Source organism: Aulonocara sp. 'chitande type north' Nkhata Bay, linkage group LG12, assembly GCF_057382095.1.
Source record: "Aulonocara sp. 'chitande type north' Nkhata Bay isolate Kocher_YH1m ecotype deep benthic linkage group LG12, A_spYH_male_GT1.1, whole genome shotgun sequence".
Taxonomy (NCBI): Eukaryota; Metazoa; Chordata; class Actinopteri; order Cichliformes; family Cichlidae; genus Aulonocara; species Aulonocara sp. 'chitande type north' Nkhata Bay.
Genome location: NC_141355.1, coordinates 26,493,289 through 26,750,724, shown reverse-complemented (window position 1 = coordinate 26,750,724; position 257,436 = coordinate 26,493,289). Strand labels below are relative to the sequence as shown.

The 257,436-nt window shown below is 39.2% G+C and overlaps 3 protein-coding genes across 5 annotated transcripts; 1 reads left to right on the top strand and 2 right to left on the bottom strand.

The window, feature by feature from the left end:
* Positions 1–73,542: 73,542 nt before the first annotated feature.
* Positions 73,543–211,922, bottom strand: ipo11 (importin 11). The gene is made up of 30 exons (XM_086314682.1): positions 211,773–211,922; positions 204,816–204,965; positions 196,108–196,208; positions 189,061–189,133; positions 187,616–187,819; positions 183,791–183,923; positions 183,465–183,523; positions 175,004–175,052; positions 168,215–168,285; positions 167,842–168,034; positions 166,795–166,947; positions 166,133–166,176; positions 164,082–164,172; positions 156,254–156,301; positions 154,326–154,431; positions 143,782–143,908; positions 136,104–136,137; positions 135,867–135,907; positions 135,646–135,762; positions 133,531–133,644; positions 129,467–129,582; positions 128,360–128,436; positions 110,683–110,762; positions 110,476–110,556; positions 109,728–109,823; positions 109,226–109,339; positions 108,643–108,764; positions 104,493–104,588; positions 103,015–103,099; positions 73,543–76,305 (listed from the first exon to the last, which is right to left on the bottom strand). The coding sequence occupies exons 2-30, from the start codon at positions 204,951–204,953 to the stop codon at positions 76,141–76,143; spliced, it is 2,928 nt and encodes a 975-aa protein (XP_086170808.1). The 5' UTR covers positions 204,954–204,965; positions 211,773–211,922; the 3' UTR covers positions 73,543–76,140.
* A 4,317-nt stretch (positions 211,923–216,239) lies between these two features.
* Positions 216,240–234,246, top strand: hsd17b3 (hydroxysteroid (17-beta) dehydrogenase 3). The gene is made up of 11 exons (XM_086314681.1): positions 216,240–216,463; positions 227,871–227,917; positions 228,141–228,216; positions 228,328–228,435; positions 229,345–229,412; positions 229,907–229,951; positions 230,675–230,709; positions 230,845–230,926; positions 231,012–231,077; positions 231,212–231,361; positions 231,451–234,246. Exons 1-11 carry the CDS (start codon positions 216,313–216,315, stop codon positions 231,556–231,558), a joined length of 936 nt encoding a protein of 311 aa, XP_086170807.1. The 5' UTR covers positions 216,240–216,312; the 3' UTR covers positions 231,559–234,246.
* Positions 234,247–237,412: 3,166 nt separating this feature from the next.
* On the bottom strand, positions 237,413–253,925 carry ercc6l2 (excision repair cross-complementation group 6-like 2). Of its 3 annotated transcripts, none has more exons than XM_086314679.1 (21): positions 253,434–253,925; positions 252,668–253,092; positions 252,434–252,550; positions 252,065–252,258; positions 251,777–251,870; positions 251,518–251,585; positions 251,174–251,278; positions 249,966–250,173; positions 249,681–249,821; positions 249,181–249,297; positions 248,976–249,095; positions 248,826–248,897; positions 247,032–247,177; positions 246,845–246,940; positions 246,558–246,657; positions 246,284–246,436; positions 245,552–245,632; positions 243,649–244,615; positions 243,416–243,570; positions 242,780–242,937; positions 237,413–241,539 (listed from the first exon to the last, which is right to left on the bottom strand). In XM_086314679.1, the coding sequence occupies exons 1-21, from the start codon at positions 253,459–253,461 to the stop codon at positions 240,375–240,377; spliced, it is 4,710 nt and encodes a 1,569-aa protein (XP_086170805.1). In that variant the 5' UTR covers positions 253,462–253,925; the 3' UTR covers positions 237,413–240,374. The 3 variants fall into 3 exon arrangements, with proteins under 3 accessions (XP_086170805.1, XP_086170804.1, XP_086170806.1); XM_086314678.1 differs by having other exon boundaries at positions 237,414–241,539; positions 252,668–253,095; positions 253,434–253,923; XM_086314680.1 differs by lacking the exon at positions 251,174–251,278 and having other exon boundaries at positions 237,415–241,539; positions 252,668–253,095; positions 253,434–253,920.
* Positions 253,926–257,436: the final 3,511 nt, after the last annotated feature.

Genomic DNA, 257,436 nt, shown 5'->3' with positions numbered 1-257,436 from the left:
ATAACACAAGGTGGAAAAATGTATAGGCTCTACTGCATGTTAGTTCTGGTGGTGTGTTTGCTTCTGTAGGAACAGAGCGAAACAGTGTCTAAGTGGATTGAAAGGCAAATTATAGAAAGAAAAGCATGCTGAGTTGTAGAAACGAGTGGATGAGCAGAAACTAAAATAGAAAAAGAAGACTTACATAATACAAAATCTAATATAAGCCCAAAGATATAGAAGACTGGGTGAAGGCTTAAAAGGGAATGGTAACAGGAAAAGACAAGGAGAAAGTAAGAGAGACATGGATATGACTGAGCACTCAGCACAACACGTTTCTGCTTCGCCCCCTCCTACTTCAGGGTCTTTTTGATCTGTCATAGTTTTTTCAAGGATCTCACATCCCACAGCCCATCACACACCGGAGGCTCTGAGAAATAACGCCACAAAACCCCCCTCTGACGTGGAGAAATGAGGATTTGGGTCTGTTAAGGTATGGGTTTTCTTTTCTTTTCTTTTTAGAACAGAGGTTAGTTAAAAACAGAACATTCCTGTTTCATAGGGTAGTCCAAATGTTGATGGATGAGACTGTCTCTTGCTCACGCTAGCACACTCACAATAACTCATCACAGTGATGGAGGACATGTGTTCAAGGACAGCAAACACAAAAGAATGTAAAAGCAAACAATATCTAATCCATTCTGCCACTTTCTGCTTTAAAAAAAAACAAAAGACCCAAAAGTATAAGAGAGATGAAGAGTCGGACCCCATTGTTAGTATTACAGCCGGTGAGGAACACTTCACCTCAGCGTTTGAAATTTGAAAGAACTCTTCTGTCTCTCCTTCAGCAAGCGCCAAACATTTGCTGCCGCCGCTTCATTTGTTCTCCTTTCTGTTTGCTCCTCTTCTCCCAGAGGATCGCGCACTCCTTTTCAATAAGTGATGTTCGGCTAAAACTCTGATAAAAAACAGTGGACAGACTCTGCACCAAACATGCCTCAGTGACACAAACAGTGACACTCTAAACAGAACAAGCCCCTCTTAGTTTGCCTGGAGGCAGTTATGACTTTGCACTTGTTTGTGTGTATGTGTGTGCGTGCACACGTCTACTGTAGCAGGAGGAATCACAAAGGCAGTTTTGACTTTAGCAGCTGTATCTGTCTGTCTGTTTGGAGGTGGATGTGTGTCACAGACACAGTCAGTCTCAGGTACAAACATTGACAGGTGTCTACCAAATGCATGAGTTTAAAGAGGGATTTGGTTTGAGGAAAGCGTGGCAGTAAAGAGGTAGGAAAGTCCTGGGGTCTATAGCCTCTGAGTGTTGTTGCTGACCATGACCATTCTTTTTATGACCAGAGTACAGATCGTTTGATGTGCAGGGTAACGTGCCATGAACATGACTTCAATGTATTCAAATGGCCTCTGCTATCACCATATCTCAGTCCCACAGAACACATTTGGGATGTTGTGGAACTGGAGATTTCCATCATGGATACTATCATGTCAGTATGGACCTAAATCTCTGAGAAATGTTTCCAACACTTTGTGGCAAACGGGGGTTCAGCCCAGTATTAGCAAGCTGTAACTAATGAAGTGGTCTGCAAGCATACTCACAAAATAAATAAAATAAACAAAACAAGTGTAAAAGCGGGGACTGATTTCTATCTATCTATCTATCTATATATATATATATATATATTTTTTTTTTTAACCCAATAGATATGCCTGTCAAGTCAATGTCTTGTTAAAATAATGTGATTTGAGCCACTAATAATCCAAATACTAATATTTGAATTTTGAGAGACAGTTGAAGGGTCTTTAACTCACTTCCACAAAACAGGAGTTTTTGGACCGCACACTACAGGAGATGAACTCAGCGTCAAGGCACTTGACACCCACCATTCACCAAACACAGGCGTAGCTGCCATTATCCACCAACAAAATGTTATTTATCATTTGAAGAGTTTTTCAAGGTAGAAATCATTCAAAAAAATTGTCTGTCTTTTTGACTGATGAAAATAAATGCTCACTTCCTTATTTATGCCACAAAGAAAGCACCTTTTCTCTCTACAAACAGTTTGCCAACAAACTTCACTTCCTTAAATCAGAGGGCAGGAAGACAAGCACAGAAATTATTAATTGTCCAGTAAGTTCTATTGTGTTAACCATCCTCTCCTCAAGAGAATTACAGCTGTATTTCATCAACCCTTTTAATAACAATCTCTAAAGGTTTTTTTTCTACTAATAGCTACAGCTGTCAAAGCAAAAAATATTTCCCTATTTTTACTTAAAACGGCACTTCAGCTGCCCGACAGCTCATGGTCTGCTTTGTCTGGAGTGAAAGGGGGTCATACTCTTTTCACCATGGAGGATGCTGTTGGAATTCATGCAGATAAATGCTTGGCATTGTCTTGCTGAAATCAGTAATGCCTGACTTGAAAAAAAAAGAGTTCATATCAGGCATTTCTCACTATTAATATTATGCATTTTTAGGAATGCCTGCTAAGGTGTCCCCATTGCAACTATTAATCTATTAGCGGGACAGCTGTGGCTCAGTAGGTAGTAACGGTCTTCTACCACTCAGATAGTTCCCCATTGGCTACCCGGTTCCTCCAGTCTGCATGGCGAAGTATGCCTGGGAAAGTACAGAATTCCCGATGCATCCATCGGATTGTGAGTGTGTGTGTGTGTGAATGTTCGGCAAGACGAGGGAATAGAACCAAGCTCTTGTATGAATGTTGGTGTGACTGGCTCATTGAGACTTGTAGTAAAAAGAACTTTGAGTGCTGGGTAATAGTAGAAAAGCACTAAGCAAATCCATTTTATCATTTTCCTTCACACATGCTGGATTTTCGCTGGGTGCATCCTAAAAGAGGTGGGGGTCAGCGAAAGCATTGTTTGGAGATTTAAAACCCCAACAATCAGAAAATCACCTTGAGGTGACCGTTGCTGTAAACTGGGAGTAAAAAAATTAACTGACCTGACTTGAATTGACTCACAATTAGCAGAATCAGACCTGTTTGTAATAGAGGGCCCTTTGAGGGCAGAAGTTCATGGACGTTCAGTATCGGTTTTTAGCCTTGTCCCTTATGTACAGAGATTTCTCTGGATTTACTAAATCGCCTAATTATATAATGTAGATGATGAAATCCCCAAAGTCTTTGCAATTTAACGCTGAGAAACATTCTTAAATTGTTGACCTTCACTTGCAGTCTTTTTATTTTTTTATTTATTTTTGTTGAGCTTGGATTTAAACATCAATACTCGGTTAATTATCTCAGAGTTCTTCATGAAAAATACCACATAGATGCTGTGAGAGTATTTCTCCCAGCGGCTGGATGCAGCAGTAATTCCCACAGAAGATCACGTTAATATACAGTAGGTGTTAATTTGGACCATGCTGCCTGTGGCACCTTGTTAATGGCAACTGAAAACAGAGCAAGAAACAGAGAGTGATAGACTGAGTGAGCGAGAGCTCTTGGAGAGGAAAGATTACTTGGCTTATTGCATCATATCCAGCGCCTGTCAGCAGGCAAAACATGTTGCCAAGAGCAAGATCTATTGCCTTAAAATGAACCCTTTCACACAAAAAACCCCCAGCGCCCACCGTCTTCGTTTCATCTGCTGCCAACTCTTGCGACGCATTTTCACAGCGTCTCTCCGTGTGTCCTGTAAATATGCTCACAGTCCAAGTAAAAATAACTTAACATGTCAGCTTTTTTGCTTCAGGGACAACATTTAACCTGAAAGACAACACTGCTTTTTGGGGCTTAAGTGTCTCTGCCTTGAGCAACAGTGGCTCCACGGCTGCTTCACAGATCTTTAATAATATCATCTCCGTGCTCGCTGCTCTGGGTCCTCTGAGACAGCATCTTTGCTTTCAGTCATGTTGTTTTAATTGCCAACATGATACTGACACTGGCAGAAGATGTGCACATTAATTGGGCACTTACAAACACACATGCACACACACACACGCCAGGCAAAAACACACAGTAATTCATTTAAGCTCCACTGATAGTTCAGATCCCATCTAATTAGGTGTCTTTAGAGCAACCTTTACCTCTTATTGGTCACAACTTAGCAAACTGCTGAGCGATTAACAGAGCGGAGCGAGCTACTGTCGCTGATAACTGCAAGAAATATTACTTGGACTACTTGTGTGTGTTTTGTGAGTTTGTTTCTCTTTACTTGTATCAGCCTGCCAGATGAAAACTAGCCTTCAGGCTAAATCTGACGGTGCTGATATATATGTTATAAATAAATTAAGAAAGTAATGCAGTCTAGATGAAGCAGCCTCAAAGCCTGATTTGGGTTTGATTGATTTTATGATGGTCAAAAAGATAAATAAATAAATGAAAAGTAAAAAAAAAACCATTGAAATGATTCAGTGTCAAAAATAATCACAGATGAGATAAAGCTTCATGCATAGAGAGATACATATAATCGCTAAAGTATTTGTGTTTATAGTTTTTTCTTCTGTTTTTGTTTCCACTAAGCTCCAATCGAATCACATCTTTTTATTACACAGTTGTTTACAGGTTTATTGTTTAGATTGTTTAGTGTGTGTGCTTGCTGAGCAAAGAAGTTTAATGATTTTTGAAGGAGAGATGGCTGGCTGGCCGCCTGAATAATCTATAGTGAGAGCTACATTTCCAATAACCACTATTAGAGTCAGGTAATGTATTCTCTTTATTTACTCAGTGCTTTAAGGTAGTTATTCCAATAAAGTACACACTGAGGGTGGCGAACAAGGAGTCATATATGCCTACATACTGGCAAAAAAAAGAAAAGGTGGGTGGAGGGACTGAGAGAGAAACAGAAATAAAAAGACATGATTTTTTATTTTTTACGTGTGTTTTTTCCCCCTGTTCACTTCTTCATCAGCATCGATCATGTGGATTATCTGAGTCTGGACTCGTAGCTAAGCTAAAAGCTGCAGATGAGGAAGCTGCTGCAGTGTAAAAGTGCGTATGTGAAGTTATTTCTTATCAAGCTGTATTGAAGTGTGTGTGCTTGGTAATCTACGCATGAGCAAGCATCCTCGAGGTGTTTATATACCCATATGGGGTTGCTGTGTGTAGTATATTTGTGCTCTCTGTAGAGGTTTGCATCGTGTTTAGATTTTTATGTATGTGACTGTCACTGTGTGTGATGTGAGTGCATTCATGCATGTTGTGCGCTGTACTCTAAGGTTAGTGGACAGCAGCAGAAGTACCTGTAACAGAGTCCATCCATTTGTCTCTGCCACGGCCCGACTGCAGTTTATGTATCTAAAGGAGCGCTCAGTGACACTTCATCATTCACAAACAGGGCCTTTAACTGAGGCCATTTAGATACATGCAGTAACAGCAGACACCGGGTTTATCTTATGAACAGCATATGAGAGTATATCCCCAGACATCCCCAGTCAAGTATGGTTGTTTGTACAAGCAGCACCAGGTGTGTATTTGCAACTGTGCAACAGTGTTAGATGAGAGACATGTGGAAGACCCAGATATGAGGAAAAAATAAACATTGACAATGACAGTGATACTAGTCTGTGTTCAATACTCAACCATGATGTCAATAATTCTGGGATCTGACCCTGAGATGTTCCCAAATAGTATGTGTATACCTCCAGAGTGTGCTGGGTCTGCCCAAAGGTTTCTTCCCAGTAGGCAGAGGTCCAGGAAAACCTCCACAGGGAAGCATCTTAGAGGCATCCTGATCAATACCTGCTTTTCAGTAGAAAAACATCGAATTCCTATCCCAAATCGCCTGAGTCCCAATCCACAGAGAGTTTCTGTTAGATTGATTTAACAGTTTTTTTTCTTTGTTCATTTGTAATTTGCTGCTCATTTACTTCCATGACATAATAATGTGATGAAGTCTTTTAGTCGTCTACATCCCAGCCTAACCCTCGTGTTTTTCTCATCCTTTCCCCTCTTCTCCTTCCCCTTTGTTGTTCTCTTTTTTCTGTGCACTTCAGTTTTCACCTTTTCTCTCCTCTCTCACTATTCAGTAACTATCCTCTCCTCTTAGCTTTTCACTGTCTGTTCATTTTCCCAGTCTTTCCACTTAACATCAAGAAGAAGAAAAAGCAGGTCAGAGAAGAGCAGCACCCACTTGCTGTCTGGCTGGCAGAAATCCTTGACCTTTTGCTCCTGCTCCATTTTTCTGAGCAGTGGAACCTGTCAGATGACCTCTTGTCTTGAATGTTGAGAGACCCTTTAAATGTTATTGGGAGAAACAGAGATCAAGATAGACAGAAGGTGAAAGATGTCATGAAGGGAGGTATGGTTATTTTGTACGAAATTATCTACTCTTGATGATCATTCTAACACCTTCATAGTGCTGTCTTTGAGTATTTTACAGTAATGTGCAAAAGTCTTGAGCCACCCATTGTTTCTTGGTATTTGCTGTGAAAATGGGAATTAGTGGCAATGATTTTTTGAAACACAAATATGCAAAGAGAAATGACAATACAGGATATAAGGATATATAACATATCAAGACTGAAAGTCAGTATTTGGTATGACCACCTTTATTCTTCAGTACAGACTAAACTCTTGTTTTCAGGAATAGTTCTCCAGGTTTCTTGGATGGCTTAAGTAAACATCCAAAGCTCTTTTTTTTTAATGCTAGCTGCTTTACTTGCATTCTCTGTCAAGATGATCCCACTCTGCATTGGCGGTGTGTTTGTAGACACTTCACATTTACATGCTGTTCATCCGCTCTAGATCTAAATCATCTTTTTGTCATCCACTTTTCCAGTTTCCTCAGATTTTTTAAGAACTCACTGCACACTACGCCAGTTTTTTGCTAATACTGATTAAGCAGGTACATTTTGTAAGCTTGAATTTTTCATATGTCAGTGTTAAGTGGCTTAACAAAAAAAAATCCTGTTACAATGTTCAGGTATAAGGACTTGACTGATAATGAGAGAAAAAGCAGCTAAAGTCCAAAGAAAAAAATATGAAAGGCATTTTAGAAAACCTGGAGAACTATTACTCAAGATTTTATTTTTAAAGTACTAGAAAGTCTCGCTCTGGGGAAGCAAAATATAAAGAAATGAGGGGTAGCTCAAGATCTTTGTGCATTAGTGTTAATGTGTTTCGGTTCAGCTGAAACACCAATACTAGAGAAAATGAAAACATCGCTTGTTGGAGATTTAACAATCAAATCCATTTTTTTTTCCAATTTAAAGTGTAATTTTTCTGCAGCTTTTTATAAATCAGTGTAAATTGGGCAAAAATTTAATTGCAGGTCGAAAATTAGAGTGTTTCAATGAAAAAACGATGACATGTAATATGTACTAAACTATGTTTATCCAAACATCATAGCAATTTATGATTATCATCAAAAGTTGTCATCACTGAGAGTTATCTAAAATATTGGTGTTAAAAGTTTTTTTTTAAAAAAGGAGAATATTATGATAATTTAGTCAGAGTTAATAACAACACACGAGAGATAATGTGTGGTTCAGAAATACGCGGAATAATGATTGTGATCAAACTCCATCAGCTTTTTTTCTGTTCATTTATTTACTGCAAATGTTGTTTCTATGGGAGACATGAAAGCCTTAGTTGATCTGCAGTCAAAAACACAGTGAACTATTTTTGTAATGCTCATTATCAAAGCCAGTTTAAATTTCAACGAAATTTGATTTTTCGTTTCAGTCAACAGAGTTTTCTGCAGAGCTGTTTGGGTGAAATGTTGTATTAAAATGTTTCAAACTTGCCTACTGAACAAAAAAAAAGTTGAAATTACTGTCATTGTGAGTTGCTTGTCTTTTTCTGAGTACTGTTCATTTGATTAAATCCTTTTTTTCTGTGCATGCACAGATAACCTTTTTTATTATTATTAGTAAAAAGGCAACAATGTTTTTTCAGATAAAGCTTTGTTTTGAAAATTGAGCTATGATTAAGCCATCAAAGGCTGAAATTATTAATTTTCCAAATGGGAAGAATGAGTTAAGATGAGCAAATTTGATTGAAGTGGAGAGAAAGATTCCCGCTGGGAAAATGCTACATAAAAATGGGAAAGGATAGGGTTTATACAGTATAGTGATAATATATGCCTGTCTCAGCTGTTATTGATTGCGCAGACCCAGGAGAAATATACTATCAACATTTGCAGAGTCAGTACAAATTCTGCCTTACCAGTAGAGTGATCCTTACTCTTAAAGCATCCCGAAATATTTTCAAATCTTACCCCTCAGTGGAGATTCACAGCTAAAATCGCTGAAACAGCACTTTGTTTGTGAATCTATAATTATAAGAATCCATATGTGCATACTAATAATGAAATCATATTAAAAATGTCCAGTGACTTTGAAACTTTCATTGATTTAGATTTCACGCAGTCAGTTTGTCAGACAGCTGGTATGTTAATGCTTATGTTACTGCTTTTCTCTCCAGGGTATTGTGATAAAGTGAGCAGGCAGACGGTATATAATTTGGCGAAAGAGGTCCTGTGATCAGCTTCCAGTATGAACTTCAACATGTTGCCAGAGATTTATCTCTCATCAGCACACAGGCAGCATTCAGAGGCACTGGATTACATAAGAGGAAGAGCTCAATTACCGAAGACTGTAAAATATGGTGCTGCATTTTTGATGCAAAAGGCCTCGGGAAAAAAACAGCAGTGGATAACAAGAAAATGCAGACAAACAGCGAAACCGCCAGTTACCGCGAGGAGGTGATGAAAGCAGCGTGGAAAAAAGGGTCATGACCACATTTAATGAGAAATGGCAAAAGTGTCACAAGAAAACAAAAAAAAAAAAATGCTTTTGGAAAGACTGCTGAATTTGAACTGCAGAAAAGTCAAAAACATTTTACTGCTTCTGTTCAGACAAAAACACACCGGAGGGTTTAAGTTCACACAATCTTCTGAAGGTTGAGCCGCTTTGTAATAGAAAGCATTTTAACTGAAATCATCACAAACTGGTATGTGATGCACTAGCCCAGCATCCAAAAGGCTTTGCGGTGGGTGATTAAAACTCCCAAATACATCACCAACACTTCGACGGAGCATCAGGATGTCGATGAGGTGAGTGTCTGTGCAGACCCCAAGGATACTAAAGACAATACCTGCGCCGGCCACACTGTGTTTACTCTGCATATAGAGGCAGAGCAGTTTCTTCCCCTAGAACCTGAGACTACATCACCAAACTCGTCCTCCACACATAAACAGAAACATTACTGTTATTTATTACCAATATATATTTATTATGACTAAATTAATTATTTATTTTGTTTTGAAGTGCCGAAAGCATCTACATCTGAAATTTATAAGTGTAGTTTATAAATGAGTGAATCATAATTAATGTTTTTTTATTTAAAAAGTGAATAAATAATTGGCATTTATGCCTGAGGTGATGCTTAAATATTGTTCAAGCAATATTTAATGTCTGGAGTATTACTTTGACCAACGGGTTATAAATATTATGGGTTTGTCATTGTGGGTCTTAGTTTTAGTCACTTAGTCAATCACTTAATAAGTTTGCTAAATATATTTTGACTCATGAGGAGTTATGTTTAGCTCTCTACAGTCAATAAGTGGGACAACTTACAGTTCTGTTGCTTACCTACGATAAAACTAGTTATGGTTATTATAAAAATAAAAAATCTGGCGACCGCCAGTGCTACTGCTCATCCTCTCCATCTATGGTATCAATTTCAAAATCCTACGTCGACTTGTTCTCAAGTTATCACATTTACAAGACTTGCAGAAGACGTAAACTCCGACCATTTTTTTCTATACTTTGCGTTTTTCTTAGTGACCTTGTCACTGCAGACAGCATGTGACAGCACCTGCAGCCCGTTAAGGTTACAAAGGTAGACCAGCAGATGTTGCACACAGCACAACATTTGCAGCAACTGAATGACAATATTTTATTCTTCCTAACTGACTTCATACTGTGATAATTAAATGTTTTATTTATTTGTTTGCCTGTTTTGTTTTTCTTTTTGTATTGGGCAAAAGGTATTATTTTTATCTGCACATCTGTTTGTAGCTTCATTTGAACAAAGGGCATGGGTTCCCTCTTTTGTTCTGCTATATTTGAATGAACTGAGATTAGTGCACTACATAACATTGCATGGGGAACACGAGTATGTTTTATATTCTTTCATACTGTAATGTCTTTCCAGTTGTTTTCCCTTGCCTTACTATGTGCCTAAAATGATTGGATTCACCAAAATTGCATTTTAAAGCCTTCAAATCCCTAGAAGTGAGAATCAAATAAACAGATATATTCAACTACATTTCAGTAAATCTGGACAGAGACATATACATGTTTGGAGATCATCTATGTCCCTCAGCAGAGAGGAGAATTTTAATTCCCGGCACACAGACACTGTTAAAGTCTTTTTTGCATATACAGTGGATACAATATTCAATCTGACAAAATATGAATTATGCAGAGTGGTTTCCTGACTGGTAATTTATTACAATTAGTAATACTATACATCTTCTTTGATTGGCTTCCCTTCATGTAAGCCTGGATTCATATTCCCTTACATATAAAACAACAAACGCTAACATTTCTCATGTCATCATATAACAGATTTTATGTTATGCTAAAGAAAAATTGCAATACATCAGGTGGGATTAAAGTGACGGCGACAAGTTAATGGAAAAAATGTACAGACAGTGGAACAATATCTGATTCTCCTCCTGCAAAACCAGGACATTCTCTCTCCCCCTGAACAACACTGAGTATCAATAAAGTTGAGCCTCAAGACCCTAGAGGACTCGCCTGCTCTAATCCACTAGGACTAGGCTAGGATTAACAGAGATGTGTGAACAATACACTGCACTGATTGCAAAACTCAGCCTTGCAAAATGACAAGAATTCCCTGAGTGAAACTCCATGGGGAGTGAGACTTCTGTAAACTGGAAAGCAGCTATGTTAGGTTTTTAGACTACTTGCTGGCTGTGTTAGTGCACATTATCCATGGATTCATATGGTGTCTTGGAAAACACACTCAGATGTATGGGCCCACATAACACTGAGGCTTTTTTCTGGTTTCTCTAAAATTCCTTCTTCTGTTTTTTTTTACTGGCCTGCTTTCATGTGCACTTGCTCCATTTACCCTCCAATCATTATCATTTACTGTTTCTCCCTGCCTGTAATTCTCTTTCAGGCTGCGGTCAGTTTGCAGTGCTTCATTTTTTCCCCTCTCTATCACTTACTCTGTCCTATTTTTCTCCCCTCTTTGCATCTCAAATCAAGTCAATTTATGCAGCCCAAAATCACAACTCTGCCTCAAAGGGCTTTACAAAGTCTACAGCATACAACACTCTCTAAACAATGTTTGATGACGCACACATCCATTCTTGTCTATCTGCAAAAAAATTTTTGGCAGTTAAACAATGTCAACTGACTGCAGATGCTTTTCTTGGGGGTACAAACAAAAGGCAAAGGTAGAAAGATCCAAAAATGAAAGAATGAAAGAAGAAATTATGATTTAGAGATATAAAGTTAATATATAATACACATTTATATGTAAATGTAAATGTGGATTTGGATCAAATTCCAGGGAGACAAAACCGGTACAATATGGAACACATAATTTCCTCCCAACCATAAAGACTGGGAGGGCAGAGTACACAAAAATGCAATACACAAAACAAAAGGACGTGGATCTGAAATCCAAAATGTTCTGAACAAGCACTGAGAGCCACTATGATTACTTCCATTAGTTGAGTTGTTAGAATTTTTTATTTACTCCTTCTCTGGATAATTTCCTTTCCTCTCCTCCACATCCTGCTTTAAACCTAGTCTTTTCTCTTTAGTGCCATTAACATGCAATGCAGGGAAAGAAATGCTGGACAAGCCTCCAGAGATATATTCAAGGGTCCATGTATAACCAAGAACAAAAATGTCTGCAGAAAGGGAGCAATTTCACACAATATGGCTTCATGCTCATTTACTCAAAACGTGTAATAAATCCTCTTTCTACAGAGTGTGCATTCCTGATAAGTTCTTATATATTTTGTCAACAAATCCCTCACCATTTTACTCGGCGTTAAAAGTGAACCCTACTGTGAACAACACTAAACATTCTCTTTGTATGAGCAGTCTCATAGTCCCAGTTATGTGCTCATCTGTTTTACCGGAAGCTGTTCTTCCTGTATCATTTCAGAACATTAATATGCCTGACTCTCATCACCTTGTAGATATACAATAAAGTTAATTCGGCAGCAAGTCAAAGTCAAACCTTCGCTGGAAGGCCTGCATTCTCTGCCATAATTGCATTTGGCAATATCCACTGGTAATAACTGCAAAACGTGGCCTGGCCAATTTCATTTTTGCATTGGAGTGTGAAGAAGATTGTAATTCAAAGTGCTTTGACGTATAGTGGAGTTTAGCTTGGTCATCAAGTCTAATATAGGAATAGAGGAGGGGGACTGCTGAGCTGATGGATCCAGCAGAATCACAGGCCCTGAAATAATTCACATTGTTGTTCTATGAATTTATTACTGATAAAAAAAAATTGTGAAATTGTATATAAAGCGTGATTGCAATATATGAAAAATGATAGAAAACTGGCAGATTTGAACAGAAACTGTTAAAATGTTCATTTTATGAAACTTTTGGCTGCACTATCTGCCATCTACAGGGATTGTCTTTCTATCCATGTAGCCAGTGTGGGCATTTATATCTCTCCTGCATGGTTAGGATCAGTGCTAGCACATAAAAACCTTTTGTGAACACAGGAAACAAAAACCCACTGATTTGTTTTTTTGTTTTTTTCCCTACATAAGCCCCCACCTCGCTTTCTTTTCAGTCCCTGAACAGTTGGAATCCATTTAAATACCTGTCTCACTCTCTCTATGTCACTAACTCGCACATAAAAAAATATGATCCTTCTAGTTTGCCTCTCATCTTACTTTCCAATCTCCCTCACCATGTCTTTCTTTCCTTCTATTTCTGTCTGTCTCTCTCTGCCTCCCTTTTCCCTCAGCACCAGATGTGCAGTATCTCCACTCAAAAGCGTTTTCCTCATCCAGGGTACAATAAACAGTTGTTTGCAGTGTGGAATAACAAAGATTGTCGCCATGGATACTCCTCCATCCCGTGACTGCTGAGTGGCCCTTTCCGAGTTCTAAAAGGAGCAATTATCTGATGACATCAAAGACAGGTGACGACATAAAAAAGCAAAGCGAGGGAATTGGTTCCAGGCCATTTATCAGACAGGTGGAGTGGAGAAGGGGTCTAGTTCACCTCATTCAGTTGGGACAGCTGATATAAGGCAACAAGCCTTCACCTCAAGAGGCCCAAGACAGTTATGTAAACACAGCCATTCTGCTTGAAATGACCTGAATTTCATGAAATTCAATAAGAAGGACCCACAGCTCCAGTGTATTCTATAAATGCAGGCTAGGAGGGGGAGGATTACTGCTTTATCTGCATATTGCACCAAAGCTTTGACAGGATCACACTGCAACAGCTTTATATTATTGCAGTACACATAACTACAAACAACAATAGCTCGAGCACTGTGCAAACTTCTCATGTTCAGTAGATGAGCTCAGCCCATCCAAACAGAGAACTCTTTGATTTCAATACAAAAGACATGATCTAGTTTATTTTTAGATAAATGCATTTTTGTTAAAGCTCCGTTAATCAAATGATCTAATGATGTGTAATGTGGAAGGAACAAAACCAAAGACAATTTGTACTGTGTCATGCAGCTTGGAAAACAGTTTTCAGCTCATACACAATTCCCAACTTCAAGTTTTGGGAATAACTTTATATCTCCAAAGCATATGGCTTCAAGTCATTTTTATTAGTTTAAATTCTGCCACTTTTCAGTCCAAGATCAAAAACAATGTTACCATTTGCTGAACATAAAGGAGGATTTAGTGGCAAAACAGAACAAGATTCCCTTTAAGAGTTGGTGAAGAATCAAAATCAGAACTAAAGGACGTTGAATAATGGAGCTGCAATACTACATTATCATTTTAATGCAGTGTGGCCGGCATTAAATCGGACACCAACACATGTGTGCAGTGCGTCATTAAAAAATTTGAGGAAACTGCGTAAGTGAAGGACAAAAACTATTTATGATAGTTGAACAGAGGCATGCCAAACACAGGAACTGAAATGAAAAGGCAACAGGTCTCATATACTGGTTTCAAATTTCTGGTGCAAACTGGCAGTTTTTGGTTACCCCCTCCATGAATTGCCACCTAACCATGGTGGAGGTGTCTGTGCGTCCCACATTGAAGGCTTTTGCTTTTGCCTCTTGGCAGTGACTCCCAAGGAAAACTAGTCCTGGGTGAGGTGAAAGACAAAGAGCAAGTCAGTCAAAGACTATGAGAGGAGGCACTGTAGGGGTGGAGAGAAATGCTGAGAGAAATACTGACTTTCAAGCACGTTAGAATTGTACAAACTGTTTTTGCTTGATATGTTGTGTTTACGTGTCCACACATGTTTCATATTTCCAGTAAACCACTGCACCTAAGAGCTCAAAGCTCAATGCTTTTGCACAGTCGCATACATGTGACTTCACATGAAGTCAATATTGTCATTATCGATTATTATTAATCATTGCAGTACGCTTTTTCTCTATGTATATTTTAAGTTATAGAAACTGTAAATATTTTAAAAATTAAAGACTATCTAAATTAAATGAAGAATGAGTTAATTGCATTGGCAACCACCATGATATTAAGCATAAATTATTTAACATTTTAATAATTATATATATACTGTGTTTGAGGTAATGATAAATAATCCAGTCATTAACAGATTACATTAGATTTTGAGGGGATTAAAGGAAGATGAGATCATTTTCAAGACTGAAGTGAATCAAGTGATTCCAGTGTTCATCGCAAACATTGTCAAATGTGTTTGTGAATAAGGTGTTATCATCGAATGCATACATTTACCAATGCATATTGATTTATATGTATTTCATTCACATTTATGTGCTCATCACCCCTGCAAGACACAGAGGAAGAAATATTGGACAAAAATTGTAGGTGCACTCTGATGTGTGTTAGTATTTGACTTGGACTTCCTACCAAAATGAGGTTTTTGAGAATACAAAATGCCACATCAGTTCATACATGTATCTTGGTTCATCACCTTTCTATTATCCTGTTGTGTAAAGGCAGAGCTTGCGGAGGATCAGGGCTGATGTTTTTGGTTTAAAAATGACTCCTTGAAAGCAGTTCAGACAGCACTGTTATATAGAGATTTCTTACAGTATATACACTTAATGATGAGCTTCAGCTAAACACCAAAGGCCTCAGGGCAAATCAACATTGAATGTTCTTGACATTTTCACTTAGCATTAGGAAATTGATTGCAATGTTGCTCCCTTAAGAGCCAGACTGGCATTTTCATATCATGGGAGCTGAAAACTCTCAGAAATAATTTATAGTCCATGGAGATGCAATCTCATTATAACCAAGAGATGTTGATCTTCTGCAAAGTTCAACATGAAATATTAATTGCATTTGGGTCCCTGAAGAGTTTTTCAGAATCAGAATCACTTTTACATGTGTGACAGAAATAGTTGGAAAGCGACTTAATGGCACACTATGCAGAGAATTATTAAAAACCAAAATGATCAGCGGTGTAAGGACATATTAAACTAGAGAAAGGAGGACAGCTCGAGTAGCATTGTGTGGCACATTGCAGAAATGAGGAGGATATTAGAATTTGGATGGTGGAGTCACCTAATAGAATGACAGCCTACAACTGAAAAAAGTACAGAGGATTTCCCACTGGAATGTGAAGAGCAAAGATGAAATGACACTGTGATTACCATAAAAAGGATCAGTAGTTGCTTTGGTATGTACACATGTGTACATACTAATGTCAATATTTCTCTAACAAGCCACTTTTTGTAGTGGTTAGAAACAAGGCAATTTCATTTGGAGGTCAGGATGCTCGGTAATAGAAATTGTTGATATTTGAAACACTTCTTTCAGTTACCTCGAAATTACAAGAGGTTTCCGTCCAGAAGCTTCTTGAATCAGAGTAATTTACACAACAAATTGGTCAAAACAATTGAGGTATATGGGAGGCATCAGGGATCGACCTTCTGTCTCTGGTCCTCCTCTTTTATTCTTCATATTACATTGGTCTTCTTTGTATGTGTGTACAGAAGTCCAACACCATAAAAGTCATGAAGCAGAGACTAGAAGGCTACCATTTTTCCCCTTTTTACTCTCCCTATGATTGTTGCCTTCTTTCAAATGTGTTGGCAATTTTGACATCAACACTTCAGAAGCATTTGAATGATACATTGTACAAACAAGTTTGCTTGGAGCATACTGTGACAGAGAATCTTAACCACACAGTACATGAGAAATGTGTAAAAATGCAGATATATAGATTGTCAGCGGTCTATATCCTTTCGTTTGTTTTGATATGTAATGGCAAAGAAAACTGTTCTTGAAGTGAAAGTGTGAATCCAGGCATCCATCCATTCTCTACTCGATGTAAAAAAGGAAAAAAAAACTGCTTGTAAAGGAATCATTAAACAGGAAAATTACATGACATCATCCAAACAGTCTAAAATACTTTAATCTTTGGTCGTCCACCTAAGTGTTTGTGTGGCAGGGTCGGTATTTTATATTTCAAGCTGTAAAGTGTAATATATTGTGCCATGGTCCAGTGCACCGTGGAGATACTTCACAGAGTGGAATGAGGCTTGAGGAATAACGATGAGGGATGGGTACCTCATATTTTTGTAGCTGTAGAGAGTCATATAGTGCAAGGTCTGGAATTAACAGGGTTGTGCAGACGCTGTGGATTTCAAAGTATGAGCAATATCCACCACACTCATGACAAATAGCATGGTAATAAATGGTGACTGTAGTAATGTCTATAACAAGGAGTTTAGAGATTGTAGACGGCTGTGGGGTTTGAGTCACAGGAAAAGTGTGATAGGATCAAGACAGCGTCTGCATAATTCTTAGCTATGGACTTCTAATGTACAAGACTAGGCCACGAATCCCACCATCAAATGCAAAGAAAGTTATATATTAAAAAAGAAAGGAAAGAAATTATGTTGTTCAGTTTCTTTAACTATGGGTAAATAAACGCTTTACTAAGTATTTCAAAAAAGTCTTTACTACATGCAGTTAGTGCATAAAGCATTTCCTAAAAACCAGGAAATTACAAGTCTGTGTATGTTGAAATCATTAAGTGCAAATAGTGGTATTTTTATTTGTGCAATCTAAACTAAATATCATTTAAGAAAAGATTACGTTTCTGTTTTTCATCTTTATAGTTCAAATGAAGCAAAATGAAGCATTTGTAATTCATTTATTTTTTAATCAAAGGGTTTCTGTGTTTCACATTCATGCAAACCATCCTATTTAGTGCTGTTGAGAAATGATTCTTATTTCATTTAATTTGTTTATCTTTGAGTGTTTCATCTTGCATAAGTATTTCAAAAAGTTGTAAAAATAATACAATTCCTTTGAAATACAGGATAGAGACCCAGAGCGTCAAATGCAAGTGGTTATGTTGCAACACAAGGGCCAAAAACAATGCATAGAAAGATGTGCTTTTAGTACAGTTGTTCTTAAATACAAGACTGAAAAACTTGAATTCTTGAGCCTGAGAGCTGAGACCACATGCTGCTGGTAATGATGCCCATGCTGACAGAGTTCACTGTGTGGTTTCTTTCATTGAAGATGGTGCAGTAGTTCTCACATTTTATACTTGCAGCACAAAGGCCCTTACTACCCAGTGGATTTGAACCCAGGATCCACTGGATCCATCGGCTGCTCAATCTCAGCAGCCAATCAGTGTGTAAATGTGGGTGTGTCTATTATAACTCTGGTTGTGTGTTTCAGATTAGGGGCCTAGCTGCCTCTCCCACTTTTCTTGCTGACACACCTGGAAGCAGTTTGGTATTGACCACCTGTCAGCGACTCAGTGATTACTTACATGTTACTATTTACTTTTTTTAAAAAATGTTTTTGATTTTGATCTTTTCGATCATATACTTAAGCCCCTGTCCTTGATACTCAAGTGAACAAATTGAAGTACTTGCAGAACTAATAGCCACAGAAGAATAGGCAAAGGATGTTAAAATGATGCAAGCTCAGAAAGCCAAACTACATACACTTAAATATGAAATAAAGCCAGACAGAAATGCATCTGAAGCGCCATGAAGATAATACAGTTACAAAAGTTACAACTGGACAGTGACATAATAAATAGCAGCATCTGGAGTACAAACATATAGTAGTAGGTGATGATGGCATGATGGTGAAAATAATCGTGAAACAAAATCAGGCTCTTGAAATAACAATGCAACATGTATTAAATCCATGTGCTGTGCTATTTCAAATTCAACAGCCAATCTCTATGGCCTCTTTAAGTCAAGAGATGATCAGCCTAATTCAAGCAATTACAAACTCACCAAGCTTAAATTGCCTACTTGTTCCAGAACCCACTACATTTACTGGTGATCCTCAACAATTTGTGGAATTAAAAATCTCATTGATGGTTCTTATAGGTCATAAACCTCTCCCAGCGAATGAGACAATGCTTTATCTAAAGCATTATCTTGCAGGAGAGGCACATAAGGATGTAGAGGGATTCTCTTACACAAAGACAGAGAGCACCTATCAGAGTGTTTTTGCAATTCAAGAAGGGAGGTATGAAAGTCCATTTGTCATATGAAAGGCTTTCAAAATCAAGTTGCTTAAATGGCCCAAGATAGCTCCAAATGATCTGTTAGCACTTTGCAGATTTTTTCTAAGGTTCTTCTAAGGTTGCGCTGAAGCTATACCTCATGTCAAAGGTCTTACCATCCTTGATTACTGTGAAGAAAATCACAAGTTACTTAGGAAGCAACCAGAACGTGTTTTGTACAAATGAAGCCCAGTAGTTGTGGAGGAAATAGAGAAATTTGTAAAGTCATTTGTAATCCAGTAGCACCTTCATTCTTAATGAATACCAAAACCCAGAGGAGAGATTGCCTAAGAGAGCTAGAGCACTAAATACAAACATTCGATCACCTGCAGTTATGAAAGTCATGGTATTGCTAAGTGTTCAACCTTTGCAGCAAAGAACACTGATGATAAGAAAGCTTTGATTTATGAGAATCACTTGTGCTTTGGATGTTTGAGGAAAGGGCATATCATCCAAAGCAGTACAAGGTGACATGGATGTGGTATAAGTAGTAGGATGTCATCTACCTGGATTGCATGAGGAAAGAGACAGATAGCTTGTGGAAATTCTCACCTACAGTATTTGATATTCAACACACAAGTGGTTCGACATGATTTATTGGCAAACCTTAATGTTGAGGCGCAATTCGTCAAGCTCAAACGAAGCCCAGTGACATCTGTACAGAAGAATTCATAACCGTCGATCATATGTCCCAGCTAAGAAGACATCAGTTCAGTGGCATCACCTCAGATATCTCAAAACTATCAGTGCTATTTAGAGCTGGGCGATATGAGATTTTTTCATATCACGATATGTTTTTTTCATTTCAGGCGATAACGATATCTATCACGATATAAGCCAAATAACTATATTTGTAAGATTTAAATGTGCCGTTGCTCACAAGTAAAATGTGAAATAATCAGCAGCTTGTTTTTATTTAAATATTTATTTCCCATAATAAGTTCAACAGGGTAGATGTAATTAAGGAACATGAGACTTTTTCAGATAAATAAAGGCAAATATTGCAAACTACACAAAAGGCAGCCGCTAAAGCGTTTAAGTTTCAAAACAGAACAAACGAAACAGACTACTAAATTGTCAATTCCACTTAGAAACAAAATATTAATTCTAAAAATAAATCTTAGTTTGTTTTACAGAAGATCAGACAAAACTGACTAACTTTTGTCAATATCAAATAAACTGAGAACTAAAAGGAAATTCTCAATCTCTCCTTGTTGTATAGCTTAGCTTTTCAAACAGTTTTAACAGTTACTTTAGTCCGACAAAAGCCGAATGACGAATTAGCGCTTCCAGTCAGAGACTGAGGCTACGTCCACACGTACACGGGTATTTTTGAAAACGGAGATTTTCCGTTTTCGTTTTAAAAAATAATCCCGTCCACACATAAAGGCAGAAATGAAGGAAAACGCTGCTATGAACATGCCAAAGCAGCAGGTGGCGCTAGATTCCTAACCGTGCAGAAATGTTGGCCAATCAGAAGTCTAGAAGCCTCGGTGGGAAAAAGTAAACAAAGCTGGGGCACAGAAGCAGAACCGAGTCGTATGTGTGGACGGACAGTAACTGTGTGTATATATGTAAGCATTTAAACACTGCAGAGAGTAGAATTAACAGTAACAGTATTGTAGAAGTTAATTTCACCGAAACAATAACGTGGCGCACAGTGTGACGCATGCACCAGTTTATTGTATTTCCAGACTTGCTTTCGGCACAATTTACAGTGCACACTACTCTGTTTTTTGTCAGACTTGAAATAGCCGAAATACCTTCACACTACGGAACTTCTATGGCTCTTCCGTTCGACAATCTCTCCGGCGTTGGAACCATCATCTGTTTTCTCTTCGGTCACGCTCGGTTGATTTTTCTAGTCGGCACACTCATTTCCTCCATTACGCGCTGGCTCCATTACCCGCTGGCTGCTTCCCAAACAAACACACGTGCGGCTTGGCACTTGTGCTGTACGTAACAAGTCACGCGACGTGATGCTGCGGCTGTGATTGGTTCGGCTCTGCGCTACTTAATTTGGATTGGCTGACCTTTTTTTTTTTTTTTTTTTTTTTTGAGGACAAGAGCGGCGAGGTCTATCGCGATAGCTTAATTTCTCTATCGAGTAAAAGTTATATCGCGATACATATCGTTATCGTTCTATCGCCCAGCTCTAGTGCTATTATATTAGAGTGGATCTTCACTCGACAGTGCAGCCTAGGCGAAGTAGTCGAACGCAGATCCACTGAGCTCTCAACACAGACAGCATCGTCAGAAGAAAAGTTGATAAAGTAAATTAAAAATTTTGTATTGTTCGATACATATGCGTACCGAACCAAAAGCACTGTATCAAACGGTTCAATATCGATACGAGTATCGTTGCACCCCTACTAGGAAGGCCCATAAAGAAACTCGTTGTTCTTCTACAAGCTGAATGGTTAGCAACCTACCTTGGACGTTTAAATACACATGATGCATTTCAGTTATTGCTCTACTCTACCAACTACAACTACAGTATATTGTAAATATACTAATGCTAATTTGAAAGTTTTTTAATATGTTCATTTCTTATTCTAAATGCCTTCCTGCAAAAACGGATGTCTTATTTCACCTCTGTATCAAAAAAATCTACAGTAAGCATGTGTTGTTCATCTTTTTAGAGAACAGGATTATTGTCCTTTCTTAAGCTGTGTGACTTAGTTTCATTGTATGCATTTAAGCGTTCATTTATTTTGTTTACAGTTTTCACAGTGTGTCCATGGTACTCCATGGTGCGCAGCTTGCTTAAATGATGTTGCAGTCCAGAAATAAAGAGGTTACAGCTGTGGAGACTCTACTGTTAATAGTTATTCCAAGGCCTGCTAAAATAACTTTTGATGCACTTCTCTGCATCACATTTTTAGGCTCTTGCATAAGTCTTTATAGTCATCGACTATTGTTGTTCTTTCTCTTCTTCTCCTGCTTAATGAAACATAAAAACATTTTTTTTTTTTTAAAAAAATCATATTTGATGGGGATGGGTTAGATAACGTCTTGGACTAGTTAACTGTTACCCACAGGGCTTTCTTCTTTTCCTGCTTATTTCTCATGATGCAATTTCTCATTCTTGTAACCGTCTTTCTCTTCTCCTTCTGCTTAATTAATCTACTGTGATTTCAGTTTAAAACTCAAAATATAAAAACATTCAGGAGAAAATGAATATTAGGCTCCACACCTTGGGAAGGAAGGAAACTTTCAACCAAACATACTGACAATATAAAGTTTGAGTTGTTAAAAGTGTGTATTTTGAAGAGAAAGAAACCCCTTTTTTTTTAAATAAATAAATAAAAATAGGATTTTCCATAAATAAATAGCAACTGCACTGATTTGCAAATCATTTAAATCCTATGTTTAATTGAAAATAGACAAGAAAAAAAGCTGATATAAATATTTTCCCATTTAACCAAAAGTAAAATGAGCACATAATGAACCACACAAACCTGAGTTACTATGGTTTGTGGCAGGCAATTTACTGCGAACTGGGTTAAATTTAACATCTAAAAGCATGCCTTAGGGATGGGGATTGATAAGAACTTAGTGATTCCATTGTTGATATCACTTATTGATTCTCATTGACTCTGCTTTGAGAACCACCACCACCACTAAGCAGCTCATCAAAGATATTACATTCATGCAAATTAATTGCATGATGTGTGGTCAAATGTTTGTGCATGTTGGAGGTATTTCTCCCCTTTCTTGTTAGCAGTGTTGCGGAGGTACACAAAAAAAGAAATGAACAAAACACTCTTCTTAAAAGTAATGCAGTACGTTACTTATTTCTTCAGAGGTGGAATTTCTCACCATAAAATGACCTTAAGAACCAGTTATCGATTTCCATCCCTTGTTATGTGTTTTGATGTGTGTGTGATAGTTGCCACTGTCACATCTGGATGGCTCAAAGCTCATGGCTCATCACCATCTTGAAGCACCACAGTCAGTTTGAAGGCTGCAGCTGACTGCAACAGGTCTCAGACTTAGTCCCGTCCTAAAAAAAAAGACTAATTCAAAGGCAGGGAGATTGCAAGTTCATCACACAATAATTTTGATCTCAGAGTATCATTTTCCATAGTGTGACTGTAGCCGTACCTGTATAACAGTAACTAAAACTATGAGTTACTTGACTGAGGGGAAGCATGATTGTTGAAAATAATAGGGAGTCAAAAATAGTCTTGTGTTCCACATCACACTTAAGAGGACATTCTTCTGCAAAACCTGGATACTGTTCAACATTAATGGGGCCTTCACCAAAGTGAAAGCATGCAGTAAGGCCTAATTCACCCTCATATTATCATGGATGCAAGCTTTTGAACTGTGTGCTGATAACAAGCGGGATGGTCCTTTTAATCTTTTCCCCGCAGCAGTCCACCTCCATGACTGAAATAGAATTTCAGATTTTGTTGGACAAGACCACAGGGCAGTTTAAAAAAATAATAATAATAATTTAAATTTTGCCTGAATCCATCTTAAATCTGCCTGGGAAAAAAGACAACAGCAGGATTTCTATTTATATAGGTTTTTCTTTCTTTGTATGGTAGGTTTTAACATGTATTTCTGGATGTTGGAATGGACTGTGTTACTGACAGTGACTTTCAAAAAGGGTTTCTGAGAAAATGCAGCGATTTCCTCGACAGAATCGTGTTCATGTTCAATGCAGTGCAGCCCGAGGTTCTTAGCACCATGGCCAATCAGTGACAGCTTATCTCATATACAAGAAAATCTCTGCACTCTTGGAATATTTCTTTGACTTACTTTAGATCAAATCTCCAAATTCTTTGTAATTTTATGTTACACGCTTTTATATATATAAACCAATATGTATTTATACATATATTGTATATAGAGTCTTTCCTCCAACATTTTTAAATTTATGTATTTATAAATGTAGAAGCTTCATTCAGCCCAGCTTTAGAATTTAGAAACCCGGAACCATGTATACAGCCACTGCTGTGACTGTGTTATAACTGTGTAATCCTGCAGCTCTTCATGTTTAATCCATGGCTTATTCATGTCTTTGCAACACACATGAAACAAGCAAACAGCTATCTGCTGCAAGTTCTTATGGACCCCTACTATGCATGATGCCTCATGCTAATTAATTTTCCAACCACCTCCATGTTTCTACATCTTCGAGTAAACACAAAATTGTAAATAATTCAGAGGCTAAGCATGATCTCTAGAGAGGTGCTCTGATTATCCTGTAATTTACATGTGGTATTTTTTATTATTATTATTTTACCTATACTCAAATCTAACTCTAATATTAAGGTCTGTATAAACAGAAATAAACAAAATGAAAAACATTTGACAGTGTCTCTCCGTATCCTCAGATTTATTCTGGTGAAGAAACACAAGAAATACTCACTGTGGGAATTCTAAACACGTCATAGTCACAAAAAAGTAGACCTGTAGATCTTTGTGTATTTAGAAACAGCTTTATAAATAGCTGCGAAAGGAAATGATCCATATTGAGGTCTTGCTTAAACCTCAGCCTTTCTTTAATAAGAAACTGTACACTAGCAAGCTGGAAGCTCAGACCTCCAGAGAGCCCTCAGGGAATTTTTGCAAAGTGTTCTATACGTTTGAAGTGCATACAGTTGTTCTCTAGATAGCATCTCTTCACTTTTATGCAAGCTATTGCATTCATAATTCATACATTGTAGATGTGCCTTTAGGAAAAGGGGGTGAATAAAACACAGAATTCTGCTCCATTTTCACACTCTTCACACTTTAGTGCCTTTTAAGTATTATTCAGAAAACATTCCCCATCCTGGTCCTTCAGTTTATGAATATACAGAACTGTGTCATCTTTATGACTGTCTTTACATACATGCCTATTTTTAAGCGCTTTAACTTAAAAGTAAAGTGTTATGTGAAGATTCAGCAATACACAAAATATAGCCTGACATGTGAACGTATTTCGTTCGCATGCATTCACACAACACACATTAGCTCTTCAGGCTCCTTTGCCAGAGGACTTAATTCACCGTTCCATCCTCTCGCCTCTCAATTAAAACCTATCCATAATCGCTCTTCCTATTACTCTTCCTGACTAATCCCTTTGAGAATACTTCTTTAACAATCCTTTCATCTTATCCATGAGTTAGTCATGTTTTCCTTTATCTCCTGTCTGTAATCTTGGCTCCGGTTGCACACCGTATTGTATCCTCGCATCTCACTCTCGGCAGCTCAAAGAAAGACAGAAAAAATACACAGAAATCACAAATTCAGGTTACTTTTCTCTGACAAACATCCTTCTAAAGCAAATGCAGATGGAAAAAGTGGAGACATAGTTAGCTCCCAAGTACTATTCCTCTTAGAGAATGTGTTTAATCAATACATTCATCTAAAAGCATCAACCAAATGAAAAGTAATCTCTGAATGCCCTTGGGCACTAACTACCCAGCAAAGTATAATGAATCAGGTTTTTGAGTTCATTTTACTACAATATCAATGCCGCTGCACTGAGGATAGTGCTTTAAATGATTTTGCACAGCAGATACAGTTATATGCATGTGTCAGTCTCACCTGTTATCGAGTTAAAAACTAATTTACCCCGAATGAAATTATTTTCTAATTGATCACGTATTTGAGGCTCCCTTTTAACGTCTTCTGCAGTGTGCTTTTCAGATAGAACAGTTTTCTGGTCTGTAACATAAGCAGGCTGTACTGTCCTCCCTCTTCACAGCAGTGTTAAAATGATTTACTGCCTGACTTGGTATAGCCCAATTTCAAGGCTGGCTCACAGGCCCAGCTCATCTGATTATTCAGATTATCAAAGTCCTGCCAAAAATCAAAGGGGACTGTGTGGAAGAAAGTAAGTGGAGACAGGTTTGAAAAAAAAAAAGCAAAAGAGAAATGAAGTATTTTTAAACCACCTCCCTAGATAGAGTCAAGAGGTTGACAAGTTTGAGGAAAAATTGATGTTTAATCAAAAAATACATTCTTTGGTCTAAAATTGTAGGGTTTTTTTAAGCTGTTTGCTTATAGAATAATAATGACTTCAATTAGTTTTGAATGCCGCCTTTTTAACTTCTTATCTCTCACGGTTACGGCAGTGATTGATTCTCAAGTGGTTCTGTGAAACTCAGGATACCATTGCTTGTCCTCTTCACCATCTATTTTTAAAGGCAAAGATATTAAAAACATAAGAAGACCGGCAGGAAAGTATGTGTATTCTGTTGTTTTGGGAATGTTATTTATGTTGAACAAACACAGTAAATTATTGAAGAGATCTGGTTCATGTAGCTGTAAATCTATTACAAAAATATCTCTGAACAAAACATTTAGCATTTAACCCTTTTAAGCCTTTGAAGAATTTCAAGTTGCTATGGATCAATACAACCTTTATATCCCAAATTTTAATAATATGCATGTATTAAGTCCATATAACTACATAAATTGCTACCAAAAAAGGGTGCAATAAACAACAAAGAAAAACTTTTTTTTTTAAACATATTTTCCTAGTTACAGAAATGTCAAAGGTATATCCCTCCAAACTGTAAATCCAAAAGAGTTGCACAAAATAGTTCCCAATCACAGGAAATTTATTTTGAGGGTCTTCATAATTTCATTTTGGGATACGCTAATATTTATAAACTGCATCAAAAAAACAAAAATAGATATTATTGCGTACTATTTGGAAAAAACAAAAAAACAAAACAAAGCAGCATTGCACTGTTGGAACTATTTCCAACAGTGCACTCAAAGTTCTAAGTTCAGGAACTATACAAAAGTCAAACATGACTATAGATTGCCGAATCTACGAGGTGCACCTAAAGGCAACATGAACCGTGATCGGATATTGAACCGTACACAATGCTGTAGTTGCACAAATTTCTTTCAAGCATGGATGGCACGATTGCAGCCTTTTAGGGGTTAACCCCAATGAAAGTCAACAAGTAGCTTGTTGGTCAATAAAGTGGTTTTTATGGTTAAATGGCATTTTCTACGTTAACTAATTGTGAGGGGAGCATTTACAAGGTCGTAGTTTACAGACATATTTAAGGTCATCTTAATGCCAACAGATATATTCAGTATACTGTATATTTTAAGCACAAGCTGATGTAATACATGCAACGTATCTATACCTGTCATACTGTCATAGCTCTATCAGTCCCACAACATTTTACAGAATGACATATTTGATGAGCTTTTAAGTTGTTGACAGCTCATCAGATACTGAATTTTCCTTCTAAACTTTGCACATAAATATCAATAAATATTCAAATGATCCATTTTTACTCACAAAAAAATCAAACTAAAGAAAAAACAAAAACTGAATTGTGTTTTTTTCCCTTCTTTCCTGGCTCATCACTCATTTTCATCACAGCTCAGATTTACATGTCTCTGTATATAAAACTGTATATAAAGTAGTTCAAAATAGCACTGCCTACATTTGTATGCTGCTCACACACCAGTGCTTGAGTGTTAACAATCTTATGATGTCATACATTATATAATAATAATGCAGTCATCCTCCCAGAGCTAGTAGTATATCATGAATATACTACTGGTTACTGGTTATATCTTTGCATTTCATTGGATTTTTCAGACAGAATTAACACTTGGAATAATTGACATTACTGCATTGGCACGTTTATTTAATTGAATGCACATCTTTCACCACTAGACTGTTATTGCTGCTAAAATGATGTGTTAGTAAGAGGTCATATCTGACCATTGCAGTGTCATGGATGATAAAAAAATAAAAACTGCCTGAATAATACAATTTGGACCTGTCCATTATGAGCCTATTTAGCATTCCTCTTGAGTAGTGTGCCAAATAGGCTGTAACACGCCGCTGTTTTTGTTGAGTCAGCCAGTCCTCATCTTGAATCCTAATATGCTAAAAGTTACCAATGTTATAACAGATTTATCCCTTCTCCAGAGATTATATCTCCAGTATGATAGCATAATATTTCCTGCAGTTCAAAACAGAGATGTTATATATGTGTGTATATATTCACAGCCAACAGGCAAATATTGTTATTATCAGTCTATGATATTTCATACCATTTCTCTCACCCCCGTGGTAATTTTTATTTATTTTTTCTGTCTTTAGGTCTTTTCTCTAAAAGTGGATTAGTACCCTTTTCACAAAAGCTCCATGTATCTGTCCGACGCTGTCAGGGTTGACGGATGCACCTCTCCTCTTTTTTTGTGTGTATGAGGCAGAGACAGATGCCCACGCATCTGCACCAACCAAGCATGGAACTTGTGAAAATACCGGAAAACTGATCTTGTGCAATTGATTAATTTGGTTTGAGAACTGAACCAGGTGTAGTTATTAGCTTCAGAAACACAACAGGTGGTGAGGCTGAAACTACAACTTGGCTTGTTTACATTTGTTTTCTCTTGTACTTTGCTGTCATCCCTCATTATTCAACTAATAACTTCATATTATGTCAGCACTCTATATCAATATCTATTATTTCTTAAGATCCAGAAAATGCATTGCAGCAGCAGCCTTGAAGGAAAGTGTTTTACTTTAAAATCCAATTACTTCTCCTAGTTATCATTTTGTGTGCGCGTATTGGAGTTCTTCGTCAGGAGGGTGAACCAATTTGAAAATGGAATGGGACCTTGATGGAATTGTTGATGTGTGTATGAATGCATAGATAATTTAGTGCTGATTTTGCATGTGTATGTGGGTGTGTTTATGCAGCAGTCTTTACAGTCTTTATCTGAGGTTCCCAGTCAGATGCATGTCCTGCTGTAGTGGTGACTCTCCAACTACCTGGATGGTTGGCTTGATTCTGATCAGTAACCGGTCAATGGCCGTGGTGTCACAGCGGATTTTTCTGGAGTGTGGAAAAGGTGGTTGGGCTTGGGGATTTGGAGGTGAACAGACCTGTTAAGATCATTCTGCTGTGACAGACCCTTTGCGCTCATCCTCTCTACTCTCAAGTAGTCAACTCATTGCGCTCTCATTTCACACTTCAGGGCAAATGGAAAGGGGGGAAGGAAAACCAAGAGTGAGGGAAAGTAAGGATGAGGGGAAGAGGAGACACTTTTGTACAGTGAGGCAGAATGATGGGATCGAGAAGGAGGTCCAAAATGGGGCCATGGACTTGTGTGTGTGTGTGTGTGTGTGTGTGTGTGTGTGTGTGTGTGTGTGTGTGTGTGTGTGTGTGTGTGTGTGTGTGTGTGTGTGTGGACAAGTTTTATACTAAGCATTACCCACAAATCATATCACTCTGCAGAACAGAGAAGAAAAAAAAACCCAATATGACAGGATGCAAACGTTATTGTCATTCTCATAGCTGCAAGTTAGGAACCTGCTCACAACAGCCTGGTCACGTTTTCAAGAAAGAGGTGTAGCTGCCCACTTGGAATTACCACTCGTGACGCAGAGAGCTTCGACTGATGCAACTTTATTCTCTCCTCTTTAAACCACCGACAATATGGCACCGTGAAAACTATAAAGATGCACAAACAAATACCATTAAACATTCAAGTAGAAAGTGCAGAAATGTTTGCATTTTACTATAGAAAATTATTTTGATTAACCCAAATAGTGATATTGACATAAATCAATAGTTTTTAAACTATTTATGTTACAGCATTTAATAAAATGAATTAACAACAACCTTTCTGTGTCTTAAATACATAAACAATCGTTTGCAATCATTAACCAACCTCTTTCTGCTTCCAAGGGTGCTAATCATGCTGAATCAGCTAGCCAACCTCCTCCATGCGCATCTCTTAGCCAGTCTTTCCACACCACAAACAAATGACATGCATACACAATAAAAAACGAATTCAACCACATTGAGTAAACTTTCAAAGTTATAGCATGTGACAGATAAATAAAACACATAGTTTTGCATGAGTACCCTCAAAAACAAACGCTTTTACTCACTCTGAAGCAACGTGTTTGCGTCGCCTCACCGAGAACAGAACAGGAAGTCTGACACAATAAAAGAGGAAGTGCTAAGGTACTCTTCAAAATAAAAGTGCAAAGTAAAGTGGCTTTGCCGGCATTTACACTCCCACCAAATCCTGATACAATGAACGAACAAATTCACAAAGCAAGTGAGTTGTACAGGATTTCTTATACTAATAGATGGATGACTGAATTGAACTATTAGAGGTATACAGGTAAGTGTACTTTATGCATTGAGGTAGTGTATAAACATAACTATTATTGTCTTAACATATTTGTTTTATTTAATTCTCAAGGAGTAGTACTAGTTTTTGGATTGGTCTCTCAATAATTGAAGGTTTAGAAGGGGCATCTTGCTTTCTTTGAGGCTTTCTCTCTCCGACTCGCACTTTAACTCGACGGACTAAGCCATCATTGTCTTGAAAGGTCTCCACAACTCGACCTAGTTGCCAATGGTTTCGTGGGAGATTGTCGTCCTTGATAACAACGATATCATTGACTTTGAGGTTACGCCAAGGTAAGTGCCATTTTTGCCTTGTTGATATGTTGAGCAGATACTCCCTTTTCCAGCGGCCCCAGAATTGTTCAATAAGGTATTGGACTCTTCTCCATCTTTTTGTAGCATACAAATCTTCTTTCATGAACACTCCGGGGGGTGGAAGAGCAACCTTTGTTTTCATCGTGATGAGATGATTCGGCGTTAAAGGTTCCAGTGCATGAGGATCGTTGATTCCGTCAACTGATAATGGGCGACTGTTGACAATAGCCATGGCTTCATATAGCAGCGTTCTGAGGGAGGCATCATCAAGCCGACCTGGGCACTGTGCGAAGGTTGCATTCAACACATTCCTAACCGTTCTTATTTGCCTTTCCCAGACACCTCCTGCATGGCTGGCAGAAGGGGCGTTGAAGACAAATTCGCACTGTTTTTCAGATAAGAAGGTCTCCAATTGCTTGGCGTCGCATTGCTTAAGTGCTTCCTTGAATTCGTTCCTGGCACCAACAAAGTTAGAACCTTGGTCACAGTGTAATTGTTGGACAGCTCCTCTAAGACTGATGAAGCATCTCAATGCATTGATGAAAGAGTCTGTTGACAAATCTTCAAGCATCTCAATATGGACAGCTCTTGAATACAGACACGTGAAAATCAGACCATATCTTTTGTGTTCTTTGCGTGCTGTCTTCACAATGAACGGGCCAAAGCAGTCCATGCCGCTAAATGTGAAGGGTGCTGAGGCTTCAAGACGTTCTTTAGGGAGTTCAGCCATTCGCTGGCTCTCTGTAGGTCGTCGAAGTTTCCTGCAAAGCACACAGGTGTGTATCATTTTGGCCACCAGCTTGCTCCCACCAATGACCCAGAATCCATTTGCTCTAAGCTCCATTTGTGTCTGGCTTCGACCTTGATGGCATGTCTTAGCATGGTAGTGGGACACAATGAGCTTGGTTATATGACTGTTGCTTGGTACGATGAGTGGATGCTTCACTTTGTGGCAAAGAGACGACCACTTTAATCTCCCACCAACGCGCAAGAGTCCATCAGACCAGATGGGGTCAAGACTGAAGAGAGAGCTTGAGTTTGGAAGGTCACCTTTGGCTTGAAACGTTTTTATTTCATGAGGGAAGGCGTGCTGCTGTACGATCTTTATCACTGCTTCAGCAGCCTTCTCACGCTCCTCGATCGTCACATGTTCAGTATGCTTTTGTTGAGATCTCAGTCTTTTGATTCTTGCAACCACCTTTATGAGTTTTGTCCAAGATGAAAACTGATTCAGACGATCGAGAATATCATTGAAGGTACTGACGTCAGTTGCGAGCACCTGAATTGTCTTGACTTCGGGATCACCAACAAGTAACTCAGCTGGAGTGCTAGGTGTTAGACGTAACTCACGTTCCCAGAGAAACTTTGGTCCTTGCAGCCAGTTTGTAGAGTGGATGTCTGAAACATGAAGCCCTCTGGATGCATGATCCGCTGGGTTTTCTGAGGTGTCCACATAATACCATTGATTGGGATTGCTGTTGTCTCTAATGAGTTGAACACGGTTTGCGACAAATATGTGGAACCTGCGAGCGTCATTGTTGATGTAACCAAGTACCACTTGGGAATCGGTCCAGAAGAACTCATCATCAATTTTCATGTCAAGCTCAGCCTTTAACAGGACGCTTACTTTTGCAGAAACCACCGCTGCTGCGAGTTCAAGCCTCGGGATACTTGTGACCTTTGAGGGTGCCACCCTTGCCTTTCCCATCACAAGGCTGCAGTGAACCTCATCCTTGTCATTTTTATATCTCAGGTAAGAACATGCACCATATCCTACGCAGCTGGCGTCCGAAAAATGGTGTAGCTCTACTCTGACAATGTTTTGGAAGTCGTGTGGGTGGTAACATCTTGGAATTGAGACCTCATTCAACTTGGAAAGACCATTTATCCATTTCTCCCATCGTGGCTTCACATCTTCTGGGAGTGGGTCGTCCCATCCAATGCCTCTGTGACAAAGCTCTTGTAGGATATGTTTTCCACTTAGGATGAATGGAGCGATAAATCCAAGTGGATCGTAGAGTGAGGCAATGACAGACAAACAACCATGGCGGGTTGAAGACTGATCTTTCAGGCTGATGTTGAAGCTGAAGGTGTCTTCCTTTATCGACCACTGAATGCCAAGAGCACGTTCTGAAGGGGATGGGTCAAACCCATGAGGTTCAATGGTTGCTGCTCTTTCAGAAGGGTCTAAGTTGGAGAGAGCAGCTTCTTCATTTGAGTTGAATTTGTGAAGCGCAGGCCTCCTTTTCTGCACAACTCTTGTGACTGAATGATCAGTTCTTTGGCTTCCTCAACTGATGAAACGCTGGCTAATCCATCATCAACGTAGAAGTTTTTCTCCACAAAGGCTGATGCTAGAGGATAGTCGGTTTGATGTTGTCGTGCAAGCTTTAAACCGAAATTGGCGCATCCTGGAGATGATGCAGCTCCAAACAGATGAACTGCCATTCTGTACTCCTGAGGTTCTTTCTCCAAATCACCTTCTTTCCACCAGAGGAATTTCAGATAGTTTCTGGATTCAGGGGTGACAGCGAATTGATAGAACATTCTTTCAATGTCACAGATTACGGCCACGGCTTCTTTCCGAAATCTGCAAAGCACTCCAACCAGAGGGTTGATAAGATCAGGTCCAGTTAATAGGGTATCATTCAGAGAGACACCATGGGATTTGGCCGAACAATCAAAAACAACTCTTAGTTTGTCCGGCTTCCTGGGGTGATAGATTCCATGATGTGGTAGGTACCACTCGGTCTGCCCCTGAGATGCTGTTGGAGCAGGCTCTGCATCACCCCTGTTGATGGTTTCTTCCATGAATGTTCGGTACTGATCGTAGTATTGTTTGTTGGCCTTTAGTTTTTTCTTGAGACACTGTAGACGTACCGTGGCTAACCTCTTGTTGTTTGGCAGGTTGGGTGGGCTGTTCCCTTTGAAAGGGAGAGGCATTTCGTAATGTCCGTCTTTCCTTTGTGTGATGTGATTACTGAGGAACTGTATGAAATGGACATCTTCTTGGGACACATATTTGTTCTCATAGGTTCTCTCAGCAAAATCTGATTCCAGGGCTTTTAGAACATCTGTCGCTGATGGAACAGGCAACTCTTTTACTGTGAGCCGATGCACAAAGCTTTGGTTTCCTTGTCTGTCTAGGTGGGGGTTTGATGAGCCAATTATACTCCATCCTAGTTCTGACCTTTGTGCGAAGGGTTCATGCTTGTCACCTATGATGACTTCAAGAGGAGCCAGCGCAGATGGACAGTCATATCCAATCAGGAGCCCTACATCACAATCTTGGAGAGGCGGCAACTTTTCCGCCAAGCTTCTGAGATGAGGCCACAGTAATGCTGTTTCCTTTGTTGGGATGTACGACTTGTCCACTGGGATAAAGTCGCGGCTATAAGCCTGTTGTAGTTGGATACAACTCTCAGAGTGGAGTCCTCTAACTTGTAAACCATGAACACTCTTACTCGAGATGACTGTGTCAATAGCCGTCATGGTACTGAGTTTCAGTTTTACTGGTTGGACATCCACATTCAGCTTATCAAGTATGTCCTCCAAGACAAATGTTGAGTCACTTTGTGTGTCTAGCAATGCATAGGTGAGTATTTCTCTCTGTGGTTCTTGTACAGAAGACACAAAGACTGGGACAATACTTGAGGTAGCCGAAACGCGTTGTGTTGATGTATGAGACATGACCTTGTGTGTTTCCTGGTTTACAGGTTCTTCCTTGGGAGTGGAGCTATTTGTTACTGCTTCTGCAGGGTTTCGCTTTCTGTTTTCGTGCAAGCAGGTTGGATGACGACGTTCACAAATGTTGCACGTGTGTCGCCTTTTGCAATCTTTGGTGATATGACCTTTTCTTAAACATCCAAAGCAGAGCCGGTTTTCATGGATGAATGCCCTTTTATCTTCAACACTCTTAGCTGTAAAGATGGGACACTTTGAGATTCCATGAGTTTCACTTTTACAAACAGAACAAGGTGATTTTGGTTTACTAATGTTTGTGTCTTGTTTCTCCTGAGCGGAACTCTTTGGTTGCATGTTTGTGTTGAAGACTTTGGCTCTCTTTGGGATTCGATCATCTACAGGTTTGAAATTCATCAACAGTGGAGAAGCTATCGGGTTGCAAGCTATCCGTGCTTCTCTACTCAGGAAGTCTGTGAAGCATGCAAGATTTGGATAGGTGCCAGATTCGTCAAGTTCATCTACAACAATTCGACTCCACTTGCGCACGATCCATTCTGGCAGTTTTTTGAGCAATTTGTGATTTTCTTCACAATCGTTTAGGATAGCTAGTCCTTTGACGTGTGGGATTGCTTCAGAGCATCCTTTGAGGAAATCAGCAAACTCTCGTAGCGCTAGTGGGTCATTTGCGCTGATTTTCGGCCATCTCATGAGTTTATCACGAAATGCTTTCTGTATAATGAATGGGTTCCCATATCTGTCCTCTAAGACCTTCCATGCTCCCTTGTATGCATTTTCTGAATTTTGGTAAAAGAAACCTTCTACCGCTTTGCGTGCTTCTCCTGCAAGATAATTTTTCAGATAAAACATCTTCTCGCTTGCTGGAAGGGGTTTTCGGTCAATCAGATTAATGAATGACATTTTCCAATCGGTGAACTGCAAAGGGTCCCCACTGAATGTGGCAGGCTCAGGAACTGGCAAGCGATTCATACTTAATGAGCTAGCGATTGCTTGTGCTAAGCTGACAGACTCCTGGGTCGTTGTCATTTCTGGAATTGCTTGGTGGGGTTGGAATGATGCGGCATTTGGATTCAGCTGAGGTTCAATTTGCCTTCTGTAGCAAGCAGAGCTAATTTTACTATCAATTTCCCCGTTGTGGTTCTCAAACCCTTCAAGGCTGTTGTACGCCTTCACGCGAGCTATTGCTATAGCAACTTCTTTGTCTGCTTGTAACTGCTGTAGTTTTGCTCTTTCTTGTTCCAACTGTTGTTGCATTTCCACCTCTTTTAGTTTAATTTCTGACAACATTTTTGCCTCTTTGAGTTTCCATTCACTTTCTAACTTGTGAAGATGTGCTTGTTGTGCTTGAATTTCTTCCATAGCCTTTGATTGCTCCAGCTTGGCAGCAAGCTCTGCTTCTGCATCTACTCTACTGCTGCGGATACAGGATGAGCCAGAGTGACGGCTCAATTGCTCTGACAACTCTATAGAGCTTGCAGTTTCCGTTATGCTGTCGCCAAAAACAGACCTATATTCGTTCTTGCTTAACACTTCTCTTACTCTTTCTTTCTCAAGATGGTTATTATATTCCTCATGAACAGTCTTTAGACGGTCACTTATGAGGTTACATACCTCCTTTGTTAGCGTAACACAGGCGTCCATTTTGTTGACAATGTCAGGTGTGGTGTTACTGTTACGCAGGATAGGTTCATACTGTGAACTTACAGCGTCGTGCTTTGCTTCAATGTTTTGCTGCAGTTTATTAAGGTCTTCTGCTGAGCAGAGGGATTTTAGTTTTGTTCTAGTTTCCCTTGCTACGAGCTTCCAAGAGTTATAAGTCTTGTTGAATGATTTTTCACGCTTTCTGATATCGTGCTTTTGCATCTCTAGGCCTTTCTCTGTTAATTTTCTCTCACGTGAGCTAGATTTGCATGGTGCGTTCATAGGGTTGCCTGTTTCTTCTTCTGATGAGCTGGATTCGCATGGTGCGCTTGTGGGGTTGTCTGTTTGCTCTTCTGGTAGTGACATTTTGTTTCCGTAGCTGCCTTAAGTTGATTGTAGCTTTGATTGCCTTACTGCCTGACTATACTTTAAAGCTGTAGTTAATCTTTACCACAGAGTAACGCTGTGTCAAACATTTACTGATTATAGACATTCAAAGGTATGTTTAGCGTAAGACAGCAACAACAAATGTTCATAAATTAGCTAATGAGCTTCACCTTTTAAACCTTTTCATAAACAGACATCCTGTGAATTATTATTCCACAAAAAACACATTTCGCTCACCAAGAAACATTAACCAGATTCAGGAATATTATGTGTTGGCAGTCCATGAATTAATTTGGCCTCGTAGCATTATTTAAAGAGTTTCTAGTTATGCATTAAGCTTGTGCATGTGTGTAAGCAGTCCCGTGTTTCTTCTTGGTAGTCAATGTCTCTTTTAGTATCTGGAGTCTTGAGCTTTAGTATGCTGTTCTTTCTAACCTTGCGAGTGGAATTTGTGGATGCGAGTGGAATCAGCTGGCTGGTAACAGGTTGGTAGCTGGATCTCTGATGAAATGGTGTCAGGATCTCTGCAGGGATGGCAGGTCTCTTGCAGTCAAAGAGTTTTCACTGTAGCTGCCCACTTGGAATTACCACTCGTGACGCAGAGAGCTTCGACTGATGCAACTTTATTCTCTCCTCTTTAAACCACCGACAATATGGCACCGTGAAAACTATAAAGATGCACAAACAAATACCATTAAACATTCAAGTAGAAAGTGCAGAAATGTTTGCATTTTACTATAGAAAATTATTTTGATTAACCCAAATAGTGATATTGACATAAATCAATAGTTTTTAAACTATTTATGCTACAGCATTTAATAAAATGAATTAACAACAACCTTTCTGTGTCTTAAATACATAAACAATCGTTTGCAATCATTAACCAACCTCTTTCTGCTTCCAAGGGTGCTAATCATGCTGAATCAGCTAGCCAACCTCCTCCATGCGCATCTCTTAGCCAGTCTTTCCACACCACAAACAAGTGACATGCATACACAATAAAAAACGAATTCAACCACATTGAGTAAACTTTCAAAGTTATAGCATGTGACAGATAAATAAAACACATAGTTTTGCATGAGTACCCTCAAAAACAAACGCTTTTACTCACTCTGAAGCAACGTGTTTGCGTCGCCTCACCGAGAACAGAACAGGAAGTCTGACACAATAAAAGAGGAAGTGCTAAGGTACTCATCAAAATAAAAGTGCAAAGTAAAGTGGCTTTGCCGGCATTTACAAGAGGTATTAATGCTGAGTTTTCCAAATGCATTTTTTGGCTCTCTGAGTACTACAAGGCAAGTGCCCTCTGGCTTCATTATATACATTTCTACAGCCAATGTCTCAAAAATTGGAAAGGCCAGAGGAACAATATATTAACTTGATTTACGGGTAACCTGTCAACTTAAAACGAGACATTTGCTTTTAATCAGTGGTATGCAATGACTTTGACAGAAAGTCAATGCACGCCACTTCCTCCAATGTTTAACAAGACAAATTGGCCCAGATTAAAACTCCGATTTTGCGCTGCCTGCCTTATGTATTTTGCACTCTTCCTTGATGTCTTCACCTTTCTGCACTCCTCCCTGGTTGAAGAATTGTCAATTATTCTTACATCAACTCTTCTACTCTGCTGCTGTTCACTGATAACAATAGAAACACGTACTGTTAGAAGGAGGGGATTTGCTGCAACACAGCTGAATAAAATTAGTAGGTCATTAGCAAGAATCTATAGAACTGGACTGCATGCTGAGGTGGCAACCCGTAACCCTACTGAAGTAAATTAAAGTGAAGTAAAGTCTTTGGAAAAATGTACTTCTACAAGTACTTTTTTTTTTTGCACCATGTTCATTCACTCATGAGCTGCTGTACCATGAATCAAATGGCTGACTTGCCACCTCAGCATGCAGTCAAGTTCTGTTGAGTCTTCCTAATGGCCTATTTATGTTATTCAGGTGTGTTGCAGCAGGGATACATGGAAAAGTTTCAGGACACTGGCCCTCGAGGACTGGAGTTTGACACTTGTGCTCTATAGTCTAAGAAAAAAATATTGTCCTTCACTTGGTATGAATTGCATCAATTTGGCCCACTTCCATTTGGCTTGTTTAAAGCCCCAGTCACCTTCCAATGTGTCATGGACTGGGTACTAGGTACACATGCTACATGCCCTGCTGCCTACCTGGGTGATGTTATTATCCGGTGTGACACCTGGGTGCAGCATATGTGGGGAAAGGTCCTAGAGTCCTGGCTCGCCAGTCCTTTAAGTTCAAGGTGAGCCATAGGTCGGGGCACAGATGATTGTGGTGACTTCCTCTCTCAGTCGTCAGGGAAGGGATAGTAGGCTAGGCCGAACAACTCCCCGGCCTAAGTCAGGCAAAGGGGTATTTGGTACGGTGTAGTTTGTGGCATTGGAGGGATCGAGCAAAGGTTTCACGTGGGCAGTGACAGGGGAGGCTGGTCACAGGTGGTTTTCATCTTCTAATCATGCCTCCCATATTTCAGTAGGATGCCAGGAACGAGAAGAGCGGAGAAAAGAGGGGGAGCCTCTGTGGAGAGAGCAAGGACATGAATAAGAAAGTGCATAAACTCTGTAAATAAAGCATTCGCTCATTGGCTTCATCTCTTGGATGCGGAAAAATTATTTGGCATTCTTGTTTTAGAGTCAGTGGTCAGAGGCCAGAGGTTGAACTAAAATGCACATGCGCAAACGACCAGAACAAATTGCTTGTTATCAGGATACAGACACATCAATGAAATTTGCAGACTCCAGTACTGTAGTCAAGCAGAGTTAATCCTGCCTCCAGAGCAACCAGAGCCACACATAGGCAGTTATTTAAGTGTGGGTGCAAACAGCTAAGAAACTGTCTGACAGAATGCAGTTTGATATTAAAGAAGAAAGTTCCTTTTGATGCATTTTAATTAATTAATATCTATTTTTAAATTTCACTAGACCAGCACTGGTTGACCAGCACTGTCAGAATGCCAATGCTTTTAATTGAGCAATTTCAGGCCTTTGCTCAATTAACTGAATCTTTCACCACAGTGTCTCTAACACTCAAGCACGGTCTTCTTTTGTTTACCACTTGAGAGCTTGGGGTTTCTGAAAATCAAACTTCAGATCAACAGCCCTCTAGCAACATGCCCATTTTTAACCTTTTGACTTGAGTCTGTCTGCATGAATAACTTTGCTTTGCTTTGCTATGCTAGATATCTTCAGAAGGTGAAAAGGGGCTGTATTTTCTTTGGCACACAAAACAAAAAGGGAAACCGTGTTCTCTCTCCAGGGCCTTAATTAAGCATCTGACCAAATACTTTTCTTTTCTCATTAGATTTGCAAACTGGACTGTATGAAAAGAAAATTGCAATCTAAGCACGTTCAGAAAAAGAGCTGTTCATTTCAAAGGCAATGCACTGCACATTTCATATTCTGAAATTAAGATAAGCAAAAGAATAATCACAGTAATTATGTCATTCATAATTGTTTTTCACCAATGACCTGTTTTAATTTCTTCACTTGAAACCGCCTGCCTAATAAGATAATATCTGTGGGCTGCAATAGAGATACTCATACATTTTTATTCTAATAAATGAATAGTTTACAACAAAAGCTACAGTTGAAAAGCAGCAAATCAATTATTATTATGAATAGTCTTTACATCAATATCAGCATCTGAATGAATCATTTCTTTCTAGAAAGACCACTTGTCTGTAAATACGGAATATTTACAGCAGACATTTCTCAATAGACATGGCAGCTCAATGTTTTCACAAGCTCATCAGTTTCTGTTGAAACACATCACAAGCCATGCTTTGCATGATTATATAAAGGTATTTGTTATTGAAAAGAAAATGGAAAATGTATGCTTTAATCCATTATTTACTGTAAAATGAAATTTTAAAGAGCTTACAACTTGTAAGCTTCTTTAAAACACGAATGGGGTAACCCACTTACATTTTGAAGCAATAATTCAGTTTCTTTAAAAAAAAATAAAAATACAAGCAGGATTATACATTTTTTATGCTCAGACAGGAACAATTTAAAGTCACAATAATTGTTTACTCACACACTTTGAATGCATTTTTAATCACAAATAGTTTAAAATTTCGCCTTGATACCCACACTATGAAATTCATTTCAAAAAATAATAAATTTAAATTAAATACCATTTAATACCAGTTACAGTATAAATAAAAAAGACTTTACACCATAGACTCACATCTGGGGTGTAATTTAATTTTGAACATTATTTTAACAATCATGCCCCTTGGAAATTCTCCGCTATCAACAAATTTGAGCCAGTGTGGCTCCTAAAATAGGCGCATTTCTGCAGTCATTATTTAATCTTAATCTCTTCTAAAAGACACATTTTTTGAAACAGTGCCATTTCCCATAAGTAACATACTGACTTAGACTATGAGCTGTATACTGCCTTCTGCTGCAAAGTGGGTTAGACGGCATGTATTTCAGATGGATTCTTTGTGTCTTGACAGTGGCAGTTATCCATTTTATTTACCCAACTGAAATCATTTTAGCTATCTTTCATCCCAGAATAGAAGGGTAAGGCATGTCAAAGCTGCTTTTGTGTTTGGACGTGGTGACACATGGAAAGGACAAGGCTGCTGTCTCATCTTAAGCTGCTTCCTTTTATTTTGTAGAACAGACAAAGTGTATTTTGGCAAAGTGGAAACCATCAAGATTTTTTTTCCCTCGTGAAGCTCTTTTTTATAATGAACTTATGTATCTATGGAGAAAGTCAAAGATGAGACCAAGAAAAAGAAGCAGAAGGAGTAAAGGAGAGAGATAAGTGTGTGTGTGTGTGTGTGTGTGTGTGTGTGTGTGTGTGTGTGTGTGTGTGTGTGTGTGTGTGTGTGTGTGTGTGTGTGTGTGTGTCTACAATTTTTCCATAAAGAAAAAAAATATAGAAGAGGGACTGTTCCAAGCTTCAAACGACAGGGTCTGCTCTTTGTTCTGTGCCATAGTGTTTGCACTTTTTATGAAAAGTCTCTCTATGACTCAAGAGCTCCCAGTCTGCTCTCTGCCTCCATCCACTTCGATTTATTTCAGGGTAGACTGACAGCACTCCACTCGATCAAAGGGATTAACACCGAAACAGAGCAAATCATAGAAATTAAAAAAAAAAAATCAGCTATTTTTGAGCAATATTAACTTGTAGCTATGTCATCTACTAATGCCACTTTACTTCTTGCACACCTCCGGGTGGAAGTGTGAGATATGAAAGCTGCATCTTTGTAGTTGAGAGATACAGACACAGACATTTAGACGGAGATACAGAGAGGGACGGAGATGCGGAGGGGGCTGCTGCTTCCCTCAACCAATGCTTTTAGTGAGAGTGTGCTATAATTTCCTAAAACAGGGAGAGTGACTGCATCAAGCTTCAAACAGCAGGACCTGCTCTTTCATCCATATCTTTTTATGAAAATACTTCTGTTCTTTAAGAGTTTTCAATCTGCCTTCTGCCTTTATTTAGAGAATTTAAACAAATAGACCAAAAGTGCAAAATGCCTGAGATACAGCATTATAAAGCACACAATTACATTTTACGCTGTGCAATTAGAAGTGCACTCATTTGCATGTTTACTAGAGGCGCAAAAACTAAGAGCAACTGAGTTTGTCATCTGCAAAACAGGAAGATGCGAGTGATAAGAATGGACATAAAGGGATAGCTGAGGTTGGAGTGAAACTCACCGCTTTAGTCTCATAAAATTCAAGGACTAGGGAGTAGCACAGACTGTGAAATTGTCAGTGATTGCCTTTTGCAGAAAAACATTGTTGCATGTCAGTCAAGTTCCCCTCACTGTGATTAGTGAACAAACTAGGGCTCATCTGCATATTACACAAAATGTGAGAGAGTTCTGTGGCAAGATGCAGTGTCCCAGCAAGTCGCAGTGAACTATTCAATAAAAACAAAAAATATATGCTTCCAGATATACTAAGAGGCTCTGGGCATTTTGGCAACAGATGCAACCAGTGACATCAGACACAATCCATTTATTAGCTGTAGAGAGGGTAACTGGGGTAGCTTTCTTCTGAAATAACAACTATATACTTTTATTTGTAGGCAAAGCATGTTATCAATGCTCCTCTCCCACCCACACACAAACAGCCTATAAATAGCTTTATCAGTATTAATACAATATTATCTTCTATCTAATGTAGTATAAACCTATTCATTTACTTTTATGTATTCAGTGCATATATAGCAGTAATAAATGTTGCTTTCTAAGCTATAAACTAAAGTTTTGTAATTTTGTGTTGTTTTTTTATTTTGCCTACATATAAAACAACATGCATTCCACAAATGCAGCTATGAATTGTTTCAGTGATTTTGCACAGGGCAGCATGTATCCACACAGATCTATACAGCCTATATAGGCTTTACTCTTAATGTGTGATTTATGAGAGGTATTAAAGTGAGGATGATGGGAAATCAGCTATGTAATTTACTTTTGTCAGAGTGTGCGAGACTTGTAATATAGCTGATTGATTATAGGATCACGGTCAGGGGCGTGGGATTAATAAACAGCCTTAATCACTCTGAATTACACTCAAGAGACAGGTTGTAAATCTGAGAGTAGAACAAAGGGGGTGAAAATCATGTAATACTGTGGTACAGTTACATTTGTCAGTTGCTGATGGACTGTAATTTAGAGGCAGTCAAGCAACAGAACACATTAGTAATGGCACTATGTCAGCACTCAGGCATATGTGGCTGAAATCAAGATTTAAGGGATGGCCAAGGGATCCCATGTGGAAAAGATATATATAAATCTTATAAATTTTGCATCTGTCTTGTGTGAAACTTGTATGAAAAGCATACAAGAGTGAAAACAGATATAAGATTATATAAATGACACTTGTATGTTTTGGATACTTACTAAAACAATATATGAAAGTAATGAGAAAGTGGCCACTTTCATGAGTAAATCATCATATAAGTTTTTAATATTTCTTTTCTTTTCTTTTCCTGACAGATATGCCATCCTCAGTGTGTAAAAGTACAGACAAGCAAAGGATAAGAGAAACAGAAGGTAAGCAGTGAAATGACTGACAGATTTGGCTCTCTTACTGACCCACACACCAAATCGTTTTACGCGTAACTCACATCCCCACAGGGCTTTTATCCAAATCATATCCACCCTACCACAGACTCATCATAAGAACTCAAACATTAAATCTGTCTGGAAAAGACGGTCTTACAGTACAAGGCGTCTAGGTAAAAATCAATAGGGATCAATTGCAGTGTGGACACAGTGTGTGTTTCACAGTACCTGAGGCAAATTATGGAAGAATGTGTTCTCTTTCCAGAATACAAATGAAATGCCTAGGACAAGATTTAATAATATGTGTCCCGTTGGCCGTCTGCCTGACACAGGAGCTGCCACTGTAACCCATATTTGAGTATGGCTTAACTAGAATACACCAGAATAAAAGAATCATTAATCTAAGCAGCACACTTCATTTGTAATGAATAAACCATAGGTGCAGCAGTTAAGGAGTTAACTGTTCTGGTTTAGACACGTGCTACTCTAGGCCAATGAGCTGCTGAAATGTGGTACAGGCTCCGCCTGCCGCCCCTGCCTAGGAGGACACAGATTTTTCTTTTCTCTCTTCCGCTCGCGAACTTTCCATGAGCAAGCTAGTGAGGAAACGAGACACAGCGATTTACTGAGACGAGGTATGAAAAAAAGAGTAATATGGACGGAGAGCTAGCACTCGCCGTTTACGAAAGATTGTTTTACTGTATGTATATTGCTAAGATGAGTAATTAGCTGGTTCTTTTTACATTGCTTAGTCGAGAAAGGTCGGGAGTTAGAGACGACGCCATTTCATCGGTCGTGCGCCATCTCGCGCTGCTCCGTCTTTCTAATTCTGAGATCGGTGAGCAAAGTGTTTTACTTGTTCATTATTTATCTGTGTTTCATGAATGCCTTGCAAGTAAAATGTTCCAGTGTTTAATGATAATTGTTTAGGAATGTTCTGTAGGAAACTTTGTTCAATTTACTGAAACCCAGCAGTTGAAGTGAATGTGTGAATTGTGATTTTTATGAGGAACTCAATATGTCCCATGACACTGTCGTTGACAGGTCAGGTTTTTCCTTTTGTTTGGTTTTGTTTTTTTTGTTTCTTTGGTTTGTATCTTCCTGGTGCATTCCAACGGATCCTGAGATTGATGGCGAGCCAACCCCGTTGAAGGACCAAATGACTTTGTTCTGTCCTGCACATCAGAGTGTGGTAGGCCAGATGCAACAAAACAGAGACACACCACGCCATTTTGTACTCGTAGTCCCCCTTTTTCACACACATCCCCCTGGACTCACGGGCGGGTTGTTTTAAGGACACGTTTTACGGACTCTGTACATTCCATGAATGTGGACAAAAGTGAGTGTGAGCGGTCGGAAATAACCCTCCAGCTGATTAACTGTTGCTATTTGTAAACGAAGTCTGTGAAAATGCAAATAAGTGTTAACATTTATATGCTGATGATTGACATTGTGGTTCATTGTTAGATGTGAACTGTACCTCTAGAAAGGGTGCACCCAGGTAAGATTTCTTTTTGTTTTGTTTTCATCGAGTGATCACTGTGATTTTTGCCAAAAGGTATTATTGAGAGAGTACCGGTACTGAAAGGGAATAATTTCATTTGTAAGTGTTTTGTGTGTTTGTCATAATGTCCTGTTATTTCTAATTGAAAAGAAAAATACAATTCCGGCTATTTTTTCAAAACTCGCGGTTGTCTGAGTCTCATTCAGTTCGCCTCTCCTGTACGTAGCCGAACCTACTGGTCCAAATCTTTGAGCTCTTTGGTGTCAAAATTGGGTGACATACTCTTGTTTTGATCTGGGAGTATTTGAGACACGCACATAAGTGTTACAAGTTGGCGAGCCAGCCAGGAGTTATTGTGAAACTGCATGAGACTCATCTTATTAAGTATTACAACGATAAGAAACAATCAAAACCTAGTTTGACAAAATGGACGTAGTACTTAAAGAGGCAATTAAAATCCCAAACGCAGTAATCATAAAAGGGCTTACTAACAGCGACCTCGATGAAGAAGTAGCTATTTACCTGGGGAAACACGGTTCAGTTAACCGCCACATCCGTATAGATGATCCGCATTCTGAGTTTCACAGGCAGATGATAGCTGAGTTCAATCATGCCAGTGCAATGGATACTTTGAATCCTCTTTTGCCGCAGACTATTCAAAGCTCTGCTCAGCCTGAAGTCACGTTTGAAATTAGGAGTTTAACTGAGGCGTATGCAGCGAATGCGAGGAATGTCACAAGAGCATACATGAGACAACTGTCTGAAATGGCCAATCTTAGTGGCCATTCACTAGAAAACATGCTCAAAGAGGGACTGGCTAACTTAAACGTGCCCCCCCTATCTCCTCAGCCTACAGTTTCTCCCCCTGTTGACAGAGGCGAGACAAGTTTGCATGCACAGGGTGACCATTCCCCCAGTCAACCTGCTGCTGATTTTTCACAGTCTACGGATTCGATTCCAACCTCAAATCAAAACCTGATCGATCCTGACTCACCGACCCAGTTCCATCCCACACTTGAGCTTAACCCGCCCAATGTCCGGCGGGTGGTAGTTGAACATGTGGTGCGCAGTAGTGAAGTTTCTTCACACTCGCCCATGCCGAGTAGGATTAGAGCTTTCTCTGGGCGCATTCCTCGCCCTAACAGTGAAGCTGATTACGACACCTGGCGCACAAGTGTTGAAGTCCTCATGAGTGATCCAGCCGTTTCTGATTTGAACTGCACACAGAGGATCCTTGACAGTCTTCTGTCGCCTGCCACAGACGTCACTAAGCATTTAGGTCCAAATGCTAGACCCTCTGAGTACCTGAGAGTACTCGATTCTGCGTTTGGAGCCGTCGAAGATGGCGACGAGCTCTATGCGCGATTCATGAACACACTTCAGAATGAAGGAGAAAGACCATCAGCCTATTTGCAAAGGTTACATGTCTGTTTGACCAAAGCAATGCGACGTGGAGGTGTCAATGTGTCGGATTTTGACAAGCAATTGTTAAAGCAATTCCTTCGTGGCTGTTGGGAGGACAGTCTCATCAGCGACCTCCAGCTAGGACAAAGAAAAGAGAGCCCACCTTCGTTCTCTGAGCTACTCTTGCTCCTACGCATGGAAGAGGACAAGCAAGCCTCAAAAGTCCATCGTATGAGACAACATCTTGGTCAGAGCAAACCTGGCCCTAGCAATCCAAAGCACCGGGCCATGTCAAATGTACAAACAGCAAGTAGCTGTGAATCCAACCTCAATGTGTTAAAGAAACAAATTGCTGATTTGAGTGCACAACTTAACAGTTGGAAAATAGAAAGCCAAAAGCAGAATCAGCCCAAGCACTCAAAGTCAGAGTGCCACACAGTTAATGCCAAAGTCGAAGTCTACCCCACGAAAAGGAAGGCTTCGACCGCACAGAACTTTGCAAAAGCCAATGCAAAGCCGCGTCCTTGGTATTGCTTTCACTGTGGTGAGGACGGTCATATTGCTTCGTCATGTGAAAGCGAACCAAATCCATCCTTAGTGGCCATGAAGCGAAAACAGCTGAGAGAAAGGCAATCTAGTTGGGAAGCATCAACTAGGGCCAGTGATGAGCCGCCTTTAAACTAATCCCAGCCTCCAGTGTGGGACAAGTGGGGGCTGCCGGAGACAATTCTCGTCCCAAGCCTCAACGTGCCTTTTCAAGGGAAGTTCAGTCAAAAGCGCCGTCTATACACCTTCCAAAGGGTTTGGTCGGAACCAAAACTTCTGCTACTGTCATTATCGCTGGCAGAGAAACGAACTGTCTTCTTGATACAGGGTCACAAGTGACAACCGTGCCTCAGAGTTTTTATGAGAAGCATCTCTCAGACTTGCCTATAAACCCGTTGGGCGATCTCCTGGATGTAGAGTGTGCAAACGGCCAATCCGTCCCTTACCTAGGTTATGTAGAACTCTCAATCACCTTTCTCAAGAACTTTGTGGGTTCGGATATTAGTGTTAATACCCTAGCATTAGTTATCCCCCCTCTGCGAGCCGAGGCGCGAGAACAGATCTTGATAGGTACAAATACCTTAGATGCCCTTTATGCTGACTTCCATGAGTCCAGTGCGAACTTTCAGCCCGTCCCCCATGGTTTCAGAGCGCTCCTCAAAATCCTTGGAGTACGTCGAAAAGCCGCTAGCAATTGCAGCCTTGGGTGTGCAAAGTTAACGGGTAAAGAGCAAGCTGTGGTGGCGGCAGGGCAGACGGCAGTTTTAGAAGCTTCGGTGTACATTCCCAACTCCATTAATGAGAAATGTGCAGTTGTCGAATCGTCATCAGATTTTCCCTTGCCCAGTGGTTTGCTTGTGTTAACTGGTCTTGTCAACCTGCCAGCCAAGCGGCCTTGTAAGCTGCCGGTTGTAGTGAAAAATGAAACCGATCACGACATTGTTGTCCCGTCAGGCCGTGTGCTAGCTGACATTAATGCTGTGACCAGAGTCATATGTAAAGAACAGACAGAGAAGATGTCAAACTCTTCAGACCACTCAGGAAATTCTTCTCAACCTGAAGAAATCAGTTTCGACTTTGGAAATGACCTACCTGATGAATGGAGAAATCGTGTCACAAAGTTGCTAAATTCAATGCCTGGAGTGTTTTCACAGCATGCATTGGATTTTGGACACACAGAGAAGGTGCAACATCACATCAAGCTTAGTGATGAAACCCCATTCAAGTCCAGACCCCGACCAATACATCCACACGATGTGGAGGCCGTGAGGAAGCACCTGCGGGAACTGCTCGATGTGGGAGTGATACGGGAATCTGAATCACCATTCGCTTCCCCAATCGTAGTAGTCAAAAAGAAAGATGGTTCAGTTCGCTTGTGCATTGACTATCGGAGGTTAAACCTCCAAACCATCAAAGATGCATATGCACTCCCGAATCTGGAAGAGGCTTTTTCCGCTCTAGCAGGGTCGAAATGGTTCTCGGTCCTAGATCTCAAGTCGGGATATTATCAGATTGAGATGTCAGAGTCAGACAAGCAGAAAACAGCCTTCGTATGTCCCTTAGGATTTTGGGAATTCAATAGGATGCCCCAAGGGATCACCAACGCACCCTCCACTTTTCAAAGGCTCATGGAGCGGTGTATGGGTCCGATGAATCTTAAGGAGGTCCTTGTCTTTATTGATGACCTCATCATCTTTTCATCATCTCTTGAAGAACACGAGCAACGCCTGAAGAAGGTCCTGTTGCGGCTGAAAGAGTTTGGGTTAAAATTAGCACCCGAGAAGTGTAAATTTTTCCAAACCTCTGTTAAGTATCTCGGCCACGTGGTGTCAGAGCGTGGAGTCGAGACTGATGCAGAGAAGATCAAAGCCCTCACGAGTTGGCCCGTCCCCACCAACCTTAAAGAGTTAAGGTCATTTTTGGGCTTTGCTGGGTACTACCGGCGATTCATCCAGGGTTTTTCTAATATTGTAAGGCCGTTGAATGAGTTAACCGCTGGTTACCCACCATTGAGAAAAGGAAAGAAAAGACCCACGAAGCAACAAAGCTCCATGTACCATAGCCCGAAAGAGCTATTTGGTGACAGGTGGACTCAAAAGTGTCAAGAGGCTTTTGAACAAGTCATTGGTAGGCTAACCTCAGCCCCAGTGTTGGGCTTTGCCGACCCCAGACTCCCATATATCCTCCATACGGATGCTAGTACCATTGGCCTTGGTGCCGCTCTGTACCAACTCCAGGATGGACGGTTGAGGGCCATAGCCTTTGCTAGCAGAGGACTTTCAAGAAGTGAGATGAGATATCCAGCCCACAAGCTGGAGTTCTTGGCCCTTAAGTGGGCTGTCACCGAAAAGTTCTCAGACTACCTATATGGTACAGAATTCACAGTAGTGACAGACAGTAATCCGTTAACGTACATCCTAACGTCAGCGAAGCTGGATGCAACGAGTTACCGTTGGCTCTCAGCCTTGTCTACTTTTTCATTCCAACTCCAGTACAGGGCTGGCAAACAAAACGTAGACGCGGATGCACTGTCTCGTCGTCCCCATGGTAGCCCAGGTGATGATCCTGTCTCACAGAAGGAAAGTGAAAGGATCCGGCAATTCGCCCTCACTCACCTCAGTGGCGATGACAAAGAAATGGTTTCTAGGGAGGTTGTACAGGCCATCTGCGAAAGGCATTCAGTTAATTCTGCAGGCCTGGATTCAGGGTCATTCACTTGCCCAGGTTTGGCTTTAGTTGAGTCCTTAGCCTTACATGCTACAGCTGTCCCTGATAGCTTTGCAGGGGAGCTGTTGAATGGTTCTCCTCTTCCCCCGCCTATGGCAGAGGATGAGCTCAGACAGAAACAGAGGCTAGACCCAGCTCTCGATGCTATAGTCACTCTGTTAGAAACTGGTCAGACCCCACCTCCCAGTCTTAGAGCAGAACTACCTGAGCTTCCCTTGTTGCTGCGTGAGCTCTGTCGTCTTGAACTGCAGAATGGAGTTCTTTACCGAAAGAGGCAAACCGGTCCAGACATCTCCTTTCAACTCGTGTTACCCGAGGAGTTGAGGTCAGTAGTCTTCCAACACCTCCACAGTAACATGGGCCACCTAGGAACTGACCGCACTATTGACCTGGTCAGAACTCGGTTTTACTGGCCAAAAATGCAGACGTCAGTTGAAAAAATGATCAACACGTGTGAACGGTGTGTTCGCCGGAAGTGTAGGCCAGAGAGGGCAGCTCCCCTCATGAACATCAAGACAAGCAGGCCCCTTGAACTGGTCTGTATAGATTATCTATCTATTGAGCCAGATCAGTCTAACACTAAGGATGTATTAGTTATGACTGATCACTTCACTAAGTTCGCAGTAGCTGTCCCTACACCCAACCAACGAGCGCGCACTGTTGCAAAGGCCCTCTGGGAGAACTTCATTGTTCATTATGGTGTCCCAGAGAGACTTTTAAGTGATCAAGGCCCCGATTTCGAATCGAAGACAATAAAACAACTCTGCGAAATTATTGGCATGAAAAAGATACACACAACGCCATACCACCCCAGAGCCAATCCAGTTGAGAGGTTCAACAGAACACTTCTCCAAATGCTTGGTACCTTGAATGACAATGAGAAGTTGCATTGGAAAGAGTATGTAAAACCTCTAGTACATGCATATAATTGTACCAAGAATGATGTGACGGGCTATTCGCCTTATGTGCTGATGTTTGGGAGACAACCAAGGCTTCCCATTGATCTAATATTTGGGTTGCCTGTGAATGCTCAGAAGAAGTCACACTCCCAGTACGTCAGTGATCTAAAACATAGGTTGGAGGAGAGTTTTAAGATCGCAACCTCAAACGCACAAAAGAATGCTGAGCGCAATAAAACTCGCTTTGACAAGCAAGTGGTTGACTCAACTCTCAACGTGGGTGACAGGGTTCTCGTGCGTAATGTTAAACTGAGGGGAAAGCATAAGTTGGCAGACAGATGGGAAGATGATGTGTACGTAGTTCTGAGAAGAGCAGGCGAACTACCAGTCTATACGGTCAAACCGGAAGCGAAAGAAAGACCAGTCCGAACATTGCACAGAGACCTGCTCCTTCCTTGTAGCTTCATACCGGTCACAGAGTCAACTGAAAACAGTCCCAAAAAGCCCCAGGCTCGGCGGAACACAAGGCAAACTGTTGTTCAGGAAGACGACGACGACCTCGACTCCGAGTATTTACCAGTACCTACCTGGATACCAATCTCCATTACCAGCTCTGTCAAGCCAACTCTCGTTGTGCCCCGCACTGAAAGTGTGCAAAGACAATTTCCAGCTTATGATGAAGCCGAACGTGACAACCCCACCGAACGTGACAACCCCACCGAACGTGACAACCCCACCGAACGTGACAACCCCACCGAACGTGACAACCCCACCGAATGTGACAGACAATCCGAGGAAATTGAGGAAACGGAAGTTGTGAACTTACCTGAAACTGCAACTGAGAACTTACCCGAACATGTGGACTTACCTGAGCCTAGTTTGCGGGAAATCAACGTTCAAGTTGAAAATCCTGTGGAAAGGACCCAGCAACCTAGTGAGCAAGTCCTGCCCGAAGTGGATGAGACGATGCTAGGGCGTCCTAATGACCAAGAAAGAGTCATAACTGAGCAGCCCAGTTCATTTGGTTCACAGAACAGCTCTCGGGAAGAACATGACGTTCTTCGTCGATCTCAAAGGTCACGTCAGACACCAGAAAGGTTGCAGTATTCTACCTTAGGTAACCCCTTACTATATGTTGTTAATGCAGTATTTAATAGCCTAAACGAAGCCATTTCAAGCTCTATGCAGTCTAACCATTTGGATGCACAGGGACGTGCATACCATCAAGTGGGGAGGGTGTAACCCATATTTGAGTATGGCTTAACTAGAATACACCAGAATAAAAGAATCATTAATCTAAGCAGCACACTTCATTTGTAATGAATAAACCATAGGTGCAGCAGTTAAGGAGTTAACTGTTCTGGTTTAGACACGTGCTACTCTAGGCCAATGAGCTGCTGAAATGTGGTACAGGCTCCGCCTGCCGCCCCTGCCTAGGAGGACACAGATTTTTCTTTTCTCTCTTCCGCTCGCGAACTTTCCATGAGCAAGCTAGTGAGGAAACGAGACACAGCGATTTACTGAGACGAGGTATGAAAAAAAGAGTAATATGGACGGAGAGCTAGCACTCGCCGTTTACGAAAGATTGTTTTACTGTATGTATATTGCTAAGATGAGTAATTAGCTGGTTCTTTTTACATTGCTTAGTCGAGAAAGGTCGGGAGTTAGAGACGACGCCATTTCATCGGTCGTGCGCCATCTCGCGCTGCTCCGTCTTTCTAATTCTGAGATCGGTGAGCAAAGTGTTTTACTTGTTCATTATTTATCTGTGTTTCATGAATGCCTTGCAAGTAAAATGTTCCAGTGTTTAATGATAATTGTTTAGGAATGTTCTGTAGGAAACTTTGTTCAATTTACTGAAACCCAGCAGTTGAAGTGAATGTGTGAATTGTGATTTTTATGAGGAACTCAATATGTCCCATGACACTGTCGTTGACAGGTCAGGTTTTTCCTTTTGTTTGGTTTTGTTTTTTTTGTTTCTTTGGTTTGTATCTTCCTGGTGCATTCCAACGGATCCTGAGATTGATGGCGAGCCAACCCCGTTGAAGGACCAAATGACTTTGTTCTGTCCTGCACATCAGAGTGTGGTAGGCCAGATGCAACAAAACAGAGACACACCACGCCATTTTGTACTCGTAGTCCCCCTTTTTCACACACATCCCCCTGGACTCACGGGCGGGTTGTTTTAAGGACACGTTTTACGGACTCTGTACATTCCATGAATGTGGACAAAAGTGAGTGTGAGCGGTCGGAAATAACCCTCCAGCTGATTAACTGTTGCTATTTGTAAACGAAGTCTGTGAAAATGCAAATAAGTGTTAACATTTATATGCTGATGATTGACATTGTGGTTCATTGTTAGATGTGAACTGTACCTCTAGAAAGGGTGCACCCAGGTAAGATTTCTTTTTGTTTTGTTTTCATCGAGTGATCACTGTGATTTTTGCCAAAAGGTATTATTGAGAGAGTACCGGTACTGAAAGGGAATAATTTCATTTGTAAGTGTTTTGTGTGTTTGTCATAATGTCCTGTTATTTCTAATTGAAAAGAAAAATACAATTCCGGCTATTTTTTCAAAACTCGCGGTTGTCTGAGTCTCATTCAGTTCGCCTCTCCTGTACGTAGCCGAACCTACTGGTCCAAATCTTTGAGCTCTTTGGTGTCAAAATTGGGTGACATACTCTTGTTTTGATCTGGGAGTATTTGAGACACGCACATAAGTGTTACACCACCATTAGATCATAAGTCTATATCTCAGTAGTTCTGGCTCAAAGCTTTAATTATGATTTGGTGGGGCAAAGGTGAAACTTTGAAAAAGTTCAAAAGAAGTTGGTTTTCGATTTTTCGTGGAGCTTTATTCAATAATGAAAAGGTCCTCAGAAGTCAAACCCTAACAGCAAAGTCCTGGTCATTGTAATTAGATTTTTTAGCGATGCTTCACCTCATGACTAAAAATGGATTCATGCCTAGAGGTGGACCTTTGTGCACTTACATTTGTAGGGGGGATAAATCATACATATTTATGTTTTTGTTCTGCTCTGCTTCATGTTAACACGGAAATTTTCCAAACAGACCAGACAAATAAATATGCTAAACAAACTTACACCGACTGCACACTTTTGGCAACTCTCATCCTGTATTAGCAGCTAATTTTTTCAAGACTCACCTAGAAAATCAGCTGACACAGTTTATGCAACACTTTAGTGCAAACACAACATAACTCTGTGTTATTATATATAACTGGATTATGTGTACAGTTTAAGTATAGCATATCTATAGATTTAGGCTTTGACTTAATTGTTTCTTCTACTCGTGTAATTCCAAAGTGACACAACAACACTCACCTCAGGTATGGTCCATCAACACCAGAGTCTGCCTCACAGATAAAAAGCCAGTAAAGGAACTTAGAATTGACTCAGTTGGGTAAATGTAAGGGAAAAAATCATGAATTTCATCTATTGCCTAGAACAAGCCCCAGGGTTTGAATACCTTTAAGAAGTTCTGTGACAATGATCCGTTAAAATTCTGAAATGACCACTGTGGCCATAGGGGACTTCAAAAGGATTGTCAGGAGACCGCTCAACCGCTGGGTCGATTTTTGGTCTTATAAAAAACAGACTAATTTAATTTGACGGTGATCACATTAGTTAATCTGCTCTAAAAGTAGACATTCCATTTTCTACAGCTGTGCTCTAGTCAGATACGCTTTATTTTATATTCAAAGTGAAATGATTAATTAATAGATTAGAGATGCTGAATCAATAGCTGCTCAGACAGTCTGACTGTTGTATAATGTATCTGCTATGGACATCTTACTTTTCAGTATCATTTAATGCAGAGTAACCTGATAATGAGATAAGACAAAAGGAAAAAACGGACAGACACGCAGCGACCAATAAAAACTGTACCCCTGAGCCACAGGCAGATGATAGTGATACTGAGGAGATAGGATACTAATAACTGAAATTCATTTATCTAATTGCTATGAAAAAAGTAGACTGGTTTAAACATGACTATTGGCTTGAAAACTATCTCTAGTGTTGCAGTGAGCCAACATTTTACAGCTTCTATGTTTTTATCCTCAGCACAGGAATAAAAATGTACTTTTCTTCTATAGTATTCTAAATAAAGTGAGTAATCTTAAATATGAAAGGACCTAAAACTGATCCGTGTGGGATCCCACAAAACAGAAAACAGTATGGAGCAAATTTAAAACGTGCTGCGGATGAATAGTGCTAATAAAAATCCAGAGAGGCCAACAGTGATCACTGACTATTTTTAGGGGTTTGTTTTTAAATAGAACACGATACAAAGCATTTAAACACGTTAAAAAGACAACAGCCTTGATGAACGCAGTGTAGTTTGGACACGGAAGCATGATCATACATCATTATCTTTTTCAAATTGTACTGTAATGAACATGAACATTAAACATGATGAATTTGCTGGAATGTCCCAGCTCTCTGGGAAGAATCTCTGGGAGGATTGCCAATTTGTGAATAATCTTCCTCAGTGTAGAATGATGGACTTGAAATTATTTGGAAATGCCTTTCCAAGACTCATAGGGAGCAACAATTTCTTCTCTAAGATCCTTGCTGAAGATTTTCCTCCACAGTACCAGAAAAGCAGACTCCCAAAACCTCCCAAAAGGTGCTCGCATTTGCTGGTCTTCAGCTAACCAAGACACCAAACAAATGCTTTACTAATTCACATTATAGATCCATTTACCCAAGAAAAATGAAGTACACAACAATATCCTGTCAGTGAAGCTGTTGTGAATGTATACTGTGTGTGCATGTATTGGTGAAACAACATGATGGATTCATGCGTTTCAATTTAGATGTTGATTGGCTCTTTGGTGAAATAGTTAGGAAAAAGGCCCATTTTAGCGTTTCCAAATAATCCATTATTTTTCTGTTTCTGTTTCAATTTCCTTTTAGGACTCCTGATTCCTGCAATCTCGATCACTTCAAGAAGCTTTTGGAAATATTGAATAATAACCATCTCAAACAAAAATTGACAAAAACCAAAACAGCCTACTTTTTGTTTTCATCTGAAGCTACAAAATTGCAGCTGCTAAAGAGCAATTTCAAAGGCAAAAAAAAAAAACCAGATTTCAGTAAGACGTCTTATCTTGATAAACACATCCCCAGGTGTGCGACTTCCCTCAGCTTAGCACAAGAGGGTCTGGTTTGCACAAGAAAATTACCAAACAGACACAAGCACACATAAGTGGCACTGCAAGCATATTAAAGTTAATGTTGGCATTGCAGCCTGTATCTTAAAATGAAAGGTCATCGCTCGCTCGCTCGCTCGCACACACACACACACACACACACACACACACACACACACACACACCCAACTATATTAAGTGCAATCACATTAGAGGAAACAAATTCTGTTTGAACCTGAATATGAGATGAGGATCTTTCTACATCTATTAGGAGTCTTATTAGGTTGAAAGGTTGCAGGTGAAAACACTAACCATTAATGCAGTGGTTCTAATGTTATGAGGCAGGTTCCAGGTAGGTTGCTGATGATAAATGCTAATCCTTATTTTAGTAAAATTCAACTCAATTTCTTTCTTTCTTTTTTAATTGTTAATGAATGATTTTAAAAAAATATGGGACGTGAGGCGTGTGAACATGGGTGCCTTTGTGAGTCTGAGCAAGTGTGTGTATGTTTGTCATGAAGGACTGCTAGAACCCACAAGTATGAAAACACCCGTTTCTTCTACACATTTAGACAGTTTAGGTTTGAAGAGTGCATCAGATGGGTATCATGCATCACAGATAATAAACAGCAGCAGGTTCCCTGCATCAGCAGATAGATGGGCATTGTTAGCATGTTTATCTAGAAAGTTCCTGAAGCTGTCTATTACCATTTAGCCACTAAATTCAGGAAAACGTGGAGCGTGCAAACTGGGGAAACTGCCTTCATTGTCATCATGTTTGCCATCAGTGCTGCAGTCATTCACAAACATCATTTGTTTGCCATAATCTTTTGACCAGAATAGCTTGCTATCTGACAGAAGGAAGTGACACAACACTTCATAATTCTAGGAGTAGCACGGAGCCATACAAGCATAACTAATATAAAAAAAAAGAAAAAAGAAAGCATTTGGTTGGTAGGTGATGGAGCATTTCCTGTGATTTACAGCGGTTTGCCACCATCTATCAATCAGCAGTTACAGTGTGGACTGCAATTGCATCTAGCCGGAGTGATTGTGAACAAACTCTTCGATCATTTCAGGAAGGAAGGATATTTTATGCTCTCAGCGAAGGTCAGCTTGAGGTGTGTGGCTTTTTAGTTCAATAAAACTACACGATTCTCCTTTGATGTCAACACCATCCTCTCAGAGGTGGTTTAGCTCGAGATGTGTGTGTGCTTGGGAAACCCAGAGACACACATACCTGAGCTGCAGTTTATGTTAATATTATAAAGACTGTGACAGGGCCAGAGTCTCCATTTACCATCATTGTGTGCTGTGAATGTGAAGATGATTAGACAAACATGTGTGCCTTCAGACTGGACAGGTGTAAACACAGGGTAACTCGTCATCTTCTCTCAGTCTTTAAGTCTTAATGCAATGTACACCTAATGTTGCTGAAGGCTACATACATTTCCCAGAGGAACCCACCCGAGGGATTAATAAAGTTCTATCTTATCTTATCTATTATAACTATTTTACTAAGGCAATATGTTGATCTTGCCTTAGTAAAAGAAAACAGTAAACAAGAGACACCGAGCCATGTTCATGTAGGAAACATTTTTCAGCTGTTGAAATTCAAAGGCCCTTCATGCAAATCGCTACCTTACTGTGCTGGAGTGGTTTGTGGACTATGTTGTAGTAGGCTTTTGCCCTTGTGAGGATCTTCCAAAGCAAAATGGTTTTGGGTGAGGGGCCATACAAAGAGCAATTCAAAAAAACCCTTATAAGGAAAGGATACCAGGCACACACCCTGGAGGCAGGCCTGGGGAGGAAGCTCAAGGGAGACCCCCTGATATCTGGGGCTCAGCCCATAGGGCCCAGCTGGGCACAGCACAATGAGGAGATTGGAGTCCGCCCTTTTGTGGTTTCAGCACCTGCAGGTGGCACCACAGGGGTCAGCTGCAATCAGCAGTCAAGGTTCATGGCAGTCCCGTTCTGTTGAAACTAGATCTTGAAATGTCACCTCTGTAGTAGGTATTGTTCAGCCAACCTGTACATTAGGAGTTTCCCCAGTAAATGAGGAGGTTGATTCCCTGTGGCTGGATGTTTGTTTGCACTAATGTGTGAAATGACAGATCCATACCCAACCTTCTTGGAGTTGCAGGTTGTAGAAGAAGATACTGGACATTCCTGACAGCCCCAAACAGTGGGGGTGTGATGGGAATGTCTGGGAGAGGCCCCAGTTTGTGAAATCTTTAATTTGCACCTTCAAGAGAACTTTAACAACATTTTGAGGGATGTTGAGGGCATTGACTCTAAAATGACTGTGTTCCATACTGAGGTGGCTGCATGGAGCTGATATGCCTCTGCAACACTGAACGGAGATCGTCTTCTGAAAATTTCTGTTACTTCTGAGCAGAAGTAACCCTAAACCTCCGAGCATATGCTGGAATATGCAGAAAATAGTTTTAAATGTTAAACAAATTTCTTTAGTGCAACATCAGAGAATGTTGCATATAATTTAATGTTTGCTTGATGCATAAAGTTAAAAGATTAAAACTAATAAAACTAGTTTCAAAAAGAGACTTTTTCATTTGATTACATTTTATATGATGGGTTATGCAGAAAAATTAGAACTGGGCTGAAAGATCTATTGCTTTATTACCTAATCAGGTTGTAAATCATTTTTTTTAAGTAACTAAGTAACTAATTACTTTTGAAAATAAGAAATCAGTAAAGTAATGGGATTACTTTTGGGGGAAGCAATCAGTAATTAGTTACTGATTACTTTTTTTCAAGTAACTTCTTCAACTGCTTCTGAACTGACTGGAGTGTGTTCTCCAATTATAGGGCGATCACACTACATATGCCAGCCTGAGTGGGATCCCAGTAACTTTGGTCCAGGCAGGGTGAACTGGTCCCTTTATTGCTTCTTACCTGTACAGTGATGCGAATGTTGCACTGGTCCTTTTATCTGGTTACTTTGGGTACTGGCCGAAAGAATGAGTTCATGGATACAGATGACAGAAATATGCTTCTTCCAAAGGATAGCTGGGCTCCTCTTTAGTGATAGAACGAGGAAATCAGTCATTCAGGAGGGACTCAGATTCGAGCCAGTACTCCTCCATCAAATGAAGCCAGTTGAGGTCGTTTGGGCATCTAAAAAGATTCCCTATGGGGGTCTTTTGGGTGAGATGTTCCTGGCACGTCCTATCAAAAGAAGACCCTGAGCTACCCACTCAGGAGAGATTAAAGATTACAGAGACATATTTCTCAGCTGGCCTGGGAACACCTTAGTGCTCCCCTTGATGAGCTAGAGAAGGTGGGTGGAGATATGGAGAGGAGGTGGGTGGGGATATGGAATCTGTGGGAATCTCTGCTTATGCCTTTGCCCCCCATAGCCCAACCCTGGATAAGCAGTAGAAGATGGATGGAAATATAAAGCTGTGTCAAACACAAACAGCAAGAGCTCACAGGAAACAGTGAGATTTTCATTATTCTGGTAAAACATCCATTGCCTAAGGTTAAACTTAATTTGTAAAATCAGTGAGGAGTATAGTTTAGAGGAACCATTAACCTCCAGTTATAAACACTTTAAAAAGTTTAAAATCTGCTTTGAAATAACTTTTGGAAATAGGCTTTTGTGGATGTCTTTATAAATTAACCTATTTTGCTTTGTCACAAGGTCAGATGGACCTTTAAGACCATGTCATTGCAGATCAGATCACATGAGATGACCTGACATATGAGTGTCTGTGGATAGTCTGAAACAGTCATTCTAGTAATTTTGTCTGTATCCTCAAATAGAATAAAGGATTACTGTCACAGGAAAATCCCAGGGGAGAAATAATGCATCTAGAGGACAGCAGACAATACCAATCCAACTAATATTAACCAGTGATTCATCTCAAATCCCTCGATAATGTGTGTATAATTTTTCTCCCAGTCCTGTGCTTATGTAAACTGATTATTGTTGCTATTGCTATTTTGTGCACTATGAAATAAAGTCAGTATATACCCTACCCATCTAAACACTGGAGCACACACAGAGACTATATACTGAAATCTACTCCATCTACCACATGCATGTAAAAGTACACAATAAGCCTCTATGTGTTATCAAAGGAACAAATTACTTGAGACACAAATCTGGACAAAACGGGGGTGTGGGGGGGGGGGGGGGGGTGGGGTGGGGGGGGGAGAGAGAGAATACATGATTCAGAAATAAATAATAAACCTTTAATCTGTGGCTGAGTGTTAGCTTGACATGAACCAAACATGTCAAGCTAACATGAGAACAAAACAAATTCATGTAATCTCAAACCTTGGCAATGAAAATGTGTTGGATTCATAATATTTTGTGTATTTTAAGAGCAACAGGGCCCGTCATTGTACCCCTGCCTGCCTGATCTTTGTGTCATTTCTTTCGGGGAGAGCTAAGGGTGATCTTGAGCTGACAGTGTGATTCACATTTGGTGTGTACAGTGGCCTACGGCGCTCAATGTCAAATCGATTGTTCCCGTATGACATCGACCTACTAATCACAGTACAGCTTTCTGCTCCATCCTGCATGCTGTGCCAGTTTGACCATTGTATCACCACATCAGAAATTCCAGGTGTAGGATTTGAGTGTATTTGTGTCCTCTGGGTGCGTGTGTGTGCATGTGTGTGTAGGTATAGGATTCTGTATAGGTGTACCTAATATAAAGTATGATGGTGAGAAATGGGTGATGATAGAAAACTTGGCCTATCCTTGATACCTGCTACCTTAAAAGGGTTCGTTTACTGTCAGTGTCAATCCTTACAGCAAGCTTAGTCTGACTACACACAATAAAAAGCATCAGTGACCACTCTGCTGTATTAGGTAGCCACACCTACGATCTACACCTCTAAACAGATTTAATGGGCTGAAAACTCAATCATGACACTTCCAGCTCCACACAAAAAGAGTCAAGGAATGATTGGAAAGCACTTCATGCATGTCTGTGGACTGAAGTGTTGTTTTCCCTCAAAGGCTTAGTTTCTGATTGTTCCTTAAATCCCCTAAAGCTGATTTGACCTCATGCTGCCCAAGAAAGACCAACTGCTGTTAACCTTCCACTGTGCATGAGTGTTTATGTAAGTATCAAAGGAGAACATTGATGCAGGGGATTACGTGTGCCTGAGCAAACAGACTAGAAGACAAGAAGGAGGAGGGGGGGTGAATGGAGGTCGTTTTGTGTCCGTGACTTAGTTTGCGTATTTAGCAGTTCAGAATACGGCCGCATATTTTCACAGCGTCTTCTTGCATCACTGAGAGATCATCGACAGTCCCGTGAACATAGAGCCTCTATTCTGATTAGCCTGCATTCAAATCCTGGCAGTTCAACAAAAAGCATTTTTGTTACTAGTAAAATGTGTTCAGTTCACTCAAAATTGCAGCAGATGGTCAACTACAAATCTCCAAAATTATGGGAATCACTCAGCGGGAATGCATGCTTTTGTCACTCAAAAAAGAGGATGCTTCACATAAACCAACTCTAACATAAAATAACACCATTAGCAGTCACCTTGCTTTTGTATATGAATCTGTTATGATAAGCAGAACAAAGAGCTGCAGCTGCAGAGCTGTTCATTGTTATGTATTTCATAGCTTCTGACAACTTTCATCAGCGTACTTCAGCTTTTAATGTATTCACTTCTGAGATTGCTTTTCCTCTTATCTCAGCCCTCCTTCTCCTTCCTCCGCTCGCATCTTTCCACAGAATCACAGATGACTGTCAATGAACTTCCTACTTACAATTTTCTTTGCCTTCTAACCTCACTAGGCAGAGCGCAGTTAAATCATTTTAGTTTAGTTTTTTTTTTCTACCCCCTACTTGTCATTAGTAGAAGAGGAGATGGAGGAACAGAGTTTAAGGTGTGATGATGAATTCTTTTACAGAGAATGTAATCAGAGAAAGGACTTATTGCTTCTAATTGAGCAGCACATAAGCTCAGAGGTCATTTGGTTTTAGTCTCTGCCACAGTTCCTTGCAACAAACTCAACTGCAGTAATTCCCCAGACGTGTCACACAGTTTTTTAGCAGGTGGGTGGCCAGCAAATATGCACTCAGTTAACAGTTCTGCTAACAAAAGGCTTCAAAATAAAAGGCAGTTGCACAGAGGGATAGGAAGAAAGACAATGAAAAGAAGGGCAAATGAATGCCAGAGAGAAGTGGGAAGAACAGAAGAACCACAATATCAGTATTCAACACGTAGAAAAGCATGAATGCACATAAAGACTGTGAAACAGAAGCAAGCAGAAGTGGATTTAGTGTTGACAGAGGACTGTGCAAGAACATGTTTCTTAGATCATTTACAATTTGGCAGAAAATTGAAAATTACTGTTAGTTGCAACTGTGAGCTCCCCTGACCCCTTTATATCTTGATAAAACAACTCTCTTTCATTTTACAAGCACTTGAAAAGCACAAGTTTAAGAGGATAAGGTCATGACAGCCTACATCATAAATCTGAGACATATTTCCAGAAAGAAATTCTCTCCAGGATGATAAAATGAACAGAGCAGCTGAGTATATTCTATGTTTTTGCCGATTTTCTCAACACTTGACACTCTCAACACTTAAAGAATATTAAACCCACAATTTTCAGGCAGACAGATCTATGTGTGTCTACAAAGATGACAGGCTTCGCAAATATTGCACTCTCAAATTATTGTTTTCATTGCTATTTTTTTATGTATAAGTCAGTGTTTTAGATTTGACTGGTTTCCTCTGGACGTTTATCTATTGACTGTAATCATCCGCACTGAAATTGAACTGCAATGTTATGTCAACCATTTTAAATACAACATAAAAATGAAGCCTACATACATTGTCCATGATAAAATAATACATTTTTTATAATAATCTATAATGGAGGGATGGTGGTTGCCTTTGATAAATGAAGCAATATATACGGACAATACACCAGGTTTATGGACTTGTCATGGTTATGTATTATTCATACAAAACACATACTTTTAACGAGTTCTTTCATTAGTGCATCACTTGAGTTATTATTTTTCTGATTGAAAGTAAAATACAATATCATAAAAAAAGTACTATTTTGTGAAATATTTATTTATCCTCACTGGTCACTTTGTTAGGTACACCTGTTTACCTTCGTGATTATAGACAATCACGTGGCAGCAAATGAATGGATTTAGGTATATGGACACGGTCCAGAAAGATAAATGGCAAAGAAAGGTGATTTTGATTTAAGGACTTTCAGCGTGGTATGGTTGTTGGTGCCAAACCGAGTGGTTTTTCCACAAATCTGTCTCTAGGGTTTACACAGGAATGGTGTAAAAAACAGTTCTATGGGTGACGAGGCCTTGTTGACATCAGAGAAGAATGACCAGACTGCTTTGAGCTGATAGGAAGGCGACAGTAACTCAAGTAGCCACTTGCTACCAGGAGAGCATCTTCTACTCCAAGTATAGCCTTGAAGCAGATGGTCTACAACAGCAGGAGATCACACCAGGTGTCACTCCTATTAGCTAAGAAAAGGAAACTAAGGCTACAATTTTCACAGGCTCACCAAAATTGAACAATAGAAGATTGGAAAACATTGTTTGGTTTGAAGAGTCTTGATTCCTGCTGCAGCATAGTGCACAATGGTAGGGTTTAGAATTTGGCATAAATCGCATTAAAGCATGGATCCATCCTGCTGTCCAACATGTCCAACATGCTGGAGGCATTGTGGACATGCAACAGCAAATCATTTTCACATTTTTTGGGAATGTCCCTGTGTGGTTCCATTTTGGAAGGAAATACATAAGGTCATGGAAACAATCTTCCAAAAGAAAATACAATTTCATTTTACATTATTGTACCTAGGCAACCTAGAGAGTCTTAATCTATGCAAACCGGATAAATATTTTTTCAGTGTGCTGTCGGTAGCTTGCAAAAAGGCCATAACTCGCCTTTGGATTAAAGAGGATTAAAGAGGACTTTGGTCGTTGCTGTGCTTTTTGGAAGTTGAATTTCCCAGAGGAACCCACCCGAGGGATTAATAAAGTTCTATCTTATCTTATCTTATCTTATATTCCTACCATAGATGAATGGATTGATGTGATATATAATATTTTTGTTATGGAAAGAATAACTTTTAGGCTAAAGTGCTAGGCGGACTCATTTGAAGAATATTGGTTGAAATGGTTGAAATATGTACAAAATGGGAGGCCCGATTTTGTATAATGTCATTGTATTTCTTGGTTTGTTTGTTCTTGTGTTTTGTTTGGTCTTGTTTTGGTCCATTTGTCTCTTCTGTTGTTGTTCGGTTTGGTTTTGCTTTCCCCCTCACGGTGATTAAATTGAATTTGTTGTATATGTTGTATAAATAAGAAAACTAATAAAATATAAATTAAAAAAAAAAAAAAAAAAAGCATGGATCCATCCTGTCTTGTATCAATTCAGTCTGATTTGATGGTGTGGGGATATATTCTTGGCACATTTTGGGCCCCTGATTACTCCATGATGCCGCAGCTTAGCCAAGTATTGTAGCTGACCATGACCACAGTGTGGACCTCTTCTAAAGGGCTGCTTCCAACAAGACAACACATCATGTGACAAAGCTCAAATAATCCCCAACTCATTTCTTGAACATGACACCGATGCCAGATCTCAATTAGTGGAACGGCAGATTTGCATGGCTGTGCAGTTGACGAATCTGAAGCAACTGTGTGATGCTATCATGCCAGTGATGTGAACCAAAATATCTGAGAAGTGTATCCAGCATTGTATTGGTAGCTCTGACAGCAAACATGTGCACACTGTACCAAGAAAACCTTAGTGAACGCCCTGACACCAAATTTAGGCATCATAGATCTAATACTTACCAGGTAACACTTTAACATAAAGCCCATGTGTCTGGGGAAAGAGCTAAAAGTAGAAAACAATATGTCATTTACACATGATGCACCATCATGTAGGAAACACAAAGAGTTCATACTGGTACAATAATTTGCTAGAAATTATAAAAAAGCTAAACCTATTCATGTATAATGACACCTCTACTGTGTGACACACACATCAGCCAGACAGCACACCGAGCCATAATATCATAAGCAAATGCTTTCACAGATCAAATCCTTTCCTGAACTTGTAAATCTCCTATAATGCGAAATTGAAACCACAGGCAATCAGGTAATCCAACAAGGCGTCTGGACCTCCAGGGCACCCATAAATCTCTTGTTGAGATTCCTCCCTGTTGTGGGCGCACTACAACTGACGTGTGAAAGCCAGAGGCAGCCAACAGTTTTTAGAGTGATGTTCACTATACTGAGGAGAAAGCTGGAACATTTCCATGTTGTGATATTAAAAAGGTGACAATGTGAGGTGCTACACCACCGTGAGCACGTTCTCTTTTGATGCTGCTGCAATTACAGAGGAGTTCTACCACACTATTAACATCGTTGTGATCCTGGATTGTGTACCTTTACAGAGAAATGCCTGCATAATATTCATATATGCAACCTTGTAATCTCTTTCCCTGGTAGGAAACATAATGACAGATTTGCCATCCAATATTAATCAGCCACCAGTAGAGAGAGACAGAGAATGAGTAAGAATAGAAGGGTCGAAGGGAGACTGGGATAAGAACAGGAGGACGCGGTGAGCGTGTGTTTGTGCCTGTGTGATGGTGATTGCACACCCCACTTTCACTCTCTGATCACGCACTCCACTTACAGGTACTTCGGTGAACCTGAAACCACTCTGTCAAACATCTGTCAAGAGGCTGTCAGCGTGATTATGGGGAGCCACATCAAACAAAAGCTCGCAGTCATTGCAGCTGCCGTGTCGTGTAAACTTGCAGCCCATCAGATGTGAAATTAGCCAATGACAATTTTAACTCCTGCTTGAAGAGATGTCATTTAGCTAATTACCACCAATGTATCCCTTCTACGGTGGAGATTAAAGTCTCATTTTGACTATAAACACTACTCCTGATACGATACATGAGCAGCTGCAGTGACAGAAGAAAACTATCCTCTGAGTTTCTCCACAGGGTGGTCACTATAATAAGAACACCTAATGGTAATTAATCAGTCCAGTACAAAAGCACTGCAGAAAATATTTTGGCAATGCTTACAAAGTCAAATTTGTGTTTGTGATTTTGACTGGGGTATCACTTCACCTCTAATTTATCACGCTGTGTAACATGTTTCAGAAACTGTGAGCTTCAAAGACCTGCAACATCACCACATTCTCCAGGGGGATTTCCTCGTTGTTGTGAACATGGACAGGGGATTCCACTGCCGATGTCTATATCAAACAAAAAACTGTACAAACACAGCTTTTGCTGTTACAGTAAGGCTCTTTGCTTTTCTTTCCCACTAACTGCATTTGTGACAATTCACAGACACGTCTCTTGGACTGCGAATCTATTTTGTTCATGTGGACAGTACTGCCACAATACCTGAAAGATCACAGCACACGCAAGTGGCTTGCCGCTGCGCTCGGCTCCACTTCTGTCGTGCACAGCTGGAGCTGAACAGGCTCAACACGAGAGAGGGGGGTCATTAATCCCATGGCAACAGCTTCCTCACGTTTACTCACAGGAATGTGATTCTCAGTCATTTTTCTGTGATTATGCGCTTCTAATGTAAGTGCTTTTTTCTTAATTTATCTTGTTTTACTAATAGTCACTTAGTCCATGAATACCCTCCAATGAAAATGCTTAATAGACTGTGTATATATACACACTCAAGTAATCCTTCTGTTCCCAAGAACGATATTACTCTGACTTCTGTGCCTTTTTAAAAAAAATTTTTTTTTTACTTTATTCACCTTGCTCTGAGTGCCATTAAACAGCGAATAACCGATAAGAGGACATTTTAGTTTATAATACCACTGATAAGGGCCTCTCTTTTCAGATAAAGGCCTTATCTACTTTCCTTTATGGCTACCACTTATCAATGATTCCTTTCCAGACATTTCAGGGGATTACTTTAGAATTATTTCACTTCCAGAATTCCATTCGTTTACACTATCTTTTCATGGATAATACAATGACATTGACAGCCTGAAACATCTATTTATGGGGAAAATGAACTTAAATAAATTTCTTCTTTAGGAAAGCACTGGTCCATTTGGTTTTTTCATGTTTAGAAAAAAGGGGTAATGCTCTAGAGTAGTTAGGGATAGTCAAAGTGTCTAGTTTTGAGTTTCAGCTGTGGTCTCAGTTCTTTTTAACTTAATGCATACAAACAACCTAAAAAGCCTGATGCTTTTTAGGTTGTTTGTATGCATAACATGCATTTTGATTGCATCTAATCATCTCTTCCTATTGAGTTTCAACACCCTAATTTTAAGCCTTTGTGAACAAGCACATTTGCCAACTGTCTTAAAGTCAAGACTGTTTTTTTGCTTTGCTCCACACATGGCACAAATCTGCTGTGGGAAAATCATTGTTCTTCTTGTCGTTATTACTCTTGCTGTATGTTTGCGCTGACGTTGGAAAATGATCCCGCCTGATGTTGTGCGGTGGGTAAAATTCCAAACATTCAATGCTGAAGCACTTCCACAGTACTACATATGCGTTTTACATTAAATAGGTCATAATGTGTTGCTTTTCAATGACTTCTCTAAATGAAACGACTCTTTAATACAGTGAGGAAAAAGGTAGTTTGTTATCACTGTGCCCTGGGCGCTGGACTCAAACTAAAATGTTGCTTGACATCAACATTAATGTGCAGCTATTGGGAGTCTTTTTGTTCACAGCTGAAAATGGATTACTTCCCTCCAGAAACCTTGACTAAAAACATTTTCATATCATCGCCTTTCCTAATTTTCTCACTAGCGTAAGGCGAGAAACACTCTTTTGTTTTACCTTTAATGTCAGCCGATGCCATGATGGCTTGCGGAGACGGATTAGTTTGTCAATACCTAAGTCAGGAGAAAAGAAGATCAAAACAACAACACATAAATTAAGCGACTCAATTAGAAAGAAAATAGCCTACTAATGCTGTACAGGTCACAAGAACCCCCTGGCTTTACAGATGATCGATACAGTGGTCAGTTCCATATATCACTTATCTTCAGTTGAAAGAAAACCTTAACATAATGGATCTAAATCCATTTCAGGCCACAGGATTGTAAATTGAATGAATAATAATTGAATAATAAATAAACCATTAGCAGCCCAAATGCAGGTTTTCCAAATAGATTCACCTGAATAAAGACTAGTATACAATAACATTTCCTAATTTAGATAATAAATAATATACGAAATATACGATGAGCAAAAAACAAAAACTGCTTTAATATACGAGTTGTTTCTGGCACTTGCTAAGGAAATATTTTACTCTCATAAGGTACTGAGGGTTGATAACCAGCCAAAGGCAAAAAGTCTTGAGTCATATCCTGAGATAACTGACAATGTGTTGATAAGAGAGAGAAAGTGTGGCAGTAATATGACTGCAGTATAACTACTACTCTATTCTATATGAGCAAGAGGGAGGCAAAAGATGAAAACAAGACTGCATTATTACTGGAGTCCCCACCTGTGGGTTTCACGTTGGCTTCACTTCTTACAGCCTGCAGCGTAAAATGTACTGTGATACTCTGAGGCGTGAAGTAGAACAGTAGAACTCCATTTCCTGCGTTCCCGTCTCTGGTCTTTGACAGAATTCCTGTGACATTTTGTCTCGTAGTTTCAGCTCTCATTAAATATTTATTTGCATTATGCTGCCGTACTGCTGATGAGTAGCAGGTTGTGAAAGCCTATTTTTACTTGTAATGATGATCTAAGAAGGCATGTACTCGTTTGCACAAGTGTCAAATAGTGGCACAATCCTGCAAGATTTCAGTTAGCGTAAATGAAAAACAAAGACAGAAACATTGTGTTAAACGAAATAAAACACACACACGGCTTTAGGAGGAAAAATGAGCTAAAAGTACTGAATAAAGAAAATGTGTTAAGAGTTCATCTCTGTCAGTTTGGTCAGGTTTGTCCTTACAACAAGGATGATGAGGTTTTGGTGCATGTTTGTTAAAACTGGGATGTCTACATAACTGAGTGAGTTGCCTTCGTGAAGCGTTATGTTTGTATAGGAATACATATTTTGAACCTCTTAAATCCCGCCCCAGATCAGGGGATGAAGGGAGCTTTAATTATCCACAACAGCATTTTTGGAGCCTTTAATTATTGAGTAATTACAACTGATAGGCAGGTTAACGCATATTACTGTCAAATTAGTTCATTTTTTTCATGCTCTGCAATCTGGTGTCCCTTTCTTGGACAGTATGGAGATATGAGTTATAGAAAATAAGTACATCCCACAGCTGCTTACACTTCAGAACATATAGTTCTCCTTGTCTTTGCTGTAATCCGTTCATGGCGCAGATGTAAATAAAGCTCTGGTAACATTTAGCTAGAGCTCCAGAACAAGACTGAGCATGAAATGCAAATTTTCAAACAGCTCTACAAATATCACCAAACACAAAAACTACCTCTGGGCAGTTTGTCACAAAAGGTGTCTGCTAGCTAATGTATTGCTAGCAGACAACTGCTGAATTTGCCAGTGAGAGAAAAAAACATGTTGTTGTGTGAAACAGAGGTAAAGAAAGATGCAAGACAGAGAAGACAGGAGAGGAAGAAGAGAGATTTTTTTTTTTTTAAAGTCAAGTTATAAGTTTTTAAATTAGATATTGGATCTATACATAACATGCTGCTGAATTATAGCTTCTTTTTTTTAAATGATGCACATTTTTGGACTGGAGCAGAGCAACCTATAGTAATTGTGGTGAATGTCTGGTCACATTACAGGTGAGGACATCAACTTCTAGTTAAGGTGATGATGCTGATTACATTCACTCAATGAATACTATCTTTTCTGCTAGCTTTATAGCGTCTAGGCGTTTGCCATCATCCATACAGCTTATTAAAGATTCGTTTATATCTTGTCGACCTCAACTGGGTAAATTCACAGAGTAGTGAAAGTTAAAAAACAAATCAAAATTGATAAAAACTAAACCAGAAATAAAGTTTTATAAACAATAAAATAAACATAATTAATATGAGCAAAATAAAATTCCCAAATTGGTAATTAAAATGACTTGATATGACAAACTACAAATCAACAATTATAAAAATACAAAAATACTTCAAACTGTGGAGCTTTAATTGGATTGAAGTAGGCCTTCATTAATTATTCTGTTTTGCTTTAAAAATCTAAAGCGGTATTATTAAATTCATTCTTCAGTTCAACCATCACTTCAAAGATAGTCACTCTGTTATTCAAAATGATTTTTGCCCATTAACTTAATATATTAATTATTAATTTACCAAAATAATAATTTGGTCAGGATGCTAAATGGCATTATCATTGCTGTGACTAATGTGACAGAGTCATGTCCACTTTACACACACTCCCCCCACCTGGCGCTATTTCTACACGAGGTAATCGATCTCATGTCAGTGCTCTCTGAATAGGGAGCACTGACTGGTTGGTTGGTTGGTTGATTGGTAGGTTCCATACAACTGTCACACTTGCCTAAAAATCTCATTAATCAGTGGACCAAAGTGACACTTCAATCAGCAAACTTTTCATATTCCTGTAACAGAAGCGAGATTTCGAACACACACAGATGCGCACACAGGAGCACACGAGGACACTGAGTCATCAATACGATGAGTGCACATACACCTACTTGAAAGACATGCAGTATGGCCACATAATGATGGCACATGCCAAGAACTTCAGGTTTTAATTACAGGCTTCCACTGGCAGACAAGAACCGCCACTTCTAATCAGAATCAATGCATAGACAAATGGGCGCTCACCCACATGCTGTCACTGATACTTTTCTTCTACATAACCCGCACACAATCAAAATGACACAATCAGGTAGCTGTTGAAGCATGGCAAAGGAAGGACATATTTAAAGTAAATATATTTTGCACATAGTCAACGTCCACTAAATCCAATAGGTGTTCTATTAGAGTTATAAACTATAAAACTATAAACTATAAAAGTGTGATATTGACAGATAGGACTACCGTTAACTTTTCAAGGCCACATTCAACAAAGTGCTATTCTTCAGAGATTTTGGTCCACAGTGATGACAGCCTCGCACAGATGAATCTCTTGTTCCACCACATCTCTAAGGGGCTCTAATGGATTGAGATCTGATGACTGTGGAGGCCATTTGAGTGAACTTTTATAATACCAGTTTGAGATGATCAATGTGAGCTGGCATGTTATTCTGCTGGAATCAGCAATCAGAATACGGGTACCCTGTGGTCAGTGCATGCATCTTTAGAGTTTTAGGCTCTAAAGTGGAACATGGCTTTGAGGGATGTCGAGTGTGTGAGCAGACTTGCCACGAATATCCAAGTTATAGACAAAAACAGGTATGTGTAAAGAAATAAACATGATTCTGCAATGCATTTCAGCAGTTTGACAAAAATGTATCAAATAGTTATATTTTATTTATTTTTAAGCTAATACAATCAAAGTGTAAAAATTGTACCCTTAGGACTGTGCCAGGGCTGCCCCTTCAGTCATTAAGATCAGGTAAATGTTTGCTGGCTGTGGCTTCATACTTACTATGATTAATGAGACTGGATATCATTTCCAGAACCAACTTGGAGCAAGGAAAAAAGGTAAAAAAAAACAAAAACAAAAAAACATTAAAGATATTTAAACTTCGCTTGCTATCTTTGAAAAAGCCTTCAACAGCATTTTTGTGAGTTAATTGCTACCAAATGTGCAATGCAAGTATTAAAACAGTCTACACTGTAGTTTTTGTCTCTGAAGAGAATTTTTTTTTTTTTTTTTTTTTAAAAGGTACCAAAACAGTGAAAATAAATAAAGTGAAGCAGAAAACTTCACTGCACCGATTAAACAGGGCTTCTAAATTTATTTTGCTTTTTGATATTTTACCTCTTTTTCCTCATTCAGAAAAAATGAATATCTAAAGGATCCCGGGTAATGAAATGATAAATGTACATAAATTAGAAGACTTAAATGAGAAAATTAGCAATTACCAAAGTTTTAGAGTTAACATGCTGCTGTGTAATGATAATCTTTGAAGTGGGAAGCTAATCCAATGAAGAATGCAAATTATTGATTAGAGCTAATCCTCCCTGGTCTCCTGCCATGCATACCACAGGATAATTAACAAAATGCTTTGCGGATAAGTCTACCTGTGGTTCTTATCCGTTTCTACAGAACTAACTAGTAGCAATAGGATGAAAGAGAGTGGGAGAAGAAAGATGAATGGCCGAGTCCCTTGGATTAATAGTGCTGGCAAGGAAGAAAGGCAGGGTGGGAAGTGAAGATGGGTGCAGAATCCTTAATCACCCCTTCTGCACTCTATAAGCCACTCAAGTGACCAGTAGCCAGAAGTACATTTATTCTCTACCAATTAAGACAAATGGGCCAATTCCTGCCACTGCTGCCTTTTAGCATTAAAAAATGCATATTTAAAAAAAAAAGCAAAAAGCTGTAGTGCTGTTTTAAATGCAACTGAAAATAGAGTACATCAATTCTCAAATAATTTAAACCCTATATATAGATAGAAGAGTACAAAGTGGGCGTATAAAAATGTTAAATTTCTTGGCATGTACAGATGAAAACAGAATTAATGGCACAAGTATTTTCAAAGTGCTGTTAAATAGAGCAAAGACTTTTTAACACCACTTTTTCAAGCATCCTAGTTTTTTTTTTTTGGACGTCCTGCTTCTACTGATGATCAGTCAGATGTGATGCATTTAGTTCGCTAGACATGATTGGAAAAGGCATGTCTGTCTATATGAGGTCCCATATTTGACATTGCATGTCGGGGCACAAACCAAGCCATGACATCCAAGGAATTGTGTGTAGACCTCTGAGACAGGATTGTATCGAGGCAAAGATCTGGGGAAGTGTACAGAAACATTTCTGCAGCATTCTGAAGGTCCAAAGAGTGGCCTTCATATATAAATGAAAAGAAGTTTGGAAACATTAGGACTCTTCCAGGAGCTGACCACCTGCCACTCTGAGCAATCTGAGTAGAAGCGCCATAGTCATGGAGATGACCAAGAACCCGTCGATGACAGAGCTCCAGCATTGCTCAGTGGAGAGAAGAGAACCTTCCAGAAGGACACCCATTTCCCAGTAATCCACCATTCAGGCAAAATTCTCATGTCGGGTAAAAACGAAAAGTCTTTGACCTTAATGTCACACGTAATGTCTGGACGTAACCAGACGCCACTTATCACCTGCCAATACCATCCCTACAATGAAGAATGGTGGTGGCAGCATCGAGCTGTGGGGAAAGATGAATGCAGCAATGTACAGAGACATCCTGGATGATAACTTGTTCCAGAGCGCTGTGGACCTCACACTGGGGCCAAGGTTTGTCAACAAATTTTTGTCTTTATTTTTTAATTTTAAATATTTTTAAATACATTTGCAACAATTTCAACCAAAGTTTGTTCACTTTGTTATTATGGGGTACTGCATGTAGAATTCGAGGTGAAAAAATGAATTGAATCCATTTTGGAATGAGGCTGTAACATGACAAAATGTGGAAAAGGTGAAGTGCTAGGAACATTTTCCAGATGCACTGTAATCGTTCTCCAGGTTGTGCTTTACATACAACAGTTTGGCTTGAACGTGTCAATGTGTGCAGGATTCTAGTGATTGTCTTCTTAGAGACTTCAATTCCCAATAGGCTAAGTCATTTACTAGTGTCTCGGAAGTTGTTTTGGGGTCTTTAGACACACTTCACTCCTCTTTTCATTACAATCTTTCAGAATCTTTGACTTCCTACCTGCCAGGCTCATTGTTATGGCTGAATAATATTGAATTCCTGATTATACTTGTCACTCCAGCTCTTTGTATATCCACCTGTTTTGTGAGCGTCAACAATTTCCACCCCAAAGTTTTTCTGAAGTTGTTCTTTTGCTTTTGATGCTTTTTCAAGTGACAGCTCAAACACTTATTGATGTTTTATACTGTGTCAAATAGAATCCTCAGTTTTTGGTTGATTTTACAAGCTTTAAGCATTTCAAAGTTAAAGTGTAGCCATTCCACAGCAGTGGTTTGTGCTATAGGTCAATAATGATAATGTGCGCAAACATTTTAAAATAGTATGTTGAAAAAATGTAATCAAATGCTTTAAACCCATCGTTGGGGTCACCACTTTTGAAAGCTTGTTCGAATTTAGTCAGCTAATTTTACCAGTTACCTGAGATTTTCAACCTGGTGTTTGTTTTTAAGTATTACAGTTTTGTCTCACACAGATCCATACAGTATGCACACCAGTCAAAAGGCATATCGTGGATGACTTTCTAATAATTTTGGTGAGGGTGAACAAATTTTGTACAAAAATTTATTCAATTTATTCCCCAGAATGAATTGTAATAATCTCAGTCATCACTTGAACTCTCTCATAAAACTATCATAAAGTCATATTTATTCTGTGCATTGGCATCACTGCCCCTCCCTGAGCCTGCTTCTGCCAGAAGTTTCTTCCTGTTAAAAGGGAGTTTTTCCTTCCCACTGTTGCCAAAGTGCTTGGTCATAGGGTGTCATATAATTGTTGGGTTTTTCTTTGTATGTATTATTGTAGGGTCTACCTTACAATATAAAGCGCCTTGAGGGGACTGTTGTTGTGATTTGGCGCTATATAAATAAAACTGAACTGAATTGAACTTTTTCTATTGCTCAAACCAAAGAGCCACAAGCATGGCTGTAGGATCTAGTTCTATTTCCCACTAATTGCCAGTTCATTTCCTTGTACTTTCTCAGTAGTTATTGCCCCATTTTTCTAACTGACAGCTTCCTTTAAAAAAATGAAAAAGAAAAAAAAGAGCGTCTACCAAACTGACTTGAGTTTGCACATCAGTCATGCTGTACTCTCAAGAGAGGATGCATCTAAACCTTATGCTTACCATCATATTTCAGTGTCCTCAGCCTCTCCCACTCGTGCTCCTTTTCACTGCAATCAGTGGCTCAGTCCTTGAGGTTCCAGAATTAAGGACAACTTCCAAGTCCATTGCATTATCTGCAGGACAATTATGTCTGATCTGCTAGAAAAATGCACTCAATAGAATAAGACTGCAAAAAACAAAAAAACAAAACAAAACAAAAAAAGTACATCAAAAACTCAATAGGGACTACTGTTTTCAGTTACACAAAATAAGCACTGGGAATACAAAGACAACTATTCTGGCTGATTACTGCATTTTATTGAAGGCTTTGGAATATAAGTATTTTTCCCCATGAAAACATAACCAAGAGTTATAGCTCCAGAACTTCCTCTACTATGTCGTTTTGAAAACAAACTTAATAATTTCAATCAAGAGTTAACAAGTGAAGAAATCTTCTACTGTTGAACTAGTTAAGTAGTCAACATAATAGTAAAAAGGTCTTGTGTTTCACGGGCAGGTAAGGCTGAAAGCATAAGGCTGTAATTCTGACTGCTACTCAACTCTTATCACAGTGTCAAAGGAGCTAATGTCAGGGCCATCGCTTTCTCGAGAAGGTTAACACGCACCACGATGAAAAAAGAAAACAAATTGTTAAACCATAAAAAAAAACTTATGTAAATGAGTCTAAAATTGCGACATAGTTTAGACAATGTTTCCTACTGTGTGTGTAAAAATGCAACTATTAAATACTTAAGTGCCAATATTCAGTAATTTATTACTTTTCTTTATCAAATAGGTTCGTTCCTATTTATTAAGCATTTTAAGATAGAACACAAAAACAAATGACTCCTCTCAAATCAAATATATCAAACTGTCACGCCAATTACAGGCCAATTCAGAAACAAAAATAAAAAGACTGCAGGACAGCTAACTTCTTTTCCACCAGTGATGCATTGTGATTCTTTTCAATGGCTCTGAAAGCCACTTGATAACAGCCGCACAGGCCAGAATTAAATTCTTCCAAATTAAAGTGAGGACGAAACCTAACAGCATGTCACATTTGGAATAAGTCAAAATGAAGATGTGGCACCAAATCAAGATAAGGCTCTCAATGCGCCTAATGCAACTTCAGCCTAGTATGCACAATCCTGTCGCACTACTCTGAGGTCTTCTACAATTGTGTTTAAGTATACTGACGTGAAAAGAATGAAAAAGATGTGACCATTTTGGTTATTAAAGTGCTCCAACACACCATCAATTAGCAGCGGTATGTATATATAAACATAGTTCAGCACTTTTACAAATCAACCATTTAAAAAGCCCCCATTCTGCAATCAAAAAACAAAAAACAAAATTCTAAGCCACCATACAAAGAAAACCAAAAAAACACTTTAGTTCTCTCAGTAGTTACTTCAATTTGACCTCAGGTTATGACAAAATTATTATTAAAAAAAATAGCTGTAGAGAAATTAACATGATGTAAAAACAAACTACAAATAATGTCAGGCAGAATATCATCCATACTTTACATACATACAAAATTACATTTCATTTTTTTCTCTTTTAAGAATAGATTCTGTAAACACTGCTTCAGGTCCTTCAGGTTTGATTTATCCCCTTTTCTGCTACAATCTGTATGTTTTTCCATAGAAAATAGTCCGAGGCTCCTGTTCTGGCACTGCAGATGATTCTTCCCCCACCCCCATACTCCTCAACCGTCACAACATTAATTTAACTTTTTCAATTTTCTACCTATTTCACAGCAAAACCAAAAAAAGTGAGGAAAAATATAAGTATTGAGTGGAAGCTCTAGTGCGTTGATGTTGTCATGTAGGTGTTTTAAAAACGTGAAGATACTCTGACCCACATAAACCCAGTCTTTATAAAAAAGGGAAGGACAAGAAATAAGATAATAGAGAGGGCGGCGGGGGTCGGTGGGGGCATGGGGTGTTAGCTGAGGACAGTTGACAAGGCTAGGTTTTGAATATAGATAAGGCATAGCATGGGCAGAGGTTGGGGAGGTTTGAATTAGGAGTCCACATGTCAGGCAGATTGTTAGCCTTTCCAGTACATTTTCAAAAATGGGGTCAGAGGGTAGCATTAGGCAAGGACGTTTCTGTAAGGTAGTGAAGACTTTAGATGTGATTTAGAGGCCTTGGAGGAACTCCTGGAGCTGCCTGACGAGCTCCGTGTCCACAGTTTCCATCAGGGCTCCAAAGCCCTGGTCCCCCATCAGGGCCTGCTGCGCCTTCAGCTTTTCATAGACAAACTGCTGGAGAGAAACGCTGTGCACCGGATCCTCCAGGGCCAACTGCAGGAGGACAAAGAAAATGGAGAGTGGAAAAATTAGTGATCCCACCTGAGAAAGGGTCTGTTAGGCAGCGCTTTGGGAGAAAACAAAAACACCAGCAAACCAGCTGCTCATGGTTGTAATGTAGGTCTTAACAGTTCCCATACATTCATTTCAGAGGCTGTTCAAGATACAGTAAGTAAATATCCAATTTTGAACTGAAGGGAGGATTAATGTTCTGGTACAAACTCAGATCTGGATTTTTGATTTTTTCCTCTCAGACTCGATTTCATTTCCATGATCTAATAACTTTTGGAAGAGATGCTGCCCTACACCAGGCTATTATTTTTGGTTACTGTCTCGGTATAGAAGCTTTTACTCCGGTTTTCAGAATTTTTAATGGTTTAGATGAATACTTAGCACTCTGAAGGACAACTACACATTTCCTTTTTACGACGCAGGATTATTGGTATTGCACACTATAAATAGTGGAGAGATACAGAGCAATATATACAAAGTATGTGACAGGAACAAAACAGGATGAAACACAAAAATTCATGACTACAGAGAGATACTACACCTAGAGAATAAGGAAAGCGTATCTTAATTAGAAAAGAAAGTGTAATCTTGATTCACTTAAAGAAAGAATATCAACATAATCCATAAAATGACCTGCCTGACAAAAAAGGCAAATCCACTAATTACTCTTAATTTTATTAATGCCTGCTATGTGTTGCAATGTGTGTAAGTAGGTGTGTAAAGGACTTTCACTGAAAATGCACTGTGGATTTTTTTACAAAAAAGGAGGAAAATACAACAGAAACCTTTTACGTGTGGCGACTCTGACATATATAACTAACAGAAAACGTACACAAGGAAAAATAATTCAGTATTCACAGTCACTGTCATTCATCTTATACCGAAGAAAGCGCTGGAAAAATAATAATTGACAACAGTGTAAAAAAAAACAAAAAAACAAAAACAAGCACAGAAGACTTGAATGGTGGACTACAGCTAACACATTTCTGTAAACCTGCACACTGTCATTTATTTTCTGTGAAATGAAGCAGAGGCAAACACAACAGATGGCAAAAGCCTGAAAGCCGGGACTCGGTCTGCAAATAAATTAGAGAGGTATACAAGTTTTGTTAACACCACTGCACAAACAAAACTTCCACGCATGCAGTCAAGTTTTGAAGATTTCTTTTTGTGTGCGTCTAATAAAATGTATAAAGACAATTTTAGTCACCCTTATATGTTTTTAATCAGTGTGGGTACCTTACTATATCACCGTTTGTAACATTTCCACGTATTCTGGCTCTTTTTTTTTTTGCTATGATTTCCCCACAGATTAATTATCATTGTTGCTTCAAAGCAGGTGAGTATCTTGAATTAAAAAACAAAACAAAAAAACTCTCCTTGTGATCTCCTTTATCACCTAGCACAAACTTGACATTTTGGCGAGCGTGTTCACTCTTAATCACATCAGCCCACAACTGAAAAACAACTCTGGGTCCTTAGAGAAGCACAATATTGCAGTGGCAAATCTTAGTCTCTAGCCAATCACTGGAAACAATACTTGTCATACTAATTTGGTCTTCGTCATTACAATGCTATCAAACTAGTAAAGAGTGGATGTTGCAGAGTGGCTTAATGGAAAAGCTTTCATCTGAGCTGCATAATTACCTTCTCTCTGTATACCACAACATCTTTAAGGTCTTTTTTGTGTGTATGGGTGTGTGCGTCAGAAGCCACATATCATGGCACTTGAATACATTTTTAATCACCATGGTTCTCTTAAGCATCTACTATGATCAAACTAGGGAAAACATTATTAATGCAATTCTTCATATGTCTCAGTAAATATCAGATTAGTTTGGGTTAAACAGGAATAGAAGCAATTAAGTCTGTATGTAGAGATTACAATATTTCAGCAGCAATGTAGCCCCTTATCAGGACTGCACACTTCATATATACTAAATGAGCTTTTTAGAAAAATGCCAGAAAAACAATTCAAGTCTTTGCATATGATAGGGTGTGGATGAAAGTTTGCTGAAGTAGTGTAAATCATTAATATTATAATTATTATTAAATTTTTATTATTAATAAAGATTAAAGAGAAATTGATAAGTGAATAGAATTAAGAAAATAAACAGAATGTACACTCGCCAAGGTACTTCATTAGTTAACCCTGTTCAACTGCTAATCAACCCAAGTATATAATCACCCAATCACATGGCAGCAACCTTATGGATTTATGTAGATATGGTCTTGATTGTATGGTTGAAGTTCAAACCAAGCATCAGAATGTGTAAGAAAGTTAACTTAAGTGACTTTGTATGGTTGTTGGTGCAAAACAAGCTGGTCTGATTTATTTGGAAATTGCTGATCTACTAGATTTATAATAACCACTCGATATAACCAAGGTGTGCAGAAGAACAACTCTGAACCTACAACACACTGACCCTTGAAGCAGATCAGCTACAGCAACAGGAGACTACACAAGGTGACACTCCTATTCCTGTCAGAGAAGAACAGGAAACTGAGGATAAAATTTGCAAAGGCTCACCAAAATTGGAGAACAGACGATGCCTCTGATGAATGGAAAAAGAGAGATACAGAGAAACCCCTTTCCCGCATCCAGCACAAAGAGGAAGTAACATAAGTGATATGAGCAGAAGAATAGTCATTTTCTGTTGTAACAGAAATTTGGCATAAACAACATGAACTCATGGGTCCTTCCTGCCTGGTATCAGCAGTTCAGGCTGTTGCTGGTGGTGGAATAGTGAGGTGGGGGGCGGGGTATTTTCCTGGAACACTTCGGACCCCTTTCAACCAAGTGAACATTGTTAAAATGCCACAACTAACCTCTATTATGCTGCGATCATCATCTCTTTATGACCACAGTGTATCCATCTTCTGATGGTTGCTTCAAGCAGGATAACACATCCCTGACAAAACTCCTCTTAAGCTGGTTTCACAATGAATTCATCACAATCACCATGTCTCCCATCCAATAAAGCACATTTGGGCTTTGGAGAAACAGTAAATCAAATTGTGGATGCGCAGGAATAGCACCTTGTTGAATATGTCCCACAAACGAAACAAAGCCGTTCTTAAGGAAAATGGGGGGCCAACCTGGTAATACTGAGGTGTAAATGTTTCTGTACCCCAAAAAATAAAGTTCTGAGATAGAGCAATGGACTGTATTTAGGACATGCTGTGTTGAGACTGTGCACATAGCAACACTGATCAAAAGCAGTTTACAATGTTGCCACTATCAGTATAAACAGTATGCACGACCCATTGTCAACACAGGGGGAAAAACAAGGGCGGAGATGAGAAGACAAGAGAAGAGGAAAAAAAATAACGGTGACACGAGGCAACAAAAGGTGTAGATGTGATGGGTACAAAGGAATGAAATGTGATAAGGGAACGAGGAGACAAATATGACAAAAGAGGGAAAGAATCGTCATGCATGGGAATTAAGTACCAGGAACTGGCTAAGTAATGTGGTTCAAAGAACCCCATAAAGGCAGCGAGTGATAAAAACAAGATGACGTGGGATGCAAGAGTGGGCAATCATAGCTCTACCTCATTGTTCAGGACAGAGAAAAGAGATGAGTGGGAAACATGAGAGAGTTGAAGAGAAACAGCTGAAATGACAGGGGCTGTAAAAGCCCTCATCTCTAAAGTAATCCCGAGACTACTGTTGTCCTTTTCCAAAGCAAACGGTTCTCAGTTATTTCTATAAAACCATCAGTGTTATTTAAAATTGGCCAATGAGGGACTTTAAACACACTTAATTCACACAACATCATGTGTACCAGGGACCAAGATCCTTAAAGCTCTCTGAATGACAGGCTCACACAAAGACAAATGGTATTAGTACAATGATTGCCAATATTGGTTTCGGGACTGGGATTAGCAAGGACATATTGCAAAGATAATAATCTCACAGATTTCACAATAGTAAGCCTTTTTTTTTTTTAGATCCTCAACTTTCTGATCTCTCAGACCTGCTCTCCTATTTCCACTCTTACAGTTTACTACAACAGACTACTCTATTCAGTCGAAAAACACATTTGTACTGTAGCAGAGGATATGAAAGGAAACTAAGTCAGGCAGACAAATGCTAACTGGAGTTAATGATGCAATAACCTGTACTTTTCCAGCTTTTATCTCACATCCCGTGGTGCCTCATGTCTAACTGCAAACACACAAATACCCCGCAGGAGCGCGAGTGTGTGAGCACATACACCGACTTCTGTGTGATGTAATGAACTGTGGGCCTGCATGATGTATTGAAGTGTAAACTAAGAACTGTATTGTGTAAGGAGATGCTGACAGCACCGGGCTTAGTGGATTACACTGCGGGCAAATGTTAATTTCATCAGCTAATTTACAACACATCATCTGCAGCCTCGCCAGCTCATCGCCTTTAGAATCTCTAACTAGACATGTAAGCTGCTCTCAAGTGGTCAAATTTGACTCAAAGCATCATGCTGTTTAAGAGAAGCTATTGTCAACTCAGGTTTTAATGGCATCGCCGTCTTAAACAAATACCATCATATACATTAAAAAAAGTAAACTTATATTCTCTTATTTTTTCTGCATGTAAATTTTCTGTCATGCATTATCAGTGTTTGGGTTATAATGTATTATGCATAACACTTAAAAGCAAAAATAATACAGTATTTATTTGGTTCAAAGTGAGTAATCCATTGGACACGTTTTAGACTTTTGCACTACTCCGAGAGGTGCGCTGTCACACACTTAGATTGATAATTCTACCTTTAAAACTTACATTTTCACACACATCAGCACAAAGCAGTTTCCTAATGACATATGGAGATCTTTGCACTTCCTGATTTGTAGATACTTTGCCATTTCTATACAGCTTTCTGTGTTAATCAAAGTTAGGTGATTTTTACACCATCTTGCATAAAAAGCAAGAAACAAAACAAAGACACAAAACCACATTGTATGACTTTCAATATAGAGATCATTTAACTCATGCACTGCAAGTGACACATATTTGATTAACATTTGCATTTTGAGTGCTGAATTTAGGAGCAGTAATACGTTAGACAAATGTAAAGTGATTACATTAATGTGCTTCCCCAAACATTGAGGATTAAATGCATTTTTCATAAGCAACATTATTTCTCTATTCATTATTTCATTATTTTTCTCTTGGCAGGTAGTCCAAATCTGGTGTATAAACCTTAGCATGGCAATTTCAGCCATTCTGTTAATAAACAGAAGGGAAGACAAAAACAATCCCATCAGGACACAAATACTGCATAATGAAGGTGATTTTGTAAACTGGAAGCATTTCTCATTTATGTCATTTGTTCAGTTGCTTGATGGGAGTGAACTATGTGAAATATGATTGGTTCAGGTCATTTGAGGCAAGGTTTCAATTTTGGAGTTTGTACTGTGAAGAAGATAAAACGGCAAAGTAATTGGGGGCTCTGGATAAGTGGGGAAAAGATAAAGTAAGAAAATGATAGAGTAAGAAGTGCAAGTGCAATAACCAAAAAAGTAAACATGGTTTGCCAAAACAATAGGTATAGTAAAAACAACTACAAGTAAAACTGACTGAAAGGATGAACTGAAAGAAAAAAAAATATGCATCTGTATTAATATTAGGTAACCTTGCGCACAAGCCAAAAACAAACAAAAGAAAAACCCCAACAACAAAAATCCCTCCACGACATAAAAAGTAGGAAAGAAATATGAAACCAGTAAAGTTTGAGGGGAAAAGAAAAGGAATAATGATGAGAGAAAAGGACAGAGGGAGAGTGACATGCTTCCTGCTGCAGCTCACTGATAAAGAAGCAATGGTCGCCATGCCACAGAAGAAGATAAATGAGAGGGAGGATGAATAGAAGAGACAAATGAGATGTGAAGGAAGTGGAAAAGGTTTGGTAGATGTCTAGTGAGAAGATATAGAGGGGAAAAAAAGAAGGAGACAGAATAGAGAAGTAGGCGAGATACGCTCTGAAGGAAAAAACTAATTATGACGATAATGATAATAATAATGATCCTAAGCACCCACGGCAGTCCGCTTTTACCTCATGCAAAATACCCAATAAAAAGCCTACATTTGTTCCATCTGTTCTGACATTACTTAGAGAGGTTGCCAAACACCTTTTTGCTTGCATCTTTTTTCTGCAACCAGTGTTGTCACACGAACAACTGTTTTCAAGGTGGCACAGTTTCACAAATCCATGCCAAAAACATGTAATTTAGCCTTTACTCAATATTTGCTTGGAAGTTATTCATACACCTTTGTCTGGGAAATAAGCTAATCTGCGCCAGCAGGCTGGAGAAGAATATAGCCTCAGCACACCTGAGAGAGTTTGGAACATGAAATTATTTGATCATGTCACCCCACTTCTAGGTGTAAAGTGGCTTACCTAAACAGAACAGAGGGCTACTTAATGTTATTGTATGCAGCTGTTCTTTAGTTGGAACAGAGTGTTTTTTTTACTGGGAAAAGGGCTTTCCATACCTGACACATTGGACCACCCTAACTTTTGGTGGCATTGATTAAATAAGATGCTTCTCCGCAACGATTCTGACATGATGGCATCTTATGCTTGTTGCAGATTTGTTGGTTGGACACTGATGATGAGAATCTCCCATTCCACCACAATGCAAAGATGCTCTGCTGGATTGAGATCTGGCAACTTTGTTGTCCGTTTCAGTATAGTGAACTCACTGTGTTCAAGAAACCACTTTGAGAAGATGGCTACATTTTGGTCCATAAAGGAATTTATGAGACACTCAACTGGCCCAAAAGTGTGCCAACAAAATATTCCCCACACCATTAAACTACCAGCACCAGCCTGAACCATTAACACAAGTAAGGATAGATCCATGCTTTTACAGGTACACTGTTTACTCCAAATTCTGACACTACCAATCAAATGTTGCAGCAGATATCAAATGATTTAGTACTTTCCTGCTTATATACAGTACTTTATGTGACAAGACATAAGTTTTTAACTCACTGTGTGTTCACGCGCAACTTTTCTTATAATCATTAGTTGATATTAATCTCTGGCTCTCTTCAATAGCGCGTCGTTATCCTGTCTTCGTTCTCTCACCTGAACTGGTCGCAGCAGATGGGCTCCACTTCCTGAGCCTGGTTCTGCTGGAGGTTTGTTGTTATTAAAAGAGTTTACATTCCCACCAATTGCCAAAAAAAGCTTGCTCAAAGGGTGTCATATGATTATTGGGGTTTTCTCTGAGTTTTTTTGTATTATTGTAACATCGTTATCTTACAATTTAAAGCACCTTGAGGCAACTTGTTTTAAATTTGGAAATATAAATTAAATTGAATTAAATTGAAACGTGACATATGTTACATGCAAAATACTTTTGTCTCTTTTTTTGTTTACGTTCATCAGTGTCTCTGGATGAACAGACCTATCACTGGGCTTGTCTGTGTCAAACAATATGTGTTGCATTAGGCATACGGTGCAAACAATGCCAACCACTTGTAGTAAATTATTCACAACTTGGCAGCTTAAAAGTTTTAAGCCATACATTTTAGTATCTGTGAATAATATCTGCATACTTGTATATGATCGAATCTATATACAAAAAAAGTCCCCAATTTATCATAGGCATATTTTCTTATGTGCTGCAAAAGATATTTTTCATTCTATAGTTACTTAAAACCAGTGGGTGAGCTCATGGAAAACACCATCAATCTGAATAGACAGTTTAAAAAAAAAAAAAGAAAAGATGATCCAGTTTACATTAAAAGACCAAACTCGAGATTAAAATCATTCTATAAAGTGTAGCATAATCATGATGTGTCAAAAACCTTCACTGCTGATAAAAAAAAAATGCTGCCATGAATGATGGTCCTTCAATACAATAATCATAGGCATTGTGGTTTAAGTAAATCCCACTTAGAAAGTATGATGCTTATAAGCACGGAAAGACAAAATCACGTAAAGATTAATTGTTGAATTTGCTCTTTTCATGGGATTTCTTTTTCCAGTAAAAGTGCAGGATAATGGGGCATTGCCCTAATGCAAGGCGTCACATCAGATTGAAGTTGAGACTGATTATGAACATCAAAGAATAAGGATAGCAAAGAATTGCTCCTATGCCAGTAATTATGGAAGCATATATAAGAGTGTGGCTAATGGATATTATGCAAGAGAGGGGGTCTATATGTGTGCATGTTTTGTTGGCAGAGCTACGCTGGCTTGGTGGGAATGGGCCTGCTGAATATCCGAGTCTGACACTAATCCTATTACCTCTACTCCAACTGCTGCAGATATCAGCTATTGACTGTTGTCCCCACATACACTGTCCTGATTAAAGGACACCTACATACTTATACACGCAAGCATATATCTTAAGTTATTGGGCGGGGATAAATAAACATACATAGAACATGTAAACATAGACATGTTAATTCCACATTTTAAATGTAAAAGATGTAGCACTAAAATCTTCTTTCCACAGACATTCCAATTCGATGTGAATTTTTAAAGCATAATTTCAGCTTGACGATGACTAACACAAACTCATATGTGTCGTTATTCACATTCAGCTCGAGAGCAATTCAATTCCAACATTTTAAAGCCCACTACAGGCTTTTTATGCTCTTAAAGCATAAACATACAGTGGCTGGAGGGGAGTCTCTTAGCATCGGAGCAGCCAGTCCTTGTGTTTGCAGTAGCACATTTATTCTTCCTGTGAAAACCTCCAGTACAATCTGTCTCATAAGTGTGTTTTGATGCATATAAAACACAAACATGTGCAGGAAATGTCCACTAGTCCCAAAAGCCCTAAATAAATCCAGGACAGGAACAAATGGCACAGTAGATGATACTGAAGAAAAAAGTAAAAAAAAAAAAAAAAGGTTAAAATAACTAATTAAAAATAAATTTTGCATAATTTGAGAATTTTGTGTATCCAAGTATGGGAACAAAACATTCATAAATAGAGTGTCCAGATCTAATGATCAGGTTAGCTCTTATTTACAGAAGAAATTTAAGTGTGAGGGGGAAAAAAGTATTGCTTGGTGATATAAAGTCAACTCAGTCAGTATAATAATGGCTATAGACATCCTGATCTCACCAACCTTGCAGCTGAGCAGAAGCAGACTGTCCCTTTCATTGCACCAATGGCATTTTGTCTTGACTTGTATTAAACGATACTGACTGCACTTGCACCACTGGACTCCCACAGCTCCGTTTAGAAGTGATCAGTACCTTGCTTTTAGTCAGTTGGGTGTTTTTGTGTTGCCTGCAGACTCTGTCTCCCACCACTTACATTGACAAAGATTGATTTTTTGTAATTTTTCTGTGTACCACCACAGAAGAGTTTAAATGAAATAATCAAGAAGTGATTGAAGTGCAAATTTTCAGCTTTAAGGGGGTTAACTGTTTAAAATTTAGACCGACTTTAATCAAATCTTTAGACTAGTAAATAGGAGAAATTTCCTGACCAATTGCTTGTTTACGTCTCGCTCAAAAATACAGATGAATTTATGCTAATAAGGCATTTTCAGTCATGCGTTGCCCAAAAAAAAAAAACCTTTGAGACCGCATTGCTTTCTACTACTTTAGCATACAGTATTGCTAAGCTAATGAAAACCTCAGACAAAGAATCTGCATTACTTACAAAAACAAAAAAAAAAGATCATATATGGCCAATGCTATAATGCTCTCCAAAGGTCACAAACTATAGACAACTACAGACAGCAGCCTTTACGGAAAAGCGTCAGAGCCATTAAGCACTTTACATTTAGTCATAGGTAAGCATTTGCAATGACGTTTAATACATAATATCAGAAAAATGACTGAAGACATGTATGGCTGAAATCTGAGTCTTGGGGGATTTTAACACTCATTGCTTGACTACTGCTTCTGACCATTTAAAAAGGGTTCTCTACAGCCTTATTATATCTTAATCAGGGAGCCTGGCAGACCTAATCTAAAGAACCCCTCAGGATCAACGCATAACTTCTTAATATAAATAATATGAATGTAATTTCAATTTATATAGGTATTCTAAATGATACAGGCATTCATCACACACAGTGCAGTTCCTTTCAGGTTTATGTATATAATTCCATATATCGAGCCTGAGTCGCATCAAGGGACTTTAGGTAGGCACTAAGGTAAGAACTCTACAGTATTTTGGAGAAAAAAACCCCAAGAACCAGATGACCCCTATGAGCAAGCACTTTGTAATAGTGGGAAGGAGAAACTCCCTTTTTAACAGGAAGAAACCTCCGGCACAACCAGGTTCAAGGAGGGACAGCCATCTGCTGTGACCGGTTGGGGGCTAGGGGACAGAGAAAAGATATTAAATGCTGCGCTGGGGTTGAACATGACAAGCATAGAGATGAGTCCACTGTCAGAGGCCATAAGGTCATTGGTAATCTTCACTAGTGCTGTTTCAGTGAAATGCTAAAACCTGACTGAAACTTCTGTTCCTCTGCAAATGATCAATTAGCAGTTTCAAAATTTTTTGAAATAGGAGGACGCCTGAAGATTGGTCTATAATGAGCAAAAACAGCTGGATCAAGTAACGGCTTTTTAAGCTGTGGTTTAATTGCAGCCACCTTAAAAGCTTGTGGTACCTTATCCAGTGATAGAGATACATCAATCATATTTAACATTTTAGCGTTAATTAATGATAAGACTTCTTTGAACAGTCTTGTACCGAGGTGGTACTTTTAGACATGTTGAAAATTTAAAGGAAGAAATTATTTAAGTTAGTTTGCAAAGACTGACAGGAAAGAAAGAGTCTAAATAAATGGCAGCAGTTATTAAAGTTGCTGTACATGTCTGCAGGATGGCTGTGAAGGTTGTGGCAATCCACAACAGCAGCTGTAATGGCAGGCTATATTAGTTTTACAAATAACATTTCATTACAAGTGTTTCAATATATATATATCTAGCATTCACTAATAAACAAAGACTACAACAAACTATGCAATACCCAACACATCTACATAATTTAATGTAGGAGATTCTTATGGAAAATTAAACCTGAGGCTTGGGTAATGGACATCATTAGTTACACTTTTAAAATGAAGTATAAAAACTGAGCTCTCACTGTAAGCAGCTAATTGCCTACATTTTAAAACAGACACACAGTTAGCGACAATATAAAGAATTTATTCTTTTTCTTTATAAACTTCAGCAGTTCTCTCCAAGTATGTATTAGATCATGCATGAACAGAAAAGCATGCTAGTGTGCATACTACAAAATCCAGCTGGAAGCAGGATTGTGTACCCATGTAGTTTCACAAACTGCATTTGACCTTTGTGAACTTTATACCATACCTTATAGAGTGAGGGTATGGTGTTGGAAAATAACCATAATTTGACCAGTCAAAGGAGCTTGCAAAGAAAAGCGTCTGGGCTTCTTTAAGTTGCTTGAAGACGTTTCACCTCTCATCCGAGAAGCTTCTTCAGTTCTAAGGTCAAATGGTGGAGAGTCCCAGATATAAACCTAGTGGGAGTGACCCCACAGAGGGACAAAAGGACCCCCTGATGATCCTCTAATCGCCTGAGCCAAGGTGGGAAACTGGGCGTGGGTCCCAATCAGCCAGAGTTTCGGGTGTGTTCATTGTGAAACCTGGCCCCACCTTATCATGCGAATTCCTGAGGTCAGATGGCCCAGGATGTGAGTGGGCGTTAAGGCGTCTGGGAAGGGATCTCAAAACTGGATTATAGATGGCAGAGAGTTGGTGTCGTAAACCCCCGCCTCTGTTCAAAGATGGTCGCTCACGGTGGACATAGATGGCTTCTTTCACTCCTCTTTCAAAACCATCTGTCCTTTGATGGTTTGAAAGAGGTTTAAGTCCAGACGCTTTTCTTTGCAAGCTCCTTTGACTACGATGACCTGGATGACTGAGAACCTTCACAGACACATAATTTGACCACTCACCTCACCACTGAACACCCACCGCCTGACAGCAGCAGCTGTCCACAGCAAGGCATGATGCCCTGCCACATTGCAAAAGCTAGCCAAGAAGGGCTGGAGGAACAAAACAAAGAGCCTAAGGCATTATAACTCTGCCTCCCAAGAGATCCCAAGCAAGGCGAGTATCCACTCGTGCACTGGAACGCCAATCAATCCATGAAGACTCAAGCCCCTAAAACAAGTCCCTAAGACTTCACTGCCAAAGTTCTTGTGCCAGCCACCAGACAACACAGCTAGAAATTCTGTATCCATGCCTTAAAAGGAAAAGCTGTTTTGGTGGCATGATTGGAAAAAACAGTTTCAATATTATGATGGCTGTATGTACATTCAAACATCACACAGGCAATCTAGTTAAGAAATTAAGACAGAAATGAAACTTTCCTATCGTTTGCAGGAGAAAAAAAAAACAAAAAACGAAAACAGCTGAAGCTGTCTCTCTGTTTAGGAATACGGTGATATGATGTATAGGGCATCAATTCCTAAGGCCTTGGATGTTGATTATCATTATGCCCTTAGGCTTACTAATAGTCATGTTTATAGTGCATCATTAAATCTTATAAGAAAGACATGACAGGCATATCTCATTGTTTATCTGTAAGCCTCTCAGTGGGAAACTGTGACTTTACATCACTAATGCATTAAACTTGTGCTCAAAGCTATATGTCCATGAGCTCAGTTTATTAAAAAAAAGAAAACAGAAAAAAGGAGTGCTTTGGAAACCCCTCGGTGCATTCATTACTAATAGCTATGTCCCAGTACCAGGACGTATACATTGCACTGACAAATTAGAAAACTACTACAATAAAGAACATAAAAGAAACCAAACAACATCAGACAGAACAGAGTTGAGACATGAGTAGAATAATCGCTGTAAAGAAAAAATAAAAACAAAGATAAAAACACCACATACACAAATGTACACATCTCTCTCTACTTTTCATTAGGGCATGGCCTCTTGACTTCGAGAGCAGATTATTCCTTGATTGCAGTAATTTCCTCACCTAGTGAGGCAGCACGAACGGCAATATCGTAATTAGTACTGTACTAAAGGGCTTAATGTAAGAGTTCCTCAGCATTCTGTCATACAGGTGCATACTAGAAAATGTGTAGCTTAAACAGGCATGAGACTCAACATTTAAATCATTATTGTGTGATTTTTCAGAAAATCAAAGGATTTGAAGAGCAACTCCGAAGAAAACAGTAATAACAATGGCCCGCTAACATGCTCTACCAAAAATTGTGCTTTGGTGTGTATCTGACGGACGAAAGCCAAACCAGTTCCACACCACTGAAGTTGCAGCATTTTTACAAACCAATTCTGGTTCATCTGTTTCATTCAACGATCCACTTTCGCCTCTCTCATTCTTCGTCGCCGCCAGGCTTTTTCTGCCATGTGCGTATGAAAACAAAGGCACTGCGCATGCGTGTCTTACCCATATTCTATCGCGATATTTCTTTTTCTTATCATTGCCTAACATTATACCGGTATTACCACGAACGGTATGATATGGCCCAGCCCTACTAGCAGGATCAGAAAAACATTTCTTTTTAGTGCTCTAAGCAGAAGGCCATGAATTAGAGGAATCTTTGAACCAGGGCTTTGAGTGACAAGCTTGGTCAAACAGTGATATGAGACATCCTGTCTGAAATCTGGTGTGCCATCTGGTATGCACTAAAAGACCATTTGTAAGATGGCACTAAGAGGGGAAAGATGCAGTCAGCAACTTTTTCTGTTTAAAACTTTGTAAAATGTCATTAATTGAGGAAGCGCACAGAATAACAAATCACCCAGACCAAAGTTGAGTATTTACAAGGAACTTTTTCTCTTAAGTGGTTGTAGGCTTCTCACATGCATGGAAAACAACAAATATTTGTATTATTGTTATTACCGCTACCGAAGGAGGTATTTGATGTTTGTTTTTTTTAATCGTGTTGCCTTAAAAAACAGTTTTTTTTTATCAGTGTGTTTTGCTTCATGTTCTGTATTACCCTGCGAACAAATTTAAGTGTAATATCACCAGTGTTGGGACTAACGAGTTATTAAATAACGCGTTACAGTAACTACGTTATTATTGTGGTAACGAGCACGGTAACTAGTTATTATGCCAAAATCAGGAACGCGTTACTCGTTACTGGGATTTAGATAGGGTCGTTACTCGTTACTTCGTGTGGTGGCATCGCGGAGCTTCCACAGATTCAGTAACATTAGCAAGTGGTGGAGGCCAGCAGGTGGATGAAGGAAAAAGGAGGCAAGAGGAGAGACCCGAGGCGGCCGCCGGTCCAAGTGTGAACTGAACTTCAGGTAAGAAGTTATGACCTGCAGTCTCTCTGGGTCAGATATAAACCAAGTTTAGGTGGAGTTTATTTTCGTTATGCTGACTTTTTCCGTACTGCGTGATAGCTAGCTTGACGGAGTTTCTATACAGCTGGGTGGGTGCTATGACACTGATGTTGAACTTTATTTTGTTCATAAGTTATTAGAGTTGCCAATCGTCCCGTCTGGTATTCAGAGAAAATATTACGCGTTTCTTATTGAGGTGAAAAGGAACAGTTTGTCCCGTAATTCAGCTACAATGGAAAAGGCACAAAGCTGGAGTTATTCTGTGTTTACGCTGCACAGCTGCCCCTTCTTCTTTCATTCTCCCCCCTCCCTCACCTGTTGCTACTTCAATCATGAAAACTGATCAGTGATCAGCTGATCGTCTCTCTTGTTTATCGCTCACTTTGCGCCGAAAGAGGAAACCAGCGGATGTCGCGCTAAACAACAGCAGCACGTTTAAGCTTAATCACCTGTTGTAAGAATTTATTTAATATTAATATTAAGTGCATATTAGAGCATGAGGGTGGGAATGGATGTTTGTATATGTGTGTGCCTGTATGTCTGTGTCTATATGTCAGGTTGGGTGTCAGGCGCCACCTCTCTGGGGACATCTCAGGCCCTCCAAGGTTTGGAGGCCTATCTCCACCCACCACCACTTCCCCTGCCAGTGGCGGACTCCCTCAGGTATCGGTGCGTTGATGGTTCTTTGTGTGTGGGGGTGGGCGTCCGGGTACACACCGGCTCACTCCTTGACGGCCGCTTATCGGGGCCTGGAGCCTGGGGCTCGCTCGGGCCACTTCGGAGGTGGGGTGCCCCCGGCCTCTCGGCCTGGGGCTCGGTCACTCAGGCACAGCTGGCTGCCGGCGGAGCTCACGGGCGCGTCACTGCAACTCCCCCTGGCTTCTGCTCCGCGGCTGCTGAGTGAGCCCTCATCTGGGACTCTCCTCAGCTCTTACTGGGACAGTGGCGCGGCTGCCCCTCTGTTGGCCTTCCTTGGTCTCTTGTGTTCTGGGGGCCTCTGGATGTCTGGAGTTTTGATCTCCTCCATACCTGCTTCATACCCTGGAGGACGGGGCTGTGGCCCCCCCACACTCCCTAGCAGATCGTTACATGGAGAAACCTTTGGAATGCAAGCATGCTGATCCACACAGGTATGCACACGGGTGTACACACGGGTATTCACAGACGCGGACTACAGCTTTCTTGGCTGCTGCCTCAAAGCACATTGTGCGCTGTCTATCTTGCGTGCTGCACAATATCGTTTGTTATTTAGTAACTACTGCTAGCTAGTTTATTGTGATGGTGCCGTTTTTTTTTTTTACTATGTTGCTCTTTGTTGTTTGCTTTCTCTTCTTTTTTTTTCTCCATACAGGTGACCCAGGTGTTTTGTTTTTTTTTTTTGTTTGTTTTTTTTTTTCTTCCCCCCCTTCTCACCGTCTCTTCTCCCCTTTGGTTTTCTTTCTCTCCCTCTTTCTTTCTCCCTGTCCTGTCCCGTTTGTAGCAACTGAAAATAAAATAAATTCATAATTATAATAAAGGTCAATCAAATGGACCAATATGGCAAGGCCATAATGATCCACTTGGTAAAATAAATCCGCTTGGCATCTTTCTTGGCCTTAAGACAACAATTCTGATGGCTAAAGATCCAAACGGGACACAAAAAAAAAAAAAAAAAAAAGAATTTATTTAATATTACCGTATTTCCCGGACTACAAAGCGCACCTGTATATTAGCCGCACAAGCTAAAATCAGGGGAAAATCCTGTTTTGTACATACATTAGCCGCACCTGACTAAAAGCTGCAGGTGTTTCAATGTTGACTTATCATATGTAAGAGAATATGCACAAAGGGAATTGTCAGGAAAGAGATGGCTGTTTGGAGACATCACTTTTATTAATATTTTGAAAAACAAGTTATGGGTACATATTTGCATAACTTTTTAGGTATATGTACAAGTAGCGGTAATTACAAGTACGAAACATGTACTGTGCTTCATAAATGAGTAACAAATGTAGTACATAACAGTAACCTACAGCACACCAGAAAAATAGATTCGGACTACCTTTTAGGCTCAGGTGCAGCGACACGGCTTTAACAAGAAGAAAAGTCAGTCATTCACCACCATCTTCCCCAGTGTCGGATGTCACTTTCAAAACCAAAGAAATCCTCGTTGTCAGTGTCAGAGTCGAACACCCTCTGAAGGGCCGTGGCGGTGTCCTCCTCTCCATCATGCAGCAGTCCAGCCCTTCAAAATCCGTTGGTGATCGTGGATGTTTTCGCACTTTTCCACGCTGTCAGAATCCACCGGTGGAGTTGGGCACAACTTGCCTTTCGCAAGTTTATGGCCGCTTGTCATCCACGCCTCCCGCTGAACGTGTAGCGCTACTTTGAAGTTTGTTTTTCGCGCTACTTGTACGGCACTATGTTGCCTGGCGGATGGACATGTGACCAACATACTACTCTTGAACCCCGATGTGTGTCCGATCACATGCCCTTCTGCCAGGCAACGTAGTGCCGTACAATAGCGGAACAAATAAAACAAATCGTCTTACGATATGACAAAAATCATGGACAATCCATAGAAAAGCCGCACCTGACTAAAAGCCGCAGGGTTCAAAGCTTGTGCAAAAAGTAGCGGCTTATAGCCCGACAATTACGGTAATTTCTAGTATCAGCTGATGTTTGCTGGAGCCACAGCTGTAAACCTGCTGGTCATGATGTCGGTTTGGATGTGTGATGAGAGGGAAACATGAAGATGAAACCAGGAGATGTCCTTACTGAATCATCAGAGCTGAACAGGTGATGGAGAAACAGGTTTATCTTTTAGGTGACATGAATGAGTTGAAATTATGAACTGTTTCCGAGAGACAAATAACACCAGGATCCTTTTCTAAGTAGCTGACAGCTGGTAACTGTGCAGGGGCGGGTCTAGCAAAGTGTTGCCAGGGGTCCATGTAGGGCATTAACAGGGAGAGGGGGGCACAAAGAAATACTTTTCTTTCTTATTCTCATTTAAAATGTCTCTCTTTTAAAAAATAATTATCTGAATCTTACAACAAACGATTGATAGATTGATGCATATATACCATCAAAACAGTGTACATCACTGTCACAACAGTGTTTATTTTCATTCAAAGGCTTTATGATTTTTCCTATAATGGTGGGCCAGTGTCTAGTCAAAATGCCCGGGACGATTTTTTTTGTCCCAGTCCAGCCCTGTATGCAGCTCATCTGCAGTCTGGTGTTGCCTACATCTTCCTATTCAGAAGGCAGAATTTCCGAGTTCTGAGTACAATCGAAAGCACCACGACTGCAGTTTTTGTGTTGGATGTAAAAGGTGCACATGACGCTGTGACGTAGGCTAGAATCATGGCAGCAGTCAATGACTGTCCAGGCGTGGGATTTCTCTCGTGGAAATATGCACATTATCTTTTCCTTTCTATTGGTAGGTGGCACAGTGCACTTGTGGCACGTAAGCAAGCTAGAAGACTGGCAAAGTTATGGAAGCAACACATTAACAAGAGAATTCTGAGTAAAACCAAAGTTACTTTCCCTAGTAACTAGTTACTTTGAAAGTAACGAGTAACTTGAAGTAACTGAGTTACTTTTGAGAGAAGTAACTAGTAATGTAACTAAGTTACTATTTTAAAGTAACTTACCCTACACTGAATATCACATATGTCTAGTTTAATCTCCTAGGACCTGGGTCCACATATGTGGATATCACATTTTGGGTTGTCTAGACCAGAATACTAAATTTTGCTCTACAAGGGCCTGATATCCACTTACGAGGACATTACACTGCCACTGTTCTATCGAAATCTAAAGCAAATATCCTCATGTGTGGATCTGATTTTTCTCAGAAACAAAAATAAGGTTAAAACAAAAAAATCACGTTCTTTGTTTTTACATTCATAAGGTCCCAATCAGCCCAAATAGCAAAGAGAAATTAAAAATGCATGCCATGAAAGAGTTCGGGTCTCAGGAGGTTAAACATCACTTTTTTTTTTTTTTTTTTTTTTTTATCCCACTAGAGCTCAATTCAAAGTTTTTAAAAAAGCACACTAGTGTTTCTAATAAAGCCTTTGTTGTGACAAATAATCTTCAAAATCGAGCTAATTGTTTAAGATGCCTGCAAACTATCTAAGGAGAATGTGCTACACTGTACCAGACACTTCATACTTAGACCGTGCCCTTTTAACAGCATCTGTTGTGCCATTACCCATCTTAAAATTGTAGCTTGTGACAGAAAGTATTACATTATAATGGACAGTCTATTCCTCAATTCCAGCTTCACACATAATGGCAGCATGATTTTGTTAGCAGCATCATGCTGTAAATCCCCCATTCACTTTATTCAGTGTTCACTCCATAGCTTAACAATCTTTAAATAATTTGTAAAACACTCAAAACAGCTACTCTATTCACAGATCATACTGTGTATACAGTATACTAGATCCATAAGTGCTGTGCTTTAGCTAGCAGAGGGCAAAACATAGTATCTGTCACATTATACTGAGGGCCTTTGCATTTAATTAACGTCATTGTGTTAAAATTTGCTAAAATACACAAGATGACACTCGCAAGATAGTCGTCAATGAATAAGCATTCATGGAACTAAACGGCTAAATTATTATTTTAAAAAAAAAAAGCTAATTTATATATTGGTTCCCTTTCTTTAAAGCTTTTTAAAAGGATTAAAAGGAGGACTTTTTAATACTTCTAAGAAAATCTTCTACAGTCAAAGACTAGTACCCGTTCACATCACCAAATATTGCGTTTCCTCACTTCGGATGCTCTGTTAGACCTTTAGTGCAGCCACCTTCAGTTGCTGGTTGTTTGTGGGGTTTTCTGCATTCATTTCAGTCTTCAGGAACTGAAAGACATGCTCTATTGGGTTGAGATCAGATGGCTGACTTAGCCACTGCCGAACATTCAATTTCTTTGCCTTTTAAACTTGTTTTGGGTAATTATTTTCATTGTGAAGTGCTGTTCTATCTGTTTTGCTGTATTTGGCTCAGTCTGAGCAGCGAATATAGACCTGTACACTTCATAATTCACCCTACTTGTATCAGTCATATTATCAATAAACATTAGTGACCGGCTTCCACTGACAGCATAGTGCATTTAAAAAAGTATCAATTTCTACAGAAAGCTACAAGTGAGAGAGGCAAAGAAGGCAGAATGGCAAATTAGGAAAAAAGATTTAGAGCAGTAAAATCATCAATTAAAATAATAAAAATAAGAATTACAATTGCATATAAAAATAAAAGAAGAAAAAATGAATAAACAGCCAGAGTTCTTTGCATAGCATAGCATTAACATGGTGATTGGTGAGAAAAGTGCAATAGTGTGAATTACACTGTATTGTTCTCATACCAACCAATCAAAATCATAGAGATTTGTTAGCGCTGTAATGAGCCATATGCAGAATGAATAAGCTTTTCACTGGTAATTAAGATACATAATGATCGATTTTACAAGTGAATTGTCAGAGCAAAGATCAATTATCCTCATTATTTGAATCAGACTAATTAACTCCCAATAAATGCAGAGAGCTGACAGGTTTAAATACTCAACATGCTTTTGGGTGCATCATCTGATTAGCAGAGCTGAAATGTAAAAACAAAGACTGGCAGAGATGTCATAGGGCAAAATCATTCTAATGTTCCCTGTGGTGCATGCATAACGTCATAATATCTGGCTTCTCTTTTTAAGAGCACGGTCTTATTAAAATGTTAAAATGGAGTAGAGTCATCAGTATGCCAACACTAATGATAACTGTTTAGCACTAGTCTAACAGGGATCTGCGAATCCTTTAAAGTCCTGAATAGCATTACAGATGTAAATCATGCTGTCAGATTTGATCTCTGCTGAGGTTGAAAATTTGTGTATTTATGCTGCAAATGCACGAGGTCAGACCTCTTGATCTAATTAGAGTGATTAAAAAAAAAGTCTGTTCAGCCCAAATATGATGGCATTTATGTTTGTTTCATGCATCATTTATAAGAAACATTACAGGTAGCTCATGGATGAAAAAATCTCATGTTTTTATCTGCTGTTTTAGCCTCATTAGTCGAGCAGAAGCTTGTGTGGATATCTAAGAAACTGATTTAATGCAAGTCATGGAAATGGAGGTAAACTGCCTTCTGGTTACCTTCCTAATGCTTCTCATTTTCTCTGTGACATTCAGCTGAGTGTCACAATAGAAGACATATCAAATGTTTAAAATAAGACATTTGACTGTTTCACAAAAGATTCATGAAATAGTGAACTAGGTCATGGCAGCAACATGCTGGAAAAAGGCCGGGACAGGGGGTAAAAATAAGTGGTACTAAACAGACACCACTGGAGGAAAAATTTGAAACATTTTGCCACTAATTAGGTTAACTGGCAACAGATCAGTAACAAGATTGTATACATATAGATAGCATCTTAGAAACACAGTTTTCTTCAGAAGTAAAGATGTGCATTGGTTCACCAATCGGAAAAAGAAAAAAAAATCTCAACACTGGACGCTCATGATCTTCAGGTCCTCAGCACTCAATTAAAAACAATGAGCCTATGCAGTGATTTTTTTTAATCACTGCATAGGCTAAGAAGAGAAGGAAATCATTGTGTGTGTGCCAACCGCAAATGCAAGTCAAAGCTCTACCATGCAAAGAATAAGTAATATGTGAAAATGACCCAGAAATGCAGTCATCTCTGACAAAACTGATTAAAAATGCACTGAGGCAAAGTGGGAAATTGTTCTGTGGGCAGATGGATCAAAATTTGAAATCCACTGTAGAAAACATGGACGCTGTACCTCTGATGGTATGGGGGCACTATCAGCAACATGTGGTCCGATCCAGATGTCTTGCATATTTCAGCAAGATACTGCTAAACCACATACTGCATGGCTTTGGGGTTGCAGATCAATCTGTATATTTACTTTAACTTACCAATAATAACTTACTCTAGTCAACTATCCAAACAGAACACAATGACAGCATTCCGAGTACTGCCTTACAGACACAATGCAATATTCTGCATATGTCTCGATAAGCCTATTAGCTTTTCTATATCGCTTGCCAATTAAAAAAAAAAAAAAAAAACTGCAATCATGTCAACTCCGACTACTCTCATGGACAATAAAGCTGGGAACCGACAGAGATGAAAACTAATTTTGATAACTCTGTATGTCTTAGGCAGTACAAAGGAAAATCTTTATATCTTGTGCTACAAAATAACAGAGAGGTCTGTTATTCAACAAAACCAAATTATGCTGACACCAATGGTCTGCTTGAGAACAGGAGCAATAATAAAGCAAGAATGACAAGTCTTCATTACTAATGCTTTGTGTGACTCAGAGTGAATTGATAACACACTGAAACTCATTTCCTATAAATATATACCTCTGGAAGACCTTTGGAGGCAAGTTGATTGTTCTTTAAAATGAAATAATGAAAAACCGTTGAATGACAAGATCAATTCAAAGATTCATTGGTAGCTCATCAAAGCTTTAAATAATACTTTTGGTTAACTCTGAGAAATGAAAACCTGTAATGTGAATTTTAAATGCACCAACTTTCTTAATTTATCATCTTAATAACTCAAGCATGTTTAATTAAATTTTTATTTAAGGAGCCATATTAGTTACTTGGCTAATCTGCACAAAATAAGAAAACGTTCAATATTAATAAGTATTCTCTTGAAAAACTGTTTTATATTCATTTTGAGCAATATCAACCACAGTGCAACAATGTGATAGGAATATTTTTTCCTTATCTACGATTTTAAACCACGCTGGACAATATGTCAAACTCCATACACTTTAAAATTGGCAGACTTTAGCTAATTCAATTTTTCGCCTATTTTGTCAAACATAACAAAACAAAACAAAAAACAAACAAACACCAACTACATTTTCTCAAAAATGGCAATTTGAAAAAATAAGTAAAGAAAGAAAGAAAGAAGCCTGTATGCCAACTTGCTGTCCCACATCTGAGTATGACAAACTGGCATTGGCTAAATCTGAAGGTGTTTTTTGTAAAGCAAAATCTTTTGTTTTGGTACAAAGATGCAATGAATGCTTCTTACCTAAATACAATATATACAATTTTATTTCTATTTATGAATGTAATTGCATTTGTGTAACAACATTCAGGTAGAGCTGCAGTCAAACTTCTGCTGGCCCGAGATTGACTGTAGCATTGTCACTTTTCACATTCATAGAACAACTTTGAAAATAATTGTTATATCACTATCATTTTTACCAAACCCTTCCAATACCAACTCCAGAATAACGCGGTACTGAAGATCAACTCATTAGCCTAATAGCCTGGAACAAAAATCTCATCAGTTACACATCTTGAGCAAATGCTATAAATGACTAAACCTAGCATTCTGTTCAAATAAATCGAAATTACATCAAACAAAACATTTGCTGTACTCCTCAGTAAAGCACACCACATGAGACTTCGAAAATGAGGATATGTAGCTGGTGTGAACCTGGGATGCTACAACGCAGCTGTCATATAATTACCCATAAGAAGTAATATGCATAGTGATATGTGGAGTCCAATTCCAAGAGCTGATGTCCAACATCAATTTTTCACACCGGGGGGGGTGTCAGGGGTCTGTTACAAATGGGGGGGGGGGGGAGTGGAATGTGGAAAACATGCAGGGGAACAGGTTTTCCGAGACTATGCAACATGTAACTCTTATTGTGGCCTCCTGTGTGTGTGTGTAAGTGAACACACTTAAAGAAAAAAAGAAAAAATTAACTTCGCCAACTTTTCTTTTAGTAATGTTATGTGTGTAGTATCCCAGATTCTCTAACTCTGTGCTTTCCCTATAACAAGTCCTATTTAATTGTACTGTAACTGGGTCACAATTTTTTTGGCAAATCATGTAGTCTGAAAAAAACAGAAGAAACAAAAACAAAGAAAAAGAAAAATATGAATAAAGTAGCAAACAGAGCATTTCCTTACGTCCCTTGTCCATTTCTCGAGGTCAGAGCTATTTTGGCAGTAGGAGAGGAAGCTACACAAATTAATGTTGCGGCTCATTAGTGTACACATTCCTTCCTTAGCAATTACTATTGATTTGCCCTTGAGAAAGGTACCTGCCTACAACACACACTATTACAAATAGTACAAGGGTTGCTTATTTAAGCAGTCCATAAAGATGGAAATTAAACCTTGTGGTATTTTGCTATGTAAATAGGTATTGAATTTTTTTTTTCCAGTTCTATGGTCCAAACACTACAATGGAGGCAAATGGAATTTTATTTGCATTGCTCAAAGTATTCAATCGAGTGTGACCTTCCTGGATCACTATTCAGTGACTAGGTTTGGAAAACAGCCAGCTCACTATATACCTACTTATTGCTGAAGATTTGTTTGCAAGAGGGCAGACGTATTTTTTACTTTTATGTTGTAGTTCAATCAGTAATTGACATTTACTTACATAAATGCAGCACAATAACCTTTATGTGTGCTGTGCACATACATTAGCGTAGTGTAGTTTAAAAAAAAAAAAAAAAATAGACGAGAGAGAGTAATTGGGCTCAAGTGTGTGTGTGCCCCCATAACACAACAAACAGAACCCATGTCATTAGTACCCACTGGACTAAGTCTTTGATGTTGCCTATCCTTCTTGTTGTTTGATGGTACTGGCCTTGTAGATGAAGCACAGGAATCAAATAATGCATTATGAACAGAAGCCAAAACACAGCAGCGGTTAGCTTAGTCTGGTTGTCTAGAATACTCAGATTTCATGGGCGAACATGTAAGTCCAAGGTTCCATCAGTAAGAGTTGATCTCAATGAAATTTAACTTCGTTGTGTGTTGCAAGTGATCCCAGTTTCCAAAGTGACAGGTCCACTGGGTGAGTTATTAGGCCGATAGGGCTGGAAACAACTATGGATTTTTTTCCTTGCCCATCGGGATTTGTTAACATATAGAAGGCCGGTACACCGCTGATAAATGCAAGATAATGCAAGATATTTAGGTTTGGTAAACATATTGGCTGCCTGACAAAATAAGAGAGTTTAAAATAATTTTTAATGTTTCTCTGGGTTTTTAATGTGAAACGTTTTCATTTTTATATGCATTAAAAAGTCATAAATTAGTAAATGAGTTATACTTTTGATGTAAAAAATACAACGGGTTCAGTTAGTTTTGCTCACTTTGTCAGTACAGGTAATAAATTGGGTCTTCCTGAACTAAATGGCAAGCAATACATTAAGGATCGGTAGAATCAGTAGGAGATGAAGAGATGGCAGGAGCAAGATTTGTTGTTATAGTCTTGTGCATGTGAAAGAAAGAAGAAGGAAGTCAGAATACAAGTGTGTAAATGTGAGGAAGACAGGTGGAAAGGTGAACAAGCAAGGAGTAGATATAGTGAATGCTGATGAGTTTAAATACCTGGAGTCAACCACCCAAAGCAATGCACGGCATATAAGAGGGATGAGGAAGAGAGTATACAGAATGAAAAATCTAGCAAAACAGGAGAGTTCAGGCTGTGTTGAATAAATGTGTTCATACCAAATATCAACTTTTAAGCGCGTTAGAATTGCTACAATAGAAGTCTGCTTTTCCCTTATAAACTCCATTTCCATGTCCTGCATAGCTCCACATGTTTAAACAGGTGCAGAACTTTTCGTTTTTCTTAACAGAATAGAGAAATAAGGGATGTTTCAAGACTTTTTCACTATACTGCAAGAAACACTAGAAAATGTGTCAGTGGTTTAACAAAACAGAACTCATTCTGCATTATATATTTTCCTGTAATTAACTGACAGCCACTGTGATAAATCAACACTCAGTATATGGTATTGGAAAGCAAATTTATCTGCAAAGGTTTTCTATGCAAAATGGTCTCAATCAATTTCTTTTAATGTACTTTATTAAAAAAAACATTTTATTCAAAAGGGAAAATTCTAAATTAAGGGCTAAATTTAGGAAAACATGACTATCCACACGCCTGCACAGGGTGGCAGGAGGAGAGATTCCACCTCTCTATCGGACTTCAGTTCCAATAAAACATGCATGGAGGTGTGTTCAGATCTATTTGGGCCTGCTTCACCTCCTCCACTACCTCAAGCTTCTTCATCTCTAGAGATGTGACATTTCATGTCTTAAGTGCCAGTATCCAGGGCTGTTTATGCGGCACTGACCCAAACAAACCCCTATGCTACCCAGTGATGCAGATGGCAGACATATGAAGCAGCTTCTGATGAAAGCTGGAAAAAATAAATTCACTCAGAAGTGGACCTGAAACATAATCAAGCCACATGGAGATAACGATTTTAAATTTCAGCAAAAAAAATTATGGTTTTTCACATTAGCTGATCACTGATTTTCAATGTCAACTGATGAGAAAGAACATGAGAGAGAAAACAATGTAAAAAAATAAAATAAAAATAAAATAATAATAATAATGATACCTGTGTCTCACAAGATCTTTGAGACCAGCAGAAAAATATAGACATTTATGCACATTTTTGTTTCATACAGATGCAGACACCGTTGCTAAAAAGTGTCACTAGTCTCCTTTCTCATCAACTTATGCCTCACATAGAAAAGTCCATCATGCAGGCACTCCCATTGCTTGCACACATGTATTCATGCACGTCTCCAAGCACACACACTCACAAACATTAAAAAGCAGAGAGAGGTGCGACTTTAAGTCTTCTCTCCTCTCTTCCTTGGAGCAAAAAGTCAGGGTCTGGGCTGAGGTGATAAGTGCACTGGGATGCTGCCAAGCAAATAGCACGCACACACATGCAAAGAAAAGTAAAACAAGAATATAAATATAGCTATATTTACTCAAACACAAATAAAATCCCATTTGTACAAAAAAAAAAATGTAATTTTGCCTAAGCACACATTTAGAGAAGACCACTGATACCAACAATATAGCTAAACAATAGTGTGAATGAGTGAAGCGATTCGTGAACTTTCACAGTGTAAAGTGGTACAGGAAGCATCCTCAGAGGATGCATGCTCATACATACATGCACCACTTAATTGGTGTACATCTCCCACCTAGGGGCCACATATGGGTACTCACTGACATTCATGCTTATCTAAAGACTTGCAGGAGGCTTTGAGCTTGCTTTGAACTGCTGTCTGACAACATACTACATAAAGTGACCGTTTTCCTTTTCGCTGCCTGGAATGAACCCTTTATGCTCTTCTCTGCATCTACTCTATGAGTTCCAGAGTGGCATAAACTATCACAAGAACAGATGGGTTTTTTTTAAATTCACGGGACACAGAAAGACACTCTGATAAACAGACAATTAAACTCAAAACAATAAGAAATAAATTCATTATTAAAGCTATTTGTCTATTATCCAGTAATGGAAATGAAACAAGAGAAAAACTGATTTAAAGATTTCAAAATTAGATCTGTACCGTGTATGAATTACACATTTCACTCACCAGTTTCTTCCTCTTGTCCTGCTCAGTTGGTGGCTCCTCATCATCACTCAGCTTGGGCTCTTCAAAATGGCTCATCAGCATGCAGCTGCAAACACAATAATATTCAACTCAATATTAATAACCGCAAATAAACCTACACAGTAGGAGACAATTTCAGAACAGGCAGCATGCATACACAGGCACTCCAAATGCTGAACCCTCTGGCACCCCTTTTTTCCTGAATGCTATTCATATTGGTTCATCTGCATGCAGAGAGAATTACAAGTAAAACCTTTGTGCACAGTATACAGTCTGTGTATGGTCTTTTATTTCCTTTGTCCTTACTTAAGCCTTATTGTGAGTAGAGATAAGGTGGGGGGGTCCTGAATGTCACACTGTGATTGTGGTGCGTAGCTACTGATAACTCGTGATCAGAAATTTTAACTCTATTCCACCTAAACCAATGACATTCAAAGTGACAAAAGTTAATTAACTCACAATTCTGGGTAGACAAAAATGCAGACTAGTAAATGGTAACTCTTCTGGGCACGTCATTAAAGAAGCTACAGTCAACATCTTGTACTGTTAACACTGAAAAACTGTAGCATGCCAAATTGACTATGTTATTTTACTGAAATTCATTCATGGCCGTAAGGACTTCTCATTTCACACTATGCAAGAACAATTCTAAACCACTCACGAAAACACAGGTCTGTTCGTTTAAAAGTTTACGTAATTCCAAAATAAAAGGGGAATGATTGTATTACTCACTGTTTTCTGTCTCAGCTGACTGCATTTATAAACAGCAAACAACGCTCAGAGGAATATGTTCATCTACAAATATATTACTGCTCGTGTCACACCCAACAGGGACCCAAAACGATTCAACATATCACTGGCAAACAAACGCATACAGTAGACTTTGCTCCCAGCTTTTCAGTTCATTTCACACCATTAGATCTTAGTATGGTGCTGAGCATCTTTCACAGCAGTGAATAGGTGTCTATGTTTGGTGAACATCTGCTAAGAAACTGCTGAGAAAGAGACCAAAAATATTGAAATATGTAGAGGAGGTTCAAAGTGTAAGGAGCGCTGTACTCAGTAACTTTTCCCACAGTGAGAAAGTGATGGTAACTCAGACACGGGCATTACTGTGAGGCTTTATCAAGGTGCAAATACAACCAAGTCAATCTCTCATTTGCTTTCCTTGTTTTCCCTGTAGTGAGCCGCTGCCCCCATGAAATTAATTTTTATCTCAAAATATTTCTTCTGAGGTTTGCATTTGATAAATTCCAACTTCAGCATCGCATCTGCATTTGTAGTGCTTCAAGCACTTTTGGGCGTCTTCATTCATTATGCATGAGTTTTGTCAAAATTACAAACTCCATTCATTTGTGGAAAAAAATGATGGGAAGGTTTGGACTGTATAATTTCCACGTTTATAAGCACAGTTTTTTTCTGCTCTTCATTTGTCAGGGGAAAAAAATATGAATACTTACTCTTTGAAAGTGCCCGTTTCAGGATCTTCTGTCATTACATCATGTAATGCCTCAACACAAATGTTGACGATGCCACAGAACTTGTCCTGAATCACGCTGATAACAGAGAACAAAGCTTCATTACTCATGCTGATCTCACCATCGCTTTTGACATCATCAGTACATTTTCACTGGAAAAAAAAAATGGGACAGTGTTATTTTGCTTTTACTTTATTAGTTACACAACAAAGCCTTATCATGTTGTCCACACAGTTCTCCAGAGGAAACAATTTTTTCACATTATATGCATTTCATATGGGCAAAATTCATAGTAATTCTATCTTACAATAAAAACTAGCCCAGTTGCTACTTCTAGATAAGACTATCTATCAACTATCCTATCTGATTATTGGTTCACAGTTATCACTTATATCACTATGTCTGTATTTCTACATTAAAAAAGATATATTGCATCATAACAGCCATTTGAAGAGCCTCTAGTTGAACTACTCCGTTCCTAAAACTAGCAATTAAACTCCAGAGTTTAAAACCCCTTTACATATAAAGCATTTAGAGACCAATCACACAACTACTACATGACTCCAACAGAAAATTTTATATCTCATGAGTTCACACTTGCTTGTAGTTCCTTAGTTTCCAAAATAACAATTCACTACCATGTACCCAAGACACTGTAAGATTAGGCCTAAACTCTCAAGTCTCATATAATTTAGCATGGTTTGCTGAAACAGCCTCTTCCTGACTCACTTCACTCTTAATGCACTCATAAGCCATTATCGATTTAACACTCATTAACTGTGTCTTCTCTTTCAGTTTGTGTTTTTTTCACTCTGTTGTCATTTGTTGCCTGCCATTCTGCAGATATATCTGGCTGCAGAGGTGTATTTTCCCAGTCCTCACTTACCAGCCCGGCCAACCTGTCAACAGCCTGTCGTATTGTTTCTCCTATTTCTACACTTTTCACTTTAAAATCACCCCAGTCGGTTGTAACAAATGAGAGTCCTCCCAGAGCCTGGTTCTCTTGGAGCTTTACTTCTGTTAAAAGGGAATGATTACTCCCGACTTTTAGAAAGTCTTTACTTAAAGTGTATCGTCTTGTTTATCTCTGTAATACTGTTAGGTCTTGACCCTTCTATCTAAAGTGCCCTGAGATAAGTGACTGGCACTTTGGGCTATATAAATATAACTGACATCAACAACCTTTAAAAATAATATAGTTTATGAAACCCAACCACACAAGCTTGGAGACTTGCCACAGTCACTGGTGAACTATTTGAGTGAGTCTCAGTGGTTAGTGGTAGTGGAAAGAATATACTTGGGGGGTTTTTCTCCCCTACATCAACAAGAATGAGAAAACAGGGAAGGAAGTGTTAGTGTGAGTGAGTATAGGCACTGATACATCAACTGTTCCTTCTTCTGTCAGTTCATATTCTCAGCCAGGTAGACCCAAGGCAATGCTACATAAAGTTCACTAAGCATTAGGACAAGCCATAACCTGGAAAATCAGAATGAAAGAAGTAAGTATACACAGATGTGTCCCTTATTTTGTAAGTGTGGCAATTTTACACATACACATGGTACCAAATCAGACTAAATATTGATATCAGTGCTAAATAATCTGAAATGTGCTCAATTACCTAGTCACCATAATATTAATTAGGAAATAAAGATTACTGGCCTGATGGTTTAGGCAACTCTCGCACACACACAAAATCATATCTAGCAGTGGCTCTACAGTTGATCCTTTTGGTAAAATATACCTACCAATATCCTGGGAGGGTAAAATAAAATCACTAAACATATGTGCCCCTGGTTATGAATAACAGTCTTAAATTGGTGGCCATGGCAACAACTGGAAATAGGCTTTGCCTCTAAGATCATTTTAACATGTCTGTCAATTCTAATTCTATCAACCAAAAACAACTCCCAAGTGAAAAACTAATAGCTGATTAGTGGTGCTGCTCAGTGCCTGTCATTTAAATCACCCTTAAGTGAAAAACTTCACAGTGATTACATGATGGCTTGCATGCCAAAACAAACTATTTACAAACTAGTTCGCAGAGATCTTTGAGAAGTAGTCACTACTCTGTCACAGTAAATCCCATTCACTTTTCTTTCCCCTAGTGATTTCTTTCTTGTAAATCATATATAACATATTACATATATAACACCAGCCACGTTATTAGGTATCCTTTGCTAGTGCTGGGTTCAACACCTTTTGCCTTCTCAGAGCTGCTTAAATTCTTTGTAGCATAGATTAACTAAGGTGCTATAAACATTCCTCAGAGATTTTGGGCCATAGAGAGATGACAGCATCAGAGAGTCGCTACAGACTTGTTGGCTGACTATCCATGATGCAAATGTCCTGTTTCACCGCTTCCCATTGAGATCTTTGAGTTTCCCAAGAAAACATCCCCCAAACCATTATATTACCGCTAGCATCTTCAACTGTTGATCCATGGCAGGCCAGAACCAGGTTTTTAAAATTCTGACCGTCCCATCTGAATGTTACAGTAGAAATTAAGACTCATCAGACCAGGCAACTTTCCTCCGGTCTCAAAATTTGATGAACTGCAATCTGTATTCTCAGTTTCCCGTTCCAAACTGATAGGAGCAGTGTCTTTTGTGGTCTTCTGCTGCTCTTGCCTGTAATAAGTGGTTGCTTGAGTCATTGTTGCCTTCCTATCAACTCGAAGCAGTTTGGCCATTCTCTTCTGACCTCTTGCATCAACAAGGCATTTGTCACTTGATATTTTCTCTTATTCTCTGAAAAACCCACACATGGTTATGTGGGAAAATCCTAGTAGATCAGCAGTTTCTGAAACACTGGGACTAGCCTATCTGGCATAAAAAGTCACTTAAAGTTAGGGGAAAAGCTGCAAAATTGGCTAATTTTTTATTTTAATTTATTTTTTTTAAAGGAACTTCACCATAAATTCCATTTTGGAACCAATGAGTAAAGCTACAAAGCCTAAGTACCAAAAACTGTAGTACCCTGAATGGTATGGAGAGAAATTTGACTGCAAAATGCTGCAAAAGCATCCGATATGATCCACGAGTGTAAACCAAGATTTGTGAGCTAAACTTAATGAGTTGTGAGTAAATGATTAGCATTTATTCAGCTTTATGATGTACGTATTTGCAAAACAGTTTTACGTGTGGTCAGATTGCTTCATATTTGTGCTTGGATTGAACCGCATGCTTGTGAGTCCTCGTAAGTTACATACAAATCATTGAACACAACAGTAAATCTTAGTTTATGCTTGTGGATCTTATCGTACGCATTTGCAACATCTTTGAGGCAAATTTCTATCCAAAGAATGGCCTATTGAGGCCTGCTCCAAAAGCAAGTAAATCTCTACAGGCTTTCATATGAAAATGCTCAACGTTACATCTGGGGGGGGGGGAAATTAAGGTGACAGCTTAATAGAAAAAAACAAAAACAATTAAAAAAAAAAAGACGGCTTGCACATATAAACATGTATCATTACCATCATCCTTCTGTCAGTACGGCACAGAAAATGTTCAAGTTCAATGTAAGAGGGCTGGTACTCTGTGTCTGTAAGCACGTATCCACGTATTTATCTCTTCATTTATCATAGCGAGAGGTGTTGCCCAGAAAGTGTTTACGGTCGGGACAATAATCCACCAGAAGAAGAGAGACATAAACAAATGTGTTTCATGCTTTGGCTAAAGGATGATGAATTACAGATTTAAGTAACATCGCTTACTATAGCTTGTGACATTAAGTCTTAAAAAGAGATGGAAAGTCGTTTCATTTCTGACAATATATTCTCGCCCCCATATGCAAGTCTGAAAACCCAGCTGTCTGCATTGGCCTGTATAAGGTGTGTATATCAGTATCCGCATTTGTGGTGCTCGGCTGACATATAATTGGCACCCAGAGTGTTAAAGCAGGCGCCCGTTAAGCTGTTGTGCTGTTCTGCATTTTATGGCTGTAAGGAGAAATATATACAGGATAATTTCACCACCTATATCTGTAATGATGAACAAGAGTCTACTAAATAATTTTCCAAGAACATCATTACTTTCCCCCTGTTGTGCCCTAAAGTCAGCTATGCAGTTCAACCCACTTTTCATGAGCTTAAAGCAAAATCAACACAGAAAAGAATTCAAAAATGATTCTCACCTGTTGTCAGAAGGCAGGAGGGAAAGCAGAGCCAGCGACGACAGCTTCCTCCTCTCAGGCTGAGTGATGTTGTCCATTCGGTCAACCCACATCTCTATAACATTGCCCAACAACTGGTCCATCTGATGAGCGGAGAAAAGGAGGAAGAGAAATAAGGAGGACAGAAAAAAGGGTTATTAAAAAAAAAAGAAAAAAAAAAAAGAGCAGCAGCAATTTGTACGGAGACGCGTCTCAAGCTTCGCTATATTTCTGATTAAACTTCCTGTCTTGTCCTCTGTGGTGAGAAAAAACGAGCATGGTATGATGAGAGACAACTTAGAGAGGAACATCTTTGCATTTATTTAGATTAAGGCTGCAATCTCAGAACTAGGCACAATTAATTTCTTTGCTCAGAGTTTCACAGTAGAGGAGGACAACATTTTAGGGCTTGAAAATGTTACCATTTGCAATTCCTTGGCTCATTACTTTCAGCCTCGTTCACACTGATTCCCTTTTAACAGGCACTTTGCATTTATGTCTCCCACAGACATTCATCGAGTCTGTGCTGAGGAGAGAGAAATGAAGGGCAGACATCAAACCTCACCTCCTGGTTACACTCAGAAGCCATTTGACTTAGCAAAGACGAGAAAAAACTGAAGTTCTGGAGCAGGACACGACCCATGATGCCCAGGTAGGTGGACATCACCACGGGATATCTCTGTAGATCATAGACACGCAATCATGCATACAGATGATGAAAAATAACCACGCATAAATGGTTTTACATAAAACACGAGTCATTAAGCTTGATAAGAGGGAAAAGATGGACCCACTGACACAGCAGAATCCTGTGAATGTGTAACCTTTAACTGAGCTGACTTATCAGTAATTGTCACTATACAGTCTTTGAAGAATTCATTTCAAGTGACAGTAAAGGACAAATTAGAAGAAGGGCCGGGACTATTAACATTTAAGAAAGAACTGAAACCTTAAAAGACAAATTTAAGGTTAAATATGTGGTGAATAATGAAAAACATATTTTTACAGGTTCCTCCTTTTACACAGTTCCAGCGTAGATTCGAGCAAGATGCAAAGGTAAAACTCACCTCACCATCCACAATACCTCTGAAGACAGCTGGCAGCAGGGGCTGAAACATGTGGGCTCCCAGCATGGGGCTAACCTTTAAAGCTATCTCTACCACCTGCAGGGACACAGGGCGAGGAAGGATGAAGGGCGACCCTCAGAGGGTGGAGTAAGCAAAAGGAGCAGAGAGAAACTGACAGGAAAATCTCAGGAGGAAGCCAGAAAAGGAGCACAAAGGGTCAGCCACATAAAAATGTAAAGAAACTTCTGTCGTTATGGGAAAATCCCTCTTTTTATAGATGGTACAGTACGCGAAAGACGCAGCGTTTTTACATTTTGTATTACTTTCCCAAGAAAACTAAATGCTGCTTCTTGTATTCATAATCAAAGACGGTGATGCTGCAGGTAAGAGGGTCTAGAGTGAGCCGTTTGATATTCCTTATGTGCCATTTCTCAAATTCTTTTATTAGTAATGAGAAGTCATAGCTCCTCTTGCATTATAATGGGGTGTCAGTTAATAAGCAGCAGTGCTTGCGCAGTTTGTGTGAGTAAATGTTTATGTGTCTCCTTTTACTGGATATAATGGTGCTTTCAGCGCACCTGCTCTTCAGTGGCCACACAGGCACAACAACCTCTCACAGTGGCTGAACTCAAAAGCAATGAAAAATAAATCCAGACAATAAAAGAGAACGAGACACAATCAGCTGTGATTTTGGAAAAACAACATCTACGTGACTTGACTTTTTGTGAGAGGGGAGGAATGGGAGTACCTTGAGCACCTGCACCCGCCCTTCATTTGTGATGTCTTTCAGCAGGTCACAAAACGATCGACACAAGGATTCTGCGTAGTTCTGGGGAGGGAATAATCGGGGTAGATGGTTCAGTTCTGTAAAAACTTATGCAGATCAGCATGCCAACATGTATTATGACAATATAAGAGTTATGTGAAGTCCAAGTGTTCTTTTGTTGTGTCTCACCTGCAGAAACTCTGTAGCTGACAAATATATGTAGCCATTAACAATGTGGAAGCAGGTACGCAGGTTCTCAGAGCTCAGCTCTAAAACAGAAATGTAAATGTTGCACTTTACAAATTGGACAACAGGTAATTTTTGGAGCATTGCATAACAAACAGAGGGATCAAAGACACTGCGAGAATATGGTTTTTGTTTCTAAATAATCTGAGGTGATACTGCTGAGTGAGACTCTTAATTCAGTTCAGTTTTATTTATATAGCACCAAATAACAGATGCCTCAAGGTGTGACTGGCAAAGACCCTACAATAGCACAATATTTGCTGTGGTTTTCTCTATATTGTGGGGTCTTACAGTATAAAGCAATATAAAGCACTCTGAGGTGACCATTTTTGTGATTTGGTGCTAACAGAATTTTTGTGTATCTGTGTGCATGTTTAAGTAACTATGTTTCTCTGTAAAGTAACATCTGGCAATAGCAAAGAAGCAAAGCATTCAGCCATCTCAGGTATAATAGTAAAAAAAAATCATAATTATAAAAATTAAATTAAAAAACAACTTTATAATAATACAATTAATCTAATTTATTATTTTAGAATAATTTAAATTTCTATAAATAAATGTGCTGTAGCCCATGCCCCCACTTTAGACTCAAATCTGCTTGCTGCAAGTATCACTGGAACAACAAGTGGGATTGCTGCAGTCAGCTTTCAGCGAGCTACCCAATTCAAGCAGTGTATTAACAGTTCATTTTATTTTGACTTCTGTAGCTTTATTGTAGATTTTTGCTGATTAAAACAAAATGTAGCTGCTTCCATTCAACATTAAGTTCGCTTTTCTTAATGTTGAAGCTTGCTGAATAGGTGGTTTGAGTAAGGACTCCCGCTAGCTTTTTCCCAGTAAAGTTTGTAATGATGGTTACAGTAGCAGGCACTGCTGTTTTAAATACTACAAACACACTTTGTTTCACTACACCTGAGCTAACCAGTTTGGAAATGGCTCTGCATCTTTGCTGTTCACCCTCTTTTTAGACAGACACTGGTTCCATATCACTCACACACACCCCCTCATTAAATTTCTCTTACGGGTCTGTTTTAGTCGCAAACCCTTACAGTAAATGAAGGGTTGAAGCAAAAAAATCTGCTTCTTTGCGATAAAGTTATTTGAGTTACTTGATGAATCGTCTAAGGCGTAGTTTACAAGATGAGACAATAAACTCCTTAGTTATCAATAGCTTTTCTTTTCTGTTAAATTAAGTGCATTTAGTTTAATTTAAGACTGATGAAAACAATTTCAAGGATATCAAGTTATATAAGGTAAAGACAAACTGTTCAAACAGAAGTCTTGTACAAAAATAAAGACAATTAATTTATACTAGCAACTTCAAATCAAAATAATAAACCACCAGTGCTATCCCCTCTGCCTCCTAGTACTCACACCAATGTATCAATTTCAAAATCCTACGTCGCCTTGTTTTCAAGTTCTCGCATTCACAAATTTTGGTTTCCATGCTGCTCGCCCGGCAATTGACGACAATACCCCATCAGCCTTTTACGGTTATAAACTGTAACACAGTATTGTTACAGTTTTCCTGTGCAGTATTTCCTAGTACACATACTTAAATATAGCGTTGCTTAGGAGGCTGTGATTCCTTGTCCTTTTAAACAAAATCCTACCTTTCTTTTGACTACATCAAAACACCTAAACCTGATGTGTTTACTTGTCAAAGTTTGTCTGCAAGAAGATTATAGTAGAATCTGTGATAAACAATGATAGCGGGCCCACTATGAGCGTGCCTGTTTGTAAAGATGATATTTATGCTAATGCATGCAACATGTTTTCTCCAGCCAACTGTCAGACATAATAAAGTAATGACGATAATATATTCTGCCATCTGTTATCTTCTCAGATACATTATGTATTCCAGGAGCAATTTAGTCACTGCATCAGCCAAAAACAGTATAAGGCTATACTATGCCAAACACATGTAATGAGAATTGATAATGAGTAGACAATTATTGAATATAACACAAAGGAGACACAGGTTAGTGCAAATTATAAGGAAGGAGCAAACAGAGGAATGTCTAAATAGTCAAAATAACTATTTTAATATGTCATTCTGTGTAGAATTGGTACTGGAGGAGAGCATTAAGAGGAAAGAAATGCATTCGTTTGGTCAGCCCAAGTCATAAAAAAAAGAAAAGAAAAGTCAAGGCAACAGATTTCTTAATAGTGAATGAGCAAGGAGACGTCAGTTCATTGAACATTGCGAGCATGGCAGGTCCGCAGAGAATGGATAAATGGGTGTGAATGTCCAAGCTTACTTAGAGACTGGATTTACATATTTTGACATGTGACAGTTTTTATGCATATTCTTTTTTAAGTTAAAAATATATATTTTAGTAAATGTGCAGTAACTCTATAGTTACCTCTAACCCAGTAAAAAACAGATATTGTGTTGCTGGTTTCCCAGATACTTCACCAAATGACCGAAAATGCTGGAACTTTTCCTCTCCTTCAAATTCCATTATGCAGTTATTTAGTAAAGGACACAAAAGAGTTCATTTGATGGAAGCCATTATTTTCATAGCCTAAAAGCGAGCAAAATCAATATTTCAAAAATAAATGTATTCAAATAGATTTAACTTGGACAGAAATTCTTTTGTTGTGTCTAAATCATTTTATTCCCATCAAGGTAACCTGAAAGGAAAGGAAAACATGTGGGTGGCTAATCCATCTCTGTGCTGTCAGTGACACCAATGATTTTATTAAACATTACTGAATCAAATTCAAAAGAAAGCAATACCTCCGCTTTCACAATACCTGCTCCAGCTGCAAATTATAATTTGTGCCAACAAGACAATTACTGCATAGACGTTTCTGTACACAAACAAATATAGGGTAAATAGAATAGCCTGAGCACATGCCAAACTAAACATAACTCTTTAGCAAGTTTATTTTGTTGTGACTGCAAAAATAAAACTACTAAGTAAGCAACTATGTTCAAACAATTGATGCAATACATGAAACAAGACACAAAATTAAGGTTGGCTATAGTATGTACTTAAATATCTCATACATGTTTCTCCAAAATATGCCTCAACTCACACTGCGTAACTGAAAACAGTTACAAGTTGCCAAAAATAGGTTGATTTAAACTACTGGTGGGCTCTGGCTGGTGGCAGAGCTCTCACAGCAAACCTCCAGTGAGAACCGATCAGCATCTAATATAACTGCTTTGAGCTGAGATTCTACCAGCAGGTCTCTAAAGGCCAAGACTGGAACAAACATGGAAAGGGGCTTTTAAATCAAATCAAAATCACTTTTATTGTCACATCACATGTGCAGGCACACTGGCACAGCACATGCGAGTGAAATTCTTGTGTGCGAGCCCCACAAGCAACAGAGATGTGCAAACACAACAACACAAACGAGCAAAATACAAGAATGGCCAACCTGAAACTAATAAATATATGTACAATATATAATAGTGTATGCATTTCTGGATGTGTATACTAAATATTTTCCTACGTGTGTGTGTGTGTGTGTGTGTGTGTGTGTGTATACACATTTTTACAAATTAAATAGTAAAAATAATAATAATAATAATAATAGTAATAATAAAATATATAAAATATACAGAGTTGAATATGTGCAAAACAAGTGGCATTTATATACAGTGTGGAGTGAGCTTAGCGTGAATACCCCAGGCGCAGTTTAAAAGCTATTTCAGTTCATATGACAGGGAAACTAGTGGGGTGTACTAAAAATGTGGCAACAAGGTTAATCTGGTTTGATATGTAACCTTGAAATGAAGGGCTCTGAGAGGAAAAACAAGTTTTCAGAAGAGACGTGAATGTTACATTAAGCATTTGTCTGTTATTTTACAATCCACCAAACAGAGTAACTTTGAGGGGAAAACCAGGTTGTTTCACCACAAATCTTCCCCAAGAGGGTAAAAAACAGAGTTGTGCATTGTAGGCATTGATTGACAAGAAATGACTATTATTTGGCATTCTGTTTGATCAGAGTCGGGGCTTTTTATATTACTTTAGCTGGTTATTACTAGCATTTCATTCCTCTTCTTAAATGTGTACTTTCTGATAAGATAGTACCTCAAGTGTATACAATAGATCAGTTATGCTTACCTAAAATCTTAATTGAGTGAGCTACATGATACTGGAAGGACCAAAATACCCACACAGACAAATTTGAAATGCACACAACACAGGGCAGGAAATTTTTCAGGAAACTTAGAAAAATTATTTCATATATTTCTTAACAGTTTTTTTTTTTAATATTAACTGTTTTACTAAACTGTCTTTGAAGTGGGACTGTACAAGGTTCTACCAGTAGATATGACCTCCAAGCAGACAGGATCACCAAGCCGTGATCAGCAGCACGCATATTTTAGTTGCCAAAAAGAAATCATTATCATTTAAATAAACATATGCATGGGTCTGTCATCAGAACGTTTACAATATGAAAGAAGGACACAGACACCATGACATCGCTTATTCATTTTGTGCTCCAAATTTTGTTGCTGCCATTTTTTAAATTTATTTTTTTTGGAACCAGAAGTGATGAAGATGACTGAGTATTCTACCCTAACTAGATGGTTGATAAAGCTCAACAACCAAACTGTACAAGTGAAATGCAGATATACAGATATTTGCTAATCAATGCTAATTAGTAACAGACTCATTTCAGACATCAAAAAGTACAAACTTCTTGGGAGGTGTGTGCCAACAAGCAAACCTATATTAGTCAGTCCAGAGGTGTAATTATCTCACTATGCCGTGGAGGCAGCCGCAGCACCAATCCATCTGCCTATCTACGCTCCCTTCTCCCCTCACTCGTAAACAAGACCCCAAGATACTTAAACTCCTTCACTTGGGGCAGGAACTCGTCCCTGACCCAGAGTCAGGACTCCACCCTTTTCCAGCTGAGGACCATGGCCTCTGATTTGGAGGTGCTGATTGTCATTCACACTCAGCTGCGAAACACTCCATTGGGAGCTGGAGGCAGTCACCTGATGAAGCTAACAGAAGCACATCATCTGCAAAAAGCAGAGATAAAATTCTGAGACCACCCAAATGGAAGCCTTCTGCCACTTGGCTACACCTAGAAATTCTGTCCATCAAAATTATGGACAGAATCGGCGACAAAGGGCAGCCCTGGCAGAGTCCAACACCCACCAAAAACTAGTCCGCTTTATTGCTGGCTATAGGGACCAAGCTCTTGCAAAGGCTTTATAAGGACTGAATGGCCTATAGCAACGGATGCAACGAATCCCTTCACCAAGTCCACAAAAGACATGTAGACTGGTTGGGCAAATTCCCTTGCCCCCTCGAGGATCCTCGAGTGGGTAAAGATGGTCCAGTGTTCCACGACCAGGACGAAAACCACATTGTTCCTCCTGTATCAGAGGTACTACTGACGGATGGACTCCTTTCCACCACCCTGGCATAGACTTTCCCAGGGGGGCGGAGGAGTGTGATCCCCCTATACTTGAAGCACACCCTCCGAACCTTTTCTTGAAGATGGGACCCACCATCTCGGTCTGTCAATCTAGAGGTACCGGCCCTGATCTTCACACAACATTGTACAGGCACGAACCTCATCCAACCCAGGAGATCTGCCACTAAGGAGCTGTTAAACTGCTTCAGTGACCTCACTCCCGGAGATAGACAAGTCACCCCCCTCTACCCCAGACTCTTCTACGGAAGACATGTCAGTAGGATTAAGGAGATCCTCGAAGTACTCTTTTCACCACCTGACAATGTCCTCAGTTGAAGTCAGCAGCGCTCCATCTGCACTATACACAGTGCAGGTAGAGCAATGCTTTCCTCTCCTGAGTCGCCTGATGGTTTGCCAGAATGTCTTTGAGGCAGTCCAGGGAAAATAAAATCAATTGATGAAAAACTATTTCTTCTAAACAGTCTAGTTCTAATATAAACAAAGAGTAGACTGTTCTTTTTTCTATGCCTGTGAAAATACTGTCACCCCCATTATCAAACTTCAGTGACACCATATGAGTACACTCAAAAATACTTAATCTTACCTGCAAGCACAGTTACACATGCTGCATTGTCTTTAATGCCAAAGGCAAAATAAGAGGTAGATAAATGCTTGTGACATCTCTCCAGTCCCTGTCCCTCCATAATGAAACCACCACAAGCACTCCTGCCATGTCAAGCTGATAAGATGTGTACATATTCTGGTAATACCCTTTGAAGAAGAGTTTTGTGTAGCTATCAACATAAGAGGAAAACACACAAATTAATATTAAAAGAAAAAATAAACAAAGAATGTCATTCTTATTCTGGGCAGCCCAGAGTACCAAGGCCTGGACTTGATAAGACTTTCATCATTCACATCCCTCACGATTGCAAATGAACTCAGGCCACCCCCAGTGCCCATGTATGAATACAAACAGCCTGACAAAAATAACACTGCATCTTTCTGGTTATTGGAAGTAAATTCACTTCCATCTCCACACAGCATCCCCAGACAATTTCGGTGTGACACAAATACGGCAGGAACAAAAGGATGGAGGATTTAGTGTGTCAGCTTCAACATATCGGCTTCTTTTTACATCAACACAACAGCCCGATAAATGCTATTCTCTACCTTTGTTGTTCTCTCCTGGGTTCTATGTTGTGACTGGTCCTACAGTGAGATATGAAAAGTGCAATCCTGAAAGCACAATTATGATGGTCTGGAAATAAACACTCAGGTTCCAAATGAACAACAAAAAAATGTCTGCAGTTGATAGTAACCAGTGGTAACCCTCAGCCTTCTAGCAGGTAGACCTATGGTATGAATTTGAAAATCCTAGGTGATTTCCTTCTGGACTTATCCTGTTCCAAAGATTTTCAGAAAAGTTGACCTCTGAGTAGGGATGGGTATTGATAAGATTTTCACGATTCAGATTCTATTTTCGATTCTGTTTAACGATTCGATTCTTTATCGACTCTCTTATCGATTTTTTTTTTAAAAAGGAGAACACTAAGTTCAATTAGCTTAGAACTTTGTTTTATATCTTCTCTTTGAAGAAGATAGAAATTTAGGAGTAACATGGCCTTACAAACCCAACAGTGAGATCTTAAGAGATCCAGCCTACGGCTCTTCAATGGGGTGTCACAGGGTCCCCAGGAAAAAAAAAAAATGTAAATGTAAAATAATAAAATAAATATTCTTCTGTAGCAATAACAAAGTATAACATAAATTATTCAGTAGCAATTACACAAGAATATCCAGTCCCTGCCTACAATTAAACACATTCAGTTACCGATAATCGGGGGCATCTGCTGTGGCAAATGGGTGCAAGCCTTTACCACAAACTTAGTCACTGCTGGGTGACATTCGTCTATCCTGACCTGAAAGGAGACACTAACGGTAGACTGCAGCAAGAACTGCCAGCATCTGAGCCAGCCAGACTCTGTTTGTCTCTCTCATCATGGTCACCTAAATGCAGCGCACAGTAATGGCAGGTTTTGTAATAAGGCAGATCGTGCTAACATAATATGCACTGTTAGTTGATTATTTACCTGCCGCATTAACGGGAGAAGACGTGCAAACGTTACCGCCGCTGCTGAGATTCACGAGTCCGGAGCGGAATTAAAAACACGACATTCATTTAAGGTCATCGTGTGTTTTGTGAGCAAATGCTTTTGCGTATTCGTAGTGTTTCCTCCCTTAAATGAAATATCTACTTTTCAAGTATTGCAAGTTGCCCTGTTGTCATCCGTTCTCGTAAAATATAATCAAACTTTTGAGCGTTTGAGCCGCTAAGGCGCTGTGTTTCCTGCCAGGTAAATGACGCTCCGCAAAGTGGTGACGTCATTCGGGGCGACTGGAATCGATAAGGGAATCGTTTGCAAAAATGGCAAACAATTCCAAGGAATTGAAACATACCCATCCCTACCTCTGAGTCATGGTCAAGGTCAGTGAGATCAGAACTAGTCTGGGACATAGGAGATACACCTATACTATTAGTTTCAAACTCCTACGTTACTTCGTTCTCGAGTTATCACATTCACAAACTTAGGTGTCCATGATGAAGGCCGCCTGTTCGATACGATGACGCCACTATCCCATCAGCCTTTTACAGCTAAGGGGTAAAAAATACTCTTTCAAATGTTTTTGAAGAGGACAATGCACTTCCTCAGGTTTCCAGCAAAGCGCTCACCAAAAGTGCAGAACACACAGCTGGGCACAAGGAAACTTTTTTTATTAATTAGTAAGATTTGGATGCAATTGAATTATAGAGAAATTATTTTAATATTTTCTCCTTCCATGCATAGAAATGCCCATGGACAAAATATTAGAAAAGCCTAAGGAATACAAATTAGTCTAAATCAGAATAGGCTGTTTTGCCAAACACTATAAAAGCAATTAAATTTTAACAAAGATGTGGGAAGGGAGGACACAATCACCCCCTCCACGCACACACCGTCATAATCAAATAGTCACAAAAACAGATGCTAAAGCACTGATTAAGCTTTAGTGAGTACATCCTTCATAGCCCTGGGCATATGCTGCAAAATCCGCTTCAGTTATCAACATTAGCTGGGAAATGAGACTCACATCTGACTGCGATAACAGTCCCTGAAGTACCACTAATGGTTCCTGGGTACTTCTAAAACGTGGTCATATTCCACAATTCCACTATTCCACAATTTTCAGTTTATAATCTGTGATTAGGGTGAAAATGTTTGCAAAGTAAGGAAAGTGAACAGATAGCAAAAAAGCTGTGCCAAAATCTGCAATGAAGCACAACAAGAACAGATAATGTTTGTTGGGCTTATTCTAGTCAGCCAGCTACAAAAAGTTGGAGATCAGTAAAGCCCTAGGCTCGGGGGGTTTAACAGCCTTCAAATGCATAAAACTTCACAGAAAAGTGACAAGTCATGATATGTCTGTTATTTCAAAGTGTTAATAAATACTAGACCTTGTTAATGCTCCGAAATATTCCAAGGTGAACGTATGAGAAGCGCTCTCCAAGCTCTATAGCCAGCAAAAAAAAAGTCTCAAACATCTCACACTGGTTAATGCATGAGGAACTCCAGGTTAAACATGGATAGTATATCTGAAGTTATTAGACTGTAAGAAGAGCCCTTGTGGAGTATGACATCAAAATGGAAGAAAAGATGATAAGATGTTACCGTTTCCTCTATTAATGCATCAAATAAGGCGAAATATTTCCAACGTATGTGATAGCTATAATCAAAGCCATTACTTACAGTTAGGAAACCTGTAATAAAGAGCTTGTCGTCTAATGGGGTTGTTCAGATTGATCCAGGAAACATATTAACAGGGCAGTTAACTGTGAGTCTACATTATGAGAAATGTTAGCAATTCCCTCAGAGTACTTTCATAAGCCCTTAGCAGGATTGCTTTATTCGTCTGTGGATGTGCCTGGCCAATATTTTTGCACAACAGCTATGATGACACTGGATAATTGTGCCCCCCCCCCCCCCCAAAAAAAACCCCCCAACAAAAAACAAAAACAAACAAACAAAACCCACAGACAATGATATATCTATAGAATATGTTGAAAAAAAAAATGATAGCAGTGAAATTCACTTTCATCTTTGTTTACTGTGTCCATCTATCTGTTCTTTTCCGCTTATCCGATTCAGGCTGGTTGGGGGGCGGGGTTGGAAACTACTCGAGCTACTGTACAGAGAGGGGTAGGGTTCACCATGGATATGCTGCCCGACAGTCACAAGGCTAACACAGAGAAACAGACAACAGTTCACACTCACATTCATGGATGATCTGATATCCTCGTGTCGGTGTTGTTCCCACATCATAATAAATGTTGTTCCAGGTTCAACATTGCAAGTGACCAATCACATTGTTGTGACATCATACTTTTGCAAGCCAAGCCATTCATTCATTTATGACATTCCAGTGTTGCAAGGACAATATGTATAATGCTTACCGTTTATTAAAGAATAGTATCCTGAAATGAAAAGAATTCAAATTGCTGGATCGGCGGACAGAGGCGGTTTCTTGCACGTTAATTAGATTCTTTTTTTAAGGTGTTTTTTTCCAAAGTCGCAAAAGTATGATGTCACAACAATGTGATTGGTCACTTGCAATGTTGAACCTGGAACAAAATGTATTATGATGATGTGGGAACAACACCGACACGAGGATATCGGATCGTGCCACATTCATACGTAATTTAGAACCAATAATTAACCTAACACCACTTAGTGCACATCTTTGGACTGTGGAATGAAGTGGGGGTACACAGAGAGAACCCACGCAGACATGGAGATAATGAAACTCCACAAATAAAGGCCCCAGCCAGATGGTGGATTCAAACCCAGGACCTTGCTGTGGACAACAGTGCAAACCAACATACTTGAGAAAAATTAATTACCATATTAATATAATCAAAATATGAGTGTAGTCGATAACAATAACTGTATATTGGTATCCAAACAGAATAACTACACTAATAGTTAGTGCCTAACAGCCAAGAAAGGAACTTTTAAGCCATTACCAGCTAGGTTTTAACAGAGACCTAGCTGGGTCTTTAATATAACATGTCTTTTTCATTTTAAGGCCAAATTAACTTTTTTTCATCACAATTTTCAGAATGATAGAAGGCAAATGTGGGGAACTGGTTGGTGCCATTACCCCTTTTTATGCTTACTGCTGGCCATCACCTTGTACAAACACAAAATGCCCACAACGGTGAGCTAACACTTATCAAGTGCAAACAGATCTTTCATCTGTCAGCGTCTCTGACTTGACTGTGTGCAGCAGTATGTTATTACTTCAGCAAGGTCATGAAGCAGTTCTGTTTCAATTTATCAACCAGGAGGCAGGCTAATATTATACTGACACTACTAGTTTGATTACCAGTCACTCATCTGGCAATGTTTTAAATATATGCTGGTAGTAGTATCCTAAAGCTGAGTATTTGCAGATTTTTTGCTTTATATAACTCAGACCTTCCCAAAATGTGTGTGTGTGGGGGGGTGGGGGGGGGACAAAACGCTTGGACACTGCTAGCACAGGGCGTCCACAAAAACACAAGGCAAGACATGAAGCATCGCTGAATATGTTTCCAAACCAACTTCATTCTAAGCCAAAGACTAGAAAATATGGTGAAGCATATCTGCCCTTTGGGCTCCCCTGCAGAATTGGTTTTCCCTTCGTTGGGAGCACGCACTGGGCTCTTCAAATCACGGACAAACAGTATCCCACATTCTTGATTTTTAGTTCACAAACACTTGTGATGACTAACTACTGGTGACATTTTGGAGATGTTAGCTCTTTATACAGTAAAGTTACAGTGGGATATAAATAATATCAGGCTGATGCTGCCACAATTTGTTCCCCCGGTTCAAACCACAGACAAACAGTATCCCACAGTTGTTTATGTTTTTAAACCCATTTTGCACAGAGAGGCATTTTTTGAAAAATGTATTGATAGCAATGTTGAATATTATTACACAGGAAAAAAACAACTACAGTAAAATAATCACACCGTGATGCCTCTGCCTTTGTAAATAGAGGGACAGTAACTGTGTTTGTATATGTCTGTGAAGGTTCTCAGTCATCCAGGTCATCGTAGTCAAAGGAGCTTGCAAAGAAAAGCGTCTGGACTTCTTTAAGTTACTTGAAGAAGCTTCTCGGATGAGAGGTGAAACGTCTTCAAGTAACTTAAAGAAGTCCAGACGCTTTTCTTTGCAAGCTCCTTTGACTACGATGACCTGGATGACTGAGAACCTTCACAGACATATTGCCTTAAATTTTGGGAGGAACACCCTTCAACTGGTGCGGGAGTATGAAAGGGAAATAATCCAGTTTTGAGATCCCTTCCCAGACGCCTTAACGCCCACTCACATCCTGGGTCATCTGATCCCAGGAATTCCCATGATAAGGCAGGGCCAGGTTTCACAATGAACTCACCCGAAACTCTGGCTGATTGGGACCCACACCCAGTTTCACACCTTGGCTCAGGCGATTAGAGGATCATCAGGGGGTCCTTTTGTCCCTCTGTGGGGGGTTACTCCCACTAGGTTTATATCTGGGACTCTCCACCATTTGACCTTAGAACTGAAGAAGCTTCTCGGATGAGAGGTGAAACGTCTTCAAGTAACTTAAAGAAGTCCAGACGCTTTTCTTTGCAAGCTCCTTTGACTGTGTGTGTATATGCAAGCGTGTAAAGCCTGCAGTTATCAGCATTTTGTCTCTATCTGCCATTCTGCAATTCATCTCATGTAAACAATAATGTGGCGCACAGCATGACATGAAAAAAGGCACATACCTTTGACGTTGTGTGACGAACTCTGTATTCCTCGTCCACACGTAAACGCAAAAAAGGAGTTTTCAAAAATCTCCATTTTCGGTGATTCGAAATGCCGTTTACATGTGGACGAAACAGCTGCGTTTTCAAAAATACCCGTGCAGGTGTGGACTAATAGTAGACATTAGTAGTTTATTTTCCTACTACCTGTAATTTATTGCAGATTACTTGTATTTGCTTAATTGTTTACTAAATGTTTGAGGTGTGAAATAAACCGCAATGGAGCAAAATATGGGTGTGTGTGGTTGGAGGATGTGTTTGTGTGTTTGTGCGTGTGTGGGGTGGGGGTGGGGGGGGGGGGGGGCGCGAACATTCTTCTTGTAAAACAAAGGGGGGCCTAGCAAAAACAAAGTTTGGGAACCACTGATCTAACTGTACATTCATCATCTTAGAATTCAATGCAACCATCTATTTTCTTTACTGCTTATCCAATTTAGGTTTGCAAGGGAGCTGGAGCCTATCCAGGCTGTCACAAACAGGGACACAGGGTACACCAAGTCTATCACAGGGCTAACACAGAGAGACAGAAATATTCATGCTCACACTAAGACCTACGGCCAGTTTAGAATCACTAAATACATGCATGTTTTTGGACTGTGGGATAAAATCGGAGCACCTAGAGACAACCTACACAGGAACGATTGATGGCAAAAAGCAAACACTGCAACGCCTCATCGTATAATTTTGGATGACCATTTGGACCAAAATAAAGCTATTTGAAGACACAGGCTAAAATAACAAAAAGATTATGAAAATTAGCATATATGGCTACAAGAGCTACACATGACTTCCATATATCTCTTGTTATGAGAAAATAAGCAATCACTGGTTTTTAAAGATCTCTACATTTTGTGATTTTCTGTTTTATATCTATTTTTAATCCATCCATTCGCTACCGCTTTTCCTTTTCAGCGTCGCGGGGGGCGCTGGAGCCTATCCCAGCTGTCGTAGGGCGAGAGGCGGGGTACACCCTGGACAGGTCGCCAGTCTGTCACAGGGCTAACACACAAGGACAGACAACCATTCATACTCACATTCACACCTAGTGACAATTTGGATTTTCCAATTAACCTATCCCCACAAGCTGCATGTCTTTGGACGGTGGGAGGAAGCCGGAGTACCTGGAAGGAACCCACGCAAACACGGGGAGAACATGCAAACTCCACACAGAAAGACCCCGGCCTGATGGTGGAATTGAACTCAGGACCTTCTTGCTGTGCGGCTATTTTTAATTTTATTTTTATTTTTAATTAATACAACACTAATGTGTTTGTTTCCGACCAAAACTACGAACCTTTCGACCAAAACTTTGAACTGCTGAGTTTCTCAACACTGAAGGGACAAAGTAAAGTACATTAAAATGGCTACTTATCTCTATTTCTTGCTGACATTAGTCAGTGTAACGCCAGTAAGAGAGAAGAGAGAAACTTCTGTGCTTGTGCTCCATCATCACAAGTCAGAGCACCACACACAGTTGAAACGTGTCCTAGTTCAGAGTGTGGTGGCAGTGATACAGAGCGTAGTGCTAGTCTAACAATTTAGCCAAAGCAAGGCTCTTGACATTCTAATTAGGGAATTTTCTCCTCCAGTTCAGCAATGATGGAGCAGGGCTCTTTATCAGGCAGGCCAGGCCACATACCTGGCAAGCTCCAACATCCTAGTGAGCCAGACTATCTCAATGGCCCACATCCCTCCATTGCTCTCCATGGGCAAAATAAATGAACCACCAGATGTTCTAGTGAAAACTAGCCAAAGATGATGACTAGCTGAAGACTGATGAAAGAGATAGATTACAAAACACAGGCAACTTTAGTTCTTGTATAAGATTTGTCATTGGTATGTGGAAATAAATGCATGTTTTAAAGGAAAAATGTTTCTCTATTTAACTTCTTGTTCTTCCCAGCGTTAAATCACAGCTTTTCAAAGTGTTTCCTGATTTGTTCAAACCTGTGATCATACCTCTGAGCTATCATCTTTGAACATAGCAGCTTTGAAATTTCTATCTGACACTTGCACTCACAAGCACATTGAATGCAATTAATGAGCTTTAAACATGCAAACATAACCTTGGGAGAAACTGATTTTCACAAGAACATAAGACAGAGACAGCAACAAGCTGTAGAGAAAGTACTTAGGGCTGACAAGTGGCAGTAATTTTAAAGTCTTATCATCTGGGTTATTCGACTCATTAACGTAGCAGCAAGCATAGCCTAAAATAGCGGCACACATGCACAAATGCTACAATAGTGAAAACATCTACTGATGGCAAAGTACTTAAAACCAGCGCGCTTGTTAAGAGTTTTTGAAAATTTGATAACAGCTAAGATAACAGGGGCCTGACTAACTGAGGCCCACTGATCACTCTTGACTTTAAAGACAGCAACAGAGAGAAGACAAGTTCAGATTGCTTAATCGTGACATGACTGAAAGACTAAAAACTGGATCCTTTATCTCATAGCAGATGCAAGAAGAAAGAAGTTGTCAATGAGATGTGGCTGAAAGCTTAATAAGAGCTATTAAACAGCCCTTGTGTTAAGAATTATCAGTCCTAATATGACAAAACGGTAAAACAGCTAATATGTGCAAAATCAATACCTAATCTACATCTATTTTAGATACAGAAGCAGTTTAACATGAAAAGATGATTGATTAGAAACTTACCAACACCTTTTGATATTAGACATACGTATAGAAAACTCCAAAGATTTAGCCCAGATCTTTTTTATGAATATACAAACATGACTTGTATTTAAAAAGCAAAAAAAAAAAGCAAAAAAAACCCCCAAAAAAACACAATGCATTTGCCCCTCATTTATTTATTTATTTTAATACTAATGGACTCCAGTTTCCTTGTACCTGCAGAAATGTGAAAGCTTTTTTTCCTTTTCCTTGCATTAATATGTGTCTGGCATGGCCAGAGTAAAGTGGCACTCATCATCACTGAACCAAATATTGACAGAAAGGCGAGCAAGGTCTCCGAAGTAAACACAGAAAATGGGAATAATTATAAGCATATTTGGGTCACAAAATGAGTCACATTATATTGACCAAGATGGATGTTGGCAAAGCAGGATCTATTCTTAATCTATTAAGATCTATTCTTAAGGGAGAGAGATTGTTTCTCTATTGCAGCCTCTGATGAGAAAGAATTATTATTTGTTTTCAGCGTTTTAACAGATGAGGCTGCTGTTGGATCACTGGGAGGATGGACAGATGATATAATATGGCATTTCTTCTTGCAAAATCACTTTAATAACCAATTTGTTATCTAAATAGACTATTAATTTCCTAATTTGAAACTAATTGCTGTAGCCCACATTTGAGCCCTTATGAGTTAAACTGCATATTAGGGAGATAAATGGTGCTGAATGGAATTGTGAAAGTAAACCTTTCATCTAATGTGGAATACCATTGTTAGGGCTGCGCTTCGCAGGCCGCGCTGGTTTAGAGACTTATTCCCGTGAACAAAGCAAGACAGAGCTCAATCCATTTTAACTTGCGAGGGGAGCTGATTGGACCAGGATCTTGGAGCTGCAAGCTCCTCACCTGATGTGTCTATGAGCATGTGATGTGATCAGTGATATGTGTATGTGTGTCTGTGTAGGAAACAGAAGTCAGCCTTCATCCTAAAGATCGAATCATCTTGCTAAAGATCTAATAATTTTGCACAATGACAATCATATTCATCCACAATTCTCTAACAACCATCACAGCATTTTCTCATATACCTTTATGACTGAGCTAATTTTTCTCCTGGAATTTGTGTTTCCACTTCCATCTGTCAATCTCCATTTCTACACAACCTTATCTGTCCGTGTGTATCTGTCTCTCATTTCCCACCATTAAACCTTCAATTTTTTGCTGTTCTTTAATCTGACACCCTCTTATCGATATTACAGTCTGTCTTCCCTCCTTCGATACACCCATTAAGCCCACTTAAACCAGTAATATGGCAGCTGATCAGCACGCGCTGATTATATGACAGATCTTCGTCAATCAAGTGGAAGCAATCAGGGCTGACGTCTTTCAATCACACAGTCAAGACTTCTACAAGTGCATAAATGTTATTTGCATTATTAGTTCATCTTCTGTGCTGAAAAATGTTCAGGAAAATGTTCCTGAATGATTGGACTCATTGTGATCACCCACAAACTTTAATCTGAATTTAAAACAGTTTTTCTATCACTAGGATTTGGTATGCTTTTTCACTTCTCTTTTTTGGTTTCTTGGCAACAGTAGTTGTTTTGTCACCTTCCTGCCACCTCTCTGTAATTTTCTGTGATTGGTCTAAAATTTAACATAACTAGCAGTGATGCCTTGAAAAAAAAAAAAAAAAAAAGCATCCCTTTTCCTGCCGTTTTCATCTCCTTGGTTTCCTGTTTCTGTTCAGCACTAGATAAGGCCGTCTCTTATCTTTCATCCATGTCCACGCTCCTCCAATGCACAAACTTTCTTTTATGTGACTTTCTCTTTATGAATTTTCCAGCAATCACTTTTAAATAATTCCTTTTCATTCACCACCTCCATGCCAACTTTTATCAAGCTTTCCCCTTTCCTCATCCTCTCTAATTCCCTCATCCTCTAATACATCAATCCATAACTGTCAACCCGAGTCCTTTGCTCTTGTCTCATGATTCCCCAGCCACACTGTAAGTGATCAAATGCTCCAACAATGCCAATCAAGCTACACTAGTGGTCATATCACTCGTTATGTGCAGAAGCACTAAATCAATACTATTCCTCATCGCACGCAAGGCCACACACATACACCACTACAGAGTAGAACATGTGAGGTGTGTCCCAGTGCTGTGGGCCCGTGATAAATCATCCAGCCAGTTCTATTCAGTCTGCCACCCCTCGCAGCTGCCTACAGACCAAGAGTAGTGACTCTGATGCCTTGAGGCAACTGCAAAGCCGCAACTCTGATCTTTACAAGCTACAATAGCCTGAGGTAATCAAACTATGAAAATTAAGTCCACGGTCATGGATTGCATCAACCTTCCCCATTCTCTGTGATTCTCAACTATTTGATCTGACAACACTGGCTTGTTTTGGGGGGGGTTGTGCAGCAATTTTACATCACTGTTATGACCATTTCTGGAGTGAAATGTTTTTTGTCTCTCTCTTCATAACAACACATATACAAATAAATATAACCATTATACAGGAAACCCACTCTAAAATGCATTATAGTCACATTATTCTTCATATTATTGTGACAGCTTCCTTTCTAAACAATACTGTGATCTGCATATAAAATGCCATTAAGTTATTTTGGGGAGTTTGTGTGTGGTCATAAACCAGGCCAGGCAAACCAGCAAACAAAGAAACATCATGTGAGCTCACCTAGCAAAGCTGACATGTTCTGGAAAATTCTGAGCAGCTCTGGAGTGATGGCTGGACTGTTCTCCAAAGTCACCAACCTGCATGATGACATGATGAGAGGCAAACAAGGGCAAAGTAATGAGATGAGAGAGAAAGAGAAAAAAAACAAGAAGTAACAAAAGAGATGTTCATTAGATTAGAGATGGCAAAAGAACATGGGATGAGAAACAGCAACACGACAAATATTACAGGAAGAGAAAGAAGGTCACGGGGATTTAAAACGGAGGAAAAACGAGGAATTATGAAGGTTGTGTACAAAGAAAAAGACAAAATATCATAAAAGCAACATCGAATGGCTAAATTTTGGCTATAAATGAAGTCCACTAAGAAAATGGAAGTTGTAGTCTATATAAAAAGAACTAATATTAGGGATCTAAAAAGAAAATGTTTGAATACACAGTTCATTCACATTTGTAGCTTACTAAATGTGTTATTGACACATCAGGATATTATAAGCACAACATAACCTTAGAAGCAAACAATAACAACAAAACAACCCAATTTCGACTGTAAACCAAGCAAACAAATATATAGGGCACCACTGTTTATCAAGTAGACTAAAAGATAGGAAAATAGATATAAGACTGAGGGTTTCTACTGCAAGACAGACACGGCATGCTGAATGCTGAACAGTGAAGCTCTCCAGCGCGGCAGACAGGAAAAGAGAGATTAAGTAGGACGTTAAAAAGCAAATGGATGATAAAAGAGCAATATAGGGTAACCCTGACACATTCTCTTCTGCTGAACTGAACCTTTTGGAGGTAATGCATTTTCAAAAGTGAACATAGTGTATTGTAGCAGGCACCTTCATTAAAATGGTACATTCCCAAATATTAAGATAAAGTTAAGATTGTGGTTGAGCTGCATGAATTAACAACACCTGCATTTAACTCAAGAATAGATGCCTTTGAAAAAGAAAACAGAGTCAGTAAATGAGGCTGATGTTTAACATGAGAAAAGGACTCCGGTGAAATAGAGTGACAAAGACAGCTATATCCAAAGTATCTAGTGTCCTGATGGGAGTGTGTACAAGTCATAAATGTTAGTGTACTGCATATGTCTCTATACCAAAGCTCCAGCCCATCCTCCAGCAAATACACATGTGGCGGCTGCGAAACATCAGTGCTCAACTGGATGACAGGAAGAAGAAAAGGGTACAGGTTCTTGCTTTCTGCCCCGAGGCCCTGTGAGAACACAAAGATACAGGAAGTCAGTTTGTGTGCTTCAGTTTAATGGGTTTTCCTTGCAGATAACTTTAGCAGAACGGTGTGGAATAGAGACACATCGGCTTATCCAAAACCTGACACACCCTTCCCCAGCAACTAGTGAAAGACCATACCTCAGTGAATCAGGTTAACAGGGAGGAAGCTCTTTGTAAGCACAGAATGTTTCTTTGGCTGCAAAATACTTGCCTTAGGGTGCAAGAGTTGTTTATGGATTTATTTTTTAAAATCCTCACTTTATATCCCTTTAAAACACTATGGACCTATTAAGTTCGATTTCTGGGAAAAAAGCATGTCCTGGAACTAAGTCAGAGGTCGTTTCTTGGTCGTTTAGATTTTAATGACGTTTAAGATGACACAAGAGTAAGAAATGACGCAACTTCCCCTTGGGAGATTTTTTTCTTGGCAAAGTGTACTTCACAAGCCCTTTGTTACTAATGCACTGGACATCTGTATGTGGCCATACTGTAACACAGAAAAGGGGAATGAGCAACCGAGTAGTGTGTCATTTTGACCTCAATAGTATCGCACTGCTTTTAACTAATAGGGGGCATAAAACAGTGCTACTGGAAGCAAAGATGAAGACTTTAAAACCAAACTCATATTTCAAGGTACATTACCGCAGCTATAATGCTGGATTTGACTGTAAGAAAGGATACAGCTCAACACACATTCAGCTCTACATGATTGTTAGTGTTGTTATTGTTTCTGGAGGAAAATCTGGTCATCTAGTAAAGATTCTGCATCCCTTTTTCCAGATGTGTTTGGGTCAAATGCAACAGCAACATATCCAGAGTATGACCAACCATTTGATTAATGTTTCAACCAGGCTATAGACTATATCAATTTGGCAACACATAGTATAATTGAAATAGCTAAACTGAATGCTTCACTCAACATATCACAGAGAAACAGAGTTTGCATTTTCAAATTATTAAAAAATAAAAAATAAAAAAATAAAAAAGCAGATTCCCTGTACACTTTCCTGGCCAAAAAAGTCACACATGTCAATATTTAGTTGAACCATCTAAAGCTGGCATCGTTTCAATAAGCAAACCCCTGCAGTCTTTATCTTTCAAACTTGGGCCGTCTACCAGAGGCCTGGGAGCTTCAGGGTCCTGCGAATTATCTTTGTCTTTTCTAAGCTGTGTTCTTCTGGACGAATCTCAGATGTGGCTCTTGGGATCTGCTGGAGCCATTTGTCCAGTTTGGGGATCACTGCCCTGAGTGCTCCGATTATCGCAGGACCACTATTACATTCTCCTTCCACATCTTCTCTAGCTCCTCTCTCAGCCCTTGGTAAATCACAAGGTTCTCATCTTCTTTCTTCCTGATGTTGGCTAGCACTTGGGAGTGATACATCTATCACTATAGCCTTCTCCCTCTGCTGTCAGTTTAAATATTTAATCGCAATTAATTGCGTGATTCCCTACAGTTAGCTCGAGACTAATCATAAATTAATCACAGATTTCTTTATCTTTTCTAAATGCACCTTAACAATAGTTTTTTCACGTTTCAATATCAGCACGGAGGTGGACAAACAGACCTGCTTTAGTCACATGTATATTTATGTAATACTGCTCAGAATATTCTCCAGAAAAATCTCAAGGGTACTGCATGCTCAAAAAAATATGCCAAAAGTAGACTTAAGCATATACTTCCTCACAATATAACTGCCTGCAAGACATAGCCACCCATGTAGCTATGGCTGTTGAAAGTTTGTCCCTTGTTTTAGATTGTTCAGGTGCCTCAGTTGAAAACTGTCCAGCATTGTCTGCATCAACATGTTATTATCACATTAACGTCAACAGCCCTTATCTCTGTGTGCGTGTGTGTATATATGTAAGTATATATGTGAATACACTGTCTGAGTGACTTCAAACAATAACACGGTTATTGAACTGACAAGAAAAAAGTCATCCAAATTCAGTTCAAAGTTTGTTTCATAAAAGGCAAAAGACAACCTTCCTTTAAGCAAAACTGTCAGCAGAGTTAGACAAGTACACAAACACGCACACACAGCAAAAAAATAAATACTTACATAAATCAGAATACACACAAACACACAAGTCAAGCACTCAAAGTTACCAATTATAGTGCCAACAAACACGATTGTTCTAAATTATGGATTATGCCCTCTGAAGCATTTCTCACCCTTGATACCTCACTTCCATCTTTCTTCACACATACACACAAACTCCTCTTGATGAAAACTTAACCACTATCTGACACCATGGCCTTTTAAAGCACTCTATCACTTTAAGCTTTACACATCCACTCTGTGTATTTATAGAGAACACAAGATCATTTGGAAGAGGATAAGGGAAAGATGCTGTTGATGATGCTAAGTGCTTGGGCACAGTCCCACTTTGGGGGTGTCAGCTCCTTTTATGCAGTTAAAAAGCAACTCCCCATAAAAAAGATCAAATACGAAGAGCCTGACTTAGCATGAGGTTGTGGTAAAGTTAGGATTATCGCAAGCTTAAAGTAACTGTTAAGATTAGGCAAGTACTGGTTATGGTTAGAATACATCTTAAAAGTCTTCAGAAGTGCTGAAAAATGACTCTGTGCGTGTAGCAGGGGAATAATCTGTGTGAAGGACGACAGGATCCAAAGTAGCATTCCAGATCTGTCAGCACTGTTTTACTGATAGCATGACATTAATTTGGTCTAAATATGCCATCTCTTACATTTATGTGGGTGTAAAACGAAGACAGCATTTCTCAATCCCCAGATGGTGCAACTCTTCTCTCTCCATCAAACAAACAACAACAAAAAAAACCCCTCCTACAGGCAAAACTGAAGTTTAAAAGCAAGTAAGCCAATACGCCGGCTATTATGCTGTTGGATCACTGACTGGCATGAGTTGGTTGTGCCAGTTCCAGCTGGTCCTAAGCCAAACAATCCATACACACTTCTTTGCAGGTACAGGACTGGGTACATTAGGACAGGTCCAGGTACAAAAGGGTTAATAACACAAGATACTCTGCTGTACCTTACATTTTAACTTTTAAACATTAACATTTTTCTGCATGTATTAAATGAAAAAAAAGAAATTAGCATGTGGCAACACAGTTAGATAATCTAAGGCCCTTCAGCTGCAGATTTTCATTTCGTTTGCCAGATGTGTACTCTTGTTACTCTCCCAGAGGAAACATGTTTGTATCACCAGGCATTTCATTTCCCACCATGAGCTAATGCAGCCACACAGGGGTCCAAATCTTATTCAAGTCTGAGATAAGCACCTTCAGTCCATAACAGCATTCTTCTTGGGACAAATGTTCTTCTCACTATTTAAGTTTATGGGGTTTCTCATTACTGATATCTCCAAATTAAGTTGCAGATATTTGCAATCTGCAGCTTAATTCTCACAACCCACAACTCCTATTATCTCCTGATATCTTTAATTCTAATAATAATCAAAATCAGGTGGATATCTTCTGACTTTGACTCTGCTCATAGTTGAAATGTAATTAATTATTTGAAAGAGGCACCAGCTGTGACCCTGGGGTCCTTTGGGAAATTAAACAACAGACCACTGAATATTAATATTGAGATTTTTGCCAAGAGTGTTTTGAAAGGATCTTGAGAATGTGTACCTACAACAAGGATTAAAGCTCTGGGGATTGTGAAATCCACGACTAAACTGAAATTTAGTCAATCCTGATGTTTTGGATTTTTGTGTGTGCTGTTGTTGTTTTTTTAAGAAAACTGTGAATCACACTTATAAACTTAATCACTGTAAAGTTGATACGACAGATCAACTTGTTGTTTAACATTTTGACTCCTCATACTAATCAGTCAATTCACTCAATTTATTTGAATTGAATAGTGTGTGAATACTCGATTTGCAAAAACTGGACCGACTAATGCAAAAATAATAAATTGTAAATTTGAGATGCACCATACCTGTACCAGTTGGATAAGTGTAGTTAGTATGGCACACCGAAGCATGTTGTGTTCTTCAGATTGCTTCCAGAGCAGAGGCAGGTATTGAACTAGACAGCCTACATAGGGCCGTATCTGAAAAAGAATCACATTAGATGGCAAATAAGAAGCAAAGAAAATGCTCTGCAACTTAAGTTGCAGGTTTCACAACAGTTGCAACTCATGTTCAATTCACATCAGACTCCCGTGGATTTGCAGAAATTAAAAGTCTCATTTGGGAGCAGAAAAAGCGACAATGGTGAATTCTGATTCGCTGCTGTCTCAGCAAAGTGTTATGCATATTTACTGCATGCCCAAACAAACTTTGAGACTACTCGGGCATATTTTCTCTCAAAATTTTCTTAATATTGTATACAAACTTGGCATAAGAAAAACAAACAGCCATCCAATAAGAAAGTTTTGGGGGGGGGTGTTTAAGTGAGAAATTGAGATCCCTTTCCTCTTATCCTCCCCGGCCTCCCTAGAAGCCCAAATCAGTCACTTCAAAACACATTTCAGAGGAAAAGCTGGGTACATAAAATACTAGACAGGTAGGTGAAAATTCATAATATTTTTTTTCTTTTAAGTCTGTTTGTCAGCAATGCGAAAATTAAATGTGCCAACTTCATAATCTGCAAAACCTCTTATGGAAGCAAATTTTGTTGACACATGTTGTCAGTGTCTGTAGCTCCACAGCAGCTAAGGCATTACATTTTACCAAACTATAGAGGATATGACACATGCACAGTTCATGAAAAAACTTCTCTGTCTTCAATCATCCTTCACAAAACACTGTTCTAATACCAAAATGGTATCATATCCATTTCCGTTCTTAGATTACATCAAATCTTTTGTTTAAATCATGTAAATATCTGGGTAGTTAGAGACTAATTGGATGCCATCACTGTCATTCCTGTGTGAAATTACAAAATGTGATGGCACACTGTGCAATTTAGGTGCAGTTACTTTGCAGCCAGCCAACTCCAGGACATTTGAGTATGGCACTGAATTAACAACTACAGAAACTATTCTGCCTTTTCTTGTACTGACTTGTGCTAGCCCTTTCTATTCCCTATAGTGGCTATGTGGCCGAGCTGAAGACCCCACACTGGGATTTTTTGCTCGATTACACCTTTATGAGGAGCCACCTAGGAGCAGAGAGAACAGTAAAAGAAAGAAAGAAAATGCTGTGGAGCCTTGAGGAGAAAGATAAAAAGTGAGAAAAACAGACCCACAAAACCACCCTAGGATGACATTTGTGAGACTGACAGCATAAAAAGTAGCTAAATCTCATATCTGTTATCATGTTCATTTCAACTCAACCCATAGTCGTGGTTTCATTGCCTAGTTCCTCAACTGCTGCCACTCTTTGCGGGTTCAAAATCCCTCATGAGAACGGTTAGAATATTAATGGGATTTCCAGTGACATTAGAAGTTTAGCCAAGACCAGTGACTGGGGGAAGTCTTAACCAGATTGACAGTTTGCTAGGATAAAAGCCATTTTTGTGACAGATTTAAGTCAAGGAATTATTTAAGGGATGGCACTTAAAATGGATCTGAATAGAACGTAGGGGGGTCAAAAGGAAAGGCATTTTTTTCCAGGGCTGGCAGTTAAATGGATTAAAACAACTTAATGGATGCTCAAAAAATCTAATCCATATGGTTACAAAAGCATTGCAGTGGCAGAGGAGAGACTGTATCTTCATTGTAAATGAGAGCAGACATCAGAACAAGCGCTGCTTGAGGCTTTGTGATTTACAAAGAATCAAGATTTGGGCTTTATCTTTTAAGACAGATGGCCGTTTTACCTTGGTGGTGTGGGTATAGTACAAGGTGACTGGTGATTTGTATCTGTGATTTGATGTTTTTTAACAGCTTCACATGTCCCCTGCAGAGTCCAAGTCAATAAGTACAATTTGTGGAGTTACACTTCAAAGAGCACTGCCAGAATATATCTTTTCAGATGTCAAACACAAGGGCTCCTTCAAAGACACTTTGGAGTTTGCCTCAACTTTTCATACTGTAAATGTCATCGTGCAGTAATATAAAGATGCATATTACTTAAGGAAAACTTCTATCTGATATCAAACATCTTACCTGGATGCCTACTCTCTCGATGACGCAGGAGATGACATGGAGCACCTGCATTTTAGTGTCGCACTCTGTTACCTGCTGCAACAACTGGAAGAGCAGCCCAAAGATGGACTCAAGATACTAAACAGGGAGACAGAATTTAAAATGTCAGACATAAATACTGATGTCTAAAAAAACCTTTTTTGGTGTTTTCTAAAACTTGAATTTCAGAAACTTGTACTCACTGGAAGGAATTGTTCTGTCCGGAACTCAAAGTCATCGACAGGTGATCATGAGTTAAAGAAGAAGTCAAACTTTAGGGTAGACAGATGTTAAAGCAATTCACCAAGATACACTCAACCATTGTACATTTGCTTTTGCAAGGTCGCAGTCAGTTTACAATAACACTCAAAAGAATGATAAATTCATGTGCTGCTGAAGTTAACTACCCTTATTTTCAAATAGGCCTATCAAAAGGATATTGAGTTTAAGAGTTGTAGCCGTCTCAATCCGCACCTATAAGAGGGGGGAAAAAACATGGCTCAGCAGGTAAAATTAAGCATCACATTATCCATCTAAACCGATACAAACAAACTCACATCGGGCGAGAAAAAATAGAAACCATAAACCTAAAGTAAAACAACTTTTCAGAAATAAACAAAGCTAGTTTGCAAGGTACCATGTTAGCCTAATAAAGGCCATCGAAGTGGCTGCTCAGCTTTCTGTATCACAGCAGAATAATCTGGCAATGAGTATGATGGCAGAAGGTTAAAGGTTAGCAAAAAAACTTAAATGCCAGTCTACTAACATGTCTCAAGCTTTAAATTCACATGCCTGTTTGGGTATATTCAGGTAAGATAACCCAGAACAGTCATAGGTCATACGTCTAATGATCAGTTACAACTCTCAGGTTATTGCCTGTAAACTAACAAATGAGCACAATTTGGGTGAAGAACCCTTAGGTGATCAGTGAGAATTTGCTTAAATCTGTTACTGTAGGAGGAAAAGAAAATCTTGTGAATTATGGACAGATGGACTGTGGACACATCAGCATGGCATGAACTTATTGGTCCTTTGGCCAGATTTGCTAACCCAGATCTGAGAAATTCTTTTAATACAACAAATCAATATGTGTGATTTTGACTATTTTGTTACGGTTGGAATGTTATCGTTTTTAGCCTGCAAACATTTTTGCAAGGTCTGCATAGCAAATTTCCCCAAAAAGGTGCTTAAATTGCATTTTCCCTTCCACGATAATACAAATGGGGTTTCAAATCTGGATCACAGATCATTTCATATTCATACACTGACTGGAAAACTCAATTGGCCTCTGTCTTTCTGTTTGTGTTGTACAACACACACACACACACACACACACACACACACACACACACACACACACAAAAAAGTTCTTTATGAATATGGAGCACCCCATTGATCTGATCTTGACCCTCAGATTTTCTCTCAATACTTCTTATCTTGACTAAAAAATATTGACAGTTTCACAAGCATTACCATCATCATTTTCAAACAACACGAGTGCAGAGTTAAATAATCTTCTTTGATTTTTAGAGTTACTCTGTTAGGGTAAAGCCAGAAAACTGCAGAAATCAAAATTTTAACGAACAAGATTTGTGTTCTCCATTCTTATGACACACACACACACACACACACACACACACACACACACACACTTTGCTTCCACCACGTCAGTCATATCATAATTTATCCTCCTTATTTTCATGCATATTTCTACATGTATAAAATACTGCCAAATCCAAATAAAATGTAAAATTGTTCTGTTTTTTTTAAAGGACAATAGTAAAAAGAAAAGGCGTTTGCATTTAATTTTTAATTCAGAAATCACAAATATCTATAAAATCCTGAGCCATTTTTACTGAAGATTTTGGTCTCCATTTATTCTGCCTCATCACATCATGCCAAGTCAAGGTTTTGGAATTACTGGCACCAAACCAGTGGTATGATCACACTCACACTGGCACATTTTCCTCAATTATTAATTGACGTACTCAAATAAGCAGCATAACAACTTCTCCAGCTTGTGGTGTTTATACTTTTCTAACACTATGAACAGCTCATATTTCTGAAGCACAGAAAATAAACTGATTCTCATATTATGTTTTATTTTTAAAAAATGACATGACAGCAATAACTGTAAGTAAGCATAATCTAAGGTCTGCATCTCTTTGGTAATTAACTTACAACACACACACTTGACACTAGGCAGCAGCTTAGTCAAAATATAAGCTGTATGATATTTGTCCACTAAACAGATCTGATACATTTGGCCATTTTAAATGAATACAATCATTTGTATAACAATAATAATATGGGCTAACAATATTATAAATCCATAGACAAAAATTTGAAGCATCTGTTCTATACTGAAAATACAGGTGACGAACAAAACAAATGGAAAAAGTACATTAATGAAAGATAAATCTGAAATTCAGACAGTCTGGTTTAGACACGAAGAAAAAACACAGCCCTTCTGTCTGCATGTTCATAAAATACTGAATATGGTTTTAATAATTCCGCATACATTAACCAGCAACAAAAGGAGTATGTTGATGAAGTGGGCTCTGCAAGTGCCATCAGCACTGGCCTTGTTGGCAATTGGAATACTTATGAGTGAAACTACATTCTAATTCAACAAAGCATAGAGAAAACCATGGGTTAAAAGATGGAGATAAAATACTCAGATGGGTCTTATACAAAAACATACGTATTGTCCGACACTGTTACATGAAACATTCACTTTAAAATGTTACTGATGTTCAAAATATCTGAGGGGTTAAGAAGCCAAAAATAAAAAAATAAAAATAAAATTCATCAGATTTATGCCAACTATAAAAGTAACTGAAGGTCTAACCAGGGAAAACTTACATTTAACCAACTCAGTGAATCTGACTAAGATAAAAGTAACGTGAAAAAGCAACACCAAATCCAAAACAATCATCTGGAGTAAAATGATAATGAGCATCATCTAAAAAACCTACATGCATATTAAGTAACACAAATGCATATCCTCTTCTGGAAAATATTTCAGCCAGTGCTCACTGAAAAATTCTAAGTGTTAATTTAAAAAAAAAAATGCTGGCAGATAAGCAACAGCCATTTCCACAATTTGTAGTTACCGATGAGTTAAGTTGCTTTATAATACATCATTATAATACAAATTAATGATTAGTGTTCACATAAATACATGTATGTTGTAACGTGCGGTGGAGATGAAGCCAGCCGCGGAGATGTGCAGGTGGATAGCGAATGAGCAACAGCTTCTGACTTTCCAAAAAGTACTCATTTATTTACAATATCAAAAATAAAAGTGCTACCTCTACCACACATTACTAAAGAGCACACTAGTCCGCGTACACACGGGAGCATCCATTACAGGAGGAGTGCGAAGAAGAACAAAAAAAGGGGGTGACACCAGTCGTGAGACAGGAGGCGCCGCCATGTGGTGATACACTGCATTACAATAGCAACTGTTACAATGTGTATGTATGTGTAAAAGCTTAAGGAGTTAAAAGCTTAAACTCACCACAAGACTATTTTTAACCTTTACTAAGACTCTGTGAGTAAACAAACAAGAATGCTGCAAAAACTAGAACACCTTGAAGAAAATGAGGAGATAAAAAAAAAAAAAAAAAAAAAACCTGTCACAATCCAAGTAATATGCATCTGTGATTTAGCTCATGAATGCCACTGATGGATGCTAATAAAGCGTGTGCATGGATGGCTGTCTCACATATAAAGCTCCCGGAGTGTGCAACACTACCACAGAAGTCTGCGGAAACTATTTAAGAGAGCATGCTTGTGATAATCAAAATGTTAATCTGATCAAGACACCGAGGGCCACTGCCTTATCACCCTTTCTAACAGTAAATGGCACTATAAATTACAAAAAAGCTCATCATATTGCATTCAGTACAATGACTGAGGCCATTAACTCATCGGGAAAGTATTACAGGTCACAGATCATGTTGTTTTTCCCATAGACTTCTGCACAATTAGACTTCTTTATGCAACCAAATGGGCTTCCTTTTTCCATAACAATGAAGAGTTTGCTGCACTGCAGCATGAGCTCCTACATCTATCTTTTAAATACAATGCGACTATGACAAGGCGCTTCAGTCTAATTTTTGGACACAAGATGTCATAATTAAATAAGTGAATAACTTTCCAGGTTAATAAGGAAAACAGAGCAGCAACAAGGATATTAACAACTTAGATTGTTTATAAGTCTCGAGGTTTGATTAACAATTCATTCAGGTAAAGACTTTCTAATTGGCCCCGAAAGATACTGATCAGGAACTACAACATGATTAGTGAGCTGGTCAGTTATGTAAATGCAAGTTTGTACGAGGAAATGCCGCTGAAATGGTAACAGCACTGAAATTAATCTCTACTTTATATCACAAACAATTTACAAAACCCATTTACCTACACAGGGTGTAAATAAGAGTAAAATAGATAATACTGGCATGTAACTAAATTATCACATTAAGTGCGCATTCTTTTAAGTGCAATAAAAACCATCTGTGCACAACATCTGGATCAAAGCAGCCAAACGTATATAAGGTAACACCACACAAATTATGATCAAAGTTCAGGCTGGACCTTTAAAAAGCAAAAATCATTAGTGATTTCAATTAGGCTAAATTTGATATAGTGGCGCTACACATTTAGACTACCTAAGAGGCAGAACAAGACATGTCTGTTTGAACTATGAAATGCTGCCTTCAAGCTACAATCACTGAAAACATTATCAAGCTATTTTTTTCCCCCTCCTGTTTTGCCAAGAATATCACTATAGCAAATTTCCTTGATCTATCATGACATCGTTTTGAGGCTCACTTCACTACAACTTAAATTTTGTTTCGGTAGAACAAAGACAAATCTGAGGCCAGCAGATTGTGCGAGTGTGAGTGGTGGGGAGTTGAAACTGTTACAACTGTTTTGATATTTGTACTCCCCAAGACATCTGAGGGATTACAGCAGTGCTCATCAATTGGCATATGAGATGTGCCTTTATTAGTCAAGAAGACTGCAGGCTTTTGCACGGCATAGATTTTTAGGTTATCTAAGTGACTTATATATCATGTTTAACCTGAGTAGCGAAAGACGGTGGTGGGTTTGAAAACGATTTGCCGGGAGTCCGGTGTTCTCACCAGCTCTAGTGAGCTTTGCCCCCGGCTAGCTATCGAGCTCGTCGGGACGTTTTGGAAAATATGTGGTGTCTTGATAAACTGAGCAGATATTTGAGGTTTACACAGCTACATTCTCGCCTGAAAATATGTTAAACGTTTATTTTGTGACCCAGAAAGAATAATAAGAGTAATATTAAAACTAACTAGCTGCCGCCATTGGAAACTGAGCAGGGCAGCGCTATGAATTCTGGGATAGGTTGGGCCACAAAGTATACACCCGACCCATCCTTCAAATCTGGGGAAACGAAGGCCGCATTTGTCGGAGTCTTCAAATTTGGACAGTCTTTGTCATGTCGCTGTAACGTAATCGGCCTACAATTGCACAGGAGGATGCGGTTCCTGAATTTGGACACAGCTACGGTACCGGACACTGCTTCTTCTTCTTCTCTGTTTCAGTCCGTTATTACACTCTTAAATCCTACTACTTATTCCTACGTCTTACAAAGCTTCAAACGACGCGTCGACTATTAAATTAGTCGTCGATGATTTTGATAGTCGACGTAATCGTGACTAATCGACTAATCGTGGCAGCCCTAAAGTACACACGTTTTTATTCTAAATTCTAACCTATAAAAATGACTGACAACTCCTGTTGCATGTACAGGAACGGATAGAAACACTCAGTTCCACAAAAAGTGAGCCCGTTTGAATGACATGTTCTAGATTTGTTCAGTGTCTGCTATTTGAATTGTATTTGAACCCTGAACAAACTTCTCTAAGAGCATTAAGTAGTGTTTCACAACTTAATAGAAGGTTGTTGAAATTCAAATGCGCAGTACATTTTCCAGTCTACATACAGACACAAATCTATCTCTGTTAATAGTGAGTAACTATCCTATTTAGCCACCTACTGGCAAAGAAAAGTCAGCAACCTGCAATGAATTTTACTCAATATTAGAGATGGACCGATCCGATATTACGTATCGGTATCGGTCCGATACTGACCTAAATTACTGGATCGGATATCGGAGAAAACTAAAAAATGTAATCCGATCCATTAAATATCACGAAAGCACCTCACAAAACTTGCAACACGCCGTAACTCACCTCAGAACGTTAGCACGTCGGAGCAGTATGCATCACGTGATAGAGCGGCTGTGGCATGCGGGACCTGTCGGTGGTCTGGATAGCATTTGGAGCTTCGCTAGCAACCCGGCATTTCATCTCCGACAAAGTTATCCCGAGAGAAGTAAAGCAAGTGTGTAAGTCCATCTCTGAATGTTTGTAAAGCATTCCTGCGTTAAGCTTAACAAACGACTGCCTCTCCTGCTGCTACTTCAATCATGAAACTGCTTAACGATCAGCTGATCGGCTTTTCTGTCGCAAGTCCGTGTCTCTAGTTTGCTTTTGGCCCATTTTGCACCAGAAAGAGGAAACCAGCGGCTGAACAACAGCAGCACGTTTAAGCTTGATCAGCTGTTGTTAGAATTTATTTAATATTACTTTCTACTCGAGGATCTTTTCTACGTAGCTGACGGCTGGTAACTGTGCAGGGGCGGATCTAGCAAAGTTTAGCCAGGGGGGCTGATAGGGCATTAACAGGGAAAAGGGGGCACAAAGACATACTTTTCTTTCTTATTCTCATTTAAAATGTCTAGCTTTTAATAAATAATTATCTGACACCCAAAGTTTTAATTTGATGTAAAATGAATAGAAGTCAATTACTGTATATAGTAACTATTAAGTCTAATATATATATATATATACCCTAGTAAGCTATAGTACTTTTTCCTTTGGGAAGGTACCATCTGTGCAGTCTGCAATTTTGTTGAAGAAAGATGTTGAATCTATTTAATATTTCTTGAAAAATAATTGATTTCTGTGCATTTTTTTTTTCACACTGCATCAAATTAAGGTTGATTACGTCGATTAAGCATCATGAGGTGGAGCGTGAGGGGTGGTTCCCTATTTTTTATTTATTTATTTTTGTTGTTGCTGGGAGTTGGAACCCTATTAGTTAGGTTGCTTAATATTTATGCTAAGTACTCTTTAAAATACCAGAATAGGGAGGATGGTGTAGGTTTAAGTTTATTAGATTGATCAGTATTGCTGAACTATGAAATTTTTTTTTTGCATACAGGTATAACAGAATAGCTTTAGTGTAGTTGTTGTTTTAAACTTGAGTATGAACTTATACAAAATGCAGCAAGATATTTAAAAAACAGTTTTGTTGATTAAAAAACACTATATCGGATTCATATCGGTATCGGCAGATATCCAAATTTATGATATCGGTATCGGACATAAAAAAGTGGTATCGTGCCATCTCTACTCAATATACATGAAATGTATTTTGTATTCAACATCATACCCCCACAACATGACAGATGATAATTGAGTGTCAGTTAATGGACACAGAAAATGATATTTAACTGCTACCTCTTGAGTGAACCAATCCCTGATCACATTTCTGGCTGTTTGGAGATTAAGTATTAAAATCTTAACTTTAATTAAAATGTTATCATATTACTAGATATAAATTATGTTAAAAGAAAACAATCAAGTGCATGAGACAGAAAGCATATCAGATGATTAAACTAATTTTACCTTACGGTGAAACTCAGTCCAAATTGGGGTTATGGTTTTGTCAAGGCCACAGCTAAATAAAAATGTTAGTGGATAGTAAAGGAAAAATTCAAAATATAAAATCTACAGTAAACAGTAAGTTGAGAAAAAAAGATGGAAAAAGCTTGTCACAAACTCTGATTACATTTGGCTTTTTTATGTAGAAAGATGGCAGCACAGTGGCTGTGGTTTCACGCTATTAAGCAGAAAACTGTGTTTGTGTAGCCAGCTGTGCACTTTCACTAACAGCCCATTTCAGTCATTATGAACTGAACAGGAGGGTTTTTTGTAAGAGAACCTGGCACTTTAATCACCAAGCACTTTTGAGTGGGGGAAAAAAAACTGTATGTAGCTGCCTTACCACCAAGTCGGGATCTTGCATGAGACTTAAGATGACCTCATAGAGTAAAGGTCGAAGGTCAGATTTGAACTTGACAGAAATCCACTGCCCTATTAGCCAGATGACTCGTCGACGAATCAACTTGTACCTGCAGGACAGAAGAAGACAAAGTAACTTTTAGCTGAAAACCTGAACAGATGACTACTCTGTGCTCTTCAATTATATCGTAATATGGAGAAATTAACCAGCTGGCGCTATAATCTTAGAACCATAATGTGAATACACAGCAGTAGTTAGCAGACCATTAAAAACTGCTGGGCCTATTCAAATAATGAAATCTGCACTGTCATTGTTTAAAGCTTATTCAGAATTGTTTCTTGTGTTGTGTTTTTTTTTTTTTTTTTTTTTATTGTTGCCTCCTGTATGCTGGAGGCTATGGCACAATTTGTGCTCTCAGGTAAATATCACTGTCACTTTATTACACCCTACAGAGAAGTCTGAACTTGGAGTGTAAAGAATGTATTTGTTCAGACACATTCTACTGTATGTGCATTTGTTTAGCTGAATTCATATGAGCAAGAGACTGAAAGCCTGAGGGACAATGAATCTTGTGACTAATGACCAAGTAAGAGAATTGGCCTAGTTAGAAAACTAGAATACTTAATTTAAAAAAAATACTTGTGTGGAGTAGTTATGTGACAAAAGCAAGCTGCATGTCTAAATTGCAAGACGCTATACGTTTGGAAGTTATTTTTCAGACAATTATATTTGGCAAGCTCCTTTTGTATGTCTAAGGACCACCTTGACAGTAATGATAGGGACTGAAGGACAAGGGAAGAGACAGATGAGGATAGGGAGTGACACTCTTGTTGGCTTCCTGTCAAACATCCACAGGGAGGCAGAGATCATAGCCTGGGCCACCAGCCAGAAGATGCTAAACAACAGTATGACTCAGGAGGTGGAGATGGAAAAACAACCTTGCATGTGTGCATTACAGTCGTGCTGATGGAGGATGATGTCAGGGATCGATGGCGGTCAAAAGGTTAATAGTGATAGCTCACCAGTCAAGGCTATTTTTTTCCAGTTTACCCACTGATGCAATAAATCGATAATATTATCATTGTTCTGAGATTCATAATAATTTTTAAAAAAGCCAAGCTACAGTGTCCCACTTCCACATATAACCAATACCTGCAACACAGAGGGGGACGATATAGTAAAACCACAACAGGGTACATATTATATCGAGTGGATACACATGGATACCACAGTGGTATGATGCTCTGGCACCCAGCAGCGATGCCATCACTCACTGGAGATACCATGAGGGGCAACAGGACGACTGGACTATGAAGCAAATCGTCAGCTCTAGTGTGTATGCACAAAACAAGCTACAAGTCTTGATCTTAAAAATAAATAAATAAATGTATAGCAAATAACATTAAATTAAAGGCCTGCTGCACAGGATCACAAAGAACTGGAGCATCAAAGAAGAATGAACAATCCATCAATGACCTTTAAAGTAAAATAGAGTTAACCAGACAAACTGGATTTCCACAGGTTTTTTTGAGGTAATAACACGTGATGGTTCCAAAATGAGAAAGCAGGTATGCCAATGCCACTGGCAGTAAACAGGCAACTGGGAACATTCAACCAGCTCTCAATAAATCAAAATGCTAGCATCTCTGATCCAAAGAGAGAGTGACACTGCATGTAAATTATCCCAAGATCATCTGTTACTATCACTCACACAAGTTAAAATCTGTGGCTATTGCTAATGTTTGATGTTCTTAAAACTCTGAGAATATAGTACCTTTATCCTTTAGACTTGCATCGCTTTTCCTTTTCATGTTTGAACCCTACTTACTTTCCACCAAAACCTTAATAACGGTCCCTTCAAATCTTGGCCCCAATAAAATTTCCATATTGCTTTCAACTCTGGAATAAGTCTAAGGGCAAGCATTTAATTAATGAATAAGCACACATATGAGGCATCAACAGGCACATCCAAGAATCAACAGGCAATGACATTGGCTTTAATTAAAGAGTCTGTCTGCATCCAAAACGAGGAACCAGCCAGAAAAATTGGCAATGTGAAAGGAGATGCATGATACTCAGACCACAGATGTCAGGAAAGTTTAGAGACAAAAACTGCGACCACAGCAGCATTGCCACACAAAAATGAGACGGCATCGTGAGCCAAGATTGGTAAAGACAATTTTTTAAAATCTGCAAATGCTAATATGTATGCATTTTTTAATCTTTAATTCTGTGGCACAGGAATTTCAGCAGAGTTCAGGGCTGAATTTGAAGAGTTATGATTAACAGACAAAGAAGGAAAGTCCATGTAAGGAACACATTTCCTGATTTGGTGATGATTTATCAATGTTTGATTTTTGGCAAGTATCTGCAAAGAAATAAACAACATTTCTGTATATAAGCAATATTTTTTCTAGATCATGTTGTAGAAAACCAGTTGCAAAATGTCTTTGAGTATCCAACAAATAAATCTTTAACCTTCTCAGCATTATTTCTGACTTTGTACTGACGTGACTAACAGACTACACATTTCCAGGGCTATGTTGCATCTGTGCATGACTGGAAAAAAATACTGAATATCTGCTTCAGCAAGGGAGATTACAGGTGGTACAGTCTATTATTAGTGCAGTAGCAAAGTGGAAGAAAAGATTAGAGAAGCAGATGGACAGACAGGTTGACAGAGGTATTTGTCAAAGGTCAGACATGACTCATCCATGCTAAAGCTGTTTCCTCCTCCACAACTTCACACAGCTGTCAGGAACCCTGTTCATCATTTCTGGCAAGCCCATGGGAAATCCGTGGACAGAAATGAGCCCAAAGGAATTTTACATTATTGCCGAGAAAGAAATCTTGCACAGTTCAGGCTACATAAATGTAATTTATTTCATACATTGCTGTGTGTATGTAAAACTTTATTTTCCCAATACTTAAAATTCCTAAGCAATGTAGTGTGAGACTTCCAAGTCAGAGTATGAAGAACCTTTTACACAGTGGCACAAAATAATTCCCTTTACCATTCCTGCAAAAAGCGATTCAGCCTGGATCTAAGGTTCGAGTGAACAGTTCCACATCACTGCCGTAAAGATTTAAGCACCATTTTTAGATTTTAGGACTCAAATTTAATTCACTTAGTCAATACCAAATGGAAGAGCTTGTTAGTCACAATCAGAGCTAATGCAAAAGAAACTAAAGAAAATGCAATGATATGACAAGTAGTATTAAAAAAAATAAAAAAAATAGCTGCTGCCAGAGCTACCCCTCATCTTCAAGTAAATGCACCTTTAGTACAAATGTGAAAATCCTACATCACCTCATTTCAGCTACTGTATTCACAAGACTTTCACAAAACTTGACTTCTGGTCACCTAAAGGCCAAGGTTACGATAATCGAATGCATCCAAGGTTTTTAGTGGATGCACCTATGGAAACATTTTGAAAATCCTAGGTGTCATCTTTCTCGAGTGATCCTTTTCACAGGATTTACAGAACACTTAATCTCAACTAGTCCTAAGATTTTTAGATGTATGCCACCTCATGAGTTACTGTATTCACAAAGTTGGGTGTCCAAACTGCCTGTGATAGCACAAGACTTCACGGTTGAGGGATAAAAATGGAACCCCAATACAGGCCCAATCAGTTCAAGACTACTTGAAAAATGGCACACACACACACACAAAACATAAAAATCACATTTCGCATGGTTGGATCTTAACAACTTCCCAAGCAGAACTTCATCATGTAACTAGGAGAAATGGAAGTGAGTGAATGCTTTAAAAAAAACAAAAAAAAAAAACAGAAATCAAACTTCCAGGAATTGGAGTTGGATCGTCTCAGTGTCTTGACAGACAGCCAACTGGATCCTCCGGCTCAGTGCTGGTTAAAATTTTTGGGTCTTCCACTTGACTTTTCATAACCCTCAGGATCATTTAAGAAATTCCAAATGACTGCCTTGCTGCGTCCCACCTCAGCAGCAATGGTGCGCTGTGAGAGATCCTGCTTATGCAGTTCAACAACCCAACCATGTTCAAAATGGAAAAGTTTTGGGGGTTTTTGCCTTTGCCATCAGAATGTCATGACACTGTGACTACCTGACAGAAGGTAACAATAAATCCACTTTTTTGCACAGATTTGACCTTTTAAAAGCATGTGGTCATAAACTTTTGATCAGCCTGTTTCAGTTTAAGCCTGGTTTTCAATTAATTGCATGCTCAAACAAATGTTTTGTCTCCCTCCCATTTCTTCTTGTCACATGTTGAAGCTCTACTTGCAACCTTGTTAAGATCTAACCATGCAAAATGTGATTTTTTTTTTTTATTTATTTATTTATTTTTGCCATTTTTCAAGTGGTCTTAAACTTTTGATCTGGACTTCATAATAAGCCCAGTTTTGTGAGTGCTTGTTTTCCCCAAGACTTGACCCCATGTCAACGTGTTTGTATCACAACGTGCTTGTGATACAAACCTAACAAAAATCAACCCAATGTGTCTAAAACTAGCAATAAGAGAACACCAAGACTTAAAAGGTAACAACTTTGAAAAGTCTCTTGGCTAACCAACAGATGCTTTTTACTCCAGACAGACACATCAAGCAACAAAGGGAATGTCAAAGTGCCAAAGTGTTTCACAGCCTTCTATGCTGGCAAAGCCTGGAAGCAAAATAATTGAACACAAACCATATCTGTTTAGGTTACAACAAAAGGTGTTTTTTAGACTAGTCCAAGTAAATAAAACAAAAAAAAAGCTCTCAGCTATGTCCAAATACAAGTCATGTGTTAGTTCTGAATATGTATGAGCTTCAAGATGCCTCACTATCTCCTCTGTTCTTGTCAGGCACGCTGTCCCGTCACAGGTAAGACAGCTGTTTTGGCTTAGGCAGAAAAGGGAGGAAAATAGTGACAGCAAGTTAAAAATTAAAGTACTGTTTCTCATGAGGGTGACTGTACACAATGTGCATCTGTGTAGTCATTATGCCAAATACTGACAAACAACTCACTGGCTGCCTGAGGCTCAGCCATAGGTGTAAGCCACACACAGCAGCTTTGCTGACAGATTTGGGTGCGAATACATGCACTGTTACTACTTCACACCAAGTGATACAAGCAGACTTATCCAGGGCCTAAACTTATCATGAAACTTGCAAACTGCAAGAGGTGCAAGGGCCTTGTAAGAAAAAATACATAAAAAAAAAAAATTAAAAAAAAAACGCAAGCTAGCAAATAAACATCTACATAGCTTCTACTGGATGAGCGGCTCAGAAGCATTAGATGGAGGGTGATTTGTCTTTAATACAGCCATCACAATTCACAATCAAATATCATTTGAATGCAAATTATATTCAAGTTGTTTTTAAGTCTTGTAAGTAACTCAGATCTCAGTTGTAAACACCATGAACTGTAGACTTTAAGTTTGCATTCTTAGGCAACACTTTGCTAAACGGTTAGGGACCCACAGCCCTGAAATGCTGATTTGTTTTAAAATGGAAAAAAAAGTTTGGCAGATTTCTGATCTAAAGAATATATTCAACCCTAAAGAAACAACTCAAGATGATAAGTGGCACAGAAACTGTATCCAAGCAGGAAACAGAAAATCCTGTGAGTGAAAGGACTTTGCCAAAGACATTGATTCAGCTATTGCAATGATAATGTTATTTGCAAGAAACGGGTTTTTCTTGCATTAATAACAATAATACCTGTCACCTGAACATATTACTGTGGATCTCTGGGATTCTATTATGTGTGAAAATGTGAGATCACAATATGTATGCCATATTAAACACTCCAACCGTGAATACCCAAAGGGCCAAGGAAGGCAGACAGTGCAGCATCTGGGAATGTTCTGGTAACAGTGACAAATGTGCATCGAGCAAGTGTGTCAGCCAGAAAACCTGCTTTGAATGTGACGTCTGCAAATACCAAACAGGTATTGTCCCCTCTGCTTCTTTCTTCCTACTGACACTGCCAAGTTAGAGAGCTATTTTAGCTATTCTGATGCTGTGCTTTATTTGTTGCTAGTAGTGGCTGGTGTGTGTGTGTGTGTGTGTGTGTGTGTGTGTGTGTGTGTGTGTGTGTGTGTGTGTGTGTGTGTGTGTGTGTGTGTGTGTGTGTGTGTGTGTGTGTGTGTATACTGCCCTAATCTCTTTACATACTCAAATTATCACAAGATGTAAGGCCCCCGCTTAAATAAAGGGATACATTTTAAAGTTTTTAGATGTTTAGGTTAGGTCAAGCATGCTGATTAAAATTGAGCAAGTACATGTTATGGCTGGTTAAAGTTTCGCCCAAGCATTCATAAGATGAACTGCAACACAGTTCGGTGAAACCAAACCCTCTATTTCCTAACGAGTCCCTTTCCCCGTCTAATTACTTTACACCAAATAAAGTGTATGAAGCTACTAAAATGAAAAAGTGAGTTCTAAGTAGGGCTGCCACGATTAGTCGACTAGTCACGATTACGTCGACAACTAATTTAATAGTCGACGCGTCATTTGAAGCTTTGTAGGATTTTCTGAGATTAAAGTTATCGTTTTTACACAGCCGAATAAACATCAAGCAGACAACTGATTATCAGAAGTGTGAGATGCTCGAGAATATACTCCGGTGTCCTGTTATATTTTAGATAGCAAGGAGTTTATTAAACTTCACCGAAACAATCTGCAAATTTCATTAAAATTTAATAAACTATCATCTTGTCTTCATTTTTAGTTAGCACATACCTTAAACACTTAAAGCTGTAAGCTAATGATAGTTATATAAGAGCTGATGCTGCTGGTGCAATAAGCTGTACGTTTTACGTCCAATGGATGCATGATCTGATTAGTCGACTAATCGCAAAAATAATCGGTGACTAGTCGACCATCAGAATAATCGTTTGTGCCAGCCCTAGTTCTAAGTGGCATGAAAAACACAGAAATATGACAGTGATGGAAAAACTTTACTCAACTGGCTAGGTGTTGCTATTCAGGGAAGAAAAATGGTATACTACACAATAGTGTAAACCTGCATGGAAATCAGAACAGAAGATGATCTAAGAACCTTAGACTTTAATTGCTTGTTTTTGTATACTCGGTCACTAGGAGGAAAAACCCCTTAGTTTAGCAAATAAAGTGATTATTATCATTTCCATAAGCACAAACATGTAATTAGTAACAATATCAAGTATTAAATATAGTAATAATCATATCAAAAATTGTAGCAATACAGTTCTTTAACAGAAAGGACTATTAGAACATTTTAAAGGTGTGATACGTTCAAAAATGTCACAAATCACAGAAAGTTGAACAAAGCAGAGATAAGTCAGGTGGCACAGGCCACTACAAGTAATTACAAGTCTACAATAGAACACTTCATGATCTGGACCCCACAATTCAGCAGTATCAAATCCACCTACACACCTTTGGGGTGAACTTCAAAGCAGCATCAGTAAAAAAAGAACTTCCACTTATAAACCTTGGGGAGCTGTGCAAAGCACTAATGTTTGCTTGGTTAGCTTTGATACCAAGAGCACGACGGCTCTGTGGTTCAGTAAGTGCCACAAGGGTGACAACTCTTTCAAATGTGGGCCTTTACTGTATGGAACAGCGACTTTCAACTTTATAGCCACGGAGTGCATATATAGATACACTATATAAAATGAGTAGTTCAGATCCACTGTATATCAAAAAACCTGCGGATCACACATATTTGGAAGTTTAAAGTGTTTGGATTGCAGTCATAATAAAGTGTTCTGAATATACAGCTTTAACATCAGGTGGCTTTAGATCAACTAGGCAGGAACGTGTGCATACGTGTGTGGGAGGGGGGTTAGCGGGCTGTGATAAGGCAGGTTACAAACAGCAAGTTAATTGCAGTAACATTACACAAGTGTATTCTTATTTGTAGTACACCCCACTGAGAGCTGAGAAATAAATACTACATTGCAACTTGAAAAATAAGATAATATACTGACAGTGTAAAGACAAGCATCACGAAGATGAAGTCCTTTAACAGATGTAGGCAATCATGCATGAGCACTTGAAAACAGAAACCTCTGACTGCTACAGAGAAAAACTCCACACACCAAGGGAGATCATCAAGCATGTCCCTTTTTAAACCATCCATGATGAATACACATTCCCATCAAAGTACTGTGGGAACCATGTGACAGCAACACAGCTTCATTTGCACACCACAACAGAGAAATCAATGAGAGTTGAAAAGTTTATCTGCTGTCCTGGATGTAACTAACCTTGGCTTTGCTGAATCCGAGTACAGCTCAAGGATATGTTTTATATGACTTGCTTTGTTTTGGTGGACCACGAGTCGGAATATTGACTGACTGATTGATAAGGCCAGTGTCTTTTTATGATCACATTTTTACTGAGAAGATAAAAGACAATAATGAATTTTATATTGTAAGCAATGAACAGGCTGTTCCACTGTGTGCCACTCTTTCACCATCATCATGAAACATTGAAAGTATTTTATTTTAAAAACAAATACAAAGACACATTTTGTAAAATTTATGACACACATTGAGTGTCATGCTTCTTTGAGTAGCCATACTGCAGTGTCTACTGCTTTGATTGTGCATTCACACAGTAGTGCAAAAAGAACTCCGAGACTCATTGCTTCACCACTTCCCAGCAACTGAGGAGCACCGCATATGACATGTTTCCAGAGTTTTAGCCGAAAGGGAATTTCTTACTGGCTTCTAATTACTGTTCTACTTTGCAGTTTTAATTTCAATTTGTCACTTGCATCAATTTTAATGCCTCTACACTAGCAACAGCCGTAGCTTCAGGCACTGAGTTTTCAGATTCAAGTTGTGCCTCTCTTTCGCCCCTATCGCTCTCTAGCTCCATTAATTTTATCCACACCCTTTATTGGGACGGCCATGGATAAAATTCTTAAAATTTGGAAGAAACATTCAAGTGGATTAAAAGATGGCCACTGTGGCCTTGCAAAAAATGTTTTGGACCACAACTCAAGAATTTATATGCCAATTGTGATCAAATATGACACAGAGTCTATCAGGTAAAACTCATGCCATGCCCAAAAGGTCAGAGGTCTAACGTTCTTTGACAGAATCTTGTGCATAATTATTTTATAATCATCAATAAATAAAATGTAAGAATTTTGATGATATTTCACATTTGGTCAGATGATGAACTGTAATCTTTGTTAAGATGCAACCTGTGTGTTTTCTGGTTGGTGCAGTAATTCAAATAGTCTTCGACTAACACCATTAATGTGTGTATTTGCATGAGTGCACAAAAAATTGAGAAAAATTGAGAGCTGGCATTTGACTACATAATGGGTTTTGGGTTTGTTTGTTTTTTAATCATCTTCAGTGTTTTTCCCAGGAGTCTCAAAATTTAAAACCCTCCCTTAGAGTAAAACTGCATTCTGTATTGTTTCTTTATAGACTGGATTAAGCTTTAAAAAGAGATTAAACCCCAGGTAAAAGTGGAGGGGTTATCTGCACTTGCATAGCCTGGAGGAAGAATCAGTGCGACATCAAATACCATGCACTGTGACGTCAGCACCAACCCTCGGTGACCAACCTTCTGAGTGCTGCTTTGATTGTGTTTCGTGTGTTTCGTGTGTTTCGTGTGTGTGTGTGGCACTTCCATTGTCCTTCATCTCCACACCATCTCACCTCTGGTCAGTGTCTCCCTTTTCTAACACCTTTTAAATCCATCCATGTAGCAACTCATTGTAACTTTAGCTGACTGCCTGTAGAGCCCTTAAAGAGTTCTTTCACAGTTTAAACAAAGTTTTTCTATTGAGTGCTGCTGATGTCCGCATTTGTCTGCTGCTTGTAAAGTGATGTGAAAACTAGCAGTATTTTTTAACATAACCATGACGGAAAAAACACCCCAAGTATTTGTTACTTATGAGCTTTTTTGTATGCATTCAATGTGCTACAGGCTGTGAGAAAGCTGGAGAGGTTAATAGTCAATTAACTTGAGTACACTGGAAGGAGTGTTAAATATGCAACATAACAGACATTGAAACTGAGCTTGCATACAGTAAAACACCGATTACAAAAGAACTGCTAAGCTGCTTCACTATTATCATTTCAACCCTGAATGAGACCGATGTGGTCAAATGAGACATGTTCAAAAAAGGTAAGTATCCCCCCTCCGAGCCCCCCCCAAAATATAAATTAATAATAATAATAATAATAATAATAATAATAATAATAATAATAACAACATTCCTTTTAATAATTCAGTAACCATGTCATACAAAAATAAAATCCTTACAGAAGGCTAATAAATTACTTAGATGTGGTATATTTACCTCTGTGAGGCCATTAGTGATTTAGGCCAAAAAATAATTTTATTGTTTAATGTTATCTAACCAGTAATAATTAGAGTGAAATTCCAAAAACTCATTTCACGGTCAAGTGGTCAACCTTTTCTAATTTAGTTAGATCTGGCTTTTTTTTTTTCATTAGTGCGTGCTTTAATATTAAAATTAATTTTTTTTAAAAAAAAAGAAGAAACAATTAAAAATAGAATATTTAGAGAAGACAAAAAGAATACCTGTGATGGCTGACTTGCAACTCTCCAAGAAGCTGATTCTTGAACCACTGGTCAAAGTCCACATTGTCAAACAGTTCATAAGCTGCTAATCCCACTGCATTGTATACTGCAGAGAAAAAAGTTACACTGGTTACAATATTCACAATACGACTGACATGTTTCCCCTACAACAGGGGTGTCAAACTCAAATACACAGTGGGCCAAAATTCAAATCTGGAACAAAGTCGCGGGCTAACATTAATATTTATTGAAAAAAAAAATCTTCCTCCAGATTTAAGAATGAATCTTTTCTTATAGACTCGAACACGTTTTGCTGAAAAACTGAATATGGAACAAGCAAAGCTTAATACTAAACAATATATATATTAGCTGTATAATACCAGTAGGCCAGCTCTAATAGTCATTTGGTATGGCTTCGCGGGCCAAATGTAATTAGGCTGCGGGCCAAATCTGGCCCGCGGGCCAGAGTTTGACACCTATGCCCTACAAGAACCTTTTCATTTAACCATTGGTTAAATTCTTGTGCAACACATGCACAGCAGCACAGACAAACAGCTCTTGAGGCTCTTTGACGCAAGTGAAAACGCAAAATTTGACAAATTAAACTGCAGGGGACCATCACAAAAATGTAACTTCATCCAACTTAACATGGACATTTTAAAGAAGCGAATAAAAGCAAAATGGCTAAAGCTAAAGCTACAGAGCTCAGAGCCAGTCAGGCTCTGCCGGCCTTGACCAAGCTTGAGATGTTATTAGCAAACTTGAAAACTGGTAAGGTAAAACATGTCAGATAAATGCCGGTGTAGAGTCATTTGGGGTTACTGGAATGTAGCTGTGGTTTCCAACAAATTAATGCTTGTTGTGAAGCTTTCATTCTGCTAACAGTAGGCTGAATATGCTTCAAATATGCAGGCAAATATTAACATACAAAACAACAAAACAAAAAAAGAGTACATGTTATAGAAACATAGACATTATAATAATGATACTATAGGTTATGCTTCAGGCAGAAATTGGTGTAATGGTGACTAAAGGGCAGGGATGGCTCAGTAGGTAAAGTGGTCACCCCATGATCGGAAGGTCGGGGGTTCGAATCCACTGAACGGCTACCCTGAGGTACCCCTGAGCAAGGTACCGTCCCTACACACTGCTCCCCGGGCGCCTGCTTAGTGGCTGCCCACTGCTTCACTGAGTGAATGGGTCAAATGCAGAGAAAAACAAGTAATTTCCCCATGGGGATCAATAAAGTATCCATTATTATTATTATTATTAAAATGAAGAGGAGTGCAATAAAAGAATAAAATAAAAGATGATTAGAAAAAGAGTGACAGAATGAGAATATAATATAATATAAAAAGGGATAAAAGAACACACAATACAAGAAATAGTGGCTGTTACTATTTATAATTTATCTTCAGAAGTAATGAATTTTGAAATGGCAAAAAGCAGAGAACAGGACTGATAAAAAAAACAAAACGAAGAGAGACTGATCCGATTTACGGAAAAAGAAACCGACTTTTTCCATTATTTTAATTCTCTTGTATTATGTAAGGCTGAATATGGGGCAACTTGTGAAACAAAGAGCAAAACCATAAACCAGCAAAAACAAGGGAAATATAATCATTTAGGTGTCTATGATCAGTTTCAGAGGAGTTTAACACTTTAGATACATATTCTGTCATTTATTTTGAGAAAAACCAGGACTAATGATATGATGTACAGATGGACAGTGGAGTGGTGCAAAAGTAGCAATCTTATATTTTACTACTGACAAGGGAGGGACGTCTCAATAGGCAGCTAAGAGCTCTTTGGAATTGGTCTTTTTTGTTGGGGAAGATTTTTGTGTTAGAACAGTCAAACTCTGATACTCCCAGCATGACAGAGCAATAATTACAATGGAGTAAAAAGTACGTGAGCTTTTGACTGACCTGCATCCTTCATTAGCAACTGAACAGAGTCTTCCACATTGGTTGGGCCTGAAAAGACACAAATATACACTGGATTTAATTTCAGTAACAAGGCAGAATCAATAACATTAGCAATATAGCAGCATATCTATTGTCCCAGTATTGCTCTTTGACAGCGGAATGTATGTAAGGTATGTAACTGACAACTGGAAATTAAACAGGCACGTCACATCGGTCTTGCTTAAGCCATTTTGATGGGCTGTTCTTGCTCTCTAGTTGTATACTCAGGTTTCAAAATCAATAGATGTCTTCTTTCAACCATAGAATTACCCAAACTGGTGTTCCCTTTCAGTCGATTCACTCGGTACAACACATAAGTATGGGATATCACGCCCTCGCGTGTCCTGGCTGAAGAAACCTTTATTCACGCCTTTACGGCAGATGACGTGTGATGACACGCGCAAGGCCCCGCCCGCACATATAGCCGCTGCCATCACCGTCATCCCTCAGTTCTTACGCTCTTCACCTCGCTGAGAACACCTCTGCTGAGTTGGGCTAGCTAGCTACTGCTAGTTAGCTCCGTTGTCTGCCAACTTGAACCTAGCTTAACTGCCCCTGTTGGTGTTAGCCTCCACCGCCCAGCTGGTGCGTAGGCTGCCCGCGGAGCGCTATTTTCAAGTTTTTCTTGTGCAGCGTTTCGCTTTGCGTTTTGGGAATGGACTCCAAACCGAAGCGAGCAAAGCAGAAATCTTCTGTTCGCCCCTGTCCTCAGGGATGTGGTTTCTCTTTGCACGACAGCGACCAGCACGATGCCTGCCCTGTCTGCCTGGGGATCGTCCACGCTAGGAGAGCGTTGACGGAGCCCGAAGCTTGTGCGTTTTGTCGCCAGCTCCGACGCTCGACCCTGGAAAGACGGGTGACGTTTGTGGAAAGAGTGCTGGGACGCTCGGCTGTCGCACGGCATGACCCTCTTCTTTCCGAGTCTGGAGCCCCGGCTTCGTCCGAGTCCGAAGACGAAAATTTTCAGGTCGATGTCCCCGCGATTAGCTGGGCTGACCACATGGAATACGTTGACGGGTTAGCCGATGACGGACCGGAACCATGCAGGAGCGCTGACGGGCTTCAGCCTGGGTTGAAGCCCGCCAGCGCTCCCCAGGAAGACGATGACGTGCTGGACATCGGCCTGGACATCCATGGTTTGTCGGAGGATGAGCAGGAGAGCTCATTGTCGACCCAATATGCCGCCGCTGCTGCGCCGGTCGGCCACGATGACACCTCTCTTTTCTCCCTGTTTCGCCGTGCCGCTGAGAAGCTGCAGGTGGACTGGCCCTCTCCTCCACCAGCTCGGAAGCCGTCGCGGTTTGCGGGTTTTTTCCTTCCACCGGAGCCCGCAACGGCCAAAAACTGCCTCCCCATGTTCCCAGACTTTCTCTGCGAGCTAACAGCGTCATGGGACAAACCTCTGTCTACCCGCGTCACTGTGCCCGGCTATGGACAGTACATGGAATTGGACGGCGCCGAGGGAGCTGGTTTAGCTAACCCACCCCCTATGGAGCCGTCTCTGGCTGCTTATCTGGCCCCGTCCCATAACCATGGTGTCGGTGGCCCCGCAACTCTGCCGTCCAAGCACTGCAGATTCTCGGCCTCGCAGCTGGAGAAGATTTATCGGGCTCAGGCCGGCACCGCTCGAGCCATGAGCTCCGTCACCATGCTCCAGACGTACCAAGCAATGTGCCTGGCGGAGCTTGGATCGCTGGTTCCGGAGGACAGCCCGCTGTCACCTCTTGTTAACGAGGTTAGAGTCACCACGGATTACATCCTCCGTGCGTCTCGCTGTGCAGCGCTCTCCCTGGGCAGAGGGATGGCTTCGACAGTGGTGGCGCAGAGGCACCTGTGGCTGACCCTCTCCGACGTCCCTGATAGAGACAGAGCTGTGTATCTGGACGCACCAGTGTCTGCGGCTGGGTTATTCGGACATTCACTTGAAGCCATTCAGGCTAGATTCGATCTGAGGAAGAAGCAGACGGAAGCTCTGCGCGACATCATCCCCAGACGCCAGCCCCAGCCCAAGCCCACTGCTAGCTCTCACAGGCCCGCCGCTCCTCTGACAGCTGGCAAGAGACCGGCGCCCACTGCTGGAGTGGGAGGGCCGCCGGCGAGAGCACGTACTCCGGCCCGAGCTCCACGCCAGTCGGCCTGGGGCAAAGGCCCTCCCCCGGGCCCCCGACGGGACCCGACGCCCAGGAGGAAGAAGCCTCAGCCCTCCTAGCTGTGATTGCGAGTGGGGAAGGGATCCGGCAGCAGGGAGACGCTGCTCTTACCCCTCTGTTGCCGCACAAGAGGTGCCGCTTAAGTTCTGTTCAGGTTGTCAGCCCCAGAAGGCGCTGCACTTCCCTATCGCGGTCTCCCAAGCACATAACCCCTGCACACGGTTCAGATGTGTTGAATGTTCAAGCGACCACATCGAGTGTTCCCGCTGTTTTTCATTGTTATGCCCCGGAAAAGGTGCACCCAACAAAATGTATAAATGTACATGTTCCCATGTTGCAATCAAGAGTGTTGTTTACTCTCAAACAATCTCAAATGCTCAACCTGCAGGCGAAATGAGCCAGGTCAGGCAGGGGATGCAGTCCCCTGCAGACACACTGGGGGGCGACGGCGCCCCGCCGTCAGTGCTGCAGGCCAGCCGGCTGGCTGCTCACTTCCCTCAGTGGCGCGCTTGCGCCCCCTCTCCGTGGGTGCTGCAAACCGTTGCCATGGGTTACCGGTTGCAGTTCCGGGTCAAGCCGCCTCGTTTCCAAAGAGTCGTGAACACGATTGTCAACCCCGAGGCAGCCTTGGTACTCAGAGAGGAAATACAGGCGCTATTACAGAAGAGAGCAATACGGGTGGTCCCCGCTTCGGAGACGGACAAAGGTTGGTACAGCCGTTATTTTGTCATTCCGAAGAAAGGGGGAGGGCTTCGTCCCATCCTCGACCTGCGAGTCTTGAACACGTACCTGCGAACGTACAGGTTCAAGATGCTAACACTCAGACAGCTCCTGAGTGCAGTCGGCCCGGGAGATTGGTTTGCGACAATCGATCTAACAGATGCTTATTTTCATGTCGCTATACACCCGAAACACAGGCAGTTTCTGAGGTTTGCGTTCGAGGGCGTAGCCTACGAATACCTAGTGCTGCCGTTCGGGCTGTCGCTCGCTCCCCGCACCTTTACGAAATGTGCCGAGGCAGCGCTAGCGCCCCTCAGGAAGAGGGGCATCCGCATCTTGGCCTACCTGGACGACTGGGCTCTCGTGGCTTGCTCCAGAGAACAGGCGGAGACGCAGCTGTCGCGGGTTCTGTCACACATTCAGACACTGGGGTTCTCTGTGAACTTTCAGAAGAGCTCGCTAATCCCAGGTCAACAGATCGCTTTTCTCGGTCTGGAAATATGCTCTCTTTCCAGCCGCGCACGGTTGTCAGAGCACAGAGTGGCCGCGTTTCATCGCTGCCTCGCTCAATTTCAGCTGGGACGCAGACTGCGTTTCCAGACGATATTGCGCTTGTTGGGCATGATGGCATCTATGATCGCCGTAGTGCCGCTTGGGCTGTTGAAAATGAGAGCGTTTCAACGCTGGACTCTCTCTCACCGTTTGTGTGCTTCGCGTCACCTCCGGAGGAGGCTGCCGGTAACTGCGTCTTGCATGCTAGCTCTCCGTCCTTGGAGGGAGCCCGGGCTACTGCACCAGGGCTCTCGGATTGGGAGGGTGTTGTTTCGCAAGGTGGTGTCCACAGATGCTTCCCTAAGTGGGTGGGGAGCGCTGTGCGAGGGTGCGTCAGTGAGAGGGATCTGGTCCGCGGCTCAGCGCCAGCTGCACATCAACCACTTAGAGCTGTTGGCAGTGTTCTTAGCTCTAAAGCGTTTCCGTCCAGTCCTGCAGGGCCAGCATGTCTTAGTCAGGACGGACAATTCAACAGTGGTGTCTTATATAAACAGGCAGGGAGGAACACGCTCTCTTCCCCTGTTGCAGCTGTCTCGCTCTCTGCTGTTATGGTGCAGTGTTCATTTTCTGACTCTAAGAGCCACCCATGTCCCGGGCCACCTGAACCTGGGGCCGGACCTTCTCTCCAGGGGGGGTCCTCTGGTGAGAGAATGGAGGTTACACCCTTCAATAGTGGCTCAGATTTGGGATCTATTTGGCGAGGCGCAAATAGATCTTTTTGCTTCCAGGGTGAATGCTCACTGCCCCCTGTACTTCTCCATAATCGACCACGATGCACCCTTGGGCTTGGACGCGCTAGCGCACCAATGGCCAGACGTGCTCCTGTATGCATTTCCCCCAGTGGAAATGATATCTCCAATTCTGGAGAGGGTGCGTCGGCATTCCCTCTCTCTGATCCTGGTGGCCCCTTGGTGGCCCGCGAAGTCGTGGTATGCAGAAATAATCAGCCTGCTTGCAGCAAGTCCTTGGCAGCTTCCTCTCCGCAGGGATCTCCTCTCTCAGGCGGGGGGGGAAGTGTTTCATCCGCGCCCGGATCTGTGGCACCTTCATGCTTACCTGCTGAGAGGTTAAACTTGGTTGCTAAGGGTCTGCCACCTAGTGTGGTAGCGACGATTCAGAGCGCCAGGGCCTCGTCTACTAGAGGCTTGTACGCTTACAAATGGCGAGCCTTCGAGCGATGGTGCCAGGACCGCCACACTCTCCCATTTCAGTGCTCTATTGTGGATGTTTTGACATTCCTGCAGGAGCTGTTGGATAAAGGCCTTTCGTTTTCGACGATCAAGGTTTATTTAGCGGCTATATCTGCTTGTCATATCGGTTTTGACGGGGTGACACCAGGTGCGCATCCCCTCGCCGTGCGTTTTCTGAAAGGGGTTCGCCGGCTGAGGCCCGTGCTTAAGTCCAGTGTCCCGGCTTGGGACTTGTCTTTGGTGCTGGAGGCCCTTTGTGGCCCTCCGTTTGAACCCGTTGAGTCGGTAGATATGAAACTTCTTTCGTATAAGACCGCATTACTTCTCGCTTTGGCCTCGGCGAAGCGAGTGGGGGACCTTCATGCGCTGTCTGTGCATCCTGCCTGCACACAGTTTTCTCCTGATGGCCGCAAGGTCGTATTGCGTCCGAATGCCGCCTATCTTCCCAAGGTCATGCCTGCATCTTATAGTTCAATGGAGTTTGAGTTGCTGAGCTTTTGCTCCCCTCCTTTTGAATCTGAGGAGCAGAGGAGGGTGCATTCTCTTTGTCCGGTGCGTGCGCTACGCACCTACATTGAGCGCACTCGGGATGTGCGTTTGTGTGACCAGTTGTTTGTCTGCTTCGCTAATCCGAATAGAGGTAGAGCTCTGTCCAGACAGAGGCTGTCCCACTGGATTGTAGAAGCTATCTCGCTGGCATACAGCACCGGAGGTTTTGCGTTGCCCCACGGGGTGGGAGCTCATTCCACCAGGGGGATGGCGACCTCATGGGCTCTTTTTAGAGGGGTGCCTGTGGCTGATATTTGTGCAGCGGCTAATTGGGCGTCGCCGCACACTTTTGTGCGGTTTTATCGGTTGGACGTTACAGCCCCTTCGGTGGCTCATGCTGTCCTTTCTGCTGGGTCTACCACTCACTAAGGATGTGGTGGTCCCGTTCCGGTTCGGTGGCTGCTCTGCGGGGCGTGTATATAGGTCCCATACTTATGTGTTGTACCGAGTGAATCGACTGAAAGGGAACGATTAGTTATGTCTATAACTTCTGTTCCCTGAAGGAGAGGAACGAGGTACAACACAGGGTGGCCCCACTGAGCAGTTGGCTCGGTGAAGAGCGGCTATCGAACTGAGGGATGACGGTGATGGCAGCGGCTATATGTGCGGGCGGGGCCTTGCGCGTGTCATCACACGTCATCTGCCGTAAAGGCGTGAATAAAGGTTTCTTCAGCCAGGACACGCGAGGGCGTGATATCCCATACTTATGTGTTGTACCTCGTTCCTCTCCTTCAGGGAACAGAAGTTATAGACATAACTAATCGTTTTCCTTGCTCCAGCAAAACCAATTTCCACTCTGACACTTAAAATGAAAAGTAGCTCGAGAGACAGGGCAGAAGTGGACCTTGTAATCCACCCAAGCGAGCAATAGCACGACCAATTCAGCAACAGAACAAGAGCTACACACCAGTACCCCCATGAGATGAGGAGCAGTGTGCCAAATTTGCGTGTGTACATGACCGAGAGTTTAGAAAGGTGGACGTAATGACAGCCAATAGCAGAGTTCATACTGACTGTTAAGCTTAAATATTGAACTAAATCTGTGTTTCATCAACAGATGTGAATAGACTTGTTTGTACTATGCAAACTGCCTCAGACCATGTGTATGAGCAAATAATATATACTTATTTAGGTTTCCAGACTGATGTCACCTAAAATTTGGTCAAAAGTAAGAATATTAATATTTATTATTATATTATTATAAAGACTAAAAATATCTTCTTCCCATACTTCCGATACTTGGGTGGGGATACAAAAAACCATGTCAAGTAATATAAATATTCATATGAAAGGGCACGGAGAAAGCTCTATAACAGACATTTTATTTTTTCAATGCAATGCCCAATCACGTCACAAAGATACCATAACAGGCCCACATCATGTTGTAATATAAAGATTATAAAAATTTTAGTATAGCCCTTGCCCTTTGAGGGGAATTACGTTTTTTTGTCTTCATCTTATTCTTATGTTAAATGTATGAAAATTATTAAAAACACTTCATGATGTCATTTATCACTTGTCACTCTAGTTTCAGTTACAGCAGTGAGTTTCTTATCTTGACTGATACATGAGCCATACCTTCACCTGCTCCCTTCATACTCTTTTGGTCTACCTGGTAGCCCCCCCCCTGCACAAACTTTGATGTCAAACCTTTTTTTTTGTGCCTTCAATATCAGCCACAGTGCATGTCTCAGGGGATACAGAACTCATCTCCTCTGTTACTGGAGCCTGAGCCTTGCTTTTTTCTTTCCCATTTTTACCATTGTCATTTCAGAGGAAACACGGTGGACAGTTGAACCTTCTCTGGCACTATTTTTTAATCTTTTTATTTTTTTTGTCAGAAATTCTCCTGCACAGAACGTTCCAAAGTTAATGTTTCTTTATTTAGAGAAATGGAGGTGTTGCAGATTGTGAGCCAATCGCTAATATAAGCAGTGCAGTAAGAACAAACTCCAGAATATTCCATGAATCTGATGGTAGTTTTGTGTGTTTACTTTTTCTTCCACACTTTAAGTAAAATTTATATGCAAATATTAGTGACTCAGGGCCAATTTCTCTACTTACAGCTGCATGAGTAAGGGAATATACTGTAGCTGAACAGACGTATTCAACACAGTCTTTACACAAGTATAACTTCTTATGCAAACTTCTTAAATTAAAAAAAAAAATCACTTATTTTGTAAAAAGTTGAAATTAAGATTACTTGGCACAAAAATTATTGTTAAAAAAAATTCTTAAAGTTTGTGTTTTGTTTCTGTGATACTTGCACTTTTTTCCCCTAAAAAGGACCTCCTGGGATATGAATTGTCACATATTGGTGGGAGAAGTTGCACGTTGTTGGTTTCATTTTTGCCTTTTCTATTGTTTGTTTTAGTTTTTTAAGGTTAATAACCAAAAAAACCCACTGTTCACCACAATCAGGCTACAAAATGATTTGTACAAACAGCCTCTAAAATGATGATAAACTGAATCTATTTATGCATTATAAAGATGTATGAGTGTGTTATTTTTAGCTAAATGTGTCCAATTGACTGGCTCCTGCCTATACAGTTTTCATTGCCAAGGTGTTAAAAATTCACTGGAATGAAATTAGACTATGTGATTTGTAGGTATAATGCTTAAACTGACCCTGGAGATTCTGAACCATATCCAGCAGCACTGGTGTCAGGGTCTGGCTGTAGTTGTGGAAGATATCCAGGAACAGTACTTCTGTGCAGGGCTAAATACAGAAATAAGTTAGAACAAATAAAAATAGAGACAGGTAGTTGACAGAATATTAACACATGCAGCATCACATTTAGCGCAAGTCATTACAGTTACTTTTTATAGGATCACAATTCTTTAGTCTCAACAGCACGTTGGGTTCTGCTGGGCATTTAGAGGTGGGATAAGGTGAGGAGTGCAGCTATCGCATTAATATTTGATAAGGACAAAAACAAAAGTCATACAAAAAGGTGCGACAAAAATAAATAAACAATACATTGTGTTCCCAGTTCAATAGAAATGCAGTCAATATAACACTGTTAGGAGATTTTTGTGGGTGTTTATGCTCAATAAAGAAACGGCCTAGACAACTTCATTAGTTTACTGGGTTAGAAAAAGCATATTAAAAAGGTGTAAGAAAGAGGTCATGGTCTGTGCCGTTTGTGAAAACATCCCATTTGCCACAATATCAGTGAGAGCTTATATACTGGTAGCATAACCGGTCCTCTTACACGGTACTTCAATCAGCTTCATGAGAATAGGACAAACAGAACAGATTCTAACTGATACAGAAACGATCCGTCCTGAGGTTCACAATATGCTAAAAAGCTGTTCAAATGCGTTTTGAGAAAAGAACAAGTCTGCCACTAAGCTTAGTGGTTGCTTATTTTAGCCTATATTTACATGCACAATTTTTAAAAGTAAGTGTTCTACTTGGAAAGCAGCAAACTCTTTTGTTCATTAAAAAAACAAAAGTTTTAAATTACATATGAATCCATTGTAAATCAGCAGTTGCAGCATACATTTGTGGATCCTGAGGCTATGAGCGTATCTGTGGCAATTTTAAAACTTCTCTCAAAAACAGAAAAGCTTCATAATTAATTGCCATGCACATGTATGAATTGATGTGTGAATTCAGAAGTTACTAGATTCCAACATATATAAATAAAATCATCCTCTAAGGCATTCAGTTTTATAGCGCTGCATTTTAAACAAAAAAAAAAAAAAAAATCAGAATCACCGATGCATTAAAAGGTATGGAAATTCACAAAATTGTTGTTTTCTAGAAAAATTCAAAACTGAAGTAATTAAATGTTTAATAAGTTCTTAGACCATAATGCCACTTTTCTTCTGCTGCTGCATGCCTTAAATGCATAAAAACTTGTACAAGGCTTAGAGTTCACTGAAAGAATGTGTTACTGTACTTCAAAGAAACAGCAGGGCAGACATTTGTCATCTGAAGTGATGAAAGTAAGAGGAATGGGGCACAACACAGGAGAGGGATAGAGAAGAAATAGGACCATGGATAAAAGATTATGTCATGCATCAGCAACAGCCTCTAAAACTAACTAGACTCATGACAACCTTTAAAACTCCAGGCGCCACTAAATGTTTTATGATGCTGCCATGTATACAGTCAACCACCACAGAACTGCACAGCATTTCTGAAAATACAGCACACATAGAAATATGTAACAATACCGCTGCAATTAACTTTAATGAAACTGGCTGTTATGATCATTTAAATCTACATTTTTATGATCGTAAAGACAGACATAATTGATTTCGGTCTGTTCTCGACATTCAGTTTTACCCAAAAACACAGGGGATCGATTTATTTTTGCTTTATTAATTCCTCTAATGCTTATTTTTTTGTATGATGAGGCAAATATTTAATTTCCTTCTTTTGAGCATAAGATCGAACAGACTGTTCTTCCATACCAACTCAGTGTGCTATATATGTAACAGTTCAAAGTACTGGTACTCATATAGCACTTTCCTATTCTAACTGAGCACTCAAAGCAAAGCAAAACATTCACCTATCCATAAACGCTCATGAACGTACTGGTAGAGGGGACTGAATCACTGATCTTCTGATTAGTGGATGACCTGGTCTACCCTCCTGAGCCACAGCTACCCTATTAATTTACAATTTCTCTGCACATATATATAGATGCATATAAAAATATACTTACCCGCAGACTGTATTTCCAAGAGTCACCACCTGTCTCTTCCACAGCTGAAACAGTTACAAAAAATAATTATCTGTTAGAAAATGTTGATTAGGAGGTGATGGCTGACACTGCACAACAGAAACATCATATATATTATGACAAAGCCCTGAAATTGCAAGTGCGTTTTCTCACACACACTCTAATATGTGGCTCTGACTGACTATAAAATTGGATTCAAATGTCAACAGACTGAACTCCCACACTGGGCCCTTGTGGTTTTAGCTTTATGAAGTGTTATGTCTGAGTGGTCAGTGTCATTACATAAAGCCTGTGAGGACACTATGATGTTTTGAAAATATAGCAAGATCTCAAATGCTGCCTATAACTACAAACGCGCACCAAGAGCTATACCCTATAAATTATGTCAATTGACAGTTTTAAGGAGAATCAAAAATACGTATTATAAATCACAAAATATTGATTTAAATTGCTTTAAATCTGCAAACTGTCCAATTTATGGATGAAGGGTATTAATATAATATGGTCATATGATGGTAGCAATCATTTACCTAATGCTGTAGATTCTCCCTAATACATCAAAATTTAAAATACACAAAAAAAACAGACATTGCAAAATCCATACAAGTTCAAATTTGCGAGCATATTTGTAGATGTGATATTACCAAAGCTCTCAGGGTCCTCTTCCCACATTGCTAGCTCTTCCTCTGTGAGAAGGAAGTAGTGTGAGACAAGCCGACGTCCAATCTCTGTCAGTGTGGGGTGGGTGAAGAATGCCGTCTTGATTTTGTGAGCTTCCAGGCTCTCTGGTTTACTGTCTGAAGGATGGAGAAATACAACAATAAATAAAGGAAAAAGACAACATTTCAGTCGTAAGTCATCACAAACACAGACACTTTTCTTCAAAATATTGTTACTTAATACAATACAAACATTGTATTATAGCAGTAGTGTTGCTACAGACATTTAGTACGTAAGATTCCTAAATATAAATAAGGACTGCAAGGCAAAATCTCTTAATTTTAGGCAACGAGCAGCTGAAGTAATCCTCAAGTGTGACTCATTTTTGCTGTCTGCTCATTAACTTCAAAATCATAATTCATTTTAATAGTGTTTCTGGTAAAAAGAAAAAAAATCTGCTCTGTTGCTCATTTTTTATTTTGTATTAATTGTGCATGATTTAAGGTTACAGTACAAGAAGAAAATTAAACAGCCCTTTAACTTCCTCATTTATCTTCTCTGTTATAGGAAAGCAAACCTGAAGTCATGACCAACTCTGACACAACAACACAGTCAGATATTCGAATGAAACCCAGAACCTTGGATTGTTAGAATGGGAAAGTTCTCGAGTAAGGAACCCCAGAGATTATGCTAGCTGACACAAGAAAGGCAAACTGCTGTGCCATTTGCTAATGAAGCACTAGAAACCTCAGACAGCTTGGGAAAAGAAAAAAGAAAAGAAAAAATACATGGAGCTGCGATAAAGTACAGTGACACCGATGGGGTTATAGCCCTGTGCTATTGAAACTCGCTGTCAGTGACGCGTATTCAAGGGCTTGTGGCATTTCTGCTGACTTTTAAATCACAAACCTAAAATGAAATGTTTATTACCTACAGAGAGCATCATTTTCATTTTTAGTATTATCACGTATATTTTTCAGTTATTCTCCAACCCTTCAGACTCCTCTTTCCCCGAGACACTCACAACTTACCATCAATGTTCTTGGCGGGTTTGTAGGCATCATTCTTTACAATCATCTTGATGAGGTTCATGCACTGAACAATAAAACGTTCAAAGGTCACTCCCTCTCCTGCAGGCGTGAACACGTAGGTAACAGCAAACTCCAGGGAACGCTGGATTAGCGGTATAAATGCGCATGGATGGTATTCCAGGAAATCCAACAACTACGTGAGAGGAAGGGGTAGACAGAACACAAGGACAGATACATAAAAACAGTGGTAAATTTAAATATTTTAAAGAAGAAGCTATAACAGGCCAGCCTCAGAGGCAGAATGCACAACCTATTCATGAACAACTAATGCAGTCATTTATATCATCATAAATTAATAGACGGGTCAACTCACAACTTTAGTGTACAAAATGATGGTCTTTTCCAGCTTTTCTCTGCATGTGCTGTCTGAACCAACCTGGCGACCTGATATAAAACAATCACATAGCTTTGTTACTTAAAGCAGTATTACACTAAATATATGCATGCAGCATTCTAGGAACTCATTTCATTTAGATCCAAGATACTGGACTAAAAGGTAGGAAGCAGGAGCTGCATCTCCAACTCTTATTAAACTCTTATTTAAAAACAAAAACAAACAAAAAAAAGAAAAGAAAGCAAGCAATAATAAAAATTTTAAGAGCTTTATAATCCTGGATATTCAATGCACAAATGACAAAAAGGAGGAGGAAAAAACTGAAAACCGAATCACTCTGAATTAGTCGTTAGCTCTATTTTGGAAGAATTTATTTAGGACGTCTTTGAGATCAGTATTAGTATTTTATTCTAGTATTTTCCACTTCAAGGCCAACCTCTTCAGTGATTACAAGTTTATTACTTGCATCTGAAATAAAAATGTTTAAGATCTCAGAGCTTAGGCAGAAAAGCCTTAAAGATAAAGACTGCCTGCTAGATGACAGTGATAGCGACCTAACATTAACAGACATATCATCTCTAAAGATCCTGTGTTGGCAGTATAGTGGCATTATTTTTTATAGAGGGTTTACTCTATTGTGAAGGCAAAAAAAAATCTGAATTTTTAAGCAAGATCTTCAGTTTGAGGATTTAGAAATAATCAATATAATGATCAGAAGAAGTCTCAAAGTCTGACAAGAAAAGCAAATAAGTAAGTGTCCAAAGTCTTTATAATTTCTAATGGCCATCAATTGGTGCACTTGATTTTAGTAAACATTTACCTAATGCATATTAAAGTACCAACCACATTGGAAATGACTTTTTCAATGATGCTTGACAGTCACTTTGTAAATTAATGTTTTAGATTAAAACAAAATAAAGCAGATATGATTTATGGCTTGGCTACCTTGTGACTGAAAGTTCCTACTGCATGTGTATGGTCTCCTCAGGTTCTCAGTCAGATTCACATTTTTGCTTCTTAAGAGCTTAGAAGGATTTTATATTAAAATCCAGGTCTGAATATCTTTAAAAGTATCTTTTAATTCCAGTGACATCTATGCATCAAATACAATTTCATCAGCATAAAAATGGTATTCTCGTATGTGCAGAATGAACAGCAGAGTGCCCAATATCTAGGGACACATTCATCAATCAACTTGGAATATGAGTTAAAATCACTACGAGATGTAATACACCAAAAAGAGATGCTTTTAACCGATGGTAGAAAACATAACTGACATTTTACTTATCAAGAGATAGGGGAAAACCCTTTCAAGGATCTCAGACTGATGGACAAAAATTTAAAAAAATAAATAAAATAAATTGCAAAAACATGTTGCTCTTATTGTCCCAAGTGAGCTAACAATGCCATTTACATCAATAGCTGCAGTACAAGGAAGACAGGAAAGAAAAGAAAGGGGGGCAAGAAAGTTGACTCTCCAGCTGAGACTTCCTTTTCTTTAAAGTCAGATGCCCACTACACCTTGCTGACTGATAATCCCATGAGTCCTTTAGTTCAGTTCAGTTCAGTTCAGTTCATTTTTATTTCAAACATTTCAAACATGTGCCTTCACAATCATTACAAAATATCATTCCATTATTTGTTTGAAAAGGAGTAGGCTGAAGTATTTACTTATTTGTCCCTACCCCCTCAAGTTTTACCTCTCATTCATTAAATTTTTTTTTGTCTTAAATTAAACAAACAACATATGAAACATATAAACATATGAAGTAAAACAAAACATAACATACATAAATCAAAAACAAGAAATTAGCAAGCCCCACCACAGTATAGTTTCTTTCATATGAAAAATACAGAATGTGTATATTTGCAGATACACAAGTTATGGAAAAACAACAAACCAAAACAAAACAAAAAAACAACCAAAAAAGAACCGCAACACCATTACCAGCAACATTACCGTCCTGGGTTAACCCCGTTTTCTTCATTCTTATACTTATTTAAAATTAGGTTTTTATATTTTACTTTAAACTGTTTTATGTTTTGACTGTCTTTTATTTCTTCTGTTAGACTGTTCCATAATTTAACTCCTGCAATTGAGATTGACATAGTTCTTAAAGTTGTTCTAGCACTTTGTATTTTTAAATTCCATTTCCCTCTTAAGTTATACCCACCTTCTCTTTCTATGAACAATTTACAGATTTCTTTGGGAAGCAATTTATTTCTGACTTTATACATTATTTGCGCTGTTTTAAGCTTCACCAAGTCTTGGAATTTAATAGCTTGCATTTTGACAAAGAGTGCATTTGTATGGTCCCTGTACCCTACATTATTTATTAATCTAATGGCCCTTTTCTGTATTATAGTTATTGTTTGTGTGTTACTTTTGTATGTGTTTCCCCAGACCTCTACACAGTAGCTCATATATGGCAGTAGTAAAGCACAGTATAAAATGTGCAGTGCTTTCTGATCCAACATATGCTTTGCTTTTCCCAGGACGGCAATGCCCCGTGCCAATTTCCCCCGAACATAAGTAATGTGTGGCTTCCAACAGAGCTTGTGGTCGATGATCACCCCAAGAAATTTTATTTCATTTACTCTTTCTAAATATACATTGTCAACACATATTTCTACTTCGATGTTTTTCTTTTGGTTTCCAAACAACATAAATTTGGTTTTATCGAGATTCAATGATAATTTATTTATATCAAACCACTTCTTTAATATCGTTAATTCCTGTGTGATCATTTCCAAAACCTGTGGCAATTCCCCACCTGCACACAGTATATTTGTGTCATCTGCAAATATTACAAACTTTAAAATCTCCGATACTCTGCAGATATCATTTAAGTACATAATAAACATTTTTGGACCCAGTACTGAACCTTGAGGTACTCCACAAGCTATATCCATCAAATTAGACTTATATTCATTTATTTGTACATATTGTTGCCTATTCCCTACATAGCTTTTTAACCATTCCAAAACCACTCCCCTAAACCCGTACTTTTCCAGTTTTTTTAATAGAATTTCATGATTAACAGTATCAAACGCCTTCTTTAGATCTAAGAAAACTCCGAGCGCATACCTCTTATTATCCATACATTCCGTTATCTTTTCCATTAAATCTATCAGTGCCAAAGCTGTTGATCTGTTGTTTCTGAACCCATACTGACTATCTGTCATTAATTCATATTTTTCCACAAAACTGTCAAATCTTTTTATGAAGAGTTTTTCCAGTATCTTAGAGAACTGGGAGAGTATTGACACTGGTCTATAGTTTGTAAAATGATGTCTTTCACCGGTTTTGTAAATGGGAATAACTTTAGCAACTTTCATTTTTTGTGGAAAAACTCCTTTTTGAAACGACAAGTTGAATATATATTTTAATGGTTTTACGATACCATCAATAACTGTCTTTACCGTTACCATATCAATATCATTCCAGTCTGTACTGGTTTTGTTCTTAAGTCCTCTAACCATGTCATAAATCTCTTTCTCTTCCACTGCTCTTAAAAACATTGAGCTACTATTCCTTTCAATATTTTCACCAGTGTCCCTTTCTATTCCATCAACCTTTATTTCTTCTGCCAGTTTGGGCCCTATGTTTACGAAGAATTCATTAAAGCCATTTACTATCTCCTCCATGTTATTAATACTTCTTGTCCCTTCTATAAAGTACCCAGGGTAATCATTATTCCTTGATTCATTTTTGATTATTCTGTTTAATACATTCCATATATCTCTTGTGTTATCTTTATTGTGTTCTAACCTTTTAATGTAATACTCTCTTTTACAGGATCTCATTATATTAGTTAATTTATTTTTGTAAGTTTTATACTTCATTTCAGTTTCTATTGTTCTCTTTTTTATGAATTCTCGATATAAGGTATTCTTTTTTTTGCTGGCATTTTGTAGTCCTTTTGTCATCCATGGTCTTCCTGCATAGTTGTGTTTCCTATTGATTTCAATTACTGGGCAGTTTTTATCAAGTAATGTGTTAAATGTTCTTAAAAATCCTTCGTAAGCTTTATTAACTTCTGTTTGTTCATACACAATATTCCAATCTTGCTTTAAAAGTTCATTTCTAAGACAATTTAAGGTCTTCTCTGTTCTTATTCTTTTGTAAATAATCTTATGTCCATCGTTGTTCACTTACAAGCGCTGATGCATATAATAAAGTACAGTAATATTAAAAATTAGAAAATAAATGACTCGCTCCCTCTGATGTACATTTTGGCTCCATAAAACCACTCCTGATTCTAGAGGCAATAAAGATGTCCTCTATAGTATACATTCTTGCCAAACCCATTGATGAAATCAGCTCTGCCAACAACAGTCTCATACATTCCTCCAACCACTTGTGAGCATGCAAGGTCATTGTTTCCTTCAGCTTCATACACACTAAAACTTCCATCAGCATGTACTAATTTGAAATGACAAAAGCTTCACTAAAAAAGCAAAATAGGTTAATTTTGCTTTGTTTACTTTTTAGGCCACATATTCTTGAGCCATACAAATTTTCAGAGCCCACTGCATTCTAACTGAATTCGTGCTCATGCTATTGTTTCTCTGATGATATGCAACAGTTGGTAATGTTAGATGTGCAAAGTCACCCACGTACTAAAGAACCAATATCTGAGCGATCAAAAATATCTTTAACTAAGCAAAGAAACATATTTGAAGAATTAAACATTTATTCATTGTTATTAAAAGATAAGCAGCTAAGAAAAAAATATATACATGTATATTACAAGAATATAGTGACTGACAAAAATAGACGGGCCATCTGAGTAAAAACCTCAAAGATAAAGAGTCTGACATCAGAATGGACCACAAACATCGTCCCCAAGATACCAGTGTATATAGCTGACCTTATCAGACTGTGCAGAGCTGATATTTCTCACCACAAGCACTGAGCTGTCTTTCCGTTTCCCCTATCTGTCAGGCCAAAATACCAACAGGACCATGATCCTGTCTCCACTGCCATCAGCAGGGTGAATATTAGAAGTGATAGTACTGGCTGATACTGCTAATGATATTTTTCAACATCTGCTGCTACGGCAGATGGTGGAGTTGTGCCTGAGATTTATCTCAAACTGATTGGATGCTATGACAAACTTTTATACAAAAGAAAAAGAGACCATAAATAGCGAGATGAGAAGAAAAGTAAGCTTACGCAGCTGCCAATGACCCAAGTAGTTCCCAGTGGATAGAAATCCAGCACAAGGGCATGAGAAACCTGTTTAACTGATGGAACTGCACTGCTCAAAAAAAACTTAAGGAACACTTGATCATCACAAGAAAATCAATGGCTCCATAAACAGGACTTTATGGAGTCTGGTTCTGACAGAAGCCACGACTTCAATTAGGTAAAACAGGCGGCCAACGTCCATGGTGCTGGGCTGTGAGCACAGGTCCCACTAAGGATGTTGGGACTTCATGAGTGTTGCATGAAGTCTTTTTCTGACAGTTTGGTCAGGAACCTGCACATTAGAAGTCATTTTGTCACCTTTTGTTGAAGAGCTGGGTTGATGCCGTTCTACAACCCTGTCCTACTCTCCTGAAACTGCTAGAAAACAAAGCGAGTTTTCTTCCAACACCATGCACTGGCTCCATGTACATTCTGGAGGAGCTAAGCTACTTGTGCAACCTGAATGGGCTGCAGATACTGTCTTATGCTATCAGTAGACAATTTATTTACACAATAGCTAAGCATACGTCAACTCTAGTATTAAGGAGGGAATATTAGTATTCATGGTTTATTGTCCACAGAGCCAGAAACTTTTTATTATCAAACAGAAAATAATGGAAAAATACAAATTCCTGACAAAGAAGCAACAGGCTTTTTGTCTGCTGATCACAGACTAATCGTGAACAACCGTGTAGTCACACCTCACAGGCCCATCGTGATCCAGATGAAAGAAAACCAAAAAGGGGTCTTTGGAGATTAGATTAAAAGTAGATTCTAAATTCCTGGATGAATTTCTGTGACACTTTAGTACCTAGAACAACATGACCCAAAATTGCAAATACCTTCCATCAAAAGAAGTCCCCACTCAAAGGCTGTGATTAATTAAAACACAGGATACATTCCACTCACCCTCAGATTGTTTTGAGCAGCACTGTTGAAACTCGTTAAATACACTGTTAAATAGCAATGTTGTCTTTTTGAGTTTAAAAGTTTGTGAAGTGAAAGAAATACTGTTTTAAATTCAACTGCTGCTCATAACCAGAATATAAAACTACAGGTCAGGAAAACGTTGAAAAACGACACAGTAAAGAACTATCATCACAACTAAAGCAACATAATATCAAGGAAAAGAGGCAAATAATAGGATAGGAGCGGCTGATAGGTGGGATTATGTCGTGCTTTTTTTATTCCGTGAACTTACTGTATGTTCACATGCGCACGCACGTGATTATCAAAGACAATTCATTATGTCTTTTAATTTTTTCAAGACATAAAATATTCATAGATTAGGATGTCTTTAATTCAAACTATTTTTTTAATAAAAAAAAAAAACTTGTAATTAGACATGTTCCAATACTTCAGAATATAAATTAATGAAAAACAAGGCTCGTTAGGATGACTCTCTCTGAACTTTTCATTTTCAATGCGACCACTAACTTCAGAAATTATAAATTATCGGAGACTTTTCAGGAAATGCCTTCTGCGTGCACTACATGAAGCACCACTAACACGTTTACTGAAGTGTGAAGCCTACAATCATATACTTGAGGAAAAAGAAAGCAACATATACTTACAGCATTCCAAGAACTGTTTTAGCCTTTCAAACACTGCATTCAGGAAGCCCTAAAAAGGAAGAGAGGGTGAAAAAAAGTTTAATTTCTGACATTTTTGCATTTGAATTACTGATGATGGCTTCATTAGTATTGCTCCAGGGGATATATACTGACAAGGGAATAACTTTTGGTATCTGTGTAGGTGGGGATGCTTGCAGCTTTACTCAGGAGTATACATATATATATATATATATATAAATAAAAAGGTGCCAGCTACTCGGTATGAAAGAGAATCAATTTTCTGTAGCCTGGTATAGTCATGGCTTAGCATGGGAAATTAGATGATAGATGGAGACACAACTGTTTAGTTCTGCAATAATGTGCACCCTTGAGGTCAACAGCAGTGGCATTAATCACGCGTTCAGCCAACACAGTCTAGTCAACAACTAAAGGTCCTAAAAAGAGTGAGTGAAGAAACGGGGGGGGGGGGGGGGGGGGGGGGGGGGGTCACAAGTGGAGCACAGAAGACAGTGTGGAAAATTACAGAGAACACGGTTCACAGCAAGCGTTCGATATGCTCATGGTGGGATTTAGACAGAGGGGTATAGGCAAGGTGCATTGGGAGGATATCAAAATGGAGCATGTAGGAAATTACAAACTGTGAAAAGGGGGTGGAAAATAATTTTCAATCAAATCAGCCATGTCAAAAAATATTCTAGAACTAAAGAGGAAGGGAAATGAGGCTAATAGCAATGCCAGGGAAGAATGCACAGGATGAGGAGAAAAGCAAACAAATGTCAGCAAAATGAACAGAGATGGAAAATGGATACAGAGTGATAGTCATCAAATGGGTATGTCAGCAGTAGTGTGAGAAGTAGGAGATGAAAAAGGCAGATGAGTGTCAAATAGGCTAGTTCGCTTTGAGAAAAGATCTAAGGGAAAGGCAGTAAGTGGCAATTTAAGTAGTGAATGTTTTAGCTCTGTGATCAGGTATATGGGCACAGACCAGTTTTACAATGGCACAAGTGAATGTGCCTTTTTTTTAATGCAGAACTTTTTGGAATGGAGTGACACCAAGATGCTGGAAAGCTCCTGGATGTTATTCATCCAGCTTTAGTGTTTTTTGTCTATGTCGAACAAGCTCTATTGAAATTCTATTGCATCCTCACTCTTTTAGTGATTGTTTGACAATCAAGCCAGGAAGATTATCAACTGCAAAATGAGTTTTACAATTCATCACTGTGGCAGCCTGTGTGCAGAGTGACAATGTTCTTTATTCTTAGAGACAGTATTTTCCAACTCACTGCAGTTCTGCAATAATGCAGTCACTGTGGTGAGAAGAAAACAAACGTAATCTTTTCAGAACGCTCATGTCATGTGTAAAGAGATTCATTGTAAAACAACTTTTTAATGGGACCACAAGTATGAACTCCATAAACGATGCCATAGAGCTGTGACACACTAAGCAGAGTTCAGGGGAAGTGCCAACTTAGAAGAGATGGCTGCACAGCTCATTCTTCTGAAAATGTGGAATTTGAATACACTGGACACTAAAATCAATGGCATATAGTAATGTGCAAAAGTATCAGTCCACCGCTTTGTTCCTTTAAAAGTTTGCTAGGGAAATGGGAACAGCAATATATTAAAACATGTACACAAATGGCAATGTAGTCTATAAGGCAAAAAAGGGAGCTTGCACACTTCTAATGAGCTTGAAGGTCAACATTTGGGATGACCACATTTATTCTCCAACACAGCCTGAACTCTTATGCAAGTTTTCTTGCAGCCTTCAAGTAGTTTTAAAGGACAGTTCTCCGAACTTTATGTCGGTTTTATCACACATTGCTTCAGTGATGTTGAGGTCTGGGCTCTGGGGAGGCCAATCTAGGATGATTGGTGTTCCATTGTTCTTATGCACCAAACTGGTTATTATATAGTTCTTTCCTAATCCACTTGAGCGCTCAATCTGCTTTAGTCACTCACTTATACATGCACTAGAGCTGGGCGATAGAACGATAACGATATGTATCGCGATATAACTTTTACTCGATAGAGAAATTAAGCTTGTCCTCAAAAAAAAAAAAAAAAAAAAAGATCAGCCAATCCAAATTAAGTAGCGCAGAGCCGAACCAATCACAGCCGCAGCGTCACGTCGCGTGACTTGTAACGTACAGCACAAGTGCCAAGCCGCACGTGTGTTTGGGAAGCAGCCAGCGGGTAATGGAGGAAATGAGCGTGACCGAAGAGAAAACAGATGATGGTTGCAATGCCGGAGAGATTGTCGAACGGAAGAGCCATAGAAGTTCCGTAGTGTGAAGGTATTTCGGCTATTTCAAGTCTGACAAAAAACAGAGTAGCGTGCACTGTAAATTGTGCCGAAAGCAAGTCTGGAAATACAATAAACTGGTGCATGCGTCACACTGTGCGCCGCGTTATTGTTTCGGTGAAATGAATTTCTACAATACTGTTAATTCTACTCTCTGCAGTGTTTAAATGCTTACATATACACACAGTTACTGTCCCTCCACACATACGACTCGGTTCTGCTTCTGTGCCCCAGCTTTGTTTACTTTTTCCCACCGAGGCTTCTAGACTTCTGATTGGCCAATATTTCTGCACGGTTAGGAATCTAGCGCCACCTGCTGCTTTGGCATGTTCATAGCAGTGTTTTCCTTCATTTCTGCCTTTATGTGTGGACGGGATTATTTTTTAAAACGAAAACGGAAAATCTCCGTTTTCAAAAATACCCGTGTACGTGTGGACGTAGCCTCAGTCTCTGACTGGAAGCGCTAATTCGTCATTCGGCTTTTGTCAGACTAAAGTAACTGTTAAAACTGTTTGAAAAGCTAAGCTATACAACAAGGAGAGATTGAGAATTTCCTTTTAGTTCTCAGTTTATTTGATATTGACAAAAGTTAGTCAGTTTTGTCTGTTCTTCTGTAACACAAACTAAGATTTATTTTTAGAATTTATATTTTGTTTCTAAGTGGAATTGACAATTTAGTCTGTTTCGTTTGTTCTGTTTTGAAACTTAAACGCTTTAGCGGCTGCCTTTTGTGTAGTTTGCAATATTTGCCTTTATTTATCTGAAAAAGTCTCATGTTCCTTAAGTACATCTACCCTGTTGAACTTATTATGGGAAATAAATATTTAAATAAAAACAAGCTGCTGATTATTTCACATTTTACTTGTGAGCAACGGCACATTTAAATCTTACAAATATAGTTATTTGGCTTATATCGTGATAGATATCGTTATCGCCTGAAATGAAAAAAACATATCGTGATATGAAAAAATCTCATATCGCCCAGCTCTAACATGCACTTTTTGCAATCCTTTTCTACCCAAGAGTTTTCTATCTAACACTCCACACACTCCAATGAACAGATTGGAGAGCAACTTGGGTCCAGTATCTCAACCAAGGATACTTATCGACTGGAGCAACCAGCCATCGAACCACTAACCTTATGCAGATATGCTTTTACTACACTGGCAGTGTGTTTAGGATAACCCCCATGCTGAAGAATGAAGCTATTGCCTACCAACAACATTTTCCAGACAGTATTTGATGGTGGATCCTCCACAAAGCCTCCACTGTGTTTTACTGTACACACTCAGTGCTTTACCTCTCTCGGTCTCCCCTGTAGATACTGACATCAATCTAAACTAAAGAAAATTCAAGTTCGCATTTATCACTCCATAAGACCTGTTGCCAGTTAGAACTCATTTTCAGTATAGTTCTTGTGTAATTTGTCATACCTCAAACCTTTTCTTCCTATTTCCATTCCTTTCAAATGGCTTCTTGATTATCACCCCTCAACTGAGACCATTTTTGTTGAAGCTTCAGTGAACAGTAGATGGATCAGCTGAAAGGTCAGATCCATTTCTCACTTCTTTTATCATCCACTTGAACCAGTTTTTTGTTTGTTTGTTTTTAGGGCACTGCACACCATGCCATGATATATCATGTTTTCAGCTAATTGCTCTTTGGGAATCACCTTATTGGTGCAAAAATATTAGTTTGTCATCTTTGGTGGGGTGTTTTATGCACTGAACTAAATAAATGGAAACAAATTATGTGCTTTCAGTAAAAGACACAATTTAAAATTTGTTCTTCGCTATCCTATCTGTCATGTGTAGACACAAATCAAATCAAATTTATTCATATAGCACAACACTAGTTGATCCCTTGAATTAGGTGTTTTTTAAAGCTTGAATGATTCAGAGGTCAGCGTTAAGTGGCTTTAACAAAAATACCTCCTCTGAAAATGGTCAGGTACAAGGACTGGACTGAACTGGACTGAAAATGACCAAAAAAGAAAGTGTCCAAAGAAAAACTTTCAAAGACCTTCACAAAGCCTGCAGAACTATTGCTCAACACCACTTCGTTTTGTTCCTTGGAAGCAAAAACAAATCCACACTATTGTATGAGGAGAACAAAGAAATTAGTCTCTATATTCAGTGAGCACTACAGCAAGACCAACTAACCAAGCCTTTTAGGATCATTCTATGTAAAGTCAGTCAGTTCCTGACCACTTCATAAGTGGCTAACTGTTTTATTTTGTTTTTTTTTATACCAACTTTTGTATATTTAATAAAACAATGCAGAATTATAACATCAAGCTATGAATGGGTTGAATTTTTGCTTTATTTCATTTTTTTATTTTTTCAGTATTTTTGAGCCCTCATAACTTCATAAGAAGAGGACCTAGTTAAAACCGAGTGTCACAACATATTTAAAAAAAAAAAGAAGTCTTTTTTGGTTCATAGCTATTGTTGGGTAATAATAATGCCTGAGCAAAACAGTACAAATTAAATGTCTAGAATGTAGACTGACAGGAACGAGCAGCATTAGTTTATCTGTTACTGATGACTTAAAATCTGAAAGAAAACTAGAAATTTTCAAGGGTTACAGATTTATTATTATGTGAAAAGGTGCTCAATCAACATAAGTTATAGCATATAAAAGGTGTCCTTTATACACATAATATCAGGCTCATCTTATAGCATGATTCTTATTATTTTGTTATAGAACATTTGACACACATCAGCTATCAAAATCAATGAAGCAACTCAAGCAACCCAGTAACCTACAGACACTTCATTTCAGTTCCTGACAGAAACATGACCTTGAAAGGGAACTGGAAATTAGATCATGCAGTATGAATTAAAAGGGTTTTCTTCATCATCACACCCATCATCAAAGGAAGAGCAAAATGAGAGGTGACAACTCATCAAATTCTTAAAGAACTAATCAACACATAAGCATGACACATCCATAAACCATCACAACTCTCTGACAAACTTCAATAAAAAACATGGAGCAGTAGCTAAAAACATTCAAAACAATTTAAATTAGACTCCTGTTACTAGATACAATTTAAAAAATACTGGCAACTGCCAGTGCTACCCCTCAGCCTTCTAATAGACACACCTATGACATCAATTGAAACTCCTCAGTGCACTTATTCTTGAGTTATCATACTCACAAACTTGCGTGTCCATGCCGCCCGCCCGCGTGGTAGTGACAATTGCCCATCAGTCTTTTGAGCTGAGGTTTAAAAAGTTTAACACGTGGCAAAAGAGTGAATAACTATAAGTTTTCTATTCAGAAAAAAAGGTAATTTCTTATTAACTGTTTTTTTTAATTGATTTAAGAGACATTACCCACTCTGAATCAGCTCTTTTCCCCCAACATTAACTTTAAGTTATGTCCAATAAAAAGAAAGGAATAAAATTTTGGAAAAAGGAAACTTTTTCCTTTGTCTCCAAACAATCAAGGGTCTGACTCAGACTCACTGCAATCACTCTCAGACAGCTTTTCAAATAATTGCCATTGCCAACACATTGCAATCAATGTGAGACAGTCTGCTCCAATAAGCACAACTTGGCTATGACGCATCTCTGTGCAACAGGGGAGTCGACTCAAATGGTTGCTAACTGGTTGTTTTCCGATTATATTCCTATATACTGTAAAAGCAAGACTGCTGAGTGCCCATATCATTCTGTAGATCAATCTCCACCCACAGCAGCTACATCCCTATCAGAGGAGGGAATTCTCTTTGAGATCTACAAGACTCTGGCTGGACTCTGAATGTAAGTAATTAATGTGGTAGTTAATGTGAACTTCTGCGTATGTAGACGGCAACACGTTTACAAAGGATTTTGCCAATTTTACTTATCACAAGCAGATTGCAAATTTGACCCCATTCAATCGCAAGACTGCACCTCACTGTGAGTAGTTGCAGACCTGGTCCCCATCTTTTCAGCAATCATTTGAAAGGCAACAAGATCATTGCACACAATGGCAATCCTTTTTGTCATGTCAGGTTCGAACCACTGTTTTTCCAAGTGTAAATACAGCATTAAACAGTTTAAGATAGTTACTCTGTGCTTAGTCATAATGGCATTATGTTGTTTACTTGTTTCTGTGAGAACCTTCAACGCCTAATTATTTTTAAAAGATTACAGAACTTCTTCCAGTGCACACTTGGAGCCTAATATTAATATTTTTAAAGAACTTGATTTTAACATAGTGAGTTATATTAAAACATGGTTGCCTAAGTAGATTCAAGGTAGGCATATTCCTGTGTTTATTCAGCACCAGGAGAATGAAAACAGCTATTAAAGTAGTAATTACTAAGAAAAGCAACAATGTAAATTAAATATGAAATATTTACTTTAAAACACTACAATGAGCTGGAATAACCAGTGAAAGCATGAGGCAAACATCCGTTTAATGAAAATATTGTGACCATCTTATAACCTTCAGCCTGGAGGCTAAGTTGTCGTCTCATTAGTGGAGAAACAGGGCGCAGTAAACATTTTTTTCTGTCATAAAAATGTCCTTGCCATCTACAAGCATAAAAAAGCAGGAAAAAACAAATAAAGCAATAAAAATCAGAAATGACAGAAACATAACAGCAGAAGCACAAAGACAGAAACGGCACAGCAACAACAGACCACATTTTTAATGTTAATGACTCGTTGACCTTTTGTGACGACTTACATTGTATCAAAGACAAAAGGACAAACTGAATTCCCCTTTGGCAACTAACATTTATTTTTAATTTTCAGTTGTTCTGGCTTTAATAGATTGACAGAACCTATATATATGTATATCATAAATTACTAATAGCCAGCAATTCTGGATAGCTTCAAGCATATCTTTAATGTCAAAGTTGTTACTGACTGCCTTTACTTTCACAGAGTGCAACAACATACGACCCGCACCTCCAATCTAATCTACTTAATTGGAAACCCTGACTCCAAATAGCTTTTGGGGAAGTCATTAACACAGAGGTTCACTAACATTTTCCAGCCTGTACCATAGGTGATTACTCAGTGCTTTCAAAAAAAGACCAGAGAACAAAAATACAACAGTTTGGGATCTGTCAATTTAATCACACTGTGTGTATGACTATGTAACAAATGTACATTTTACTATGAGTTAAAATTCACAGAAGATAAACAAAAACTGAGAAGTTTTGTTGTTGTTGTTTTTTTAATGAAAAATCTGATGAGGTCACATCTGTCTGAGGCTATATTGTTATATATTTCAGCCCACAGGTTATACCAGTGCTGGCATCCTTTAGGTGAAAAAAGCATAAATCCAGGAAAATAAGAAATACTGCTCATCACAGTTTTACATGGAATTCATTTATGTTCTTTTCACTTGCCTACATATACAGTATAGCGATTTCAGGTAATTTTTTTTTCAGACCCTCAAGAGCACTTACCTTCACTGAATGTTAAGTAGCACCTGAAAGATTTAAATCAGTAAGCCTAAAAGGTTTATATCTATTTTTTCACTGCATTAGTAGATAATTTAGTCCTAAGTGATAAAAAAATAATTATCGTCAGTATAGTTAGCAGCATTATAGGACTGTACAATGTGCTCAAGATACAATTCGTTTAGGTACAGAACAGGTAAATGCACCAAAATGTTTTCCATTTTATTTTGGTACTTAAAATACATTAAAATTCCAAGCATGAATTTTCTTGGCTAAAATCAAATTCAAAAAGCCTTAATCCTTCAAAAAATAACCAGGAACATGGTTTATCAATTATTCTTGTTCAGCATTCATTATTATTCTTTCACCAAACAGGAGATACTCAGAATATGAAACTGGAGTTCAAAGAACTGGGACAGTTTGTGCAAATGATTCCATTAACTCTGAGCCATGAGGAAACCAAAGCCCTATCCAGGCACATGCTAAAGATTTTTTTTAAACCAGATTTAAACTAAATTGAATTAACAGTTTCATGGAGTCAAACTTTCTTCACACTAGAAGTGAGAGAAGAGCTCCGGACTCTTTGAACCGAGACAAGGCTCAAGGCACTTTCAATCATCGTGGCCATCCATATTTTGCACGCTGTGATTGGAGTCGTTTTTGACCCAAAACACCAACAGAAAAATATCAGCTTTTCCCAAATATGAGAGGTACTAAAGCAGCCACAGCTGAAATAACTTGAGACTCACCATTACTTCCATATTCTGTTGTGGCTCTTGAAATCCATGGACTGTCAGTTTGCGAAGCACTAAAAGGAGCACAAAAAACATCACTATGCAGGATTTTCACTAATTAAAAATTAACTATATTCAACATCTCCTCATAATTAGTGTTTCACTAAGTAGCTGCATATATTAATACTTCCATGTTTGCATGTTCAATTATCTATGTTTTTAATCAAATGGTGGGATCATGACGATTAGATTACCATGTTGTGCTAATAGGTGATTGCATGTCTTTGCATGATAATGCAGGTTTGTGGCATGCGTGCATGTGTCTGTGCAAGTGTTGCTACCTTTAAGAGAGAGTAGTGTCCTCTCCAGCGAGCTGAGTGCCGCAGCCTCATCTCTGGCGTAGATCTGCTGGAGGAAGCAGTCTGTGTGATGGCTCCACAGGGAGCATGCAAAGCTGTAGATGCCCGATGCCAGCTGCCAACATACACATTAACATTTTGGTCAGGCACACCTGGGTTAATCTGGGTCTCGAAAGCATTTGAGGTCATTTCACTCAACATAAATGCGCAAGAAATTCTGGGCTAATATGAGTGTAGCTTTGTACAAGAACCTACTTTTGTTTTTATTTACCTGTTTTTATTGTTTATTAGTTTATTAACATTAAAAAATTCCCTTCAGCACACCATCTTGGATCACTTTGCCAGTAAATTAATGTGACCACAGGTAAACATCAGCCACTGACATCAGAAAATGTCATTTTATTTGTTGATATGGTGACAACAAGGTCGGTGTTGGCGAGCGGCTATTAAATCGGCGTGTCCCTACATGGAACATCAGAAACTCAATTGCTGGTGATACACTCAAACAAACAGGAAGGAAAGATGGACCTAGGGCTGCTCGATTATGGCAAAAATGATAATCACGATTATTTTCACTGAAATTGAGATCGCGATTATTTGACGATATTTATTTAACCCTTTAAGACCTACTATAGAACCAAGTCCACCAGAGCTTATATTATTTTTATTTATTTTTTGTACATGCTGTAGTGCCATTTGTGGGAGCATTTCAAGTTGCTATACATCAATACAACTGTTATAGCCCATATTTTAATAATATGTATGCATTAAGTGCATAGTAATTACATAAATTGCAAAAAAGTGCAATAAACTACAAAAAAAATTGAAAATCGCTTTTGTTTTGTTTACATATATTTCTACTTTGAGAAGTTTAAGAGGTTTATCCCTCAAAACTTTAAATACAATAAAGTTGCAAAAAATAGTTTCCCACCACAGGAAATTTATTCTGAGTGTCTTCATAGTTTTATTTTGGAGATACAGCAATTTTTATATACTGCAGGAAAAACAAAAAACAATCCTATGATGCAAATTTGCAAAGAAAACAGCATGTGCATCATTTCACTGTGGGAAGTGTTACGAACAGCTGATAGGAACGGCAAAGCGTGTTTCTGGAATATTATGTTTTTGTTCCTGCAAGCGCTTTTTATGCAATTTTTGCAAAGCTATATGTGGAACGAAACCGTGACCGAGGACAAGCTGATGGCATCAGATGTAAGTACAACTCCTCCGGTTTCATATGCAAAACAAATTATTGCGCTAGCTTACACGGTTCAGGTTCTACAGGGATTTTAAAAAAGTTACACAAAACGGAGCGTGCTGCTCTGACCGGCTTTAAAGGGTTAACAATGACTTTAAAAAAATAATGTAAAATGGTGTGCAACACCACTGAAGTTTTTTTTTTTTTTTTTTTAACTCTTTTCAACCAACGGCAGTCACTCTCCAAATAACTTCTGCTTAGCTTTCCGAGCTTCCCTCGGGTCCTCTTAATCAGCGGTCTCCAACCTTTTTTGCGCCACGGACCGGTTTATGCCCGACAATATTTTCACGGACCGGCCTTTAAGGTGTCGCGGATAAATGAGGGAGGGGCTAATAATCGGCTCAGTCATTTTTAATGATCGTTGAAAGCCCAGATTGTAATCGTGATTAAAATTCGATTAATTGAGCAGCCCTAGATGGACCTGTGAATAACAGGTGTAATTTAGCTCCAAATGAACTTCCAATTATAGTCTCAGTATTATTTGGGCTCAAACCAATTACACTTTCGCCCTCCATGATAGCGAAACAAGATCATCAAAGGTAGATAAAAAGCACTCAGTTCTATCAGCCAAGTGTGACAATGTCTGCTTAGAACATCCAACAAATCTGCCAAAGGAAGAGAGTAAGTGTGTGTGTGTGTGTGTGTGTGTGTGTGTGTGTGTGTGTGTGTGTGTGTGTGTGTGTGTGTGTGTGTGTGTGTGGGGGGGGGGGGGATTCTAACCATTAAATCTCATTCAAAATTGACAATAACATTGCAGTGGGATAACAGTCAAGTCTTTGCTATTTGATTAAGATAAACAACAAACCCACATTAAAATTACTCTGTGGAAAATTGTGAACACCATATATCAAACAAGGAAAGCAAGCAACTTCTAGCCAGAGGAACTTTGCGCTCTTGGTAACACTCAAGAGTCAAGTGGGAAAAATCTGAGAATCAGTGGTTAAGTTGATGTTCGGCTGTTCAAAGAGAAATCCCTACTTTGACAGCACAGCATAGGCTTTGATATATTCTTTAGAGAAACCGCAAGATTGGCAAGTTTCTTCTTTGGAGAGATTTCTCTACAGCTTGTCGTTTTCCATTCCTCAGATCCCAGACTAATCCAACCCATGGAGCCTAAAAGTGATGAGCCAAGTTCAGAAAACAACTTCATATTGTTCTCATGACTTCCTCAGTCTTGGTGTTTCAGTAGACTAATACGCTATTGTTTATATGGGTTTTTACAGTTTCATTACATTCTGTGAATGCACAACAGGTAAATCGCATCAAAGCGTCAATACACAGTTTCCAAATGTTACAGACATTCAAAAAATATAACAACCTACTCCAGTCGACAGGTGCATTGTAGTCTACCTTCTTATCCCCCTTTTTATTCCTCGTTGTGCTACATCTGTGTAAAAAAAACTAGTACATCCTTGCCGTTTGCATTTTCTACCCCATGAATCAAAAAGAACATAAAAAAATTAAAAACTATTAAGGTGCCTTTAAGTATAGGTCTGTAAGGTCCTAAGGCGAACCCGATTTCTGAATTAGTCCTCTCCCTAATGGCCCTCCAACACTACAGTGATACTTTTAATCTTTCAGCAGCGTTACCAGTCTTAGAATTACTATCCAATTACTATCCGAGAATATAATTACAGCATAAGCAAAATGTTTGTATGACAAAGTATACACATGATTATTAGAAGAAGAGAGGAGGAGGAGAGGAAAAAAAGAGGAGAGGAGGAAGAGAGGAGATTCAGTGTCAAAGTCATCAGTGCATCATTAAATGAGTGCGCTGTTTAATGGGGGCTCAGGCTGCCTTTGTTTCTTGTGTTGCCTAAGGGCAGAAATTTTGGCATACAGGACGCCTCTGCCTGGCATCCAACTATTTGGTCTCAGCCACTGCTCTCATGTCCTTTCACCCTCTGTTGGTCTCCATCTTCCCTCTGCTTGATCATCTCATTCCTCTAAAATCTTTCTCTCCACAAATGGCCTTTTTTTTTTAAACTCAAATTTAAATCAAGCATGAAAGAAAAATATTGTATAATGTACGCTGTGTTCACCAGAAACACCAGAAATACTTACTCAAAAGTTAATTTGTCTCAACGCAATATCAACAAAGACACGGAAACGCTGATAACCATTTCTAAACAAGTCAACCATGCTTGAGTCATGTATGACAAGGGAATATTTTTGCTATAAATCTTGTATTTAACATGCTTCTAACAGAAGCTAAACAGCATCTCGTAGAGACAAAACCTAAAAAGTCTCAGGATAATCTTAGTATTCATCTATTCATTTTCAAAATCTTCTGAAGGAGGAAAAAAATAGCAACAAAGAAAAAAAAGTTATATTGCAGAGAGCAGGAGTCTGCAACCTGCAACGTATAAAAATCCAGAAAGTTTCACTGTTTACCTAACATAACCTTTTATTCAGGTATATACAACTGATGTATAAAGAGCAAAACACAGCTAAAAAACACTAAGAATAAGAATAAGAAGCAATGGAGAACAAAAAGGTTGTAATAGAATTTTGTATCAACACTGGACCAGCTAATATTGTGGACTTACATCCTGAAAAAGCCGCCTGTCCTGCGCCAGTCGTTTGGATGCTAGAGTTTTGGTGACATGATAGAAGGTTAACAGCGCTCTGTGCTGCTGCAGGCCATCCTGACCCTTCACAGACTCGAGCAGAATGGGGATGAGCTCTGGCCATTGCCTGGGGCAGTCCAGACGGGCCACCTTGGCTATCAGTACTGCGATCTGGGTTGCTATCTGTTGAGAAAAAAAAAAAAAAAAAAAAATACATGCAGGAAAGAGAAGTTGACCAGGGGCAAAGCATAAACACAGCAGAAGGTGGAGCAAACTTGATGGGAATTTTATTACGTAGTTCTCTTTTAAAAATAAGTAGCTCGAACAAATAGGACACAGAATATCAAACTTTTTACAGTCAACACAGTGTACATAGTACATGCATCTGGTGACAGATAGGGAATCAGTTGCATGGATTAAGTTGATTTTTAAAATAGAGTGCTTGTGCCTGAGCTATATCTGCAATGTGCATCACATGATCTGGTAACAGCTTCACTTCTCATATTTTTTTTTTTTTTAAATTGGCTTTCCACTGAGCCCAACAGCTGAGCAAATATCGCTCAAGTCTACTCATTACTCCAACACAAACTGCCGGTAAGACACTCAATACTTCGAGATAAATTTCAAGCTCAAAATGAAAAAGACACTTTATACCTCAAGACTTAATGGACATTTTATGATAAAAATCAAAACTCTTTATATTATTTGAACACACTCCAAATAGCTTCTTTTTTTTTTTTTTTTTTTTTTTAAATGTGAAAACCTTGCGTGAGTTTTTGTTCTTATGGTTGTATAAAAGATTTATCTCAGAACGTCTTGCAGTACACAGTTCAGTATTTAAACTTGCATCCTCACAAGCATCAGTAAGTCAATTTGTACACAAGTTACACTCACTCTCTCATGCACAAGCATAAAGCACCCTCATGAAATTTGGACTCCACGAGAGGCTGTGACTAGAGAGACATATGGTGTCCAAATCGTATTCATTGCTTGCCATATGGACCCGATCAGTCCTGATGTTCGAGAGCTGTCCCACAGGGACATACAACCTGTAGAAACCAAGATGGATGGCCATCATTTAGGGCCAAGTTCCACGTACCCCCTGGGACAGATGTATTACGCTGCTTGACTCCTGAATTATTTGTTTGTTGTAACCTTCCCCACACAGCCCCCCAAAAAAATGTCTATCAAGAAACTTCAAATTAAGTCCCAGTATGCAAAATTAGCAGCTTTCATCACTTTCAAATCTCATTCTATGGAGTCGCATTGTGACAGCCTAAAAAAATCTTAATGCTGTCAGTCAGATCCTTTGTAACTTATCTGGTTTTGATAAAAGCACTTCAATCAAAATCAGTGTTTTATTCATCAGTATACAATGATCAAACATGTTTATTTCCCTCTCCCTCTTTATTTTCCCTGCTCACCTGATTGACAGGCTCGTTGAAGTTTGTGATTAGACCAGCACGCAATGACGTCTTCTCCTCTTCTGATAATGCACTGCGAACAAACCAATCAAAAAGCTGTTCAGAGGAAGTAGAGAGGTCGAAAGAGATGAAACAATAAAGCTGACAAAAAGACAAAGGCAGCACTTAATATAGAAAAACAGACACATTTGAAAGCGTCTATAGATAAATGAGTACAGTATTTCAGTATTACTTTAAAACAGTCTTGCCCCACAGTAATTTTGCTTTCACAGTACTGCGCAAAAACCTTAAACCACCTTTCATTTCTTACTTCCAAGCAGCCAGACGTTCTTGCACATGAACAGTATCTGATGGTCATGTTCTTAAGAATCATGCAGTACCATATGGAAAGCATCAGATTGGCAACACCTTCATTTTTCAACATGACAATGATCCCAAACACCCTGCCAATGTAGTAAAAACATTCCTGGATATAGGGGTATGTCACCAGGGTGCAGAGGAGGCTACCCCCCCCCCCCCGTCCCGTCCCGTCCCCTTCTGGCTGCCTCTGCCTCAATTTTATCCCATAACTTAGACATTCACATTACTCACACTCTCATTACACATACATATAGGATCTTGGGGGTGGGCACGATACACGGAATCCAAAGTACCATCAGGGTGTACACCCCACCCCTGGCGTCGTTGCCCACCTCTCAATTTTAAATACACGTAGACATTGAGGGCTAGCAGGAGGGACTGCGCTTACCTGCTGCTCTCTGGCAGGTAGCTCCATGCCCTCCTGGGTTTTAAATGCACCTTAGAACACACATGCATCAACCCTACAATGAGCGGGTGGAGGGAGGTTTGGAGTCTTCTCTCACCCCCATTCTCTGCGACCTGCTGGAGCGGGGGGGCTAGGAGGAGGAGTTGGCCGTCCGACTGCGGTCTGCAGTGTGGGGCCTCCCTGCTGCTGCGGAGTCAGGGCGGTCTGCCTCCCCCCACCGCAGGGAAAAGGGTAACACCACCTGGGTCTGGGTGCAGTTCCCCCCTCCAGGGGCAAGGGTACCTAGACCCGGTTTGTAGAGTACGCTTGGGGAGTGTGATCGTGTGTACAGCGTAGAGCTGGGCGATATGAGATTTTTTCATATCACGATATGTTTTTTTCATTTCAGGCGATAACGATATCTATCACGATATAAGCCAAATAACTATATTTGTAAGATTTAAATGTGCCGTTGCTCACAAGTAAAATGTGAAATAATCAGCAGCTTGTTTTTATTTAAATATTTATTTCCCATAATAAGTTCAACAGGGTAGATGTACTTAAGGAACATGAGACTTTTTCAGATAAATAAAGGCAAATATTGCAAACTACACAAAAGGCAGCCGCTAAAGCGTTTAAGTTTCAAAACAGAACAAACGAAACAGACTAAATTGTCAATTCCACTTAGAAACAAAATATTAATTCTAAAAATAAATCTTAGTTTGTTTTACAGAAGAACAGACAAAACTGACTAACTTTTGTCAATATCAAATAAACTGAGAACTAAAAGGAAATTCTCAATCTCTCCTTGTTGTATAGCTTAGCTTTTCAAACAGTTTTAACAGTTACTTTAGTCTGACAAAAGCCGAATGACGAATTAGTGCTTCCAGTCAGAGACTGAGGCTACGTCCACACGTACACGGGTATTTTTGAAAACGGAGATTTTCCGTTTTCGTTTTAAAAAATAATCCCGTCCACACATAAAGGCAGAAATGAAGGAAAACGCTGCTATGAACATGCCAAAGCAGCAGGTGGCGCTAGATTCCTAACCGTGCAGAAATGTTGGCCAATCAGAAGTCTAGAAGCCTCGGTGGGAAAAAGTAAACAAAGCTGGGGCATAGAAGCAGAACCGAGTCGTATGTGTGGAGGGACAGTAACTGTGTGTATATGTAAGCATTTAAACACTGCAGAGAGTAGAATTAACAGTAACAGTATTGTAGAAGTTAATTTCACCGAAACAATAACATGGCGCACAGTGTGACGCATGCACCAGTTTATTGTATTTCCAGACTTGCTTTCGGCACAATTTACAGTGCACGCTACTCTGTTTTTTGTCAGACTTGAAATAGCCGAAATACCTTCACACTACGGAACTTCTATGGCTCTTCCGTTCGACAATCTCTCCGGCATTGGAACCATCATCTGTTTTCTCTTCGGTCACGCTCGGTTGATTTTTCTAGTCGGCACACTCATTTCCTCCATTACGCGCTGGCTCCATTACCCGCTGGCTGCTTCCCAAACAAACACACGTGCGGCTTGGCACTTGTGCTGTACGTAACAAGTCACGCGACGTGACGCTGCGGCTGTGATTGGTTCGGCTCTGCGCTACTTAATTTGGATTGGCTGACCTTTTTTTTTTTTTTTTTTTTTTGAGGACAAGAGCGGCGAGGTCTATCGCGATAGCTTAATTTCTCTATCGAGTAAAAGTTATATCGCGATACATATCGTTATCGTTCTATCGCCCAGCTCTAGTACAGCGTCTCTTTATGTCTGTCTCCACGTTGGTTGAGTGTGGAGTAAGTGCATATGAGAGCATGAGGGTGGGAATGGATGTTTGTATCTGTGTGTGCCTGTATGTCTGTGTCTATATGTCAGGTTGGGTGTCAGGCGCCACCTCTCTGGGGACATCTCAGGCCCTCCAAGGTTTGGAGGCCTATCTCCACCCACCACCACTTCCCCTGCCAGTGGCGGACTCCCTCAGACATCGGTGCGTTGATGGTTCTTTGTGTCCGGGGATGGGCGTCCAGGTACACACCGGCTCACTCCTTGGCGGCTGCTTATCGGGGCCTGGAGCCTGGGGCTCGCTCGGGCCACTTCGGAGGTGGGGTGCCCCCGGCCTCTCGGCCTGGGGCTCGGTCACTCAGGCACGGCTGGCTGCCGGCGGAGCTCACGGGCGCGTCACTGCAACTCCCCCTGGCTTGTGCTCCGCGGCTGCTGAGTGAGCCCTCATCTGGGACTCTCCTCAGCTCTTTCTGGGACAGTGGCGCGGCTGCCCCTCTGTTGGTCTTCCTTGGTCTCTTGTGTTCTGGGGGCCTCTGGATGTCTGGAGTCTTGATCTCCTCCATACCTGCTTCATGCCCTGGAGGACGGGGCTGTGCCCCCCCCCACACCCTCTAGCAGATCATTACATGAAGGAACCTTTTAAAAAAAACAAGCGCGTCCATGCTCACAGGTGTACACACGGGTGATCACACCCACAAACTACACCCTTTTTGGCTCCTACCTCAAAGCACACTGTGTTCTGTTGATCTTATGTGCTGCACAATAATGTTTAATATTTAGTATTTACTGTCATATTCCCATATATCATTGTGATGTTGTTTATTCTATTACTCTTGTTCTCTTCTGCTTGTTTTCTTTTTTCTTTCTCAGCAGGTGATCGATATATGCATTTTTTTTCCTGTCCATTCTGTTGGTTTTTGTCTTTTGCCCTTCTCCCCTGTCCCTCTTCCTTTCTCCCCTTCTTTCCCCCAGTCAAGTCTGTCCCGTATTCAGTAAGTGAAAATAAAATAAACAATAAAAGGTGAATCAAATGGACCATTACGGCAAGGCTGGGATGGTCAATTTGGTAAAGTAAATCCGTTGGGCATCTTTCTTTGCCTTTAGACAACAATTCTGATGGCAAAAGAGCCAAACGGGACAGGCAGAAAGGAAAAAAATAATAATAATAATAATAATATTAAGTCACTGACTGGCATCCCCAGAGCCCGGACCTCAACATTATTTAAGCAGTGTGGGATCATCTTGATAGTAAATGAAACTAAAGGCAACCAAGATCCAAAGAAGAGCTTTGAATGTCCTTTAAGAAGCTTGAAAACTATTCGTTAAAACTACTTGAAGATGTCATAAGAAAGCTTGCATAAGAGGAGAGACTGTGATGAAGAAGGTGGTCATCTCAAATACTGACCTTCCATACTGTACTTCCATGTATATTTGAACCTTTCAATAAATCACTGCAGATGAAGAAATGAGGAGTGGCTCAAGACTTTTGCATACTACTGCACATTAATTGTAGACCTAATATAGATAAACTGTTACTTTTTTGCACAATGTCTTTATTCATGTACCTCATGTTGCAGATTTAATTCATTTTGATCTTAGACACAGTAATCAGACTGTAGTGTGCAGGAATATTCATTCAAATTATCCACAATAAAACAGGACCAAGTGTTAAACCCAGAATTTTCTAGCTGAAGGCAAGAATGCCAACTACTGAGCCACCATGTCGCATTACGAGGAGCGAGTGCCAGCCGCCCTGGCATTGTTGAATGCAGCACATATCCTAAGAGACCCCTATTATCTCAATTTGGATTCTAGACGTGCAAATCACAGACTTTAATATTATGGCAATAATGAATATGACAAAATAGCCAACTTGGTAAGGGATTTATTAAAATCAATTAAATGTGCTACATTATTAAGTGAAGATCCTGTGAAATGCATTAATTAATTAGTAAACTTTGAATAAACCTGCTGTCCTCCAAACCAGATATACTTTGGAGGTCGCAAAATAGTCACAATTTGTGTGAATATGCAAGAAAATATGTTGTTTTATGATGAGTTACCCTGTTCTAATTCAGCTGCTGCTGAAGTTAGGCACATTGAAAGCATCTGATTTGAAGAACCGTGAGGAGTGACTCATGCTGTAACCCGTGGCAGAAAGAGAAGCGAGATGGGTGGAAGTCAAATTACTTGCAGGGAGATTGCAAATTAGTAATACAAGATTTGCTACACACACATATTTTGGGAATACGGGGGTGAGGCAAGCTTTAAAGAAATACAGGATGAAAGATTAAAAGATATATTAACGTAAGCAAGTATGCTCCTGAGCCCCATTTTGTCCTTGTAAGTCTGCAAGGAGCTAGAAAATCTGATGATTTGAGGGTGGAAAATATCAACCAAGTGAGAGACACAAAAAGATTTAACACAATGCACAGACTGAAAATTTCCTGAAAGAGAAACACTCAACTCCAAATTTTATTAGGTTGTTCTGGCTATTATGTGGGTGTTTCCAGCCACATAATATGTTGCAGGGAGATGTATTTTCAAAAATGCATTTGAATAAATGCAGAACAAGAAGCAGATTTGGTGTAAAAACCTCTCTAAGAACTGCAGGTTGCTCAAGTGAGTCACTCCCTCAGCAACAGTGGAGAATATAGGCCAGCTTTCTATTGTTTTACAAGCAAATTACTTAAATCCTACTTTAACAATATTTATTCATTCATTTGCCAAACTAGGGCACACTATAGTACAACTCCATAAAATTAACTCATAACAATTCAGCTAAATCAACCGAATTCCAACTAAAAATGTAAATCACCCGGTTCTGCATAAATGTCCTTTTCGTTTGTACAATGTTGGTTCTGGTTGCATCGAGGTCAGCGGTTTTCCCAAAGCTGACAGTACACCAGGGATGGCATAAATGTAACAAATAGATTTATCAGTTTAACATTAGGTTAAGTAAGAATTCTTCAGCTTTAAGTTTTTATGTTGTAATTTGAAGTCACTGGAACATCTGTTGATCAGAGCGGGAAACTGTAAACAGGTAAATTACTGTATTATCCATTAATGTCATATTTTTAACTGTATTCATCTCTGTAGTTTTAATATTTGATTATTATTTGATTGTAAAGCTGCTTTACCTTTTACATTTGTACCATCTTAATTTAGGCTTTTTCATTAAGTCCATTAAAAAGGAAGTTGACCTTTTTCATAGGAGAATTTCTGGGCTTGTCACAGCAGCAGCACATGTGTTACATTAACACTGATGACGGCACTATTAGCTCCAAGTGGCACAGTCGTGCTAAAATGAGCCAGGACACAGAGCCGAGTTGGTGCGGCCTGTAATGGTATCTAGTAACACCATTTTGGATGGAAATGGGCATTAGCTTTTTTAACAATGACTTGTTAAAACTATTTATCATCATCTACTACTCTACCCAGTACTGTAACTAAAAGTCCCTTCAGAAAGTGAGACAAAAATCCAAGGCTTGCTGTTCAATAATTGCTTATTTAAAGGACTGACGCAAAAATGTGGCTTTGCTAATGACTTAGAAACAATAACTATTGTAAATGTACCTGGACAAAGTATTTCAAAACCTCAAGTTAACTAAATCTGGCAACACACTCACAGATTAATTTTTTTTTAAACAATTTTTAAATTAATTCAGTTAAAGTCTATTACTGTAAGCTGCTGTAACAAAAATGTTATGTCATGTTGCCTACACTTCATACACTGACACCACATGAACTGTGCTGAGTCACACACTATCCAACCTCTGGGTAAATGGCATTGTCCAAAAGTAATCGCATCAATAATCCACGGACCACAGCACTCCAAGTAAAATTTAGTTTACAGAACTACTGACAAGAGTGACTCAACTTTGGTAAGAGCAGAAAACTTACCAAACTTACAACAACAACAGAAATGAACTGCAACAATGCGAAGCAGTCAAAGAGTGGCCACAAGTGCTTAGGCAGAACCGATTACCTCCAACCAGCTCCTCTCCTGTGAGTTTAACAGCAAACGTCCATTCAAACCTTACAAAAGCCAGCTAGTCAGGTACCCGAAGAAAATTTGTAGGTTTTGACTACTAAAATCCGATCTTACACCAGACAAAAGAGACACAAAAGAATAAACCGAGCATAAAATCAAATCACAATGATATGAATAATCAGGACAGAAGGTAAAAAAGGGGGAAAATGGCAGCTGTGAGAAGTGATGGAGAGAGAAATGCAGATGTAAGCTAAAACTAGTGAAGGAAAGACAATGGGAAAATGGAGGACATGGAGGCTGTGACAAAACAGAAAATTGCAACTGCAAATATGAAACAAAAAGATTTGAAAATAAAGCCTCAAAATCAGGCAAAGAGATTAAGACCGATGAATAGACATGCTTCAGGAGTGGAAGAGACAAGAAAGGAAACGATGAGCTGCAGGAGAGAAAAGAAAAGGTCTAAAATGGAAAGGCAGAATAGAGAGGCTGATTAGCAGCAGAGAACGTGACACAAGCAAGCACTTACTGAGGTGCAACTCTCCTCCAGTATCTGTCGATGCCATTTTTGAAGTACAGAACCGCAAGCCACCTGACATTCACATCCAGCATGTGGTTATTGAAGATATTCTGTGGGAAAGAAACATAATCAGCTCAGCTCACAGTGCCTTGTTAGCTCAAATGAGTAGGACTACACAGTACTCTGATGGCTACAAGCCCTTTAAGATACAGTGGGGCAAAAAAGTATTTAGTCAGCCACCGATTGTGCAAGTTCCCCCACCTAAAATGATGACAGAGGTCAGTAATTTGCACCAGAGGTACACTTCAACTGTGAGAGACAGAATGTGAAAAAAAAAAATCCATGAATCCACATGGTAGGATTTGTAAAGAATTTATTTGTAAATCAGGGTGGAAAATAAGTATTTGGTCAATAACAAAAATACAACTCAATACTTTGTAACATAACCTTTGTTGGCAATAACGGAGGTCAAACGTTTACTATAGGTCTTTACCAGGTTTGCACACACAGTAGCTGGTATTTTGGCCCATTCCTCCATGCAGATCTTCTTGAGAGCAGTGATGTTTTGGGGCTGTCGCCGAGCAACACGGACTTTCAACTCCCGCCACAGATTTTCTATGGGGTTGAGGTCTGGAGACTGGCTAGGCCACTCCAGGACTTTCAAATGCTTCTTACAGAGCCACTCCTTTGTTGCCTGGGCGGTGTGTTTTGGATCATTGTCATGTTGGAAGACCCAGCCTCGTTTCATCTTCAAAGTTCTCACTGATGGAAGGAGGTTTTGGCTCAAAATCTCACGATACATGGCCCCATTCATTCTGTCCTTAACACGGATCAGTCGTCCTGTCCCCTTGGCAGAAAAACAGCCCCATAGCATGATGTTTCCACCCCCATGCTTCACAGTAGGTATGGTGTTCTTGGGATGCAACTCAGTATTCTTCTTCCTCCAAACACGACGAGTTGAGTTTATACCAAAAAGTTCTACTTTGGTTTCATCTGACCACATGACATTCTCCCAATCCTCTGCTGTATCATCCATGTGCTCTCTGGCAAACTTCAGACGGGCCTGGACATGCACTGGCTTCAGCAGCGGAACACGTCTGGCACTGCGGGATTTGATTCCCTGCCGTTGTAGTGTGTTACTGATGGTGACCTTTGTTACTTTGGTCCCAGCTCTCTGCAGGTCATTCACCAGGTCCCCCCGTGTGGTTCTGGGATCTTTGCTCACCGTTCTCATGATCATTTTGACCCCACGGGATGAGATCTTGCGTGGAGCCCCAGATCGAGGGAGATTATCAGTGGTCTTGTATGTCTTCCATTTTCTGATGATTGCTCCCACAGTTGATTTTTTCACACCAAGCTGCTTGCCTATTGTAGATTCACTCTTCCCAGTCTGGTGCAGCTCTACAATACTTTTCCTGGTGTCCTTCGAAAGCTCTTTGGTCTTGGCCATGGCGGAGTTTGGAGTCTGACTGTTTGAGGCTGTGGACAGGTGTCTTTTATACAGACGATGAGTTCAAACAGGTGCCATTCATACAGGTAACGAGTGGGGGACAGAAAAGCTTCTTACAGAAGACGTTACAGGTCTGTGAGAGCCAGAGATTTTCCTTGTTTGAGGTGACCAAATACTTATTTTCCACCCTAATTTACGAATAAATTCTTTACAAATCCTACCATGTGGATTCATGGATTTTTTTTTCACATTCTGTCTCTCACAGTTGAAGTGTACCTCTGGTGCAAATTACTGACCTCTGTCATCATTTTAAGTGGGGGAACTTGCACAATCGGTGGCTGACTAAATACTTTTTTGCCCCACTGTACAGCACCGTTAAAATCCAGGTCACACTGACTTTATGTTACAATATGTCTCAAGTGACCAAACTAATGCAGCTTTACTTATCATAAATGCCAAAATCACTGAGATTTAAAACGTAACCACAGAAAATACTGCTGTGTAAAGTAATTCTTCCTTACACGGCAAAGGCAGAGGCTCCATAAAGAGAGAACAGTAACATCAAAGATTGGAAACTTAGTCCTTTCAAGTTTGGGAGATAAAATGACAATGTGATTTTTCAAAAAGCATAACTTTTACTTTTGCTTTAATGCAAACCTAAAATATCCATCTGTTTTTTTTATTTAACTATGCAAGTTAAGAAAGAAACAAAATCCTCATCAGATTCCTCTCTGAAACAGTAATTCAGCTGCTTTGGTTCCCTTGCTCTTTATTTACTGACACCTTCTGTACCATCTCTGAGGTGAGAGATTAAGAGACCGCTATCATACTAAATGAGATGAGACAGCGCGCACACAGCACACCATGGCGTAATTGCCAGGGACCGTGGTATCAGGAACATCTCGTGAAAATTTAAATCATCTGTGACTCCAGAGATAACACTGAACTCAAAGCTAAGGATGACCCAAGATGGGATTTTTGAGATGGGGTCTAGCAATATGACCCCACCCCCCAATTCCACAAAACATCAAAGCACACACGCTTTTAAAGTGAGTTAAAGAAAAAGTTTGTGGTGATTTTCAGTATTACAAATGTAATAATAAATCACCTTGTGATTGTATGTCCCCACCAATTATGCTACAGTTTGTACCTATGTCTAAAAGTTCACACGGGGGAAAAAAAATGTGTTTTACATTTTTGCAATGTAAGGTCAAAGTTAACATCTTGGCCATCCTACACTTGCAATTAAAGGAGAGAAACAAATGTCACATTCTGATGTGCATTCTCCTCCATTAATCTGAGGCCATCTGAATGCATCAGTTTCATGAGCAACATTTATTCCCTTTCCATAAAAGTTACAGTCTTATTTGGCTGGCTCTGCTAGCATTCACTTATCACTTTTAAAATGGCACAAGTCTGAACTGCATCCAGGAAGAGACAGGCTCACAGAACTGTCTCACACATCGTTAGTTGCTCAGCTCACTCAGTCAGGCTTGTTGGAGAATGCCCTGAACAGCAATAATGTTAGGTGGGAATTTAAAACAAACAAACTAAAATAAAAAATAAAAAAAAAAACCTCCATGTAGGAGGAACTTTCACTTTGTGCCTCGCCATCTCTCTATGTCCTAACTAACCTCAGGGAAATCTCGTAGTTGGTCCTATACATATGAGATATGCAAAAAACCAGCTTGTTATTATTTTACAAAAACTACCAGGGTCAACTATTACTATTAGCCTCCCTGTTACTAATAGACAATTGTGTATTGTGTATCCTTTTTTTCTGGGTAACAGCCCGCTGTGACTTGTTGTAGCTTTAAACAAGTCTCACACGTTTCCTGCAAGGTTGCAAACCTTTCTTTGTCCATTTCTGTGCAGGATCGTCTTCTTTGACACTTTGCTAGTCATCCACTAATGTCTTGGCACTTGTTCTGGGGTCTTTAGACACAGCTTTCACTAGTTTTCTTTCTAGAGTCCTTCAAATCTTTTGCTTCCTTCCTCTGCCAGGTTTGTTCTATACTGTGTGGCTCTCTCTTCAATTTTTCAATACTTATACACTATACGCTCTGATAACTTTGTATATCCATCTTCTTATATGTAAGCACCAACAACTCTATTTCTCAAGTCTGATTTAATCTGATTTCTTTTGTTTTTAGTATCATATTTTTTCCTCAAGTTTTTATACTGTTTTTTAAGATAACCTTCAGTTTTAACTTGATTTTACAAGCTTCAAGCATTAAAACATCAGTTCACAGCAGTGCTTTGTGCTCAATAAAAAGTTTAGTTTTCCAGAGAGCTGATAATATTGCCACTGGTAATATTTAATTTTTCTTAAATAATTCTGTTAATGTGTGTAAATACAAGTATTCTATGCTTTCTAAAGAAAACTAGTATTTCTAGAAATGCTTCCCTTGTTTTGTTGAAAAAGCATTTGGGAAAAACCAAAAAACTTCAGAACTGCCTAAATTCTTTGTGGCACAGCTTCAACAACATGACCCCATTCCTCAGACACAATAGTATCACACAGTTGCACCAGATTTGTTGGCTGTACATCAATGTGACTCTCCCATTTCACCACACCCAACAGGTGCTATGTTGGATTACGATCTCAAGACTTTGAAGGCCTCTGAAGTACAGTGCTATATCAAAAGAAATCTTTGGATCTTTGTGAATTTGAGTGCATTACTCCTACTGGAAGCAGCAATCAGAAAATGAGAACGAAAACAGCCTTTACACAAAAAAGTGTGGTCAAAAAGAGATGGAGATGGGCAACCACATTACTCAGGTAGGCTCGGGTGTTTAAACAATGCTCAATTGGTACTAAGGGGCCCAAAGTATGGGGCAACCTTTTATTGTCAATTTTGGTGATGTCGTGTGAACTGTAGGTTCCTATTCTTAGCTGGCAAGTGTGTCACCTTCATATTGGGTGTTCAGATACTCTTCTGCATACCTTGATTGTAACAAGTGGAGCTATTGTGGTCTTCCTATTAGCTTGAAGCAGTGAAGCCATCTCCCCTGACCTCTGGCAGCAACAACGCATTTTTGTCCAGAGAGCGGCTGTTCAGTGGATATTACAAAGTTTCTGAAATATTAGGCTGTCTAGCACCAACAACCATGCCAAGCTAAGTCACTTGAAATCACATTTTTTCCCGTTTTGACATTGAGTTTGAACTTCAGCAGGTCATCTTGGTCATGTCTACATGCCTAATTGCGCTGACTTGCTGTAATATAATTTGCTGATTAGGTATCTACATTAGTTGCATCAGTTTAAGTGCTGTACCGGTAAATCTAAAAGTTATTTTCCTGAGCTAACTGGTTACTAAAGAGATGGAAGATCCAGCAACACCTGTAGTATACACAGTGTTGGGGAGTAACGGAATACATGTACCGCCATTACGTATTTAAAATACAAAATATGAGTAACAGTATTCCATTACAGTTACCGTTTAAAAAGGTGGTATTCAGAATACAGTTACTTTGTTGAATTAAAAGGATTACATGGCGGTCTTTTCCTGTTTCCTATGTTAGGCTGTCCCCTCTCTATTTTTGGTAATTCTACGCCAGCGGAAACCCAAACAAAACACATATTAAGAGGCTCTAATGCCTGTGTCTCAATCTCACGGCCCATGTTACCCCCACTTGCGGCCCGCATAATTAAAAGTTATTGTACAAAAAGTGATTTAATATGAAAGCAATAGGCAGAGTGTTACAGGCATAGCCCTAAAGAATGTAGCCTCATGGGCAGTATAGCCCAGTTCTAAGTAAGTTCTTAAGACTCGACTGTACTCTGTGTTCGTGTTTTCCTCCAAAACAATAAGTTCTGGTGGAGCAGCCTTTCAACGCCTCTCTCTGTCTCTCACTAGCAAACTTGACCCAAACAACAAAGTAAGGCTAGTTTTTGGCTATGAGCCCGACACGGAGCCCGACACGGAACCCGACGTATTAGTCAGAGGTTCCTTTACTGCGGTTCGGAGCCACGGACCTGTTTTATATACGCGCGGAATAGTTTTCCGTACGAGATCGCTGCAAAAAGTGCAGCCTTACCTAATGTCAACCTACTGTTACTCATTATATATTACAATTTAAAAATCTAGTTGGTATTGGTATGGCGAGTAGGGCTGCTACGATTAGTCGACTAGTCACTATTACGTCGACTGTTAAAATCGTCGATGACTAATTTAATAGTCGACGCGTCGTTTGACGCTTTGTAAGATCCCAAAAGACGCAGGAATAAGTAGTAGGATTTAAGAGTGTAATAATGGACTGAATCAGAAGATGGCAGCACTGCATGTACAAGGATGCCAGCTGCCATTAAACCCCGAAGAAGAAGAAGTAGCTCTGTCCCAGAATTCATAGCGCAGCCCAGCTCAGTTTCCAACAATGGCGGCAGCTGGTTAGTTTTAATATTACTCTTATTAGTCAAAGGAGCTTGCAAAGAAAAGCGTCTGGACTTCTTTAAGTTGCTTGAAGACGTTTCACCTCTCATCCGAGAAGCTTCTTCAGTTCTAAGGTCAAATGGTGGAGAGTCCCAGATATAACCTAGTAGGAGTAACCCCCCACAGAGGGACAAAAGGACCCCCTGATGATCCTCTAATCGCCTGAGCCAAGGTGTGAAACTGGGTGTGGGTCCCAATCAGCCAGAGTTTCGGGTGTGTTCATTGTGAAACCTGGCCCCACCTTATCATGCGAATTCCTGAGGTCAGATGGCCCAGGATGTGAGTGGGCGTTAAGGCGTCTGGGAAGGGATCTCAAAACTGGATTATAGATGGCAGAGAGTTGGTGTCGTAAACCCCCGCCTCTGTTCAAAGATGGTCGCTCACAGTGGACTCCTCTTTCAAACCATCTGTCCTCTCTGTCCAAAATGTGAACATTGGCATCCTCGAAAGAGTGTCCTTTATCCTTAAGATGCAGATGGACTGCTGAGTCTTGTCCTGTGGAGGTGGCTCTTCTGTGTTGTGCCATGCGCTTGTGAAGTGGCTGTTTGGTCTCTCCAATGTAGAGGTCTGAGCATTCCTCGCTGCACTGTACAGCATACACCACATTGTTAAGTTTGTGTTTTGGCGTTTTGTCTTTCGGGTGAACCAGTTTTTGTCTGAGCGTGTTGCTGGGTCTGAAATGCACCGGGATGTCATGCTTGGAGAAAACTGAGTTTTTCTGATACACCGACTACATAGGGGATGACAATGTTGTTGCGTCTGTCCTTTGCGTCTGTCCTTCTTATCCTCCCTCGCTGGTGTCTGGTCTTCTTTTCTGTGCCTCTTTGCTGACTTTAAGAACGCCCATTTAGGATAGCCGCACGAGTGCTTCCTTTACATGTGTGTGTTCCTTCTTTTTTTCCTTCAGGCTTAGAGGGAACATGTTCTGCCCGGTGGTGTAGGGTCCTAATTACTCCAAGTTTGTGTTCCAAAGGGTGATGGGAGTCAAAGAGGAGGTACTGGTCCGTGTGTGTGGGCTTCCGGTAAACTTCGATGTTGAGTTTGCCGTTCTCTTCAATGTGCACAGCGCAGTCCAGGAAAGGCAAACAGTCGTCCTTTGTGTCTTCCCAGAGCTAATGATAGTTATATAAGAGCAGATGCATGCTGGTGCAATAAGCTGTACGTCCAATGGATGCATGATCTGATTAGTCAACTAATCGCAAAAATAATCGGTGACTAGTCGACTATCAAAATAATCGTTTGTGGCAGCCCTAATGGCGAGTAGCCTTCAGTAATAGTAATAAAAATCACACAATAGTACTTTCATGTAGTTGTAAAAAGCATGATAATACATTAAGTAATCCAAAGTATTCAGAATACATTACGCTCATTGAGTAATGTAACGGAATATGTTACAAAATACATTTTGGGGCATGTATTCTGTAATCTGTAATGGAATACATTTTAAAAGTAACCTTCCCAATACTGAGTATACAGAAGACCTTTATTGCTTAAGCAGCACGTTTCCGCTTGTAGCCTTCATCAGGGTCATCATCAATTTAATACTGCAGCACTGATTCAATACCTGCAGCATCATCATCCGGAGGGATCCATCCTTATGCTTCTCCAAAGAGAGAGAGCTCAGCATCTTTAGTCACATAGCACAACAGTGGTAACTACATTTACTGCCTTTAAAAAAAAAAAAAAAAAAAAAAAACCCACCCCAAAATAAAGACCGGAATAATCAGAAGCTAACATCAAATTACTTTGTGTACCTCACCTCACAAAGCTGTCTTTACAAACTTACACATTACTAATTGCTGTGACTTACTAAAGGTTACTAAAGTGTGCATGGATGCATTAGCATAACTAGATAGATAATTTGCAAGATGACACCCTAAGTAGCTGTGAAAATGTTTTATTCTAATACGGTTAAAAGAGGAAGTCTAACCTAATGCATCTAATATTACGTGATGTACTGTTAGACCTCACCCATAGTACTCATTGTGCAAGAAGCATGGCTCATTCAGTAACTGTTGTAACATCAACAAATATCATCAATGTTTGAATAATAAGATCATGTCACTGTAAAACCCGGAATGTAACATATCCCGTGTCTAAGACGCAACAGGACTACGAGAGGAGACAGACAACAAAGGCTATCGTTAGTTTCACTATATTTCACATCATGGAGAAGTAGTTTCAAAAGGAATTTTCGGAGAGACTTCCAACGTGAAAAGGAAATCGCATGCAGTGTTGTCTCACAAATCTACAGTGTATTATTGGCAAATATAAAGGAAAATAATAAACTGTTCCATGAATGTAATAATCATTCGAGCTTACCCTTGCAGAACACAACCTGAGCCAATTTATTTACAAAATGCAGAGAGAGATGAAAGTGAAATCCATCTCATTGTATTGTATTGTATGGTTTAGACAGCAAACAAAAATGTGTGAGGATCCACTGTGGATCCACAAGGGCTTTGTGGTGAAAAGACACCAAGTGGTAGGTGCCGGTCAGGGCATTGTTTACCAGCTTTGTCACCACACATGCTTTTGCATATTGACAGTTGATGTGGTTAAAAAAGAAAAAAAACTTGTTAGTTACTTTCGTGTGAAGGTGACTGGACAGACTGTTAAAACAGAAAATATCTTACTCCTCAGTGTCCTGTTCTAATGCCGAGAGAAATATTTCCATCCATCTGAAAACAAAGAAGCCCTAAAATGATACGTTTCAGCAGATAAATTAAACCCGGTGGCATCTAACTTTCAGCAAAATACCCTATTAAGATCTTTATTAGTTTTAGTGGTTTTGATGTAGACTTTATTTCTCTTCTTTGATATCATGGCCTCACCAGAAGGACTGAGTAGAAGCCTGGCTGGGTCTCCCACTGCCGGAGCTGCTCCTCCGCAGGCTTGAGCACAGCTGTGTCCTGACTGGTAGCTTGGGTTAAGGCCTGCAGCACCACTGAACTGGCACTGTCCATATCCATAGCTGGATATATCTGAAGGAAAACAAAAGGGGAGGGAGAGAAGGAAAGACAGACAGAAAGCAGAATTTATTTTTTCTGTCCGTGAAAAGTTCTGGTTGAGCTGGGAGTAAAACCTTTCAAAATTGTTTCAGTGTAGCTAAAGCTGATGCAGTCAAATTACATCTACAAAAAAAAATGTCAGTACAAGGAATTTCTGTTGCTTTGTCTGTGGCTGCATCTTTTTCCATCTTATTTTTATTATAGATCAAGCAGTGCTGAAATCACTGTCAAACTGACTGGGAAAGAAACAAACCCATCCGAATAAAGAGAAGCGCACCTAATAGAAACACTGACAGTCATCTCGGCTGTACAAAGAGCTGTTCTGTCCCAGATAGAATTCAAGAACCCCAGCTTCACACGTCCAAAGGTGTTTTTCAGTCTCAAAGGAAGTACCCGAGTCACTTTCACAGTCTGAATAATGAACTGTTGCCTAACCAGGCCTACACTGATAACATGAATCCTTCATTATGAGCTCAACCTTTCATGAAGGGATTAACAGATTTTGTTTCCCTTTTTTTAAAACACTCTCCTCAGTACAAAACAAAATGAGCCATTTACAATATGAATAAAAAAATACATTTATTAGTGTTATTCCAAATACATTACATTAAAAACGTTTTTAAATAATCCTTTTAACAAACCAGTCATATTAAATTGGCACCATACTACTAAGTGCCATCCGTGAAATCATTAGTAGTATGGTGGCTGACTTTTCATGACTAGGTTAGAAAAACAGCATAGGGAACAACAAGACTGCCATCTACAGTCCAAAAGTAAATATCCTGCACCACAAAACACTGTGTGCGTCTGTAACTACATGTGCATTAAGAATGCATCAGGAGCATTGCGGCCGGTGCAATTTTCACATTACAAAGTATAATTATTGTAGTGCACAGTCCATGCATTATACATTACCATTATTAATTTTGATTATAGTAAGACTAGTACCAGTCAATTCTTAAAGACATTAATGAAGGTCGACTTTGTGAGCACAGTTATCTTGATTTAAGATAAACATTCACCTACAAATTGATAAGCGTTTCCTCACAGATAAACTTTACCTTGGTGGGCCACCCAGACATAATAAGAGTTACCAAGTATACTTTAAGTAATTCGAGCTTATTCCCCCCCTTATTTGCCTGTGTAAATGATGCTATCTGCGATCAGTGTCCAGGTTGTTATTGTGGCAATGTGGTTTCTGCTTTCTCTGAGAGTGGAAGCAGAACTGCTGCGAACTGGAGGGTCACTCCAACTGGAAACTGCAGAAAGTGACTACTGATTCAAGTGCCGCTACAGTGAGTTTACTGAGCCTGCAGACCAGAATAAGGACTGTCACCAGCTGCAGTCTAAGACGGTGGAATTCGAAGTTCATCTGCAGGATGAAAGGCTCATTCTGCAGAGCCAACTGATTATAATATTCACTTATTTTTCACAAAGCACTTGACAAATAAGATTTTCTCCTTTTATTTACAGGGAGGGGTACTTCTACACTTTCATTTCCAACTCACATTCCACTCTTGTGACTGTTGACAACGCTTTCCTGACCATCTCCATGCAAACTGAATCAGAAATGGCAAAAAAGGATTTCACTCCAAAGAATCCAATAATTCAGTCCAATAAAAATCCCTTGTTTTGACATCTGTAACTTACGTCATATTTTTATTTCTATTTTCTTTCCTTAAGTATGGCGTCTTGACAGTCACCCTTCTATTAATACTATTTGCTAATTTTTGTATGTTTGTTTCACTTAAATGTTTAGATCATCAAACAAATTTAAATATTAGACACAAAAAGCAGTTTCTAAATGAAGGTGTTTATTATTACGGGGAGAGAAAAAAATCCAAACTTATATGGCCCTGTGTGAAAAACTGATTGCCCCCTAAACCTAATAATGGCTGGGCCACTCTTACCAGCAACAAGTGCAATGAGTCTTTTACAGAGAGGAATTTTGGCTCATCTCAACCCCATTGTAAGATTTTCAAGCATGAACTGCCTTTTTATTCAATATTCAAGTTGAGGTCAGAAACAGATGGCCGGATATTCTACTTAAGGATGTTTTGGTAGACAGCAGAATTCAGCAAGTCTTCCAGGTCCTGAGGCAATAAAACAGCCCCAGACCACTACACTACCAGCACCATATTTTACTATTGGTGCGATTTTCCTTTTCTGAAAATCAGTTTCTTTTATGCCAGATGTAATGGGACAGACACCTTCCAAAAAGTTCAACATTTGTCTCATCAGTCCACAGAGACGAAAGCGGATCGTTGAATGAAACGGATGAACCAGAATTGGTTTGTAAAAATGGTGCAACGACAGTGGTGTGGAACTGGTTTAGCTTTCGTCCGTCAGATACACAACAAAGCACTATTTTTGGTAGAGCATGCTAGCGGGCCGTCGTTATTACCGTGTTGTTTGGTAAATACGGCACACTTAAAATCAAACCTTTGATTTTTCTGAAAATCGTGCCCCTTATAATCCCATGTGCCTTATGTATGAATTCTGGTTGCGTTTACTGACCTCGAAACGATTTTATGTCGTACACGGCGCTCGAAAATCTGTCAAATGTTTTAGTACGACTTTGCTAAGCTACGAACCCACACCGCTTGATGGATTGTCGGGGCATTACGGCTATCGTAGGCAGGAGCCTCGCGGAGTGATACGTACTGTGCTTCAACAAAATATTACCGTATTGTGTGTGTATAGCCTCTTTTTAAGTTTTGTGGATATTATACATGGTTATGCTGAGGATATGTCGGCCAATTTCCACTGGAAATGCCTTTTGGTTAAACTGTCAGCAAGGAATTTGCACTGTTACGTTTTTATACAACTTTAATGTAAAAAAACAGCTGCTTGTTTAAGTGAAAATACATTGATGGGGTTTTTTTTGCACTAATAAAATTGTGGAGTTGTAAAGTATTTTCTCTAGTGTCAATTATATCGTCAGTTATATCGTTATCGCAAATTTTCAAATCTATATCGTGAGAAATATTTTTGGTTATATCGCCCTGCTCTACCAGTCACTTTCTTTGAATCATGAACTCTGACCTTGACTGAGACATGTGAAGCCTGCGGTTCTTTAATGTTGTTCTGGGTACTTTGTGAGCTCCTAGATGAGACGTCGATGTGCTCTTGGAGTAATTGTGGTAGGCCGGTCACTCCTGGGAAGCTTCACCACTGTTCCAAGTTTTCTCCATTTGTGTATAATGGCTCTCACTTTGGTTCAATTGAGTCCCAAAGCCTTACAAATGGCTATATGTAACCCTTTCCGCCTCACAGATTTCAGTGACTTCGTTTCACAGGCGTTTCTTCAGATCGTGGCATGATGTGTTGCTTTTAGAGCTCTTTTAGCCTGTTTCACTTTGTCAGACAGATTCTATTTCAGTGATTTCTTGATTCAGCAGGTCTGCCAGTAATAATGCCCGAGTGTGTTTAGTAAAACTGAACTCAGCTTTCCAAAAAAATGTGGTCAAAGTTAATTCATGATCTAACAGGAGGGGCAATTACTTTTTTACAGGAACAGGTAGATTTTGATAACTTGCCTCCCTTAATCAGTGAAATCATCTTTTAAAAACTGGATTTTGTATTCATTGGGGTTATCTTCATCTAATACAAAAAAAAATTGATGATCTGAAACATGCAAGTGTGTCAAATATGCAAAACAGGGGAATCAGGAAGAGGGTAAACATTATTTTCACACCACTGTATGTAGACATAACACTGCTTTATCCCTTTAATTGGGTGCCTCTTTCGACATGAATGCTTCATAGGTCATAGTAAGTCGGTCAACAAAAATACCCTCCTCTGAAAATGGTCATGACAGACAGACCTGTAGCAATACTGGGGAACTATCACTCAAGGCCATGAAGGAAAAAAAAAACACTAAGAAAGTCCAACTCATTGGAAGCAACAGAAATGAAGGTTGGTTCAAGAGTTTTAGACAGTACTGTATGTTTACTGCAGAAACTAAAGTTAAATAGTGATTAGTCAGTAAAATAAAATAAAAAAATATGATACAAAAAAAGAAAAATGTGTTTTTGGTTTAATCTTCTCTTGTTTAAAGTTTAGTAGAGTTTAAATCCAGTCTAAAAGCTTTAAAAAAAAAAAAAAAAAAAACAGGGTGCAGCAACAGAAACTCAGCTGGTACCGAAATGACAATGAGTGTTATGTGGAGCATTCAAGCACTGAAATGCTTGCAAAGCAGAGGGAAAAAATTTGAAACTTGGATAAAATCCAGTTTTTGAAATGTTGTATAGAAGGGCGGATTTGGCAGAGAGCCTAGTCTTGGCTCCAGCAGTAGCAGCTAATAACGTTACACTCAACCCTCTGAGAAAAGCACAGGAGGACAGGCTCTGTCCCCAAACTCCTCCCCCATGCAAGACCAATACTGCTGAGGTTTGATCAAAAGGTAAATAAAGATGTTCCGCTCTCTGCAGTCAAATTTAACAACAAAACAATAAAATTATACTAAAATACAAAAAGGTTACATCCGTTGGACTTGGGGTTACCAAGGTAGCCCACACATAGTACCTAAGGTATACACCAAGTTTACCTTAGGTACTAAAAAACCATGTCGAGCACTGCTGAGCTGACCTGAGTAGGTACTAATGGAAGGGCTTTAAGTGAGCATGTAGTGGCAAATGAAATAAGCCTTTGGATGAACAATGACGGCATTGTGATTTTGCCAGGCAGTTCCTATTAAATACCATCTATTAAAAATGTTTATTCAGGTAATATATGCTTTAATATAATAACTTATTTTCCTATGGTTAGTGATGTTATAGGACAAATTTCTGGTGAGGAGGAATACATTATTAAAGCATTACTGAAACAAATTCTGATAACACAGAATCTGCAGATTGACTTCAATCAGTAGCATTATGAGTTTAAGTCGTGCTTATCTTTTCTGTAATGTAATAAAATATCATCCATTTAGAAAACTGACCTGTGTGAGCTGCCTGGTTTGCTAGGACATTGTCTACTGATATACTGATAATCTCACTGTCGTGGACGGCTGTTTTATACAAAGAAGGTTTACAGAGCAACATTTTAAACTATTTTAAAGTGATTTAAATATGGTTTCAGTGGCAATTTCCGGAGTGGAAACTGAATCTCAAGATAGTTTCAGGATTATCTAGCTTACTCTTGGTGGGTATTTTAGTTAAAGACATCATTAAAATGGTGGTAGTAAGTAGACCACTGTAATATACCAAAATTCTTTTTCATGACACATGCTTTAACTTTTACCAGAAAAAAAACCCACCACGGCCCAAAAAGAAACAAAGCACTTAAGACAGTTTTTTGTTTTCCCTACAGTGACATACAGTATGAGAATGTGCTCTGTTCTGATCACATACTGCTTTTTTTGTTTTACCACTGTAAGAGTCACAACCTTAAACTTGTTCATCCACAACCCAAATCTGCATAACTATTCACGGTCCTTGGTGAGTGTAATGAGACAAACCTGGGGCAAGTCTGACTGCAGGAGCAAGACCAATGTGTCAACCTCAAATTGCTATTTAGTAGCTCAAAAGGTAGCTACTTCAATAATCTCCAACAAAGCACAAAAGAGGGAAAGAAAGCTGTTCCCGCTGAAGATAGAAGAAACAAACTTGTTTTGCCACTTAAGACAGAAACAGGCCACTGAGTACAGCTAAGCTACAAAGGAAGATTATACCAGCACCTAATGATGTGTGACTCAAACAAATCACTCCAATTACCACTGTTGTAGCCCTCACTAGTTCACATGAAGAGCAAAAGATGGACGTAAAATTGCACGGTGGAAAAGCTGGGCGTTTCGCATTCTGTTAAAAAGCTCAACGCAGGAGAGATCATCCCACGCAGAAAATATTTTCTAGTTTTATTATCTGACGATGCTGTGCAGTTTCTGAAGCGTTACAAGGTTAAGATACTTTATTTACTGTTAAGCTAAAGTGTTATTTTATACTTTAAATCATATGCTGTGTCACTGGATTTAAGGCTGCTGGCACCTTCTTTCAGTAATCACTCTTGACAACAGCTAATTGGAAAATGATAGAAAATACCCCTTAATTTACATACATGAAATGCTACTACCTGAATATCGTGATATGATTTGGGGGTTATATCACCCACGCGTAAATTGCCAACACATGAGGCTAATCCAGCGGTAGGCAGCTAAATATTGTTTTGCACTTGCCGTAGCTTCTGTCGCTAACACTAGCTTGCTGTCAAATGTTGGCTCGGTTGACAAGAAAGCTAGGGTGGCAACTGCAGGGGCTATCGGTACATTTACTGATTTACCTCCAACTAAAGCTACGGTAACACACGCCTGGACATTTTACACTATATATAGCTATATGTGTCTACAGGCCTTTAGTCAAAGCAAGGATTTGTTATGATTGTACAAACGCAGTCGCTAGCATGTCTACGCAGTGGGTTAGTTTGTTTCTGAAGCACAGAAGGAACCAAAACAAGCTCAGTGGCGTGGGGTAATAGTGGGGCAGAATTTTTAAACTAATGTGATTCACATTTGCCTTTTACTACTGCTGTAGGATTATATAGTCCAACTTGCTGTAGTCTTGCCCCAGTGCGCGTCATCTATAATCAAAATACCGCTCACTCACTAAAGAACCGGGGTGGGCAGAGTTCATAATCGTGCATATACCCCAAAACACCAAAGCTAACTTTAGGCTGACTAGCTAGCAAGCTTGAACTTATTCTATCCAAACCAACGTCCGTCAGTAGTATTTGTCCTGGCAACCAATTAAATATTTCTACAAAGACATATGAAGCTGGACTCACCTAAAAGAAAAGCAGTAGAAAACAGAATCTGTGCTTGTAACAGTGGCTGCTAAAGCGCTGCCAGTGGTAATGTAATGAGAGGTGGAAACACACGCTTGTAGGAATGGCGCGGGGAGAACAGCAGGCGCGTGTTGATGACGTAGGATCAGCGGCAGGCTGCTTCATCATGAGTAAAGAGAGCCAATCGCTGTTTAGTATACTGACACCAAAAAATTTGGCTGCTGAATTTTTGTATTTTGTTTGTTTTTGTAGGAAGTATTTTAAAGTTAATTCCGTCCTGAACTGGAAACCAGTGAAGTTACTACAGTACTGGAGTAATATGTTCAAATTTCAATGTGCCTGTAAGGACTCTGGCCACTGTATTCTGAACAAGCTGAAGTAACCCTACTAATGATTTGGCAAACAGTAGTCTAGCCTGCTTGATATGAATGCATAGACCCATTTTTCAAAGTCAGTCTCAGAAATATATTTTCTAACTTTTCATACACTTGTTAAGTGGTAGAAAGCTGTTCTGGCGACCTTATTTGTATAATTATCCAAACTGAGTTCCAAAATAATGCCAAGGTTCCTGACTTGCTCACTGTGTTCAGAGAGAAGAAGATAAACATGGACGAAATTCTGTTTCTGACATTTTTGGTGCAATCACAAATATTTCTGTCTTGTCTCTGTTCAGTTCTGAAAAGTTTCTATACATCCATCAGTTAATGTTATCAGTGCAGCTTATTAAACTGTGAACAGTAGTTAGATGATTAAAGAAAAATAAAAAGCACAACTGTGTATCATCTGCATAAGAATAGTAGGACATATTATTATTCTTTTTGATAGTGCCAAGCACATAAAGGACATTTTAGTATCTTGTTTAATATTTGTCTATTTAAACTTGCATAGAGACCATGCATTATTCAGATATACAGTTTCATGATTACTTAATTTCCTGATTTACTTTAATTATCTTTTTTTTCCAGTTCAGTACATTAGTTCTAGTATGTTTCCAGGGTGGGCTTTCTAATTTCAGTTCAGTTTTTGTTTGTTTGTTTGTTTGTTTGTTTGTTTGTTTGTTTGTTTGTTTGTTTGTTTGTTTGTTTGTTTGTTTGTTTGTTTGTTTGTTTGTTTGTAAGTCCCAAAAAGTTGATTCTGTTCATCTGGACATAGCGTTTTCAGTGGGAAAAACATTCCATCGCTCATCCAAGTGACGTCTTCAGTCTTAGCGATTTCCCTACCAGGATGATTGAGCATGCATCAAGACGTTTGTTTGTAAGTTTCTTTTTTATATATAATTTGACAATATGGTCAGTTTTCAGGGGTGATGCAAACACAGCACTTTGTGAAGGTGGCTTTGTAATATAAAATTCAATAAATAGATCAGTGTGTCCTCTGATTTTAAGTGTCAACAGATTTGACTAAAACTAAAGACACAGGTATATATATTTCTTTTATTTTTGTGAGCAATATTGTTTTGTCTGTTTTTTTATTTTGTTTAAATATCTATTTGTTTACATCTACTGTTTGTTAAGGTTTAATTAATTATTATAATCATGATACCTTCTGTACTGTTTGTCGTTCATTATGATTCCCCAGGATCTCGAGCTGTTTTCTCAGAAAAGGCCGGCTGTCCTATAAGGCTTGTGTTTATGTGATGCTGTTTCATTAAATAGCATCGCTAATTTCTTCACAATTTGGCCTCAGTCAGAAAACCAAAGAAAAACTTCATTTTGTATTTGCTGAAAAACTCTAAAGGGCTACGACTCATCATTTTCTCGGTGGAACAACGCACTTTTGGGTTGAGTTGTGCCAAAACTTGATTTCCAGCATTTTGCCAAAAAGTGATTGCCTGTATTTAAACTGCTATAAATAACTTTTTGGCCTATATGTCAATTGTGTCCAGTCCATCATGAATGATATCAAGTCATCTTGAGCCACAAACGACATTCCTATCACAAGGTGAAAGCCGCAATCACTTTTTTGCAAAGCGACTTTTATATATCCTTTATTTATCATGTTAAAAGGTCTCACTTACATTAAAAAATTTATTTTAAGAGTAATCTGGCCAAGAGAATAGCAGAAATTGCAACAAATATAACAATAGGTCTATAAGGATATTTTAAGTGGCCTTAAAGGGTTGGATTGGTTATAAAGTAGGTACAATAACACAAAGTCATCACTTGAAAAATGTTAATTTTGAAATTTTATATATAACCCCATTTGTAAATCATGCTCATAAAGTCTATTTCCCAATACAAGTAAAGACATTAACGTAAAAAAATTGAAAAGAAAAAAAGAAAAAAAAATAAACTGGAAAAAAGAAATTGAAAAACAATCACTTTTTTGCCTGAAGGGCCACTATGCACCGGCCAAACAAGCAGTGACAGCAGTCCATTGGTTCATTTTCATGACTGACACTGGATTGCCCAATCAAATCTCGTAACGTGACCGGCCCCTCCCATAGCTATGCTGTGTGCTCATGGATCAAATGGCGAGAAGGTGGAGCTGGAAAGCTGAGAGAAAATAGTAAAAACAAAAATAGATGCAATAAAATGTGCCAAACTAACAGACATGTTAGCTGTCGGGGCTGCTGCACCGTGAACAGTAGTACCAGCAACAAGTAGTAACCAGGCCTCACAGTCAGAGGAGCGTGCTGCTGCTAGCACCAGCTGAGGGGAACACACACATATACACATACCAAAAAATAATCCAAGTCCAGTCCTGTTGACATCTCTGATCCCTAAATGTGGCTTGTATTCAAGGAATTCTCTAATCTTGCACATGGCATGTGGTCATTCACTGGGGGGAAAGGCATAACCCAGAGTACACAGGATAGTTATCTGTAGAGTGTATCTGTAGAGTGTAGACGAGTTTATCTTCTCACATAATCTCGAACTGCTTGATTTAGATTTTCTTACCACTAGGTGGCAGAGATATTTCAAAGCAGATGTACAGGCACGCAGCCTTTAGGTTATCAGGTCAGAATCTTGACCAATGTATAAATGAAAACTGCTTATTTTAAAAACCTGGAAGTTATACAAGACAAAGTGGACCACATTTCTGTCAGTCTATCATCGGTGACACCAGAGATAAACAAATCATGCAATCACACATTTATGTTGGCTCCCAAGAGAGTATTCATTCCTCTCTGTGGTTTACCACACAATAAGTATTATGCATTTACTGAATACTGATCACATCAAATAAATATAGTTTACCACATAAAGCAACCTACTCAGTGCAAGACACCAACTGACTAAATGTGCCCTATTTCAGTATTTCTCAAAATCAGAGTAACTTGATATTTGTGTGGAAAATGCTGGTCAAATAGCCTTTAATGTGTTCTGGGCAATAAGCAGACATATTACAGACATATCACTTAAGTATCTGAGAAAGTACAAGTACTGTGAGAAACTAGTTCGCCTTTTTGCACATAGCCCATTGTCAGGTGACATGCAGAACATGTTTTTCCACACAGTTATCTAACTGTAAATCATAGTGACACTAATCCCTATCAGTCTTCGTTTGAATTTCGGTGGCCATTTCACTGAAGGCTGTGTATTAACTGGGATAACTTACAATTATGGTACGCATGTCAAGAAAAAAGCTTTCTAGACATTATAACGACAAGAAAGATGATCACTTTTGACAAACAATGGATTTGTTGATACAAACAGAATAGAAGAGAAATATCCTTTATTGTCCCTCGTTGGGAAATTCACGTGTTACAGCAGCAAAGTGAAAGGCAGACAGAACTTGCAGATTCAAGTAAAGAATATCAAATAAAAAATGAGAAATGACAATTTTACAAATACTTGATCAGACATTGCAGCGCTAAAGGTGAGTGAGACTTTTTTTAAATGAAAATGAAGTCATAATGCAGCTGCTCAGAACACGATAAGATTTAATTACACACTTAGCACTCTTCCATACCTACCAGCCTAAGTTTGTGTGTATGTGTGTGTGTGTGTGTGTGTGTGTGTGTGGGTGTGTGTGTGTGTGTGGGTGTGTGTGTGACTGTCTGCCTGTCTGTGTGTATATTGAGATGTTCTTTAACCCTTGTGTGGTGTTCGTATTTTTGTTACTCAGCCAGTGTTCATGGGTCTGGTGGACCCGCTAGAGTTTTGGCTTTCCAAATTAACACTATCAAACAATTTTATGTTAAATTACTCAACAGATGTTTACTTCATCCCAATTACAAGACATATGAACAGCAAACATGGTTAATTTTTTCCCTTTACCTTTGTTAGATCACATTTATGAATTAATGTGCTTCTCGTTTTTCTTTTATATAAAATGTTATAAATAAATCAGTTATAATCAAGTGGAGTGAGTGGAAAGACACAACACATTTACACGTGAAAAAATAATTAATTGTTTAATTTTTCTTTTGAAAAAAACTGAACACGGGTCTCACAGACCCGAACACCATACAAGGGTTAAATGGGAGGATCCTGTTCCTCGTTCCCTCTTTGTGTCAGTCTTTCCCGCTGAACAAAAACGTTTCTCTCACAGACTCACAGACACTTGACTCCTGAGCCTTCTGTACCAGAGAAGCATGGATTTCATGGAACTCTTTTTCATTTCTCTTGGTACTGGAGTTGTGGTGTACTATGGAGTGAGGCTACTGCTTTTCAGTAGGATGCTTTTTCCAAAACTGTGGTTTCCACTGCCAAAAACTTTCTTCACCTCAATGGGAGAGTGGGCAGGTGAGCAGCATGTTTATGCATGTCCACATGTATGCGTTTGTGCTGTGCGTGTCTGTGCCATGTGTAATGAATACCATACAATCTTCAGTAGGTCATACTATGATAAATAAATCCTGGAACTTCAGTAGGTTACGTAGTATCAAGCCAACATAGGTATCACGTTTTGTGATACAACACTACATTTATGTGTATACTGTATGTAATTAGAACTTTTAAATGACTACATTATTTGAATTAATTAATAAGCTAAAGTGTACATGGCAGAATCTGCAAGTGCCATGAACACTAAGCAGTGAAAGTGATTTAGTTGATCAACTTGTGTGTAAAAGTGCATTTAGTAGGTCACAATAGCGTGAGTCCCCTGCCCAAACTTGTTTTAACATTTCATCGTTACACAAGATTGCGCTTGTGCGCTGATATACCCAAAGGAGGCAAGTCCCGACGCTTAAAATACTTCTTTTTTTTATATACTTGCAGGGCAGCTGATATATGTACAGAAAACACAATTCAAATTCAATATCAAAATGTATGGAACATCAAGCATAAACTGCATGTTTTTCACATAACATCCATTCTGAGATGAGCAAAATGATCCGCGTCATCATAATTGACATTGGAAAAAAGCTGCATAACGACAAGTCATACCTGTGTGACTAGTTTAACAGGAAGAACTTGGTATAGTACAGGGAGTCAGAAATATTCCTCTACCTTACCACACTATAGCCTACTCTTCCGAAAAATGTAAAGAAAACATAACAACTACATTTATTTTATACACAATTACATGTAGTGATAAGCTTACTGACAAAATGCACCATATTCCATTCATTTTCAAACTTGTAATAATTTAGATTGGCATGTAGTTGTGTAAAAAGGGCTGTTAAAGTGCAAATTATGATACGCAAATTATATATGCAAACTGTTTCTAATTAAGAATAGGAAAAACATTTTCAGATTTCAAGAACAGAGAAGTAAAGCCAAACCTTCGGGTTGAAAATGGCAAATTACTGTTGAAGGTTTGATTTAAACCAATCATGTTTTTCAGTGTTTTCCCAAAACATTTTACCCTGAAGTGTTTTTGTAGTGAGTGGATATACAGGATTAAGAATAATAAGCAGGAAGCTTTTACATTCGAAGTGGGTACAACAAATCTAACATAAACACTCCAAATGAAACTACAGAATAGAGTCAACTTAAAGGCGGCTGAGGAAATGAGCAAATACTTGCTCTCTTGTCAATCTCCTTGTGACATTCCTCTGCAGGTCCAGAAGCAGTTTCATTCACTCAAGAGGTTTGCTTTGGCATCTTCTGAAGGGGTTATTCTCTCACAGTGCTCAAAGAAGCCTAATAAAAACACTGGGCTGATCTTGCTTTTCTTCCCAAAGCCCACTTTCCTTCCCACTTTCATTCCAGAGGAATAACATCTGAACAGCACGGCTGCATAAATGACACCCCTCTCCAATTATTTCTCCCAATAATTGGAAAGCCCCATTTGTATCCCTCTTCAGACCTTTTAAACATTTTTAGTTTCAAGAAGCCTAAGCGGTGTTGTGCATGTGCATGGATCTATTGATAACAAAGAATAAGTTACTCAAATGGCAATGCCCCATTTTTTAGAAGCTCACAAATAATTAGGACAATTAACTATTTCACTATCAGGTGAGGCATTTTCTTTTTTTCTTTCATAATAATTAGGCAGATAAGAGATGTGGGCTTTTCAAATATAAGTGCTGTACTTGTATTTGGTAGCTGTCCACCAATAAGATGTCAGTGCAAGTGAAGGAGGGAATCACTAGGCTGAACAACCAAAACAAGCTTGCCAGAGAGACACTAAAAATGCAGGAGTAACCTAACCATCAGTTGTGAAGGCACTGGGCAGCTCAGCAGCACCCAAACACAACATCTAACCAAGGTAAGAACACTTTTAAGGTGGTACGTGAATCATCATCAAGAGGTACAATCAAGAGATGCTTTCATGAATGTAATTACAGAGGGTTTACACCGAGATGCAAATCACTGGTCATACACAGAAACAGTAAGGCCAAAAAACATCTAGCAGAGCCTGCAAACCAGATAGATGAAACTCAACTTAACTTGTACCAGAACGATAGCAAGGGAAACTGCTCGTGATTTGAAGCATACCGCCTTATCTGACAAAGATGGTAAATGGTAAATGGCCTGCATTTGTATAGCGCTTTACTCAGTCCCTAAGGACCCCAAAGCGCTTTACACTACATTCAGTCATTCACCCATTCACACACACATTCACACACTGGTGATGGCAAGCTACATTGTAGCCACAGCTGCCCTGGGGCGCACTGACAGAGGCGAGGCTGCCTGACACTGGCGCCACCGGGCCCTCTGACCAGGTAGGGGCATTATTACGACATGTGTGTGTATGGTTCTAATTGTGAGTGAATCACTATTGTTTACTGATAATGTGACTGATAAATGTAGAAGGATGAATTATTTAGTGTGCAGGGCTATACGCTCTGCTTAGATTCAGCCATGTGCTGCATAACCTATCAGGCAGTGCAAATAGATAATGACCCAAAGCATGTTGCAAAAGCAACCCAAGAGTTTCTCAAGCCAAAGTAATGGGATACTCTTCAATAGACAAATAATTCATTTGATATTAGTCAAATAGAGCATGTTTTTTAGTTACTGAAAATAAAATCTGAAGGTAGAGAGAAAAGCAAACCGAATGTAGTTGCAGTTAAGGCCTGAGCAAAGCATTAACATCTGGTGATGTCCACAAGATTTCAATATAACTTAAAATGATCTTAGTTTGTCCAGCTTTTTGAGTTTCTAAACACAGGGAACTATGCACAATGACGACTGTGATTCCTAAAAGTTAAACCACTTGAATTAAAGTTGAAATTCTGCCCTTAAATCACATTTATGTTATTTGATTTAATATCCGCTGCGCTGGTGGACAGAGGCAACATTGCAAACACTGTGTCTAAACATTGTGTCATCCTTCAGTATTTATTTACTCAAATGGTAAATGGTAAATGGCCTGTATTTGTATAGCGCTTTACACATCCAGTCACCCACCCATTCACACACACATTCACACACTGATGATGGCAAGCTACTCAACTCTGACAATAGAGTACAATGAACTCGCTGTGACATATTAAAGTGAAGTAACTGTGGCGAGCTTTGTGAGATCACACAGTTTTTGTATAAAGTGGACAAATATGGCACTTAGAAACACTGTTAACAATGGGGACAAATAGACTTTCTATTCCCTTGTTGCCCTTGTTGAGTGCATAGGCTCAACATTAATTTAATATTGGAAAATGTCTTAAGTTGGCTTCCAGTTTTACTATCCTGCTGGCTTTTAAATGACAGTCTTTCTTGCTGCATCACTCTCACACAACAGCACATTTGTCTTTGAAGAGAAGCCTCCACAGGCTGCTGCAGTTCACAGAGCTCATTTGCATAAAGGAAAATGTCACAGTCATGTCTGGTTTCAAATTATTTTGGGTATGTTGATTTTATTCAGTTTGTCACAGAGGAATCCAATTTTTTTTTTATAACCAAATGTTATATAACTACATAATGCTGTGTTTCTTCACTCTCAGAAAAATAATGGTTCTTAAATGGTTCTTTTTAAAGACTCTATGGTTCTTCAAAGAACATTACCAGCTAAGGACCCTTTTAATTTATGAAAATGTTGTTTCATATTTTTCATTAAATATCACAAATAGATTTTAAATATATTGTAGTGGGCTAGGGGAAAGGGCCGCTGGCTAGAGGACAACTTAGAACACGTATATCTGATGTTAACGTGTTCTAAGTTGTATTGTTGTAATGGCAGTTACAGTTATCAGGTGTTGATTTGCCATTTTTGTGTAAAATTACAGCTGCTGTGTTTTCTGTGTTTGGTGTAGCCAGCGGAGCACCGTGAGTTAGACTGCTGTGTCCGTTTACCACCTCTCACTGCTGTGGTGTATGACGGAGTGATCCTAATTAAAGGCTGTGCTCGCTGTAGTTTAGCATTACAGCTAATGCAGGAATAGCAAGTTGAATACAGAAGTCTTCGTCTACATGTCTGACCTTGCCACAATATTGTTTTGTTTAAGTTATTTGAAGGAAATGACACAGAAGAGTGATTTTCCTGTGACTGGCTCAGGTTTGAGTAACAGTGGAAATCATGAATTACAGATGCTGCAATCTGCAAAAAGGTGGACTATAATTAAATTGTGAAGGGACAAGAAGTTGTTCTTGGGTTAGACATCTTTAATAATCTATTGAAGTAATACACTAAAGGACCAGGGGTGAAGCTCTAGTGTAGCTGTCTGTCATTTTTGTTGCAGTACATGTCATTTAGAAGCTTTCTCTTGAAATATTATGGTGCTGACCAGCAAAGGGTAGCTGAGATGTTATTCTTTCCTCATGACTTCCAGCCCTTCCAGTGCTGCAGTGTCAACAGAGGCGTTTAATCCTCTCATTGTGTTATGGGCGTGCAAAAGGACATCCTTTGAGCTGAACATTTCTGTGCAGGAAGGCCGATAAATGTCCAGCTCCAAGTTGGCTCATTTAGAAGAAACATGCTCATTCTAAATGTGCGACTGTTTTTATGGTCTGAAAAACAAAGTATTTCCCCAAGCGAAAATTGTTTTTATGGATGAAATACTACAAAGAATTTCTCAGAATCAACTGAACCCGTTCAGTTCATGTTGATAGTACAGATATAGACATACATCAACAAATCAAGAAAACAAGTGATCTGCTCTGCTAGTTTGCCAAAAAATATTAAAATTCATCAGACAACTGTAGTAAGCAGTGTTGGTCAAGTTACTTGAAAAAAGTAATCAGTAACTAATTACTGATTACTTCCCTAAAAAAAGTAATCCCATTGCTTTACTGATTACTTATTTTCAAAAGTAATTAATTACTTAGTTACTTAGTTACTTTTTAAAAACACGATTTACAACCTGAGTAGGTGATAAAGCGATAGATCTTTCAGCCCAATTCTACTTTTTCTGTATAATCCATCATACAAAATGTAATCAAATGGAAAAGTCCCTTTTTAAAACTTGTTTTATTAGTTTTAACCTTTTAACTTTATGCATCATGCAAAAATTTAATTATATGCAACATTCTCGGACTGGAAGAAATTTGTTTAACATTTAAACTTATTTTCTGCACATTCCAGCACATAAAATATATTTTTTTGTGTGTGTTTACACTCTTTCAAATAGATGCAAGTAAAACACAGCAGAAAATAAATAACATCAAAGACTAGCGGTCCTGTTGCTCTATTTTCACTTGTAAAGCAGGAGTGGCGTAAGTGGAGGTTTACCCGGTCACTGGAAGAATCCGCGAGTTTCTCTGTGAGTTTCCCATTACGTCATAGCACACTCGGTGCTTGCTTGGAAGTTTAGGGGGTTTTTTTCGCTGTAAAAAGAAGTTTTCTTCCCACGCACAACGGACACTAATGTTTTTGTCACTTTTTATGGAATCAAACTCAAAGTAAGGTCAGTATTTCCACGCTTTAAATGCTGCACGCTCATACTCTCTCCCGCACTCATATGATCCATTGTTGATCTGCACACAGCTGTTGTCACTGTCATGAGATATTCTCGCAAAAAAATCACGGTTTTAGTAACGCAGTTACGCAGCGTTCCTACGGGAAAGTAACAGTAATCTAATTACGGTTTTTGCAATAGTAATCCCTTACTTTACTCGTTACCTGAAAAAAGTAATCAGATTACAGTAACGCGCCCATCTCTGGTAGTAAGTCAGCTTATGAACGTAAATGACAACTTTGCACAAATATTACAAATACTATACTATATATAGTATATATGTACTATATACTATATACTATATTCCTTAGTGGAACAATTTCCCTACAGTGCAGCTTACTTGCAGCAGCTGTCTGACAAGTCCTTTGCTGTTGCGTCAGTAAAAACATCTGGTGTAGATACTCTGCCAAATCAAGCATGGGGAGCTACTTGCTATGGCGACCCCTTGTGAATGAGCTGAAAAAAACCTTCCCTAATCCATCCATCCATCCGAGATGGCTTTCTTTGTTTTTCTTTTAATTTTAAGAAGCATCAGTGCAGAATAGTTTTGTGGAGGTTCTGCATAAAAATATGCTGAAATTATTTATTGCATCTTGTAATGTCTTGATGCATCCAGGTAAGGAAATTCCAAAAAGTTGATTCTGTTCATCTGGACATAGCGTTTTCAGTGTTATTTCTTCAGTATCAGCTGACTGCAATTTTTTCCACCCTTATAAACAGTACATTTGCGTAATGACTATAACTGTCGTGGTCCTGGGTCATTTTGACCCAGCGCCCCCCTTTTTCTTTTTTTTTTCGGTTTTAAGTTCATTTGTTACTCTAAGGAGTTAGTCTATGGGTCCTTAGTTGTTCAGTTTGGATTTCCCCTCGTGTCTTTACCCCCTTTGTCCCCCTCTGTGTACTGGAGTTCTGGTGCCTTGTTTTCCCCTCCTTGTGTTCTATTCCATGTTTCCCCAGGCCATCATGTCTGTGCTCTCCCTCGTGCTCCTCAGTGTTCTCTCTTACCCCCAGTCTGCGTCTCTGTGTATTTCCTGTTTTATTGTGAAGGTCCGTGTCTTATGTCAGTGTGTTCAGCTCACGTTTCCCCTGTCTCATCAGGTCAATTAGGTTCAGCCCTCCTGTTTGCCATTCTGCATTTTCCTCTGTGTGTATTTATAGTGTGTGCTCATCGCTGGTTTGTCTGTGTTACCTCCACGTGTCATCCCGTGTTCCACCACAGATGTTTTCCTCTGAGTTATGGTTTCATATTTGTTTAGGTTTGTTCTTAGTTTCCGTCCATCCCATCTCTGTTCTGTCTGTATTATCACCTCATGTAAATAAAGCCCACTCATTGCATCGTCAGTGCCTGCGATTGGGTCCTTTTCCCTTCAACCCCACACAACTCCCACTGCAGCAGTGACATAAACTAGCACTACTGGTGAACAATGGCCTGTGCAGTCAGTTTCTTGATCATTAATATGCAAATTTTTACAACCAATGATCAACAACTACTGATCAAAGACCACTGATCAATGGTCATGAGTGCCATTCACAGAGCATTGTGAGATGGGGAAAGATGTACCCTTAGGTCCGCTCCTCAATTCAGAAGGTGTGAATAGACTGTGGAGTCCTGGCCTGACAAGTTAGCTCTTCTGTGGTACATAGGACCATTGATCAATCATTGCTGATCAATGGTCATTACAATTTGCATCTTAATGATCAAGAAACTGATCTCACAGCCCATTTTTCGCCAGTAGTGCTAGTTTAAGCCATTACGCAAATGTGCTGTTTATAAGGTTGGAAAAATTTGCAGGCAGTTGAGACCAAAGAACTCACACTGAAAATACTACGTCCAGATGAAGAGAATCAACTTTTTGGGTACATCTTGTAATGTTTCTTCTTTAAAAATCACGATACAGGACAATCTGTGTTTCACATAGTTTATGTTTTCATAGGGATTATTCAAATGGTTCCTGTCCATTGGCAAGTATTTTAAATAAATGCTCTCCTTTCACCTCCACTGTATTTTGGTGGATGCAAAAATTGTAAAAAAAAAAACCCAAAAAAACAAAAACATACATAGTGTATTTCAGGTTTGTTGCAATTGAATTAAAAAATATTTGAGTAATCAAGGAATATTGAAATACCAGATTTGAGGTTAGTCTAGATAAAGTTTGTGTAAACTTAAATAACAGTAACTCAGTTTCTGCAGACAAAATAAAAGGACATTGACTAAGGCAGCCTATTTTTGCCACTCTACCAAGGGAACAATATAACACTATTTTTATTCTTTTGTGTTATAGCATTATAAAATCTTGTTACTATGTGAAAAGTTAATTGTTCTAATTTGCAGTTATAGTAAGAAAGAGAGCGCATGTTTCTAATATAGTGGCTTTTCTTCAATGACTCACCATTAAATCCAGAATCGAATTTAAATTTTTATGTACTCCTCACATACAAGGTCTTGAATAATCAGGCCCCATCTTATCTTAATGACCTTATAGTACCATATCACCCCCATTACAGCATTTTGCTCTAGGACTGCGGGCTTGCTTGTGGTTCCTAGAGTATTCAAAAGTAGAATGGGAGGCAGAGCCTTCAGCTTTCAAGTCCGTCTTCTGTGGAACCAGCTTCGAGTTTGAATTTAGGGGACAGACAGCCTCTGTACTTTTAAGATTAGGCTTAAGACGTTCCTTTTTTGATAAAGCATATAGTTAGGACTGGATCAGGTGACCCTGAATCCTCTGTTAGTTATGCTGCAATAGATCTAGGCCGCTGCGGGATTCCCATGATGCATTGTTTCTTCTTCAGTCACATTTTTAAATTTACTATGTGTTTATACACCCCTCTGTATTAATTATTAGTTATTATTATTATTCTCTGACTCTCTTCAACAGCATGTCTTTGTCCTGTCTTTGGCTGCCCCTCCCTTAGCCTGGTTCTGTTGGAGGTTTCTTCCTGTTAAAAGGGAGTTTTTCCTTCCCACTGTCGCCAAAATGCCTGCTCGTAAGGGGTCATATGATTTCGTATGAATATTGGGGTTTTCTCTGTTTTCTTTACAATATAAAGTGCCTTTATATTGTTGAGATTTGGCGCTATATGAATAATATTGTCTCCTGGGTGAGGTGTTCCGGGCATGTCCCATCGGGGGCAGGCCCTGAAGCAGACACAGGACACGCTGGAGAGATTACAGTGGCTTGCAAAAGTATTCGGCCCCCTTGAACTTTCCCACATGTTGTCACATTACAGCTACAAACATGAATCAATTTTATTGGAATTCCACGTGAAAGACCAACACAAAGTGCTGTACATGTGAGAAGTGGAACAAAACTCATACATGATTCCAAACATTTTTTTTTACAAATAAATAACTGAAAAGTGGGGTGTGCGTAATTATTCAGCCCTCTTTGGTCTGAGTGCAGTCACTTGAACATCCCACGGAGCACTGTTCAAGCGATCATTCAGAAATGGAAGGAGTATGGCACAACTGTAAACCTACCAAGACAAGGCCGTCCACCTAAACTAACAGGCCGAACAAGGAGGGCGCTGATCAGAAATGCAGCCAAGAGGCCCATGGTGACTCTGGACGAGCTGCAGAGATCTATAGCTCAGGTGGGGGAATTTGTCTGTCAAATATGGTGGTGGCAGCATCATGCTCTGGGGGTGCTTCTCTTCAGCAGGAACAGGGAAGCTGGTCAGAGTTGATGGGAAGATGGATGGAGCCAAATACAGGGCAATCTTGGAAGAAAACCTCTTGGAGTCTGCAAAATACTTGAGACTGGGGCGGAGGTTCACCTTCCATTAGGACAACGACCCTAAACGTAAAGCCAGGGCAACAATGGAATGGTTTAAAACAAAACATATCCATGTGTTAGAATGGCCCAGTCAAAGTCCAGATCTAAATCCAATCGAGAATCTGTGACAAGATCTGAAAACTGCTGTTCACAAACACTGTCCATCTAACCTGACTGAGCTGGAGCTGTTTTGCAAAGAAGAATGGTCAAGAATTTCAGTCTCTAGATGTGCAAAGCTGGTAGAGACATACCCTAAAACACTGGCAGCTGTAATTGCAGCAAAAGGTGTCTCTACAAAGTATTGACTCAGGGGGCTGAATAATTACGCACACCCCACTTTTCAGTTATTTATGTGTAAAAAAAAAAAATGTTTGGAATCATGTATGATTTTCGTTCCACTTCTCACGTGTACACCACTTTGTATTGGCCTTTCATGTGGAATTCCAATAAGATTGATTCATGTTTGTGGCTGTAATGTGACAACATGTGGAAAAGTTCAAGGGGGCCGAATACTTTTGCAAGCCACTGACTGAATACCTGTTAGGACCATTTGCCTGAGCATTTATAGTTTTCTTTCCAGATAATCACTAAATGGATTTTGTGCTTGTGTGTGCTTAGTTTATAAAGCAGATGTGTTTACTAATGTTACAGTAATAATCCTTATCTTCTCCTGGGGCATAGTGCAGATGATCACAGTTTTAGTGCCTCTCCCTTTAAGAACGCACTCTTTTCGAGTTTTTTTTGTTTTGTACTGATTGCTCCATGCAAACATTGAGAATCACACACAACTCACTTTGAACTTACCATAAGTGGGCTGGTACAAAGAAACTCCCATTTCTGTCAGTCGAAGGAAGTTTAACAACAGAAATTTGTATTATAGATGAATATAAAAAAAAAGTGGATTTTCTTTCTGTCATCTAATTGTTTATTTAATTATTTGGTGCAGGATGAATAGACATGAGGGACGTCTTTATCAACAGGAAACATTATAAAACTTATTTGAAAAAACTAAAACTAAAATTTCCAATGCTATCCAGTGGGCCAAATTGCAGTTTTTGCTGGGCCAATTCTGGTCCTCAGGCCTTGTGTTTGACTCTCCTGGCTTAGAGCCTTTAGAGCAGTCTGAAACTTGAGCTTTTGGTTCACTGCGGTAACTTTTACTTATGTTGACTATATTATTTAAAACTTTGATCATGTTTAACATGAGCACCATATATTAAAATCAAAACGTCCACTTCTCATCACATAACCTCACCGCACATGCTCAGTTTGGTTATTTTCACTGTTTCATTGTCTTGAATGTAGTTCTTAAGTTGATATAATTAGGTTGTTTGTTTGTTTGTTTTTTATAGTTCAGTATGTATATCTACATGTTAAAGCCCTATTTGAACATACTGCTGCCTGTTTGTGTATACTGTGGTTTTCACTAAAGAAGAAATATAAATGACAAAACTTAGCGGATTGCATTTCATAAAACGGAGGCTCAATGTGAGGTTTCTTTGTCATTTGATACTTTCCTAATTAAGTAGTAAAAGTGTGAATTCAATTTATTTGTTCAGCTGAACAAATTAAAACGGAGGCTTAATTTCAGTTCCTGTTTCAGTAGTTAATAGGCAGTGTCACATTACTCATTTCCCCCCTGTGCTAACAACACTTCAAACCATGGGATCTTTTTAATGTTTTAATGGCTTTACACAATTTTCTCAGTGCTGTAAAACATAATTAGATATGAATTCTCATTTAGGTCTGAAAACGGTGATGAAAACAGCCTGTGGTCTTTGTAATAAGGGCCAGGAGGAAATGGGAGAGCAGTGAACACTCAGAAACAAGCTGTTCCTATCAGTTCTTTATCACACCAGGGGAACATGCTGTTTTAGCACAGTTTGTACAAACAGAATGGAGTGAGGATTAAACTAATGTAAACAAATAATAAAACAATCCTGGGATTTGGCTGAAAGCAGAGGAAGATGGGTAAGGCAGTGCATTACTGTACTGTTCTGTGCAGTACAGTGCCTCTAGTGGTCAGAATGGAAACTGCAGGAGATTTGATGAGGGATTCATTTGTAATTTTCAGTCTCTCCATCCTCCTTTCAGTGGTGACTGGTTCTTCAGAGGGAATAGGAAGAGCATATGCATTTGCAGTAAGTGACTGTTTAAATAACTCTGCTTGTGTTCTCATAAAACAAAACGAATACACATACTGTACATAATATCTTTTTATATTTTAGCAAATACTTATATGTATAATAATTTGAAATGAGCACACCATAGTTAAACTACTGTTCCTTTGAGGCACACTTGCTACTTTTTGCTGTGTAACTGTGTTTTCATATGTACTTTTCCACTATCGCTATTGCATCTCAGCTAGCTCAGCGGGGAATGAACATTGTAGTCATGAGCAGAACCAAAACAAAACTGGATCAAGTGGCTAAAGAGATAGGTATCTATGTGCATGTTTTATTTTCTTTGCTTCCTAAAATGTATGATATCTGCTAATATGCTGTTGATCCAGGCAAACGGTGCACAATATTTGTCTTTTCATTGTTCACAGGAGAAGCCACAGGGCAGAGGGTGAAAGTGATAGCAACAGATTTTACCAAAGAAAATATCTTTAGTGAAATTGAAGAGCAACTGAAGGACCTCAACATAGGAGTTTTAGGTGAGCTTTTATTTGTGCCTCCAGTGTGTGAATGTGTGTGTGAATGGGTGGATGACAGGTTGTGTAAAGCGCTTTGGGGTCCTTAGGGACTAGAAAAGCGCTATACAAATACAGGCCATTTACCATTTACCATTTACCATACAAAATCCAGTTCCAAAAAAGATGGCATGCTGCGTAAATAGAAACACAATCCAATGATTTGCAAATCTCATGAGCCCATATTTTATTTACAACAAAACATCTTCATTTTTAAACACCATTTTAAGAAAAACATTAGCTTTTAAGCACTAAGCTGGGGCAGAGCCATGTTTACTGCAATGTAGCAGCCCCTCTTCTTTTAAGAACAATTTGTAAATCTGCTGATTTTACAGACTGTGGAATTTTGGGAGATGAATGTTGTTCCATGTTTTGTCCGATATAGGATTCTAGCTGCTCAACAGCCCTGGATCTCCTTTGTCATACTTCTTTGGTGAAAGTTATGGAAGATCGGCAGGCCTGTCAGCACCCAGACAATGCAGTTGTAGTTGATGCAGAATCGAGTTGATCAATATTTTGCTGGAACATGCAAAGATTTCCCCCAAAAAAGACAACCAACCTGTTACCGATCAATCTAATCAGCTGCAAAACATTCCTCCAGTTGTTTCTTTTTAGTATCATTTACTTTTCCAGCCTTTTGCTGCCACCATTCCAACATTTTTGAGACATGTCATTCACAGTGAGCTAACACTATTCATGAAATGGTCATTTTAAACATTCAACATATTCAACAACTGTAAATGAAACACAAATTTATAAAAATTTGCAAATCAACACAGGCACTTTGTGTTTAGAGACAAAAAAAATGGGGAAAAAACCCTAATTATTTAAGAAAATAATATCAGTTATTTTCCGCGCTTTTTTCTACCCCAGTCAACAATGTAGGAACGCTGCCTTGCTTCATTCCCTACAGATTCCTTGAGAATGATGAGCTGGACAAGGTCAGTAGTACCTCAGCAGCTTATACTTAAAGGTGTTTAGTTTTTGTGTATATGTTTATATTTGTTGTTCCTTATTAAAACCCATTGATGATTAGGCTCTAAAAAAATCATCCATGCTCACCTGCTAGCTGTGATTTCTGTATGACTCTCTTTATGGCTTTGGCAGATATAATAGCATCACCTGCATATGTGTGCAAATGTATAATAAACAGATCCAGGACCTTGTGCATGACTCCATGTACAATAAGTAAAAACAAAAAAAGAAAATACCACTACAACATTATGACTAACTATATATTGTTTGGATTGACCCCATTTGCATAATTATTACTTTTATTGGTAGTAAGTTTGACAGCAGATAGCATCCTGATGTTGAACCTCAGAGGGTTCAATTTATAATAACATGTTTTTAGAAGAGCATTTTAGCTCCAAATACATTTCTTTAGATATAAATAAAGAAATTATCTGAGACCCATGTTCATCTATGTTTTCAGACAATTACCAAAGTGATAAACTGCAATGTGAAGACGATGGCCAAGGTAAGATCATAGTTTTATTGTTACTACAAAACAATGAATTTAAGTTCATATTGATTGTTTATTGATGAAGACAGTATATAATCATCAGTATAATCTGAGAGGGTTTGCCAGTAAAGGAAGCGCACGTAAAGGATTTTGTAGAGCAGGGTTGTCAAAGTGGCACATACAGCCCACTATGATCTTAAGTGGGCCAGATCAATGAACTTCCCCTTTCTGTCATTTTAAAGAAGTTTAAAACAGATTCCTGAGATATGGAAGTATGATTTCAGCAGTATGTCTCAGTTTTCTACATAAAAACGACATAAAGTAATAAATTAAATTACAGACAAAGTTTCGGTAGCTTCACCCAGACTGTCCTGTAATTATAAAGCACAAAGTTTTTGTTAATTTGCAAAAAATGTTCTTTGTTTATTATCTTTTTTTTACTGTGCACCCAAACATTTTTTTTATAGTTAATAGTGAATGAACGGGGACTTTTCTGTTATTTACATACTTTTGTATAGAGTTAAAATATAGTTAAAACTCCACATTTTATGCCATCCTTTACATTTTCTAAAGCTGTCCAGTGGTCGGATTGGAGTCTTTGCCGGCCCAGTTCTGGTCCCCGGGCATTTTGTTTGACACCCCTGTTTTTTAAGGATTATTTGTATTGTTCTAAAACAAGTTAATGCTTTTCATTGCTTCATATGACTCAAGTCTGAACTTATTTTCTTTTGTTTCCAGATGTGCAAAATTATTCTCCCAGGCATGGCAAACAGGTTTCCTACCCATGTTTTCTTCATTAGATGTAATGTGTAAAGTGATGGATTATAACATGCTAATTAATACTGAGGTTGTGCTCATAAGTGTTGTTTAATTATTTATATCTGTTTGTATGTTTATTGTATTTATAGAGGGAAAGGGATGATATTGAATGTTTCTTCTGGAATTGCTTCTATCCCATGTCCCATGTACACCCTGTATGCTGCATCAAAGGCAAGTTTCACATCAGCGGCACACTTTTAAGTCTCTCTGCCCAGGCGACGTATGATCCTTCACATTTTAATTTGCGTTCTTATAGGTGTTTGTGGAAAGATTTTCTCAAGGTCTACAAGCTGAATACAAAGATAAGGGGATTATTATCCAGGTATTTTGATCCTCACTCAGACATCATCTCAAGTTTTATGAAACGAAAGCAATTATTTTCTTTAAACTAACTTTAAAGTCTTTTATTTCTTGTCCTCTTGTCCTAAATCTTTCCCTCTCATGCACTGTTTTCAGTCAGTGGCTCCATTCGGGGTATCCACTCGAATGGCTGGGTTCCAAAAAGCTAACATGATAACTTTTTCACCAGAAGACTTTGTAAAATATTCACTGCAGTACGTCAGCACTGGAGACAAAACAAATGGAAGCATCTGTCATACAGTTCTGGTAAGACTTAGAGTCGCAAACATAATGCCAAAAACTGCCACCAAGAGACTGACCTGCAGTATTGTATGTGTGTGTGCATGTGTGTACAGGGCTGGTTGCTGCAGACTATTCCACTTAAGATTCTCTATGCAGAACCTGTGATGCAAGGCTTACAAGACTACGCCAAGCAAAATCGAATGCAGGCTGGATTGGTCTAAATCAAAATCCATGTGTGACAGACATGCTGGTGTGCTTCAGATCATAAGTTCTTCTCCCCTTGCTTTTCTTTTTCCATCAACAGGTTAATCTTGGTTTCATCTGTCCGAAGACTGATATTTTTTTTTGTGGAGCTATGCAGGTTCGTTTAGATGCTTTCTCGGAAAGTCTAATCAGGTTTTCTTGTTCTTGACTGTAAACAGCGATTTGCATCTTGCTATAAACCCTCTGTATTTATGTTCATGAAGGCATGTCTTGATTGTAGACTTAGACGCACCTACCACCTTGAGAGTGTTCTCGACCTGGGTTGATGTTGAAAAGGTTTCTTTCTTCCTTTTTTTTGTTTAACCATCAAAATGATTCTGCCATCGCCTACTTTTGTAATCTTTGTGTGGTCTTTCAGGCATTTTGGTGTTCTTGAGCCGGTCAGTGTTTGGTCACTCCTGAAGTTTTTGCTATCTCTCGGATGATTTTGTTTGTTTTTTTTCAGTCTATGGCCTCCCTTACTTGTACTGACATCTTTGAAATTCCAGTGAACAGTTACTAAATCCACATTCAACACTCAGAATCCGCTTCAGAATAACACTGGAAAAGGCCTCGCCTGCCCAATTAATTTTTACAGTTGACTGACAAAACTGGTTGTGTACTAAAAAAAAAAAAAGTTATAACATCTACACAGTTAATGCATTGCCTTTGTCAAACAGCCCCTGAATTAAAGGTGAAAGTCTGCACTTCCATCACATCTTAATTGTTTGATTTAAAATCCACTGTCATGGTGTATAGAGGCAAAATTGTCTCACTGTCCAAATACTTATGGAACTAACTGTATTAATATGAATGCAGTAGTACTGTCTGAACTGTTTCCATGTAAAACACACATGTCTATAAATTACATTCTTAATTTAATCTCCACGTCTTCATCTTATAGGGACTGATGCATGTTGTTTGTTCACTCAAATAAATGAAATATCACCATTGTTGGTTTTAAACAATATTGTTACTGAACAAATGGTGCTTTTCAAGTTTACTTGAGTAATTAGTGTTATTTCATGTAATACTGTGCCCTCAAAAACAAGCTTTTCAATTTGCTTTAAAAAAAAAACCCTCAGGCCAAGTTATTCCACCCAAATGCAAAGTAACTGTTAACTTGCCAAAGCACTGCTTTTTGTTGTAATCAGACTATTACTTATTTATGAGTGTTCTTGTCAATAGAAAAATGATGTCGTGTTTCTCCTTCTTTGCACCTTCAGTTTTACGGTTCAGATATAAATCTCTTACTCCACACAGTTAATAATTCTGATGCAATTCAAGGTTAAAATTTACATAACTTTCTCATACGTGACTAAGCACTGATAGCAGTGACAAGTGTGTGTGTGTGTGTGTGTGTGTGTGTGTGTGTGTGTGTGTGTGTGTGTGTGTGTGTGTCTACATATCTTGTAGAGATATGAGTAATAAAAATAATAATGACACCTTATCTGCTAAACGGAAGGACCTGTCTTGTTCCATTAATTCACTCCTACACATCCGTACGCACGCACACACACACACACACACACACACACACACACACACACACACACACACACACACACACACACACACACTTTTAACTGTCATTAGCATCCTCTATTCTCCTCTGAGATTAAGAAAACATTTGCTCGCGTGATGGGAAGACGCAATCATCTCAGAATCAGACTCTTTTCTAATCCACAGCAGGAGTTCGGGACAGAGACTTATCAGCTTCTACCTGCATCCTCAGAAATTAGTTTGAAGGGTGTGCTGCAGACAGCATGATATACAGTGTTTAAAGAAAACAAAACCTTCCCTCATCTGTGTATGTATATATGCTGACACGCACAGCTGTTTTAATTAGCATGTGCTTCAGTGATGTCTGACCTAAAAGGGTCACTAATCACACGGAGACAGGGGTGTTTAGACAACCGTGATGAATGATCCTCCCCATGAGAGATAGTGTCGGGAATAAGAAAAAAGAAGGAGTGAGAAGGGGAGGAAGGTCAGAGTGACCCTGAGCTTAGATAGTCTATTCCTAGTCTGAATGTTTAAAAAAAAAGAAAGGAAAATAATGACCTGTTCACAAATCAAAACTCTGTTCACTTCTCTTGGTATCGATCAATGACTGTAGGAAACATATACACTGATTGGTATGGATATTCATGGTAAGAGAAAATCTCAGAATCTGTGAGCTCATCAGTTTATCTGTAATTGATACATATGACTTTGGTTTTGTAATATATTAAGACAGAAAATCCTCGATTTCCACTGTGTACATTCACAGCAACTACAAATAGTGTAGGAGCCAAACTCACGTCCACAAAGTCTTTTAAAATTGTCAAATTATCAAAAATGTATTGCTGCCTGATTGATCATCGCGAATAATGGCCGATGGTAAATCAAGTGTGTGGACGCTTTTAACGTATTCCTACCTGAGCTGTTTGTTTTTGTTGCACATCATTGTTCATGGTAAAGCTTCAATCTAACCTGGCCTGGACTGCAGATGTAAATTAGCCGTGTTGTTTAAATTTTTTAATGTTTTTTTCTTTGGTTTATGTATATTCGTTTACATGTATGAAAGGAAAGAAAAAAGAAAGGAGTATTTATCATACCAACACAAACAGGGTGACACAAGAGTAACTAGTAAATCATACTTCATGAAAAATAAAGATGTGTTTTAACTGAGTGATTTGATGTCTTCTCAGAGTTCTCTAAGGTCAACTGAATTTTATTTATGTAGTGTTTTTCATAAATACTACGAGCTGTAATAAATCATTGGAGTGATTTATTATTAATCATTCATCAGGCCCCGTTAGACCCTGAACTTGAGCTGTTAAGAATACGATGGGTGGATGTTGTGATCGTGTAAAGATTCGTCATGGCCACTAGAGGGCGCGAAATGTAAAGGTTTCATCGTGCCTTGGGATTCCAGAGCTATAGCGCTGCAGCAGAAATCCGGCGATCAAATGTAGTCAAATTACCATTTTTATCACAACACTGTTCCCCGCCACCGGGGGTTTCCCATCATGCGTGCTAAATTGAAATATCTGTGTAAATGCATCTACTTTCAAAGCTGCAGTCTGAGCAACGTGTGTGTTACCTGCAGCTGAAATCAAAGGATGTTTACCTGGGTTGTTCAACAGCAGGGACTTTCCTCACCTGGGGTGATCTGCGATTTATGGGTATGGGTGGCAGCACAATTATGACACCTTTTAATTTATAGTTTCCCTTACAAAGCCTCTCTAACGTCAAGTGCGGTTCTCAAAGCTAATATCTCACTTATTTTCCAGACAGTGTGTGGGAGAGCTTTCTACACACGCAGAATGAGGGCTTTAACCATCAGATAGGTCAGATTTTGGTACACATATTAAACCCAGAGTGTCTAAAGCCTCCAGCAGATAATGAATTCATTAAGGAAGGGGTCAAGAAAAAGGTTTTATCACAGAAGATGACCATGGGTGACATGGGTGGTCAGGGCTCTTGAAGACACCTTCTTGTGTGTACGTTTGTGTGTGTGTGTGTGTGTGTGTGTGTGTTGAAGCACGGGTAAGAAAAGGAGAGCCTTTGAGGATGCTCCCTGTGTGACTCCTTTCTCCTCCCTGGACACTGCTTGCATGTTGTTTCAGTAAACAGAAGGGTCCAAAGATGATCCAAGACAAGCACATTGCCACTGCAGCCCACCCAGAAGCCAAGGTCAGCACTACTAACCTTCAGACACATGCGTAAACTTACACACTAAACCAAGCTCACACAAAAAAAAATTCCAGGTTGACTCAAGTGTTTAGTTTGAAACTAGAACTTTATCCACTTTTGTGCTTGCAAAGTAAAACGAAGGTAGCAATTAACCCGGATAAAGGAGTTTTGAAAAAGTCCATACACTTACATACTTGACTGGCCAAACAGCCCAGATGTATATACTATACCTTTAACTCCATGTTGCCTTTTTTGGAGTGATGCTCATCTGTATTGATGGGCAAACATTCATAGAAGCTGAAATATTTCTATGACATAATTACCAATCTTGATTTTCTTGCTGAGCCCATGAACATTTAATTCCCACTGAGCAGTTCCAGGGGGGTAATTATTTCTCCCAGCAGTTATAATACCTACAGCTTTCCTGCCATCCAGGACTGGGCTCTTTGAAACTCAAGAAGATAATTCCAATCCTTCATCTTCTTCAAAAGAGCAGGCTGTCAGGGAAGAGCTGGACTGTCAGCGAGGGAAAGCAAACAAGCTGAAAGAAGAGGGACAAACGAGACAGAGAGAGTTTTAGAGAGATGGATGGTTTGAAAAATAAAGGGCAAGTAACTTCTCTGAGGGCCCAGTGCTCACATATGGCTAGGCTTTGCTTGTATAGCCTCACTTCAAGGCGAAGGGCCCTGCAAACATAAACAGTAGAGAGTCTGCAGCTGGAGCGGGGAGGCAGCCGCTTGCTCACCGAGACCTCTCTACACTAAACAATGGATCAAGTGACGCACAGGCCTTTGGCAGTGCAACAGAGACCCGGGCTGCTTAGAAAAGCCTTTCTTCCGTGCGTTTATATCTCTACTCTCTCAATATTTACCCCATGGGAAAACACACAATTTTCCATTCCTTTTGTTCTGAAAGCAGCAAAAAGAGTAGCCCTCCCATTTCCATCTCTCCCACCTTCAACACAGGGCAGGGTCAGAAAGGATAAGTGTCCTTTTTGTGCAAATCTTTAAAAATATTATAAAATTTTTGACAACAGTAGAACCCCAGCTAAAGAATTTAATAACTAAATTATTGCAACAGCTCGATAAAGGTGCTAGGAATGAAAAGATTAAAGCTTAAAGCTTAGATTTGCACTGAATCTCCTACACTGATATTCCCACACATGGCCTATTTCCAGCCGTGATGAGGAGAAGCAAACAAAATGCGGATTAGTCTCCCTTACTGTGTGAGTCACTGCATTAGAAACTTAGTTTGTACAAGTGTGTGCATGTGTATCTGTGTGTGTGCATCTGTGTTATATCTCTTTTATGATGGGGCACAATGGGGAAAGGAAGGGCTCGGGAGCTAGTGAATTAACCCAAATTACAGCTAGCAGTTACCCAGACAACTGGATAGGAATGAGGGGCAAATGGTGTGTAATTTTGTAATGAAGGGGGAGTTCTTTTTCACATTTCGAGACCTCCTCTGCCTGTTACCGTAACAGGAGGACTCTGTATCCCTCCAAAACAGTTGTTGCCTGCTGAGTCACCTAAATGTGTGCTTTTTTTTTTTTAATAGGCCTCGGATAGAAGCTATTTATCTGTTTCCACGTTATTATCTATGATGGTCAGCTAAGTTTCTTTTACAATTTCTTAATGGTTACCTTTATTTTCAGCTTATTTTTTAAATAAGCTATAGTGTTGCATGAACTTTGACGAGAATTATATACTATGATTTCCTCTATGAGCTCGTAAAAAGCCCCAATAAGTAATTTTCTTAGCCAACCAACAAGTTAGTTTGTAGAGTTGTGATGTTTAGATGAGTTTTACTGAAATAGTGAGAAGTGTTTTGCATTTTTTCTCTTTTCTGATTCATTAAAAGTTGGTTAGAAAGGTTAAGTAGAAGTGCAAACATTAAAGATCTGGTAAAAGAGGGTAGGGTGTTTGCTCACTGCTCAAATGGGATTAATTTGCACCCACACAGTCCTAATAAGACAGATTAAAAAGATTTTTGAGCACAAAACATTTAAGGCCACAGTGAAATGCAAGTTAAACCAAGGATGTGAGTGTTTTGCATGATCAGGAATTTTTTACGCTGTACAGGAAATAGTGGCTGGAGGGACTTAAGTAAGAAATTCTGACACCCACAAATGTTGTATGTGGCTTGGCACACACAGCATAACAAATGCAGGAACTAGCACCTACATACACACACCTTCCTTTCCCACAATATGAGGTCAGAAAACAGTGCTAGGAATAGATTAATTTAATCCAGTCTTAAGTAATGCATTTAGAGAATTTACTATAGCATTTATTGTTACAGTTGTCCATATTTGATATTTTGTCATGTTTATTGAAACAGGTGCACACATAAACAGAAAACCTGTGAATAAGGCAAAAACAGACTTTGTACAATTCTGTTTGTTCTGTTCTCTGCCAAGCTGTCGCCACACTGCTTCGGTGATGTTAAGGTCTGGGCTCTGGGTCCAGTCCATGACTGATCCTTTTGCATTGTGTTTTTTTTTTTCTATCCAGTTATGCTTTTACCACATGGGCAGTGTGTTTCATCAGATGCTTTCTGGATAGTACTACATGGTGGATCAAAATCTGATGGTACTTTTCTGCATTTAGATTTCCATCAGTTCTGACAAGATCACCAACACTACTGGCTGAAGTGCAGCCCCATGACAGAGCCTGTGTCATGTTTTACTGTTGTACCTCTCTCCTGAGCTCCTCTGTGAATACTGACAATTTGAACCAAAAATGTCAAATTTGTATTAGTCACTCCATAAGATGTGTGTAGATACAAAACTGGTTCATCCTTTGAGTTTGGTGCCTTTTTAATGCTTGAATGATTCTTATACCGACTTAAAAACCCAAGAACTGGACTGAAAATGAGTGTAAAAGCAGTCAATGTCCACATAAAAACTTCAGAAAGCTTTAAGAACTATTGCTCAAAGAACTATTTTGTACAGTACTGTAAATCAACATTTATCACATTCATACGCTGAAGACTTGGGATTACTTTTTTTCAATGTGTATGTTTTTTTTTTTTTAAATTTCAGTGTCTTTAAAACAACAGATGCAGTTCGTAGCGCAGATTCTTTTGGTTGCTTCGTTTTATGCATTTATACATGAGCTATTTCTTAATCTGTGACAGCCTGCAGATGTTCTTCACACACTGCAGAGTGAACCTATAGAAACCCGATCCAAAGATGACTGCAGGCTGAGGTCAGAGTGGGTGACAACACTCATTCAGTTTTTTACAAATCAAATCAAACTAGGTGTGACAGTCTGACCTGTGAAAATAAACTTAGAGGTTCAGGGCCATCTCTTCGCTTGACTGTGCTGCATTTTACAGGCTTACAGACACTCAGGTTATTGTGGCAGGAAATATAAACAGACTTCTCAACCTTCCCTCGACACATAAAGACAAGAAACTAATGAGAGGACTGGAAAAACAGTCAGCCTCTTTGGTGGGATTTCTTGTAGCTCCATCTGTGGGAAACGGCCTCCCATGGCAAGTAATAAAATACAATAATCCAACTGATTTGAGACATTGTCAGTTATAAGTCATGGCAGCAGAAGCAGATCTTTTTTATAATAATGTAGTTAGTACTAAGGACATGAAAGCTTTGTTTGCCACCGAGCCATGCTAGCTGACATCCATTAGCCTGGAACCACTGCAAGCCAGTTAGTGAGCTTCACCATTGCCAGTAAACACAAAAAGATAAAAACGATAGGGATCTGCAAATCTCAGTTTTGGATGAATCAGAAACAAAGAGAGAAAAATGTTTTGGGGACTTGGAAGAGAAAAGGCTTTTGATTCATTAAACAGGTGTGACGGATGTGTGGCTTCTAATTTAGCAAACATAGCCATGATCTACCACACACACACACACACACACACACACACACACACACACACTTTACCGACCTGCATGATTTGTTGAGGCACGTTCAGTGATGTTCCGCACTTTCTCATTTCTGCTACACAGAACACAACACTTAAACAGAGCAGCTTTCATTTACATCAACGCAACAGCTGAAAGAGGTCAAACACAGCTGTGTGTAACAGAACAGTAATGTGCACTCCCAAACAAACAAGATGACCTTTTTTTTTTTTCATATTAAGGCAAAGCTTAGAGTTTGATGAATTTGACAAATGCAACTACAACGAAAATTTTCAGATGATGGGTGAATGGAAGGGCATGAATACTACCTGCCATCACTCATCTCGCTGCTCCACTTAAGTCTTGAATTGCTTATTGTTATTACACTAATAGCACAGCAGCTCTCCCCTCTGAGGGGCACAACTCAGCAGACCCACAGAGCGCTCAGATTACAGTGCAGATGACTGCAGGGAAACATCACCATCTACATTATGTAATGTCCACTCTCTTGGGAGGTGTGAGGCAGCAACGGGTGTGGAGTGACACAGACCTAACAGCCATTAAGGAGTTTTAAGTGGTATTTCTGCACAGTCACCAACACTTATTGGGTGACAATTATGATATCAGTCACACAAGCCTAGAAGCCAGTCGTTAACCCCTTAACAACCACTGGTTGGCAGAAAAAGAAAACGTGTAGTCCCAGATGCCAACCACCTACCAAATGAAAAGTTTAGTCATTTCACAGTTGCTGTATTTAGGAACAGCTGATCAGCCACTATACCTGTGTGATCGGCTAAAAGGGCTGACACTATGCAACCCTGCCTATGCTAAGTCCAAACCATAACCATGTTTGATGAGATCTGAGTCAGCTTCGCCCTGAAGTTCCACTTTTTGTTTCTCTGTTGGAAACAGTCCAGTGTAATGGAAATTATCTGTTGTCATCACATGATACACATATACAACTTAACACTGTGACGACAAAGTATAGTGCTTAGCCAGTGTAGAAAAAAAGAAAAAAAAGAAGAGCAGGGAAACTATTTTGATAAAAGTATATGCACGTTCAACTAAATACTTTCAAGAGTGATTACACTGAAGTTTATTTTAGTAACATACAAGAGAATTCTCTTTTTTAAAAAGTAAAAATAAAAGACAATTTAAAAGATTCAATCGTTTTAAACAAAAGAAAAGTACGAAAATTTGCAGACAAAGCTGCAAAACTGTTCACTAATACAAATTCAAATGCTATTTTTTCCACAGGAACTTGTCATTAGTTTTCCAGAGACTCTTGCTGTCCTTCTCCGCAGACACGGTTCTAGCTGCAAAGTTGGTGGTGATGCAAACTCTCTGCACTTCTTCTAAATCTGTTAATCTATTGATACTCTCCTCATTACCCTCATTCAGGATGTCCCAGAAGTCTTTGCGACTGCCCTTCGATGCCCGTGCTGTTGTTTCGACCTGGTGTGTAGTTTGGGTGTGTAAGGTTGCATCAGAGTGGGAAGTGAGTGCGGACGGTGAAGGCGTGGTAAGATTGGTGCTTACAGGTGCTACGGGTGGTGTTTTTGGGATGTGTTGAGTACTCTTGGGTTTGGGTTTTAGTAAGTCATCTAGGATCGAGGTGTCTCCTATCAGCTCTGTTAGGTAGGAGCGATTAGTGGAGATGGAAGGGGGCTGAGAATTTTCTCTCTGCTCCCTCTGCAAAGTTTCACTTATCCTCAAAGATGACTTCTGCTCCTGCTCTTTTCCTCGTGCTGTGGGTTTGGATACCATGGCGGAACTGCCATGGCTGAGGTCCGAAGAAGAAGGGGTATCTCTGTCTGTGCAGTTCAGGCGAGCAGAAGCCTCCCCAGACCCAAGACCACTGCTGCTGACTCGATCGCCGCCAAGACCACCACCAGCTATGTGGGCTCCAGAAGTAGAAACACTACCTCCCTTTGTCCGCTTGAGTCCTCTGGCACTGCAGTGCGTCTCGTCCTGCTCTTCTGACTCAGGACTTGGAACATCACTTAGAGGTTCCAGCACATTCCTTTGTGATATTCTTTGCTTTTTGCGAGGTTTTGGAGTATCGCCTTTTGAGTTTCTAGCCTTTTTTGGTGGCACAGGAGTTTTTTGCGATGTTTCAGGTTTAGTTCTGAAATTCTTTTGAGTGAATGTCAAATTTTTTGTGGCTTTTGAAGCATCCTTTTGTGGATTTTTGATCTCCGAGTTAGCAGCTAAGGGGGAGGCTTGTGCTGAAACAGGTTGTGGGAAGTTGTTTTTGACCGTATCAGCCAACTCGGGGAGGTTCAGTGAAGTATAATACTGGTGAAGCAAGGCCAGCCTCTGGGTTGAATCTTTGCTCAGAATTTCAACAGCAAACTGGTGGACTGTGGGAAATTTGAATTTTTCTGCCATTTCCTCCAGCTGTTGCCTGCAAAAAAAAGAAAGAAAAGAAAAGGGGCGATAATGAAGGAAGAAAGTGCAAAAAACCCATCTAAAAATAGAAAATTGTGTTAGATACTGAAGATGACAGGATATTTTAACAACTAATGGTTTCTCCTAACCTCTATTCATAAATGCACAGTAAGATCAAGGCTAGAATCTGGCATCTGTGACCATAAAATGCCTTAAAATCTCAAATAATACCTCTTCAAAAAGCCACAAGGCCTATACTATTAACCACATATTGAGTGAGGCCTAACTAATTATAAACATCCCATATTCATGCTCATATCCAGAAAGCAGTGTAGTGTGTAGTATTTTTCATTAGCTCCTAGGCACCTATTAAAACTCTGCTCTAACAATTATTGGGGACAGAAATACCTCCGTGGTGGTAAAGCAGAATTATAGTGGTGTTACTAGCATTTGTGGCTTTTACTGAAAAAACAAAACAAAACAAAACAAAACAATAAAAGTAGGAGCAGTATAACCTGATGCGCATGTGGATTTTAATCATTAAACACCAAGGTTAACTGAGGCGATAGCAATATAAGTAGTGTGTATTTGCTTCCTGGTGAGCCTCCAGGCAGGGATACAGCCCTCGGGGAGTGAGACTGGAGCCACGAACAGTGTCTGTGTGTCTGCGTTTGAGTATTTAGAAAGGGGTGGGGGTGATGCAGCAGAACAGAATCGTGTATTTGAATGCTCTGCATGTGAACGTGTGCTAATACTTGTTAGGATATGTGTGTGTACGTATCAGAGTGAGTTTGGAAGTCCTAAGGCGATCATTTTGGTTAGTCCCAGGAGGGCTGCGGTTGTGAAGGGGAAAACTCCTGCACTGTTGGGCATGGTCATAACTGGGTAATCTTTGGCACGATGCTGGGAAATAGGTGGAAGGAAAAGCTCAGAGGTGGTCCCTCACTAAATACACATACACAATTACTGAGGCCCAGGTGGGGCACTCAACACTATATCTCCGGTAGGTTTTGGCCTCATTCCTCACTGCTAGAAATTGTTCTTTCTTTTCCTTTCCTCCCCATTACTCCTCTAGCCAACCTTCCTCTCACTTATTATCCTACTTTTTTCCTCCCATATCAGAATTTTTTTTACTCTTCTGTTGCAGTTTTTCCCCTACACCTTCATCACCTCTCCCTCTTTTACCCCCCGGCCTCTCTTATCATCATGTGATTTTTCTGCCTTAAAATAAGTTAAACTCTTTTACAATTCACTACCTGCGTATGGCTTTGGGAGTCTCGCCAAAGATGAAGGTGTTGTGTTTGGTGTGATGCACACTCTTGGTGGTAAAGGTGACTGGATGATCCAAACTGAGCTCTTGCAGCCTCATAGTGGAATGACACGGCTCACTGTCTGGCAAGCTCTCCGCCAAGCTCTGGCACAATCAAACAAGAGTAAAGTTTCAGAGAAATATTGATCCACTCTCTGTCAAGTTACCTAACAACAACATAGTTTATAGTCATTACCGGTGGACCAGATTTGCAGGCATGAAAGAGCATGTAAAAAATGAAGTACTGTGCTGCAATTAATGGACAGTCTTAAGTCACTGGTCCTAAAAGTCCTATAATTACGCTAAATCATAATGAACAGCATTTATTTACCCCATAGTTCTACTCTTTTTAAAATTAATTTCACTGATCAACTCGGTTTCAAATCAGCACAAACTGCCCAACAGTAATCTACAAGTATCACTCCCATGTAACAGAAAAAAAATGTGTTTTATAAACTGGGTGAAATGATCCTTTAACTTGCCATCAACACAGGGTTAAAGGTATGACGCTTGACTGAGGGCTCTATATCATACTATGTGAAGAATCAATGGACCAGATCAGTGTTTGACCTCTTGTTTGTACCTCTTGGGTTCCTAGAAGGTGATTGGCCGGGAGCTGCGAGTACATTTTGCGTTCAAACACGTCCCGTACAGCAGCTCGACTGATTAGCTCTTCTGCTTTGCTGCCACCCACAATGCGCTGGTTAGAGTGGGTGTACACCACCTCCTGTACACCTCCTTGAAATGAAAAAAAAAGTCCATCAGAATTGGTACAATTTTGTTATTAAAAGTGTTTAAAGTAGCACTGGAACTAACCTAGCATGCAGTCAATAGTTCCATTCTTTTCTTTAGATGCCAGGGTTGTCTGACTTTTCAAAGTTGTAAATGAAACAGCCTTCGGCATCAAAGCTTCCTTCTCTGTTGTGCCCGTCACAGGTCTTTGCCCAAGTTTTTGCAATTTAACTCTGGATCTCTCCATGTGTGGACTTACATGTTCCTCCTCTGAAGATGAGAATGTCTCTATATCTTCTGTGTATTTTGATCTTCTTTTATCCCTTTCACTTGCACTTTGCCTCCTTTTACTGCAGTCTGTCCTTCCTCCCCCCTTCTCTGCTCCATCATGTAAATATAAAGTATCCTTTTTGGACCACGACTTTGCCTCTAAGTCGAAGTCTTCAGATTCATCTGAGTAACCACCAAACTTGTGTTTTTGGCGAAATGTAGTTTTGAGTTTATTAACTTTATTTTTTTCTACTTTAGAGTTTTTATTGCCATCTTCATCCACAGTAATTATTTCACGTATCTGCCGTTTCAGACCCGTGTCACCGTCTTGTCTCCCATTATCTCCATTATCTCTTAATTTTCTGTCTGAATTGCAGGATGTGTCCCTGGTTTCTGTTCCCAAATGGACACCGACATTTCCTGTGATGGAGGTCGACGTGTCTTCCCTTTTTTCCTCCTCAGGATCTTCCTCAAAGCAGCTTCCTTCACCTTCTGGACTCGTTTGTCCTTCTAGCGCTGGTGCTTCTTTGACTCTTTCAAAGAGTTTGGAGAAACCATGCTGTTGGAGACTCATTCGACCAGGACCTGTTGTAGCACTCCTGCTCCTATTGCAATCATCTGTACTGAGGTTTGAGGCCTTTCTCTTGACCCCCTGCTCCCTCTCATCCTCTTCACTGCTGAAGTCCAGCACCCCTGTGGAGACGTTTGATGCGTCGCTGTTCTCCTTCACTGGTTTATCATTTGGTACATGGACTTTTGTAGGTGAAGAACCTCCAGCTTGCTAAAACAGTAGACACAAGGTAGAAACAGACTGAGAAAGAAAGGACAAGCAGGGCAGGCAATACATTTCTCTTATTAGTTGCATCTTGTTGTAAGTGAACTGTAGCTTTAGCTCAAAAATCCACCTGTATCACCACTGAGTGACCCAATCAGGCAATCTTTCAAGTGATACAAAGCTATTTGTTAACTTTCAATAATGTGGTTTAAAGCTTCTATAATGATAAAAAGAAAAGGGTCATAACGTGTTCCAGTGTTACATGAATGAGTCTCTGGCTGCCCCCCAACTGATTCTAATTTCAATTTCATGAACTAGGTGACCCAGGTTAGCTCATATTTTTGCAGGTATCCAGGTTCTTTGAGTATGTCTGAATTCACTATAGTGTTTCAGGGTTTTCGTTATTTGTTTTTGGATTTTTTTGCAAGGAAAAAGCTGCTCTGACTGTTCTCAGTGGAGTAGTAAAAAGGACAGCATAGTGCACACTGCAGGCCTGGCTGGGAAAAGGATGATAAGGGGTACCACTGTATAAATAAATAGCTGAAAAGTGGAAGACAGACTTCATTGTGGTATGTGCCTTACATTAGCGCAAACAAGTAATGGCACCCAGCTGTTCATATGTGGTGGTGACACAACAAGAGCCTTATGCTTCAGTTTCACTAATAGAATAAAATGTTATCTGTTATCTTCCATAGCGTACTCCAGAGTCTACTGCACTTGATGTGTTTGCAAGTATTAATAGTAATTAATTGGAAGTGTGCAGTACAAGTTGGTCACTTTCACTCTCTCAGAACAGCAGCTGAGATCTGCTTAATGAGACTGTGTGGCTGGTAGACTGACGGACAGCAGGGTTCACGTGGGAATGGGAAGACAAGCGGTCTGCTTGGAAAGAATGACAGAGTCAGGGATGTTCTGAGTTTCTGAGAAGAGAAGACTACTCACGCCAGCTCCCTTTGTCTCCTCCTCCGTGTCTTTGCCTGTGTGTGTACTCATCATAACACCAGCCTCCACTTGCCCTTCTCTCTGAGAGGAATTCATCAAAACAAACATTTCAGTGAACAGCATCAACTCAGTTCTGTCACAACCATCAGCACAACAATATCTTTCACTTTTGGTATTTAGTATAACACTGTGAGAGACAGGTTAGGTCTTCTGCAGGATACCATTTTTATAACTGTACGTTTAAACATATCTTTAATTTGAAATGTAAAGGGAAATCCTATTTGGGCAATATCCTGCTTTTTAAAAACACAACAAGCAACCTAGAGTACTGTGACACTGTTGTATGTATAAATCAAGATTTCTGAATCCTGCTAACCACCCTTGCGGACGCAGCTACAGCCAATTATTTTAACAACACCTGAATTCAAAGATTAAGAGATGTAGTGCATTTATTATGCAGATGGAAATATGTACACCCAGTTTTCTCTGTGCTCTGAGATGATGAAACCAGGACAGTCATACCTACCTAGTGTAGTTTAAGTCTTGATATTGAGTTGAAAATCAAAGCAAGTGTTAAATGCCTCCAAAGGCCCAAGACAAGAAACAGTAAAAGTCATTTTGGTTTGTGAAACCCTGAATTGTGACTGTGGAAATAAATCAGTGGGATGATGTGAGTCCAGGCGGGCAGCAGCACACACAGTCAAACAGTAAAAGGTCTGTCGGCTATCTAACCTCTAAAATCTTGCGGGTGAGACAGGTCCCTTGAGTTTGCAGCCTAAATAGGTTTTTGATCCCAAACAGTTCATCCTTATGGTCACCATGCCCCCGCACTGCTTCGAAATACCGCCGGGAGCTCTCTTTGCCAACTACAGAGGAGTGCAATTGCTGGAAAATGGGAGAGAATGTGGAAATGCAGCATCTAATTTATATACTATAGCTTCATCTGTATATACAGTATTTAAATTGCAGATTACATTATGTCTATGAGTTTACAGTAGTCTGGTACCTGTTTGTAAATTTGTCGTAGGTATATGACCTCTTCCACAGTCCCCAGTGAGATCAGCCTAAGAACAGTCACATCCCTGCATTGGCCAATGCGATATGCCCTGAGGAGATGTATAAAAAGTATGATGCTTTTCAACAGCACAAAGTGGCGCAATAACACCAAACATTCCTGCCTTGACTTTGGATGCAGTATGCAACAGTTAGGAATTACCAGAATATTGTTAGGTTAGCTAAAGAGCTGCAGCAAAACACTACTATGAAATAATATCTAGTCAGGTGGCAGCCTACCTGTCAATAGCCTGAAGGTCATTGGCTGGGTTCCAGGTGGGGTCAAACAGCACCACAACATTAGCACCAACAAAGTTAAGACCAAGACCACCTGCCCTAATAGAAAATACACATATTAGTAGGTTTCAATACCAAATACTACCTAGGATAAAATTAATTGCTACAAGTGTTGGTATTTCCAACTGACATGGTGGAAACCAGGCAGAGGTTGATGTGAGAGGAGCTGTTAAAGTCTCTGACGATCTGGACTCGCTCTTTGGATTTGGTGGATCCGTCCAGTCTGCTGAAGTCCAGGCCCACAGCCATGCAGTAGCTCTCCATCACATCTAATAGCTAAAAGATTCAATACACAATAAATGACCATTTAGGAGTTTATTAATCAGTAGAGTTGTATAGAAAATAGATCCTACACGTGTAAACTGAAGCAGCATATCTAAAAATATCTGCTGGACTTCAGTCTTTACAACTTATACTTACAGATCTACAGTGAGGCTAAACACTGAGCACTACACTGGCCTGTATGGACACCATGATTAGCATTAAAGTAAAACCAAGGTCATGAAAATATGACTTCATATCATGCTTCCTCCCTTCTGCACACTCTGCCTGCATCCCACGCCCACATCAAAAATTAAGTACTTTCAGTTATGATGTGAAGACTGAGAAAAAGAAACTTAGGCTCAAGGTTATAACTAACTAAAACTAATATAACACCTAAAAGTGAGTGTGAAAGTGCTGTAAAATTAAATGAAAACAAAACCTAACTGAGATAACACAACAATACTTAACATAAAAATATTACTTTTAGACTTAAGCCTATGTGACCGTGTATTATCAGACTGCGCTGCACTTTAATCTCACCTACACGATAATGACAACAAATCTAAAACTATTAAAAATTTAACGAGTAAACCCACTCTAAAACTAATTCCAGAATTATAGCAGACGCAGTAGCATTTCAACAGAACCTCACAAAGACACCTGATGTATTCCTGGAGAGAGTGAAATTAAACTGAACAGAAAGCAAAAACTATAATAACTGCTGATTGATATACCTGAAGCTTAAATGAGTTATACTGTATCAGGTGACTACAACCATTAGACTGCACTCTCAGTCTAATTGTCTTCACCACAAACTTATAAATAAACATGATGTAATGAGAAAACCACGTCCTCTAGACCTTTTTTTCCTATAAGCAATTCATCTAACAGAAGACGCGATTAGCAAGGTTCAGGCTGCTCCTTTGTTCAATTTTATTTTATTGGCATAGCACCAATTCACAACAACAGTTGCCTCAAAGTACTTTGTATTGTAAGGTAAAGACCCTACAATATTAGAAAAACAATTGCATAACCCCCTATAAGCAAGCACTTTGCAACAGTGGGAAGAAAAAACTCCCTGTTAACGGAAAGATTTAGAACTGGTTTCTCAGGATCACTCTGAGACAGGATGATATTTTGCAAATGAAGGAATGCAGTCCTACACGTGTGTTTAATATGCATACAGAAGGACATATCCTGGTCACAAAGAACTCCAATACTCCTCATAGTGTTACTTAAGGTCAAGTTAATGCCATCCAGAGTATCAGGTTAGACACCATGTTTCCAAGATTTTTAGGATCAAGTACAAAAACTTCAGTTTGGGATGATTTAGAAATAGGAAATTAGAGGTAATCCAGGTCTTTAAGAAATGCCAGTAATTTAACTGGTAGATTTGTATCATCTGGCTTGATGAAAAAAATAATGCTGGGTATCATCTGCATAGCAATGAAACTGCACAGAGTGCTTTTTAATAACACTGCCTAAGGAAAATATGTATAATGTAAAACGACCCTAGAAGAAGACTCCCTATTTAAATGAACAAATTGGAATCTATCAAAATAGATACGACTCAGTATTTAATTCACTCATTGCACAACATATAAACCTGCAATCACACATCCAAAGTCACAGAAACAAAAAATGCAAACGCAGCTCTCACCTTGGTTGAGAGAGAAAAAATAAGCACTTTATCTCTCTTTTGTAGATAAAATTTGAGAAGCTTCTGCAGCACCTAAAAGAAAGCATAAACCTGTTAACCCCCTTTAGAAACTGGCAGTGAAGGGATCACGCAGCTGTTTTCGTGCTTTACCTTCATTTTTCCACTGTACATTGGGTCTGACAAGGCTTCAAATGCTTCATTTTTGCATCTATGCACAAATTCTGGAAACTTCTGGAATACCTTTGCACAAACAGCACTCACATACTTTTCCTAAAAATAAGTGGGAAAGTCATTTTAATGAACAAGATCTTGAGAGAATCGATCCAGAATCACGTGCAAAGCAACACAACTCTACCTGTTTCTTGCTGGTGCCTGGAGTAGACTGAAGGAGTGCTACATGGTTCGCAACTTTTCTCAATATGGCCAGGTAACTAAAGTACAGCTCCTTCATATGAACACCATCAGAGTTTGTCTATGATAGAAGGAAAATATTATTTAATGTAAGAGACAAAGCATCTTCTTGTTGATTTTTATACATGTGATTTTTATGCAAAAGCATAAAGTTTCCTTTCTGTTTTAATGGGATCTATTACTTAGTGTATTCTAGCAGACTATAATGAACTTTAAAACAGTTACTTAATGAAAAAAAAGATTAGGCACCTTCACAAAGACACTTTATATGAACTGCAGTTAAAATACATTGTGATATTTTGATGTGATACTTTAAAGTGGGTAAAATAAAATGTAAACAAACAAACAAAATATCCAATAAAAGTGATTTTGGTCTCAACATATAGAATCAAGTTGTGTGTCCCTGCAATTTACGAAGCACGATAGCAGAAGAGAAAAACTAACTTTATAGCAGCAGCTTCTGCGGGTGCGTCTGCTGTGACAGTCACATTTTTCTGATGACCTTAGGAGTAATGTCACATCTTCACTGCCGAGCACTGCCTGATACACTGTCTGCTGAAACTCTGTCATAGAGCAATATACCACCTTCGATGAAACAACACATACATACATATACAGAAGGGAATTAAGTCAAATAAATCTGATTGAATTAAAAAAAAATGTAATTATGAAAATGATAAAAGGACAGTAAGTGATAAAAGTGTTGGTCAGTCTGACGTCTAGTCTTACCCGGTCGTCCTTCTTGGGCAGCTGTTCTTTGATAAGAGCTTTAGTCCTTCTGAAGAACCAATGAGAAATCTTCCTCACCAGGGCTCTGACGGCCTTCCTCCCTGTAGCGAGAGCGCGTTTGGTTGCGCTGTGCCTCTGCCCTTGCTCAATTGGATCTGAAAATTTGTTCTTGAAGTGGCCTAAGCTACCAAGACAACCTGGTATAGCCCTGAAGAGAAAAGTAAACATAAATCTGAATCCCTGCATAGAAGTTAAATAAAAACATAATGCAATTCATTAAATTTAATTGAAAATGGGGCAAAGTCTACATATTAAAGTAAGATTTTTAACAGTAAGAATTAACGGTTCTTGTTAGTAAGACGGTAAGACCAGAGGCAAGCATTTGTGGAGGTGTGGGAGTGCATTAGTGTCCATCTCTGCACATTGATGGGACCATTGATGTTGAACAGTCATGGATGTTTTTCAGGGAAGGCTGAATTCAGGTGCTAAAATGGTCTAGTTAAAAATGCCTTCTTTAGGCTGCTCCTTTTAGGGGTCACCACAGTGGAGCATCTGACTACATCTCACGCTATAACTAGCATACTGCTCTCCAACACCAACCCTCTGCATGTCCTCCTTCACTTCGTCTATGAATCTTCTTTGTGGTCTTCTTCTCAACCTCCCACCTGGAAGGTCCACATTCAGCATCCTTTGACCAATATATACATTATCCCTGCTCTGGATGTTCAAAAAAATCTCAATCTTCCAACTTTGTCTCGAAACCGCTCAACCTAAGCTAAAATATCTTAACGTCTTCAGATCTGCCACCTCCAGCTGCACCTCCTGTGGGAATTAGTGGTGCTATCTCCAAATAATACAACACAGCAGGTCTTAAAACCATCTCATAAACCTTACTTTCACACTTACTGCAACATTTTGGGAACACATCACTCCGTACACTCATCTCCACTCTGCCAGCACTCACTTCTTCACTGTTATGCACTGTCCATTGCTTTGAATGGTTGATCCCAGGTATCTAAATTAATCCACGCCACTACTGCCGCTCCTTGCCTGTCTACCCTCACTACAGATTGCAATGCCATCTACAAATCTTATAGTCCACATAGACTTCTGCCTGACCTCATCTGTCAACCTGTCCATTACCATCACAAACAACAAAGAGCTCAGAGCTGATCCCTGATGTAATCCCACTTCCAGCTTGAACTCACATTTCACCAGGTTCTCGCTGTCCTCGTACATGTCCTGTACCAACCTCAGTTTTCTCTGCCACTCCTGATTTCCTCATGCAGTACCACAGTCCCTCTCTTGGCAGCCTATCATGGCCCATTAAAAACAAATTATGAAACAATAAAAACAACAGAGGAGGCCAAGAAATGTTGAGCAACTGAAATCCTACAGTGGTCAAACACTTGCTGAGGGCTGTAAAAAGAAAGGGTATAGTGAAATAGCCTCCCATATCCAAACATGTTCCCGACTTGCATTGCTTTATGCCTCTCACATTTTTTAAAAGACAAGTTGTGATATAAATTTTAAGGTTGTAATTTTAACCCACCAATCCATAACACACCACAGCTCCTCCAGGTTGTTCTGTAAAATAGTTCCAGTGAGACCAATTCTGACCTGATGGAAATACAAAGTTAGCATTAGAATCCTGACTCAAAGTTGAGCTTGCTAAAAGGTTAATAAATTAATGTGTACAGCCTCAAAGACAAAGTGCATCAACACTTTCCACTATCAGTTATTTGATACTGACTCATTAGTAGTCCATACTAAATACAAGAACTCTGAAATAACAACACAAGCTCTCTAACCTTACATCTTAGCTCCTTCATGGCCTGAGTGATCTGAGAGTCTGGATTTTTTATCTTGTGGGCCTCATCCACAACCACACCAGACCAGTCAATCCTGTAGGGAAAAGGCAAAGATATAATCTAGGGCATAAATAGATAAGGCAAATTTATTTACGGCACAAAATTGATCTAAAATGCAACTAAAGTGCCTTAAAAATAAATAAAAACTAAAATGAACAATTTCTTAAGGAGCCTAATTTATAAATAGTACTAAATGTACTATACATGTTTTTTAAGCGTGGGTCTTACTTATTAAACTGATCCAGGCAGAGACGAAGAGTTTCATAGGTAGTGAGGGCAATTTCAACTCGCCCTTTCTTAATGCGGGCCAACTCCTCCTCTTTCCTCAGTCCGTGGACCACCACACACTGGAAGTGACCCCATGTGTCCAGCTCATCTTTCCAGTTATAAAGCACTGACAGTGGGGCCACAATAAGGAACACCTTAAACAGAAATGTCACAGAAATGTCAAAATTGTGACTGTGACATTCCACTGCTGTCACTTGTTGCACTTTATCAAATACATAGTGTGTGTGTTTTTTTTTTCTTGACAATTTTGTTAAAACACAGGTCACATTTTTATGTAAGCAAGCTTTAAAAAAAAAAAAAACAACCTACTTTGCTGGGATTACTTTGCTCAGATGACTGCTGACTCTGCAGAAACTGGGGCCTGTTGTTTGCAATGTCCTCCCATGTGCCTGTTTTGTGCAATACAGCAGCCAGAAAACCAATGACCTAAGGTGAGATCCAACAGACGACAAGAATGAAAAGGAAGAGAGCCACAGGAAGCAAAATTAAAAACAAACACTGGCACTTTAACAGTTCTCACAAAAAAAATAACGTGCTTTGTACCTGTACAGTCTTTCCCAGGCCCATGTCATCTCCCAGGATGCAACCTCTGGAACGGATGTAGTTATTGTAAATGAACCTGATACCTTCCTGCTGGTAGGCTCTAAGGTATCTATTGATGGTATAGGGAACTCGGTCTTCATCAGCATCACTCAGCTCTAACGGGACACATAACTTGGGGTCTATCAGGCTGGTAGGAAACCAAGGTTTCTCATGCATGAAGTCCCTCAAACCAGGTCTCACAAGTTTTGAGACAGGTATAGCTTCCGCCTCTTGTTCGTCCTCTCCCACATCTTTATTAGTGTCTTTAAATATCACCCATGCTGTATCCTCATTAAGAGAGCTGGAGGTCAGTTTCTGGATAGTGGCTTCTCTCAGGACACCATGTCTTAGGTGTAGAGCCAGACAACTGTCACCTTCACGCCATTCTGCTGCAAAATCATTGTGACATGATATTTATTAATGATGTAGATGTATTAAAGAATTTCACATTAACTCCAGTCATTAAAATGACTGCAAATTTAAACTTGGGCAAATATAACACTAGCTATAACATATAACAATAATCTTCGCAAATACTCTTTAAGAAATTGGTCAAAAAAAGGAAAGAAACGTCTTTGCAGGAGGGGGTATTTACCACCAACTGCTAAAATATGGCTAATCACTAATTTGTGAATGTAAAAATGAACGTAAAAGCTACTTGATAGAAATATAAACATTATCTACGGAGAAAACAGACAGAATAGGAAGAAAAACAGAACAAAAATACCTTTTCCAACTGCAGAAGTTGAAGCCATTAGGAGGAAACAGAGGCTGCACTCTCTGATCTTCTTCCGGTAGAGGAAAAGGCACTGTAGCTTGTTAGCCTGCTAGATTAGCTCAGCCATCATATACAAAAAAGGAAAACGGTTAAATGGAGACGAAAAACCTATCTGTGTGAGTCACGTGATTCCGAGTAAGTCGCTCATACTTTCTCCTCTTCCAAGCGTCCTTTATTTGGGGAAAAGGCACAACAGGCTCACAGCAGGATCAGCTCCACTGCAGGCTGCTCAGTGTTTATCTGTTTTCACAATCGATACCGCACTTTCGACAAATTTCACCGACGAATCTACATTTAATAAATGTAAATATAAAAATGTCGTTTGTGCAGCTTTGTTGATTTGATTTAAATCATTTATTAAACATTGTCTGGTTTAATGATTCGATCGATTTCATCTCTTTAACCATGCGTCTCTCTTGTGTGGAAAGTGCTGCTGAGGTTTTAATGTGCTCTATTCACGAAAAAAATGATAAAATTTAAATATCAAAATGAGATAAAACATCTCAAATCTGATTTGGAGTTAACGAAATATAATATCAACTAACAATTAACTTCATATGACATAAACAATATACAGATCGGTCACATTTGTCTCACCCTCGTAGTTCCCCGGTTTTTGGAGGTACTCTGAGCATCTCAGTGATTTTTTTTTAATTTATTCCTTTGCATTTTGCCAGGCTGACTCACATGTTGTGATCAGGGTTGATCACAATGTGTGAGTCACATTAACAGTGGAGCTGGTTGTAGATTTTCTGTAAGAACCCCCCCCCCCAAAAAAAAAAAACAGCAGAGTTTGTACTTCCTGACAGTGATGAAAAGTTTAACCTGCCAAAGAGGATAATGATGCACTTTCTCCATCAGTGCCTGGTACCCTGCTGGCATGATCACTGACAAAAGCAGATGGTGGCATATAATATGTTCTCCTAAGACAATTGCTGCCTCCAGTTTCTACATGACCAGTACACCTGCAGTATCTGCTGGCAGCCAAAAAACCTTGTATCCGACCCCTCTTAAATCAGATGCAGACTCTTTGTACATGTACATGCCTTCTTGAGCAGGGGGAACTTGCATACGTTGCAAATGTTTAATCCAATATAGCAGGGGTGACAAACATAAGGCCAGGCGATCAGAATCAGTCTGTAAAAGGATGCAATACAGCCCCCTGGATGGCTTTGGAAAATGTTAAGGAGGGCATAAATTTTGGACTTATTTTTTTACTGTACTGATAAAGAACTTCCCCATGGCTATTTATACTACACCAAATTAATAAATAATAGTTAAATATTTAAAAAAAATAATAGAACAGTCTAATATAGAAATTTACAGTGAAACAATTACTTCTTTACACTGATGGAAAGGAGAGTTTCACTGGTCTGGACTTAAAGTAGGCTGTATGTAGCACATGATGTAAAATGAGTTTTACATCCCTGCATTACAGTATAGTGTGTTACCAGTGGTGTTGTTGGTGACTGTGGTCACGACTGCCATCAGATCATTAACAAACTCCTCCCATATAGTTTTGGGATGATCCTCGTCCTGTTATGATTATCCTCACCCTGTGAGGTACGATCTTGCCTTAAGCTCCAGACGAGGGTGATTGATGATCATTTTACATTTCCTCCACCCCTGAATATTCACATCATCCTCTGTCATCTTCTCACCAAGCTTCTTGTTAATGGTCTTGTCATTCTACCTTTAAATACTCTAGGAACAACAGTTAAGCCTGCAGTCTGAGAGCTCTAATGGGGTGATAAAAGGTCATTAAGATAAGATGGGGCCTGATTATTTAAGATCTGTTATGTGAGGAGCAGGTTTTTTAAATTAGATTTAAAATTGGATTTAACAGGCAGCCAGTGAAGAGAAGTCAATATAGGAGAAATATGCTCTCTACTTCTAGTCCCTGTCAGTAGTCATGCTGCAGAGATTCTGGATAAGCTGGAGGCTTTTCTGGGTTTTTTTTTTTAGTACATCTTGATAATAGTAAATTAGAATAGTCCAGGCTAGAAGGAATAAATGCATAACTAGTTTTTCAGTGTCACGCTGACGCAGGATGATTCGATATACAGGTTGAGACCAGGAGCATCTGTGATTGATTGATTGGCTGATTGCAATCATGGCACACAGCCAATCTGTGGGAACAATAATTCTGGCTGAGTTTTAGGGATGGGACTTATTTCCCTCAATGACATGCAAATCAGTTAGTAACTTTTATGTAAAGTGTTGTTTTTTTCTGGATTTTTAGTCTCCCTCCACTAAAATCAATCTTCTTCACTCACCTTTTCACTCACTGTGCATTTATACACCACTCTGAATTGAATCATTAGTTATTATTATTCATCATTGGCTTTCTTCCACAGCATGTCAGCATGCCTCTTCCCCATACCCCCAACAGGTTACAAAAGATGGAAGCCCTTTCCTGAGTCTGGTTCTGCCAGAGGTTTCTTCCTGTTAAAGGGAGTTTTTCCTTCCCACTGTCACTCTGTATTATTGTAGGGTCTTTACCTTACAATATAAATTTCCCCAAAGTAACTATTGTTGTGATTTAGTACCTTATAAAAAAACTGAATTGAATTGTCAGCGTTTTTCACAAATCTGAAAAGTCCCAAAAATCTGCCAAGAAGCCAGAAGCATTTGAATTTTGAGTGTATGTTTAATTTAGCACTGAGTGTGTCTGCTAATAATGTGCTAATAATGTGAAATGCTGATTGCCTATGGGGCTAGTTGAAACTTTAACATTTAGATATCACTGGCAATGAAGACATTCTTAAAGAGGAAACAACAACATCGTCACATCAGCCAATATTTCCCATTAAATGCCAGAATACCACACAGAGTTGGTCTGTTGAAAAGTAAAACCAAGACAGATGTCTTGCCTGTTGTCTGGGGCTGATATGGTGGCAATCAGTAAGATCTCTTCAATGTTGTCTGTTGCTGTGCAGAACTGGCTTGTAAACATACACCAACATTATCTCAGTTCTTCATCCCCAATTTGATTTTCCCAAAACGTTGGCCATGCTGCTCCAGATGAGGCACGACTGGGTCTGCTTCTTGCCATGGTACACTGCTATACAAAAATGGAACTTTTTGTTCCTGCTTTCTCAACATTGGGAATTTATAGGGCAGCTGCTGCAGATGTTCTCATAAAGAAAGCCCAAACACTGATGTCAAACGGTTTACATACTACACTACATCTCACACACGCTTGTTCTCTCACTGAATCACAAGGAACCTTTTCTGGCCCCGTTAGAAATTCACGACTCAGACAGATAGAGTTGAGATAAATAGATCACTGGCTTCTGGCAAAACCTTCTCATTTTCAAAATTGACTAATTGATTTTTTTGAGATATTGTGCCAAGTGCTGGATTTTGATTTTTCATTTCTGAAATCAGTTGCTGGTTTTCAAACTTAGCTTCTTCTTGATCAAATTGGAGGAGAAAAAATATGTACTTTATTTTATCACTGCTCTTTTTTATGTTGGAAAAACTTGATAGAAACCCAGAATATATAGCAGCCTTCTTGGGAACCTACTTGCCTTCAAGAAAGCCCATGTTGTCTCTACTTGCCTTTCAGCTTGAGCCAGCTCTATAACCAGACACATTCTAACTATGTGTCCTGATTTCTGAACTGCCAAAGAAATATAAGATGGAAGTGGTCAGATCCAGCACTGAAATAAAAATAATAAAAATGTGAAAATAAATAGTGGCAAGTAAAACAGTGTGCATAGATTATTCATTCAGGTGTGCAGAGATATTAACTAATTGTAGCCACCCGTAAAAATGTATCTTTATCTGGTGCATAAATGTACATTTATCGGCTACTGTTGTACTATTTTGTGTCTATATCATCATGGAAAAAATGCAGCACCTAAAGTTGTGATTATAAATCTCTCGTACATTATACATCACCCAATAAACCAAACAATAGTAAAATTCCAAATCGATCTAGCTGATC

Excerpts from the sequence above, each read along its gene's own strand:
- ipo11 (XM_086314682.1), bottom strand. The coding sequence starts at position 204,953 with ATGGATATGGACAGTGCCAGTTCAGTGGTGCTGCAGGCCTTAACCCAA. Across the intron at positions 133,645-135,645 it reads TCGAGAGAGTAGGCATCCAG|ATACGGCCCTATGTAGGCTG; the intron begins GTAAGATGTTTG and ends ATTCTTTTTCAG. Across the intron at positions 104,589-108,642 it reads CTCCTGCCTTCTGACAACAG|CGTGATTCAGGACAAGTTCT; the intron begins GTGAGAATCATT and ends CTCTGTTATCAG.
- hsd17b3 (XM_086314681.1), top strand. The coding sequence starts at position 216,313 with ATGGATTTCATGGAACTCTTTTTCATTTCTCTTGGTACTGGAGTTGTG. Across the intron at positions 216,464-227,870 it reads CTCAATGGGAGAGTGGGCAG|TGGTGACTGGTTCTTCAGAG; the intron begins GTGAGCAGCATG and ends TCCTCCTTTCAG. Across the intron at positions 228,217-228,327 it reads TCAAGTGGCTAAAGAGATAG|GAGAAGCCACAGGGCAGAGG; the intron begins GTATCTATGTGC and ends CATTGTTCACAG.
- ercc6l2 (XM_086314678.1), bottom strand. The coding sequence starts at position 253,461 with ATGGCTTCAACTTCTGCAGTTGGAAAAG. Across the intron at positions 251,279-251,517 it reads CTGTGGTGTGTTATGGATTG|GCTGCCAAGAGAGGGACTGT; the intron begins GTGGGTTAAAAT and ends GGGCCATGATAG. Across the intron at positions 246,658-246,844 it reads GACCTTCAGGCTATTGACAG|GGCATATCGCATTGGCCAAT; the intron begins GTAGGCTGCCAC and ends ACATCTCCTCAG.